This window comes from Pongo abelii, chromosome 1 (genome assembly GCF_028885655.2).
Source record: "Pongo abelii isolate AG06213 chromosome 1, NHGRI_mPonAbe1-v2.0_pri, whole genome shotgun sequence".
Lineage (NCBI taxonomy): Eukaryota > Metazoa > Chordata > Mammalia > Primates > Hominidae > Pongo > Pongo abelii.
In genome coordinates this window covers 212,094,543-212,333,526 of record NC_071985.2, presented here as the reverse complement: position 1 = coordinate 212,333,526, position 238,984 = coordinate 212,094,543, and the positions used below count along the sequence as shown (strand labels likewise).

General features: G+C 49.4%; 2 protein-coding genes across 5 annotated transcripts; one reads left to right on the top strand and one right to left on the bottom strand.

Moving 5' to 3' along the window:
- Nucleotides 1–14,765: 14,765 nt before the first annotated feature.
- ECE1 (endothelin converting enzyme 1) lies at nucleotides 14,766–143,363 on the bottom strand. Of its 4 annotated transcripts, none has more exons than XM_024250734.3 (19): nucleotides 143,175–143,363; nucleotides 88,352–88,438; nucleotides 77,481–77,622; nucleotides 70,997–71,209; nucleotides 58,592–58,713; nucleotides 57,003–57,149; nucleotides 55,838–55,903; nucleotides 54,260–54,451; nucleotides 45,538–45,680; nucleotides 43,308–43,422; nucleotides 36,448–36,558; nucleotides 35,060–35,158; nucleotides 34,156–34,233; nucleotides 31,862–31,965; nucleotides 25,469–25,579; nucleotides 24,679–24,746; nucleotides 22,780–22,970; nucleotides 19,283–19,378; nucleotides 14,766–17,672 (listed from the first exon to the last, which is right to left on the bottom strand). In XM_024250734.3, the coding sequence occupies exons 1-19, from the start codon at nucleotides 143,175–143,177 to the stop codon at nucleotides 17,496–17,498; spliced, it is 2,265 nt and encodes a 754-aa protein (XP_024106502.1). In that variant the 5' UTR covers nucleotides 143,178–143,363; the 3' UTR covers nucleotides 14,766–17,495. The 4 variants fall into 4 exon arrangements, with proteins under 4 accessions (XP_024106502.1, XP_024106496.1, XP_063575704.1 ...); XM_024250728.3 differs by lacking the exon at nucleotides 143,175–143,363 and adding an exon at nucleotides 88,654–90,202; XM_063719634.1 differs by lacking the exon at nucleotides 14,766–17,672 and adding an exon at nucleotides 18,450–18,578 and having other exon boundaries at nucleotides 143,175–143,338.
- Nucleotides 143,364–194,979: 51,616 nt separating this feature from the next.
- Nucleotides 194,980–202,174, top strand: LOC112132659 (E3 ubiquitin-protein ligase PPP1R11-like). Its single transcript, XM_054546719.2, has 2 exons — nucleotides 194,980–194,985; nucleotides 200,780–202,174. Exons 1-2 carry the CDS (start codon nucleotides 194,980–194,982, stop codon nucleotides 201,161–201,163), a joined length of 390 nt encoding a protein of 129 aa, XP_054402694.2. The 3' UTR covers nucleotides 201,164–202,174.
- Nucleotides 202,175–238,984: the final 36,810 nt, after the last annotated feature.

The window sequence follows — 238,984 nt, the reverse complement described above, 5'->3', positions numbered from 1 at the left end:
AAAATTTAAAAAAATTTAAAAATAAAAAACAAAGATAAAGAGACAATTTTGAAGGCAGCCTGTATTAGTCAGGGTTCTCCAGAGAAACAGAGCCAATAAGACATGGATGGGTAGATAGATAGGGATGTATTATAAGGAATTGCCTCATGCAATTATGGAGGCTTACAAGTCCTGAGATTTGCAGGATGAGTCAGCAAGCTGGAGACACAGGAGAGTCAATGGTTTAGTTCCAGTCCGAGGGCGTGAGAATCGGGAAAGCCAATGGTATAGTTTCTGCACAAAGGCTGGCAAGTTTGAGACCCAGGAAGGGCTGATTTTTTTTTTTTTTCTCTCTTGTTGCCCAGGCTAGAGTGCAATGGCACGATCTCGGCCCACTGCAACCTCCACCTCCTGGGTTCAAGAGATTCCCCTGCCTCAGCCTCCCAAATAGCTGGGATTACAGGCATGCGCCACCATGCCCGGCTAATTTTGTATTTTTGTTAGAGACGGGGTTTCTCCATGTTGGTCAGGCTGGTCTTGAACTCCTGACCTCAGGTGATCTGCCTGTCTTGGCCTCCCAAAGTACTGGGATTACAGGCATGAGCCACTGCGCCTGGCCTGATATTTCAGTTCTGATCTGAGGCAGGAAAGGAAGAAGCTGATGTCCCAGTTTGAAGGCAGTCAGATGGGAAGAATTCTGTGACTCAGGGAAGAGTCAACCTTTTTTGTTCTATTGAGGCCTTCAATTGATTGGATGAGGCCCACTCATATTAGGGAGGGCAGACTTCTTTACTTAGTCTACTGATTTGAATCTGATGCTGAATTAAACTCATCCAAAACAGCTTCACAGAAACATTCAGAATAATTGTTGACTAAATATCTGACCACCTCACACAGCCAAAGGGAAAAAACAACACGTTATTACATACAGAAGAACGAAGATAAGAATTATAGCTGACTTCTTATCAGAAACTATCCATGCAAGCATAAGACAATGAACCGACATCTTTAGTGCTGAAGAAACCATCAACCCAGAATTCTATATGTCGCAAGAATTGATTTCAGAAATGGGGGTGCTGGTAACGAATTCATACGTGGTGTAAATTGCACAGAACTCTACATGCACACACAGGAATGCATATAAAAACTCACATAAGTGAAATCTGAATAAGGTCTGTATTCTGCTTAAAATCGTACTCATGTCAGTTTCTTGAATTGACAATATCAGGTTTTGATATTGTACATAGTTATGTAAAATGTTACCATTAGGAGAAGCTAGATGAAGGGTAAGCAGGACTCTCGATGCTATTTTTTGCAACTTCCTGTGAATTTATTATTATTGTATAGATTCAGTTAATTATTTTAAAATAAAGAGGTGTATTTATTTTGTTATTATTATTATTTTTTGACACAGGATCTCACTCTGTTGCCCAGGCTAGAGTGCAGTGGCACGATCATAGCTCACTGCAGCCTCCACCTCTTGGGCTCAAGTGATCCTCCCACCTCAGTCTCTCAAGTACCTGGGACTGTAGGCATATACCACCATGCTTTGATATATATATATATATTTTTTTTTTTTTTTGACACTGGGTCTTGCTCTGTTGCCCAGGCTGGAGTGCAGAGGCATGATCACGGCTTACTGCAACCTTGACCACTCAGGCTCAAGTGATCCACCTGCCTCAGCCTCTTGAGTAGCTAGGACCTCAGGTGTGCACCCCTACACTTGGCTAATTTTTTTTTTTTTTTTTTTTTTTGAGACAGGGTCTCACTCTGTCTCCAGGTTAGAGTGCAATGGTTTGATCTCGGCTCACTGCAACCTCCACCTCCCAGGTTCAAGCAATTCTCCTGCCTCAGCCTCCCGAGTAGCTGGCATTACAGGTGCCTACCACCATGCCTGGCTAATTTTTGTAATTTTAGTAGAGACAGGGTTTCACCATGTTGGCCAGGCTGGTCTTGAACTCCTGACCTCAGGTGATCTGCACACCTTGGCCTCTCAAAGTATTGGGATTACAGACATTAGCCACCGTGCCTGGCCACTTGGCTAATTTTTAAAATTATTTATAGAAGTGAGGTCTCGCTATGTTACCCAGGTTGGTTTCAAACTCCTGGGCTCAAGTGATCCTCCCTCCTTAGCCTCCCAAAGTGCTAGGATTACAGGTGTGAGTCACCACCTCCTGCCAAAAGACATGTTTAAATTATTTCTAGGCCGGGCACAGTAGCTCACACCTGTAATCCCAGCACTTTGGGAGGCTGAGGCGGGCAGATCAGAGGTCAAGAGATCAAGATCATGCTGGCCAACATGGTGAAACCCTGTCTCTACTAAAAATACAAAAATTATCTGGGTGTGGTGATGCACACCTGTATTCCCAGCTACTTGGGAGACTGAGGCAGGAGAATCACTTGAACCTGAGAGGTGGAGGTTGCAGTGAGCTGAGATCGTGCCACTGCACTCCAGCCTGGCGACAGAACGATACTCCATCTCAAAAAAAAAAAAAAAAAAAAATTCTGATTACCCTGAAAGATAATTGACAATCTAAAGCAAAAATAACAGCAATGTGGGCTGGACCCAGTGGCTCACGCCTGTAATACCAGCACTTTGGGAGGCCAAGGAAAGAGAATCACTTAAGCTCAGGAGTTCAAGACCAGCCTGGGCAACACAGGGAGACCCTGTTTCTATAAAAAAAAAAATTAAAAAATTAGCTGGATGTGTGGTGGTGCCTACCTGTGGCCCTAGCTGCTCAGGAGGCTGAGGTGTCAGTGAGCTATGATCATGGCACTACACTCCAGCCTGGGTGACAGTGCGAAACCAGGTCTCAAAATAATAATAGTAATGTATTGTTGATTTATAGATGTGGAAAAATACGAGCAGGGTGGAGGGATAGGGGAGATATTGGTCAAAGAACAGAAAATTTGTTAGGAGGAATAAGTTCAAGAGATTTTTTTTTTTTTGTACATCATGGTGACCACAGTTAACAACAATATATTGTATACTTAAAAATTGCTAAGAGAGTAGATTTTTAAAGTTCTCACCACAAATAAAACGGTAAGTATGAGAGGTAATGCATTTGTTAATTAATTTGATGTGGCAGTTTCACAATGTATACCCATATCAAAACATCATGTTGGGCCAGGCGCGGTGGCTCATGCCTGTAATCCCAGAACTTTGGGAGACCAAGGTGTGCGGATCACCTGAGGTCAGGAGTTCGAGACCAGCCTGGCCAACATGGTGAAACCCCCGTCTCTACTAAAATTACAAAAATTAGCCGGGCATGGTGGCAGGCGCCTGTAATCCCAGCTACTAAGAGGCTGAGGCAGGAGAATCGCTTGAACCTGGGAGGCGGAGGTTGCAGTGAGCCGAGATCGCGCCATTGCACTCCAGCCTGGGGGACAAGAGTGAGACTTCATCTCAAACAACAACAACAACAACACAAAACCCACCACCAACAAAAAAACACATCATGTTGTACACCATAAATGTATACAATTTTTGGCCTGGTGTGGTGGCTCATGTCTGAAATCGCAGCTCTTTGAGAGGCCGAGGAAGGAGGATCCCTTTAGCCCAGGAATTTGAGACCAGCCTGGGCAACATGGCAAAATCCCATCTCTACTAAAAATACAAAATTAGCCAGGCATGGTGGCACACACCTATAGTCCCAGAGACTTGGGAGGCTGAGGTGGGAGGAATACCTGAACCTGGGAGGCAAAGGTTGCAATGAGCCAAAAGCGTGCCACTGCCCTCCAACCTGGGTGACAGAGTGAGACTCTATCTCTAAATAAATAAATACATAATAAATATATGACAATAATACACAAAAGATGGAAGAGATGAATTGTGAATATTCTTTTTTTTTTTTGAGATGGAGTTTTGCTTTGTCACCCAGGCTGGAGTGCAATGGCACAATCTCAGCTCACTGCAACCTCTGCCTCCTGGGTTCAAGTGATTCAATCTCAGCTCACTGCAACCTCTGCCTCCTGGGTTCAAGTGATTCTCCTGCCTCAGCCTCCCAAGTAGCTGGGATTACAGGCACCTGCCACCACACCCAGCTATTTTTTGTGTTTTTTAGTACAGATGGGGTTTCACCATGTTGGCCAGGCTGGTCTCGAACTCTTGACCTCAGGTGACCCACCCACCTTGGCCTCCCAAAGTGCTGGGATTACAGGCATGAGCCACCACGCCCGGCCAAGAAGAATCATCTTTTACGACACATGAAAATTATATGGAATTCAGATTTCAGTGTCCACAAGGAAAATGTCATTGGAACATGCTGTCTCATTTGTGTATTGCCTATGGCTGCTTTTGTGCTCCAACAGCAGAACCTGGTAATTGTGACAGAGATAGAATAGTCTGCCAAGCCTAAGATGTTTACTATCCGGCCATCTACAGAGAGAATGTTTGCCAACCAGTGCAGCATGGGACCACGGAGCAGAGATTCTGGGATCAGTGTTTTTGCTCAAGGGGTTAAAGGGCTTTCACAGGCCGGGCACAATGGCTCATGCCTGTAATCCCAGCACTTTGGGAGGCCGAGGTGGGTGGGTCACCTGAGGTAAGGAGTTCGAGACCAGCCTGGTCAACATGGTGAAAACCCATCTCTATTAATAATACAAAAATTAGCTGGGCGTGGTGGCACATGTCTGTAATCCCAGCTACTTGGAAGGCTGAGGCAGGAGAATAGCTTGAACCTGGGAGGTGGAGGCTGCAATGAGCCAAGATTGTGCCATTGCACTCCAGCCTGGGTGACAAGAGTGAAAATCATCTCAAAAAAAAAAAAAAAAAAAAAAGGCTGTTGCAGGTTGGTTGGTTGGTTGTATGAAATGTGGACCCGAAGGTAAATGAGTAAATGAAGCTGAAATACCAGAATTGCCTTGCTATCCTGCAAAGAGAAGGATCCAAAGGCTTAGGGGGGGTTGGAATGCAGAGTGCATTCTTCATGGAAGACCTATATACCCACCGTGGGAAGATCCAGAGGACACACATTTCACCACTGTGGTGAATACATTTTTGAGAGGAGCTTCAGCATCCTTGATGAGCTCTGTGGTCTTTTTCTCTTTTGGTTAGAAATTACAGTGGGGGCCAGGCGAGGTGGCTCACGCCTGTAATCCTAGCACGTTGGGAGGCCAAGGCGGGCAGATCACTGAGGCCAGTAGTTCGAGACCAGCCTAGCCAGCATGGTGAAATCCCGTCTCTACTAAAAAAAAATACCAAAATTAGCTGGGCGTGGTGGCATGCACCTGTAGTCCCAGCTACTTGGGAGGCTGAGGCAGAAGAATAGCTTGAACCTGGGAGGCAGAGGCTGCAGTGAGCTGAGATCCTGCCACTGTACTTTAGTCTGGGCGACAGAGTGAGACTCCACCTCAAAAAAAAGAAAAAGAAAAAGAAATTACAGTGAGAATTGCTATAATTTCCCATTGAACTGGGATCCCTAAATACAATGTGGATAATGAGATCCTGGGATAGCAGGGGTCAAGTGGCAGTACTTACTTGCCGAAACCACAGTGCACAGGTACTGTAATGAACACAGAGCCAAAGTAGTAACCAGAATGATCTGACTCACAGAGACCTATGCATGCATTGGCTAGTTGATCATGGCATCCCTTGAAAAGAAGAATATGAGTAATCTATTAAAGTCTTTTTTTTTTTTTTTTTTCCAGTTAGGGTCTCGCTCTGTCACCCAGGCTGGAGTGCAGAATCATGGCTCACTGCTGCCTTGACCTCCCGGGGTCAAGTGATCCTGGTGATTCCCATCACATCCCCATTCAACTTACCTATTTGGCCTGTGCAGAAAACAGATCAATCTTGGAGAATGACAGTGGATTATCGTAAACTTAATCAGACAGTAACTCAATTGCACTGCTGTTTCAGATGTGGTTTAATTGCTTGAGCAAATTGGTATGTTCCCTGATACCTGATATGCAGCTACTGACTTGGCAAATGCCTTTTGCTCCATCCCTGTCCATAAAGACCACCAGAAGCAGTTTGCTTTCAGCAACACCTTCACTGTCCTATCTCAAGGATATATCAACTCTCCAGCATTTTTTTTTTTTAACGATGGAGTCTCGGCTGGGCGTGGTGTCTTATGCCTATAATCCCAGCACTTTAGGAGGCTGAGGCGGGTGGAACACAAGGTCAGGAGATTGAGACCTGGCCAACACAGTGAAACCCGTCTCTACTAAAAATACAAAAAATTAGCCAGCTGTGGTGGTGGGCGTCTGTAGTCCCAGCTACTCGGGAGGCTGAGGCAGGAGAATGGCGTGAACCCAGGAGGCAGAGCTTGCAGTAAGCTGAGATTGCGCCACTGCATTCCAGCCTGGGTGACAGAGCGAGACTCTGTCACAATTTAAAAAAAAAAAAAAAGAAAGATGGAGTCTTATCGGTTACCCAGGCTGGAGTGCAATGGCGTGATCTCGGCTCGCTGCAACTTCCGCCTCCTAGATTCAAAGGATTCTCCTGCCTCAGCCTCCTGAGTAGCTGGAATTACAGGTGTGTGCTACCACGCCCAGATAATTTTTGTATTTTTAGTAGAGATGAGGTTTCACCATGTTGGCCACCAAGTTGGTCTTGAGCTCCTGACCTCAGTTAATCCACCCGCCTCAGCTTCCCAAAGTGCTGGGATTACAGGTGTGAGCCACCATGCCCGGCCAACTCTCCACCTTTTTGTCATAATTTAGTTCACAGATTTTTTTTTCCTTCTTCTTTTTGGCAGGGATATATACAAAAAATTCTGGCTTCAGGCAGTCCTCCTGCCTCAGCCGCTCAAAGTGCTAGGATTACAGGCGTGAGCCACCGCACCCAGCTGTTCACAGGGATCTTGATTGCTTTCCGTTTTACCCAAGATGCCATATCAGCCTACACATTGATGATACTGTGCTGAATGCACCTAGTTAGCAAGAAGCAGCAACTACTCCAGCCTTATTGGTAAATTCAATACCCAGTTCATGTTGGGAGCTCAGCCTGCATGGTAACTAAAATTCAGGGGCCTTCTACTCTAATGACATTTCTAAGGATCCAGTAGTCTCAGGCATGTTGAGTTAGTCCTTCCTTTTTTTTTTTTTTTTTTTTGAGATGGAGTCTCACTCTGTTGCCCAGGCTGTAGTGCTGGAGTGCAATGGCGCAATCTTGGCTCACTGCAACCTCTGCCTCCTGGGTTCAGGCAATTCACCTGCCTCGGCCTTCTGAGTAGCTGGGATTACAGGCATGTGCCACCATGCCTGACTAATGTTTGAATTTTTAGTAGAGACCAGGTTTTACCATGTTGGCCAGGCTGGTCTTGAACTGCAGACCTCAAGAAGATATCCCTTCTAAGATGAAGAATACATTGTTGCAGCTGGACCCTCCTATAACCAAGAAAGAGGCACAAGGCCTGGTGGGTCCCTTTGGATTTTGGAGACCACGTATTTCACATTTGGGTATTTTGCTCTGACCCATTTACTGAGTGATCTGAAAAGCTGCTAGTTTTAGATTATTTATTTATTTATTTATTTATAGCTACACTCTCTGGAATGGGAAAAAACTGCTAGTTTTGAGTGGGACTCAGAACAAGAGAAGGCTCTGAAACAGGTCCAGGCTGCCGTGCAAGCTGCACTGCCACTTGGGCCATAGGATACAGCAGATCCAATGGCACTTGGAGTGTCATTAGCAGATAGAGTTGTCTTCAATCTTCGGTAGACCCCTCTAGGTGAATCACAGTGCAGACCCTTAGGACTTTGAAGCAGAGCCCTACCATCCTCTGTGGATAACTACTCTCCATTTTTTTTTTTTTTTTTTTTTTTTTTTTGACAAAGTCTCGCTCTGTCGCCCAGGCTGGAATGCAATGGCGTGATCTTGGCTCAATGCAATCTCCACCTCCTGGGTTTAAGCGATTCTCCTGCCTCAACCTCCCGAGTAGCTGGAGTTACAGGCATGCGCCACCATGCCCAGCCAATTTGTGTATTTTTAGTAGAGATGGGGTTTTGCCATGTTGGCCAGGCTGGATTGTAGGCGTGAGCCACCACACCCAGCTAGCAGAAGAGGATTTTAATAATCAAGTGGGGCCAGGTGCGGTGGCTCACGCCTGTAATCCCAGCACTTTCGGAGGCTGAGGTGGGTGGTTCGCGAGGTCAGGAGATCGAGACCATCCAGGTTTCATGGGGCCAAGAGTCAAAGGGTAGAAATTAGGAGTGACTCCAATCCCTTTTTTTTTTTTTTTTTTTTTTTAAGATGGAGTCTCACTCTGTCACTAGGCTGGAGTGCAGTGGAGCAATCTCGGGGCTCACTGAAACCTCCAGTTCTTTTGTTCAAGCGATTCTCCTGCCTCAGCCTCCCGAGTAGTTGGGATTACACGCACGTGCCACCATGCCCAGCTAATTTTTGTATTTTTAGTAGAGATGGGGTTTCACCATGTTGGCCAGGATGGTCTTGATCTCCTGACCTCGTGATCTGCCTGCCTCAGCCTCCCAAAGTGCTGGGATTACAGGCGTGAGCCACCGCGCCTGACCTCCAATCACTTTTATCCCTACTGATGCACTAGCAGCATTTCTGCTTCCGTCCCCATGACCTTAAGCTCTGCTAGTTTAGAGTTTGGTTCCAAAGGGAGAAATGCTTCCACTAGGCAACACAATGATTACACTGAACTGGAGGTTGAGGCTGCCACTCAGTCGCGTTGCGCTCCCCATACCCAAAATTAACAGGCAAAGAAGGTCACTGTACTGGCTGGGATGACTGGTCTTGATTACCAAGGGAAATTGATTACAATTGCTACCAAGCAGCAATTGTATTGCTGCTACACAACAGAGGTAAGGGAGAGTATATCTGGAATACAGGAGCTCCCTTAGGGCATCTGTTAATATAGACAGTCTTTGTCTTATGATGATTTGACTTATGATTTTTTGGCTTTATGATGGGCAAAAGTGATACGCATTCACTAGAAACTATCCTTTGAATTTTCAATTTTGATCTCTTCCTGGACTAGCAATATGGAGTACAATGCTTTCTCATGATGCTGGGCAGTGACGGTGACCACGGCTCCCAGTCAGCCACATGATCATGAGGGTAGACAGCTGATACTGTAATCTACAGCGTGCTGTATTTAATAAATTACGTGAGATAGTCAACATATCTAGTCAACAAAATAGGCTTTGTGTTAGATGATTTTGCCCAACTGTAGGCTAATGGAAGTGTTCTGAGCACATTTAAGGGCTAAGCTATGATGTTCAGTAGGTTAGATGCATTAAGTGCATTTTCAATTTAGGATATTTGCAACTTAAGATGGATTTATCAGGGCTAGGTGCAGTGGCTCACACCTGTAATCTCAGCACTCAGGCCAAGGCAGGCAGATCGCTTGAGCCCAGGAGTTTGAGACCAGCCTGGGCCACATGGTGAAACCCTGTCTCTACTAAAAATACAAAAAAATTAGCCAGGTGTGATAGTGCATGGAGGCTGAGGTAGGAGGATCACTGGAGCTTGGGAAGTTGAGGCTGCAGTGACCAAGATTGCACCACTGCCCTCCAACCTGGGTGACAGAGTGAGACCCCATCTCAAAAAAAAAAGAAAGAAAGAAGATAGATTTATCAGGACATAACCTCATTGTAAGTGGAGGCGCATCAGTACCATGTCCTGTGACTAAAGTAAACAAAAGCAACAACAGCCCAGTTCAGGCAGGACTATTAACGGTCCAGGAATTTCAGGAATGAAGGTTTGGGTCACCCCACCAGGCAAAGAACCATGACCAGATGAGGTGCTTGCTGAGGGAAAAGGAATATGGAAAGCGCAGTGGAGGAAGGGAATTATAAAGACCAGCTCTGACCACATGACCAGTTGCAGAAATGAGGACAGTAATAACTATTAGTATTTCTTCCTTATTTTGTTATGAATGTTTGTATATAGATTAGCCAAATATTTTTGTTTTCTTCCCTCTTATTACCTTATCGTCTAACATGAGATGTATTAATAATTTAGGCTGGGTGCAGTGGCTCACACCTGTAATCCCAGCTTTTTGGGAAGGCAAGGCAGGCAATTGCTTGAGGCCAAGGAGTTTGAGACCAGTCTGGGCAACATGGCAAAATCCTGTCTCTACAAAAAATACATACAATTAGCTGGGGGTGGTGGCGTGCACCTGTAGTCCCAGCTACTGGGGAGGCTGAGGCAGGAGGATCACCTGCGCCCAGGAAGTGGAGGCTACAGTGAGCCGAGATTGCACCACTGCACTCCAGCCTGGGTGATAGAGTGAGATCCTGTCTCAAAATAAATAAATAAATAAAATAATAGTAAACTTTATATTATGGTATTTAGGTTACAGGATATCAAAAGAGAAGAATGAGCATTATCCAAGGATTTTGCATCTTCTCCTGGGGAAGGGTTGGTGTGTTTTTGGTTGCATCCAGGATAGTTGTATCATGTTAGGTTTAAGTACGACTTTGTTATTGTGTGTATTTGGAAATGAACTGTGGTTTAAGGATATCAATGAGGAAAATTAAAATTCTTCCATGATTTTAAAAATTTTTTCTTTAGCCTCAGTCTAGTTGTCTTCCCTACTAGATTGATTGATTGATTGATTGATTGATGGAGACAGACTCTCACTCTGTCACCCAGGCTGGAGTGCAGTGGTGCAATCACAGTTCACTACATCCTTGACCTCCTGGGCTCAAGTGATCCTCCCACCTCAGCCTCCAGAGTAGCTGGGACTACAGGCATGTGCCACCACACTCTGCTAATTTTTGTATTTTTTTGTAGAGACGGGGTCTTGCTATGATGCTCAGGCTGGCCTCAAACTTGTGGGCTCAAGCAATCTTCAGGTTCCCAAAGTGCTGGAATTACAGGTATGAGCCCATTGCACCCAGCTTCCCTATTTTTTTTAAAGAGATGGAGTCACAGCCTCCCTTTTTTTTTTTTGACAGGGTCTCACTCTGTCAGCCAGGCTGGAGTGCAGTGGCGTGATCTCAGCTCACTGCAACTTCTGCCTCCTGGCTCAAGCAAACCTCCCACCTCAGCCTCCCGAGTTGTGGGACTACAGGCATGTGCCACCACACCAGGCTAATTTTTGTATTTTTAGTAAAGACAGGTGTCTTGCTGTGTTGCCCAGGCTGGTCTCGAACTCCTGAGCTCAAGCGGTCCTCCTGCCTCGGCCTCCCAAAGTGCTGGGATTACAGGTGTGTGCCACTGCACAAGTGCCCCCTTTATCCCATACCAATTCCCACACAGACACAGAAGTATTTCTTGCTGTCTAATCCATTCTAAGTGTTCAATTTCTCTATTCCCACACCAATACCATATATGTAATTCACTATTGCTTTATAACATATTTTGATCAGGCCAGCTACTTCATTGTTCTATTTTTTCTGAATTGTCTTGCTTGGCTACTCTTTTTTTTTTTGAGATGGAGTCTTGCTCTATCGCCCAGGCTGGAATGCAGTGGCACAATCTCAGCTCACTCCCAGGTTCACACCATTCTCCTGCTCAGTCTCCCAAGTAGCACCTGCCACCATGCCTGGCTAATTTTTTGTATTTTTAGTGGAGATGGGATTTCATCGTGTTAGCCAGGATGGTCTCGATCTCCTGACCTCGATCTGCCTGCCTCGGCCTCCGAAAGTGCTGGGATTACAGGCGTGAGCCACCGTGCCCAGCCGGCTTGGCCACTCTTGTGCATTTGATCTTCTATGTCAATCAGTTTTTCAAGTTCCATGAAAAATTACCTTGAGATTTTGGTTGAGAGTATACTGCAATAGCAAATTAATTTTGGGGAGAATTGGCATTGTTTTATTATTATTATTTGAGATAGAGTCTCAAATAATAATAAATCTAATAAATAATAATCTGCAGATAATTGCATTGTCCCCCAGGCTAAGTGCAATGGCGCGATTTCAGCTCACTGCAGCCTCCGCCTCCCGGGTTCAAGCTATTCTCCTGCCTCAGCCTCCCGAGTAGCTGTGATTACAGGCGCCCACTGCCATGCCCAGCTAATTTTTTTTTTTTTTTTTTGTATTTTTAGTAGAGATGGGGTTTCATGATGTTGGCCTGGCTGGTGTTGAACTCCTGACCTCGGGTGATCTGCCTGCCTCGGCCTCCCAAAGTGCTGGGATTACAGGCATGAGCCACTGTACCCGGCCGGCATTGTTTATTATATTGAACCTTTCCATCCATGATCAGGGTGTTTACCTGCATTTATTCAGTCTTCTTTTTTTTTTTGAGACGGAGTCTCACTCTGTCGCCCAGACTGGAGTGCAGTGGTGCGATTTTGGCTCACTGCAAGCTCTGCCTCCCGGGTTCATGCCATTCTCCTGCCTCAGCCTCCCAAGTAGCTGGCACAACAGGCGCCCACCACCATGCCCGGCTAATTTTTTGTATTTTTAGTAGAGATGAGGTTTCATCGTGTTAGCCAGGATGGTCTCGATCTCCTGACCTCGTGATCTGCCTGCCTCGGCCTCCCAAAGTGCTGGGATTACAGGCATGAGCCACCGCGCCCGGCCTATTCAGGTCTTCTTTTATGTTCTTCAGGAAAATTGCATAGTTTCCTTTATAAAGGACTTGCCCATTTCTCACTGGGTTTCTTCTTGTATTAGATTCTCGAAGTGTGGACTCTTCTCCGGTCCCTCCCTTCTGCAGTTCCTTCACCCTTACGGATAGCCTCTGCTGCGCCCTTTTCCTTACACAATTTATTATTTTCCATTTGTTCCCAACTTCCATCCTGCGTGTATTTCCATCTGCTTAGCTGCAGGGTAAATCCCTGAAGGGCCAGGCTGGGGTTTTAATTCCTGCTTGGGGAGTGGGGTGTGCACGGAGCTGGGTGGGGAGGGGGTAGGATCTATTGTTAACAAAGAAGGGAGAAGGAGGAGGGGAGGAGTGAGGGGTCCCAGGGTCTCAGAGCGGGGAGGAAGGAGGCCAAGGCGGGCGGATCACCTGAGGTTGGGAGTTTGAGACCAGCCTGACCAACATGGAGAAACCCCATCTCTACTAAAAATACAAAAAATTAGCCAGGCGTGGCATCGCGTACCTGTAATCCCAGCTACTCAGGAGGCTGAGGCAGGAGAATTGCTTGAACCTGGCAGGTGGAGGTTGTGGTGAGTCGAGATCATGCCACCCCACTCCAGCCTGGGCAATGAGAATGAAACTCCGTCTCAGGAAAAAAAAAAAAAAAAAAAGAAAAAAATTGAAAATAGGGTCATTGCTGATGTAATTAGCTAAAACAGGGTCATTAGGGTTGGCCCTAATCCAGTATGACTGGTGTCTTCATAAAAGGGGGAAATTCGGACAGAGACAGGCACGCATGCAGGGAGGACGCCATATGAAGACGAAGGCAGAGATCCGGGTGATGCTTCTACAAGCCAAGGAGCACCAAAGGTTGCCAGAAGCTAGGAGAGCCTGGAACCGAGTCAATGTTGCCAACACACTGATCTTGGACTTTGAGCCTCCAGAACTGGGAGTTGTGCAAGCCCCCAAGTTTGTGGTGCTTTGTTAGGGTGGCCCTAGCAAACTCCTTTATAAAGTCCTTTATAAAGGAAATGGGCAAGTCCTTTATAAAGGAAACTATGCAATTTTCCTGAAGAACATAAAAGAAGACCTGAATAGGCCGGGCGCAGTGGCTCATGCCTGTAATCCCAGCACTTTGGGAGGCCGAGGCAGGCAGATCACGAGGTCAGGAGATCGAGACCATCCTGGCTAACACGATATTATTACACGATATATACCCTGTGATAGGAGAAGGAAGCCTGTGTGAGTTTCCTGATACTGACTGGGAAGTTAGGAAGGGCTTCCTAGAGGAGGAGAAGCTGAGCTGGGGTTTCAAGGATGGGTAGTTTATCAGGCAAGAACATTCCAGGCAGTGAAGAACACATGCAAACCCCAGGAGGCACAGTGTACATCACAGACTCTTTCTTGAACTTTTCTTTCCTTTTTTTTTTTGAGACAGAGTCTTGCTCTGTCACCCAGGCTGGAGTGCATTGGCATGATCTTGGCTCACTGCAACCTCTGCCTCCCAGGTTCAAGCGATTCTCCTGCCTCAGCCTCCTGAGTAGGTGGGACTACAGGCGTGCGCCACTGTGCCCAGCTAATTTTTGTATTTTTAGTGGAGACTGGGTTTCGCCATGGTCATCAGGCTGGTCTCGAACTCCTGACCTCAAGTGATCTACCCATCTCAGCCTCCCAAAGTGCTGGAATTACAGGCGTGAGCCACCATGCCCAGCTTTTTCTTTTTCTTTTTTTTGAGATGGAGTCTCGCTCTGCTGCCCAGGCTGGAGTACAGTGGCGCGATCTTAGCTCCTGCAATCTCCGCCTCTCAGGTTCAAGCGATTCTTCTGCCTCAGCCTCCCAAGTAGCTACGATTACAGGTGTGCTCCATCATGCCTGGCTAATTTTTGTATTTTCAGTAGAGCTGGGGTTTCACTACACTGGTCAGGCTGGTCTCAAACTCCTGACCTCAGGTGATCCACCTGCCTCGGCCTCCCAAAGTGCTGGGATTGCATGCATGAGTCACCGCACCCGGCCCTCCTTGCACCTTTCTTTGATTTTCCCTACTGCCTGCCCTGCCCAAACATCTGAGACCTGGAAACTCCCTTGCTCGAAGATAACAGAAAAATTTTTACCAGGAGGCCTCTTGGACCCAGGTGGTGATGTGCATCATTCTCACCTACAATTGTAGGTGAAGGAAGGGTGGCTGGGGGCACAGGTACTGAGCAACCTTCTGGCATTTGTCAGGGTCCAAGACCCCTGCTCTCAGGGGCAGGTGCGCCCACACCTGGAGAAGCTAGGGTGGACAGCCCTGTGCCAGCCTCACAGGACACACAGCACCCTGGGAGGACAGACACCCAGACACATGGCCCTCCGTACAAGTACTTTATTTCCATTACAATAGTGCCACACCAAAACTACAGTAGCACAAAACATAATACAAAAAATAGATTCCCAGCTCCCAACCCCATGTCCACGCACCCACAGAGAAGCCAGCCCTATGGCTCCCCAGGCCTAAGGGGAGGGGTCTCACTTCATTTTCCTTAAAGCTCTGGAGCAGGTGGCGGCAGTGGCAGGGGCTTCCACCCCTGCTGAGCTTGAGCCCTCTTCTTCCCCAACCCCCTGCCGGCCCTGGCAGACCTGAGCCATGAGTGTGGTCTCCATTCCCTCGGGCTGCACCCCCAGTCCTAGGACACCTGCCTCTGTCCAGGGAGGGGGTCCAAGCCCATGGTGCTGGTGCTGACACTGCAGGACCACCTCCCTCCACATGGAAGGCAGGAGGGTTGGGGGAGGGGAGGCAGAGGGGACACCATGGCTGGGAGAAGCCCGCCTCTATGTGGCAAGGGGACTGTGGCTGGCTCCTGCTCCAGCTACTTTGCGGGTTCCTGTCTCCTCTGCAGAGCTACCAGGACTGCTGCGTGCTGGGACCAGGGCCTCCATCTGGAATCCACTCTCGACACCCTGCACCAGCTTGGAGGCGGATCCCAAGGTGGCAGGGGTGTCCCTGTGCTGTCTGCTTCCTCTCGGGCAGGAGGATTCCAGCTTCCCAGGTGAGGGGAGAGCACTGTCTGGGCAGGGCTGGGCCAGGAGGCCTGGGCTGCTGAGGTGGGAAGGCGGTGGCTGTGGAGGGCACGTGCTTCCACTTGGTGGAGCCCGTGAATCTGCTATTGGAGAAACTGTGGTCTCAGGGAGGAGACAGACACCACAGGCCAGACTGGGTTGAGGAATCTTCCCCTCACAATGTCCCCTGGCTAAAAGCATCCATCCAGCTGCGAGTACTATCTTGATTCAACCCAGGGGCCGACAATGGACAATGCAGCCCAGGGTAAGTCCAGCAGTTTTGCAGTCTTCCGATGCCCCGCGCCGTGGACCTGCCGGCCAGAGCTCCTGGGCTCCCATGGAGGTTAGCCCTGCAGGCACCGGGGAAATGGGGCTATGGCCTGTGCTTCAGTCAGGACACCTGGGGGCTGCACTGCGGAGGCCAAGGGGCATCTAGGGGCAGGGGCTGTCTCCTTGGGGTGGAGACTGGCAGCTGCAGCCTCAGATAAGGCACTAGAGGACTAGACTGGTCCTGGGAGCCAGGCCCAGCCATGTGGTGGACGACGGTGCTCAGAGAGAGGATTTGGGTCCTGCGGGAGGTGACAGCTCTTTCTCTTTTCTTATTTTTGGGACGGAGTCTCCCTCTGTCACCCAGGCTGAAGTGCAGTGGCGCAATCTCAGCTCACTGCAACCTCTGCCTCCTGAGTTCAAGAGATTCTCTTGCCTCAGCCTCCTGAGTAACTGGGATTACAGGTGCCCACCACCATACCTGGCTAATTTTTGTATTTTTTTTAGTAGAGATGGGGTTTCCCCACGTTGGCCAGGCTGGTCTTGAACTCTTGACCTCAGGTGATCCACCCACCTCAACCTCCCAAAGTGCTGGGATTACAGGAGTGAGCCACTGGGCCCGGCCTGTTTTCTCTTTTCTCCTTTCCCTGGGGAAGACGGTTGGCCAGACAGACCCTGGTGTGGCTGGGATGGGGGACTGCTGCAGAGAGGTAACGGGCCCCTGAGATAGACATGGGACAGCCCGAAAAGGTGGGACTGAGAGGGGACACTTGTGGCCAGCAGTGTATCTCTGACAGAGTCTCACCCCACAGGGCTCCTGCAGTCTGGATTCAGGGTGCTTGGTGTCCCCAGATGGTGTTTGAGGGTCCTGACCCGACCTCATTCTGCCATAGCCATCAGTCCCCTGCTGTGGCTTTGGGGATCAGAACTTCCCAGCTAGGGCTCCCACTGTTGAACTCAGGGGATGGAGGCAGGCTAGCTAAAGGGGCAGTGCCCATGAGCTGGGCCCCCCCCAGAGCCGGCTCCTCTCTCTGCCTGGCCTCCACACCTCTACTTGTCTCCACGCCTTGCACAAGGTGACAGGAGCTGAAATCACACATCCCAAGAGCTGAGGCAGCTGTCTGATTTGGAGACTTGCTCTGTGGCCCAGGGATCCCTGCCTCAGCCCAGCCTCACAGGGAGTGGGGAAGAGGGATCCCTGCCTCAGCCCAGCCTCACAGGGAGTGGGGAAGAGGGATCCCTGCCTCAGCCCAGCCTCAAAGGGAGTGGGGAAGAGAGGGAATAAATCAGTGGGGCTTCCCTTGTCCACAGGTTATTTAGAAAAACAGAACATAATAAATATACCAATTCTTTCCTTAAAAAAAAAAAGTGTTTAAATGCGTTTTTCCCTGAAGATTTCCAGTGTATTCCACAATGTTTAAAAAATAAGTTTCCCCAAAAATATATCTTGAAAGCATTTGACACAGTGGTATTTGTGGCATATCTGGCGCTTGTCAGCGTGGGGCCCGGGCCTGATGAGCCACCAGCCCGGCACCCGAATGCCTGCTGAAGGTGGCGCACACGTGTGCCTGGGATGTCCGGCTCTTCACAGGGGATCAGATTGCGGGTCACGTGGAGAGCCAACACCATGGGCTCGGTTCTGGCTGAAAACCCTCCAGTGTGAGGAAGCAGGGCCCCGGGTGGCCAAGCGGGCTGAGCAATGCCCTGGAGGCTGGATGGGGGTCTCGTCCTCAGCCCCTTCCCCTCCTCCGTCTTGGCTCTCTCCGCTTCATCCTTACCAGACTTCGCACTTGTGAGGCGGGTTCATGGGTGAGCCAGGCAGGCAGCGGAAGTGTTCTGAGAACTCCTTGGAATTGGAGAGGGAGCCGATGACCCGGAAGCGAGAGGGGCTGTGGGGATCGGTGATGAGGCCTTCGTGGGAGCTCTCAGGTGTGCGGACAGAGCACCAGACCTTTGAAGGGGCAACAGGGAGAGGCCAGGGTCACTGTGGGGCTCTGGGGCTGCCAGATTGCCCCCATTACAACAGCAGGGGAGGCCAGGCGTGGTGGCTCACACCTGTAATCCCAGCACTTTGGGGGCCAAGGTGGGAGAGCTGCTTGAGCCCGGAGTTCACGACCAGCTCGGGCAACATGGCAAGACCCCATCTCTACAAAAAATTAAAAAGAAAAAAAATTAACCAGGCATGGTGGTGTGCACCTACGGTCCCAGCTCCTGGGGAGGCTGAGGTGGGAGGATCACTGGAGCCGGAGAAGTCAAGGCTGCAGCGAGCTCAGATTGTGCCACTGCATTCCAGCCTGGGTGATAGAGTGAGAGATCCTGTCTCAAAAAACAAAACAAGGCTGGGTGTGGTGGCTCATGCCTGTAATCCCAGCACTTTGAGAGGCCAAGGCGGGGTGAATCGCTTGAGGCCAGGAGTTCAAGACCAGCCTGGCCACCATGGTGAAACCCCGTCTCTACTAGAAATACAAAAATTAGCTGGGCGTGGTGGTGCATGCCTGTAATCCCGGCTACATGGGAGGCTGAGGCAGGAGAATCACTTGAACCCGGGAGGTCGAGGTTGCAGTGAGCCGAGATCATGCCATTGCACTCCAAGCTGGGCAACCGAAGGAGACTCTGTCTCTAAAAAAACAAAACCCAGAAAATACAACACCAGGGGGATGAGCCCCCTACCTGATCCTGAGATCCCGGGAGTCAGGAGGGCCCCGAGTGGGTCGGGAAGAGACAGTAGGCTGGTGTAGGGCTGCTATGTGTCACCCCCCATACCAGCAGCCTCTAACGCAGTTGTCTCCAAACTGTTCTCCTTCAGCCAGCGCAGCATCTCTGAGGCACCTGCATTCGATTCCATCTGAACAAAGGACTGTGTCCAAACATCAGTTGGAAAAGCTTGGATTTAGTCCAGATCTCTCATTTCCTGGGCAGAACAAATTGTCTAATGGCCTGGTAGCTCTGAGTGCCAGCAGAAGGCTACCAGATGAATGCCGACTGAAAGGATGATCTGGGATGATAATAGCAAGACAGAATCTTGCTATGTTGCCCAGGCTGGAGTGCAGTGGCGTGATCTTGGTTCACTGCAACCTCTGTCTCCCGGGTTCAAGTGATTCTCATGCCTCAGCCTCCCAAGAAGCTGGGACTACAGGCAGCCACCACCACGCCTGGCTTTTTTTTTGTATTTTTTCATAGAGGCAGGGTTTCACTAGGCTGGTCTCAAACTCCTGACCTCAGGTGATCCGCTTGCCTCGGCTACCCAAAGTGCTGGGATTACAGGCGTGGGCTGCTGTGCCTGGCTGGGCATCTTAAGTTTAAGAAATCTCTAGAACCCTAGAACCAGAAGGGCCCTGAGTGATCACCTCGTCTTCTCATTCACCAGATCCAGGAATCCCTTCACTGGTACTTTTGGCCCTTCCGTGCATCTCTCTAATGACAGGGCACGTGTGCTGTGCACAGTCCAGTAACTTGGGAAGTTCTCAATCTGTGGGGAACTTGCCTTTCGGCTCTCTGGGCTCTTGAAACATCAAGATGGCAGAATGTACCATGTGTGGCATGTTTTCCTAATGGACTCACCTGTGCAAAGCCCAGGAAGAAGAGCTGGTTATTGGTGAGGCCCAGGGTGGGCAGCGTCTGCTCAGCCCCGTTCTTCTTCACCCAGTTCTGGTAAGCCTGGGAGGAGAGAAAACCAAAGCTCAGGGGTTCCCATGGCAGGTGGTGAAGGAGGGGACTGGTATGGAGGTCTCAGGGAGCTCCCCCGTCTTGGGGCAGGGACTAGTTTCTGGGGATCTGGGCCTGGGCTCAGCCTAGGGGAGCCCTCTTCTTGATGTGCACTCATTTAGCCCTATGGCTTAAAATACCTTCTACGCACTGACAGCTCTCACATTTACACCTTCTGCTCCAGCCTCTTCCCTGATGTGTATATTCAACTGTGCCAGCTGGACAGCCAAGATGCATCTCAAACTTAACATGGTATAAACAGAGCCACACTGTGTGTGTGCACACACACACACACACACACACACCTTTTCCCATCATAGTCAATGGTACCACCATCCATCGTCCCAGGCCCCAAACCCAGAACGCTTCTTCAATTCTTCTCTTTCTCTCAGATCAAACACTGACTACTGCTCCGCCCCCCTTCCCATTGCTCTACCCTGTTTCTTGCCTGGACAACCTCACAACAGCTTTCTAATCAGTCTTCTGACTCAGGCGGATTCAATTCCATTCCCCTCCTGGCAAAGCAACTTCAGTGAACCTTAGGAAGCAGGTGCTGGCAAACCTTTTCTGTGGATGGCCAGAGAGTGAGTACATTGGGATTTGTGGGTTAATGGTCACCGTTGCAATGACTCAATTCTGCTATTGCAGCATGAAAGCAGCCACACGGCCGGGTGCGATGGCTGACACCTGTAATCCGAGCACTTTGGAAGGCCGAGGCAGGTGGATCACCTAAGGTTAGGAGTTTGAGACCAGCCTGGCCAACATGGTGAAACCCCATCTCTACTAAAAATACAAAAATTAGCCAAGGTGCGGTGGTGCATGACTGTAATCCCAGCTACTCGGGAGGCTGAGGCAGGAGAATCACTTGAACCAGGAAGGCAGAGGTTGCAGTGAGCCGAGATCGCGCCACTGCACTTCAGCCTGGGGTGACAGAGTGAGACCCTGTCTCAAAAAAAAAAAAAAAAAAAAAAAAAGGCACAGACATGGAAACAAATGGAGCCAGCTGCGACCCCAAGAAACTTCATTTACAAAAACAGCCTCACAGCTAGATTTGGCCCATGGGCTGTAGGTGTGCTGACTCATTTTTGGTTTTTTTTTTTTTTTGGAGACAAGGTCTTACTGTTGCCCAGGCTGGAGTGCATTGGCACAATCTCGGCTCTCTGCAACCTCCACCTCCTAGGCTCAAGCGATCCTCCCACCTCAGCCTCCTGAGTAACTGGAACCACAGACACACACCACCATGCCCAGCTAGTTTTTTTGTATTTTTGGTAGAGACGGGGTTTCACCATGTTGCCCAGGCTGATCTTGAAGTCGAGCTTGTGATCCACCTACCCTGGCCTCCCAAAGTGCTGGGATTATAAGTATGAGCCACGGCACCCAGAGGACTCTTGTTCTATTTTTATTTATTTATTTTTTTGAAACAGTCTCGCTCTGTCACCCAGGCTGGAGTGCAGTGGCACAATCTTGACTCACTGCAACCTCTGCCTCCTGGGTTTAAAAGATTCTCATGCCTCAGTCTCCCAAGTAGCTAGGATTACAGGCATGCGCCACCACGCTCGGCTATTTTTTATATATAAATATGTACATATTTTTGAGATGGAGTCTTGCTCTGTTGCCCAGGCTGGAGTGCAGTGGCGCGAACTTGGCTCACTGCAACCTCCACCTTCTGGGTTCAAGCAATTCCCTGCCTCGGCCTCCCGAGTAGCTGGGATTACCGGTGCCTGCCACCACACCTGGATAATTTTTGTATTTTTAGTGGAGACGGGGTTTCACTATCTTGGGCAGGCTGGTCTTGAACTCCTGACATCGTGATCCACCCACCAAGGCCTCCCAAAGTGCTGGGATTACAGGCATGAGCCACCGTGCCCAGCCATTTTTATATTTTTAGTAGAAACGAGGTTTCACCATGTTGGCCAGGCTGGACTTGAACTCCTGGCCTCAAATGATCTGCCCACCTCGGCCTCCCAAAGTGCTGGGATTACAGGCGTGAGCCACTGCGCCCGGCCGACCCATTTTAAAGGGTAAGCTGAATCATGTCATTCCTCTATTTTAAAACCCTATATTGTGTCTCTCTATCATAACCAGGACAAAACCCAAGCTCCTTCCTCAGCCGCAGCCGACAGAAGCCTGGAGTGGTCTGGTCCCCGCATTCCCTGCACTCTGCCCCGCCCTTCTTCCCGTCCTTGGACGTGCCAGGCTTGTGTCTAGTTCGTGGCCTCTGCACTTGCTCTTCCTCTTGCTGAGACCATTTTCCCCAGCTTTTCCCAGGCTCTTCCTCATCATTTAGGTCTCTATGCAAATATCATAACCCCAGAGAAGGCCTGCCGTGGCCAGCGTCCCCCCCATTATTCCTCTTACCCCCTGTTATTCCTCATTACTTTGCCCCAGTTTATATTTGTCACTTTATCAATAGCTGATATTATCTTACGGATTTATTATGTATTTATTTGCCTTTCTTCCCCTTCCGGCCTCCACTAAAAGTATAAGCTTTTTGAGAGCAGGATGAGCTTCAAACACAGCCCCTGCTGGAGAGATTCTCAATACCTTTCATTGACTCGTGGACTTTAAGCATCCTATCCAATGTTTCTGGGCTCAGTTTGCTTATCTGCAAAATGGGGATTATAATATACCTAATTGTAAAGCTGCTGGGAATAGTCCAAGCCTGGCACTTAAGAAGGCCTCAATAAATGACAGCTCTATGGACTTCTGCTCTTACTGCCATGGTTGGGAGGAAGCCCTGTCTTAATCTCTCTGACAGACACCTACTGTTTTTCTCTCGTGACCTCTGTTACCTCTCCCATCTGACTCAGCGAGTATCTCTGAGTGTCTCTCTGGGTCAGCCCATGTCTAAATCATCTTGTTTTATCTTCCCAACAACCCAATAATGCAGGTAGTAGCTAATCAGAGCCAAGTCAAGTGAGGCTCAAGGAGGTTCTGTGACTTACTCCAGAACCGGGACTTGAACCCAGAACTGGCTCCACAACCAGCGTTCCTTGCCCTGGCTGCTTAGTCCTCAGGGGCCTCCCAGACCCACAGCTGGCTGACTTGGTGCTGGCTTCCCCTGCAGAGGTGAGAACAGGCAGGCTCTTCAGGCGGATCCAGCCCGAGCCCCTTCCTGTGTCTCTGTCAGGCCAGACTCAGAGCACAAAGCCTTCTGGTGCCAAGCTCTATGGCGGGGGCCTCCACGGTCGGCATCGCGATTAGTCCTCGCCACCCCCCATTTCGCAGAAGAGGAAACAGAAGCTCGCACGGCTGCTGCGCCTGCCCTGGTTGTCCGTGATGATCCTCTACGGACACGCATCTGGAAGGAGCCAGCGCTGGGCCCGGGCGCGTGTGGGGAGCGGGGCTCTCACCCGATAGGCCGCCTTGAGGCCCCCGTTGTCGGCGATGTTCTCCCCCAGGGTGTGCCGCCCGTTCACCGGCTCCCCGTTCACGCTGTAGTTGCTGTACTGCTCTACCATGCACTCGGTCTGACGCTTGAAGGCCTCCACGGACGAGTTCTTCCACCATGGCCGGAGGTTCCCGTCCTTGTCATACTCCCGTCCTGTGGGTCAGAGGGAGGCATCATGTCAAGGGAGGGAGTGGCAGAGCGGGGACCTGCTGCTCCTCCCTGCTCCTGGTGAGAAGCGGTTCATCCGTCCACCCCTGTCCTCCAGCCACCATGGGGAGACGAGGTCCCTGTGAGTGCCGAGGGACGTGGATGGGGTGGCCAGTCAGAGGCGGGAGAGGATGGAGGAGAGAGATTGGGGAAAACTCCAACGTGGCCCGAGGCTCAGTGGGGCTTGCTTTGTTTTTTTTTTGAGACAGTCTCACTCTGCCACCCAGGCTGGAGTGCAGTGGTTCAATCTCAGCTCACTGCAATCTCTGCCTCCTGGGTTCCAGTGATTATTGTGCCTCAGCCTCCAGAGTAGCTTGGATTACAGGCACATGCCGCCACGCCTAGCTGATTTCTGTGTTTTTTTTTTAGTAGAGATGGGGTCTCACCATGTTGGCCAGGATGGTCTTGAACTCCTGACCTCAAGTGATCTGCCTGCCTCGGCCTCCCAAAGTGCTGGGATTACAGGTGTGAGTCACCGTGCCTGGCTTATTTTCAACACTGGCTAAGAGCCCCTGACCCTGAGTAACAGATGCCTAGGAAGAGGCAGATGGAGCCAGCCAACCTAGGATCACAAGACATGCCCAGGCCACCCAGGTCTCTGCCTCTTCCATCTCTGCCTGGGAGTGCCCAAGGCAGGAGGCAATGAGGAGGATTTTGGACATTAGTTGGAGAGAAGGGACTGATTCAACGCCCCCTGACTGCAGTTGGACTGGAGAAGTCTCTGGAGTGGTGGAGAAATGTCCACTCTCTGCTAAACCTAATAGGAACGCCAAGAGCGGGACAACTTCCACGAGCAGGGCACCTCACTACACACTTCACACAGTCTTCCCAATCACCACAGGAGGGTGGAACCATCACGCTCCTTTTACAGACAAGACATGGGGGCCTGGAGAAATGACAGCGCTTGCTAAACTTCATATAATCGGCAGGTGGCAGAGCAAGGATTTGAATCCAGATCCATCTGTCTCCAAAGCTAAGACCCTTAGAAGTGAAGGATGCAGAAAGCAAAGGCAGTGGGGCCTGGAAGATGATTGGCCCAGTCTGAAGGAGACCAAGGAACCTGTACCAGGCAGTGGTGCAATCATAATCATAGTTCACTGTAGCCTCAAACTCATGGGCTCAAGTGAGCCTCCCACCTCAGCCTCCCAAGTAGCTAGGACTATTAAAATTTTGCCACCACACTTGGCTAAATTTTTACTTTCTTAGTAGATACATTTTATTTTATTTTATTTTTTGAGATGGAGTCTCGCTCTGTCACCCAGGCTGGACTGCAGTGGTGCAATCTCAGCTCACTGGAACCTCCGCCTCCCAGATTCAAACGATTTTCCTGCCTCAGCCTCCTGAGTAGCTGGGATTACAGGCACCCGCCACCATGCCCGGGTAATTTTTTTATTTTTAGTAGAGACAGGGTTTCGCCATGTTGGCTAGGCTGATCTCGAACTCCTGACCTCAGGTGATCCACCTGCCTTGGCCTCCCACAGCGCTGGGATTACAGGCATGAGCCATCATGCCCAGCCTAATTTTTTTTTTTTAGTAGAGATGGAGGTCTTGCTATGTTGCCCAGGCTGGTCTCAAACTACCACCCTCAAGCAATCCTCCTCTTAAAGCATGGAGATTACAGGCATGAACCATCATGCCCGGCTGGAATTCGTACCTTGATCATCGAAAGCATGAGTCAGCTCATGGCCCACGACGACACCAATGCCACCAAAGTTTAAGGCTCTGGAGGGAAGGACACAAAGGTGGAGGTGATGCTTTGAGAGGAGGGCCTCACTCTTGTCCAGATATGTGACCCTCACTTCCTGGGCTTAGAGATATAGCAAAATTCCACAGGGCTCTGTGTTGATAAGGGTGTGGTCATGGCCTGAGTCTCCAGCGAGGCCCCTGAAGCCAGACGGAGGCTGGGCACAGTCTGTGTGGTCAGCTGTGCCCACTGGGCACCACACACTGTGCTAGATGCTCTACAGACTGAACCGTCCTCTTCAGTCATTGCAAAAGAGTTAGCAATGGTCACCATTGACCAGCTCTATTCATGAGTAGACCAAGGCTGGGAATGGGTCAATTGCTTTGCCCAAGGACCACACAATCATCCAATAGCAGACCTGGGATTCAAACTGAGACAGCAGCCTTAACCCTCCCCACTCCCCAGCTCTGACTGTGTTGTAACATTGTCAGAGGGGCGTTTCCCCGAGGTAGGGCTCTTGATTCCATGAGATGCTCCCAATACCCCACTTGGCAGGGCTTCCAGATCTCACTGGAGGGAAGGAAAGTGGGTGAGGATGTTGCTTCCTCTGCAACATCTCTGACATCCCAAGCCACCTGGACACCTGGGGCAAAGATCACATGGTGAGACTGGCTTAGGTCGTATGGGCCTCAGGGCTGGGCTGGGGGTCCACTGAGGGCTGGGGAAAAGAATTGGGATAGGGGCCCCAGAGGCAGCCTACTTGGGTGAGGAGCGCGTGTAGAATGGTGCCTGCAGGATCCCGGCCGGAAACACAATCTCATTCTTGGTGGGCGAGTAGTAGGCGTTCACCATGGGTGGGGTCATGCTCCACCTGCAAGCAACACACATGCGGGAGGTCTCAGCATAGGGTGGGAGGCAGGTGGGGAGAGCCCGCCTGGAGTGCTGCTTGGGGATCCGGATCAAGGGCATTAAAAATGCAGACTCTCCTTGACCCCAGGCCCAAGTGCACACAAGTACAAGGACATCTACAGAAGGACTGTTTGTTTGTTTTGAGACAGGGTCTCGTTCTGTCGCCTAGGCTGGAGTGCAGTCGTGTGATCATGGCTGACTGCAGCCTCAACTTCTGAGCCTCAAGCCATCCTCCTGCCTCGGACTCCCAAAGTGCTGGGATTACAGGCGTGAGCCACTGTGCCCAGGTGTAGGACTGTTTTTTAGGAGAAAACTAGAAAACACCTGACTGTCTATAAATAAGGAATCAGTTAATTAATGATGTCACATCACACGGTGGAATACTGAGGTTCTTACAAAGAGCAGGAAGAGCCATTAGATTTTGAAATGTCAGCGCACAGTGGCTCACGCTTGTAATCCCAGGACTTTGGGAGGCTGAGGTGGGCGGATTACTTGAGGCCAGGAGTTCAAGACCAGCCTGGCCAACATGGCAAAACCCTGTCTCTACTAAAAATACAAAAAAATTAGCCAGGTGTGGTGGCGCACACTTGTAATCCCAGCTACGTGGGTGGCTGAGGCACGAGAATTGCTTAAACCCGGGAAGTGGAGATTGCAGTGAGCTGAGATTGTGCCACTGCACTCCAGCCTGGGTGACAGAGCAAGGCTGTCTCAAAAAAAAAAAAAAAAAAAAAAAGAAAAAGATTTTGAAAAGTTACCACTGAAGAGTATCTATTAGCAGTTTTCAAAGCGTGGTCTGTAGACACCTGGAGGGGAGGGTCCTCAAGACCCTTTTAAGGGATCCATGAAATTGAAACGATTTTATTTATTTATTTATTTATTTATTGAGACAGAGTTTCATTCTTGTCACCCAGGCTGGAGTGTAGTGGCGCGATCTTAGCTCATTGCAACCTCCGCCTCCCGGGTTCAAGCGATTCTCCTGCTTCAGCCTCCCAAGTAGGTGAGATTACAGGCGCCTGCCACCATGTCTGGCAATTTTTTGTATCTTTAGTAGAGATGGGGTTTCACCATGTTGGTGAACTCAGGTGATCCACCTGCCTTGGCCTCGCAAAGTGCTGGGATTACAGGCGTGAGCGATCACACCCGGCCAAAATCAAAACTATTTTCATAATAATATTAAGATGTGATTTCCCTTTTCCATCGTGTCACTTGCATGGATGGTGCAAAAGCAACAGTAGGTAAAACTGCTGGAGCCTGATATGAATCAAGGAAGGTTCTGGTGGTCACTGAGCCCCGAGTTCCTCATTAGCATGGGCTCACAGCCAAAATAAAAAAGCCAATCTGCCATTTTCACTTAGAACATCCTTGATGAAGTAGCTTGCTTTATGTATGTATGTATTTATTTATTTATTTTGAGGCAGAGTCTCACTTTGTCGCCCAGGCTGGAGTGCAGTGGTGTGACCTTGGCTCATTGCAACCTACACCTCTCAGGTTCAAGTGATTCTCCTGCCTTAGCCACCTGAGTAGCTGGGATTACAAGTGTGCACCACCACCCACGGTTAATTTTTTATATTTTTAGCAGAGACAGGATTTCGTCATGTTGGCCAGGCTGGTCTTGAACTCCTGGCCTCAAGTAACCCGCCCACCTTGGCCTCCCAAAGTGTTGAGATTACAGGCATGAGCCACTGCGCCCAGTCATAATGATTAATTTCATTACATCTCAACCCCTGAATACAAGATTTTTTTTTTTTTTTTTTAAGCGACAAGATCTTGTTGTGACAACCATGTTAGAGTGCAGTGGCATGATCATGGCTCCCTACAGCCTCGAACTCCTGGGCTCAAGCTATCCTCCCACCTCAGCCTCTCAAGTAGCTGGGACTACAAGCACTCGTGACCATGCCTGGCTAATTTTTTTTTTTTTTAAATGTTATAGAGGTGGAGTCTTGCTGTGTTGCCCAGGCTGGTTTTGAATTCCTCAAGCGATCCTCCCACCTCAGCCTCCTGCAGTGCTGGGATTGCAGGTGTGAGCCACCACACCTGGCAGAAGACTTTTTAATATTCCATGTGACCAGTGGGAAATCCACATATAAAGCATTCTGCTTCTTTCATGGAACCCTGTTGGTACTTTTAGGATGACTGGTAAAGTATGGAATTTCAGACTTGGATATCTGGCAGAGATTTTCTTTAAAATGAATAAAGTGAGCTTATCACCTCAAGGAAAACAACTCAAGCCATCTGTTGCCAATGATAAAAATATGAGATTTTAAAAAATGTTGAAGTTTCAGGCTAAAATTAAAATTTTGAAAAACTTACATTGGCCACCACAAGTTTGACACCTTTACCAATAATAATTAAATGCTTTTCTCATGAGGTCAGCAGTGATATTAACAAATGTGGATTTTTTTGCTATTGTATAGTGGAAGTATCACCATTTGGAAGATCTGTAAAACTCAGTGAACCATTGTTTTCCAAATGACTAATGCATGATGTTACAAAATCACGCCTGGGTAAAAGATCCATTCAAAGTGCAGGACAGACCAATGGAATTTAGTGTAACAGAGTATGAAAAGTTCATGAGGGCTGGGCATGGTGGCTCATGCCTGTAATCCTAGCACCTTGGGAGGCCGAGGTGGGAGGATTGCTTGAGCCCAAGAGTTCGAGACCAGCCTGGGCAAAAAAAATTACAAAAATTCCAGCCTGGGTGACAGGGTGAAACCTGTCTCTACAAAAAATACAAACATTAGCCAGGTGTGGTGGTGTGCACCTGTAGTCCCAGCTACTCAAGTAGCTGAGGTGGGAGGATCACCTGAGCCTGGGAAGGTTGAGGCTGCAGTGAGCTGAGATTATGCCACTGCACTCTGGCCTGGGTGATACAGTGAAAAAAGAAAAAAGAAAAAAATAAAGTTCATGGATGTGGTTTCAGATTCCATATTGCAAATAACTTTTAAAAAATTATCACTTTTCGAGTTTTGGTGTAGTATCAGAAGAACGTGCACAAGTACCAGAAAAGACTATTAAAATATTCCTCATCCCTCCCTTTCCCAACTAAATTCCTATGTGAGGCAAGAATTCTCTTTTTTTTGAAACAAAGTCTTGTTCTGTCACCCAGGCTGGAGGGCAATTGGAGTGCAGTGGTGTGATCTCGGCTCACTGCAACCTCTGCCTCCGGGGTTCAAGCAATTCTCTGCCTCAGCCACCTGAGTAGCTGGAATTACAGGCACCCGCCACCACGTCTGGCTAATTTTTTGTATTTTTAGTAGAGATGGGGTTTTACCATCTTGGCCATGCTTGTCTTGAACTCCTGACCTCGTGATCCACCCGCCTCAGCCTCCCAAAGTGCTGGGATTACAGGCGTGAGCCATCGCGCCTGGCCAAGAATTCTTTCTATATATCAAAACAACATATGGTAACAGACTGACTGCAGAATCAGATATGAGAATCCAGTTGTCTTTGATTAAGCCAGACATAAAGAAATTTGCAAAAAGTAAAATGATACCTCTCTTCTCATTAATTTTTTGAAAATAGTTATTTTCCATAAAATTTTAAAAAAATCAGGGCCAGCGCAGTGGCAATGGCACCATCTTGGATCACCGCAACCTCTGCTTCCCGGGTTCAAGCAATTCTCCTGCCTCAGCCTCCTGAGTAACTGAGATTACAAGCATGTGCCACCACGCCTGGCTAATTTTGTATTTTTAGTAGAGATGGGGTTTCTCCATGTTGGTCAGGCTGGTCTTGAACTCCCGACCTCAGGTGATCCACCTGCCTTGGCTTCCCAAAGTGCTGGGATTACAGACGTGAGCCACCGTGCCCAGCAATAATTTTTTTAAGAGTGTAGAAGGATCCCAAGACCAAAAGAGGTTTTGAAAGTAACGGTATATAGTCATGAGGTATTTGGCATTTCAATGACTTCCCTGGTACAGAGGGGAAGGGTGAGTAAGGAGTGCAGTGAGATGGATACCACGTTTCCTCTAAGAGCCTAGACAGTCACTCTGCCTCCTCCAGGTGGGCCCCACAGCCATGGGAAGATACTGAGAACTTTATTTATTTTGAGATGGAGTCTCACTCTGTTGCCCAGGCTGGAGTGCAGTGGCGCAATCTCTGTTCACTGCAACCTCTGCCTCCCGGGTTCAAGCGATTCTCCTGCCTCAGGCTCCCAAGTAGCTGGGATTACAGGTATCTACCACCATGCCTGGCTAATTTTTGTATATTTAGTAGAGACAGGATTTCACCACGTTGGCCAGATTGGTCTTGAACTCCTGACCTCAGGTGATCTACCCACCTTGGCCTACCAAAGTACTGGGATTACCGGTGTGAGCCCCCATACCTGGCCAAGAACTTTATTTATGCATTTATTTATTTTAGAGACAGGGTCTTGCTCTGTAGCCCGGGCTGGAGTGCAGTGGTACAACTGTAGCTCACCGCAACCTCAACCTCCTGGGCTCAAGCGCATGCTACCACGTCCAGCTAATTTTTAAAATTTTTTGTAGAGATGGGGTTTCACCATGTTGCCCAGGCTGGTCTCAAACCCCTGGGCTCAAGAGATCCTCCCACCTTGGCCTCTCAAAGCGTTCGAATTACAGGCGTGGGCCGCTGTACCTGGCCATATGGAGGAATTTAAGACATCATATTTATATTCAAATAATCATAACTACTTCAATGGGTAGGCAAGGAAATTTAAATAAAAAAATTCAAGCTAAGTTAAAACACTTCAGATAAACTGGCAACAGAGCCTATGCCACGTTCTGAAGGTAAAAGCCCACCTTCTTGTACATAGCGGGGTGTCCTGGTTGGAGGCTGGAAATGAAGGAAATAGAGATGTTTGAACCCCTATAGTCCACCAGGGGGCACCAGAGGCAAAGAGAAGTTGATTGCACCCTTCCCTGAGATTTATTCCAAATGTTTGCACTGAGGAATGGAAGGACCTTGGACTGAAGACTAGAACTGGGCTGACTACATCTAATTTTTTTGAGGAGACAGTTTTTTTTGTTTTTGTTTTTGTTTTTTTTTCAGGCAGGGTCTCACTCTGTTGCCCAGGCTGGAGTACAGTGGCATGATCTTGGCTCACTGCAGCCTCGACCTCCTGGGCTCGAGTGATCCTCCCATCTCTGCCTCCCCAGTAGCTGGGACTACAGGTTCGTGCCACCACGACCAGCTAATTTTTAAAATTTTTTGTAGAGACCACATATCCCTATGTCGCCCAACCTGGTCTTGAAGTCTTAGGTTCAAGTGATCTGCCCACCTCGGCCTCCCAGAGTGCTGGGATTGCAGGCATGAGCTACTACTGTGATTGGCCTGAGGAGACAGGAATAAAAAGGACAAAGACCAGGTCTCATTCTAGGTTATCCTGATTTAAGGTCAGGAAGCTATATATATTTTTTTCTTTTTTGAGATGGAGTCTTGCTCTGTCACCCAGACTGGAGTGCAGTGGCACGATCTCGGCTCACTGCAACCTCCGCCTCCCGGGTTCAAGCAATTCTCGTGCCTCAGCTACTCACTCCTGTGTAGCTGGGACTATAGGTGTGCGCCACCACACCCGGTTAATTTTTGTATTTTTAGTAGAGACAGGGTTTTGCCACGTTGACCATGGCTGGTCTCAAACTCCTGGGTTCAGGTGATCCACCTGTCTTGGCCTCCCAAAGTGCTGGGATTATAGGCGTGAGCCACCACGCCTGGCCAGGAAGCTGTATCTTTGAAAAAGTTCCCCAGGGCTCTGATGTGCAGTGAGCTTTGGGAAGCACAGCTGTCAAGCCCATCCAGAACCTTCCCCAGGCCTCTGTGGGCACCCTGAGACCCCACCAGTCGTGGTAGTGAGGAACTATGGGAAAGCTGCTCTTGCTGGGGCCTCCTTGGGGTCTGGCGCTCCCCAGAGGTCCTCACATTTGACTGCCATGAGGACCCAAGAACCAGCTCCTCCCATCCTATTCTGCGGATAATGAAATGAAGGCTCCAAATCCCAAAGCAGTGGAGCGGAGACAAGGTGCCAGATCGGCTCTGCTCCAGAGGCCAGGCTCACCCTGCCAACAGGCTGGGCAGGCTCAAGCCCATCCCAGCTCCTAGCTGGGCCACACTTCTTTTGCCCTTGGTTTCTTCATCTGAAAAGTGGGATAACAAGGGCATCCACTCTTCAGACGGCTCTCGTGATAGCTGATCGGGTGCACAGTAAGGGTGCAATGAAGGCCAGTGCGTCCCAAGGCTTGCCCACAGGCAGGGAGCTGGCGCCTTCCCGGCAGGGCCTGGGGGAACTCACTGATCTCTGTTGGGGGCTTTCCTGAGCTGGTCGGCAGTGACCCTCCATGAGAAGTTGAAAAACCGCATGGCATTTTCAAAGTAGAGGTCTGGAACTGCGGTGTACTAGAAAAGAAGTGGAGTCACAATCACAGTGTGCCCTCAGTGACACGCATCTTCCAAGACAGGAAGCCAAGGGCTGTCATAGTTAAGGGATTAATCTGCAGGCTGGAGACTGGAATGCAGGGCTTGGGGCTGAAGGGTCAGCTCTTCTCTTGGCCTTTACCCTGGGGCACCAGATGGAATGACACCGTTGCAGGATGTGCCTACAGCAGTGCCTGGGCCCAGGCAAGAAATATCTCCCATGTTGTCCAATAGAACCTCCTGTGATGATGGACGTTCTATGCTCTATGCCTGCGCTGTCCAGTATGGCAGACTACTAAGCATTTCTTTCTTCTTTTTTTTTTTTGAGACGGGAGTCTTGATCTATCATCCAGGCTGGAGTGCAATGGCACGATCTTGGCTCACTGCAACCTCCACCTCCTGGTTTAAGTGATTCTCGTGCCTCAGCCTCCCTGAGTAGCTGGGATTACAGGCGCATGCCACCAAGCCCGGCTAATTTTTGTATTTTTAGTAAAGACGGGGTTTTACCACGTTGGCCAGGCTGGTTTCAAACTCCTGACCTCAGGTGATCAGCCCACCTTGGCGTCCCAAAGTGCTGGGATTACAGGCGTGAGCTACCACGCCTGGCCACTAATAAGCATTTCAAATGTGGCGAGTGTGGCTTTTAAATTTAATTTAAACTAATTTAAGTTTTAATTATTTAAATAGCCACCTGTGGCTAGTAGCTACCATACTAGATCTCATAAGTAAAGTAGAAATCTATCTGAACTGTCAAGGGCATCACTGTACACCCTTTTCACTACTCGGCCCAGCTTTCTAGCTTTTTTTCTGCTTTTTTGAGACAGGGTCTTGCTCTGTCGCCCACGCTGGAGTGCAGTGGTGCAATCACAGCTTGCTGCAGCCTTGTCTTCTTGAGCATAAGTGATCTTCCCATCTCAGCCTCCCATGTAGCTGGGACTATAGGCACATGCCAACATGCTCAGCTAATTTTTAATTTTTTTGTAGAGATGAGGTCTCACTATGTTGCCCGGGCTGGTCTTAAACTCCTGAGCTCAAGCGATCACCCCCACCTCGTCCACCCAAAGTGTTGGCATTATAAGCATGAGCCACTGCGCCTGGCTCAGCTCTTGACAGGTGCAAAATTCTCCCTGGCTCTGGTAAAACGCTGGAGCCTCAGGGACAGGACATGGATCCTGGGCTCTGCCCGGGATGCCTCCAGAGACCCAGGGATCTTGTGTCATGACACCCTGGAGCATCTTAAATGATTCCCAAGGAAAAGGCTGCAGAATGAGTCCCATGATCTCAGAAGGAGTTTTTATAGTCTTAGGTTCTAAATATAACCATGACGAGAGGTTATTAGATTTTTAAATGCCCGAATTCAGGCTGGGCATGGTGGCTCATGAATATGAGCCAGCCTGGGAGGCAGAGGTTGCAGTGAGCTGAGATAGCACCACTACACTCCAGTCTGGGCAACAGAATGAGACCCTGTCTCAAAAAAAATTTTTTTTTTAATGCCTGAATTCAAGTATTTCAATCACAAGAAGATGTAAAACTTTATAATTTGAGGCAGAAGCACAATCCACCTAACGGAGTGATTTGCCAAAAGTTCTAACAAGCAGGGATGTATCAACTACCTCCGCTGCCCAAACCAAGCTTAAAAATGCACCTGGGTTTACGCTGCTCCTTTCCCATTAGCATTTCAAAGTCAAAATCAGAGGTCCGGGTTTCTGGGGAGGTGGAGGAGGGCCACGGGGACGGGAGGTAACTGGAAGCACGACCAGGGATGGAGGAGGTGGTGTGGGGGTTTTTCCACTTCATACCTCACCCCTGATGTCTGAGGGCCACCAATTCTCTCTGCACCTTCTGGGGTCTGTTTCCTCCATTATTTCCCACACATTAAATGGAGCTGACCACTTCCAGGGGGCACACAGCACGGGTTCTGTACTGACCGGTGGGCACTGCCTGACTGATGGTGCCTATGGGGAGGCGGGGCCTCCAGCTGACCCAGGAGCTAAATTAAGGAGAAGAGGAGGCTTCCTCATGCCTGACCCGTCCCCAAACGCCACACCACATCATCCCTGTGTGTTTTGACAACTATGCTGCCTCTAGCACCCCATCTGGACCCAGCCCTGCTTCGGCCCTTTTCTAAGGGGGCATTTAGGAACGCAAGGGGGCAGGGCAGCAGCTACTCACGTCATTAAACACTTTGTCCAGCTCCTTGGGATCCATGATGAAGTTGGGGTATCCTATCATGTTGTAGATGGCATCGGCCTGGACAGGACAGACAGAGGAAGTGAGTGCCCAGCAACACCGACCAGGCCAGCCTGAGCAACTCGGGTGCTGGGCTCACAGTCTGGGCCAAGGGGAACCAGAGCCAGGCCCTGCCTGCCTTGGCCTTTCATGTCTTTTTCTGGAAAGGTTTCCCCCTTGCCAAACTTCTACTTATCCCTTAGGTCTCTGTTTAAATGTCACTTTCCCAAGGGAAGTCTTCCCTGACTCCCACCCCACTGGAGGGTGCCAGAGCCTTCCCGACCCACGGGATGTGCTGCGTCTTCCTGCACCTTTTCCCCGTACACTCAGCGAGGTTTGTCTTCTACAGACGTCCAAGTGACCATGTGCTTGAGGCCTACCCCGAATCCTGCTAGGCCTAGACCACTCACCCGCTGAAGGCGAGACAGCATCCAGGCTGTGCTGCCGGATAGAACTGGCCTCTCCAGTGCGGTGGCTCACGCCTGTAATGCCAGCGCTTTGGGAGGCCAAGGCAGGTGGATCACCTGAGGTCGGGAGTTTGAGACCAACCTGACCAACATGGAGAAAACCCGTCTCTACTAAAAATACAAAATTAGCTGGGCGTGGTGGCGCACGCCTGTAATCCCAGCTACTCGGAAGGCTGAGGTGGGAGAATCGCTTGAACCCAGGAGGCAGAGGTTGCAGTGAGCCAAGATCGCGCCATAGCACTCCAGCCTGGGTAACAAGAACGAAACTCTGCCTCAAAAAACAAACAAACAAACAAAAAAAAACGGCCTCTCCTTCCCCCACCCTCCTCTATCTGTGTTGGATGCCGCAGCACCCACTCCAAGTGCCTGGCCAGCCTCACCTTTTCCTTGGCTGATTTTCGGGTTTCCTCATCCATCCATTTCAGGGTGCTCAGGCTTTCCTCAAATGCCTTCTTGATCTCCAGGATTATTTCGGTGGCCTGAGGAGATACACATCACAGCAGTAAGGTCTGGGCACTGGTCTCATGTAAATGCAACGGGCACCCCGTGCAGAAGAATGATGCAGGGTCAGAGATTAAACTCAATTTTCCAAGCATCAGGCTGGGTGAGAAGGGGAGCCACAGCTGTGCTTCCAAACCACGCTCCTAACGTGAACACCCTGCAGGGCAGGACTGGCCTTCCACACACAAGGCTCCATGCTCCAATAAGCTTAGGACGAGCTTCGGGAAAGTTGGAAAAGTCTCTGCTGTGGGACTTTTCAGAGCCTTTAATGTGGTAATAGGCACTGCGATTCTTCCAGAGAGGGGAGAAGACACAGCCTCTCCCAGCCTTATTGCCTTATTCGACCACAGCATTCCTTTTTGATGGAGCGGGCTTTAAGATCTAGAGTACTCATGTTCCGAGGAGCAGCTTCGGAAATACCATGCTCAGGCTGGAGATGGACAGGTGCTCTCGAGGGTGACAATGTCATGAGCAGACGAGCTCAAAGATGGAAGGTTGAGAAGGTTCTAGAGAAGGGGAAGGCAGAGCTATGCGGCAACAAGAGCAGAAGGGCTAGCAGACCCCAGCTCAGACCCTGCCCAGCTGCTCACAGGGCAGTCACTGTAATGGATTTGAATTGCGGTTGGCTCACCTCCGGCTGCAGATGACAGCTACATAATGAATACTATTTGTCATCAAGATTGTAACAATAAAATGACCACTCCCATTGGCTGAACCCTTATTTTGTGCCGGTGCTCAGTGTGTGGCATCTCATTTAATCTCTCTCTGTGGGAGGAATGCCCCCGTCTCCATATTGCAGATGATGTAAGAACCGTCCCAGGCCACCCGGCCAGCGGTGAGGCCAGGATCTGAGCTTAGGCCGGGCTCTCTCCACGGCGCTCTGCCATGGCACTCCTCTGCCTGTCTAGAACAAACCTGTCACCCACAGAATAAGAAAAATATCACCCTCTGGGCCAGAGCTGCTCTGCCAACATTCTCTCTGGGTCCTTTGCAGCCCTTGGAGGTGGGGATGGCTGTCACAGCCTTGCAGGCTGCTGGGAGGCTCACGTGAGCTCGTGCAGATAAGGGCCTGGCACTGAAGAGCTGCCCTCGTGAGACTCCCATTACCCAGGGCTCGAGGAAGTGGGGCCTCTGCATTGAGGCTGTGGCCCTAAGGTCTCCTGCCCGGGAGCAGGAAAGGCCCAGGGTGGGGGAGTGGGAACTGGCAGGTCTGCGCAGGCCACACAAGTGTGACCTCACAGCCTGTGTCCACGGGGAAGGCACTTACTATGCTCTTGCTGTCCTCGGCGAAGGTTGCTTTGACGAACATGGGGCCCAACGCAAAGCCCAGGTTGTTTTCTGTGTCACTCACGCAAAACTTCCAGCGAGGAAGACAGGTCTGGAAAACATAAATCGGGGGGCTCACTGGGCCCCAGCCCTTTGTTTCCCAACCCCTTTCTTGCTGGGAGGTAGCACCATGTGGGGCCCACGCTTTGTTCTGGAAGTTCAGGGAGAGCTTTCCGACCCAGTAAAGTTATTTTAGTCACCAGACCAACAGGCCACTGATACCCTCACTCCCACCCCCTGCCATTTCCTGAATGCCAGGCTCTGTGCTGGGACTTCACAAATAGTGTCCTGTTGAGCCATTCAATGACCCTCGGGGCTTAAAAGCCATTTGACAGATGGGGAAACACACTCGGCACAGAGCAGCTGCTGGCCCAGGGTGCCCCACAAGTGACAAGTATTGCTGGAATGAGAACTGAGATGTGCCTGACTCCACATCCTATGCTACCTACCTACCCCCAGCTCATCCTGCCTCCTGGGGAGACCAGGAGTCCTGGAGGCAAAGAGCGGTGGGGAGTGACTGGTCTACCCTGAGTCACAGAAAAAACTTCCCCAGGGCCAGGGCTCCAATGCCATTGAAGATCTCCTCAAATGAGAACATTACAGCAACACGGCAGGACTGTTTTCTTTTTTTGGCAGGGTCTCGCTCTGTCACCTAGGCTGGAGTGCAGTGGTGCGATCACACAGCTCACTGTAGCCTCGACCTCCCATGCTCAAGTGATCTTCCCACCTTAGCCTCCCGAGTAGCTGAGACAACAGGTGCAGGCCACTATGCCTAGCTAATTTTTTCTATTTAAAATTTTTTTTTTTTGGTAGAGACATCGTCCCACTATGTTTCCTAGGCTGGTCTAGAACTCTTGGGCTCAAGTGATCCTCCTGCCTTGACTTCCCAGAGTGCTGAGATTACAGGCGTGAACCACCATGCCCGGCTCACTGCAGGATTGCAATACCTTGATTCTTTCTTGGTCTCGCCTACAAGCCCCAACAGTCCATATGACACCTCTGTGCAAACTGGAAATAGGCGTCTGTGGGCTGCAACCTCCTGGGCATGGCCCAGGGATGCGTGCTAGGCTAATGTCAGCCCCAGTCACTGCCCGGCCAGGCATCCCTCCGTGGACAGTATATATGACCACATGTGGTGGCCCTGCTCATATAAATCCCTCGTGCGACAGAGGAAGCAATGTCCTCTTAACCCCAAAGAACAGGTGGTTAACAACCACCCACGCTCAGGGCAGCCTGATTCATAATGGCCCTCAACTGACAACAGCCCAAATGCCCATCAGCAGGCAGACGGATCAACAAAATGTGGTATTTTTATACAGCAACATACTACTTGGCAACAAAAAGGAATGAACTAGCTACTGATATATACGACAGCATGGATGAATTCCACAGACTCAAGCTGAGCAAAAGCAGCCAGGCACATCATGTATAATTCCATCTGCGCCTAGCTGTACCAGCCTTGGGGGCTGGGGGTTGACGGGAAAGGGGCATGAGGGTACCTGCTGCTCAGAGGGCGCTGGACAAATGGATGATGGGAATGTTCTCTATCTTTCTAAATTTTTTTATACATTTTTTTCTTTCTTTTTTTTTTTTTTTTTTTTTTTAGCACGCTATGCCCAAGGCAGAAGGGGATATTCTCTATCTTGACTGTTACATGGGAGACTTCACTGGTCAGACTCATTGAGGCCAAGTGTGGTGGCTCATGCCTGTAATCCCAGTACTTCGGGAGGCCGAGGCGAGTGGATCACTTGAGGTCAGGAGTTCAGGACCAGCCTGGCCAACATGGTGAAACCCCGTTTCTACCAAAAATACAAAAATTAGCCAGGCATGGTGGCACGTGCCTGTAATCCCAGCTACTCGGAAGGCTGAGGCAGGAGAATAGCTGGAACCTGGGAGGCGGAGGTTGCAGTGAGCCAAGATCAAGCCACTGCACTCCAGCCTGGGTGACAGAGCGAGACTGTCTCAATTGAAAACAAAAACAAAGAACAAACAAACAAAAAAGGCCGGGACGGTGGCTCACACCTGTAATCCCAGCACTTTGGGTGGCTGAGGTGGGTGGATCCCCTGAGGTCAGGAGTTCGAGGCCACCCTGGCCAACACGGTGAAACCCCGTCTCTACTAAAAATACAAAAATTAGCCAGGTGTGGTGGTAGGCACCTGTAACCCCAGCTACTCGGGAGGCTGAGGCACAAGAATCGCTTGAACCCTGGGGATGGAGGTTGCAGTGAGCTGAGATCACACCACAAGCACTCCAGCCTGGGTGACAGAGTGAGACTGTCTCAAAACCAAACCAAACCAAAAACTCACTGAACTGTATACTTAATGTACACTGCATTTTTTATTGTATGTAAATTATGCTTTAGCTACAAAAATTTATTCTAGGCAAGAAAGAAGGAAGGAAGGAAGGGCCACTCTTCTCGTCTCACCATGTTTTTTTAGTTTTCCCAACTACGTGTCCATTTGGATGCCTTGCCCTCAGCCTCTTCCTCCCTCCCCCGCCTGCCCTCCCTCGGCTGAGAAGCCCAAAGCTGGACACACGGTCTGTGTCTGGCCGAGGCCAACCACACAGGAGGTCAGGACTAGAGGAACTCTAATTTGAAGCTCCGTGGAGGCTCCAGGCTGTGAGGGCTGAATCACAGATAGACTTTCTTATGCGTCGTCTTCTCCGGAGATTCTCTGGATAAACCCATTCCTTCACACCAGCTTTCATTCATTTACGCATCCAGTGTTCTGTGAGCAGTTGCCCTGCATCCTGACTGTGCTAGGTCTTTGGAAGCTAGAGATGAATCAACAGTGAGCCTGCACTCCTGGGTCTCAACTGAAATGCCTAGAACATCCAGTGAGAGAAACAGACATGTAATTGCACCATCCACAGCAGTAATCACAGTGAAGTGAAGCAGTGGAGTGAGTGCTTACTGTGTGCCGGGCCCTACTGCATATACTGCTCACAGTAAGATTCTCCTGCCTCAGCCTCTCAAGTAGCTGGGATTACAGATGCCCACCAGTACGCCCGGTAATTTTTGTATTTTTAGTAGACACAGGGTTTCGCCATGTTGGCCAGTCTGGTCTCGAACTCCTGACATCAGGTGATCTGCCCACCTCAGTCTCCCAAAGTGCAGGATTATAGGTGTGAGCCACCACGCCCAGCCTCTTTGTTTCTTTTTGTAGATAAAAAGTGTGGCACAGAGAAGTTAAATCACTTGGCCAAAGGGATCACCCAGGGAGTAAGTGGTTGAAGTGGATTTTTTTTTTTTTTTTTGAGATGCGGTCTTGCTCTGTCTTCCAGGCTGGAGTGCAGTGGTGCGATACCAGCTCACTGCAACCTCTGCATCCTAGGTTCAAGCAATTCTCCTGCCTCAGCCTCCCATGTAGCTGGGATTAGAGGTGTGTGCCACTACACCTGGCTATTTTTTGTAGTTTTAGTAGAGGCGGGCTTTCGCCATGTTGGCCAGGGTGGTCTTGAACTCCTGGCCTCAGGTGATCCACCAGCTTTGGCCTCCCAAAAGTGCTGGGATTACAGGCATGAGCCACCACACCCGGCCTGAGGTGGAATTTGAACTCAGAAAGTCCGGCTCCAATGTCTTCCTTCAAAGAGGCCACGCTCTCTGCCTACAGGTCACGAAGTCCTGGAAGTACTACAGGATGGTGAGAAAAATCTCCAAAAGGAGCAAGGGTCAGATCAATCTGACCGGTCAGGAAGCCTGCATCTTGGAGGTGATCTATGAGTCAGGTCTGGGAAGATGAAGAGCAGCCACGCAGCCTCCTCCACCTTGACCTGGCTGCAATTTTTTTTTTTAACCTCTTCCTCACTGTAATACAAGGAGCACTCAGCAAGGGGTTCCTTCCTCCCTGCTGGAAGTCTCAAGTCACAAATGGGTGATAGCTGATGAGAAACAGCTGCGTGCAGTGCTTGAGCAGTCAGAACACACTTCACAGGGATCCCCCCGTGTAATCTTAGGCGGCCCTTGGATATGCAAGGCAGGGATCTGTTACCCCTTTTTACAGATGGGAGATTGAGCCCCTGCCCCAGTGAAGCAATCTGCCTAAGGCGTGGTTAGAAGAAACAATTCAAACTTGGATCTTCTGACTCCAAATTCCATGCTGTTTCCTCACAGCAGGCTCCCTCCCTGCCAGGATGAACAAACGCACACACCACACTGCTTCCCATGTTCTACACATTTTCCCGAATGGAGGCCATTCACAAAGGTCCTGTGAGGTGAGGTCAGGAGTGATTTCCAATGGCAGATTTAAAAAACTGAGGCTCAGAGAGGTATAAGCACTACCCAAGGTCACACAGCTAGGAGGTGGCTTTGAGTTGGGCTGAACACAAGCAGGAGGGACCTGGCCTGGGCCCAGACTCCGTCACAGTGGGGGAGTGGGGAGGGCTGGAGATTAAGAAACAGGCGAGCAGCAGCCTTCACCCAACAGCCCTGGGGTATCCAGAGACCCCTGCTCAGACCCTCCCACTTCAGGGTTCCCACCTGCCCTTGCCTCTCTTGAGGCCTCCCTGTACCCCACTTGCTCCAAGTGCCACAGTCAAGCAGCACCCTGTGCTTTGAAGGTGGCCCAGGGAAGCTCACTCCATAACTGACTAATTAATTTTTTAAAAAGCGATGGGGTCTCGCTCTGTTGCTCAGACTGGAGTGCAGTGGTGCAGTCAGTGATAGCTCGCTGCAGCCTTAAACTCCTGGGCTCAAGCAGTCCTCCTGCCTCAGCCTCCAGGGTAGCTGGGACTACAGGCATGCACCAGTGCGCCTGGCTCAGAACTTTTTTATCTTGCAAATCTGAAACTCTATACTCATTAAACAGTAATTCCTCATTCCTCTTCCTCCATATCAGCCCTTGGCAACCACAGAGAAGCTTGACCTTAACTTTTGGTTCCTGCAGAGCAGAGGCTGAGTGGTACAGAGCTCAGGGCTATGGAATCAGGTATGCTGAGTTTGAGAGCCTCCTCTCCACTTATAAGCGACTTTGAACAAGTCCCTTTCCCTCACTGAGCCTCGATTTGCTCATCTGTAAAATGGAAGAGGATAATAGCTGTTGTAGGAATTTATAATGCCTATAAAAGGTAGATATCCAATAATGGTATCTTTGGTTATTATTATCATTATGGTAAGTGAGCAGCTGAAAGTGCCTCAAAGTTGTAAACATCAGATCTGGGATTTTCATTCAAGCTTGCTGCTTTCTTTTTTCTTAAAATAAACACATAAATATTAAAAAAAAAATAGAGACAGGATCTTGCTATGTTTTCCAGGCTGGGCTCATGTGATCCACCTGTCTCGGCCTCTCAAAGTGTTGGCATTACAGGCGTGAGCCACCACACCAGGCCCTTGCTGCTTTCTTGCTGGGTGACTAAGAAAGTCCCTTCACCTCCCTGACCTCAGTTTCCTCAGGGAGGAACCTGGGAAGGTGAGAGATGATGTGGGTGTATGTTCCACATACAGAACCATCTTTGGAACCATCATCCTGGGTCCTGATCAAATCTCTCTGTAGAAAGTCCCCTGGGAGGCCAAGTTCTGCAGGGAACAGAATCCTGGCTTTAGCCACATCTCTAACCCAGGGCCAGTCCAAGGGAGAAGCAGGAGGAGCAGGAAGGCGAGTTGGCTGGGCAGGGCAGCCAACCCACTGCTCCCGCTTTGTCTTCCCCAGGGCAGCATGGCTCTTGTGGCCAAGGTCTGGTGGTGCTCTTGGAAGCGCCTCTGGTTAGAAATACGGCTTGTTCCCAGCTACCCTCTCCCTCAGTCCCCTTCCTGCCAGAGGTAGGTTTGCATGGGGATGGGAGAGAGGACATGTAGGATGCATTCCAGGGCTCGAAGCAGGAGCCCACATCCTGCCATTCTCTGTCAATCCTCATCTGGACTGGACTCTCGGAAGGGCTGCAGGAGTGGGGTCCAGCTGGAGTCAGCTCTGTCTGCTCTCTGGAGAGGATTGTTGGGGTCTTGCTAGCTGCTGTCTGGGTTGGGGAAGGTGTGCCAGGTAAGCTTGGCACACCAGCCTCTACTGCTCTGTAGCTGGGGCCTCTTCCGGCCGCTCTCTGGGGCCCGAGCGTGATGTATCCCATCAGCACATAGGAGAACTGGTCAGTTCCTATCACCTCCCTCAGCCAGTGTGGGCTCTTGGGGTACAAACCCCAGTTCACCTGTCTCAGTATTCCCATACTGGGCTCAGAGCCTGGCACGCGGTGGCAGGAGTTCAATGAGTAACCATTAGTCTGCTGCATGAGTGAGAGCGTGACAGCCACTTCCTTGGGGAGAAGGTGGAAGTGGCTGTGGAACTTTCCACTGGGGGTAGGTTCCCCTGTGGGAGGGCAGGGAAGGTCCCTGAAGCCTCTGGAAGAATGGACCCTCAGGGGTCCTGGCGGGGGCATTTAACGGCAGGTAGAGCCCACCTGGCCTGGGGTTTCCCAGACTACAAACTGGGAGGAAAATAATAACACTGAACGGTCGCGTGGTGCTTCTAAGAACCAGGCGCTGTTCTGTGTTTTACGTTTCTGGGGAGGAAGTAATACTATTGGGAGTCCTCTGTGCAAAGTGGGGATAATAACAGTACCCACCGCACAGGCATTGTGAGGATCACCAGTTGTTCAAGGAGAGCATCTATCATCACTACTGGCAACTACTTTTTGCTATAAATTGGCTGAGTGGCTAGGACTCCTCTTTACCCTTTACTTGGCATAATCACTCCTTCCGGAAGCTTCTGCCCACCCCCAGCTGGCTGAGGTCCCTTCCTGTGCTCCCACAGACACCTCAGCATAAAGTAGGCACTCAGTCCATATTCAGGCATACACAGTAGCAGACTCACCTTCTTGGTCCCGTACATGACTTCCATGAACTTCTCATCGGCGTCCTGAAAGCGCTGGTCGAGGAAGGAGCTTGTTTTCCGCACCAGGTTCCAGATCATGTAGTTGTTGAGCAGGCTGTGGGGAGAGGAGGCCAGAGAGGCTCAGGGACACCTAGGCAGGGAGCGTAGCAGCCCTTCCCCCGCTGGCCCCTAGAGGGCTCTCCAACTTGGCCTGTGACCCCAGGTCCCTTCCAGCCTGCCGGGGCTTGGTGAGTTACTGCTCCCTAAGCACGTACAATGTAAGCTCTTCAAGGGAAAAGCCTGGGTCTTCTACCATAGGAAACGCCTCAGTGTTTAGTGCGATCACTTGTATACCACGGGCGCTCAATAAATGCTTGTTGCCTAGCTGCTCTGTGTCTGGAAGCTATGCAGCCCCAGCATGGAGACCCACCCCCATGGTGTATGCTACAGGGCTGGGATGGAGAGGTGGCTACCACTTCTACAGCTCGGAGGTGCCCCAGCCAGAAGGCCAGAGAGGCTAACAATAGGAGGGGAAGGAAAAGAAGCTCAGCCCAGCCAGGCCAAGGTTTCCATGATGACAGCTCCTACTGCCCCACCTGCAGGGCACAGGGAACCTATCTATAGCTGTTGCCACCATTGCCAAGAAGTCACCTCGAGACTGTAGTGAACATCTAATCTCTAATCAGAATCAACCAACACATCTGACAACGAGAAGGAGGAAGTAAAGAACTGTATTTGTCCACGACGGAGTACTACGCAACCATAAAAAATGATGTTTGCAGAGGTTTTGAGATGACAAGGGGGAAAATGTTCAGGATACAGGTCAAGGGAAAAGGAGACTAGACATTTAGTCATGATAAAGGGAAAAAAAGACCACATATTAGAAAACCCATCTCTCTTTCGCTCATCTCTCCTGTCCTCCCCCATGCTTTCTCTCTACATATGCACACACCCACCACAAGATCAACAGGAGTCATTTAAAATGTTTTCAGAGCCTGGTGAGGTGGCTCACACCTGTAATCTTAGCATTTTGAAGGCCAAGGTGGGAGGACTGCCTGAGCCCAGGAGTTTGAGACCAGCCTGGGCAACACAGTGAGACCCCATCTCATTAAAAAAATTTTAACAAGTTTGGGGAGTTAGGAAAAAAATAAGTTAAATACAATAAATTTTTTTTTCTATTTTTTTGGTAGTTTTCAAAAAAAATTTTAAAAATTGTAAGTATTGCCGGGTGTGGTGGCTTATGCCTGTAATCCTAGCTCTTTGGGAGGCTGAGGCAGGCAGATCAACTGAGGTCAGGAGTTGGGGACCAGCCTGGCAAACATGGTGAAACCCCATCTCTACTAAAAATACAAACATTAGCTGGCATGGTGGCAGGCGCCTATAATCCCAGCTGTTTGGGAGGCTGAGGCAGGAGAATCATTTAAACCTGGGAGGCAGAGGTTGCAGTGAGTTGAGATCGCACCACTGCACTCCAGCCTGGGTGACAGAGTGAGACTCCATCTCAAAAAAAAAAAAAAAAAAAAAAAAGAAAAGAAAGACAATCATTAAGTATTAACTAAAAATAATAGCCAACATTTACTGAGTCCCAGTATATGCTAGGCACTGTATTAAATCACCTCATATGGATTGTTTCACTTGATTCTCACAACACCCCTAAATAGTAGGTGCTAGGTTTTTTTGTTTCAGACAGGGTTTTACTCTGTCTACCACGCTGGAGTGCAATAGTGCAATCACAGCTCACTACAACCTCTGCCTCCTGAGCTCAAGAGATCCTTCCACTTCGGCCTCCCTCTCAAGTAGCTGGGATGACAGGCACATGACACCAGGTCTGGCTGATTTTTTATTTGTTGTAGAGACACTGCCTCGCCATGTTGCCCAGGCTGGTCTCAAACGCAGGGACTCAAGGAATCCTCCTGCCTCTGTCTCCCAAAGTCCCGCAATTACGGGCGTTCATGCCCAGCCACAGGTGCTATTTGTATCCCCATTTTATGAAGGAGGAGAATGAACTTAAGAAAGGTTAAGAAATTTGCCCAAGGCTATAAAGCTGGTAGTTGGAAAGAGGCTGGGATTTAAACCTGTACCTGTAACCAGGATGTCCTGCTGCCTCTCATAAAAGCCCGCCCAGGTCCCACTCTCCTGAGTCAGATTGTCATCCCCACCCCTGCCCAGCCTGCCCAAGAAGAGGGCTGTCTGTGAGAGGCACGCCCCAGGCCACTGGAGGTCCCCTTACCATTTGTCGGTGTTGTTGATGAGAGCGGAGACCTGCTCAAGGTATTCCTTGTCATAGACCACGATAGGCTCAGATTCATTGATCTCCACGGGGTAGAAGATGGTGTTGAGAAAAGGTAACCAGTTGATGGCGGGTGCCAAGGTCTGCAAGGAAAAAGGACAATGTGACCCTGTGGGGCTGCTTCTCCTCACAGCCCAGGTCTCTAGGACGGGCTTCTACAGGAAGCAAAGGAAAGAGCTTGGGCTTGGCGCCATCTGACAGCACACCGGACAGAGAGTCAAGCGGAGCCTGGCGGGCTTTTGTCAGAGATGCTGTAGGTAGAATTCTAAGGAGTCCAACACCAAAATTTAACTTGAAATGGAATGAGGATGGAATGAAAAGATGCAGCAGCTGTCGCTACCATTCAGCAAGCGCCTCCTGTGTGCCAGGAGCCGTGGCAAATGATTCATGCATATGATTCCAACTGGTCCTCGCGCGAGTCCAAGCAGTAGGTACTATTATCCCTGCTTCATGGATGAGGAGACTGAGCTTCAGACAGTCCTGAAACAGTTGAGCTTGTAGAATCTGCAGCCAAACTGCCTGAGCTCATCTTCTAGCTCTCTTCCTTGCTAGCTGTGTAACCCTGGGTAAGATAATGCACCCTTCTGGGCCTCAGTATCTTGTCTGAAAAGTGGGGATCACCATAATAACAGAACCCACTTCACTGGGTTATTTGTGAGGACTGAACAAGCTTATGCTGTCTGTTCTATTCAACATGGGCTTCTGTAACATCAGTGAGCTTCTACATGATTGGTAAATTCAGAATGACAGCAGCATAACGTGTGAGCTGCGTTGGTCTGAAGGTGATGTTTCTCAGCTCAGGCATGGGATCAGGAAGGGCTGAACATTAACTTTCAGCAAGAAAGGAAAAGCCCTCAGCTCAGCGATGCACACAGCAGGCTGGTCAGCTCTACTTTTTTTTTTTTTTTTTGAGACGGAGTCTCATTCTTTCATCCAGGCTGGAGTGCGGTGGTGCCATCTTGGCTCACTGTAACCGCTGCCTCCAGGGTTCAAGTGATTCTCCTGTTTCAGCTTCCCGAGTAGCTGGGATTACAACAGGCACCCACCACCATGCCCGCTTAATTTTTGTATTTTTAGTAGAGATGGGGTTTTGCCGTCTTGGCCAGGCTGGTCTTGAACTCCTGACCTCAAGTGACCCGCCTGCCTCAGCCTCCCAAAGTGCCGGGATTATAGGCATGAGCCACCGTGCCCAGCCTGGTCTGCTCTACTTTAAGATGACTGAAAATGAGCCCTTGCGCCTGGGGCTTCCTCTCCTCACAGAGGCTCCTTCCAGCCCTGTAACTCTCAGCCTCCAGCAGGTTGCACTTTCTCTGTGACCCTAAAGGCATTTGCTCAGAGCTCTCTCTCTCTCTCTCTTTTTTTTTTTTTGAGATGGAATCTTGCTCTGATGCCCAGGCTGGAGTGCAGTGGCGTGATCTCAGCTCACTGCAACCTCCGCCTCCCGGATTCAAGCGATTCTCCCGCCTCAGCCTCCCTAGTAGCTGGGATTACAGGTGTGCACCACCACTCCTGGCTGATTTTTGTATTTTTAGTAGAGACGGGGGTTTCACCATGTTGGTCAGGCTGGTCTCGAACTCCTGACCTCATGATCTGCCTGCCTCAGCCTCCCAAAGTGCTGGGATTACCAGCACGTTGAGCCACCCCACCTGGCCAGAGCTCCCTGTCTTATCTGCAGGGTCTTGGTGTCCACAGCTAGCACTTCCCAGCTGGCACTTTCCCCACGGCAGCCTCCAGCCATGCTGAGGTACTCCTCAAGGTTCCGATTATTGTTTTGTTAGGATTCTGATTACAAAGTTGCACAACTTAAAAAAAAAATTGTGGTACAATTTGGAAGGCCGAGGCCAGTGGATCACCTGAGGTCAGGAGTTCGAGACCAGCCTGGACAGCATGGTGAAACCCTGTCTCTACCAAAAATACAAAAATTAGCCGGGCATGGTGGTACATGCCTGTAGTCCCAGCTACTTGGGAGGCTGATGCAGGAGAATCGCTTGAACCAGGGAGGCGGAGGTTGCAGTGAGCCGAGTTCACGCCACTGCATTCTAGCCTGGGCAACAGAGTGAGACTGCATCTCAAAAAAAAAAAAAAAAAAAAAATTGTGGTAAAATACATATAACATAAAATTCACCATCTTCACCATGTTTAAGAGCACAGTTCAAGGCCAGGCGCAGTGACTCATGCCTGTAATCCCAGCACTTTGGGAGATTGAAGTGGGCAGATTGCTTGAGCCCATGAGTTCAAGACCAGCCTGGGCAACATGGTGACACCCCATCTTTACAAAAAAAAAATTAAAAATTAGCTAGGCATGGAGGCCTGAGCCTGTAGTCCCAGGTGGGAGAATTGCTTGAGCCCGGGAGGTCGAGGCTGCAGTGAGCTGAAATTACACCACTACACTTCAGCCTGGTTGACAGAGTGAAACCCTGCCTCAGAAAAAAAAGAGCACAGTTCAGGGGTATTCAGTCCATTCACACTGCAGTGCTACCATCACCACCACTATCCAGCCACAGATTGTTTTTTTAAATTATTTATTTTATTTTGAGACAGTCTCACTCTGTCGCCCACGCTGGAGTGCAGTGGTGCGATCTCAGCTCACTGCAACCTCCGCCTCCTGGGTTCAAGCGATTCTCCTGTCCCAGCCTCCCAAGTAGCTGGGACTACAGGCACGTGCCACCACTCTCGGCTAATTTTTTTTTTTTTTTTTTTTTTTAGTAGAGATGGGGTTTTACCATATTGGTCAGGCTGGTCTCGAACTCCTGACCTCTGGTGATCCACCTGTCTTGGCCTCCCAAAGTGAGGGGATTACAGGTGTTAGCCACCGCGTCTGGCCCCACAGATTTCATCCTGCAAATGTGAGACTCTACTCATTAGGCAATAACTTCCCACTGGCCCCAACCCCCACTCCTGGAAACTACCATTCTACTTTCTGTGTCTACGAACTTGACTACTCTAGGTACCTCATATAAGTAGAATCAGGCAATATTTGTCCTTTTGTGATTGGCTTATTTCGCTTAGCACAATATCCTCAAGTAAAGTTGCATAACTTTTGTTCTGCTCTTGTTCTATTTTCCCCACACGTACTGCTATTTTTAGTGTGCGATTTTACAGAACACAAGGTTTTTTGGAATTACATATACTGCTACAGCAAAAATGCCTATACATGTCGATCACTTAGATGGATATGTCTGGCATTTAGCAAGCAACTCATCAATATTGGCCATTACAATCTTTACTCAAGGTCTCCCATGTATGTTCCTGGGCCTGTCCAATTCCAATTTCTCTTTTGTTTTCTTGAAAAAGGACAAAATGCAAGACAAAGCAGGTGAGAGAGGCTCCACATATGGCCTTCACATGGAAAAATCAATCAATAAAGTAAAATTGATCTGTAACCTAAGACCGGTCTACAGCCTGTTGGTAAATACTGATGACACCCTCTGTGAGAGAGGTAGCCATAAACCCCCACTTAACAGATGCTGAGGCCGGGCACGGTGGCTCACGCCTGTAACCCCAGCACTTTGGGAGGCCGAGGCGGGCAGATCACGAGGTCAGGAGATCGAGACCATCCTGACTAACACGGTGAAACCCCATCTCTACTAAAAATACAAAAATTAGCTGGGCATGGTGGTGGGCGCCTGTAGTCCCAGCTACTCGGGAGGCTGAGGCAGGAGAATGGCATGAACCCGGGAGGCAGAGCTTGTAGTGAGCGGAGATTGTGCCACTGCACTCCAGCCTGGGCGACAGAGCGAGACTCAGTCTCAAAAAAAAAAAAAAAAGGATGCTGAATTTGCAGATGGGGTAAGGTGACTTTTCTGAGGTCACATAGTTAACTAGCCACTGTGGAGGTCTAAAACCCAGGTTCACTCATCTCTTTGGGTTTAAAAGGGCAACTCAGCTGCTGGGGAACAAGGACCTCAAAGGACAGGTGAATTTGTGAGGAGGGCAGGTCCTGAAGGCAGTGGCGTGCTGGTAAACAGTTAACAACTGCGCCGGGCACGGTGGCTCATGCCTGTAATCCCAGCACTTTGGGAGGCCAAGACAGGAGAATCGTCTGAGTCCAGGAGTTCAAGACCAGCCAGGCCAATATGATGAAACCCTATCTCTACTGAAAATATAAAAAAATTAGCCAGGCGTGGTAGTGCATGCCTGTAATCCCAGCTACTTGAGAGGCTGAGGCATGAGAATCACTTGAGCCTGGGATGCGGAGGCTGCAGTGAGCCAAGATCATGCCACTGCACTCCAGCCTGGGCAACAGGGTGAAGCTCCGTCTCAAAACAAAAACAAAAACAAAACAGTTAACAGCTGGTTCTCAGTATCTGGGTAACTCTTCCCACCGTGGCTGATGGTAAAATACCTGCGGGGCTGGGAAGAGATGTGCGCAGCGGACTTGGGGGCCAGAGGGCTCCGGTGCATCCCTGCCTGCCTGGCAGCTAGGTGAGCTGGGAAGAGCCCTGGGCTAAGAATGAGCAGACCTGGATCAGCGTCCCCAGGAGGAACCAGCTCTGGGACCTCCAGCCTTTTTCTGTTCTTTCTCTAAAATGGGGACAACAGCCTCCCCTCCTAGAGCTGATAGATCTGTGCCTCTTATACCTGCTTGCCCAATAACCCCGAGTTTCTTTTCTCCCTACGTTGTCCTCTCTGCCCTCCTCCTGGCAGGAGGCCCTCAGGCAGGTAACCTCTGAGGCTAATCTTTAACATTTCTGTGACTACAAAAACTGGAGCTGTGCTTGTGAGATCTTCAAATAGGGTTCCACCATTAGAGCCACCTGACTGCATGACCTGCTGGCAAAGGCCTTGGGAAAATCGACAAGTTTACAAAATGTCAGTGTTTACACAGTGGACGAGAGCTTCATAAACTGCAGACAACTGGAACTCTCTGATCAAGGTACAGATATAAGATGATGAGAAACCCCTGTGTACTCTTCAACACAACCCTGGCCCTTTAGGGAAAGCAGGTGTTCTGTGCAGGGAAGTTCCCATGACTGTGAGATAAGATGTGTTGAATACTAGGATTTTCACATTTTCCATCCTGGCTGCTTTAGTGAACTCCTATCTTAAACACATGTGCCTAGCTCCATCTCCATGGAGATGGCTGTTTTAACTGACTAGGACATTCCACTTGTGACTCACACCCTCTGGGGCACACCAGTGAGCTCCATTTTCCACATCTGCAGCCCAGCAGTACTGTGGGTCACAAACCAACCAATTCAAATAGGTTTGAAACTGGGAGAGAAGAGAAGAATGCTTCTGAGCTTCATCTCAGCTGGAGAAATGGGGTAGAAAATGGGGCTCAGGGCCAAACAGCCTTTGGCGTGAGGGTCCTAGAAAGGAAGGGGAAGGTCCTCAGGCCCCAGAAGTAATGGAAAAGTGTCTGATTCACAGCTCTGAGTTCAGACTCTGCTGGGGACTAGCCTGGAAGCATTCTGTACCCCAGCAGGGCTAGCCTAGAACCACACTGTGAAACTTGGCGTGCTTTTCCGTAAGTTACCTGGAGTATGGGAAGAAAACCCCAATTCCAGACACCAGGGAACAAGACATTCTCTGTCCCAGAGTAGAATGAATCAAATTGATTTAGTGCTGGGTTCCTGGGTGACATCGCTAATAACAAAGGAATAGTAACAATAATGATGAATATAATATGTTATGCTTGTACTGGGTTGTGCAAATGAGTTTACTGAATGAAATCTCATCCTTTGCCTCAACTTATTCTCCCACAACCCTGTGGCAGGCCAGGAGGAGATTCTTACTTAGAACACAGGCTTCAGGGGGCCAGGACTTCTTTATTTTTTAATTTTATTTTTTTGAGATGGAGTCTCGCTCTGTCACCCAAGCTGGAGTGTAGTAGTGTGATCTTGGCTCAATGCAACCTTCGCCCCCCGGGTTCAAGTGATTCTCCTGCCTCAGCCTCCCAAGTAGCTGGGACTACCGGCGCACACCACCACACCCGGCTAATTTTTGTATGTTTAGTAGAGACGGGGTTTTACCATATTGGTCAGGCTGGTCTTGAACTCCTGACCTCAGGTGATCCACCTGCCTCAGCTTCCCAAAGTGCTGGAATTACAGGCCTGAGCCACCATGCCCGGCCAGGACGTCTTTAAATGTCAGACATAATTTTAAAAATATGCATATATGCCCATTTATTCTGGGAGATAGTCCATGGTTTTTGATCTGTTCTCAAACGACTCTGTGACTTAAAAAGTTAAGAACCACAGGCCGGGTGCAGTGGCTCACGCCTGTAATCCCAGCACTTTGGGAGGCCAAGGTGGGCAGATCACAAAGACAGGAGATCGAGACCATCCTGGCTAACACGGTGAAACCCCGTCTCTACTAAAAATACAAAAAAATTAGCCGGGCGTGGTGGCGGGCACCTGTAGTCCCAGCTACTTGGGAGGCTGAGGCAGGAGAATGGCGTGAACCCGGGAGGTGGAGCTTGCAGTGAGCCAAGATGGCGCCACTGCACTCCAGCCTGGGCGAGAGTGCGAGACTCCGTCTCAAAAAAAAAAAACCATAGGCCGGGTGCGGTGGCTCATGCCTGTAATCCCAGCACTTTGGGAGGCCAAGGCGGGTGGATCACGAGGTCAGGAGTTCGAGACCAGCCTGACCAACATGGTGAAACCCCGACTCTACTAAAAATACAAAAATTAGCCAGGCATGGTGGTGCCTGCCTGTAATTCCAGCTACTTGGGAGGCTGAGGCAGGAGAATTGCTTGAACCCGGGGGGCGGAGGTTGCAGTAAGCCGAGATCATGCCACTGCACTCCAGCCTGGGCGACAGAGCAAGACTTTGTCTCAAAAAAAAGAAAAAAAAAAAAAAAAGAACCGCGGTCCCTTGTGAGGGCAAGGGCTATGTCTCATTTGTGTTCTGGCACACAGCAGGGGTGAGTGAATGAGCCAAACCCATTTTACAAGGAAGGCAGCCAAATTCACATTAGAATTTAATCAGAAATATCTGTAAAAACTTAAGGAGAGAATCCATATATTTCCTAAAGATCTTAATTGAACTTTGGGTACTTAGAACACAGAGGCTGTTTGGCCAGGAGTGGTGGCTCATGCCTATAATCCCAGCACTTACAGCTCCAAGGGGCTTACAGTCCTCTGAATCTAAGCCCAGGGCTTGTGTACTACAAGCTGCTGAGTCTGCTAAACTCTCCCGACCTTGGCAGCTGTGCAGCTGGGAGGGAGGAAAGGCCTTTCTTCCTTTGCTTGGAAGAAGAGAGCAGAAGCAGTGGTGATAGGATGCCTCGGGGGAACCTGGTGGCCATGCTGGGCTGATGTGCTCAGGGCTCCTGTGCCTTCTCCGCTATTCCTGGCACAGACAGTTGGCATCATGGCCACGGTAGAGGGCTGAGGCACTGCGGGGGCCCCTCAGGCTGAGAAATGGGCTGCAACAAACCAAATTATAATGCACAAACAACATCACCCTCAGCCTCCTGGCCTCAGAGCAGGAAAAGAGTGCCAGATGGTATCTAACAGCAGCTGTTGACCTCCATCCCGGCCTGAGCAGCACCACTCAGCCTCAGGCCAGTTTCTCTAGGGGCTGAAGGGCAGCCAGCACCAGCAGGAGGCCAGGCTCCCCTGACTCTGATCGTGGGCCCTAGCACAGCCTGCATCTCCACCTGGGACACCCAGTTGGCCTGGAAATGCTCACCCATCGTTAGACTCACCTTCCCTGACTTCTCCCCACCCCTGGCTCCCAGGGCCCGTTGCTTTTGCCCAAAGCACTCAGCAATGAGATGGGTTTGTTTCTAGCTGGTGTCCCCCACTAGCCAGGAAGCACATGAAGCGCAAGGTCCCAAGATGGCCCCATATACACCTGTCAGCTGGAGGAGGGAAAAGGGCAGGGACCTAGTGTTCTTCCTGAAAGTAGAAGGAACGGACAGGTCAAATTCGGCTGGTCAGAAGGTAAGGAAGGAGGGAGATGACACTCTGAGGGAGCCCCTCCCCAGCAGAGAAGCAAGGCCTGGCCACGCATTCCTGGGTGACGTCAAGAAACGGGAAGATCGGTGGTGGCCACTCTGCTGATACCTCTGCAATGCCAGCTGATGCTCTGGAAAGAAGGAACCAGCAGGCTACTCCCTCTGGACCCTCAAGAACCAAGCAGCCGCCAGAAGGCAGCCTTTGGCAGGGGCTGAGCCCTTGGACGTTGGGCTTCTCCAATGGGTGACAGAGAGCATCGCAGATCTAACGCCCTGTTGTACGGTGAGCCAATCTGAGTCATATGGCTGGCTCCTCTGCCACTTAGGAGCCTCCGGACCTTGATCTGGCTCAGAAAAGGGAAAAGTAATGATGGAATCCACACCACACATTTATTAAGTGCTCACTGTAACCAAATTCAATGTGCTTGGTGCTAGAGAGACTGGAAAGGCGCTCTATCAATGTAAGCTGGTGTGGTCACGACCCTGAGTCTCCAAGTAAACACTATTAATTACAGAGAAGCAGCCTGGTGTCGGCCAGGCGCCTATTTTGGAGTCACTTACTAGCTGTGTGCCCTTCAGCAGGTAACTTGACCTTTCTGAGCATCAGTTTTTCCATCTGTGGATTGGGCATAACAACCATCCTTTGTCACGTAGTCTCAAGAACTAGATGAAATGAGTATAAAAGCTCCCAGCTCGGGGCCCTGTCTGAAGCCTGGTGGCCATCCCAGCCTCCCTAGCAGCCGGCGCTCAAGTTACCTGCAGCTCGGCCGCTGTCACTTTGTGGTAGATGAGCTCCTCGTCGCGGCGCTTCTCCTGTGGGATGGTGATGTTGGCCAGTGCCATCTCAAAGTCCAAGATCTGCTGCATCTGGGGCCGGATGGCCTCCTCGTCCCCGCCGCCCAGCAGCTTCCCCAGCTGGACCATGTAGTTCAGATATCCGCTCAGCACCTGCAGGGCCCACACCCCAAACTGTCAGTGGCTGCCCCCCACTATCCACTGGACAAAGGTTGGGGGAGATTGGCCAGCTGAGTCCGGCACAGGGGGCCAGGGGGCTGCACAGTGCCCCCAAGACACCCGTGGGGCCAGGTGTGGTGGCTCATGCCTGTAATCCCGGCACTTTGGGAGGCTGAGGTGGGTGGCTCACCTGAGGTCAGGAGTTTGAGACCAACCTGGACAACATGGCAAAACCCTGTCTCTACTAAAAACACAAAAATTAGCTGGGCGTAGTGGCAGGCACCTATAATCCCAGCTACTCAGGAGGCTGAGGCAGGAGAATCACTTGAACCCAGGAGGAGGTTGCAGTGAGCCTAGATCGCGCCATGGCACTCTAGCCTGGGCGGCAGAGAGAGAGACTTCGTCTCAAAAAAAAAAAAAAGAAATAAAGACACCCATGGGAGACACAGCATTGAGAATGATCTTGGGGCCATGTCTCTCCGCTGCTTCCCTACAGCCTCCAGGAGAAAGCCCAAAGTCTTGGCTCCTCTCACAGGTCCCCACCTGGGCTGGTCCCTGTCTTCCAGGGATTGTCCTGGGGCTGTCTTTCCATTCTTAGAATGCACCTTTTCTGACCACCCCCCACCCGTGTTCCAAGATCTGAATTAGGCCTCCACGGTAGACTTCCTCAGCTCCACTTTCTCTTAGTTAAATAATATCTGCCTCCCCGACCAAACCACAGGCCCCGTGGGACGGAGGCTATGGTGGTCTTGTCTGCCACCATCTCCCCAGCATCAGGCACTCTGTGGGCGCTTGGTCAAGTACATGACAGCGGAAGGATGAAAGGACAGATGAGTGAGTTCCAGGTGAGGTCGCCCCAAGAGCATCACAAGAGGCAGGCCAGGGGGAGGGAGAGCCATGGGCTTCGGAGCACGTGGATCCGGATGTGAATCTCAGGCTCGTCATTTACTGGCTATGTGACCTTGAGCAGATCACTTAGCATCTCTGAGCCTGATACCCTCTTCTGTAAAAGGCAAGACGAAACTAATTCCTGTTTGACAGATGAGGCAAATGAAGTTCAGTATCGGCAGGGTTAATGGGAGGGTCACAGGTGATGTATAAAGGGCCAGGCAAATGGTGGTAGCTGTTATTGCTGCCTCTGACTCTCTCTAGAACCAGGACAAATGATACCTGTCTCTTGCTCCTTGTGTCCACGATGCCTGAGTGACACAGCCAGCCTAGGGGTGTCCCTCCCCTGCCTGGGTCTGCCTGTTTCACCCAGCAGGTCACTGACACCCCTGGCCTCCCCTAGCTTCAAAGACCTGCGCAGGTGTGGGTGTGGACACTGAGCAGGAAGGAGCATCCTGGGAGGTGGGCTGGGGAGTGAAGAGGCACGCTTACCTTCTCATTTTCAGTTTTGTTCAGGTAATAGTCTCTCGAGGGCAAGCCCAGGCCAGACTGGTCCACCTGGCAAGAGAAGCAGGCATGACAGGGAATTCGTGTTGCAATGCGTGTGTCTACTGCACGGCCTTCCACCCTGGGAATGGCTGGCATGTGGCAGCAGAGGCCAAGCTCAGGCCCTTGCAGAAGCAGGACTGCTGGCTACAGTCACTGAGAAGCCCACTCAGGGACGGGATGACACATTCCTGCCTGTCCACGCGGCCCCCCGCAGGGCTCCTGGGCTCCTAGGAAAGGCCGGACAGAGCCACCCTCCTTTTTAAACACCTCCTTGCCTCGGCAAAGTGCCTCTATCTCCCCAACACTTTCCACATGGTTAAGAGTCACTCAAAAGCTGTGTGATCTTGGCCAAGTTACTGAACCTTTCTGATTCTCAGGTTTCTTCTCAGGAAAATAGGGAAAATAAAACCTAACCTTCAGAGCTAGAATGGGGATTCAAGAAGACAGTGCTGGTCAAGTGCCTGCCAAGCAGGAGGGGAGGGTCATATTCTGCTTGCTACTATTGGCGCCCATGGCCACATCTTGGCATACCTAGGACAGGTGTTATTGCAATCCATTTGATTTATAAGGTAACTGTAACTCTGAGAGGTTGAGGCACTTGCCCAAGGTCACACAGTGACTGAATGGTAGAGATGGGCTGGGAATTCAGCTTTTAGGACTCCCAGCCTGGGTTTCTCACTTCTGCATTGGAGGTTGGGGCAGACCAGTGCTGGAGCTCCCCTGGGCAGGCTGAGCCTCTGTCTGGGGCATGCTCTGACAGGGAGAGATGGATTCAAAACCATTCCAAGAAGAGTTACAAAGAGCAGATGCTAAGGAGGGGGAAACCAGGATGTGGGTTCAGCTGTGCCCAGGAGTTAACATCACTCTTGGGGCCCATGGAAACCCATCAGCACCCAAAGGTTCACCTGTATGCAGTGCCCATCTACGCAAGGCCAGCAGCCTGCAAAGATCTCACCAATGGGGCCTCTGGAAATAACCCAGGCTCAGAAACTAGAAGACTGCCGTCCCACCCAGGGCAAGCCTCTCTCCCACCCCAGGGCCTGCTAAACTCAAAACAGGAAGAGGTCGTGCCCGCCCCCTCGACCGCTGCAGGTTTAAGCTAGCCCACCTGGATCACGTTGCTGTTGGAGTTCTTGGAATCGGCACTGACATAGACAGAGAAGAAGGGTGAGGTGCGGTAGTGGGCGGTGACCACCTGCAGGGTATCCTGGAAGTTGTCCTTGGCCCAGGGACCTGTGATGTTCCAGCCCCCGAGCTGTGGGGAGGGAGAGCAGGCAGGGAGGTGATGAGGTGGCGGGGAGACCCAGATGTGAATTCTGGTTCTGCAGCTGACTTGCTCTGTGACCCTGGAGCAGTCACCTGACCTCTCTGAGCCTCAAGAGCAAAGGAAAGGATTGGGCTTCATCGGGGGTTTCCGACCCATGAGCTGGAGACCCATGGATGGAGCAAAGGCTTATCCTAGACAAGCCAGGCAGCCAGGCATGAATCCAGCCGCTCCCTGGGTGGCTGGGATGAGAATGGGAAAGAGACTTTTCCTGGTTCACGGTTTATATTTTGGATAATGAATTGTGTGAATGTGATTATATCAAAACATAAATTCAATTGTGCCTCTGGGATAAAAAAGGCTCCACATGTTTAAGAAGGTTGGTAAATTACGGTCTACTTTAGTCTCAAAGTTGGGATTTAAAAAAAAATTTTTTTGAGATGGAGTCTTGCTCTGTTTCCCAGGCTGAAGTGCAGTGGGGCCATCACAACTCACTGCAGCCTCTGCCTCCTGGGCTCAGGTGATCCTCTCACCTCATCCTCCTAAGTAGCTATGACTACAGGTGTGTATCACCACACCTGGCTAATTTTAAAATTTTTTTTGGAGATGGGGGTCTTGCTATGCTGCCCAGGCTGGTCTTAAACTCCTGGCTTCAAGTGATCCTCCCGCCTCAGCCTCCTGAGAAAGTTGGGATTTTAAAAAATCTCCCTGGTCTTCCCTGGTTTGGCACATGGGACCTGTCCAGAGAGGAGGGGACTAGCACAGTCCCCAGCGCGTGCAGCCACCAACCCTGCTGCAATGCTTTCCTGAAGCCAAGCTAAGAGGCAGGGCTGTCCAGGGAACACGAGGCAGGCAGAAAACATCCACAGACACCTTCTGTCTGCACCAGGAAGCCTCGGAGTCTGGGAAGTGCCCAAGAAAGCAAGAAAGATGTCTTCCCCTGCTCAGGAGTAAGCAGGTATAGGAGAGTGACCTGGGTCCCTGCTCACAGGGAGGGCTCTGGTTCTGGGCCGAGACTCTCTGTGGGTCTTTCTGGAACAGGCACACACCTCTCCACACACACAAACATAACCCCTGAGGAAAAAGCAGCAGCAATGTGGAGGAATATTTTCCCTCTAAACATGGCCCCCGTCCCACACACAGATGCACAGAGAGACACACAGACAGATGACAGACATCTACAACAGATGCTGACACACACCCTCACACAAACACATGCACAGACATCCCACCCACGCAGCTACGCAATGTGCTCACACTCACATGCGCTCTGGCACACTCGCTCTCTCTCTTTCTCACTGTCTGTCTTTCTCTCGGTGCTACCGGCTGGAGGTATGAGGTGGGCCGGTGGTACCAGAGGGCTGGAGTGGAAGCCAGGGAGCGGGCAGGTGGCATGGGCCGGGGCTCGGGGAAGGAGAGCCCGAGGCACTCACCCTCTCAATCAACTCCATTAGAGGTTTGGCCCTGAGCTCCTCAATCCTGGTCTCGTTCATGCACGCACGGTAGTATACTTGCGCCTTTCTCTCTGCCTCGCTCACGCTGGCCGTGGAGTTTTCTGGAACAACAGACAGTGGAGTTTGCAATGTGGCCCCACTTGCCCACTGGGTGGCTTTGGGGCATTCCCTCTTTTTGGAGCCTTGGTGTTCTCAGCTGCAAAGGAGCTCTGACATCTGCCTGCCGGAGTGGCGGTGAGGAATGCTGTCACCACGGGTATGTGAGGGCCCCTAGGCAGAGCCTGGCAAGCTGAAGGCACTCCCGAAATTTTGCTGACTGCAAAGAAAAAGAATCTACCACGTTTCTCTCCCTCTGCTGGTTGGGTTCACAGACGTGTCCCCGGGTTGACCGCACGTGCCCACCAGCAGGACAGTGTGCTTCCCCTGTGGATAACGTGTGGTACGAACACCCCTACCTGGTGCATGGGACAGAGGCCCGTCTTGGTTTTCAGATACCAGATGACCTTTCTTGTGATAAAGACTGAAGTTGGATGGAAACTCAAAAGGCTCATTCATTATGAATTTACTTTTTGCTTCCTCCTTGGAGGGTCTCGGCACGTTCACCAGGCTTACAGCCAACTCCTGGGGCTGTTTTCCACTGCCCTTGCCAACTCCAGCAAGCAGCATCTCCCTCCTGCAGTGGCTTCTCAGACCTTACCCCAGATACCCGGAGATTCCGTTCCCTTCTCCCTCACCTCAGTGCCCTGGTCCAGATGCCACCTGCTGAAGGCAACGCTCCCGTGGGTGCACCTGGTGAAGATGATCACTTCCTGCCACTCAGGTCCACAAGGGACCCACTATATACTGGGGCTCTGTGCACGAGCCTTCTTCTCAGAGCCCTGCTCCAGGCCATGCCAGATTCTCCAACCCCCTCAATTCCATCTGTCCCTCTTGCCTCCTCTGGGAAACTCCTCACTGCTCCAGCCACATTCCCTCATTTCATGTTCATTTCTCTCTGACCCTGAAGCCCCTTCCTTTGCCTCCTTCAAAGATCCCTCAAACCCCAGCTCCTTCACAAAGACTTTCCTAGCAGAACTGTATCCATCCACCTGCTGACCAGATACTAGATGCTTACTCTATGCTAGGCCCTGTGCAAGCTGTGGGACACAAGAGAAAACATCCTTGTCCCCAAGGAGCTTCTGCATGGGACCCTGTTAAAATCCTACTCAACCTCAAGGCCTCTGTGGGGAGATCTTTTTGATGAAGCCTCTCCTAAGATGTTCATTCCCAAAGGCCCTCACCGCTCTGCATACCTGTGTCCACCATTAGACCATGAGCTCCTTGGGACAGAAAGCGGGTCTTATTGATGCCTATAAAATTCAGAGCCCAGCCCTGTGCCTGGCACCCAGCAGAAACTTAAAGAAATGACCGCAAGACACGACAGTGCTGTGAATAACGCACGTGGCTATGGAACACAGGGAAAAGTCACTCCCTTCGGAGGGGTGGAGAGAAGGGGGGTCTCCAGAGGGCGTTCCATTTGAGCTGGTTCTGAAAGTTGAAGTCATTCACCAGGTGGAAGGGAGGGGAGAGGCCACTGGGTTGCGCGGAGCAGGACAGGACAGTGTGGGGACAAGCAGGGATGCCTGAAAGGGCAGGCGGGCTGCTTGGAGAAAAGAAAGCTGTCTGGCGTAGTCACTTGGAGCATAGGACGTGAGTCACTTCCTGGCCAGTCTTTCATCAGCTTTCCCAGCCTCACCCCGAGAGCTCCCTGCCCCCCGATCCTCACCATAAATAGCACCATGGCTTTCACTGATCAGAGCATCAAGCCCCAGTCTTGCTGACGTCAGGGTGATGGCCCTGAAAGGGGGACGGGACCAGCTTGGGGCTAGTCTGAAGGAAGATACAGAGATAAGAGAGCCCCTTGAGAGACAGGGTCAGGGGCCTGAACGAGGGGCTATGGAGGGTTCGTACAGCCCTGGAGACCAAGGGCTACTGTGTTGCTAAGTGCTGGAAACACCTGCGTGTCCCCCAGGCACCACGGCAGCTCTGAGAAGAGGACTCTGTGAGGGGAGGGCGGAAATGGGGAAGCTGGGATACAGAGGATCAGGGAGAGCAAAAGGGGTGTGCCTTGCCTCTCCCAGGGGCCGTGTTCCTATGGCAACGCTCCCAATGAAGCTCTTGGAAGAAAAAGCAGGAGAATCGTCATTGCTCCCCAGGCCTCAGATGCAGCGTCTCACCCTCCAGATCTGGCTCCGGCCAAAGCCCTGAAATGCCAGGGCCAGTGTTGGGGAAGGCACTCTGTGTGCTCTGGCCCATGAGTGAGCCTGGCATCTCCCTCCCCCAAGGCCACAAAGATAAGAGGCCTAAAGAAAGGCTCCCAGGAGCAGCCTGGCTGTGCTAATCACCGTGAGTTCCGAGGCCCTCTTCCCTAACACCTGTCTGCAAGCCCCGAATTATTACTGGGAGGGAGAAGGAGGGCCTCCTTCAGACACAGCCTCCCTTGCTCCTTCGCTGAGAGGCTGCCCCAGGCCAGGTTCGAACTCCATTCCTTTGGCCTCCACCACCTGGGTGCCATGTTCACTTGCTTTCCCACATTGTTTACAAAGTTCCTTTTGCCTGGCAGCCACCAGGTCGGGTGTGGGGGACAGTGGGCAACATAACTGGAGGCCTGTCCACGTGAGGCATGCAGCGTGGTGAGTGAGGCAAACGGCAGCCAAGGACTCGTGGGAGCATCTGATTACACACGGGGTGAATGCGGTGAGAACATCCCAGAGGCCTTGAGGGGGAGGGCGAGAAATCAGGGAAGCCAAGCAAGGCCCCGGGGAAGCTTCGTTTGAGCTTCGGGCTGAAGGATGAACTCAATGTGGAGTAGAAGCAGGGGCTGTGCATGGGCTGCCCCTCTGCCATTCCATGTCTTAGTGGTCCCTGCAGCCCCAGAACCAGCCCTGGACAGGGACCTAGCAGGCCCCTAGCAACAGGTGGTGGCTGCAAGAACAGAGCCCAGTGTCCCTTTCTGGAGAGGAAGGACACCATACCTGGAAGATGAGAGGGTGATGAGGCCGGGTGCCCACCTAAGATTTCCTTTTTTTCTTTTTCTTTTCTCTTTTTTTTGAGACAGAGTCTCGCTCTGTCACTAGGCTGGAGTACAGGGTGGCCATCTTGGCTCACTGCAACCTCCACCTCCTGGGTTCAAGTGATTCTCCTGCCTCAGCCTCCCGAGCAGCTGGGACCACAGGCGTGTGCCACCACACCCGGCTAATTTTTGTATTTTTAGTAGAGACGGGGTTTCACCATGTTGGCCAGGATGGTCCCAATCTCTTGACCTGTGATCTGCCCACTTCAGCCTCCCCAAATGCTGGGATTACAGGCGTGAGCCACCACGCCTGGCCAAGATTTCCTTTTTTTAAAAGGAAATCAGGCAGGTGGGGCAGGAGCGGACAGGATGAGGGGGCCCCGCCAGGAGTTGGTGTTCATGCCCCCTCTGTGTGTGTCATCAGTATCCCCACTGCCGATGCTGGCTGGGGCAGGAGCCCTGGTAGAAGGTACCGTTCCTCTTCCTGCCCTGGTTCCAGGAGCCCATGGGGACAACCCACAGCACACTCTCCCACCTCTTCTTCTTCCTCCTCACTCAGGGAGCACCTACGATCCTGCAGGCTCCAGGGGACAAGAGCCCAAGTGAGGCTGCCAGGCGGGAGGCTGCTGCAGGGGACCAGGTGAGTGAAGGTGGGCGCTTGGCCAGGATGGCGGCAGAGAAGGGGGCGAGAAGTATTTGGAACATGAGAGAAAGGAGAGCCAAGAATGGAGCCAAGTTTCTTTGGCCTGAGTGAGAAGCTGCTGACACTGGGGAACCTCAGCCTGACGATGAGGGGCAGGCTTAGGAAGGAGCTTCAGTGCACACAGCTACTGCCTAAAGCTCAGCTCCAGACACTCGAAGTTTGAGGCCTCTATGAGACACCCAAGGGGAGCCCTGGTCTGGGGAGTCTGTAGAGTGTGTTGTCTTGAACTCCTTTTAGTCCAAATAGGCACTGGAATATACCAATTCCTTTTTTTTTTTTTGACACAGAGTCTCGCTCTGTCACCCAGGCTGGAGTGCAGTGGCACGATCTCGGCTCACTCCGTCTCCTGGGTTCAAGTGATTCTCCTGCCTCAGCCTCCCGAGTAGCTGGGATTACAGGCATCCTCCATCACGCCTGGCTAATTTTTGTATTTTTAGTAGAGACAGGGTTTCACTGTGTTGGCCAGGCTGTTCTCAAACTCCTGACCTCAGGTGATCTGCCTGTCTTGGCCTCCCAAAGTGCTGGGATTACAGGTGTCAGCCACCTCACCCAGCCCCAATTCCTTAAATTGGCCAGAAGGCTCTATATTACGCATCCCCAACAAGGGCAATACTGCCCCCAGGAATTTATTCTTGCAGGACAAAGCATCTTACTCTTTTTACTCTGTGTATATAGACTAAGAATAGCAACAGACATCCAGAGTACCTGTGGCATTAACATTTCATGGAGGGGTAATGATAACTGCAGGTTGAGAAACGCACCCTGGTGACGGGGTCTGCGCTCCCACCTGTCTCCAGCTCCTGCCCCACACTCTTTTCCCCATGGCTGGCTGGTCTCTTCTCTCCTTAACTCAAGCGTCTGCTCAGACATCCCTCCTGAGAAAGCCCATCCCTTTCTGATCGCTGCAGCTACAACGGCCTCTTCCCTCTCTGGCCCCGTGCCCTACTTGATGTTTTTGAGCCCTTCTCTTTACAATCCTATCATGTATTTAGTCATTTATTTGTTTACTGTCTGTCTTCCCTGCTGGAATGTGACTTCCACAAGAATAGACTGTCTTATTCCTACATAATCCCCAGCCCCGAGCAATGCCTGGCACACAGAAAGTGTCTGATGCATAATCGGTGAGTGAATAAAGGAATGAATGACAGAGAAAGATAGCACTCTAGCCTGCAGGAGGTGACTGGGCTTCAAAGTGAAATGAGTGGCTCATGCCTGTAATCCCAGCACTTTGGGAGGCCGAGGTGGGCGGATCACTTGAGGTCAGGAGTTTGAGACCAGCCTGGCCAACATGGTGAAACCCTGTCTCTACTAAAAATACAAAAATTATCTGGGTGTGGTGGCGGGTGCTTGTAGTCCCAGCTACTTGGCAGGCTGAGGCACAAGAATCGCTTGAACCCAGATGGCGGAGGTTGCAGTGAGCCGAGATCGTGCCACTGTACTCCAGCCTGGGCGACAGATCGAGACTTGGTTTCAAACAAAACAAAACAAAACAAAAGAACAAAGTGAAATCAGGCATAGACCTTTTTCTGAATAAGAAAAAGGTCTCCAGGACTGTGCCAACCCTCCATAGCCCCTCATTCAGGCCCCCAACCCTGCCTCTCAAGGGGTGCTCTTGTCTCGGTATCTTTTTTCAGCCCCAGGCTGGCCCCATCCCCTTTCGGGGCTGTCACTCTGAGTTCAGCAAGACTGGGGCTTGATGCTCTGGTCTCCTTTAAGACACCCCTGGCTCATGTTTACTTCCCAGAAGATTTCATGGAGGCAAAGAAGAAGCCAACACCCAACAGTGTGGCTCCCGGCACTGTGCTGGGGACACATCTTGGAGACAGCAGCACTTCTGCAGCCCCCCTGTGCTATGAAGATCTTTTAGCAGCCTAGGGCCAGACAACAGAGCTCCACACTGCCTGGGTACTTCCTTCCAGGGGCCCTGAGTTCCAGAAGCTTCCTCAGTCCCTACTCCAAAGTCCCAGAGAGGAAGACAGAGCACCATTTCATCGGTCGCTTCTTCCTCTGGGAGTTTTCATTGGAATGCCCTCTCCACATCACTCCTCAGGGAGGAAATGAACGCCCAGGCAGGCAGAGCTGTGGGGTATGATAGCGGTGTCTGGGAATTCCCCCACACGCTGCTGGGATAGGGGTATCTGGGAATCCCCCACAAGCTGCGGGGATAGGGGTGTCTGGGAATCGTGCGGCCTCCCTTGATGCAGTGGGACCATCTGGCCAGGAGCCTGTGGGGCCCTGACTCCACACCAGGGCAGAACCAGTGTTTGTTTTAGATAAAACCAGACTCCGTTCAGACAGTCACAGGCCTCAGGAGCCCCATCCTGTTCTGGGGGGAAGGGGTGCTGATAAAGAAGACGCCTTGCTCCGCAGAACAAAAATAATTCCACCACCACCACCGCTCACAGCATCTACAGCAGGCCCTGTGCTGCTGTCGCAACCTCACCTTGGTCCCCTGAGGCGGTTATCACCATCCCATTCCAGAGACAAGGCAAATGAGGCCCAGGTGGGTGAAGAAACTGACCTATCAAGGCAGAGCTAGTGGGTAGCATGCTGGACTTCCAAGCCTTCCTGAGAAAGTGAACTGTTTCCTCTGTAGATGGGCATAGGCATGGCTGTGTGTGCATCTTGTCCTGACCATTCCACAGTGGCTGTTATCACACTCCATTTACAAGTAAGAGGTTGGGTAACTCGTCCAAGGTCGCAAAAGTGGCTGCGGCCAGGACTGGAGCCTAAACCTTTTCTGCTTCCCTGTCCTTTCCTGCAGTTTGGCTCAGAAAACCAGAGGTGAACCTGAAGCAGCCCAGCTGGCCCTAAGAAGCCCTGGACGCTCCCTCCCATCCTCACATTGTTGAGTCAATGCTATAATTTGAATGTCTGTGTCCCCTCCAAAATTCATGCTGAAACTTAATCCTTAAGGAGCAGTTTTAAGAGGTGGGGCCTTTAAGAAGTGATGAGGTCATGAGGGCTCTCTATGAATGGATTAGTGTCTTATAAAGGGCTTGAGGGGGCCAGTTCCCCCCTCTTCAGTCCCATAGGCCATGTGAAGACACAGTTCATGGTGCCATCTTGGAAGCAGAGAGCAACCCTTAACAGAGACACTGAACAAGCCTGTGCCTTGATCTTGGACTTCACAGCGTCCAGAACAGTAAGAAATAAATTTCTGTTGTTTACAAATTATCCAGTGTATTAGTCTGTTTTCACACTGCTGATACAGACATACCCAAGACTGGGTAATTTACAAAAGAAAGAGGTTTAATGGACTTCCAGTTCCACGTGGCTGGGGAGGCCTCACCATCGTGGTGGAAGGCAAGGAGGAGCAAGTCACGTCTTACACGGATGGCAACAGGCAAAGAGAGAGAGAGGCTGTGCAGGGGAACTCCCATTTTTAAAACCATAAGATCTTATGAGACTTATTCACTATCACAAGAACAGCAAGGGAAAGAGCCACCCCCATGATTCAATGACCTCCCACTGGGTTCTTGCCACAAAATGTGGGAATTGAGGGAGCTACAATTCAGGATGAGATTTGGGTGGGGACAGAGCCAAACCATATCATCCAGTCTGTGGTATTTTGTTACAATAGCACAAACAGACTAAGAATCAATCAATCCACATAACCATTCCCCAAACAGGAAGGCAGCACCCACTCCTGTAGACACCATACTGGATAGAAAGCATTCATGATGCAGATCCTGTCCATAGATGGCTTCCTTCCAATATGCGCAGGAAGATGAAACTCAATTAGACAGCAGGTATTAGGAAAATATGTCAAAATAAAAATACGAGCAATGTCACAGGGTGACATGATTAATTGCCACATCACCGACATGGACACATTTAACGCTATTGGAATATTGTGTGTCTATCTCTCAGGGAGACCGGAAGGCAGACTGCTGGTTTTTTCTTTATGGAATCTGTGTTGCTTGAATTGTCATAAGCATGCACTGATTTTTTGGTATGCGTTCATCTTGCAGTATAAAATACAGTAAAGCAAACAGGACAGGTGCACACAGTGTAATTGAAGCTCAAGCCTAGAGAGGCCCTTTGGTAGCCATGGAAGACAATAGAGGCAGCGGGTTTGAGAAAAGTCTCGGAGGCTTTGGAGGGGGTGGTGTAGGCTCTCTAGCTGGTGGAATAATCCAAGCTACAAGCACAGTTGGAAAGTCCAAGGCAGGGCCAAGTCTAAGGGCTGAAGGGCCTGGCTGCTTCCTTCCTCTGATGAAGTGAGGCCACCCACTCTCATCTCCCCAAAACCTACGAGGACAGCCCATGCTGGCCACTTGGGGGAGTGGCAGAGTGAGGTGTGAGGCATCTGTGTGTCCTGCAGCTGAGGCCAGCATCCCCAGCTGGCAGACTGCCAGGTCATGCCACAGTGACACCTGGCCTAGTTCGGCCCACCTGCTACAGAACTGCCTGGATTGCCTCTGAGGAGGCTAGCATGAATTCAACTGGCAGAGAAATGCATGGCTTGCCCAAGGTCACACAGCAGATGGTAATAGCTATCCTGCCGGACCGGCTGACACAATCCACACTGGCACTCTAAATGTCCCTTCTCCCCTCTGTTCCTAGAGGGAAGCCCTCCCCTCAGCAGGTTGGAGTGGCCTGGGCACCTCCGGCTTGTTCCCGTGCCCATCAGCTCTGGCTCCCTTCCGAGGCCTGCTGGCTGACCCCTTTGTCTTGGAGACGCTGAACCCAGCCTGGCCTTAAGCCCAAGAATGCACTGGCCCACACTCCTGCATTTTTTTGTCACCCACTCACCTGCCATCTGCCTCTTCAGGAGTTTCCATGTATCAAAGTCCCAAGTATCAAGCCCACAGGTGAGGGGCCATTTCCAGACTAGTTCCGAGGAGTGAGCCTTGAGGGAGAGGACCCCAGGATATGCCTTCTGGGGAAGCCCCTAGTCAGTATGACATGGGGGTGACCCCAGCTCCTGTGTTCATTGGACCTGGGCTGGGGCTTGGCTGGCCTGGGCTGAGAGCTCAGTGGAGCAGCCGCTGGGGAAAGGAGGCAGGCGAACCACACTTCTCGGCTGCTGTCCCCGCCAGCAGTGCCGACCCAGGGCCTCTCCCTGCTGAATCTGACAGTGGAGTGAGTAGAAAAAGAATACAGGCTTTGAGGTCCCACAGCTCTGGGTCTAATCCCAGCCTCACCATTTCCTAGGAAATACATTTCCTTCATATTCATGAGTCTCATCTGTAAAATGTGCAAATACAGCCTACTCCATGAGTTTACTATAAGAATTCAATAAAATAATACAAGTGAGATACTCAGTGTGTCATAGCTGTACTCTGCACCTCCTTCCTGACAACTGGGTCCACACACCAGTGCTTCTCTAATAAATAAGCAATAATGACTCTGTTCTTTGCCCACCCAATTAACCCTTAGAGCATCCCTACTAATGAGCTGAGTTTCAGTTAGTTCCCACTTTATAAGTGATGAGCCAAGGACCTAAAAATCTGGGTGACCTCTCTGCAGTCATACAGCTTGTTTATAAGAAGTCTGGGTTGGAACTCACCTAACACCACCAAGGAGGGCAGCTGTGCTTTGCTGAGCACCTACTAGGTGCCAGGCTAGTATTCCAACGTATTCCGGTGCTGAGCACTTTGAACCATCCCAAGCAAGTCAATACTCACAGTAACTGTATGTGTTAGGAGGCATCATTATCCCTACTGTACAGATAATGAAACTAAGTGGGAGAGAAGCCAGGTCACTTGTCCAAGGCCACACGGGTGATAAGCAGCTAGCACACCAGGACTGCTTGACTTCAAAACTCTGCGGTCTGGCCTCCTGGTATCACCAGACCCTGGCCTCGGGGTCAGGGTTGAACGCACGATTCTGGGTTGTTCCATGGCCCGTTCGATGCAGCTCCCCACCCACGGCTTGATCCTCAGGAACAGTGGGGATGGACTCAATCTTGGCCCAGACCTAAGGTTCTCCCAGTGAGAACCAGCCCCAGAACCAGTCAGACCAGAACCCACACGATGCACAAGAGCCCATTCTGGGCCTCACTGGGAAGCTAGAGGGCCTGTCCGCTGTCCTGCCCCATCCCCTCTAAATGCTAACTGCTCCCCAGAGAATGAGACCCTCACCATTTTGGACTGGTGGTATGTCCTTGACAAAGTCACTTAACTTCTGGGAGCCTCAGTTTCTGCATCTATAAAATGGGAACAACAATTCCGAAGTCTGGGGTTGTGAGGATTAAGGAAGCAGTGGCTCTAAAGAGCCTGGTACAGTGCACAGCACACGGCAGACATCCGGCGGACATCCGTGTCTCTCCTTCCTTCAGGCCCTCAGGCTCTGCGCCCCCTGCAGGTTCTTGCAGGCACTGCAGAAAGGGAGCTAATGTCTGTCCCTTGTACCTGAAGGAGGTGGTGTGGGACAGGGGAAAGGGCACACGACCAGGCATCAGGCAAGTCTCAGCTCTGCCACTCACTAGCCTATCATAAGGACCTCTCCGGATCTCGCTTTCCTCATCTACCAACAGAGTGAACAACACCTTCCCAGCTTCCACCCTGCAGGATCAAATGGGATGGTGTCTACAAAACAGCTCTGTAAACTGTCAAATGCTGTGCAAAGGTCAAGGGTGAGTAATAGCAGTAACATCAATACAAACAGCAGCCATCACGACATGCCAGGCCTAGGTATGGTTTAAATACATTTAAATGTATTTCCCATTTGATTTTCAAAATTCAGAGGAGGCATGGTTCCCACTGTACTCATGAGAAAACAAGCCAGGGAGGTGATGTAATTGACCCAAGACCTCATAGTAAGTGGCAGAGTCCAGATTCGAACCCAGGTCCTGGTGAGTCTGAAGCAGAAGAACTGACCCACCTTGTTATACTACCTGGACTATGGGCCCTGCCAAGCCCCCAGCTCTGATGTTAGGCACTGGAGAAGGGACGTCCTTGAGTTCCAGTCTTGCAATGACAGACGTATTTGCCTTTTAAGCGTCTGGTTCTAAAATGAAAAGCTGCATCCCCTTTCAAAGGCACTTTGGTGGCATAAGGCAGGCAGGGGGACATCTCAGACTGGGGCTTTGCTGCTTCGGACATACTGAGCTTCAACTCCACCTCCATACACACCACCCTGCTCATCCTCAGGAAGGCCGAAGGCAGCTGCTGCTGCTGCTTCAGGAGCTGTCGGAGGCCAGGAGAAAGGGTGGGTGTGTTTTACCTAGTGGTGGCTCTGCCCTGTGGGGCTGGGGCAGGAAAGAAAGGAAAGGTCTCCTTCACCTGGTTTGCCTACTTTCCCTGTAATCTAAAAGACCCAGTTGCCTTAAATTGTTAATTGTCTATTTAGAATCATTTCCTGTCTCTTAAGATTCGTGTCCCTTTAAGAAGATCTGTCCCCTTTTGGGTATCTTCTATTGTACCTACCTTTGAATATCTTAAAGTCTTTTAAAACAATCAGTATTTGTTGGATCTAGGTTCTGTTGTTGATGGCTAAATTGATTGGCTTTTCAGACTGCAGCCTCTCCCAGCATTTAGGGTCCCAGAATGGAGCAGGGGACAGCAGGAGAGGAAGACAGCCATGGTCCCAGCTGTGGAAGTGTTAAGGTGAGCAGCTTTATGGTACAGCATGGGTGTCGTAATTTCACACTGGAGGAGGAGCCCAGGGGGCAGATGGGAATTCAACAAACATTAACTAAGCATACAGCTGCAAACAAGACAACGTGGAGCTCTAATCTGAGGATAAAACCATCAACACAGGGGTGAACTAGAGGTGCCCAAGGCCTAGTGAAGTGCAAAGAGAACTCTGACCAGACGGCTTATCGTGCAAGCCCGATCACCGTGAGGCTAAGGATGATTCCCGCCTACACTGCATAACTAATTCTCTGATAAGCTGTTGTTAGAACTTTCACTGGATCACAACCTTAGAATCCGATCTAGTGTGTTCAGTCTCGATCCCTTTTGCTCACAACTTTCAAAACTCACAGTGAATACTAGTCAAAAGCTACGCCAAGCTTGAAGCCACAAAAGTAACAACCACAGCCACCAGTTCTTGTGTACACCTTACATGCCACACACACCATGCTAATGCTTTACACATGTGCTCTCTAGTTCTCAAAACTGTTCCTTGGGTCTTATTAGTCTCATTTTACAGATGAAGAAACTGAGGTTCAGAGACATGTGACTTACTCAGGATCATACAGTGAGTGAGGGCAGACATTCTAACCCAGATTCACCTACTCCCAAGTCTATGGTCTTCCATTCTGCCAGGCTCCTCTTTTCTTATTTTTTAGACAACAGTCTCACTCTGTTGCCCAGGCTGGAGTGTAGTGGTGCGATCTCGGCTCACTGCAACCTCTGCCTCCCAGTTTCAAGCGATTCTCCTGCCTCAGCCTCCCGAGTAGTTGGGACTACAGGCGCATGCCACCATGCCTAGCTAATTTTTGTATTTTTAGTAGAGACAGGGTTTTGCCATGTTGGCCAGGCTGGTCTTGAACTCCTGGCCTCAAGTGATCCACCCACCTTGGCCTCTCAAAGTGCTGGGATTACAGGTGTGAGCTACCTTGCCCGGCCCATTCTGCCAAGCTCCTCCTTTAAGCAGGCGCAGCTGGGAAGCTGGCTGGGTCAGCTGACAGCTCCCCGCTGTGGCCCATTTATTGGTCTCCATGCTGGATGCTTACCGAGGAGGTGCTTGATGATTGCCTGGTTGTGTTCCCAGAGGTTGCTGAAGGTCCCCCAGCGTGAGTGGCCATCAGGGACTGGGTTGGCCTTGATCCAGCCCCCACAGGCGTAGCTGAAGAAGTCATGGCAGGGGTCCACTGTGGGGTCCATGGAGCTCAAGATGGAGCTGGTCACTGAGACACAAGCTTCGCTCAGGCACACAGAGGGGGATCCTGGAGGGGTTAAGGACAAGAGGCCAGTGAAGGGCAGGCAGGGAAGAAGCAGGGAGGGCAGAGAAGGGGGCTTGGGGCCCAGGGGCCACATGTCCCACCCTGGCCCTGACCACACAGATTTGGAACTGGACGGTCACTAGACCCCTACAGAGAAATGATTTCCGCCCATTTACAATTTGCTGGCTTATAACACAAGACTTCTGTTCAGCTGTCTAAAATCCTTCCTCTGGCTAAAAGGTATCCAGAACCCAGGTGTTTCTCTTAATCAACCTTTTCCTCCATAAATATTCATTGACTCTATTTTTCCTTGATGCTCAACAAATTTATTCATTCACACATGCATTCATTTATTCAGCAAGATAATGACTATCTTCCAGGTTCTTTGCTGAGTATGGAGTGCGTGTGTGTGCATGTGTGCACCTGCATGAAAGTGTGTGCCCATGCGTGCGTGCGTGTGTGTGTGTGTGTGTGTGTGTGTAGGGTACTGGGGTATTGGGCATAAAAAGGCAGAGTCCTTTAATCCAAGAGCTAACAATTCAGTTTGGGATATACACATAAATCAAAATGGAACAGTAGGAGAAATGTCTGTCCTCCTTTCTACAAAAATAAACTGAACATTTACTATGTGCCAAAAGGGTGATGTAGACCGTATGGATGACAGGACATAGGAAGGAGGAAAGCCTATTAGAAATAGAAGGAGGAAACAGGAAAAATCACTCCTGTGTACAAGCAGGAGAGTGAGTGACCTCAGGGAATCCTCAAAAACCCAAAGGCTACGCTGGGTGCAGTGGTTCAAGCCTGTAATCCCAGCACTTTGGGAGGCCGACTTAATCCCAGCTACTTGGGAGGCAGAGGCAGAAGAATCGTTTGAACCCAGGAGGTGGAGGTTGCAGTGAGCCAAGATCGAGCCATTGCACTCAATCCTGGGGGATTAGAACGAGGAGACTGGTTTGCCAGAGGCAAGAGAAAAGGGCCAGAGCCCTGCCTCAAGGTTGGCGGCTGAGCTCTCCCAAAAGACCCAAAGCCTGGGTGGCCTGTGCAGAGGCCGGGCCTGAGGCAGCAACACGAAGCTGACTGTGCAGGACCTAGAGTCACAGGCCCAGCCCCATCATCCATCCACCCAAGCTGTGCTGATGACCAAAGGGACTTTACTGAACATGGCCGTGCACCGGGCACTTTGCACACATTCAGGATCTCATTTAACTCATTACAAGTCATCAGATGCAGGCATCATGTCCCTAGTTAAAGATGAGGAAACTGAGGGAGTGAACGGAACAAGGTCGCCCAGCTATGTGGAAGGGCGGAGAGCTGAGAGCTGGGACCAGGCCAGCCTCGGTCCAGCCATGCCAAGGCTGTGTTTTTCTGCTTTCCCTCCCCACCTCTCTGCCAGTCACACCAGGGGCTGGTGCAGCCTGACTGCTGAGATCCGTTTCCCCAGCACACAGGGAGGCAGGGAGGCAGGGTGGGCTTTGGAGGCCACTAGACCTGGGTTCAAATTCAGCTTTCTACTTTTGCCAGTGGGGCTTTGGGCAAGTGACCTCATCGCTCCATGCCTCAGTTTCTCCATCTAAAAGTTAGGAAGAAAGGTAGGACCAATTTGACAGATTTCACAGTGATGATGGCCATGGCTGGGCACGGGGGCTCAGCTTCCTCGAGTCTCAGGGTCTGAAGTTTCAGGCCAGTCTTTAGAGAGCAGCAAAGAACACACGAGCTAGTAGGGGCAGTGTTCCCCTCACTCAGGAACATAAGGCCAGTGGGCAGAGGTTCATTTGTGGAATTAGTAACATTTGATGACAAACACAAAGTCCTTCAGATGGGTGGCTGACAAAAGGCTCAGAGCAGCCGCACAACAGCAGGAAAATCAGGGTGATCTGACTTTGAGATAAACACACAACAATTAAAAATTATTGTTCACAGCCGAGAGGTGTGCCATAAAAAAATTATGGAGCCATTACGCATGAAAACATAGAAAGGAAATGGTGGGGGTGATGGTGCCATTTTAAATATCTCTAAATCAAATCATCTTAATCACAGTTGCATGCTCCGCTCCCAAACTTGGGGAAGGCACCAGAATCTTTATGGGGCAGGCAGAGAATTTCCATGTAGGTTGAAAGAGCCTGTTGAGTATTACGACATAACTCCATACGTAGAGAAGGAAAAGAATACCTATTGTTTTCACACATCAAACCACAGGAAGGAAAATTTTACAATATCTTGGGTGGTGGAGATGCCCAGGAGACAGGCTGAGAGTGAGCCTAACGTGGGAAGATGCATCAGAATCTGTGTGAATGTGTCTGTGTGTGAGAGCGAGACAGACTGATTAACTGATTAAGGTTTTTGCTGTTATCATACAGGGACTTGGGTTTAAAAACAAAACAAGAAACTAGTCCTAGAAGTCAGTCTCAGAGGCCAGGCTTGGTGGCTCATGCCTGTAATCCCAGCACTCTGGGAGGCCGAGGTGGGCGGATTACCTGAGGTCAGGAGTTCGAGACCAGCTTGGCCAACATGGTGAAACCCCGTCTCTACTAAAAATACAAAAATTAGCCAGGCATGATGGTGGGCACCTGTAATCCCAGCTACTTGGGAGGCTGAGGCAGGAGAATCTTTTGAACCCGGGAGGCAGAGATTGCAGTGAGCCAAGATCACGCCACTGCACTTCAGCCTGGGTGACAACAGTAAGACTCCGTCTCCAAAAAAAAAAAAAAAAAAAAAAGCAGTCTCAGAAGTTTGAGTTCTTCACTAAGTGCCTACTTTGCTAGGGACCTACGAGGTGCTTAAGGAGCAATGGCTTGATTATTTAACTATTTAATGGTTTGCAGAAACTTCATGAAATACTCCTGGCCCAGGAGGTGCTTCATGCATTTTGATGACTTCATGGTTTCCAGGCCCCCTCATCTAAGGCCCCGTCTTCCTAGGGAAACCTTCCTAGACCCCCTTCCCTCTCTGGGCCCCTCAGTGGCCTGGGTGCCTGCTGTGCTACTGTGCTATGTCACGACCATCTCCTTGTCCACCTCTCCTACTAGAATGTGAACTTCAGGGCAGGCCAATATCCTATGCGTTTTTATATTTCCATTGTCTAGCAGTGTATTTGGCAACCAGCAGCTGTTTAATACGCGCTTTTTTTTTTTTTTTTTTTTGAGACAGAGTTTTTGCTCTGTCACCCAGGCTGAAGTGCAGTGGCACAATCTCGACTCACTGCAACCTCTGCCTCCTGGGTTCAGGCAATTCTCCTGCCTCAGCCTCCTGAGTAGCTAGGATTACAGGCATCCAACACCACGCCTGGCTAATTTTTGTATTTTTAGTAGACACGAGGTTTCACCATGTTGGCCACGCTGGTCTTGAACTCTTGACCTCAGGTGATCCACCCGCCTCGGCCTCCCAAAGGGCTAAGATTATAGGCATAAGCCACTGCGCCCGGCCTCAATACGTGTTTTTGAATGAACAACTGAATGAATGAAAGGCCTTATTCAGCACTTGTTCACCACCTGCAGAGGCAGCAAACATTTCTTTCCTTTGGGACATGCATGATCAATTGAGAAAGCAGAAACAGATCCTAGATTTAATTTACAGACACTCATCTGGACAGCCTGGCCTCAAAACTGTATAGAATGCTTTCTTTAAAATATGTTCTTAGAGAATGTATTGTTTGTTTTGCTGCCTCTGTTTGCAAAGCACCAGCATGTTTCTGGAAAGGAAGCATAGCAGGAAGGTAAGTAAACACGTACTATGTGCCCAGACATTCCCAGAGGCTGGCCTTCAGAATCATCAGAAGATTTGCTTTTTTTTTTTTTTGAGACAGAGTCTTGCTCTGTCACCCAGGCTGGAGTGCAGTGGTGCCATCTTGGCTCACTACAACCTCTGCCTCCCAGGTTCAAGTGATTCTCCTGCCTCAACCTCTCGAGTAGCTGGTGTGCACCATCACAGCCACCTGCGTAGCTGGGACTACAGTTGTCGCCACCATGCCTGGCTGATTTTTGTATTTTTAGTAGAGATGGGGTTTCACCATGTTAGTCAGGCTGGTCTCGAACATCTTGACCTCAGGTGATCTGTCCATTTCGGCCTCCCAAAGTGTTGGGATTACAGGCGTAAGCTACTGCGCCTGGCCAGATTTGCTTTGACTGGCCTGATGTTTGCTCAGATGTGGCCAGCACCAGCACCTGCTCCTGGGTAATGAGGTTACTGTTAATATCTGGGGTGGTCACTGCTTTCCCAGGTGGCTCAGGGGTCACCTGATCCTCTGCCCAGCTCTACTCCAGGGGAAGAATGTTCCTCTCCCAGGTCCAGGCTGGAGAAAACCCTTCTGAGACCTGAGAGGGACACAACAGAGGCAGAAGCAGGATTCCTCCCAAGGGGCCCCACTGGGCAATAACAACAGAAATGTTTTGGGTTTGATCATCAGGAGCTGGCCCGTGGGGACTCCCTCCTGGTTTCTGGTGAAGACATAACTTCGGAGCTCCGAGGGGCAGTCTCAGGGCAACACTGGCTGCCGGAGTCTGGCCAGCTCCCGCTGCTCTGAGCCAAGAGCTGTGCAGGCGTGCTGGCCAGGGTCCACACTGACCAGCAGGGGGTTCAGAACTAGAGCTGATTTAGGCTGAGGCGACATGGCAGTGGCAGGAGAGGATGACGAACTTGTGTCCTGTTAGTATAGGAGGCACACACACACACACACCAGGACACAATCACACAATATACACACACTCAGCAGAGAAAGACTGTTCCCAGCTTCATCTTCCTTCTTACCCCTTTGTTCGTTAAAACATTAATTTATTCATTTTACTATCTGCACACCTATGGCATGGGCACTATGCTAAGCACATCTGGTTAAGGGCCTGAAAACTAGTCATTAATTAGTCAAATATGTGTTAAGCACCTGCTGAGCCAGGCACATTTGGTAAAACACCTACAAACCATTATAGTTAACTAATCAAGCAATTATTTCTTAAGTACAACCTATCTTTGTGGAATGAATGAATACCTGTTTGCCTAACCCAGGAGGGATGGAAGAATGCTCAGACGAAGGCCCTGCTCTTTTCTAGGCCCCTGAGTCCCCTCCCCAGCCCAGCGCGGTGCGGCCACCCTCGCAGGCCAGCAACTTCACAGAGGGAAGGCTCCACACAGTCTGGAGTGGATGTTCCCAGGTCCTGTGAAAGCTCCTAATCTCTCTCATGGGGTGAGCGACCGAGTCAGTGGGTGGGATGCTGAGCAGAGCCCCCAGAGGCTGCTCAACTAGGTGAACCATCTGCCATCAGAAGAATAAATGTTGGGGCACAGGGGACTGAGAGGTCCTGGCTTTGGCTAATTCCCCATTCTTATTTCTAACTTGGATCCACCCCTTCACACTTCATAAGTGTTTACTGAGCATCAACTCTGTGTGAGGCACCTGGCTAGATCCACTCAGTTGGAAACAGAGAACTAGTCTCAGACCCCTACAGCAGGATCAGAGTGGCCCAACTGTATCACCATTCAAAGCCGGACAAAGGCACCGACCAAGGAACATGATGGGCAGCTGGATCCTGGAAGGGCAGCTCTCCTGGGGGTGTAATGCGCTCTGGAGCGTACTTGGATTACAAAGGGAGGTGGAGCCTGGGCTTGAGTCCAGTAGCCTGTGGGTGAATTCCAACCTCCGCATTGGATTAGCAAGTCACTCTCTCAGTGCCTCAGTTTCCTAATATGGAAAAGGGGCCAAAAGTAACCACACCTCACAGGGCTGCCTCCAGGAGGAAATGAGATTGCATCTGAAGCCAGGGGTGTGGTATTTGGGTATTTGGTCCGAGGAGAAGAATTCAGTAAACAGAGGGCATTATTGTTATTTTATTGGAATTAGAGATAGCAGACAATGTCAGCCTATGTGTGTAATTACCCCACATCCTAGCAACAACAGTACCCAGAGCTAAAGTTGAAGAAGTCCTATGAGGCACCAGCTATGTGACATATGTTATATCTAGTCCACAGACCCATCCTCCAGTTGGGTACTGTTTTCCCATTTAAATTAGAGAAGACACAGGCTGAGGGAATAAGTGACTTGTCCAAGGTCACACAGCCAGTAAGTTGCTGGGACAGGATGTGGACTCAAGTGCGAGACCTTTATACCCCCCACGCTGCCCACTTCCCGGGTCTTGCTCTATGTCAGCACCCAGACCCCCCTGGGCCTGTCTCCCTCCTTGGCCTCAGAGGCCTGCCCCGGCTTAAGCAGGGAAGCCCCCCTCGCCCAAGCTGACAGAGCCGGGGGCAGGAGTGAGTCAAGCCCACCATGCAACACGGAGGTACCTACTTGTCTGGTACTGGATGCCTAGCGCTGCCAAGCAGGCCACCAGTCCTGCCACCAGAAGTGCCACCAGCACCACCAGCCGCTTCTCCACCTGGGTCCGTGCAGCCCAGCACCTCTGGCCACTCCGGGGGCTGTGGAAGTTCACCTGCAGGGATGGAGGCAGGAGGGGCGGGGAAGACGTGAGCCCCGGGCCCCGCTTCCCTTGGAGGAAGGGGCTCCGCAGCAGGCCCAGGCCCTGGGGAGGCATCAGGGCTGCCTCCTTCTCAGGGGTGGTCTGGTTCCCACAGATTCAGCCCTAATCCAGGAAAGGAACAGCCACCCTGCTCAGCTGCTCGGATCTGCTCCCAAACATCAGACAGTCAAGCAGCTCAGCCCCGACAGGCTTGTTTTTTGTGTCACTCGATATGAGTGGAAGGAAAAAACTACAGCTTTTCCCTGTTTCTCCAGTGAGGAGTTCAAAAAAGAACAGGATGTTTGGACTTGCAGGCATCCAGTGAGTACCCAGCTGGGCTCTCTGCAGAGCCCCCACATCAGCGGGGTCAGGGACAAGGGTGACACAGCCATGGCTCACACTTCCCAGAAGCACAGACATCCTTAGCTCATTAAACCCTCATAATCCCACGCAAAAACACATGAGCCACCTCGTTATTTTTCTTTTTACAAGTGAGGAAACTGAGGTCCAGAGGTGAGACCCTGGCTTCTCACCACCCAGCTGAATGGGGACATCAGGGATTGGAACCTAAAGCTGTTGATGCCTGAGCCCATGAGTGGATCAAAGGTGGGTCCTGGGAGATGTTGGCAGAGATGCAAGGAGAAATAGCTTCATTCAGGTCCTGAAAGGGAGGAAAAATCCCTCCAGCCTAACAGTCTAGCTAAACAGGAAGGGAGGCACAATGAGAGGAAGTGCAGGGTGTGGCAGGGCCCTCCCTGCCCGAGGAGGGACACACCAGCCAGCAGCAATGGGGGCCGACAGCCCAGGCCTCTCACACCCAAGGCAGCTTGGGGTTCTCCTCTGTTCCAAGAGGTGCTTCCTGCAAAACCCACGGCCACAGGACAGGAAGGGTCTCCTGAAGGTGGGGTGACATGCGTTCAGTGACACTGTATCATGTGGTAACAGCTGAGCACCAATTCAGGGCCATGCTGGAAATACACAGCCCAGCAGGGAGGCAGATAAAGAAACAGACTGGGGTGGGCAGGGGTTCAATCAGGGAAGGCTTCCTGGAAGGGGTGATGTCTGGCCTGAGTCAGTCAGAATAAGTAGGAGCTGGCCAGATAAGAGGGAATGGAAGTGGAGAGGAGAGGGGGGCCTAGATCCTAAGGGGCACAGAATGCCAGGTTAAGAGCCTGGACTTCCTCTTGAGGACTGGAGTGACATGATTAGATTTACCCTTTGGGAAGGGCAGGGTGGAGGGAGCAAGGCTTGCCAGGAAGAAGGGGAGCTGTCAGGGAAGATGAGGAGACTCAGACTCTGACCTGCAACAGCCCCACCAACAGCCTGAGGAGTGCCCCTGGTGCCGGGTCAGAGCCCTGAGGGAGTCCCACCCTGGCACTTGGGGATCTGAAGTGGGTCACTTGAGGGAAGGGTACTGAGAAGCCACGTGGCCATGGTTAGGTATTTACTGGGCAGGAAATGACTGGGAATTGCTGCACCAGAGATGGAGGAACACAAACATTTTCTGTGGAAAAAAAAAATTGGGTTCCAAAACTGAGAAAAGGGGCCGGGCGCAGGGGCTCATGCCTGTAGTCCCAACAGTTTGGGAGTCCGAGGTGGGAGGATCACCTGAGGTCAGGAGTTCAAGACCAGCCTGGCCAACATAGAGAAACCCCATCTCTACTAAAAAACAAAAATTAGCCGGGAGTGGTGACAGGTGCCTGTAATCCCAGCTACTCGGGAGGCTGAGGCAGGAGAATCGCTTGAACCTGGGAGGCGGAGGTTGCAGTGAGCCGAGATTGCGCCACTGCACTCCAGCCTGGGCGACAGAGCGAGACTCCGTCTCGGAAAACAAAACAAAACAAAACAAAACTGAGCAAAGGATCTTGGGGCTTAGAGACACTTCCTTGGAGGCCCAGGAGGCTCAGACACTGAAGCAGCTGGGTCAGGCAGTGGGAGGGATGCTGCCTGCTCAAATCGCTCAAGAATCTCTTCTGAAAAAGTGAGCAATGAAAGTTTCAGACCATGCTACCCTCATGAATTAAAACTTCAGGCTGTGAGGGCCTGGTGCAGAGAGAGACAGCCTGGTATGATGCTAACACGTACACTGTACTCAAATGTTTATAAAGTGCTTTTTCAGAGTAATCAGTTATCTCACACACTTTACCTTGGCTTCTGGTACTCAGAGGGGTCCCAAGGACTTGAAGCAGGCACTGCCTTGCCTAGGGACACTGACGTATGTGTCCTGCTGCCCCTGAACTTGTTTTATCCTTCCTCCTTTAGGCCTCTCATGCCCCCATTATCGTGGTTCAGCTCACAGGGCACAAGGAGGCTGTGAGACAGTGTTTTGTTTTGTTTTGTTTTTTTGAGACGGAGTCTTCCTCCGTCACCCAGGCTGGAGTGCAATGGCACGATCTCGGCTTACCGCAACCTCTGCCTCCCGGGTTCAAGCGATTCTCCTGCCTCAGCCTCCTGAGTAGCTGAGATTACAGGCACGTGCTACCACGCCCAGCTAATTTTTGTATTTTTAGTAGAGACAGGGTTTCACCATGTTGGTCAGGCTGGTCTCGAACTCCTAACATCGTGATCCACCCGCCTCAGCCTCCCAAAGTGCTGGGATTACAGGCATGAGCGACTGCGCCGGGATGAGACCTTGGTTTAAGAGGTATCCATCAGCCAAGCATGGTGGCTCATGCCTATAATCTCAACACTTTGGGAGGCTGAGGCAGAAGGATGGCTTGAGCCCAGGAGTTCAAGACCAGCCTGGGCAACATAGTCAGACCCCATCTCTTAAAAATAAATTAAATTAAATTAGCTAGGCATGGTGGCATGCACCTATAGTCCCAGCTACTTGGGAGGCTGAGGTGGGAGGATTGCTTGAGCCCAGAAGGTCGAGGCTGCAGTGAGCCATGATTGTGCCCCTGCACTCTAGCCTGGGCAACAGAGGAAGACCCTTCTCAAAAAAGAAAAAAAGAGGCCAGGCGCAGTGGCTCACGACTGTAATCCCAGCACCTTGGGAGGGTGAGGTGGGCAGATCACCTGAGGTTGGGAGTTTGAGACCAGCCTGGCCAACATGGTGAAACCCCGTCTCTACTAAAAATAAAAAAATTAGCCGGGCATGGTGGCACATGCCTGTAATCCCAGCTACTGGGGAGGCTGAGGTGGAAGAATCACTTGAAACTGGGAGCTGGAGGCTGCAGTGAGCAGAGATCACGCCACTGCACTCCAGCCTGGGTGACAGAGTGAGACGCTGTCTTGAAAACAAAAAAAAAAAAAGAAAGAAAGAAAAAAAGAAAAGAGGTACCCCCGTGCCTGGTGCTAGCTCCAGGGAGCCAAAGGACACAGCCACTAGGCTTGGGATGCAGGAAAACCTCACCTTAAATGGACAGGGAAATGTCGTGGTGTGGGCGACAAGGAGACAGCTAAGAGCAAGGAGCAAAGCCATCTGCGGAGAGAAGGGAGAGAAGAAAGGACCAGAAGGGGGGAGATGAAAGAAACAGAGGGAGAGGAAAGGGAAAAAAGAATAATGGCAGCAAATAAACACTTGAGTGCTAAGTGCCTGGGATCATATTAATTCTATTTTGATGGTGCAATTCTATCTTCATAACCTTCTTTTTTTTTTTTTTTTTTTTTGAGACCGAGTCTCGCTCTTGACATGCCCAGGCTGGAGTGCAGTGCCGCCATCTCGGCTCATTGCAACCTTGGCCTCCCAGGTTCAAGAGATTCTCCTGCCTCAGCCTCCCGAGTAGCTGGGACTACAGGCACATGCCACCACACCTGGCTAATTTTTTGTATTTTTAGTAGAGATGGGGTTTCACCATGTTAGCCAGGATGGTCTCAATCAATCTCCTGACCTCGTGATCCGCCCGCCTTGGCCTCCCAAAATGCTGGAATTACAGGCGTGAGCCACAGCACCTGGCCCATAACATTCCTTTTTAAAATTTTTTTTAATTAATTTTTTTTTTTTTTGAGATGGAGTCTCACTGTGTCGCCCAGGCTGGAGTGCAGTGGGGAGGTCTCTGTTCACTGCAACCTCTGTCTCCCGAGTTCAAGCAATTCTCCTGCCTCAGCCTCCCGAGTAGCTGGGATTACAGGTGTCCGCCACCACGCCTGGCTAATTTTTGTATTTTCAGTAGAGACAGGGTTTCACCATGTTGGCCAGTCTGGTCTCAAACTCCTGACCTCAGGTGATCTGCCCGCCTCAGCTTCCCAAAATGCTGGGATTACAGGTGTGAGCCACTGCACCCAGCCTATCTTCACAACATTCCTAAGAGTAGGTATTAGTGTTAGCTCCAGAAGAAACACAGGAAGTCGGGGCATGAAGGCAAACAAAGAGGAGAGAGAACAGTGAGGCAACCCATGTCTCCAGGACTGGCAGCCGCAGACCTACCACAGGAAGTGGAGCTGACCCTCACTGTTTGATGCAAAGTGCTGAATCTAAACAGATGGTGTTCACTGCAAAATTAAATTAAAATTAAGCCAGAATTGAATTAAAAATTCATAGTTCCAGGCAAGAATAGCAAATGGAGTTTGAAAATGGGGTTTTTAACCTTTGTCTTATTCTTTGCTTGACTTGTACTATCAGCTATGGGCCTCATGGTTTCTGGATAAGCCTTGTCTCTAAAGGCAGAATGAATCCAGATGCCTCTCCCTGGGGCAGAAGAAGTCACCTAGAGGTACTAGGCCAGGATCAGGAGGCCTCTCCAGGGCAGGGTGGCCAATTCCTGGGGGCAATGGAAAGGGCTGGGCCATGAGTCAGGGCACCGATCTGCTTCCAATGGCCGCTGGCCTCGGCTGAGTCTCTTTTCTTTGCATCCCTGTCACACCTGCCCAGCCTCCTTCATGGGACTGTGGAGGGGATCCGTGACATGAGGTCACAGCGGGGGGAGATGTGACTGGTTTCTTAGTTTTCTTTTGGAAATGAGGTCCTGTTAAGCACGGGAGACTGGCCTGAGCAGCTTGGAGGGTAGGATGATTGGTGGCAGGCAGCCCGGTCCATCTCAGGAGAGGGCACTATGAAATGGCCATCCGCTAAGAGGCAGCGCTGACGCCTGGAAGACGCAGAATCACTGCAGATGCTCAGCTCGCTGGTGGGCTTAATTTCCTACTTATTGTTGTGGGAGGCAGAAAGAGAATGAGAGGGAGGGGGTGCCCTCAAAAGAGAGAGGTGGAGAACGAGACAAAGAAATGAGAGAGCTAGAGTAAGGGAAAAAGAGCAGCGGTGTCCAGCCAGGAGTTCCCAGGGTTTCCTCTGCCAAGGGAACAAAGCCCTAATCCGGGACACATATTTGGTTACAGAAGTGAGTGCTTGGCTCACCTAGGCTTACAGCAAGAACAAGTTCTGCAGGTGAGGACGGGGCCTGCTGCCTGGGGCCCAGGAGACAAGCCAGGAGGAGAAAGCGTGGGGAGCCAGGTGAAGCCAGGTTTTCAGAGTCAGGTCGGAAGGTAAGGCAGAACCCAGCAACCTGGGCTGCACGAAGCAGCAATGGGAGTGGTCTGGCCAAGGGTCTGGCAGGGATCCCACTCCTCTGCAGCCAGAAGCCCAGCCACCCGGGAGTGCTGGCAGGGGCACCAGGCTCCCTGGAGTAAGCCTTTGAGAGCAAGTCGACTGTGACAGCCCAGTCTGCGAGGAACCCTGCCTCCGGAAGTTCCCCAAGTCAGTTTGGGGAAGTTTCTTCCAGTAAAGTTTCCATGAGGTGGCCTTCTGGCTGAGGCACTGGGGTCAGTCCAGAGCAAAATTCTCAAGTCCTTGTGTCCTCTTGTCTCCGCCTGAGCCTCGTCTGCCACCCCACGCAGATGCCTGACTTTAAACGACTGGTAACAGCTTAAAATATGATCCGTTGTAGGGGAGGGCACTCCTCACATCTTAGCAAGAATCAAAGGCTAATATTTACAAGTACTTTCCAGCTTTCATCGCTTCCCAGAAGGAACACCCAGCTCCCCACAGCATGGGAGAAAGATGGTAACCCTGAGAAGTCAAATATCCCACTGTGTGTTGCTGGGCAGTCTCTGGGCCTCAGTCTCCCATCTCTAAAATGAGGAGGCTGATTGAGGTCCCAGGTGTGATTTCTCAGACTCTCGAACCTCAAGGCTATATAATAGGCAAACAGAGTTGATAACAACTCCAGGTAAACAGACATGTCTTTTTAAAGTATTGAGTGGGCTTGTCCCTGAAATCACCCTGGAAAGACAGCTTTGGCCAGGCATGACGGCTCATATCTGTAATCCCAGCACTTTGGGAGGCCAAGGTGAGAGGATCGCTTGAGCCCAGGAATTCAAGGCTGCAATGAGCCATGATCACGCCACTGCACTCCAGCCTGGGCAACAGAGCGAGACCCTGCCTCAAAAAAAAAAAAAAAAAAAAAGGCTGGGCACAGTGGCTCATGCCTGTAATCCCAGCACTTTGGGAGGCCGAGCCGGGTGGATCACCTGAGGTCGGGAGTTTGAGGCCAGGCAGGCCAACATGGTAAAACTCCGTCTCTACTAAAAATACAAAAATTAGTCACGCGTGGTGGCACACGCCTGTAATCCCAGCTACTGGGGAGGCTGAGGTGGGAGAATTGCTTGAACCCAGGAGGTGGAGGTTGCAGTGAGCCGAGATTGTGCCGTTGCACTCCAGCCTGGGCAACAAGCAAGACTCTGTCTCAAAAAAAAAAAAGAGAAGAGAAGAGAGCCCTGTGCAAGGTGGGAAAAAAATGAGAAAACTATAACTAAGAATTTAATATCTCACCTTTCTTTTTTTCTTAACAACAAAAAAAGATTTTTAGAAGTAACTGAATGAATTTCAAAGGTTTTGGTAGACATGGCCATCTGCTCCTCAGTTCAGGCTGCAGGTGTAACTTCAGCTATTTCCCTTCCTGCCACTGAAATGGTATATATTCAGGTGTGGGAAGATCAGGCAGCTGGCTTTGGCAGAGCAGAGGCTTCAGAGAAAAAGCTAGCATATTTAGACGTATATTATTATATCATGTCACCCACAGTGAGTTTCCGTAATAATCCTCATAACAACCAAATCCATTTTCTAAGCATTATCCAAAATGCTTTCCCTCATACTGTCCCATTTGAGCCTTTGCAACAGCTCTGAGAGGTGGGCTAATAATATTAACCCCATTTTACAAAGAAAGCTGTGGAAGTGAGTCGCTTTCAGGTCTCACAGCCCAGGAGAGACAGAGCTGGGGCTCCAAGTTAGAGCCAGCTTGTTTGAATTCTGTGCTTGGTTCAGAGTGACTCACTTTAGTAGACTGCAAGTAATCTGTGCCTAAAATATGGGATAAAGAAAAAGAAAAGGTTAGGCACGGTGGCTGTAATCCCAGACCTTTGGGAGGCTGAGGCAGGAGGATCACTTGAGGCCAAGAGTTCGAGACCAGCCTGGGCAACATGGCAAAACCCCATCTCTACTAAAAATACAAAAAATTAGCCAGCATGGTGGCACCTGCCTGTAGTTCCAGCTATTTGGGAGGCTGAGGTGAGAGAATCACAGGTCAAGGCTGCTAGTAAGCCCAGATTGTGCCACTGCACTCTAGCCTGGGCAACAGAGTGAGACCTTGTCTCAAAAAAAATAAAAAAAGAAAGAAAAAGAAAAACCCTTTCAGGTGAGGTACAGGTAGAATTTTGCTCTGGTTAAATTCAACACTGGCCAGCAGGTCCAATAATAAAAAATAAATAAATGTGGCAAGTAATAAAGTAACAAATGTGTCAAGTTTGGCTGAAAAATAGAAGTTTTCATTTATTAGTTATTGGTGTTGATCACCTGGGACTTCTTAAAACGAATGGACTTCAAAATCTTGAAAAATCAAATAGCTTATTTTTTAGCTGTCCATCAAGAGAAAGGATTTGGGATGAAGGGTCTATTTTAAAAAGTCTAAAATTGAGAGCGCAGGCTGGATGTGGTGGCTTATGCCTGCAATCCCAGCACTTTGGGAGGCCGAGGCAGGCAGATCACCTGAGGGCAGGAGTTCGAGACCAGCCTGGCCAACATGGCAAAACCTCGTCTCTACTGAAAATACAAATATTAGCCGAGCGTGGTGACGTGGGCCTGTAATCCCAGCTACTCCGGAGGCTGAGGCAGGAGAATTGCTTGAACCTGGGAGGCGGAGGTTGCAGTGAGCTGAGATCGTGCCACTGCACTCCAGCCTCTACAACAGAGAGAGACTCTGTCTCAAAATAAATAAATAAATATAAATAAATAAAGTTGAGAGAGAAGTTGTATTGCTAGCAACCGGCCCAAAGGAAATAATCTGAAAAGCTAAAAATGGGTCACCCATAGAGTGACAGCAATTGAGCCTAAGTGTCCAACTGCAGTGGATTGAATAAATATATTTTTATAAGTTGGTACCATGAGGTGTTATGATTTTTAATGGCTGCATGTTTCGGAAGTTTCTGACAATGTAGAAGATGCTGAATGAAAAATGCGGGATATAACATTGTGTATTTAGAGTGGGCTCAACTATGCTTAAAAATATATACACACAAGTGTGAAAAACTAGAAACCGTTATCTCCAAGTGGCAGGATTACTGCTCCGTTTTTAATTCCTTTTTATACTTGACTATCTTTTCTTCTCCCCCAAGTGAGCATATAAAGCTTTTACATTGTGGGAAAAAAAAAACCAATGATTGAAAACATTCAATTAATAGAATACTCTGCCTCATAAATGGAGATGAATGGGTTCTTGACTCAGAAAAGCAAGCACTGGCTAATTCATGTTCACTTTGGGGAAGTTGTGGCAGCGCCACACAAGCCAAGCTGGGTACCCACAAAAATGCCCCAAATCCTTGCGTAACCTCTTTGCCTTTTCCTGCAAGGAAAGTGGAAAATGTATCCATCTGGGGACAAGACACTAACTCCAACCATAGACGACAGCGATGTGACCCCAGGAATGTCTCTAACCTCTCTCCGTACCTCACCTTTATCATCAGTAACATGGCCACGCCAGCCCTTACTTCATGGGTCATAAAGCAATAATCCTAGCAGGCCGCATAGAATATGTACAGCATCCACTTTCTCTAACATCCATTTCACAGTGAGGCCGCCACCACTGAAAGAGATTAAGCCACTAGCCCAAGGTCATGAGTGGAGTAAGAATTCAAACCCAGGTCGCTGGCTTCAGAGACGGGCTCCTCCTGCCTGGCCTGGGGCCCTCCCCAGAGAAACGTGCTATTTCATCTGAAAAAGGCTATATCCCAAACAGGCTGCTGTGAGGATAACAGCAACACGGCATTATTACTTTGCTGTGAATTCTGAAATGCTTTTGTGTTGATATATTTAGACCCTTCTGTGGAAGATGAGACTGAAAAACATTGCTGATTAGATTCTGTTTTGGTTTGAGAAGGGAAAAGCACCTGCCCCAGAAATCTAATTTCCTGCCGGCTTCAGCCTCTTAAGAAGAGTCCACTGGAAAGAGGTTTGAGGCCGACAGGGTTTGACGTGTCGCTCTCGGATTTTTAGCTCTGTGACCGAAGGCCAGTGGTTGCCCCTCTCAGAGCCTCAGTTTCCACATCTGTAAGTGGGGACAGTAATCCCTCCAGCTCTCAGGGGTGTTCCTGAAGGTTAAGCAGGGGTACCACACATCCCAGTGGGTAGAGCCCTTGGGACCGTGAGTTTGGGTCCCCTGGGCCTATGTGATTCCTGGAGGAGGAACTCCATCAATGGTGTCTCCCTGCGCTGGGAGGGTTATTCCCGCTTCTAAGAGGGGTGTCTGAGTAGAGTGGGCCTGGCAACTAAGCGTCCATTCATCCTAAGCTCGCCTTTGGGAAGAGTTGTGTGCCAGTTCACCAAGTGGCCCCAAGATTCTCCCGAATACTTCCCTTGGTCTACCTGGCAGAAATCCTCCGGGAACTGGGGTGCCCCAGCTCCTCTTTCTACAGTGGCTTCTCAACAGCCAGATCACTGGGTCTCCTAGGGTGTCCGCACCCTACGTGCTAGGTTTCCAGCGGTTTCCAGCACCTTCCCACACACCTGGCTGGTTCCAAACCCCTCCAGCGCTGAGGTCTTGGCCACAACTGTCCCAGTGCAGCCCCCCAGGGAGGGGAGGGCAGAAAGCAGCCTTGCTCAATGTCCTGTCACAAGGCAGGGACGGGGGTGGGGCCCTCCCCAGGAGTGGGCAGATGAGATGCCCACAGGCGGAGATCCTGGGGAGGGGAGGAATTGGACTTCCTGAGTAGGCTGAAACGGGGCAGGGAGAGGGGGCAGAGGACAGGTTCCTGGCCCCAGGAAACTCAGGTATTGGGAGGGCAAGAGGAAGAGGGTGGTACTGCCTCCCGGATAAGGTGACCAACTTTTCCAGTTTGCCTCGGACTAGGGGAGTGGGTTCAAGGGATGCAGGGCTTTCCACGCTAAAACAGAAACAGCTGTAGACTCTGCCAGTAATGGGCCTGGGCAAGTCCCGAGACATTCACAAACTGTGCCTTCCGTGGAAAGGGAACTGGACCAGTTCGGGTCTCGGGGGGTGCTTTCAACTCTGCCACCTGGGCTGTGGCCCCAGAAGCAGGTGGCCGGGAGGATCTGGGGATGGCGGAGGCAGGTGAGGGGAGACTGGTGGACTCCGGCAGGCTTCTCCGCGCGGAGCTCCAGCTGCGGGGAGGCGCGGCCCCTCCCGGATGGCGGGACGGGGGAGGGGAAGGGAGGGGAAGAGGCGGGGTAGGTAGGTAGGGGGGCGCGGCAGCAGCAGCGCGCATGCCTGGGCCCGGGGCGCCTGGACGTCGGGAGGGAGCGGAGGGCGCCTACCTGCAGGCCGTTGGGGTACGCGTCGCCCTCGGAGAGCGAGTCCACCAGGTCCTCCTCGTCCAGCGTGGCCCGCTTGTAGGTCGACATCTGCAAGGCCAAATGCAGCACGGACTCCCTCAGCGCCTCCATGGCTCTCGCGCCAGAATGGGGAAGCGGCCCCGACCCTGGCGCCGCCGCCGCCGCCGCGCCCCGCCCCGCCCCGGCCTGGACACCCGAGACCGAGACCGGCCCACGGAGCGGCCCGCGCGGGGAGGGGTCCCGCCCGCCTCCCGCCCCCGCCCTCCGGGCCGCGCGCGCCTCACCCCCAGCGCCGACAGCAGGGCGGACACCGGGGGCGGCGGCCACACGCCCCGCATGCTGCGCTCCAGACGCCTGGTCCCGCTGCCCGGGTGGCCGGGATGGGATGGGCCGGGCCAGGCGTTGCACCACCTTCGCGGGCGGGGCCTGATCGGTTCGCCGGCGCCCGGTTCCCAACCTCCGGCCTCCCGGGGAGACCCCAAGACCCGAGAGGCCCGGGGGAGATGGGGACCCCTCCCTTCCCCGGAGGTCGGGAGAGGGGGCCCCCAAACTGAAGCCCCTAGCAGGCAGGAAAGGCCCTCAGTGACCCCTCCTTCGAGAAAATCTTAAGTCCCCCTTCAACAACGGGGTCCCCAGTGGCAGATAACAAAAGTATCAGGAAGGTGCCCTCGATTTGGCCCAGAGCAATCAAGACAGGTTCCCCCCAGCATCAGCCCTTAATGTGTCTAGGGGGTTAATGCTAGAAAGACCAGACAAAAAAGGTGGGGTAAAAAGGTAGGTGTCCCCTTTCAGTTCCCCTTTCTAGCTCAGAGGCCTTTAAGCCAGAGTTCGTGAATGAGTTTCAGAAAATTTCAGAGAACTCCCTGACACGGGATGAAAGGAGCTGTGTGTGTGCATTTAGATGGCTGCAGGGTGGTCCGGTGGTCACCCCCGTGCTCAAAGGTGTCGCCCTCCCTGCAACGCAAGAGAACCGTTGCTCCAGGGGGAGTCAGAAGCTAAGAAGGGGACCCTTCTTTCCCATCTTCCCCCTCAAGACTCAGAGCCTCAGCCAGGTGCCCCCCTCCCCGGCCCCTGAGCCCTCTCCTATAACCCTAGGCAGGGAAAGGGGGCTCTCTCGGATATGAGGTGTTCAGTTAGGGACTCAGCCCCAGCACTGTCCCAACCAAGAACCCCAGAGAGGTCTAACCCAGCGGATTTCCAAAGGACTCTCCCCTTCTAGCAAGGCGGGAATCCCTGCATTTATGCGTACTTTTCAACTTTGCAAAGTGCATTTCTGCTCATTCCAAATTTGATTCTCACAGTCACACATATGTGTGAATAAACAGGTTTAGAGGGGTGAGGGGCCTGACCGCACAGGGACAGTGAGGGCAGTGGCTCCTGATGGTCTCCTGGCTTCCACTCCTGCCCTCTGACAGCCCCCTCGGCAGCCAGGATGAGCCTTTAAAATGAAATCTGGCTGAGGCCAGGCGCCATGGCTCGCTCACGCCTGTAATCCCAACACTTTGGGAGGCCAAGTTGGGTGGATCACTTGAGGTCAGGAGTTCAAGACCAGCCTAGCCAACATGATGAAACCCCATCTCTACTAAAAATAACAAAAAATCAGCTGGGCCTGGTGGCATGCATCTGTAATCCCAGCTACTCAGGAGGCTGAGGCAGAAGAATTGCTTGAACTCAGGAGGTGGAGGTTGCAGTGAGCTGAGATTGTGCCACTGTACTCTAGCCTGGGTGACAGAGTGAGACTCCATCTCAAACAAACAAACCACAGAAATCTTGCTGGGTGCAGTGATTCACACCTGTAATCCCAGCACTTTGGGAGCCTGAGGCAGGAGGATCACTTGAGTCTAATTCTAGGCCAGCCTGGGCAACACAGACCCCATCTCTACAAAAAGAAAAAATATGTATATATATACATAAAATATATATATATACACATACTATATATACATAAAATATATATACATAAAATATATGTATACATAAAATATATATATACGTAAAATATATATATACATAAAAAAATATATTTTTTAATTAGCAGGACGTGGTGGTATGCACCTGTAGTCCCAGCTACTTGGGAGGCTGAGGTGGGAGAATCGCTTGAAGCCAGGAGGTGGCGGCTACCACGAGCTGTGATTGCACCACTGCACTCCAGCCTGGATGACACAATAAGATCTTGTCTGAGTAAATAAATAAAATAAAAATAAAATTCTGATATTACCACTCCCTTGCTTAAAAACCCTCCACTGTCCCTGGAATGAAATCCAAACCCTTCACCAGGCCCCATGGTCCCTGCCCACTCTGGGCCCTCATCTTGTGCTGCCGGCGCCCCACCCCCACCCCCCAACCTCCTCACGCAACTCCTCAGTTTCTACAAGTTTCCCCTTCCCCCAAGACCTTTGTAGCTGCTGTTGTCTCTATCTGGAACATTTTTTCCTCCTCTCTACTCCTCCCGTGGTCAGCTCCAACTTCAGATCTCAGCCTACCAGCTCCTCAAATGTCCCAGGAACCCTAAGTAGTCCCCCAAATTCTCTGTTACAGCATCCTGTTTGTTTTCCTTTACAGTACTTGTTGCAGACTGTTTTGTTTCCATGTCTTTATCATCACTCTCTCTGTCCCTCCCCAGAATCCACAGCTTTACTGGGGCTGGGACCTTGTCTGGCCTGTCCAACAGAGACTCTCCATCACCCGGCACAGAGTAGGTGCTCAACAAACGGTTGTTAAAATCAAAGGGGGGACAAGTAGAGGACAAGTGCCTTCAAGTTCTCAAGAATTCTCCTGCAACTAACTTCATAATGCCTACAGAAACAGGGAACACATCTAAAGGTCACAGGCCCTGGGGAGGCAGGGTGCATGGGAAGGCTCTGAATTCTGGAGACTTCTGCCTCACTCCCACCGGGTGGAGGAGTTTCCATTACCCATCCCAGAGAGAGAGGGGACTCTGAGGCTGCTTCACTTACTGCTGGGTTGCAGCTGGGCTTTTTCTAGAATAGGACACTTGGTTACACTACGTTACCAGGTGTCGACTGCCAGAGGAAAAGACTTTTGAAAAAGAAGTTCAGTTCACAGAACATCTCCCCTGGGCACCTGGGTGGTGTAAGGGATTCACCCGGGTGGTGTAAGGGATTTGTCAGTTCTTTTATACCCACTATCTCTTTTAAGCTTCTCACCCTTCCCTCAGAAGTGGGTATCACTGGTTCCTTTTACAGAGAATGAAACTGAGGCCCAGGGAAGTAACTCGCCCAGGTGCGGTTAAGCGATGGCTCCTCCTCCTTCTGTCTCATTTCAGAGATTTCCCCCTTCTGGCAAGCTCTCCTGACCCCCCTCCAGGGACCCCAGACAGCATTTGGTCCCTGGCTCTGTGTCCCCACACAGCCACCCTACCCCATGCTGCCTTTTACTGAGGCACACAGCATTTTAGACAGGAGAACCCTGATGGCAGAGGCTGGGTCTCGTGGGACCCTGTCGCCTTAAGGGCTTAATCTGGGGCTGGAGCCTCTACAGATGTTTGAGCAAAGGCGGGAGGCAAGGGAGGGAGGCCGGAAGCCACCCCAGGGACTCTGATGTCCACCCTGCGGCAGCCTGTCTGTGGACAGATGATGCAGGAAGCTCACGGAACTCCCAAGCAGAAATCAGCAGAGATGGAGCCTGGTTATTTTTCAGCACACAAAAGCCGAGGGCCCCTTCCTGAGATGCCTGCCTCAGCCCGGTAGTGAAACTGAACCCACCTCAGACGGGAAAGGCTTGGCGGGCTCTGCTTGGTGGGAAGTCCACAGTGAGTGACTGACATTTCAACAGCTGCCTGGGGCCCTTCGCCCAGGGCCTTCCATTCACTACCTCAATGGCTCCCCACACCCACCTAGAGCCTCAGCCTCACAAGTATCGCTTCCAGCTTACGGAGATGGGGAGGGGCCTGGATAGACCAAAAACCAACCATGCCACTTGACAAGTTCTCTCCTAACCCCACAGTGCCTCGTCCCTGAGATGAGAATCATCACCTCCGCTTTACAAATGAGATGACCAAGGGTCAGGGAGGAGAAAGGACCTCCCCACAGCCCTGAGTCACCTGCCTGGAGACTGAGGGAGCCATAATGCGAATCTTCCCCCTGCCAAACCCACCGACTCCATTACGCTGCCTCCAGAGAACCCGAGCCCCGCGGCGAGAAAGTGGCAGAGCTGGGCCTCGAACCTGGGTCCTGGACTCTTGGTCCTGTGCTCCTTGTGGAAGATGAACTGCTTCTTCAGGTGGGAACCTCACAGAGCCTGGGTGCCCTGGGCAGACTGAGGCTCTGGGCTGACAGGGCAGCCAGCATTTATCCTCCCTAATTGTCTCATTTGCGGTTGTGGGTGCCACGCCTGGGCCCGAGCACGTTGGGGAAGGTAAAGAACCTCCGCTTTGGTCTTCTCAGTTCCCTTCCTGGCACTGTGCAGCCGTGGAGGAGAAGTCTGGGTTGAATCTGGGTCTGGTGTTCAAGAGGAGGGCCTGGCAGAAACCAAGAGTGGAGGGGTGGAACCATGGCTCCCTGTGGACTGCCCCGTCCTCAGTCCCCGGTGCCCCAGCTGCACAGAGGAAGTGATGACAGCCAGATGAAGGTGCAACTGTGCCCAGCTCTGGAAACTCCACCCTTGGAAATCAAAGGCCTGGGGTGAGCAGAAACGAGAAATATAAACACGCACAGGTTTCTGGCGACAAAAGCCTCCTGGCCTGGTGGCACCTGGGCATGACCCCCTTTGCCCAGACGACATTAGTCACTCATATGGCTCTTGCGTTTGGTTGGCCAAAGGCGGGGGATCATTAAGGCATCTTGGGGTGATGAAGTGGAAAAGGGAAGCCCCACATGTGAAATTCTGAGGCCTGGGACTGAGCCATACCCTCCACAGCTGCTTTCACATTGTCTCTAAGCCTCAGCTCCTTAGAGACGCTGCCCTTTGTGGCCGAAGTCCCCATCAGTTACTACTTTTGGTGCCGGTAATTGGCTGGGATCTGTTAAATCTTTACATGTCATCTAAAATACACTCATATTATCTGGTAGCTAAACACTTATATTTAACAGATGCTGTAATGTAGCGGGTAAAAGCTCTGGATCTAAACCTCATTTCAGATCCCCAGTCTGAACTTCCCAACTGTGTGACCCTGAGCAAGAGACTTAGCCTCTCTGTGCCTCAGTATTCATCTGTCAAATGAGGATGATGATAATAATAGTACCTCCCTCATAGGACTCTGGTGACACTTAAATGAGTTAATATAGGTAAAGTGCTTGGCTGGGCATGGTGACTCATGCCTGCAATCCCAGCACTTTGGGAGACCCAGGCGGGAGGATTGCTTGAGGCCAGGAGTTCAAGACCAGCCTGGGAAACACAGCAAAACCCTGTCGCAAAAAAACAAAAACAAACCCAAGTAAGACAACTTTGGCCAAGGGGTAAGATATAAAGATATGGCTATCATTTCTAAAGATATGCCACTTGACATTTATTATTATTACATTATCCATTATATTTCCCAGTATTTTTCACCAGAGAAATTTCCGTGTGATTAACTTATTCTTAAATTTACTATGAAGTTCCTGAAAGTGTAAGCTGCTTCTTTACTTTTTAATAACAGGAATCAGTTTGTATCTCTTTTTTCTTTGGCTGCCAGGAAACTCATAGCCAAATCAGAAACTCGCCTTTAGGTTCAGTTTTTTCCTTGTCCACATTTTCCATTCTGTTTTCCGTGATTCTGATTTTCCATTTGGTATTGCGTGTCATTTTACTGAATCTGTTTTATTTATAACCTATCATGAATCCTTTGTGGAACAGAGTTAGAAACAACATTTATCAGGCAGTTAAGACAGACCTGAGCCCAAGCACAGGTTTGCTGGCTCATGTGACCTTGGACATGTTGTTTTTACCCTCAGGTCTCAGTTTCTTCATCCGTAAAAGGGCCGTTGTAAATACCGAGTAAGCTAGAACGTGAACTGCCTGGCATCCAGCAGCCCAGCCCTGCGTGAACCGCACCAGAGGGACATCCTGCGCAGGCCACCTCTTTCTGCTTGCTTCTCCTTGTCTTCCTCACCACCCCTCCCATTTGCTTCTGCCCTCATCCACATTTTCCAGTCTTGGCCTTTGTTCAGCCAACATTTGTTGTTACTCTAGCCCTGCTGTAAACTCAGTGAAAATAACAGATTGCCTAGGTGATGGAGGTTAATATCAACAGCAAGAAGTCAAATATGAGTTATTAATAGAAATCATGTACCCTTCGGCCCGGTGCTCATGCTTGTAATCCCAGAACTTTGGGAGGCGAGGAGGGCAGACTGCTTGAGCCCAGGAGTTTGCGACCAGCCTGGGTAACATAGTGGGACTTTGTCTCTACAAAAAATTTTTTAAAAAAATTAGCTAGGTGTGGTGGCATCCACCTGTGGCCCCACTACTTGGGAGGCTGAGGTGGAAGGATTGCTTGAGCCTAGAAGGTTGAGGCTACAGTGAGCTGAGATCACGCCACTGCACTCTAGCTTGGGTGACAGAGCAAGACCCTGTCTCAACTACAAAAAAAAGAGAGAGAAATAAAATAAAATAAAGTAAAACGAAACAAAACAGAGTCATTGACCTTGACATTGCCCAGTTCTCAAGACTCTTTTATACTCTTATTTGTGTTTTACAATCACCTTGTGGGATAAGTCCTGGGATCCCCATTTTACAGATGCAGAGATTGAGGCTCAGAGAAAGGAAGCAGCTTGCCAGAGCTGGAGCCCAAACCCAGATCTTCCTGGTTATCTTGGTGCCTCACCTCCTTTTTTTGTGCCTCCTACCCGGGGCCTGGCTCTCTAGGCTAACCTCCTTCAGAGGCTACGGGCCACCCATCTGGGATGTGGGAAATAGGGACAGATATAACTGCTGGGGCCTGGAGAGGGAGACTCCCCTTTGCACCACCAAGGGCTCAGATGGAACTGAGGGCCTGTGCAGGGGAAGGCAGCAGATGGGCAGGGGCTGGGGAGGCCGCAAGGTGAGACTCAGGGAGACACTCGAAGGCCAAGGGCACAGGGCAGAGGTAGGAGGTCAAGGTTGCTAACTGCCCCTTGGAGAAGGCAGCAGCCCTGCCAGCCTGTGAGCCAACCACTCTGGCGTGGCCCCGAGTCCCAGGGCTGGCCTCCCGTGAATGTGCTGGCAGCAGGAGACTTGCCTCCGCACACACAGCACTGGGAAGCACTCACTCACGTGGCCCAGTGTTGACTCAACTGCCAGAGGCCCTGGGGAGCACCGGGAATCTTACCTAGTGTTGCTGGCCCATTCTTCAGTGCCTGCTGTGGAGGCCACCCCATGCCCAAGCCCCAAACCTGGTCAGCAGCCTCTCACTCCTACCTGATACAGGCCACTGACCTGCCCACCGTGTCCACCTGCCTGGCAGCCTCCATCAATCATCTCTGGTCCTCTGTCCAGGCCCACTGGGTTCTGTCCCCTCGGCATGCCTTCCCCGGTGACTCCCGACCCCCTTGATCTCCTACTGTAGCTCCCTTTAGTCCTTCAGCTCCTGGCTAGCTCCTGGCAGAACTTTCTTTTTTCTTTTTTTTTTTTTTTTTGAGACACAGTCTCACTCTGTCACCCAGGCTGGAGTACAGTCGCTTAATCTTGGCTCACTATAACCTCTGCCTCCTGGGTTAAAGCGATTCAATTCTCCTGCCTCAGCCTCCCGAGTAGCTGGGACTACAGGCACCCGCCACCATGCCCGGCTAATTTTTGTATTTTTAGTAGAGACGGGATTTCACCACGCTGGCCAGGCTGGTCTCGAACTCCTGACTTCAGATGATCCACCCACCTCGGCCTCCCAAAGTGCTGGGATTACAGACGTGAGCCATGGCTCTTGTTGTTGTTTTTTTTTTAAGAGACTAGGTCTCGCTCTGTCACCCAGGCTGGAGTGCAGTGGTGTGATCATGGCTCACTGCAGCCTCTAAACTCATGGGATCAAGTGATGCTCTTGCCTCAGCTTCCTGAGTAGCTGGGACCACAGGTGGGTAGCACCATGCCTAGCTAATTTTAAACATTTTTTTGTAGAGACAAGGTCTCAATGTATTGCCCGGGCTGTTCTAACTCCTGGGCTCAAGCGATCCTCCGGCCTCAGCCTCCTAAAGTGATGGGATTACAGTCATGAGTCACCACGCTTGGCCTGGGCAGGAGTTTCTAAAGTGGGACTGCCTCACACATCGACTCCCTGGAGCTGGCAGGATGAAGCCCACGAACTTTGGCTTGCTAAACCCTCCCTCCCGGCTCCCTCAGGAGTTCGAGTCTGCCTTCTTTCTCCGGCTGGCTCCTCAGCTTAAAGCGCTTTCCTCCAGGCAGCTCTCTCGGGCTTCACAGTGACCCTTCCTCAGTGCTCCGCAGCAGCATGCTTCTGGCATCTCATCCCAACACAGTGACCGGCAGCTAAGTGCGGCTGTGTGGCCCTGACCAAGTCATTTCACTTCATTTTTATGCTTTGGCTTTCACATCTTTCCACGGATGTGAATGGAGATGATCATGGTGCCGACCCCAAAGGATCCTTACACGTCTTAAAAAAGTGAGCCACGGAAAGGCCTCAGCCCAGTGCCTAGCAGAGAAGCAGCACATGGGAGGGAAGGAACGACTAGAGAAGACCCGTGGTGTGCCAGGCACTAGACCTGGGGCTTGGTGGCACATGTCAGCTCCTTGCAAGTGTGAAACAACTGGAGTGCAACGAGCATCAGTAACTCGCCCTAAGTCACACATCTGGTAAACAGCAAAGCCGGGATTTGAACCCAGGTTTTCCCATGACATCGGATAAGATGGCAGTCACCACCTCCTTCTAACCCACCCTGCCTCACCTGCTGCATCCTTACGACTTCAGGTGTCACCTCCCAGCTGGGTTTAAGGGGCTGAGTTGTCCACTCTGATCTTCTCCAAGCACAAACTGCAAAGCAGACCAGAAAGCAGCTGGCCCTGACTCCAGGGCTACCCACAGATGCCCCTGCACCTCCTCATGCTCCTGTGCTCCTGTGTGATGTCCTGGGCTGTGCAGGATGACAAGGCTGGGGAAGTCCCAATCTGAAGAGACCAAGTGCTCCCTGACAATTTGCTGATCTAATCATGTACAACTTAAGACAAAGTTAACCCGTCTCATTGAATGATATGGTATAATGGTGATGACTGAGCTGCCCAGTAATTGTGCTCAACCAGGAAGCAGCTCATGGAGTCAGTTGTAATTAGTATTTGTGTTACACAGGTGAGTGGGTGGGTAAGGGCTGGGCAGAGGAAGGAGGAAGCGGGTGGGGCAGGAAGCTCTGGGGACTCCTTAGATCCATGAACCTGATGCCAGCCGACTCATGTGGTTGATCTTGTCTAACCTTCATGATGACCGCATGATGTACTGTTATCTCTCTTCTAAGGTGAGAAAACGGGCTCAGAGAAGTCCATTCACTAGTCCAAGGTCAGACAGCTAGAAAATGACAGAGCCAGGGTTCCCTCTTCAGCCCAGGCGATGTCTTGGACAGCAGAAGGAACAGGAATAGGGCTGGGAGGCTGGAGATCCACATCTGGGTCCCAGTTCTAACACTGCCTTACCCTGGGCCTCAGCAAGTAGCATCCCGCTTCAGGATACAAAGAGATAGTATGTCTGTCAGGTTGCAGGCGGCTGAGGGTGTGGACTTGGGAGCTAGGCTCCTTGGATTCTAATCCTTGGGCAAGCTACTTCACCATCTGAGCCTCAGTGTCCTCATCTAAATGGAGATGACAACAGTGTCTACCTCATAGGCTTGTGAAGATAAAATGAGTAACAAGACTTAGAACAATGCCTGAATATTACTGTCATTTATGGGGAAAAAATGAGCTTTGCTGTCCATTTTTCATCTGTAAAATGGGGAAGTAGTTGCTGGATCTGAACAGTGGTTTGCAAACAGATTTTTTTTTCGTCCCATAGAGTCCTTTATTTAAAAAACTAAACACGGCAACCCAAAATACAAAAGAGATGTAAGTGGAGCTGCCACTTAGGCACTCAATGAGCTCATATCCTGACCCTGAACCCAGCTCCCTCAGGGGTTCTAAGGAATGGAGTTTGAAAAATCACTCAACTGTCTCTGAGAACTGGTGGCTCTAAGCTCTGAGATCACGGGTCGGGTGGAAGCAGGAAACCATGGCATGGGCCGGGATGGTGCTCACCCACTGGAGGCAGCACATGGGGGCTGTGGGACGTGCACGGTTCCCTGCTGCTGGCCTGCTGGCTGCCACCATTCCAGCTGGGCAACTGTCTCCCCAAGAGGCGGCTGAGAAGCAGGGAGAAGAACACCAGGCTTGGAGTCAGGTGGGTGGCTCTGGGCAGGTCGTGTCCCTCTCTGGGGCCCATTTTCCTCACCTCTAAGAGGGGGATGGTAACACCGCACTCATCAGGTGTCCTAAGGACAAAATTGCATCACACACGTGAAAAGGCTTTGCAACAGAAAGACTGCCCCGAATGACTTTTTTTTTTTGAGACAGAGTCTTGCTCTGTTGTCCTAGCTGGAGTGCAGCAGTGCAAACTCAGCTCACTCCAACCTCCACCTCCTAGGCTCAAGCAATTCTCCTACCTCAGCCTCCCGAGTAGCTGGGACCACAGGTGTGTGCCACCACACCTGGCTAATTTTTTATATTTTTAGTAGAGATGAGGTTTTGCCATGTTGGCCAAGCTGGTCTCAAACTCCTGACCTCAAGTGATCTGCCTGCCTTGGCCTCCCAAAGTGCTTGGATTACAGGCGTGAGCCACCGTGCCCAGCCCTGAATTACTATTTTTGCTCCTTTCCGATAGATTTCTTTTTCTTCTTAAGAGCATAGACTCTGAAGCCAGACTACATAGGTTCAAGTCTCCACTCCAGCACCACTAGCTGATTGCTCAACATCCAGCTACTGAGCCTGTTTCCTAGGACTAAAATGAAAATATAAGGTGCTTTGCGTAGTGCCCGGTACACAGCAAGTGCTCCATTAAGTGTTTGCTGCTCTTGGGTTTGGTGGACAATAATGGCAAACTTGTTCCCTAGCACTCAGGTCCAGTGTAGACAAAGCTGAAGAGGGTGTGTCTCCTCCTGACCCTCTCAAAGTACACAGGTGAAAAGCAGGAGTGAGAATGTTTGGGTTCTGAGCTCACATACGGACCGAACTTCCCTAGGCTGGCTTGGGGCTGTGTCTGACTTCTGTTCTTAAAAAGCCAATTCATGCTGGGTACAGTGGCTCACACCTATAATCCTAGCAGTTTGGGAGGCTGAGGTGGGAGGATTGCTTTGAGCTCAGGAGAGAGCAGCCTGGGCAACAGGGCAAAACCCCATCTCTAAAAAAAAAGTACAAAAAATTAGCCAGGCATGGTGGCGTGGTGGCTCGCATCTGCGGTTCCAGCTACTTGAGAGGCTGAGGCAGGGGAATTACTTGAACCCAGGAGGTGGAGGTTGCAGTGAGCCGAGATCGCACCACTGTACTCCAGCCTGGGTGACGGAGTGAGACCCTGTCTCAAAAAAAAAAAAAAAAAAAAAAGGCCAATTCAACAGCCATCTCCTGCAAGTTCTGTGATGCCAGGCCCTCACCACAACCCTGTGTGGTAGGTAGCACTGTTTCCATTTCACAGATGAGGAGACTGAGGCTCAGAGAGGTGACATGGCCACCTTGAGGCCAGACCGCCCCTTCCAGGCCAGGCTCACTAGGCTCCCCTGATGTGGAGCTGCAGGAAAGCACGTGAGGCCCAAGTGCCGGCCCAAAACCGCATAGCATTCTAGCAGGCAGTGCATTCTCAGAGTGGGGAGACCCAGCGGGCATTAGGTCTTAGTCAGGAACCAACCTTGGCCCTAAAGGAACCAGCAGCGTAACAGGCTAAGTTCCCCACGTCCAGCCCCATGCCACCTCTTCCAGGAGGCCCTCTTTGACCAGTCCTGCCACCTCCCCCTCTTCTGGCCCAGGCCCCACACCAAGCCCCTTGCTGTGCACCAAGGTGGTGCTAAGCGCTCTACACACATCACTCTTTTTAATCCTGCCAACAACTTTCTGGCTCTGTGACCTGGGCAGTCCACCTGTCTGAGCCTCAACTTTCTCATTGGTGAAACGGTGATGATTACAGCTCGTATCTCAGAACTGGGTGTGAGGATCAAATTAGGAAAATCCAATAATAATGGCAAATACTTATTTGGCACTTACTGCATATCAGGCCCTGACTCAGTGACTTACAAGTAAGATAAGGGCCAGAGAGGATCTGGATGTGTCTGCTGGCCCCTTCCCGCCATGCCCCTTCTCAGGCTCCAGAAATGACCACAGACCCTTTTCCCAACCTCCTGCCCTGAGGAATGCACAGAACGCCAGAGTGGGAGCCAGAAGTCCTGGCATGAGTTCAAGCCGAGTGCTCCCTGGGCCTCAGTTTCCTCCCCTGGCCCGCCCTGCCCCCTCTGGAGGTGGAAGGTGATGATGGAAATGTAGCAGTGTTTTGCCTGGTGATGTTTATATTCCCCTCCCATACCTTCCCCAAATGACAGCCTTGTCCAGATGAATCACCGGGGGCAGGAATGCCCCAGCTGTTGGCTCCTGGGCAGCGGCAGCCTGCTGTGGCCCTGGGCCTGGGCTGGCCGATTTCTCTATCCTCATCTCCCGCTCTCCCCTGCCGCCCCCGCAGGCTCCTGCTATTTCTGCCCCCACTTGCCCAGTGCTTTCTATGCCTCTCATGGCTCCTCATCCACCAGGCTTCCATCTACCCAGCCCCAACACTGGCTGCTTTCCCAGAACTCCCTAAAACTGGGCTCCACCAACTGATAGCCAAGGTGCCCAGACAAGCAAAGTGCCCAAGCCAGGGCAATCCCAGCAGGGTGGGGCCGAGGTACTCTCTCCTCACCTGTTCAGGGAGGTGGTACCATGGTGGCTGTCAAAGCTCCACGCAAGTGGCATAACCATCCCCAGCGGCCTCACCCTCCACCCTTGCCCTCGAGGGGAACATTTGTAGTGGTGGGGAACACAGATTGTGGAGAAACAGTCAGAATTCAAATCCCGGCTCTCCCAAGCACTCACTCCGTAACCTTGGGCAAATCACTTAATCCCTCTCTATGGCTCAGCTTGCTCATCTGTAAAATGGATCTATTAATAAATTGTTACAAGGATTACATGACTTAATAATAGAGAGCACTTAGAACAGGACCTGAAACAAAGGAAGCACTCAGGAAATACCAGCTGTGATTATTACTAACATTCCAACTGGCCCAAAGCAGAACTCACAAACTGGCCATCTGGCCCACAGATGTGAATTATTTGGCCTACTGCCCTAGAAATTTTTTTTTTGTTGTTGTTGTTGTTGTTTTTTGAGACAGGGTCTCACTCTGTCGCTCAGGCTGGAATACAGGCTCACCATCTCATCTCGCTGCAACCTCCAACTCCTAGGCTCAAGCAATGCTCCTGCCTCAGCCTTCCAAGTAGCTGTGACTAGGAGGCATGCGCCATCATATCTGGCTAATTTTTTGTATTTTTAATAGAGATGGGGTTTTGCCATGTTGGCCAGGCTGGTCTCGAACTCCTGACCTCAGGTGATCTGCTTGCCTCAACCTCCCAAAGTGTTGGGATTACAGGCGTGAGTCACCGTGCCTGGCTTAGAAGTTTTTGAAATGTAACATTTTGGGGATATTATTTTTAAAAAATGAATAGTTTCCATTTTCCTTTAAAAAAAAAAAAAAAAAAAAAAGGCCGGGCGCAGTGGCTCATGCCTGTAATCCCAGCACTCTGGGAGGCCGAGGCAGGCAGATCACGAGGGAGACCATCCTGGCCAATACAGTGAAACCCTGTCTCTACTAAAAAATACAAAAAATTAGCCTGGTGTGGTGGCGGGTGCCTGTAGTCCCAGCTATTTGGGAGGCTGAGGCAGGAGAATGGCATGAACCTGGGAGGCGGAGCTTGCAGTGAGCTGAGATGGCGCCACTGCACTCCAGCCTGGGCGACCGAGCAAGACTCCTTCTCAAAAAAAAAAAAAAAAAAAAAAAATAGATACGGCAATGCTGGGACCATATTCTCCACGTGGTGGCTGGGGCTGAGGAGTGGCCACCTCCTCTGGACAGGCCACGAGTCCCTGGGGTTCCACAGCCCACCCCAACCCCTTATCTCCTCCTCACTGTGGCCCCAGGGTGAGCTGCCAATTTTCATCATGTCAATGTTGTTTCTTACTTTTAAAAAAGAGAGAAATATTTATCATATCCTTGTCTTGGTCAACAGTGAAATGATTTACATGCAGCTTCAAAACAAGAAAACTAAACCATATGGCGACAGACATCAGAACAGCAGCCACCTCCAAGGATGAGACTTACTGGAAGGGCGCATGAGGGAATGTTCTGGGGAATGGGAATGTCCTGGAAATACCCTTTATCTTGATTCTGTGGTTACACAGGTGTCTACATTTGTCAAAAGTCCTCAACCCTCACTTATGCATTTCACTCTAATGGAAATTACACCTTATTAAGAAAAAAAAAAAAGGAAAACTGAAAGATAGGTCTGGATCAGATAGGTCTGATTCCTTTGTACTGCTGAACATACTGACGATTGGGAAAGAAGACACAACTGAAGATGCCTCTGGAAAATCAGCCCGGTCCCATGCTTGGTCCCTGCTTACATTTGAGTTTGAAACCCACAGGTTAAGGCCTTGAATGACATCTTCAAAGATCTATGCAGAACTACAACATCCAACATAGAAGTGCCATGTGCCACATGTGGCTATTTCAATCAAATTAATTAAAAATAAAGTGAAAAATTCAGCCCTCCTTTGCACTAGCCACATGTCAAGTGCTTCATAGCCACACATAGGCTCGATAGCACAGACACAGGCCGTTTCCATCATCCCAGAAAGTTCCATGGGACAACACTGGTGTACACACTGTCTACAAAGCCAGGCTAACTTCTGGTCTGATAAACATTTGGATCCCTGGGCAGGGCAGGCACCATGAACACTGCTCTGCAGTGCTTGACAGAGAGCAGGTACTCAGGAAATACGAGTTGAATGAATGAATGAAGGCAAAAGAAATAAACAGACTTGAGTGAATCCCAACTCAGGCCTCCGACAAACTGTAAACGTTCCAGCAAACCTCCCCTCTGAGTTTTCGTTTCCTCTGTATAGAGAATGGCACAACAATCTGTCCCTCACTCTCAAAACTGGGCACATACACCAACGTCCTCAGGGTCGCTCAGACCACTAGGGGCCAAGAAGGACTCACAGGAGAACCGCTGTGTCAGCAGTCCCATCTGGAAATTCTAGAACAGGAGGGAGGCAAGGGAGCTGTGTAAGGGGCAGTGGGAGCATTTCAGTTCGTGAGAGCAGCCTCTGGAAAGGGCGGGTACGGGTGGTAAAGAGACAACTGGCTGGGCTCCACTCTGCGGGTTTGGGAGGGAGGGCTGCTGAGCACAGGGAAAAATCTACGTTCGCCCCCATGCCTGGTGGCTGGAATCTGAGCTGGGAAACAGCATCAGACACCCACAAATACTGCTGTGGTCATAGTGGCAGGACAGGGAGCCACCTCGATCCCCAGAGAGAACCCTCTGTTCTGAGTGGAATGGACCCCCATCAGGGCAGACTAAGACAGGTCCTGCCCCGAGGGCTGCTAGGAACAAAGAGGGCTGGCTGGGCCCTGAGCAAGCAGCTGGCCTGGGTTTGTCTTCGCAGCATCCATCCTTCTCCACATCCAGCCATATGGAGCCTCTTGGACGCTGGGGATGTCAATATCATTGTCTGTGTATTCATTTGCTCATTCATTCATTCGCTCATTCATTCATTCAACCAATATTTATTATGTACCTACTATGTGCCAAAAAATGAGCTTCCCACCAGGAACAGATTAAACAAAACAAAGCCTTTGCTGTCAGGAGCTTGAATTGTAATACAGGGAGACACAATAAACAATGTTACTAAGAGTCGCAATATTAACGATAGCATCTTACATTTATTGAGTGCTTACTGTGTGCCACATACTATATGTTAAGTGTTTTTTTTCTTTTTTTCAGATGGAGTTTGGAGTTTCGCTCTTGTTGCCCAGGCTGGAGTGCAATGGCGCAATCTCAGCTCACTGCAACCTCCGCCTCCTGGGTTCAAGCGATTCTCCCGCCTCGGCCTCTTGAGTAGCTGGGATTACAGGTGCCCACCACCACGCCCGGCTAATTTTTGTATTTTTAGTAGAGACGGCGTGTCACCAGGTTGGCCAGGCTGTCTCGAACTCCTGACCTCAGGTGATCTGCCCACCTCAGTCTCCCAAAGTGGGATTCCAGGCCTGAGCCACCGCGCCCGGCCATATTATTGACCCTATTTTGTAGGTGAGAAAGCTGAGGCACAGAAAGGTTACAGTCAAGATCATCCAGCTCTAAGGCATTTGGGATTTGAACCCAGGCAATGTGACTCCAATTTGACCCTAACCAGTACAGTGATGGCCTCACTGCAGAGAGCGATGAGTATTACAAAGAAAGGACAGCAGCGAGGTGTGCTCAAGCCTCTGGGGAGGAGTCAAGGAAGGTCTCCATGAGCCCTGTCTGACCAACCCCCCCAATCTACAGATGAACTAACTGAGGTCCCCCGGACATGCTGAGTCAGAGACACAGTCAGGACTAGAAGCCAGGCTTCTGTACTCCCGACCCAGTGCTCCTTCCAAAGCCCTGCACCTGTGCCATGAATGCTAAGGGCCTGGCAGCGAGGACTGAGCCAACTCTTGGGCTTAGGATGACTGAGGTCCACCGAGGACTCCCTTGTCTCCCTGCACTCAAGACTCTCCCCTTCCTCTGGGTCCAGCATGGGTGTCAGCTCCCAGACTGCTCCCTGCTTAGAACTCCTGTCCACATTACCCCAGCCCCGGCCCTGTAATGCTGGCTTTAACATTTCCAAAGCGGGCTCATTCCCTTTAATTCACTTTTGCTCTTCACAGCAACTCTGGGGGGCCGGAGCTAGCATCTCCACATCATGGGTGGAAGACAGATCTCAAGGTCAGATACATTTGGCTGCTTAGCAGCTGTGTGATGCTGAGCGAGTCACGTCACCTCTTGGAGCCTCAGTTTCCTCCCTCTGCACGGTGAGGGTGGCAGTGGCTTCCCTGCAGGGGGTTATGAGCATCTAGTGAGACACCGCTAGAGTCTGTGTAAAGTGCCAAGCACAGTGGCTGGCACATATTAAGTATTTCATAAAAAGCAAGTTTTAAACGTGATCACTATAGTCATTGATGTGAGGACGTCAGCAGCAGAGGGGTCCCCAGAGGACATTTTCTTGCAACCCAGGAGGCATTCCTGTCACTTGTCCCCACCGGGTCTGGGGCTGGGGCTTCTTTGTACCACTGAGGTACGAAGTGGAAGCTCTGCCTGGCTGGTGAGACCAGACCTGTTGTGGCGGCCAGGCTGTACCCATGCAGGGCCGCTGCTCCTAGGGCACTGGGCTCCAGACAGGAAATGGGAAGGGACAGATAAGCCTCTGTGAAAGGTGGCCAGGCACAGGGAAGAGGCCCTGCCCCCTTGAGAGGCTGGCCCCGCCTTGAGCATCCTTGTCAGGCAGAGATCTGGGCAGGACAGAAGAGAGAAGGACCCTGGCTCAGTTCTGCTGCGATCCCAATGGGTCACACGCCTTCTGGATCCCCCCAGAAGGTCTAGAATGGTGTCACCCCTCAAAACTCCCCTGACTCACTCTTAGCTTGGAACCATGAACGAGCTTGCTCCCACCCACGTGGGAAGCAGCTGCCCTCCCCCTGGAGACATTTTCCACTTCTCGACCTCCAGACCTCTGCTCATGCTGTTTCCTCCACCTGGTAAACCTCACTCTCTGCTGTGCTGTCAGAAAATGGCCAACCTTTTGAGTCTCAGCCGAAATGGCACTCCCTTTGCCCCAGCTTTAGTTTAACAAGCATTTGTGAACGGGCTGTCCTGCCCTCATACACCCTGCCAGGGCCTAGCCACTGAGGGACAACCGGAAGTCTTACCCTCCAGCCCCCACCCCAGAGGCCACCTGTGTAGGACCCCCAGGGGTTGCCAGGATCCTCCCCACAAACGGCAAAGCACTCTCTATTTGGGGAAACAGCCCTTCTCTGAAATTGGGAGTAAGAAGAGGAAGGGCGTCTTCTGAGAGGGAGGGGCCAGGAGGCCTGAGGGAGCTCTGGTGTGTGTTCCAGAAACCCTTTGGGATCAGAGACAAAGCCAAAGAGGCAGCCCTCGTGAGGCTGTCCAGGGCCCTGGACATGGGCCCAGGAAAACTGGCTGGGTGACCTCAGGCAAGTTACTTGCCCTTGCTGAGCCTCAACCTCCTCATTTGTGAAACAGGGCTAGTACCCCCAACCTCTGAATGAGACGGTGAACAGCCTTTGTGCATGGGAGGGGCTTGAGTTTGGGTACTGAAGGGTGAGCTGGGGCCTGAGCCGATGCTGCAGGTCCCCCAGGGCTCCTTCTCTGATGCCGTGTCTCAGAGCCCCCTCCCCTTCCTGCCTACCCAGGGCTTCCCTTGCTAGGAGCAGTTTTAAAACTCCCCAGTACCTGGGCTATAAGCCACAGCTTCTTAAAGTTCCCCATCTCCTGCAGCGGGCTTAGTTGGACCCAGCCAGAGCCCATCATTCACTGTTTCCGGAGATTATCACAGTTTGCAGAAACAGCAGGGCACCTAGCAGGAATCTGGCGCTGGCTCCTCGCTAGTCGGGACTGGAACTGGGCCAGGACAGCACCTCGCATCCTCTAAAAGGATCCACAGGGCCCTCCCTCTCTCCTTTCCCCTCACTCAGGCACACTGGGGCTCCAGAGTTCTAGGGCTACATCCCAGGCATAGGCACTGCAGTCTTGTCCCCACTGGGATATGAGACACAGAAAGAACCTGGGCTGGAGTCAGGGGAGGACGGTCACTCCCCCTCTGTGGTTAAGGACAGAAACTCTGGAGCCAGACTGCTGGCATTCAAACCCTGGCTCTGTCATTTACCAACTGTGACCTTGAGTGAGTTATTTAACCTCTGTGCCTCTGTCTTCTCACCTGTAAAGGGTGAATCATGGTACCCATCCCACCAGGTTGTTGGGAGGATGCAGTTAGTTACCCAGAAAGTGTCTGGAGTAGTGCCTGGTATGCAGTGAGCGCTGGCTTGGTTGGGTGAATGAATGGGTGCATGAAGGAATGAGTCAATGCGTTGGAGCTCTGCTCTGTGGCACATGAGCCCTTTCAGGATCTGCCCGGACATCAGCACCTGCCATTCTCCCAAGCAGGTCATGATCACATCCTTCCCACCAGCTTCCTTGGCTTGGCATAACCTCACCATTGCTGTTAGTCCCAAGAACTCCTTCAACACATGCTTCAAATGCCACCTCCTCTCTGAAGCCTCTTCAATCAGGACCCTCAGGGCTGTTAATGATAAAACCCAAACCCAGCTGGATTTTTTCTTTTTTTTTTTTTTGAGACGTTTTGAGACGGAGTCTTGCTCTGTCGCCCAGGCTAGAGTGTAGTGGCGCGATCTCGGCTCACTGCAAGCTCCGCCTCCCAGGTTCACGCCATTCTCCTGCCTCAGCCTCCTGAGTAGCTGGGACTACAGGCACCCGCCACCATGCCCGGCTATTTTTTGTATTTTTAATAGAGACAGGGTTTCACCATGTTAGCCAGGATGGTCTCGATCTCCTGACCTCGTGATCCACCCGCCTCGGCCTCCCAAAGTGCTGGGATTACAGGCGTGAGCCACCGCGCCCGGCCCCAGCTGGATTTTCTAACAAAACAAACATCTTGGCTCACGTTGCCTTACAGGGAGGGAGGGAGGATCTTCAAGCAGGAGACGATCCAGGAGTTCAGATGCTGCTGCTGGATTTCTCTCCCCTGACCCGATTCCGTGCCTCATCTTCCCCTTGTGTGTTACCTTCACTCTCATCTCTGAGATTAGACATCCTTCACACCCAGAGAATTCGGCCAGGCTTACCTTGTGGTAGCTGAGAGCCCTAGAGTAAAAAAACCTTCTCTCTCCCTGGACTGAATTAGAAAGTCCCAGGGAAGAACTCTGATTGGCCAGGCCTGTTTCCTGTGCCCTCCCCTGTGACTTAGTAGGGGTGGGGCCTGATGCTGTGATTGACAGCCTAATTAATATCACAAGGAGTTGGGGAGGAACAATTCCCAAAGTAAGGAGGCTGCTGTTAGCAGAAGAAAGGCAAAACAACCTGTGTCCACATCATCCCTCCTGCCACCTCTGGCCCTGTGCTTTCACTGCACTCTGCACACACCTCCAGCAGACCCCACCGAGCTTCCAGGGATGATTTGGGTACTTGGGTATGGGTGACTGTCCCTGCCACTGGACGATGAAGTCTTAAAAGGCCAAGACTCTGGTCACCTTGGCTCTCCCAGACCTCTGCTCTGTCCCCGATCATAAACTACTTTTGACGAACGAAGAAAACGAAGGATCAAGGAATAGAAGAGGTTGTGTAAGGGGCCAACCAGGATGAAAATCTTCATCTAGGCTCTTCCAACCCTACCCTGCAGCCTCCTCCCTCAACCCACAATCAGCAACATACCCTACAAAAACATGTTGACAAGGAAACCATCACCCACCCCTCAGGAGGCAAGAGATGGCCCCAGCCCAGTGCCCCTGCGAGGAAAGCTGGACCTACATTCAAAACCAGTTTCTGTCAAAGACACATTCTGCCATCGTGGGCAACCAGGCTGGTAGTGAGGATGAAATGAGAGAATGTAGACAAAGTGTGTGGCACACAATAGGGACTTGATGAATGGGGGCTGTTGTTTTCAGAGTGGGGCTCCCTGGCCAGCTCAGGGCCATGGCTGGGTCTGGCTGGCTGCCCACACCACAGGGTCTGCAGGGTCACACCCCCAGGGCCTCCCTTTTGTTGCCCAACATGCAGGAATGTTCATAGCATCTGTGCCCTCCTCTGTCTACCCATTTCTAAACTCAGTAGGCGTGTCCCATGCACCACCAACAGCGCAGGCTTCTAGGACAAGTGAGAAAAGAGCATGCGGGCCGGACGTGGGGGTTCATGCCTGTGATCCCAGCACTTTGGGAGGCTGAGGCAGGAGGATTCTTGAGACCAGCAGTTTGAGACCAGCCTGGGGAACATAGTGAGACCCTGTCTCCACAAAAAAAAAAAAAAAAAAAAAAAAAATTAGCCTGGTGTAGTGCCTCATGCCTGCAAACCCAGCACTTTCGGAGGTCGAGGTGGGAGGATTGCTTGAGCTCAGGAGTTCAAGATCACCCTGGGCAACATTGTAAAACCCCGACTCTACAAAAAAATATAAAAATTAGCAGGCGTGGTGGTGCACATCGGTAGTCCCAGCTACTCAGGAGGCTGAGGCGGGAGGATTGCTTGAGCCCTAGGAAGTTGAGGTTGCTGTGAGCAGTGATTGTGCCATTGCACTCCAGCCTGAAAGAGTGAAACTCTGTCTCAAAAAAAATAATTTAAAAAAATTTAAAAATTGGCCGGATACAGTGGCTCACACCTGTAATCCCAGCACTTTGGGAGGCCGAGGCAGGTGGATCACTTGAGGTCAGGAGTTCGAGACCAGCCCGGCCAAATGGTGGAACCCCATCTCTATTAAAAATATAAAAATTAGCCAGGCATGGCAGTGCATGCCTCTAATTCCAGCTACTGGGGAGGCTGAAGCACAAGAATTGCTTGAACCCGGGAGGCGGAGGTTGCAGTGAACCGAGATCATGCCACTGCACTCCAGCCTGAGCGACAGAGTGAGATTCTGTCTCAAAAAAAAAAAAAATTTTTTTTAAATTAGTCTGGTGTGGTGGCACATACCTATCGTCCTAGCTACTCAGGAGGCTGAGGCGGGAGGATCGCTTGAGCTCAGGAGTTCAAGACCAGCCTGGAAAATAATGCAAAACCTTATCTCTACAAAAAATATAAAAATTAGCTGGGCGTGGTGGGGGGCACCTGTAGTCCCAGCTACTCAGGAGGCTGAGGTGGGAGGATTGCTTGAGCCCCAGGAGGTTGAGGCTGCAGTGAGCTGTGATTGCGTCCCTGCACTCCAGCCTGAAAGACAGAGTAAAATCCTGTCTCAAAAAAATAATTTAAAAATTTTTAAAAATTAGCCTGGTGTGGTGGCACACACCTATCATCCTAGCCACTCAGGAGGCTGAGGCAAGAGGATCGCTTGAGCTCAGGAGGTCAAGGTTACTGTGAGCTATGATTGCACCACTTCTCTCTGGCCTTAGTGACAAAGCAAGACCCTGTCTCTTAAATAAATAAATAAAAAGAGCAAGCAGCATCCCCAGCTGACACAGCACGTGTCCCGTGTGCTGTCCTGTCACTGAGAGGTAGGGGGATGGAGCAGGCTGGAGTGTGGTGGACACGGGTCTATACTGCCTGTATTCAAATCCCAGCTCTGCCTCCTACTACCTGTTTGACTTGGGCAAGTGATGTGACCTCCCTGTGCCTTGGTTTCTTTATCGGTAAAAACAACAGAGCTAATAACAGCCCCACTCTCATAGGTAGCTGTGAGAATTAAAATAGTTCAAAGACACAAAGTATTGTGATCACCAGCACTGCTATTTGATCCTCTCATGCAGATGTAAGGTAAATACTATTGTTGTCTCTCATTTTGCAGATGTTGAAACTGCAATTCAGAGAGGGGTAGTGAATTGCTTGGATCACACAGCCAGAAAGTGACAGGGCAGGACTGGACACCAGGTCTGTCTGACTCTAAACTACTTATTGTTTCCACTCTGCCCTCTGCGCCCCACTATTCCCTCCTGGACTCTGAAGCCTCTGTGCTTGTCCCCTCACCTGCCCACAATGCCAAGGCCAACTCCCCTTGTCTAGCCCCAGCCAATCAGGGTGGACCTGCAGCCAAACCAGATGCTGCTGAGCTGGCATTGCCTCGGTGACCAGGAATATCTGCTGAACAAGCCCACCCCAGGCTCAGCTTCCCATCTGGTCCCCATCACACTCCATCCCCCTCAAGACACATGTGTCATGCTTGCCCGGGGGGATGGAGGGAGCCCGGGAGGAAACGCCTGGCTGGGGAGAGGAGGGCTGATTCCAGCTGACAGTGGGGGAGCAATGACTGTATCGGCTCAGGAGGACATGAGCTGCCCTAGCTGCAGTCTTGGTCCAGAGTGGTCCCAGGCCCAGAGCAGAGCTGGGTGGGGATGAGAACTAGGGAGAGGAAGACATGATGCAGGTGGGAGTGGGGGAGCAGGGGGCTGAGCACCAGGCTCAGATCCAATGGGAACAAGCTGCTCCCTCAACCTTGGAGTGGAAAGAGCAAAGGTTCTGGAACAGACAGACCTCAGCTGGACTCTCTGTAATTTGCTGCTGTGTGACCCTGAGTGAGTTGCCTTACCTCTCTGAGCATGTGTCCTCATCTATAAAATGGGGACATGTGAACCTACTTCACTGGGCTATGGTGGGAATTAAGGCGATAATCCATGAAAAGGCACATGGGGAATTCAAGTGCTGCCTCCTAAAGAGAGGCACTGCCAAGGTAATGCCTGTGGCACAGGAATGTCCCAGCTCACGGAGAACGGGTACGAGCAGCTGGAATGACCCTGGGTTCAACCTGAGCAGTGGTGCAGCCTGGGTTACAGATGTAGGGGCAATGATGACAGTGCTGAGACTGCAGCTGCTGATAAACAGTAACACCAACGACACGGCACCAGCAAAAGCCACATCTTGAGCAATGACTTCATTCTAGGTTCCGTACTAAGCACTTTACATGTGTTTTCTAATTAACCATAACAGCAACCCCACATGAAAGATGTGGAATAAGAGACACAGAGAGGTTAAGTAACCAGTCCAAGGTTGCACAGCTGGTAAAAAGATGGGATCAAATTTGAACCCAATTTCTACCCGATACTCAGGCATTATGGGAGCCTGCAGAATTGAGTGGGAGTTCTGGGAAGGGGGCCCTGGCTAGGCCCTTCCTGGGACACTCACGCAGCCACATTCCCAAACCCCCTCCTGGGCCCCCAAATTCCTGGCTTGGTAGTGATCCAGCCTGAACTCCTCCTCTCCCTCCAGGGCTTGGCTCAGTTCAGTCCGGTTCGGGAGCCAATCTGCCATTGCACAATTAACAATTAGGAACAACTTTTCTTTTCTTCCAAGGGAGGGATCGGCCCCAGCCCTGGTGACAGGGACACAGTGGGGCTTCTGACAGAACCTACTAGGTATGTCCCCAGCCCCTTGCCAGGCTGGGTGACCCCTTTCCTAACCCAGCCTAGTCAGGAAATCAAGGGTCAGACAGCCCCTCTCCATCTTCCTTTGTCATCTAAATCCAATCTCCCCTCCAGGGAACTCCCTGACTGTCCTGGCTCACAGCTTTCACGTGTTCCTAAGACCCCAACGCCACTGATTCTTTGTCTATTCAGCCAGCACCTGGCCTGTGCCATCTCCATGGGATCGTGTATCTTTATCTACTGCAAGCAACTTGTGTTTGTTTGTTGTTGTTCTTGTAAACAACACTGTGCTTATCCCTCTCAATACCAAATCTAGTCCAGGACACATAGAAACTGTTTGACCTATGGTCTGCTTCTTGGCTTGGAGAACTCCTATTCACCCTTCAAAACCCAGATGAAATGTCATCTCCTCTATGAAGCCTTCCTCTGTGTCCCATGCTGCCCCATCTGTATGTATCTGTAGTGATTTGTATGTATCCCTAGTAAAAAACCCTCCCTTGTACTGTAATTAATAACTACTATCCAGGCACTGTGTTAAGACTGTCATACTCATTAATTTCAAATCTATCTCTCTGCAAGACAGAGTCAATACCTATTTAACAGATGGGGCTTCTGATAAGGCTCAGAAAGGTTAAGAGGCTTGCCTAAAATCACACAGCTAATAAGTGGCAGATCTGTAATTTGAGCCCAGGTCTGCTCATGTCCCAAGCAAATAATTCTTTGGTTGGTTCAGGCTGCCACCTCCATCCAACTGCATCTGAATCCTATGCCTACTGGGGTCCCAACCTTTGCAGTTCCTCCATGGATCGACCTCAGAGATGAGATGTCACTCAGCCCCAACGTCCGGGGCATCCTAGGCCAAAGGTGATCTACCAGCTGGTGCCACCTCACCCTCACGGCATCTAGGACAACCTGGAAAGTCCTAGGAGCTTGTATATAGGCAACTAGGCATTAAAAGCTGCTCCTGGCCAGGCACGGGGGCTCAGGCCTGTAGTCCCAGCACTTTGGGAGGCCGAGGCAGGCAGATCACTTGAGGTCAGGAGTTTGAGACCAGCCTGGCCAACATGGAGAAACTCCATCTCTACTAAAAATACAAAAATTAGCCAGGTGTGGTAGCGCATGCCTATAATCCCAGCTACTTGGGAGGCTGAGGTGTGAGAATCACTTGAACCCAGGAGGCAGAGGTTGCAGTGAGCTGAGATCGTGCCACTGTACTCCAGCCTGGGTGACACAGCAAGACTCTGTCTCAAAAAAAAAAAAAAAAAAAAAAAGCTGGCCCTATTTTCCCCATATTCTAGGATTCTAGGGCTCTATGAATCCACTCCCTCTGTCTACACAGGCAGCGTCAGGAAAGAGTGCAGGTTCTGGAGTCAGTCAACCTGGGTACCGGCTGTAGGACCTTAAGAACGGGACTTAACCTCTCTGGTGCCACAGTCAGCTTACCTGTGATTTGGGAGAACCCCTCCTCACAGTGACTGAGTGCAGCTGTATAAGTTAAGTACCTGCCACAGTAGCTGGCACATGTCCCCTTGTCTAGGGAACAGATTTACTACACGCACACAATGCGCCAGACACTGTTCTTGGTGCTGTTTACAGCAGCAAATCAGAAGAACATTACTGTCCTTAAGGGGTTTTTCACCCTCAGAACAGCAACCCCAATATTGTTGGCCTGTTCTCTCGGTGAGGAATCCCATGATGCCGTGGGTTTATCTGATTCTAGTTTTTTGTTTGTTTGTTTGTTTGTTTTTTGAGAAGGAGTCTTGCTCTGTTGCCCAGGCTGGAGTGCAGTGGCACGATCTTGGCTTACTACAACCTCTGCCTCCTGGGTTCAAGCAATGCTCCTGCCTCAGACTCCTGAGTAGCTGGGTTTACAGGCGTGCGCCACCACACTCAGCTAGTTTTTGTATTTTTTTTAGTAGAGATGGGGTTTCACCATGTTGGCCAGGCTGATCTCGAACTCCTAACCTCAGGTGATCCGCCCATCTTGGCTGCTGGGATTACAGGTGTGAGCCACCATGCCCGGCCTGATTCCAGTTCTTAACATACATAACACATATACTTCTTAGAAACTCTCCTGTGGTCAAGAGACATGAATAAGGAAGTCCCACACAGCATGTGCTGTGGTTGTGAATGAGAAACAGCCTAAATGCCTATCTATAGGAGCCTGGATAAACCGTAGGAGAGCCACATCACGGGACGGAATACTACACAGTAATGAAAACAAAGTGGCTGCAACTCAAACACAACAGGAAGAGAGAAAAACTGCAGAAGTCAATATGGAGCCTCCCATCAATTATTGAAAGTTCAAAAACAGTGAGCAATATCATACCTATGTATCATTTAGGAAGGCAGAATCAGGCTGGGCTTGGTGGCTCACACCTGTAATGCCAGCACTTTGGGAGGCCGAGCTGGGCAGATCACCTGAGGTCAGGAGTAACGGTATCAAGACAGTCACTGGAGTCTCTCCCAGTCTCTTCCCCTGGGAGAGAGAGTGGTAAGAAATGGACAGGGGGTGTGGGGGTATGGGGGATTCAACTGCATTTGGGATGTTTTATTCCTTAAGCTGAACGCTTCTATACCCGTGTTTGGTTTTACTGAGCCTGATGCTTTTAATATGTCTGAGATATTTTGCTACCCACCAGAATAGGTCAGACAGACTTGGGCTTCGAGCCAGCCCCATGCTTTGCTGCCATGTGATCCCAGTCTTCTCTGTGAAGTGGGAATCCTATCGCCCACTGTTAGCTCCCGGGACTCTTCTGAGAATTAAACAAGGTCGTGTCTGCAAAGCGCCTGGCATCCGGTGGCTGCCATTGTTTCTGCTGCTGTTGGAAGGGTCTCGCAAAATGAACAGACAGAGGGGAAGGCCAGCTCGCAGGCCTCAGATGGGGAAAAGGGTTTGCTTGTCACAAGGCCAGGCCAGCCCGCGGCGACGCTGAGCTGGTGACACATCTGTGGCTCTGGGGATTGAGCAATCTTGGTCCCTTGACCAGGATGGAGTCATGGGCCTAGGCTGGCTGGAGCCCCTCTACTGTTCCCAACCCGCTTGTCAGACTTTGTGTTCCTGGCCTTCTTGGGACCCCTCCAGGCTGGCAGCCACGCCCTCCCCTCTGTGAGCTAGGCAGGACAGCCTGGTTCCATTTCTGCCCAGTTCTCTTCGGCCTCTCCTGAGCCCCTGCTCCCCAACTCAAGGTGGGGTCCTAACCACCTTGCATCCAAACAGATCCTCTGGAGACGCACTAGTGGCTCAGGGCAGTCAAGAGCTGTGCGGGCTCAGACAGGTCATGTGACTTCTGTAGGTCCCTGGCTTTAGCAGGTGTGGCCGAAGGTGTGGGGTGCTGGTGTCTGTCTCCTGGTTCAAATCCAGGCTCAGGGTGTGACCCCAACATTCTTGAACTTAAACCAGAGCCACCGCGATCTCTTTCTCAAAGTGAGGACAAAACACACGCAAAGCAGGGTCTGCGCCTCAAAGGTGCACCTTGAAGGTATCAGACGGCACGGACGAGGTCCCCTCGCTGGCTGCTGTTATGGTTAAACGATTTTTCCCAGCTCTCACAACTCAAGTGATAGCTGTTGGACTTGGAGATGAACATGAGTGAGGGAAACGGTGGGAGAGAGCAATGGGCAAGACCTGGCGTGGGGAGCAGGAGGCCCTCGTGTGGACTCACAGACACCCAAACCCAATGAAACAAGTACCCTGCTGGCACGTGTGCAGGAACTTATCAGCGTTCCTGAGGGCCCAAGGGCATTTCCAGGGCACAGCTCGGGGAGGGCAGCAGAGTGGGAGCAGCTGTGAAATTGGGTTTCAGGTCATGACGCAGTTGGGGAACTTATTTCCTTCATCCCTGCCCTTTCCTGACCCTGTCCCACCCCCTTAACAAAGGTCAGCCTGGCCTACGGGTGTCCTCCCCGGAGACCTCGCCTCGGTTGTGCCTCGGCCTCTCACTGTCTTGGGGCCAGAGCCCGCTCTGGGCTTCAGTTTCTCTATCTGTAAAATGGGTGGGGTGATATTTCAGGTCTTAGCAACTTCTAAAATCCCATTTTTTGAAGACTTAGAACCAGTGAGCCTTCCTGAGGTCCACTTCACAAGCCTATCCAAGCAGAGGTGGCAAAATCCTCCTCCCTGGGTGAGAGGCAGGTGACACCCCTGAGTTGGTCACACCAGCCTTCCAAGGAGCTAACCCGACCTGACAGTCACTTCAGCCTGGCCAGGCCCCCACGCAGTGATGTGCCAAAAAGCGGACAGGGGAGGGGATTTGCAGCAAGAGCTACAGCTCCCCAGAGGCCGCACTTCTGTTGGGGGAGACGCTGAGCGAGGGTCAGAAGAAAGTCAGCATGGGAAATGTGATGTCAGCAGAGGCAGATGCGAAGGAATACTATCCAAAAATGCTTCCATAAACTCACCCTCCCAGGAAGCCAAATTCTGTGGGTTTTCAGTGGAGCTGGGTCTGTACAATCTCCCGGGCTCCGTTTTCTCATCAGCTAAGTCAAAATAATAAAGTGAGGCCAGGCACAGTGGCTCACACTCGTAATCCAAGCACTTTGGGAAGCCGAGGTGGGTGGATTGCCTGAGCTTAGGAGTTCGAGACCAGCCTGGGCAACATGGTGAAACCCCGTCTCCACTAAAATACAAAAAAGTAGCCGGGCGTGGTGGTGTGCATCTATAATCCCAGCTACTTGGGAGGCTGAGGTGGGACAATCACTTGAACCCGGGAGGTGGAGGTTGCAGTGAGCTGAGATCGCTCCACTGCTCTCCAGCCTGGGAGACAGTGCGAGACTCCGTCTCAAAATAATAATAATAATAATAATAATAATAATGATAATAATAATAATAATAATAAAGTGGACTACGCAGGGCTTTTCTAGAGACATGATAAGACCTCATGTCTAAATGGCCTGGTACATACTAGGCGCTCCATAAATGCTGGCTCCATGCTGCCCCCACCTCTGTCCACCAGGGCACCCCCAGCACCAAGGACCAGACTCCCTCTGCTGCCCCCAATCTGCTTCTCAGACTTTCTGCTCCTGGCCTTCTTGGGAGCCCTCCAAGCCAGCAGCTGTGCCCTCCCATCTGTGCATTGGGCAGGAAAGCCAGGCTCCATCCCTGTCCAGCTCTCCTCAGCCTCTCCTGAGACCTGGCTCCTCATTCTCGCCACTCCCTACCAGGCACCAGGAGGCACTGCTTACTGTTCCCTAGTTTGTGTTGGTCCCCCAGTGGGCCAACAAGCAGTCTGGGTGTTTACATTAGTGGGTCAGGGCCCCCTGCCTGCCAAGACAGGCTGAACAAACACACGCGGTCCCATGGCTTCTGGCGCCAGCCCCCACACACTACTCGCCACCCAGGCTGTCTTGAGTCCACAGGTGTCCCCACCCCACTCCAGATCTTCTGTTTACACTCGGCAGGAGAGTCCCATCTTTTGACTTCCCTGGGCCACAATGGAAGAAATATTGTCTTGGGTCACACATAAAATACACCAACGATAGCTGATCAGCTAAAAAACAAAGGTTCATGCATAAATCTCAGAACGTTTTTAGAAAGTTTACGCATCTGTGGTGAGCCGCATTCAAAGCCATCCCGGGTCACATACGGCCCACGGGCCGCAGGTTGGACAAGCTCATTCACAGATTCTCCCCACAGATTCTGTTTGAGGTTTGCTGCGTCCAGCTGATACCTGGTGAGACACTAACCCCATCCACGACTATCTCCAGGCTCCAGCTGTCAATAGCTGTGTGGGCTCAGACAGGTCACCAGACTTCTCATTTATAAAATGGGGATGGTGACAGGGCCAAGCCCACAGAGGACTGCTATGATCAAATCGGATGAGAGGAAGGCGCTAAGCACGTTGCCTGCAGGGCTCATGGAAGGTGCTGGAGAAATAAGCTTTTTAAAAAAAATTTATTACTGTTTTATGAGTAATTGAAGAGTTTGGCCAGAAGTCAGTGGGTCCTGAGAATACAACCTAAAAATAAATAGAAAATTCTTGGCCAGACTGTGCTAAGCACTTTCCATGTATTATCAACGCCTCGCAGCAACCCCAGGAGATATGGTGTGCCATCATCCTTCATTTGCATAGACAGGGAACTGAGGCTCAGAGAGGTTGAGTCACTCACAGGGGGTCACACAGCTCCGAGGGACGCATGTGTCTGTTCCAGAGCCTGTGCTCTTATCTTCCACACTCACCCACGCTCCTATAGGGGCCGCAGCCTCATCTCTGTGTCTTTCTTCCCCACCTTTCCTTCATTCTGCGGAGGGTTCCTGAGGTCCCCAGCCTCCTCTAGGCCATGGAGTTCTGGGAGCTGCCAGCAGCGTGGAGCTCGGCTGTGCAGCCTCCCCTGCCTACTGCCCAGGTGGTGCCTTGAGGACCTGATGCTCTTCCCTTGCCCTGGGTCTGAGCCTCTAGGACCCTGCTGCTGCGGAACCTCCTGGTTTGGAAAAGGGGAAAGGAGCTGTCTGTAACTCATCATCTAACCCATGCCAGGCACCGCACAGATATTTTCCCACATAATCTTCATGATCACCCTGTGCTGGAGGTACTACCGTCCCCTTTACAGAGGAGGAAACCGAGGTTCCAAGAGGTGGTGTCACTTGCCGAGGGTCCCAGAGCTAGTGTGTGGCGGAGCTGGGGCCTCAAACCCAGGTTGCTCTGACTCAAAGCCCACAATCTTGCTGCTCCCCAGGCTGGCCCCTGCTCCTGGGAGAGATAAGACCCCATATAAACAACCCTAACATAAACCAGAAAGCCAGGCAGGCCTTCAGGAGGCCCAGATAACAGCTGGGAAGATACACAAAGAGGGGCTCAGACTTCCTGGGGAAATCTCTGTGTGAATAACATAAGAAGAATTCTCCACTGGGAGGAGCAGCCCTGGGGCCCCCAGCAGCCATGTCCTGGAAGACGGTCTGTTGGGGACCTAGGCCTGACCACAGGAAAGACAATTTCCAGTGCAGTGGCCCATGGGTGCCTTCACAAGTAATCAATGTGGAGTGAGCACCTACGGCGTGTTGGGCCAGGCACCGGGCTTGTCATGCACTTATTATCTTACTCCATTCTTTCTGCAGTCCTGTCACACAGGATTGATTGATTGATTGATTGATTGAGATGGAGTCTTGCTCTGTCGCCCAGGCTGGAGTGTAATGGTGCAATCTCGGCTCACTGCAACCTCTGCCTCCCAGGTTCAAGCGATTCTCCTGCCTCAGCCTCCGAAGTAGCTGGAATTACAGGCATGTGCCACCACACCCGGCTAATTTTTAGATTTTTAGTAGAGACAGGGTTTTACCATGTTGGCCAGGCTGATCTCAAACTCCTGACCTCAAGTGATCCACCCACCTTGGCCTCCCAAAGTGCTGGGATTACAGGCATGAGCCACCGTGCCCAGCCTATTTTCATTTTAGAGAAGGATAAACTGAGGCTGAGAGAGGGAAGAGTGCTTCCTCAGGATCTAAGACCGCTTGGAAGGGGCAGGTTGGTCTGATTCCCAGGTCCGAATGAAACAGAGCTGCATCCCCAGCCACCCTTTGGTGTGGTCTTGTCTCCTTCCTCCTCTGCCTGAAGCTCCCTCACTGCTGCCCAACCTGGCTCATGTCGGGAGCTGGAACAACTTCTGAAGTCAGCATTATATGCCCCTTTTACAGACGAAGAAACAGGGGCTCAGAAAGAAATGGCAAGGCGGCTTCTCAGTGAGATGGACTGGGGGTCGGGGTGTGGATAAAACCAGGAGACCCCCCACCCCACCTGAGCCCGGAGTGCAGCTCCCTCCCTAACGGCTGGGGACAGGTCAGTGCCACCCACCTCTAGCAAATGCTTCCATTCCCACAACCGTGGGCACCTTGTGGAAGACTTGGTAGCCCTTAGCCCAGCAGACGCCCAGGCAGCCTGGCGGCACAGTTGCCATGGAAACACCAGTGGGTTCTTTGAGGGCAGGAGAGCAACCAGCCCTTCTCACCTGGCCAGTGCAAGGCGCAGGCTGAGGCACAGGCTGGGGCTGTGCCAGGCACCCCACGTGTCATACTCCAGGGCCCCAGGCCTATGACCAAAATGGCAGTGCCACTGCTGGCATAGGCGATGGGGACACCAGTGTGGTGGCACTGTTTGGCCCTGAGAAGTTGGAAGTTGATCTAACCACCTAGCTGGAGAAAAGGACAAGAAAACCCAGCGATGGAGAGGAGAGGCAAAGGAAACGGGGCAGACAGAGAAGGGCCTCTTGTCAGGAAGGACAAGAGGTTCTGATATAGCACTCTGCTGAGAGAAATAAACGGGGAGGCCGGGAAGGGAAGTGGGCATGGCCCCCGGAAGAGGACGCACATGGATCCTCCCTCTGCTGGAATTTGTGCATGTTTGGTGAAAACCCCTCACTGGGGCTTTGGAGGGAGGGCAGGTCCCGGGGCTCAGGGGTTGGGGTCATTTCCAAAAACAAGGCTGCTTACACTTTCCCAAAGCACCCACATGGCAGAGGAGAGTCAACCTGTGCCCTGGCAGGACTGAGGACACAGCTAAAAGCTGTGAAAAAAGCTGAAGTCTCATTTTCTTTTGAATCTCAAAAATTCATGCCAATTCTGCATTCTACTCCAAAATAGTACCTTTTTATTTTATGATACAAGTGCCCTACTCTGATCCCCAGGGCAATCTCACACACTGGTATGAGAAGTTCAGATATAAAAATTAAGCATGAAACCTCAAGAGTGGATAAGCTGACCTTGAAGGCGTAGGTGGAGAAAGGCCCTAGCCTCCCAGAACAACACAGCTGGACCCGGCGGGGGGAGGGTTATGGATCAAAATACACATAGCCCCGACTGCAGGCCGGACACTCTGCCAGGGGCTCACATCCATTCACTCATTCATTTTCCTCTTATCCTCTTTAAAATCATATGCCTACTACGTGTTAGCACTGTTCTCGACGGATACAGCAGGAAACAAAACAGACAAAATCCTTGCCTTTGGGCCAAGTGCAGTGGTTCATGCCTGTAACCCCAGCACTTTGGAAGGCTGAGATGGGAGGATCACCTGAGCCTGGAAGTTCGAGACTGCAGGGCTGTGATTGCACCACTGCACTCCAGCTTGGGTGACAGAGTGACACCCCGTCCCAAATAACTAAAAATAAAATAAAATAAAATGAAATAAACTTTGCCTTCGTGAAACTTATATGCCAGGTAGGAGATAGAATAAATAAGACAAATCAAATATGCAGCATGTTAGACTGTGGGAGGGGCTAAGGGGAGCAATGAGGTAGTGAAGGGAGACAGAAAATGGAAGATGGGGGCAATTTTCTTTCTTTCTTTCTTTCTTTCTTTCTTTCTTTCTTTCTTTCTTTCTTTCTTTCTTTTTTTTTGAGACATAGTCTCACTCTATTGCCCAGGCTGGAGTGCAATGGTGCAATCTTGGCTCACTGCAACCTCCACCAAACAGGTTTCAAGCTATTTTCCTGCCTCAGCCTCCTTGAGTAGCTGGGATTACAGGTATGCACCACCATGCCCGGCTAATTTTTTTGTATTTTTAGTAGAGACGAGTTTTTGCCATGTTGGTCTCGCTGATCTCAAACTCCTGACCTCAAATGATCCACCTGCCTCAGCCTCCCAAAGTGCTGGGATTACAGGCATGAGCCACTTCACCCGGCCTGTTTTGTTTTTAAAGAGACAAGGTCTCACTCTGTTGCCCAAGCTGGAGCGCAGCCTTGACCATAGCCCATGCAGCCTCAACCATAGCTCATGCAGCCTTGACCTCCTGGGCTCAAGCGATCCTCTTGCCTCAGCCTCTCAAGTAGCTGGGACTACAGATGTGCACCACCACACCCGGGCTCATATAGCTTCTTAACTGGGTGAGCAGAGGAAGCAGGGGGCAGAGGCCCATCCCCAAGGGAGAAACCATCCATCAGTGGGGGACTGACGGGGCGCTCCACCCACTCAGCCCAGTGTGCTTCTGTCCAGGGTGACTCCAATGGCTGCCACAGCTGTGGTTTACTGACTTCAGGTCTGACTGCCCTCTCCAGAGCTGCCCTAGAATCCCTTTGTCTGTGGCTGAAGTGCCCCTCAGAGCTGAGGAACAAGTTTGGAGAGGACCAGGAGGGGCTCTCCCCACCCCCACCCCTTTCCTACATGAAGAGAAACATTTCAGGGTTGAAAAAATGACTCATTCTCCCCAGAGAGGGCTGGAGCTGAGCTGAGTCAGGCAGAAGGAGCCCGCGGGTCACTTAATCGGCCTCCTTGCTCTGGCAGAGATGGCTCTGGGACCCAGGAAGCCAGGGACAAATGGAGGCGGAGGTGGCAGAGATAAGCAGCTAGTGGAGTGTGCCAGCCTCTCCTTCCCCAACCGAGTGTGTCACTGGGTGTCACCCAGCACTGCTCAAGTTGAACCTGATACAGAAGAAAAATTCCTCTGGACTTTCCTGAACGAGCTTTATGGCTGACTCACTGCCACCTGGAGCCTGCAAGAAAAGTCACAAATCACGAAAGAAGGAGAAAAACAGTTCTCGTTAAGCCATGTCTTCAATGGAGGTATCAGAGGTCGCCAGGAGAAAAGCACACGTTTTGTTGTGGGTTTCCTTCTCTAAAGAAACACGTTACACAAAAGAGGGGGGTTGAAACTGGTTGCAAAACTGCAAAATCCAATTTTGTGTACTGGATTCAATTTTTTCATTAGCTGACACTAAACACAGAGAGATGTGGCCCTCGTGACCAGATGAACCATAAACTGGCTCCAGGACCACCAACCTGGCACCTGATGGCTTGTTTCTGCTCCCCACTCTTTCCCTCCATGCATCTTTCTCTGAGCTTCTGCTCAAGGCAGGTGCCAGGAAAAGCCAGCGTCTCGAGGGGTTCCCCTTCAGCGGTGAGAAGTAACGTCACAATTAAAGGGCAAGAGGGGCCAGAGGACAGAACAGTGCCAGTTCCTCATCCAGATCGAAATGTGCTTCCAGTTGCCTGTCCCCACACCAGAAAGGGCACTCCCTGCTCCCCTGCAGGCTTCTCATCCACTTTTGCTGGCTTCCTCCCTCCTCGCTGTGCCTGGTCTTTTTCAGCCACAAGCAAAACACACTCAGCCTTGAAGTCAGATGCTCTACAGAAGCCTGCAAAAACAGACGCAGGAGTTGTGTGGCCTTGGCCGAGTCACCTCACCCCCCAAGCCTCACCCTCCTCATCTGTTAAATGGGGACACAATAGGACCCACTTCCTTGGAGTTGACTGAGGTATGAATTGAGTCAATGCATTCATTGCTGAGCACATGGCTTAGCTCAAACTTAATGCTCAATAAATTGTGGTTCCCACCTCCTGCTCCACGGAGCAGACATGAAACAGGTACGAGAAGCAACAAGAAGGGGCAGCAGCAGCGCATCAACACACAAGGGGTCCTGCCTACTGTCCCGACACCACCCAGAGGCTCAAGGGGTGCCCCGGCTGCTCTCTGAAGCTGCCGGTGGCACTTTCGCCAGCCACCTCGTTTCCAAACTTGCTGCCAGCTTCCCCTAGTGCAGTGATTTCCACAACGGAGCTCCCGGCTGTGGGAAGGGGGCTTTCTTTGACTTGTCCTAAAATGGCCTCACCTGGACCCAGTGGGGTATGGAGACCAGGGGGCTGGGCCTGGACCTATGAGCATGTTTCCTGCCTCTTCTCAGCCCCCATCCTTCTGCCGCCCCACGTTCTCAGCCAACAATAGCTGCTTCCCAGACTCAGCTGCCACACAGCACGAGCTCCCTGAGCAAAAATACCCACGCGGGGGAGGGTGGGGAGGTACAGGAGGGGCCACAAAGGAGAGGGCTGGGAGAAGGGGTGGCAGGATCAAGCTTGTCTCTTGAGCACCTACTGTGTGTCAAGCTGAGAAGGGTGAAGCCCCTGGGGGTTAGAGAAACCTGGGAGACTGTGGGGTGTGTGTGTCAGGGGTGCTGGTCTCTAAGACAGCAGAGCCTCCAGTCCCCAGAGAGGGATCAGACTCAGGTCCAGGGTCTAGGGGTGAAGAAGGGGTCCAGGGAGAAGAAGGTGCCTAAGCAGGGAGCAGGTCCTAGAACCTAGTGAGAAAAAAGGGGGGCCTGAACCCCAAAGAGAGATCCAAATCTTAAGGAAAATAGGGGCTCAGGTGCGGGGAGATGAGGTTCATAATAGGGGGGTTATGACTATTTCAGGTTTCAGGAGGGGGACGGTTTGGAGCAGGGTAGGGAGGTGGGGCGAGGCCTGCAGAGCTAAGAATCCATTTAACTGAGCAGCATCTCAGAGGTCTTAGGTGCCCTGGGTGACATCAGGGAAGAAAACAGAAATCCTAAGACAGCAGCCAGCAGCCTGCAGTTACGGAGCCTGGATGGGGAAGCAGCTCCCCACTGCTGGGAAGACCCCACTGGGCACAGAGAGGGTCCCCCCAGGTTTTGGCCCCTGCGTCTCCTTTCTCTTCATGGCAGGGGCATCAGCTCGGGTCCCTGGAAATACCCTCGCTCCCCAGCAAGGGGCTGTGTTTGCACAGCGGCTCTGGCCCTAAACCCCACCTCTGCAGACTCCATCAAAGCCTGGGGAGGGCGGGGTCCTGAGGACCCTGGTCTCGCTGGGGTCGCATAGTTCACACGGAAAGAATTTGGAGGTCACAGCACTGCCCTCCCTGTAGACGCTTCAAAGCACCCCACTCCCTTGAAGCTGCCAGACTCTGCAGGGAGCGGGGCATGGGGAGGGATGCAGCAACCAGGAGACTGGGAAGAGGGACTCTGCCAGAGCAGCTGCCAGGAATCTGGGGCCTGGAGTCCAAGTTTGGCTGGAAGGCCCTGGGATGGGAGGCTCCAGCTTAGTGTCTGGCTCTAACGCTTGGACTGTGTGACTCCAGAGGCTCATGCAACCTTTCTGGGCTCTGTGTTCTCATTTGTCAAAGCGATGGGCTGATCCCCTGCCCCACTCCAGTCAATCACCAGGCCCAGCCCACTCTACTCAGTTTCTCTGTCTGCCTCTCCCTCACCACTACCACTGGCCTGGGCAATGCCACAACCATCTTCTGATGCCACTCTTGCCCTCCCCACTCAAGTCAAGTTGGATCATCTTAGCTCCCTGCTGACACCCCTTCGAGAGCCGGGAGACCCCCACCCTGCTCGTTATACATTTTTGCCTTTTCTTACTTTGAGGGCACAAATGGAGTCTTTTGGTATAGAGGAAAATAAAGCCTCACCTGGTCTGCACGGCCCTGCGGGACTCAGCCCCGACCACCCTTCAGCTTCACCCTTCCTCTCTACTCCAGCTACACAGCTGGGGTCCCCAACCCCCTGGACCCCAGACCAGTACCAGTCCATGGCCTGTTAGGAACCAGGCCGCACAGCAGGAGGTGAGCTGTGGGTGAACATTACCGCCTGAGCTCCGCCTTCGGTCAGATCAGCGGCGGCATTAGATTCTCATAGGAGCGTGAACCCTATGCGAGGGATCTAGGCTGTGCACTCCTATGAGAATCTATGAGAATCTAACTAAGGTGATGAATCTAACTAACATGAACTGAGGTGGAACAGTTTCATGTACCTCAGATCATCAGGCTTAGTTAGATTCTCATAAGGGAAACCATTCTTCACACCCTGTCCATGGAAAAATTGTCTTTCACGAAGCCTGGCGCCAAAAACGTTGGAGATTGCTGCTATTGGAGATTACTCACCCCAGGGCCTTTGCACATGCTGTTCTCACAGCCTAGAATCTTTTTCTCTCCATTTATTTGCCTGGTTAACACTTAATACATCTTTTAGATCTCTTCTCAAATCCTTCTTCCTCAGGGATGTCTTCCCTGCTCCTGCTCTCTGCCGGGGATGGCTCCTCTGACATAAACTCCCATAGCAACCTGCTCATAATTAAAGATCTGTGCAATTGTCCAAGACCATGCCTGCTTGCTGACCATTCTAGACCTTGTGCCCTGCACACAGTGGGTGCTCAGCAAATGGTAGATATTGCCACCACTGATCATCCCACATTTACCTATGGTGGTATTTGGCAGATGCCCCCAAGAATCTGTGTGTAGGCCAGGTGCAGTGGCTCACGCCTATAATCCCAGCACTTTGGGAGGCCGAGGTGGGTAGATCACCTGAGGTCAGGAGTTCCAGACCAGCCTGGCCAACATGGTGAAACCCTGTCTCTACTAAGAATACAAAAAATTAGCCGGCATGGTGGCGGGCACCTGTGATCCTAGCTACTCAGGAGGCTGAGGCAGGAGAATCACTTGAACCTGGGAGGCAGAGATTGCAGTGAGATGAGGTCACTCCACTGCACTCCAGCTTGGGCAACAAGAGTGAAACTTCATCTCAAAAAAAAAAAAAAAAAAAAAGAATCTCTGTATGGGAGTGTGCAAAAGCAACCACGTGGGGTATTACGAGGAACACAGGCCTCAGCAGCTGAGGGGTCTGCTTTCTAATCCCAGCTCTGCCACCACAAGCTTTGGGCAAGGTGCCTCCTCTCTGAGCCTGTTTCCTTATCCAACTGATCTAAAGGTGGAATGGACATGCTGGCCGTTCATCATGACTGCTGGGAATCTCTCTCTAGACTCCCACCTCCCTTTGCATCCATTCCCCCCTACCAGGCGATGTTCTGATGGCTGAAGTGACCAAATAAAATGCCCAGCATAGTGTTGGACCCAAAGAAGACATGTAATAAATCAGGATTTCTAGCATATTCTATGGTCCACCAGCAACAGAATCAGGCATTCTGCTGGAAATGTAGGTTCCTGGATCCTCCCCCCAACACTTACTGAGTTAGAACCTCTAGGATGAGGGCAATGAAACTTGCATTTGTAACCAGCATTCCTGATGATTCTCATGCACATGCCCGTTGAGAAGCACTGAAATCAATGCAACCTTATGCTTGCTACCGCTAACTGGCAATTCCTGGGTGTCCTGATTACCAGCACAGAGGTGAGACTCACCAGTAAGGGGCGTGGCCTTCATAACCTGGTATTCTTCCTGATGGCTTAAAAACACGACTACAGGCCTTGCAGTTAGATTGAGGTGCAAATTCCAGTCCCTCTACTTACTGGCTTAGCTGTGTGACCTTGGACACATGGCTCAACCTCTGTGAGTCACCTTTCTCACACTTAAAATGGCAGTAAATTACCTCTACCTGCCAGGGTTGTTGCAATGATCTGAGGAGGTGCCTTATGCAAAGCACAGTTCATGTGCTCAGGGCAAACAGTGGAAAAACAAAACAGGAAATGCTTCTCTGTCTCGCTGTGCCTCCTACCTGCCACAGGAGAACTGGGGGTAGAATCTATGTGCCCTTCTCAGCACACCACAAATCCTAGTCACGTAGAGAGACAGACTGCCTACAAGGCTAGTCAACTCCCAACCACCCTTGCAGAAGGGGGAGAGAGTGGGAGTTTGTGAAGAGCAAAAGCAGGAATTGGATGGGAAAATGGTCTAGAGCTCAGGTGGAGTGACCCAGGGCCCAGAATCTCACCTCCCAAGGCTAGGCCTTGTAAGGCAGCAGGGCTAAGCACGCCGCAGGAAAGAACACAGACTCTGGAGCCAGACTGTTCAGGTTTAAATTTTGGCTCTGCTACTACTAGCTTTGCCTGGCTGGCAAACTCCTACTTATCCTTCAAGACTCAACTTAAACATCATCTCCCTGGACCAAGTTAGTGATCTATTCCTTTGGGCTTTTAAAGGCTCCTGCCCACATACTCGCCAAATACTTTTTTTTTTTTTTTTTGAGACAGAGTCTCCCTCTGCCACCCAGGCTGGAGTGCAGTGGCGTGATCTCCACTCACTGCAACCTCTGCCTCCTGGGTTCAAGTGATTCTCAGCCTCCTGAGTAGCTGGGACCACAGGTGCATGCCACCATGCCTAGCTAATTGTTTCATATTTTTAGTAGAGATGGGGTTTCGTCATGTTGGCCAGACTGATCTCGAACTCCTGGCCTCAAGTGATCCACCCAATGCAGCCTCCCAAAGTTCTGGGATTACAGGTGTGAGCTGCCACCCCCGGCCGGCCAACCTCACCAAATACTATTCAGCAATTTACCTGCTAATTTAGCTATCTCTCCCACAGGCCTAGGAGCTCCTGGAAGGCACAGACACTGCCATGTCTGGCACAGGAAATGTACTCAGCAAATGTTGCTTCAGTTTGAATTCCAACTTTTTCAGCCTTCTGAGTTTCCTTTCTCTCTCCATTAAATGCTTCCTAGGCTAATCCTTCTTCCTCCCCCTGCCTCAGGTCCTTTCTTTTTAGGCCTTAAACTTCCACACCCCCTTCCTTGAAGGTCCCTATCCGCTCACCCCTGAGCTGATGCTGAACACAGGCTGTACAGGAAGACCTAAGATTAATTTATTCCCTTTGATGGTTGCAAAGGACTCTCGTGGAAGGTGAGGCGCTCAGAGCCCATGAGACTGGCTGGTCACAAGGACTACGACCAGCTGGGTAGAAGTCAGTTATGGAGGAAGCACAAGTTGGATTCAGCCAGGCGTGATGGTTCACGCCTGTCATCCCAAACTTTGGGGGTCCGAGGCAGGACGATCGCTTCAGCCTGAAGTTTGAGACCAGCCTAGGCAACATAGCGAGACCCTGTCTCTACAAAAAAATTAGGCCAGGCAGGGTGGCTCACGCCTGTAATCCCAGCACTTTGGGAGGCCGAGGCGGGTGGATCACTGGAGGTCAGGAGATAGAGACAATCCTAGCCAACATGGTGAAACCCCATCTCTACTAAAAATCCAAAAATTAGCCGGGTGTGGTGGTGCAGCACCTGTAGTCCCAGCTACTCAGGAGGCTGAGGCAGAGGAATCACTTGAACCTGGGAGGGGAAGATTGCAATGAGCTGAGACCGCGCCACTGCACTCCAGCCTGGCAAGAGAGTGAGACTCTGTCTCAAAAAATAAATAAATAAATAAATAAATAAATAAATAAATAAAAACTTGGCCGGGTATGGTGGTGCACGCTTGTAGTCTCAGTTACTCAAGAGGCTGAGGTGGGAGGATCGCTTGAGTCTGGGAGGTTGAGGTTGCAGTGAGCCATGATGCACGATGGTGTCATTGCATTCCAGCCAGGGTGACAGGCAGAGTGAGACTTCGCTAAAAAAAAGAAAAAAAAAGTGTAGACTCTGTAGCCAAAACTGCCCAGGTTCCACTCTAGCTCTGCCAATTACTGACTGAGAAGAGAGATACATTACCTCTCTGTGCCTCAGTTTTCCCACCTACAAAACAGGAATAACAATAATAAGCACCTCACAGGGTTGATGTGAAGATTAAGTAAATTTATAACATAAAATATTTAGCGCTGTACCTGGCACACAGCAAACACTCAAGAAACACTATTACTATTACTGCTAAGACTAGTAAACATTGCGGGTAGGAAAGAATGGAGGATTACTGAATAAAGCCCTAATACAGCCAGAAGTTACTATTATGTCACTCCCACAAGGAAACATCAAACATCACCAGTCCCAGGAGCCTCCTCAGAAGCAACCTGCCAGCCCTGGGCTGGTCATTCTCTGATAGTATCAGGGCCATTTTGTCCCACTTTCCTCCATGGACTTGAGCTCACTAAGGGCAGCCTTACTGCACCCTCCCCTACCCCATCCTCAGCACCCAGTGGTGTGCAGCAGGGTTGTGGGAAATATCTGCCAGACAGACAAGCTTAAGATGTGGCCCGAGTCCCCTCCCCTTTCTGGAGAGGCCTGCTTCACTGGGAAGGCAACTCTCCAATGCCATAGTATAAACCCCTAGAGAGCCCGCATCCCTTCCAATCCCATCCCTGCCAGACACTGGGAGCGCAGAGGTGAAAAGGCAGGGGCTCTGCTCCATCAGAACCCTGTCTAGTAATAAATCAGGTGACATTTATTAGGCACTTAGTGTATTGCAGACACTGATCCTGGCACTTTACAAAAATCTCATTGCTTATTTAAACAACTCTCTAAGCTTGGCACTATCCTTATTCCCATTTTACTTATGCAGAAATAGAGGCTAAGAATTAAGTACTTTGCCTGAGGCTGCTCCAGTAAGTGGCAGAGCTGGGATTCAAACCCAGGCAGGCTGGGCCAGAGCTTGAACTCTTGATCTGTGTTAGCCCAGGGGGAAGGGGGGAGAGAGATAGGAGAGAGAGGGGAGGGAAGGGGAGGGGAGGAGACAGGAGGAGAGGAGAGGAGAGGGGAGAGGAGGGAAGGGGAGGAGAGGGGAGGGGAGGGGAGAGGAGGGGAGGGGAGGGGGAGAAAGATTTCAGTCCAAGGTGACCCTGAGGGAAGGCAGTCAGGCGAGGAGTTAGAGGGAAGGGGGCTGCGGGAACACAGGATGGGGGTGGGGTGGGCGGATGGTGAAGTAAGTTTCTAAGAACAGCTATGGAAACAGAATTGGGACATGTGTCAACACTGTTACAATATTAGTGCCATCCAATTCTTGGAGTCTAGCGCCAGATATGCACCATGCATGCTCTGAGTGCTACTCCTCCCATTGAATATTTGCAATCGTCCTGGGAGGGACTGTTATCCTCACTTCACAGACGGGAAATCCAAGGCTCAGAGAGGAAGACACGCCTGCTAAAAGTCCTTCGTGACAATTCAATGGCAGATCCAGGGTTCAAGCTCAAGTTGATCCCATGGCCCTCGGTCTTAACCACTAGGTCACACTGAACAAACAGGTATTGGTGGTATGCGGTAGGGATCTGATGCAGAAGGTGGGGGGAGCTGCCCAGTTTTTCACCCGGGACCTGCACTTAGTGCCTCCACCTCCCCCACCCCTATTTGGGCTGAAGGCAGACAGCACAGCTCCAGCCCACCAGAGGTGTGTGTGTGTGTGTGTGTGTGTGTGTGTTAGTAGTGTGTGTGTGTGTGTGTGTGTGTGTGTGTGTTAGTAGTGTGGCCTGGCTAAGGAGTCTCTCAAATATAGTGGGGAAATAAAATAAGTAGCAGAGAGATGGGCCAACCATGGCCCATTCTCATCTTCCCTCCCTAATCGCGTTCATCAGAAAACAGCATATGTGAGGGCCAGTGTGTAGCCATTCTTTCCGGTGCTTCAGGAGGTTAGGATGACAGAGCCATGGGTTGGGCGCAGTGGCTCACACCCGTAATCCCAACTTCTTTGGGAGGCCGAGGCAGGCAAATTACTTAAGGTCAGGAGTTCGAGACCAGCCTGGCCAACATGGTGAAACTCCGTCTCTACTAAAAAATACAAAAGTTAGCCAGGCATGGTGGCACCTGCCTGTAATCCCAACTACTTGGGAGGCTGAGGCAGGAGAATTGCTTGAACCCAGGAGGTGGAGGTTGTAGTGAGCTGAGATCGTGCCACTGCACTCCAACCTGGGCAACAGAACGAGACTCCGTCTCAAAAAAAAAAAAAAAAAAAGACAGAGCCACAAAGCTAATAACAGCTCCCACCTCCCAAGGGCCAACTCTGTGCACCGTCCTATGAGCTTTACAACCTGTCATAAATTATCAACCACTTTTCACAACACCACTATGAGAAAGGTGCTACCATCATCCCATTTCATAGAGGAGAAAACCGAGGCTCAGAGATGGTCACTCACCAAAGGTCACCCAGCTGGGACTAAGTGACAGAGCTGGGACTACAACCCACATCTGTCTGGCTCCAAAACCTCCATACCTCCATCTTATCCAGAAAGAGTGCTGGATGAGGAGTCTGGAATCAGGGTCTAAGTCCTGCCTCTAACCTGCTGTATGGCCTCAGGTAAGTCTCTTTCCCTTTCTGAGCCTTGGTCTGCCCTATGAGGAAGTTGGCCTAGATGACCTCCAAGTCCCACCTCCTATGACTCTATGAACTGTCATGCCCTCCTCTCTCTGGCTCCCACCCACCACACCGGAAGCCCAACAGGATGCCAAGTAACCACCCACTGAACAGTCAGGGGCGAAGGAAGATGAAGTGCCGCTTTCTCGTGGCCATCTTCCACCCCAGACCAGCCCAGGAAACAAGGAACCGCAAAGCCACAGGATTCCCTCCAGCCTGGCCGTGTGAACAGCAGCCCTGGGGCAGAGGGGCTGGGCATCCCCTTGCGGCCATCACTTCCTATGCCCTCACTTCTCGGCAGGGTGTGTGGAAGCGAGGGAGGCAGGCTCCAGCTCAATGCCCTCTGGCTCTGTTTCTCTGGGTCCCCAGGGGCTGGGATGGTGGGAACTGGTCACTCTGGGAGAATCCCAAGCCCACCCCGAAGGCTGAGTTCAAGTGGAGGTTCAGACAGGTCTGTCTGGCTCCACGGGTAACTTTTGCCCACTGTGCTCTGCTGCCAGCGAGGTCTCGAAGCATCTGGGATGCCTGGCTACCTCTCTCCCATCCCTGAAGTAGCAGCCAAAATCCCAGATCCCGCAGAAACCTACGCCTCCTCACCCTCGGGACAGACGAACATCCTGAGGCCCGCGCTCCTGCCCCCTACAGTCCATGCTCTACACAGCAGCCAAGGTCTTTCCAAACAGAAACCAAGCCCAGTCGCCCCTCAACGTGGGGTCCTCCAGTGGCTTCCCACCACTCTTAGAACGAAATGCTGACCCCTGCCCCACAGATAAGGCTGTCCATGGCTTGCCCCTCCAGGCCCACCTCTCCCTAGCCTTCCCTCCACCCTCCTCCACCTCTGCCCGGCCACACCAGTGTTCATCCCCTACAAGTGCCAAACTTGCTGTTCCGGATGCCGGGAACTCTCATCTCCCCACCCCGTCTTTGCCCGGCTGCCCCCTCCTCAACCTTCAGGTCCCAGCTCAGACGTCACCTCCTTTCCTAGCTGCACCTCTAGAGCGGCCCCCTCCTCTCACAGCCGCTCTCCACCACGTCGCCCTGTTTTCTCTCCTTTCTTCTCTCGGAGTGATCCTTCTGGTGGGTGGCTTTGCCTGTTTGGTCTCCAGCTTCCTCCCCTAGAGTGCAGCTCCTTAGGGACAGGCATGTGACTGCTCCATTCTCTTCTGTCCCCACAACGAGGCAGGGCCTCCTTTGGTGCTCACAACCCTGAAGATGAGGACGCTGCAGCTCTGAGAGGTGGAGTGAGCCGCCCAAAGTCCCAGAGCCAGGGAATAGCAGGGTTCGGACCCAGGGCAACCTGATGCCAAGCCTCAGTGGGTGGGGCTCTCACGGCTGGGGGCCTACTCTGGAGGGCTCTCACTCAGGGTGGACAGAGTCGCAGTGAGGCTCTTAGGGCGGGTACCAAGAATGAAGGGCCCACCAGCTTTCCCAAATGATCCTTCTGCAAGCTACATGCCAGCTGAGCTCCTGCCTGGGGTGGGTGAGATCCTGGGGGTGAAGAGGCACCAAACACCGGGAGCAAAGGCTCCCAAATGAGGGAGAACACAGACACAGGGAGCTAGGAAGCTTCGACCCACCCAGTGCTTGACAGAAGGGGAAAGTGAGGACTATGGAGGGGAAGGGACTTGCCTGAGGTCACACAGCCAATCAGTGGGTCTCCAAGGAGGGGGGCCCTTCCTTACCCTGCAGAACAGCAGGCGAAGCCCAAAGCCCAGGGTCTGGGCAGAGTGCCAGCCCAGAGCTGCCAGGCCCTGGGGGCAGGGGCAGGGCCACAGAGTGAATCTGGGGCATTAAGACAAAGAAAGCACTCAAATTTCTTCCTTCTTTCAAAAAACACTTATTGAGACAGGCAGTGTCTCATACCTGTAATCCCAGCATCATGGAAGGCTAAGGTGGATGAATCACTTGAGCCCAGCCTTGGCAACATAGTGAGACCTTGTCTCCACAAAAAAATATCAAAAAATTAGCTGGGTGTGGTGGTGCACCTGTGGTACCAGCTACTCAGGAGGCTGAGGTGGGAAGATCACTTGAGCCCGTAAGTTCAAGGCTGCAGTGAGCTGTGTTCATGCCACTGTACTCCAGCCTGGGTGACAGAGTGAGAGACCCTGTCTCAAAAACAAAACAACAAAAAACATTCACTGAGGCCGTGCGTGGTGGCTCACACCTGTAATCCCAGCACTTTGGGAGGACGAGGTGGGCAGATCACCTGAGGTCAGGAGTTCGAGACCAGCCTGGACAACATGGTGAAACCCCGTCTCTACTAAAAATACAAAAAATTAGTCGGCTGTGGCCGGGCACGGTGGCTTACGCCTGTAGTAATCCCAGCACTTTTGGAGGCCGAGGTGGGCGGATCACGAGGTCAGGAGATTGAGACCATCCTGGCTAACACAGTGAAACCCTGTCTCAACTAAAAATACAAAAAATTAGCCAAGCGTGGTGGCGGGCAGCTGTAGTCCCAGCTACTCAGGAGGCTGAGGTAGGAGAATGGCGTGAACCCAGAAGGTGGAGCTTGCAGTGAGCCGAGATCGCGCCACTGCACTCCAGCCTGGGCGACAGAGCGAGACTCCAGCCTGGGTGACAAAGCGAGACTCTGTCTTAAAAAAAGAAAAAATTTGCCTGGTGTTGTGGCAAATGCCTGTAATCCCAGCTACTTGGGAGGCTGAGACAGGGGCAGGAGAATCGCTTGAACCCAGGAGGCAGAGCTTGCAGTGAGCCGAGATTGCGCCATTGCACTCCAGCCTGGGCAACAAGAGTGAAAGTCCATCTCAAAAAAAACAACAAAAAAAGAAAGTTAAACACGCATTGCCCCTCCGACCCAGGAGTTGCACTCCTAAGTATGTGCCCCAAAGAAATGAGTGCTGAGGTCTGCAAAGAGATACATACGAGAATGTCACAGCAGCCTCAAGCTGGAATCAACCCAAATGTCAGCCACGGACATTTACACGTACATCCACCCAATGCGGCATGACTCAGCCTAAAAAGGAGCAGATGCTGGTACAGGCGACACGGACAAACCTCAAACATTCCGTGCTGTCCAAAGCTGAAGAAAACCAGGCACAGAAGAGCACACATGAATGAATCCACACAGAGAAAGCTCAAAACCAGGCCAAACTAGAGGGCCAGTGGCCACCTGCTGCAGGGGACTGATGGAGGAGGCACATGGGAACTGTGGGAATGGTTCACACTTTGGTCCAGGTAGTATGCAGGTATGTGCATTTGTAAAACGTGAGCTGTACAAGATGTGCATACATTACTTAAGTAAATTATACTATACCACAATTTTTAGAAACGTACAATCTCTGCCTTCATGAGGTCCAGTCTGGCAACCTGTGTCATCATAACAGTCATGACAATAACAGCAGGTGACACCGACTGCGTCCTCTGTATGTGCCAGCCCTCAGCTGGGCTACTCTGAAACAGGATCTGATTGAGCGTTTCTAACTACTGGGCAAAATACTGCCCCAGGAGCTCCATATTACAGACAGAAGAATAAAGCTTGGAGAGGTGACACACTGTCCAAGGTGACAATGCAAAAAGTGAGGATGCCAGGTTTGAACCTGGGCCCATCAGTCTCCAAGGGCCACTCCTGCTGCATGGGCAGACCCCGCCTCCCTGCCCTCTCCTCCCCACACTGCCTGCTCAGATGTGGCACCTGGAGGCGGCCAGTCCTCGCCCCTCGCCCCCTCCTCTCTAGTGCTGGAAGGAACAGCTCGTGTGTAATGGACTCGAAGCTTCTGTGAAAGAGCTGCTGAGGAAATGAGTCCTTCCTTCCCCTTCTGCCCCCTCTGCCCGCCCTCATCCCCCTCACGGCCACATATCTCTGAGGACATTTCAGCCCTGGACCTCTGCCCAATAAGAAGGGACTCCAATGGCCAGGCAGCTGGGGGTGTGTGTGGTATTGACCAAGGAGCTTTCTCAACCTCTGGACACCCCAGCCCAGCCTGCGGCCTCTCAGAGGACCAGGAGGACATGAGGTTAGAGTCCCCACCCTTGGCTCCAGTTTCCAAGTGACGCAACCGAGTATCTGGATTCAGAGAATCATAAAATGTTTATCTGGAATCACAACCACCACCATGACCATTTAATCAAACCTTATCCTGTGCCAAGTGCTGCAAACATTGCTCATGAATCCTCACCAACAAACAAAATGGGTACCGCTAGGCTCTCATTTTACAGAGGAAGAAAGTGGAGCTCAAAGGGGTTAGGTGCCTTGCCCCAAGTCTCACAGTGAGGAAGTGGTGGGGCTGGGATTCAAACTCAGATTTGCACAACTTCGAGTCTGTCTTCTGAATGAGAGTATTATACTTGTCATCCTGCATGTCATTACTGAAGACAGCCCTGGAGTCAGTCTGCTCCAGCCATGTCATTTCACAGATGGGAAGACTGAGGCCCACGAAGGAAGACCGCGGTTCAGGAGCACAAGAAGGATTAGTGGCAGAGCCTGGGCTGGAAGCCACCCTGGCCTTGCTTTCAATGACCAGATCAGAGCCTGGGAGCAGGCCACGTGCAGCTGGATGGGCAGCTGGAGGGAGTCAGGCAGGGAGGTGGGAGGCTCTGGTTCCAGGCAGAGGTAAATATTGACATGACTGTGTTTACACTGTAACCTAACTCCGCCTGGCTGCCACCCCAGGCTCACCCTCCTGCCTTCCCAGCCAAGAAGGGAAGGGAGCTTGTGGGAGGAGGATGGGGAGAGGAAGCTTCTGGGCCAGGGGCTGCTCCTCCTGCTTAGAGGGCTATGTGGTCAGAAAGGCTGGGACATCAGGTGTTAGGGGTGGGGGGTACTGGAGACCCAGGCCAGGAGACCAGGTGGTGCCAGACAGGGAGGGGCTGTTATCTGAGCTGGGGAGCTGGGGATCTCAGGGCGGGGGACTGGGCTGGGAGTCACAAGGCCTGAGTTCAAGTTCTAGTTCTGCTACTAATTGGCAGTGGAAATCCAAGAACAGTCGGTGAACGGGGAAGAAAAGGTCTAACTGTCAAGTGCCGTGCAAAGGTGAACAATAAATAACCAGCATTTGAGCCTGGCCAGTGTCCAGCCCCAGTGAGCTCTCAACGCCTCTGGTTACTGGCTCAACAGTCCTATCCCTGTCCCATTGGGCTTTCCCAGGAAGGCCAAGTTTCTGCCAAACTGAGTGGCAGCTTGGGACTGAAGCCATAATAATCTAGAGGAATCGGGGAGCCACTGTCTAGCTCCCGTCCCTAATTCCCTAAGTGACCTTTGAGCCTCAGCTTTTACAACTCTGAAATAAGGCTCACCCTCCTCCCTGGGGTTGGTGTGAAGAGCAGAGATTACATTTAAGTGCCAGGCACATAGTAGATGCTCGTTTTGTCTCTCAGTCTTCCCACTTGTCAAACAGGGGCCTTGAAGTTGGTGGTTCCTAATCCCCTTTTCATATAAGTGCTCTACCGTCTTTAGAAGGCCCAGAAGCCAGGCCCACCTCCCTGATGTTAGATCCCCACCTAGCCGATTTCCTGAATGTTCTCTAGAAACTTGTTCCCCTGTTTACACCTCCCCCTCGGAAGTCCAAAGGGGCCCTGTTGGGAGGAAGGAGCCATTCCTAGGCTTGTCAGCCCACCAAGACAGGCCTGGGGCATCCCAGCCACCCTGCCCTCAGGGGCCCAAGGAAAGGGCAGGCCCCCAGTCCTGGACTCTAGTGCCACCCTGACAGTGGGGTTCCGCCAGCACTGGTTGTTCATTAAACTGTGCCCCTCAGACTATTAACTCTTCAAGGACAAATGAACCCCTCTCCTTATTTTTTATGTGTCCAAAACTTGGCGTCTAGGAAGCATTCCACCAAGTGTTAACACCTCTTCTGGGAAGCCTTCCCTGATACACACCTATGGGCAGGATGACTCTGGAGCTGCATCCCCAGGTTGGCACATAGCATTTTCTACCTTATTTCAGAGCGATTTGGGAACTTGTTCTTTCTCCTCTATTAAAGGCTCTGGAGACCAGGGCCCTTGGCTGGTTATCTGCCTGAAAGGATGAGGGGAAGGGTCAATACATTCAGGAGAAGGGGCTGTGTGGGACCTCTGTCTGGGGCCACAGCCTCCTTCTGTCTTCACTGCCTGCTCTGGGCAGCATGCCAGGGGTGTGGTTTGGGCTAGAGGAGGACTGGATGGTGCCCGCAGCACCACCTTTCTCCCAGGACCACTTCAGGTGCCTCCTCACTGGTTTCCCAGCCTTCGGCCTCACTCCTTCTACTCACTCACCACAAAGCAGCCTGTAACCATCTCAGAATGCAAATCCGACCATGTCACTCCCCTGACTCTAAACTCCTCAGTATGCCGGGTGTGGTGGCTCACACCTGTAATCCCAGCACTGTGGGAGGCTGAGGTGGGTGGATCGCTTGAGGTCAGCAGTTCAAGACCAGCCCGGGCAACATGGCGAAACCCCGTATCTACTAAAAAAATACAAAAGTTAGTTGGGCACGGTGGCACACCTGTAATCCCAGCTACTCAGGAGACTGAGGAGAATCACTTGAACCAGGGAGGCAGAGGTTACAGTGAGCTGAGATTGCACCACTGCACTCAGCCTGGGTGACAGAGTGAGACTACGTCTCAATAAATAAGTAAATTAATTAAATTAAAAAAATAAACTCCTGAGTGGCTCCCCACTGCCCTGAGGATTGAGCCCCAGGTCCTTCATATGACCATCCCTGAGTGTACCCTCTGGGACCACCTCCTAAGCATGGTCCTCTGCGCCTCCAGATGAACCATCCCTGAAGGCACAGCAGTCTGTACTCTTGCACATTCTGCTCCCTCCACCCCCCGCCCCCCAATACTCTTCCCAGTCCCACTCACTCTTTAGGTTATGATTTTAATGCCATGTGCTCAGGGAGCCTTTTCTGATCCTCAGGTCAGGTTCCCGGTCCACTCCCACAGCCCCCTGCGTGTCTCCTTGGCAACAGTAATTGCGCTTGTAATTTCCTGCTCTGTATCTGTCCGCCTGCCTGTCCATCAGACTGTGGGAGAGAGAGAACTATCAGTCTCACTCACACTGACCACAGCCCCCATGCCTCGCATTGTGCCAGGCCGACTTGTTTGGTGAGTGAATGAATGAACGAATGAATGAAGCCCTTTGACTATGGCAGGGGGCTTACCCAGTCAATTGGAGAGAAAAAAATTGAGCAGAAGCACAAAAAATTGTAAACATTTGCTCACGGTTCCTCTCTCACCGTAGACATGAAAGTGTGGACTTGGCCAAGCTGGTTTTCTGGGCTAAAGCCCAGAACATTCTGCCAAGCCCACCTTGTAGCCCTCTCATGCCTCAAATCCTGTTCTTCCTCTGGCCTCCCCAACTGTGCGGGGAAAACAATGTATTTATTCTTTAACAAAAGGTAACAACATCCTTGTTTACCAAGAGTGTAGCAATGCAAGGAGGCCTCCAGTAGCCCAGTTACCAGCAGGGGCACAGGCTGCCCAGGGTAAAGTACGCACTGTGCTCTGGGAGCCCCATCTGGAGTGGCTGAGAGGCACCAGAGTGACGTGGGGGCATGTGGTTAGTCTCCTATCTTCAAACAGTAACACTTCTCCCTACTTTTTTTTTTTAAAGATAGGGTCTCACTATGTTGCCCTGGCTGATCTCGAACTCCCGGCCTCAAGTGATCCTCTCGCCTCGCCCCCGCAAAATGCTGGGACTACAAGCGTGAGCCACTGCCCCCGGACTCCCTCACATTCTTCATAGTTCCCACAGTGTTTCTACATACATTGTATCCTCACGATATCTGGAGAAGTGGAGCAAATCTGCCCCACTTTGTACGAAAGGGGGCACAGAGCCGGGGAATGGCTGACCCAAGGTCACACAGCAAGCTGGTAGTACATCAGGATTCAAACCAAAACCCTGGGCCCTGTTCTCAACCCAACTGCTGTATAGTAAAGAGCATTCCCAACCCTCAGCGGTAGCCTCAACTCAGCCCCAGCTTGGAATGTGAAGGAACATTCTCAAGGTGCCACAACTGCAGATGGGGGATGATGGGCTGGGCCTCCTTCTCCAAACTGTCTGCCAGGTTAACCCTCCAAAAGTCCAGGAGGTTTGTGCCTGCTCTGGTACTATCTTGCTCTGTGACCCTGGGCAACCTCCTTCACCTCTCTGTACCTGCTGCAGGGTGGTTTGAGTACAACTGGAGGCAGGAGATATAAAAAGCCTCCTCAGAACCCTCGGCCCACGGCTTGCACTGGGAGAAAGCAGGGGGAGAGGGTCCATCCGAGGCCTTTAAGAACAGCACTGACTCCCTGCCAAGGGGTTAGAGACGTGGGTGGGGAGCTGGGGACCATCAGGGAGATTCAGTGAGGACAACAGGAAACACATCACACAGACACACACAGACACACAGACACACAGACACACACACACACATGCCCTGCAAACGCGGCCCATTAGGAACCCAGGGGCCAGGGACAACTTGGCCACACTGCAAAGAAGGGAGTGTTGGATTTGTTTAAAAGCCGCGGAGCAGGAGATCCAGGGAATAAACACTTGATCAGTCCTGAATCACCCCTGCCTCAGGAATGACAGCACAGGAACCAGTGTTTAGAGGAAATTAAAATGACAGGAGCCAGGGAGGCCTGACATCAGCCTCCACCCCATGCACGCACGGCCGGTCAACATTCCACCGTGGACTTCCTCAGCCTACTACTCTCTGGCCCCAGCAACCTTTTTGCCCTCTTTCTCTTTTCTTTCCTGGCCCTTTCATAGCCAGGTGCCAGACCAGCCCCATTCTGGCCTTTCCAGGAGCCTGTCCTGTGCACTCACAACTCTGCTCCTCTGTCACACAGGTCCCCCTCCCAGGACACCCCTTCCAGTTCAGATGTCACCTGCTCCATGAAGCTTTCTCTCATCTCTCCAGCTTGTAGACAGCCCCTGCCTGGCATATTTCTACCTCTCCAAGGGCGTGCCAAAGAGTCTGAGGACCAGTGCAGACATTTATGGCCTGGTGGAAGCTCCTTTAACACTGTTTATTCAGTCGATTCTTTCCTCCCTCACATGGGGTTTGGCTTAGAGTAAGTGTTCAACGCATCCTGGCTGAATGACAGACGAAAGTATCACCGTCTCCTCCCTACAACATGATAAACTTTCATCCGTCTTCCAGACCAGCAAATAGGTGGCCTCTGTCCCTGTGCTGGAAAAGCCAGCCCATAGCCCTGGACAGATGGATGACAGACCTTTGTTTTTGGATTCCAGAGACAACCCCTGGGGCAAATAGGTTAGATGTTAGGTAGAACTTCCCAGCATGGGCTCAAGCTTGGAAAAGAAAGGAAAACTAAGCGGTACTGAAGCAAAGCACTCTCACTTGGGTTATCTCACCCTTTGGAGATAAGCGTTATCATCTCATCTTGCAGATGAGGAAACTGAAACTCAAGGGTGATGCTTCAACTAGACCAAAGTCCCTGTGGGGAAGTGGAGGGGATGGGGTTCAAACACAAATTGGTGTGATGCCAAAGCCTGGGCTCTTCACAATGGGCTGGTGGGCTTCTTCGATTGTAAGGATCTATAAAGTGTCACCAAGGCAAAGAGAGGGGACCTCTTTCTTTTTTTGGTGGTTTTCAAGGAAGAAAAAATTTTCTTTATGAGTAACTCAGGGCGGGCTTAGAGGCAGAGGGGATCATACAACCTCAAAGTCTCACGGCCTTTTGGTGCCCATACACTGAGACTTTAAATCCAGTGCTGGTCCACAGATAGTGCACTCTCTGTCTCGGAAACCGTCTGGGCGGGGCATTACAGGGGAGATTCCTAATGGAGGAGATAGGTTGAATCCCAGGTGGTCTCTAAGCACCTTCAGGTATAGAACTAAGCCATAATTCCACCACTTCTGACTCTAGTGAGGCAACTGGCAGTGCCTAAGCGAGGAAGACCCTAGCTGGGTGAGAAGAGGCCTTGGAAGGGAAAGATGGGGGGGTTGTAAGGGGACTCCAACTCTGGGCACAGCAGGGGTTGGGAACCACTGTGGGACTCTTCAGCTTTACAGGGGGTCCTGTCCTGCTCCCATCCAGGTGCCTCAGGCTTAGCAGCATCATCACAGAGAAGTGGAGGTGGCTGGATCACAGGTACTGGCAGCCACCATCCCAGGCACATGCCCTCCTCAGCCCTACATGGTGACTTGGACCCACTTCACAGGGCACAGAACAGAACTAGGAGAGGGAATCAGAGTGGCTCGTCTATAGGGAAAGAAGCCAAAGAGAAGTAGATGGCTCCCTCCCCGTGATGGAGAGGCCAGCACCCGGCCCTGGACAAGTGGACAAAGGGCCTTTGCTCTTGGGGTCCAGGGACAATGCCCCTCCCAACAGCTCCCCCCCCAGGAAGCCCAGCCTGGATCAAATGGATTTATCTTCTGGGGCTTCAGAGAGCCCCATGAAACGCCCCTCCCCAGTTCCCCTTCTCCCTGGTACTCCTGCCTATCGCAGTCAGCACTCGGCCTCAGCAAGCCCCTCCTCTAAGGACCCATCACCGGGAGATGCTGGGGAGACCGGATCGGTGGGTGCAGGGCCCCTGAGTGTCCCCTGGTCTCTCACAGCACCGACCTAGCTGCCCCGCCACCACCTACACCCCTTAGGCCACAGCTGGATCAGCAGTCCCAGAGGGCCGCAACCCAGCCCTCCGAATGCACCGGGCGTGGCCACCCACGGTGCCCCAAGGCGAGCCCCAGACCGACCTCAGTGTCCCGGGACACTCAGGTCCAGCTGCATCCAGGCACCTCGGAATCGCCGCCACCCGCGAGCCCGACCCAGCTCGCTGCCCTGGGTCTCCAAGCCAAGCCGAGTCCAGGGACTTCAGGACAACCGAAAACAGACAGCAGCAATCTCCCCAAAGCGAACCGGGGACCCCGAGCCCCCCATATCCGGCCGGGACCAGAACCAAGCTCGGCGCGACCGCCCCCGACGGGACCAAGCGCAGCGCCGCCCGGAGAGCCGCGTTCTGCCCAGGCGCTCCCCGACTCCACGCCTTCCGAGGGCCGGGCGGGGGCTGCTGCTGCAGCCGGCGCCCAGCCCCCCGCGAGCCAGGGCGGCCCCGGGTGCCACCGGCGGCGCCGCTGCCCGGGACCGTCGAGGCTGGGCTGGACCGGACCAGACCGGACCTCCGGGCGCTGCACTCACCATAGCTCGCGTGCTCCGCCCCGGCTCCGCGCAGCTCCCCGCGCCCGGCTCCCGATTCCCAGCTCCGGGCTCCCGGCTCCCAGCCCAGCTGCTCGGACGGCTCGGCTGCTTAGCCCCGGCGGCGCGCTCAGCTCCAGCGGGCGAGCTCGCGGCTTCGGCGCCGAGTGCCGGAGGGGCGGAGCCGCCGCGGGGCCAATGGCAGGGCGCGGGGGCCTGGGCCTGGGTGGCGCAGCCAATCACCGCCGGAGGCCGCACTCACCGCTCCCGCGCCGGCCCTTAACCCTTGGCGCGCGGGGACCCTGCAGGGCAGGCGCAGGCGGGAGTTGTTGCTTTGGGGCGCAGGGTCCGGACCTTGCCGAGACCGGCGTTGGGAGCTAGCAGAAGCGGGAAGAGGTTCGATTGTGTCCGGTGCGGGGCGCTGGGAGCCTCGGCGACCTTTGTCTCCTGCCTGGCTCCTGCACTGGAGTGTGACCCGGGGCGCTGCAGCTGCGTGTGTGTGTATGTGTGTGCGCGCGCGTGTGTGTAAGAGGGAGGAGAAGAGGAGACAGAAACGGGGGGAGGGGTGGATTCCGCGTGCCCGTGTGTTTATGTGTGAAGGAAAGTCCTGACTATATTTGGGATTTGTTGCTCTGTGTGTGTGTGTGTGTATGTGTTTGCTATATTTGGGGTTCGTTGCTGTGTGTGTGTCCGCTGTATTTGAGGTTTGTTGCTGTGTGTGTGTGTCCGGTATATTTGGGGTTTGTTGCCGTGTGTGTGTGTGTGTGTGTGTGTGTGTGTGTAAGAGAGGAAGAGGGAGGAGGAGACAGAAAGTGGGGGAGGGGTGGATTCCGCGTGCCCGTGTGTTTATATGTGAAGGAAAGCCCTGACTATATTTGGGATTTGTTGCTGTGTGTGTTTCTGGTTTATTTGGGGTTCGTTGCCGTGTGTGTGTGTCCGCTATATTTGAGGTTTGTTGCTGTGTGTCTGTGTGTGGCTATATTTGGGGTTCGTTGCTGTGAGTGTCTACTATATTTGGGGTTTGTTGTTCTGTGTGTGTCCGCTATATTTGGGGTTCATTGCTGTGTGTGTGTGTCTGCTATATTTGAGGTTTGTTGCTGTGTGTGTGTCTCCGCTATATTTGGGGTTCATTGCTGTGTGTTTGTGTGTCTGCTATATTTGGGGTTCGTTGCTGTGTGTGTGTCCGCTGTATTTGGGGTTTGTTGCTGTGTGTGTGTGTGTGTGTGTGTGTGTGTGTGTCTCCCCGTGATAGAGGGGTGAGGGAGGGAATGGTAGGAAAGCAGAGAGAAGGAGCCATGGCTCTCCAGGCGTGTGAATTTGCAGGTCCAGGAGAGACACTGTCTCCACGTGTAGGTTTTGTGAGGGCAAGGGAAAGAGGAAGGAACAGAAGACAGCCTGCCTGTGTGTGTGTGTGATGTCTGATCTCCACGTTTGGGTCCTGTTGTGCATGCGTGTTAATGTGGTAGAAAGAAACGTGGTGTCCCTGTTGTAAACAAGTTGAGAAAAAATCCTGGGGTTTTGTGGTATAGTTTGTGTGTGTTGTATGTGCCCACACAAAAGAGGGACATGGCTGTGATTTGACTTTGTGTGTAACCCAGTTTGCAAGAGACATCGAGATAAAAACATTGTGTGTGTGGTGACACTGTGGTCTTTCTGTGTGACTGTTGTGGGACTTTTGTGATCACTTATATTTGGGTTGGGCTGAGAAAGAGAAACTACTGTGTAGGGGGCATAATGTCTGTTCAGGACAAAGACATCCTGGCAGCATTGGGATTTGGGCTTTGAAGGATGTCTAAGAGTTCGTTAGGCCAGACAGAATGTTCATGAGGCCAGAGGGAAAGACCCGGGGAATCCTGCCTATCAGCCAACGGGGGTGAGGAGGCTGTAGTGGTGGGTGACCAGGGTGAATTTGGAAACAGAACCTATGGGCAGCAAGGAAGAGGAGGAGCAACTGACTGCAACCCCTGCCCAGGTGCTGACGCTGACCCAGAGTGGCCCTGGATGTGTCTAGGCACACAGAGTCATTCTAAAGCGGACCATCTGCTCCTGGGCAGTTTGTTTGGGAACCTGGAGGGTGGGGAGGGGCTCTGTGGAAATAACTCTATGTTGCTCCCTCCTTCCAGCAGCATTCCAAATTCTTCAGTGTGGAGGACTCAGGGAGGTCGAAAAGCTCCTTGAGTACAGCAGTTGGGAGCATGGTGAAGAGGGGAGGGTCTGGCCGTGTCCGAAAGGTGACCGGACCTGAAGGTCCAGAGCCCCCCTCCATCATGGGGTACTTAAACTATCAGCTGCCCTGGCCTGGTGTCCGATTGCTGACTATTCCTCAAGTGTCTTACTGAGAATCATAGCCTGATGCCTGCAGAGACATTGAAGATCCAGGGACACGCAAAAATGAAACCCAGTTATCCTGGCACTCCACTTGCCAGCAATGTGATTATGGGGGATTCTCTTCTCTCTGAGCTCCCGTTTTTGCTCTGTAAAATGGGGTTCATAATTCTTGCCCACCTCACTGTACTGTTGTAAAGATTTAAGGAGTTAATGTACCTCGTGGGCCGTTTGTAGCTTAACAAACCGCTAGAAAGCCTTTAAGCATTGCTCCATTTACAAAAAGTTCAAAAAATAAGCAAAATTAAACCTGTGCTGTCAGAAGTTAGGTTTGTGTTATCTTTGGGGAGGGAATGACTGGAAAGGGGCACCAGGGAAGCTTCTGGGTGCTAGGTACAGAGGAGGGGGTAGTTCAGTTGTGAAAAATTGAGCAGTCTCCTTAGGATCTATGTGCTTTTCTGTCTCTGTTACTCTCCAACAAGAAGTTTCCAAAAGACAAAAGGGCCAGGTGCAGTGGCTCATACCTGTAATCCCAGCACTTTGAGAGGCCGAGGCAGGCGGATCACCTGAGGTCAGGAGTTCAAGACCAGTGTGGCCAACATGGTAAAACTCGTCTGTACTAAAAATACAAATAAATTAGCCGGGCATGGTCGTGGGCACCTGTAATCCCAGCTACTCAGGAGGCTGAGACAGGAGAATTGCTTGGACCAAAGAGGCGGAGGTTGCAGTGAGCTGAATCACGCCGCTGCCTTCCAGCCTGGGTGACAGAGAGACTCCATTTCAAAAAAAAAAAAAGGGCTCAGTGGTGGATCGCTTGAGATCAGGAGTTTGAGACTAGCCTGGCCAACATGGCAAAACTCCATCTCTACTAAAAATACAAAAATTAGCTGGGCAGGGTGGCGGGTGCCTATAATCCCAGCTACTCTGGAGGCTGAGGCAGGAGAATCACTTGAACCTGGGAGGCGGAGGTTGCAGTGAGCTGAGATCGAGCCACTGCACTCCAGCCTGGGCGACAGAGTGAGACTCCGGCAAAAAAAAAAAAAAAAAAAAATCAGAAGGTCAGGTATAGGTATTATGACCACATTTTAATCACTCATAAAATGGACATTCTGGAATGTTCTATCAGCTCAGGGCAGAGTACTGGGGACACTACATTGAGTAACGTGTGGTCCTCCTGGCTCTATGAAGAAAGCAGAGGAGAAAGGCTGTGGCTTTCTTGCTTCTGAAAGGGGCACATTAAGGGATGGGGCGGGGTGGGCAGGGAGTGAGGGGCAGCATGCCCAAACCCACTCCAAAGCCACTCACCCGGCTTGACAGCAGAATCAGGACTAGAACCAAGGCCTCCCAAGGTGATGGCTGTCTTTTCCATTCTACCAGGCTGCTCCAGAAAACGCAGTCCCTGGTCTTACGCTGCTCAAAGGGAAGCAAGTGAGGTTTGCTGCCAACACTGACCCTTACCTCCAACTCCTCCAGGATCCTCAGAGATCACCTCATCCAAACAGCTTTCTGGGAACGGCCAGCCATGACAAATGCTAAGCATTTATGATGTGCCAGACACTGTGGCAGGTGCTTTGCAGCATTATATGAGTGATTCTGACAATTCTATATGGTAGGTGCTATGATTCCCACATCACCTCCATATTGCAGGTGAGAAAATCAATGTTCAGAGAGGGAAAGTGATTTGCCCGAGAAGACACAGCTAGTTTGAGGGGCTTTGCTCCTTTGCTGGCATGCAGCTGCTTCTGTTGGCATTCATGGGCTCACCATGCTCTCTGACAGACACAAGTGGTTGTATGACGGGTGAAGGTGTCCCCTGTTAGACTGCTGGAGACTGGATAAGATGTGGGGAGTTGCCCCTTCCAAATACTCAAGCCTCTGGGCACAGGGTCTGCCCTATCGGAGCATCAGGGCTCAAACGCAGAAAACCAACCTGAATTGGCCAGAGCCAAAAAGGAGCTTCTTTGCCTGTGTAACTACAAAGTACAGGGGCAGAGCTAGCTTTAGGCATGGCTCCAAGAGGAGCTCAGATGATGACATTAGGATTCAGTCTCATTTACTCCATCTCTGAAGACCCCTTCCCTCCCTGCTGGCCTCACCTCTCGGTCTCATGATGACAAGATGGCTGCCCTCAGCAGTGGCTCACATCCTACTCTCTTATCAACTCCCAGCAGAAACAGGGACTCACTTTTTCCTACAGTTCTAATAACATTCCCAAAACTGAGTCTTGTCGACTGTCACTGAGACATGTGTCAATTCCTCTGCCAATCACTGTGGCCAAGGGTTCTGATTAGCCAGGAAGTGAGACCCTGGAGATACCTGGCATTGTAGTTTAGGTGTGGGTTTGCAGCCATGCAGCCTCAGGACTCACCAGGATCCAAAAGGAATCTCCCAGAATGTGTGGAGAGACATGAGTCACAGACGTTCAATATATGGCCATGGCTATCACTGGCATTATTCTTCCTCCGCTTTGCCTCTGTCATCTTCTTGTACAGAATAGGTGTTTGGTAATGACTAGTACACAGTAGGTGCCCAGAGAATCCCTTTTGTTTGGCTGATTTTTTGCTTTGAGAGTAATGCCACGTGCCAAGTCAGATAGAGGCTGGACACACTGAACGACCCACAGGCACGCAGACAGAATGAGACTCGCTGTAAGAGCTTTTTAATTTTTAATGTTGTTTTGTCTTCCATAACTGAGCTGAAATATTGTCTAGGGCACCCGGGGAAATCACCAGACTCTCCAAGGAACAGTAACCAGCCTGTCTAAGAAGATACAGTCACGAAAATGGCAGAAGAAGCTCTGAAGAGGCTGGCAGGGGAGGGGACTCCGTGCTCACAGGCAGGGTGCAGGCAGGCAGAGCTTGTCAGGCCTAATGAGGCTCTTCCTGACTCACCCAGCCCTGCAATGAGGTAGCCAGGACTCCTCCCCCTGCCCTGGGCCCCTGGTGAAAGACTGGAGATCAGGCTATTCCCCCTGACCCCCCTCTCGTGTCTCCTTGGGCCACCAATTACTCTGATTCAACTGGGCAGTTGAGTTTCTCTGAAGGACAGAGACCCATGAAGGCCAGCACTCACTGCTATTTGTCGAGTCTGTTCCGGGTGCCATACTGCGAACTTCACTTGATTTAAATACAAGAGCAATGGAATATACTGAGGATACTTACTTTATCACTGCTTTTACCTTACTTTTTCTTCCTTCTGCCCTAATTGCCTTACTTAATTTTGAAAAAAAAAATCTCTGTTTTTTCAAATTTCAAATGTAATACATGGTCACTGTAAAACAGACAATAGGGTCGAGGCACCATGGCTCAGGCTTGTAATCCCAACACTTTGGGAGGCCGAAGCGGGAGAATTGCTTGAGGTCAGGCATTCACCAGCCTGGGCAACGTAGTGAGACCTTGTCTCTACTAAATATAAATATATATACATACATATATTTTGTTTGTTTTTGTTTTTTGAGATGGAGTTTCGCTCTTGTTGCCCAGGCTGGAGTGCAATGGTGCAATCTCAGCTCACTGCAACCTCCACCTCCTAGATTCAAGCCATTCTCATGCCTCAGCCTCCAGAGTAGCTGGGATTACAGGTGCCCACCACCATTCCCAGCTAATTTTTGTATTTTTAGTAGAGACAGCGTTTCACCATGTTGGTCAGGGTGGTCTCAAACTCTTGACCTCAAGTGATCCGCCTGCCTCAGCCTCCCAAAGTGCTGGGATTACAAGCGTGAGCCACCACACCTGGCCTCTACTAAATATATTTTTAAAAAATTAGTTGGGGCTGGGTGCAGTGGCTCACACTTGTAATCCCAGCACTTTGGAAGGCCGAGGTGGGCGGATCACGAGATCAAGACTATCCTGGCCAACATGGTGAAACCCTGTCTCTACCAAAATACAAAAAATTAGCTGGGCGTGGTGGCATACGCCTGTAGTCCCAGCTACTCCGGAGGCTGAGGCAGGGGAATCACTTGAACCCGGTAAGCGGAGGTTGCAGTGAGCCGAGATCACACCACTGCACTCCAGCCTGGCGATAGAGCAAGACTCTGTCTCAAAAAAAAAAAAAAAAAAAAAAAAAAATTAGTCAGGCATGGTGGCACAAGCCTGTATCCCAGCTACTGGGGAGGCTGAGGTGGGAGGATCACTTGAGCCCAGGAGTTCAAGACTGCTGCACGACACCCTGTCTCAAAAAGAAAAAAAACAGAGAAAAAAGTAAAATAGATAATGCAGAAATGAATACAATGGGAAGAAACAGTCCCTATAATCTCGCTCCTCTGATATTAACCGTTGGAAACTCCTTGATGTGATTCTGTATTTAGCTGAATTGACAGATGTATGTCCATTTTGGGAAGAGGGAAAACGTTATTAATGTTTTCAGAGCCTCCTTCCTCCCTGTCCTCTCTGAGGAAGGAAACTTGGTGTCAGGCAGCTGCAGCCCAGGCTTTATCCTGTGAATCTGGGTAATGGGTGGAGGTGGGGGAGAAAGAAACAAGCTACAAGAGAAAGGGCAGAGGTTGTGGGGTGGGAAAAATGGGGATAGGCTGGAGCAGGGGATGAAGCCAGTCAAAGCCAGGGCAGGCTGAGCTTTGAGGGAGTGTTTGGGGGATCCAGACGCAGATTTGGGGGCTGCTGTGCTGTGAGATATTGAAAAAGAATGAGGAGTCAGGCAGGGGGAGAGAGAGAGAGAGAAAGCAGCAGGGAGGAAATTGGAGGAAGTTTTATTGAGATTATGGATGATATCCACTTTAACATTCTCAAAAGAATTGGATAGATATTTAAATTGCTTTGCAGCTGGGTTTTTTTTTTTTTTTTTTTTTTTTCAGAGGAGGAAATAGTGTTTCTAATTCAACAGGGGGCTGAGACTGGCTTTGGGTGGCTCAGCTTTACCCAAATTACTTTTTTATACACAGAAAGCTAGATTACATCATCATCATAAAAATAAAAATAAAGGCCGGGCGCAATGGCTCATGCCTGTAATCCCAGCAATTTGGAAGGCCGAGGTGGGCGGATCACGAGGTCAAGAGATCAAGACCATCCTGGCTAACATGGTGAAAACCCGTCTCTACTAAAAATACAAAAAAGTAGCCAGGCGTGGTGGCGGGCGCCTGTACTCCCAGCTACTCAGGAGGCTGAGGCAGGAGAATGGCATGAACCCGGGAGGCAGAGCTTGCAATGAGCTGAGATCGTGCCACTGCACTCCAGCCTGGGCAACAGAGCAAGACTGCGTCTTGAAAGAAAGAAAGAAGGAAGGAAGGAAGGAAAGAAAGAGAGAGAGACAGAAAGAAAGAAAGAAAGAGAGAGAAAGAAAGAAAGAAGGAAAGAAAAAGACTGCTAAAATATCTTGTCTAGGTAATGTATGCCAGGCACTGTGCTAAGTACTCCGCTGTATTCATTTATTTAATTCTACAGTAGCCCAATGGGGGTGGTTACTACTGTTATCCCATTTACAGACAAGGAAACTGAGGCTTAGAGAGATGAAGCAACTTGCCCAAGATCACACAGCCTCCAAGTGGGAGAGCTGGGATGAGACAATTTGTCTATTATCTTACCTTTCTGGTAAATGCAGTTGTTTTGTTTAATTAACTCATTAATTTTGCTGTAAGAACCTTAAGGAAGATTCTTATTGATTAAGACAGAGTCTCACTCCATCGCCCAGGCTGGAGTGCGGTGATGTGATCTTGGCTCACTGCAACCTCCATCTCCCAGGTTAAAGCGATTCTCCTGCCTCAGCCTCCCAAGTAGCTGAGATTACAGGTGTGTGCCACCACGCCTGGCTAATTTTTTTTATTTTTAGTAGAGACAGGGTTTTACCACGTTGAACAGGCTGGTCTCGAACTCCTGACCTCAAGTGATCTGCCTGCATCAGCCTCCCGAAGTGCTGGGATTACAGTTGTGAGCCACTGCGCCAAGCCAGAAGATTCTTATTTTTTAATTTAATTAAATTTTTTTAGTGATGGCGGGGGAGTCTCACTATGTTGCCCAGGCTGATCTTAAACTCTGGGGCTGAAGGGATCCTCCTGCCTCAGCCTCCTGGGTAGCTGGGGCTTCAGGCATGCACCACCACTGCGCCTGGCTCTGTTTTATTTGTTTTTTGTGAGTTGCTGCAAATGCCTTTCTGTCCGTGATAGAATAAGGATATATATAAATAATAGGCATGCACCATCATGAAGCCACCCCACAACTCCTTGCCGTTATCTGTGTTAAGAAGCTGAAGCCGAGTGGGACATGGGCACTAATCTAGAGAAGGCAGCTTTTAAGTTGTGGGATTTGAACTCAACTGGTTTTTTTTGTTTTTTTCTGAAGAATCATATAGAAGTTGGAATTACTACGGTGAGGAGTAGGGTTGCATTTCAGTTACCCTAGTACAGATTCACAGACCCTGAAGGCTGGACCTGGACGAGATGTCCAAAGTTATCCATTCCAGTCCCTGTTTTAGTTTATGAAGCTCCACTGCAGTTTCCTCCACAGGTGTCACCTGGCCCACGTGTGAACACCTCCGCTGATGGGAGACTTGGTTTTGCAGAGAGCACAGAGGAGGGGAACGTAGCTGAGAAAGTAGGCCAGGGTGGAGCAGTGAAGGGAAAGGAATTCCTGAGACTTAGCTGGGATGAGCACAGGGGGACTGCCAGAGGGGACAGGAATGCAGGCAGGGTGGAAAACCATTTCCTCAAATGCCTTCCCTACAATATCAGCTCTTTTATGTATAGCCCTTCCAAGTTGAGGGAGTAAAAATACGTTATTTCAAAGAAACAAGTTCTCCCAGAGCCAAACTACTATAACAAAGTATATTTCCTGTTTTGCCTTTGCTGCTAGGAAGCCCTTAGGTAGGTTATATATTCAACCTCAGTAACAAACTCAGTCCAGGCACCTGACAGATTTATCTCTATCCTTTTCTAATGGCTTTCCATCTCTCTATTTATTTATGTATTTGAGATGGAGTCACAGTCTGTGGCTCAGGATGGAGTGCAGTGGTGTGATCTCGGCCCACTGTAACCTCTGCCTCCCGGGTTCAAGCGATTCTCCTGCCTCAGCCTCCTCAGTAGCTGGGATTACAGTCATAATTAGCTAAGTGCCACCGTGCTAAGCTAATTTTTGTATTTTTAGTAGAGATGGGGTTTTGCCATGTTGGCCAAGCTGAGAACACTAAACTCGCCCCTCAGTGAGGCCCATTGCAGGAAGCCCCTCGACCTGGCATGATGGAAAGACCAGGGCTGTGGAGCCAAGTGGGCATGGGTTCTGACCCCAGGTCTGTTCTTTCGTATACATCAACAACCTCGTTGAGCAGAAGAGAGCAAGGCTGGTGAAGTCTGAGGTCTTGCAGAGAAGAAGTGACATTGTGGAGGTTTCAATCCCGGTCTGCACTCCGGAACTGCAGGATATTGAGGAGGGTCTTAGACAAGGAGAGGAGGTGTGGGTGGGTAGGTCTGCTTGGAGCCTGTGTCTGTACTGGCAGACCTGAGGCCTAGGTGGGGCCCGTCTTGGGGATCCCAAAGCCATCCCTGCCTGTGACTCACACTGTTTTCGCAGCAGGTGTTGGGGCAGCATGAAGTCACCCACACCTTCCACACTTCTCACACCTCTGCTGCCTCCTAGCCTAGCACGTGCCCAGACACCTCCACCACCTATGGTGCCCCAAGCCCTGGGCAGTGACAGGCCAGTGTGGACAAGCCAGCCAGCCTGTGTGTGATTGGGGTGTTGGCATTGGCTGCAAGAACACACTGACAGGAAGGCTGATGCCAACTCAAGGCACAAGCAGACCTTTTTCCAAACACCCACCCCATCGCTCCTGTGCCCTGTGGTCTTGAGCAAGTTCCTGCACCGCTTTGACAGTCTACAACATGTGTGTAAAAGCATGGCTCATGGGGTTCCCATGAGCTCCAGAATATCGAGCTCTTTCCCCCAACAGAGTCAGACCAGGCTGCCCCTCACCTGGACTGACTCCCCCATCACTTCTCCTTTTAGATTTCAGTCCAAATGTCACTCTCCAGAAAGGCCTTTCTTGTCAACCCCTCTCTAAGGGGACTCTCCTTTTCTTCTCCCTCGCTGCACCCACCTCATTTCCTTCATTGTACTTATCAGAATTTCTTTTTTCTTTTTCTTTTTTTTTTTTGAGACAGAGTCTTGCTCTTGTTGCCCAGGCTGGAGTGCAATGGTACGATCTTGGCTCATTGCAACCTCTACCTCCTGGGTTCAAGTGATTCTCCTGCCTCAGCCTCCCGAGTAGCTGGGATTACAGGCATGTGCTACCATGCCTGGCTAATTTTTATTTTTAGTAGAGGCTGGGTTTCACCATGTTGGCCAGGATGGTCTCGAACACCTCACCTCAGGTGATTCACCCACCTCGGCCTCCCAAAGTGCTGGGATTACAGTTGTGAGCCACCATACCCGGCCACTTATCAGAATTCCTAATTCTATACTGTTTCTTGGTTACTTATCTGTTGTCTAGCTCTCCAATCAGATTACAAAGCAAATGTAGGGACTGCCCTTTTGTCATGTTGTCATGTCTCTCTCTCTTTGAGAGACAAGGTCTCGCTCTGTCACCCAGGCTAGAGTGCAGTGGTGCAATCACAGCTCACTGCAGCCTCAAACTTCTGGGCTCAAGCGATCCTCCTACCTTAGCCTCCTGAGTAACTGGCACCACCACGCCTGGCTATTCTTTTTCTTTTTTTCTTTTTTTTTTAGACAAGTTCTCGCTCTGTCATCTAGTCTGGAATGGAGTGACATAATTATAACTCCGCCTTGAGCTCCCAGGTCGACCTCACTGCAACCTCAACCTCCCAGACTCAAGTGATCCTCCCACCTCAGCCTTTCACACAGCTGGGACTACAGGCGCGTGCCACCATGCCCAGCTAATTTTTTTTTCTATTTTTTGTAGAGATGGAGTCTCATTATATTGCCTAGTCTGGTCACAAACTCCTAGGCTCAAGCAATCCACCTGCCTTGGCCTCCAAAAGTGCTGGGATTACAGGCGTGAGCCACCACACCCAGACCTAGCTAATTTTTTAATTTTTAGTAGAGACGAGGACTCAGTGTGCTGCTCAGGCTTGTCTCTGTCTCCTGGCCTCAAGTGATCCTCCCTCCTTGGCCTCCCAAAGTGCTGGGATTATAGGCATGAGCCATTGCACCTGACTCGTCATGTCCCTTTATTGAGGTGTAACCTACACGCCATACCATTCATCCATGTTAAGTGTATAGTTCAATGATTTTTAGTAAATTCACAGAGTTGTGCCATCACCACCACAAGCCAGTTTTAGAACACTCGCATTGCCAGGTGGCTCATGCCTGTAATCCCAGCACTTTGGGAGGCTGAGGCAGGCGGATCACGAGGTCAGGAGATCAAGACTATCCTGGCCAACACGGTGAAACCCCGTCTCTACTAAAAAAAAAAAAAAATACAAAAAAATTAGCCGGGCGTGGTGGCGGGCGCCTGTAGTCCTAGCTACTCGGGAGGCTGAGGCAGGAGAATGGCGTGAACCCAGGAGGCGGAGGTTGCAGTGAGCCGAGATCACGCCATTGCACTCCAGCCTGGGTGACAGAGTGAGACTCCATCTCAAAAAAAAAAAAAGAAAAAAAAAGAACACTCGCATCGCGCCCTAAAGATCCCTCCTAGCCACTTGCAGGTAATCCCTGCTTTTGTCTTCATTCCCAGGCAAACACTGATCTGCTTTCTGTCTAGTTTTTCCTTTTCTAGAAATTTCACATAAATGGAGCCAGGTGCGATGGCTCATGCCTGTAATCCCAGCACTTTGGGAGGCCAAGGCAGATGGATCACCCAAGGTTAGGAGTTTGAGACCAGTCTGGCAACATAGTGGGGCCCTGTCTCTATAAAAAATTAGCTGGGCCGGTCACGGTGGCTCACGCCTGTAATCCCAGCACTTTGGGAGGCCGAGGCGGGCAGATCACGAGGTCAGGAGATCGAGACCATCCTGGCTAACACGGTGAAACCCCGTCTCTACTAAAAATGCAAAAAATTAGCCAGGCGTGGTGGCGGGCGCCTGTAGTCCCAGCTACTCGGGAGGCTGAGGCAGGAGAATGGCATTAACCCGGGAGGTGGAGCTTGCAGTGAGCCGAGATCGCGCCACTGCACTCCAGCCTGGGTGACTAAGTGAGACTCCATCTCAAAATAAATAAATAAATAAATATTAGCCGGGGCAGTGGTGCATGCCTGCGGTTCCAGCTACTTAGGAGGCTGAGGTGAGAGGATTACTTGAGCCCAGGAGGCCGGGGCTGCAGTAAGCCATGTTCGTACCACTGCACTGGCAATTAGTAAGGGCTGCAGGAGTCCACAGCTCAGAATCTGCTGAGAACAGGAGAAGGGACAGGAGAGGTGAGAGTGTAAGGATAGGCAAGATTTCCGGAGGCAAAGGTTTGTCAGGAGGTAAGTGGGCCAGATTTGGGGGAAACAGGCCCTCCTACCCTACAGGTGGAAGGAAGAGTTGGTTCAATAATTCTCAGGACAGTTGGTCTTAAAAACATATCACTTTTCACCCAGAAGTTCTACTTAGGAATTCCTTTAATTATGGAAATAATTAAAAGTATGCATAAAAGTATAACTACAAAAATTTTCACTCACAGACTAGATTATGATAGAAAAAAATAGAAACTCATTATGCCTATCATAATAACGCTGAGGAATTTTTGGCAGAATCTCCACAAGCCATTAAAATATATTGAAGTCATTTATTTATTGAAATGGAAAAACGTGCTGGGCTAGGTGGCACACGCCTGTAATCCTAGCGCTTTGGGAGGCCAAGGTGGGCAAATCACTGGAGGTCAGGAGTTCGAGAACAGCCTGGCCAACATGGGGAAACCCTGGCTCTACTAAAAATAGGAAAAAAAACAGCCGGGCATTGCAGTGGGCAACTGTAATCCCAGCTACTTGGGAGGCCGAGGCAGGAGAACCGCTTGAGCCCGAGATGCGGAGGTTGCAGTGAGCCGAGATCGCACCACTGCACTCCAGCCCAGCAACAGAGTGGGACTCAGTCTCAAAAAAAAAAAAGAAAAAAAGAAAAAAGAAAAGAAATGGAAAGTTCATGATTTGTGGTTGAATTAAACAAAAGGATAATTTTTATATTGCATGTGCCATACAACTTAGCAATTCTATCTTAGGTCTTTATCTCAGAAAAATTTGTGTTCTTGTGTTTAATACATATGAAGATTTTTAATCAGGTGCAGTGGCTGAGTTTGAGACCAGCCTGGGCAACCTAGTGAGACCCTGTCTCTACCAAAAGTAAATTAGTCAGATGTAATGGTGTGCACTTGTAGTCCCAGCTACTCAGGAGTCTGAGACAGGAGGACCAGAGGTTGAAGCTGCAGTGAGCCATATTCGCACCACTGCACTCCAGCCTGGGTGACAGAGCAAGACCCTGTCTCACACACACAAATAAAGACTTGTACCAGAATGTTGTGTAGCACAGTTTGCAAAAGCAAAAGGAATGAACTAGGATGAATGAATGAACACAGAAGAATGTGAACACACCTCTACAACATAATGTCAAACCCAAATACCAGCTAGCAAAAGGATATGTGCGGAAACGTGCCATTTATTTGAAGCGTAACCACATCAGGTGCGTGAAGAATGATAAACCCCAAATTTGTAAGAGATTTACTCTGGGGAGGAATACAGCAGAAGGATTGCAAAGGGGCACCCAGGGGGCTTCAACCATATCTGATAGTTTTTATTAAAAAAAAAAAAAAAAAAAAAAAGCCGGGAGCGGTGGCTCATGCCTGTAATCCCAGCACTTTGGGAGGCCGAGGCGGGCAGATCACAAGGTCAGGAGATCGAGACCATCCTGGCTAACAAGGTGAAACCCCATCTCTACTAAAAATACAAAAAATTAGCCAGGCGTGGTGGCGGATGCCTGTAGTCCCAGGTACTCGGGAGGCTGAGGCAGGAGAATGGCCTGAACCCGGGAGGCGGACCTTGCAGTGAGCCGAGATTGTGCCACTGCACTCCAGCCTGGGCGACAGAACGAGACTCCATCTCAAACAAACAAACAAACAAACAAACAAAAACAGCCAAAGCAAATATGCTAAAAATGTTAGGATTTGTCAAAACTTGGTTATGAGTATGAGTGTATTTTATAGTAGTCTCTGGATTTTTGTTTGCTTAAAATACTTCATCTGAAAAACAGCTTTCATTGTATCTTGTTAATATAAATGAATGAATGGAAAAACTGTAATTTAAAGAGTGTATAGCAAGGCCAGGTGCAGTGGCTCATACCTGTAATCACAGCACTTTGGGAGGCCAAGGCGGGTGGATCACCTGAGGTCAGGAGTTTGAGACTAGCCTGGCCAACATGGTGAAACCCCATCTCTAGTAAAAATACAAAAAGTAGCTGGGCATGGTGGCATGCACCTGTAATCCCAGGTACTCGAGAGGCTGAGACAGGAGAATCGATTCAACCCGGGAGGCAAAGGTTGCAGTGAGCTGAGATTGCACCACTGCACTCCAGCCTGGGTAACAAGAGCAAAATTCCATCTCAAAAAAATAAATAAATAAAAACAAAGAATATGTATCAAATAATCATGATGATTTCCATGTGATGAGATGACTGATTATGTTTGTTTTCCTGTTTACTTTTGCATATCTATATTTTATGATTTTCCTATGGTGAGCATGTCTTACCTGTTCAATGTTTTAAAACCTAAAACAAAAAAAGCATATAGAAAAGCTGTAGAGGGGGCATTCCAGGCCAAGACGACAGCAGAGGCCAAGGCCTGGCTGTGGAGAAGCTGCCAGAACATGGGATATCAGACGGGATGGATGGGAAGAAAAACTGCTGGAAAGGGGAGCTGGCGGCAAAACGGCAGGCCTTGAGTGCCATGCCAAGGAGCTGCAACTTGACCTTGAAGGCCATGGGGCCTCAAACTGGGGTCCATGGCCACTGGGGAGCCTCAAGCATACTCCCAGGAATCTGGCTCCACCAAGATTTTCATAATTTGGGGCCTTCATTTTAGTGATCGTCTCTAAACAGTGAGTACAAGCATATCCTGACTTCTCTGAATGACTCAGCCGTAATCCAGAGCCACCAATGTAATTTCAGGGCCCGGATTGGTTTGTGCCTGGGGTCAGGTTGATGCCAGCTGCCCCACTTTGATTGTCTTGGGCAGATGAGGAAAGAAAGGAGCAGGTCTCAGCTTGGCCGGTTTATTCTCCAGCCCCATGAGCTCAGCGCTTGGGCCTGGGAGAATTCCAAGGGCCTGAAAGATGTTCCAATCTTGAAGAAAGAATTGTAATGACTCTAAAGTAACAAAAGCAACGACCAAAATAACACTCGCATGCACACACACACACACACGGACACCCTGCATGTGAAATCATTTCAATTGTGAAAGTATAAAATTGAATAGAAATCACTTCAATTGCGAAAGTATACAAATGAATATTTTCATGGCAAAAAAAATTTGATGTGGAATGTGAGTGTGTTTTAATATGTTTGGTAAGGGGAGAAGTGGAGTCTCCAAAGGTAGGGAGGCTGGAGGACTATGAAGTTCCTTAAAGCATAGAGGGATGGATAGAATCCCAGCAAAGAAGGCCAAATGGCGAACTGCTGTGCTCACCCCCTTAGTGGTTCCCCTTCACCCAAACTGGAAAAGAACTGGGTAAATTGAATCAACATACGCAGCAGTGCAAGAGTGCCAAGGGAAAAACAAAGGCCAGGCAGCAAACAGCACGCTGGCACAGCCTGCAAAACACTCATCATTCAAAGGGTGTGATTTTGATTCTGCAAAGTGATGTCATCCAGCACATTCAATGGATGTTGTTTATCTAAATTTGTGGTCATATTTGTATTTAATCTGGTTTTATGGCAGTGTAGGGTCCTGAAGAGTTTGTGCCTAGATTTATGTTTTAAGGAACAGTATAATCAAAATAATTAGAATCAGCACTGTCTGGCCAGAAGAACCTTCTTCCTTTTGGAGAGCTGTTTGTAAATCATTCATTTGGGAAACAGTGCTAGGGACTGGGGGACTGCTGAGGGGCTGTGGGTGGGGTTGCGGGGGTGGGACATGAACTTGATTGCATGTTCTGGATGACCAGTAGCCAGAGTGAGGCTGGTGTGAGGCTTGAACTCCTGAGGACAGGGATGGGCATCTTATTCGGGCCCTCATAGTGCCAAGGGTAAGACCTCAGATGCCATAAGAACTTAACAAAGACTGGCCACCACCATGGAATTTCCCATCAGAGCATCCTGCTTCTCCAGGCTGCAGGCAGAGATGTATCTGTCCTGGTCCTGGTGAATCCAGTGGGTCGACTTGGCACATGGAGGCCTTGATGTTTTTTTTTTTTTTTTTTTTTTTTGGAGATGGAGCCTCACTCTGTCACCCAGACTGGAGTGCAGTGGTGCAACCTTGGCTCACTGCGACTTCTACCTTCTGGGTTCAAGTGATTCTTGTGCCTCAGCCTCCCGAGTAGCTGGGACTGCAAGTGTGCACCACCACGCCTGGTTAATTTTTTTTTTTTTTTGTATTTTAGTAGAGATGGGGTTTCACCATGTTGTCCAGGGTGGTCTCCAACTGCAGAGCTCAGGCAATCCACCCACCTCAGCCTCCCAAAATGCTGGGATTACAGGCGTGAGCCACTGCACCCAGCCCTTCAATGCATATTTGCAAATAAGAGAGGCCAGAAGGAGGAAGATGCCTCTCTTTTCTTCATTTCTCTCATCCAATCCACCAGCACATCGTTTTGCTCGATCTCCAGAGTGCACCCAGCCCCAGCCCCTCCACCACGGCCTCCAGCATTCTCACCTGGACCGTGTGGATGGCCTTACCAGTCTCCTGGCTCTGCCTCCTCCACACGCAGCAAGAAGGAGGGAGATGTTTTCTTTTTTTTTTTTTTTTGAGACGGAGTCTCGCTCTGTCGCCCAGGCTGGAGTGCAGTGGCGTGATCTCGGCTCACTGTAAGCTCTGCCTCCCGAGTTCACACCATTCTGCTGCCTCAGCCTCCTGAGTAGCTGGGACTACAGGCGCCTGCCACCACGCCCGGCTAAATTTTTGTATTTTTTTTTAAGTAGAGATGGGGTTTCACCATGTTAGCCAGGATGGTCTCAATCTCCTGACCTCGTGATCCACCCGCCTCGGCCTCCCAAAGTGCTGGGATTATAGGTGTGAGCCACCGCGCCCGTCTGGAGATATTTTCTTTTAAGGCATAATTGTTTTTAGAGCAGTTTTAGGTTCACAGAAAAACAGAGGAAGATGCAGAGATTTCCCCTATACCTCCGGTGTCCACACATGTACAGCCTCCCTCACTATCAACATCCCCCAACAAAGTGGTGCATTTGTTAGAATTGATGAACCTGACACATCATTGCCATCTAGGGCCCATTGTTTACCTTAGGGTTCACTCTTGGTATTGTACATTCTGCATTCTATGGGGTTGGACAAATGTCTAATGCCATATATCCATCATTAAAGCATCACATAGAGTATTTTCACTGCCCCTCCCATCTGCTGTGCTCTGTCTATTCATCCCTCCCCCTCCCCAAACCCCTAGAAACCACTGATTTCTATTACCTCCATAGTTTTGCCTTTTCCAGAATGTCATATAGTCAGAATCATACAGCTTTTTCAGATTCTTTCTTTCTCCTTCTTACATTTAGTAATATATAGTTAAATTTCCTCCCAGTCTTTTTTTTTTAATTATTTTTAATAGAGATGGGATCTCACTATGTTGCCTAGGCTGGTCTTGAACTCCTGGGATCAAGCGGTCCTCCCACTTGACCTCCCAAAGTGCTAGGATTAAAGGTGTGAGCCACTGCGCCTGGCCTCCATGTCTTTTCATAGTTTGATAGCTCTTTTTTTTTTTTTTAGCACTGGAAAACATTCCCTTGTCATTGTCTGGATGTACCACAGTTTCTTTACCCATTTATCTGCTGAAGGACATCTTGGTTGCTTCCAAGTTTTGGCAATTGTGAACAAAGCTGCTAGAAACACCTGTGTGCAGGCTTTTGTGTGGATGTAAGTTTTCAGTTCTTTTAGGTAAATACCAGGGACTGCGATTGTTGGATCATATGTTAAGAGCATGTTTGTTTTGTAAGAAACTATCATACTGTATTCCAAAGGGGCTGTACTGTTTCGCATTCCCATCAGCAACGAATGAGCATTCTCGTTGTTTTCATCCTCCCCAGCGTTTGGTGCTATCAGTATTCTTGATTTTGGCCATTCTAATAGGTATATCAGGAAGGAGATTTTTAAAGTGTGAATATTCTACCCTCAAAAGCCCCTTGGCTTTCTGCCAAGCTTAAAATGAAATTCAAATTATATATATATATATATATATATTTTTTTTTTTTTTTTTTTTTTAGGCAGAGCCTCACTGTGTTGCCCAGGCTGGAGTACAGTGGTGCCATCGTGGCTCACTGCAACCTCCGCCTCCCACATTCAAGTGATTCTCTTGCCTCAGCCTCCTGAGTAGCTGGCATTACAGACACCCACCACCACGCCTGGCTAATTTTTGTATTTTTAGTAGAGATGGGGTTTCACCATGTTGGCCAGCCTGGTCTCGAACTCCTGACCTCAAGTGATCCACCCACCTCGGCCTCCCAAAGTGCTGGGATTACAGGCATGAGCCACTGTGCCCGGCCTAAATTCAAGTTATTTATGGTAGCTTTCAAAGGCCCATGAGATCTACCTCTACCCGCCTCTGCCACATGCTCTCCCCCACTCTGCTCTGTGTTCACTAAGCTCCGGCTGCCTGGATGTTCCTGGAACACATGAGTCATTGGGTTTCAGGGCCTTTGCCCTTGCTGCTCCTTGTACCTGGGATGCTCTTCCTCCATGTCTCAGCAGGTGGCTCTTCCTGACCTGTGAAGTTTCATCACGATGTCACCTCCCCAGAGGGACCCTTTCCCCTGACCCCTTGCATGATACAGTCACCCCCACCCCCAATGCATTACACTGTTTCAAGTCTTCCTAGCTCTTACCACTTCCTGAACTTGTCTTATCTTTGTATTTGTTACTCCTTTAATGTCTCAATCTATAGTAGATCTTGAGTCCCCATGAAGGCATAGGTCATCTCTGTCCTGGTCACAGCTAAATCTCCAGCACTAGAATGGAGACTGGCACATAGTAGGTGCTCAGTAAAAGCTTGCTGAGTCAACAATGGGATACCATTTCACACCCACTAGAATGGCTATAATCAAAAAGGTAAGGAGATGGAGCAATTAAAATGTTTATATATTGCTGGTGGTAATGGAAAATGAGGCAGACACTTTGAGTTTGTCTGTTCCTCAAAAAGTTAAACAGAGTTACCGTGTGACCTAGCAGTTCCACTCCTAGGTATATACCCAAGAGAAATGAAACTATGTCCACACAGAACATGTTCATGTATGATCAAGCAGCAGTATTCATAATAGCCAAAAAGTAGAAATAACCCAAATATCTATCAGCTGACAAATACGTACATGAAATGTCATACATGGCCATGTACAGTGGCTCATGCCTGCAATCCCAGCCACTTTGGGAGGCAGAAGCATGAGGATTGCTTGAGCTCAGGATTTCAAGACCAACCTGGGCAACACAACGAAATCCTGTCTCTACAAAATATACAAAAATTAGCTGGGCATGGTGGTGCATGCCTGTAGTCCCAACTACTCGGGAGGCTGAGGCACGAGAATTGCTTGAACCTGGGAGGTGGAGGTTGCAGTAAGCTTTGTTTATGCCACTGCACTCTAGCCTGGGCAACAGAGCAAGACCCTGTCTCTAAATAAATAAACAAATAAATAAATAAATGCTGGCTGGGGATGGTGGTTCATGGCTGTAATCCCAGCACTTTGGGAGGCCGCAGGTGGGAGGATCACTTGAGTTCAGGAGTTTGAGAACAGCCTGGGCAACATAGAGAGATCTCGTCTCTACTTTTTTTTTTTTTTTTGAGATGGAGTCACGCTCTGTTACCCAGGCTGGAGTGCAGTGGCGTGATCTTGGCTCACTGCAAGCTCCGCCTCCCGGGTTAATGCCACTCTCCTGCCTCAGCCTCCCGAGTAGCTGGGACTATGGCGCCTGCCACAACGCTCAGCTAATTTTTTGTATTTTTAGTAGAGATGGGGTTTCACTGTGTTAGCCAGGATGGTCTTGATCTCCTGACCTTGTGATCCACCTGCCTCGGCCTCCCAAAGTGCTGGGATTACAGGCGTGAGCCACTGTGCCCGGCCCCCGCCCATCTCTATTTTCAAAGAATTAGCTGGGTATGATGGCGGATACCTATGGTCCCAGCTACTTGGGAAGCTGAGATGGGAGGACTGCTTGAGCCTAGGAGTTAGAGGCTGCAGTGAGCCGTGATGATTCCACTGCATGCCAGCCTGATTAATAAAGCAAGACTGTCTCAAATTATAAAAAATAAGAAAGTTGTACAACATTATAATGCAATATTATTCAGCAACAAAAAGGAATGAGGCACTGACATGCTATGACATGTACAAGCTTAAAAATCATTATACCAAATAAAAGAAGCCAGACACAAAGGTCACATATTGTATGATTTCATGTGTGTGACATGTCACAATAGGCAAATACATAGAGACAGAAAGTACATTTGTGGTTGCCAGGTGCTGGAGAGAGGACGGATGGGGAATGACTGCTAATGAGCATAAGTTTCAGGGAGATGATGAAATGTTCTGGAATTAGATAATAGTGATGGCTGCACAACTTTGTGAATACACTAAGAACCACTAACTCGGTTCACTAAGTTTCATTGTATGTGAATTATAATCTGTATTTTTTTGGGGGGGACAGAGTTTTGCCCTTGTCGCCCAGGCTGGAGTGCAGTGGTGCAATCTCAGCTCACCGCAACCTCCGCCTCCCAGGTTCAAGCGATTCTCCTTCCTCAGCTTCCCAAGTAGCTGGGATTACAGGCGCCCACCACCACGCCCAGCTAATTTTTGTAGTTTTAGTAGAGATAGGGTTTCCCCATGTTGGCCAGGCTAGTCTCGAACTCCCGGCCTCAGGTGATCCACCCGCCTTGGCCTCCCAAAGTGCTGGGATGACAGGTGTGAGCCACTATGCCCGGCCTATATCTGTATTTTTTAAAAACCTTGTTATGCCTCTAATCTCAGCACTTTGGGAAGCCGACATGATAGGATCACTTGATCCTAGGAGTTTGAGACCAGCCTGGGCAACATAGCAAGACCCCATCTCTACAAAAATAAAGTTAACTGGCTGTGATGGTGAATGCCTCTCATCCTAGCTACACGGGAGGCTGACGGGGGAGCATAGCTTGAACCCAGGAGGTCAAGGCTGCAGTAAGCTATGATTGTGTCACTGCAATCTAGCCTGGGTGACAGACTGAGACCCTGTTTCAAAAAAAAAAAAAAATCCAAAACAAAACATCTTATACACAAATGTTTACAGCAGCATTATTCATAATAGCCTAACGTGGAAACAACCCAAATGTCCATCCACTGATTAATGGAGAAACAAGATGTGGTCTATCCACACATTAGAATATTATTCAACCATAAAAAGGAGTGAAATACATATACATGCTACAACATGGATGAACCTGGAAAACATACTAAGTGAAAGAAACCAGTCACAAAAGTTTACATTTTGCATTATCCTATTTATACAAAATGTCCAGAACAGGCAAATCTATAGAGACAGAAAGGAGAGGAGTACCTGCCTAGGCCTGGGAGTGACTGCCAATGGGTACGAGGTTTCTTTTGGGGTAAAAATGTCCTGAAATTGGGTTACAGTAATGGTTGTATAAATCTCTCTATATACTGGAAATCATTGTATTAGGCCGGGCACAGTGGCTCACGCCTGTAATCCCAGCACTTTGGGAGGCTGAGATGGGTGGATCAAGAGGTCAGGAGATCGAAACCATCCTGGCTAACATGGTGAAACCCCGTCTCTACTGAAAATACAAAAAAAAAAATTCGCCAGGCGTGGTGGCGGCCGCCTGTAGTCCCAGCTACTCGGGAGGCTGAGGCAGGAGAATGGCGTGAACCCAGGAGGTGGAGCTTGCAGTGAACCGAGATCGCTCCACTGCACTCCAGCCTGGAGGACAGAGCGAGACTCTGTCTCAAAAAAAAAAAAAAGAAATCATTGTATTGTACATTCTAAATGAGTGAACTTTTATGACATATAAATTATATCTCAACAAAGCCTTTTAAAAAGTTTATTGAATGGGCTGGGCGCAGTGGCTCACACCTGTAATCCTAGCACTTTGGGAAGCTGAGAGCTGGGCGGATCACCTGAGGTCGGGAATTTGAGACCAGCCTGGCCAATATTGGCGAAACCCCAGCTCTACAAAAAATACAAAACTTAGCCGGGTGTGGTGGTGCATGCCTGTAATCCTAGCTACTTGGGAATCTGAAGCAGGGGAATTGCGTGACCCCTGGAGACGGAGGTGGCAGTGAGCTGAGGTCGTGCCACGGCACTCCAGCCTGGGCAACAGAGCAAGACTCCGTTTCAAAAAAAAAAAAAAAAAAAAAGTTTATTGAATGAAGGAGGAGAAGATAAAGTGGAAGGAAGATAAGGAGGGAAAACAGTTGAGAAACTGCCCTAGGTCTGGACAGAGCTGATTCCCTAAGACACCCCCGCTGGGGAGCCTGGGTCACCCTTTAGTCCCCTCCCTTCCTTCCTTTCTTCCTTTCTCCTCCCCTCTCCTTTCCCAGGGTGTGTGATTCTGTTGGAAACTGGCCCAAGCTGGGCTGGCAGGAGGAGCCACCTGCCACGGTGCACGGCTGCCCCCTGGTGGCGATCTAAAGTAAAGACTTGGGAATGTGGTCAAGGTGGGAGGCCTGGGAATGGGGATTATTAGAGAGCTAGGGAAACCCTGGTGAATGAAGGGTGAGGGAGCAGAAGAAACTTCCAGAAGCCTGGAGACAGGGGAACACCAGGGATGGAGCCCTGTGACATTCTGCTAAGCTTCTGAGGTTGATACTGGGATTCTGATTATTACTGTGCTGGTCTCCGCGTCTGTTTCCTGTCTCCTCTGGCAGTGATGTGGGAACCAGGCGGGAACGGGTGTGTCTGCTGATGCACACCACCTCTCCAGCACCCAGCACAGTGCTTGGCACTTAGTAGGTGCTCACTAAAAATGTGTGGACTGCAGTTGGTTATAGTAGGAAGAACAGAGAGAGAAGTCTGGGCTTGAAGCCAGTGCTCGTCCTGTCAATCCGGTGACTTGGATAAGTCCTGTGACCTTGGTGAGCCTGAATTGGCTCACTTACCTGTGTTGTGGGGAGAATATCCCTTCCCTCTCAGAGTCGTGGTGCATTTAAATGATCACATTTGCATATAGCTTCAGGCTCATCCTAGGAGCTCCTGGCAGCCAGGAATGGTGAAGAGGCACCACATCCTACACCTGGGTCTGCAGGCCCATAGAGGGGACCCAGCAGCTTCACTGACTTGCTGGGGGATGTCAGCCAAGTCCCTTTACATTCTAGGACTCTGTTATCTCCCTTTTAAAATAAGGAGAATAAGGCCAGACATGGTGGCTCATGCCTGTAATCCCAGCACTTTGGGAGGCCGAGGCAGGCAGATCACTTGAGGTCAGGAGTTCAAATCCAGCCTGGCCAACATGGTGAAACTCTGTCTCTACTAAAAATACAAAAATTAGCCGGGTGTGGTGGCATGCACCTGTAGTCCCAGCTACTTGGGAGTCTGAGGCAGGAGAATCACTTGAACTCGGGAGGCAGAGATTGCAGTGAGCAGAGATCATGCCACTGCACTCCAGCCTGGGTGACAGAACAAGACTCCATCTCCAAAAAAATACAAAATAAAAAGGAAATATGCATAAGAGTTTTGTATACTTTGTTGGCACTGTGAGGTCTCCTCTGAGAGTGGGGGAGGCCATACAGGCTGTATTTGTGGGAGGAGCATTGAGGGTGTGGGGTGAATGGCAAAGGTTTCATCCCAGGTTATGGAAAGTGAGAGAGAAGGTTTAAGGAGGTGATGCATTTAAAGAGCCCGGTGCAGCTCTGACTCCTGAGGGAGAGCTGGGCTAATGTTGGCTGTTCTCATTCTCATTATTAATTATATTCGGGCACTTTTGGAGGCCAAGGCGGGAGGATCGCTTGAACCTAGGAGTTCAAGACCAGCCTGGGCAACATAGTGAGACCCCATCTCTACAAAAAATAAAACAATTAGCCAGGCATGGTAGTGTATGCCTGATGCTGAGGTGGGAGGGTCACTTGAGCCCAGGAGGTCAAGGCTGCAGTGAGCTATGATTGCACCACTGTACTCCAGCCTGGGCAAGAGAGCAAGAACCTGTCCTTAAGGGGGGGAAAAAAGTATTGGGTTCAAACCCAGCTCTATCCTTTAGTTAAGTGACTTATTTCAGTGTTTTAGTTTCCAATCTGTAAGACAGGGACAATAACAGAACCTACCTCAGAAGGTTGCTGTGAAGATTCCCTTAGAAAAAGCATGTTATGGCCGGTGCTGTTATGGCCAGGCACGGTGGCTCATGCCTGTAATCCCAGCACCTTGGGAGTCTGAGGCGGGCAGATCACTTGAGGTCAGGAGTTTGAGACCAGCCTGGCCAACATGGTGAAACCCCTGTCTCTACCAAAAATACAAAAATTAGCTGGTCATGGTAGTGGGTGCCTGTAGTCCCAGCTACTTGGGAGGCTGAGGCAGGAGAATCGCTTGAACCCGGGAGGCGGAGGTTGCAGTCAGCCGAGATTGCCACTGCACTCTAGCTTGGGTGACAACAGTGACAGCATGTAGTAAAAAGGCTCATCCCTGCGCCTGGACAACTGTCGAGGTCTTCTAAGAAACTGACCAGCAGGGGACAGCAGGTGTCCATCCAGGGAAGGACTCGATGCAAGCCTTCAGGCTGTGATACCCAAGAAGTGATGGGGGCTGGAGGGGAGCCCAGAGCACCATGGAAGCCCTGTGGGGTGGGGAATGGGGCTAGGAGTGGGTCGGGGTGCCCCAAGCTCAGGTGGGTGAGGAGCAACCAGGTCAAGCTCAGGGAGCCTCTGGGAATAGGTGGGAACAGCTTTAGGGGCAGAGAGTAGCAGCAGCCTCAGATGAACCAAGAAGGAAATGAACAGACAGAAGAATGCTGGCTATTTCCCCAGGGTCAGAGCAGACCCACGTGGGTGAGCAGGGACGTTCTGGGTAGAAGAGGATGAGGGACCAGGTCCAAGACAAGTGCAATGGCTCACATCTGTAATCCCAGCACCTTGGGGGTTGGGGGCAGGAGGATCGCTAGAGCCCAGGAGGTCTAGGCTATAGTGAGCTATGATTGTACCACTGCACTCCAGCCTGAGTGACAGAGTGAGACCCTGTCTCTTAAAAAAAAAAAAAAAAAAAAAAAAAAAGGAGTTGGGGCAGTGGGGAGGAATAGCATTAGGAAATATACCTAATATAAATATATAAATGACGAGTTAATGGGTGCAGCACACCAACATGGCGCATGTACACATATGTAACAAACCTGCACGTTGTGCACACATATACCCTAGAACTTAAATTTAAAAAAAAAAAAAAAAAAAGAAGACAAAGAAGTCCAATGTAAGAATGAGCCTTGCTTGGGTAAGGGGATCTGGGGAGGAGAGGGACTTTGTGCTGGGATGGAAAGGGCAGAGTCCAGGCTGGGATTTGGGATTAGGAGTGGGGGAGTGAAAGAGTTGGGCAGGGCTTTGTGGGCTGGGATTTGGAAAGCAGGGTTGGCAGCAGGGAGCTGGGGCAGAGAACTAGGCTGGGGGTCTGGGGGAGGAGGGGAGGGGAAGACCAATCAGGCCTCTAGGAGAGGCAGCTCCCCAAAAACAATCCCGGAGCCAGGCTTAGCCTCGCCAAGCCTCACCAGGCCTCGAGCTTCCAGTGCCCAGTACCAGGCCTCTGAAGGGCCAGGGAGGACGTGAGGTGAGCCCGTGACACACCAGGCTTGACTCCCCTGCCAATGGGGAGTAAGGAAGCCTCTTCTTCTTCTTCCTTCTCCCAGGCCCCTGCCTGGAGCTCAAAATGGGCTCAGAGAGCTCAAAACCCAGAGCCCATTGTTAGACATGGAGATCCACACAAGGTCACAGGCACAGCCTGGTCTGGAGCTGCAGACTCACGGCCCTGGCTGTCTTGAGTAGATGGCGCTCACACAAAGTGGTGTTTCTCTTCTTCACCAGCTTCTGTTTTTGTTTTTGTTTTTTTTTTTTGAGACAGGGTCTTACTCTGTCGCTCAAGCTGGAGTGCAGTGGTGTGATCACAGCTCACTACAGCCTCGACCTCCCAGGCTTGAGCAATCCTCCTGCCTCAGCCTTCCCAGTAGCTGGGACCACAGACACACACCACCATGCCCGGCTAATTTTTCAATGTTTTGTAGGGATGGGGTCTCGCCATGTCGCTCAGGCTGATCCAGCTTCTGTCTGTGTCTCTGAAGCTTGCCCTGAACCCCCTGGAGAGTGTCTGGGAATCACAAAGGCCTCCACTGTCAGGGCTAGAACAGGGTTCTAGCTCAGGGTTGCCTGAGCCCGTGCTCCCATTTTATGGAGGAGGAAATCAACGCACAAGGCCATGGAGGCCGAGTTGTATGGAAAAACAGGACTGGAGCTCCCAGCCCAGGGTTCTTTCTTCTGATCTGCAGCATTAAGCAGATAACCACGCAGTGGCTGCGCCAATCCTGCCTGACAAAGGCCCAGGGGAGTGACATCCCCAAGAGGGTTCTAAAATATCACTGGCTCTGTGATCTTTGTCGAGCCCATCCCTCTCTCTGGGTATGAATGTATTTAAACTCTAAGACAAGGGGATCAGAAAAAAATGGGGAATTGTTCAACTCATTTTATGAGGCAATATCATCTTACTTTCAAAACTGGAAAAACAAAACATGAAAAGAGAATCAGGCTGGAGCGAGGTGGCTCATGCCTGTAATCCTAGGACTTTGAGAGGCCTAGGTGGGTGGATTGCTGGAGCCCAGGAGTTCGAGACCAGCTTGAGCAACATGAAGAAACCCCTTTTCTTTTTTTTTTTTTTTTTTTGAGAAGGAGTCTTTCTCTGTCGCCCAGGCTGGAGTACAGTGGCACAATCTCGGCTCACTACAAACTCTGCCTCCCGGGTTCACGCCATTCTTCTGCCTCAGCCTCCCAAGTAGCTGGGACTACAGGTGCCTGCCACCACACCCGGCTAATTTTTTTGTATTTTTAGTAGAGATGGGGTTTCACCGTGTTAGCCAGGATGGTCTCGATCTCCTGACCTCGTGATCCGCCCGCCTTGGCCTCCCAAAGTACTGAGATTATAGGCTTGAGCCACCGCACCCGGCTGAAGAAACCCCTTCTCTACAAAAAATACAAAAATTAGCCAGGCATGGTGGCAGGCGCCTGTAGTCCTAGCTACTCAGGATGCTGAGGTGGGAGAATCACCTGAGCCTGGGAGGTCAAGGCCGCAGTGAGGCATGATTGTGCCACTGCACTCCAGCCTGGGTGACAGAGTGAGACCCTGTCTCAACTGAAAAGCAAAGCAAAGCAAAAGAAAATTACAGGTTATTTTCACCTATAAACACAAAATGAAAATCTTAAAAATATTGGCTAACTGAATTCTGTGTTTATTTCTTTATGTATTTATGTCTTATTTTATTTTTTGAGACAGGGTCTCACTCTGTCACCCAGGCTGAAGTGCAGTGGTACGATCACAACTCATTGCAGCCTCAACCTCCCTGGGCTCAGGTGATCATCCCACCTCAGCCTCCCAAGCAGCTGGGACTACAGGGGTGCACCATCACACTGAGTTAATTTTTTTTTTTTTTTTTTTTTTTTTGAGACAGAGTCTCACTCCTTTACCGAGGCTGGAGTGCAGTGGTGCGATCTCGGCTCACTGCAAGCTCCACCTCCCGGGTTCACGCCATTCTCCTCCCTCAGCCTCCCAAGTAGCTGGGACTACAGGCGCCCACCACCACGCCCGGCTAATTTTTTGTATTTTTAGTAGAGACAGGGTCTCACCGTGTTCGCCAGGATGGTCTCGATCTCCTGACCTCGTGATCCGCCCGCCTCGGCCTCCCAAAGTGCTGGGATTACAGGCGTGAGCCACCACGCCCGGCCCACACTGAGTTAATTTTTGTATTTTTTGTAGAGATGGAGCTTTGCTGTGTTCCCCAGGCTGGTCTCAAACTCCTGGGCTCAAGCAACCCGCCTCCAACTTAGGCCCTGAAAGTGCTGGGTGGCGTGAGCCACCTTGCCCAGTCTTATGTTTATATTTTTTGGAATCACAACCAAAATAGGGTTTATTCCACATAAGAAAGGAGAATTAACCATCAGAAAATGTATACATTAACTTTTCCGGCCGGGCGCGGTAGCTCACGCCTGTAATCCCAGCACTTTGGGAGGCCGAGGCGGGCGGATCACGAGGTCAGGAGATCGAGACCATCCTGGCTAACACAGTGAAACCCCGTCTCTACAAAAAATACAAAAAAATTAGCCGGACATGGTGGCGGGCGCCTGTAGTCCCAGCTGCTGGGGAGGCTGAGACAGGAGAATGGCCTGAACCCGGGAGGCAGAGCTTGCAGTGAGCCAAGATTGTGCCACTGCACTCCAGCCTGGGTGACAGAGCAAGACTCTGTCTCAAAAAAACAAAACAAAACAAAAAATTTTCCATGTTAATTAATAGACTAGAGAAGAAAAACCATGTGATTATTTCATTGTAGGCACACGTGTACATAAAAGACTTATGATAAATTCAGCAATAATTTTGATTTTTAAAAATTAGCAAACAAGGAATAGAAAAAAACTTATAAAAGCATATAAAAATTACCTGCCAAAATTTAGCAAATATATCTTTTTTTTTTTTTGAAACAGGATCTTACTCTGTTGCCCAGGTTGGAGCGCAGTGGCATGAACACAGCGCACTGCAGCCTCCAACTCCTGGGCTCAAACTATCTTCCCACCTCAGCCTCCTAAGTAGCTAGAACTACAGGTGTGCACCACCACACCCAGCTATTTTTAAAATTTATTTTATGTAGAAACGGGGTCTCACTATATTGCCCAGGCTGGTCTCAAACTCCTGCTCCTGGCCTCAAGCAATCCTCCCCACTTGGCCTCCCAAAGTAATATATATATATATATATATATATATTTTTTTTTTGAGATGAAGTCTCACTCTGTCGCTCAGGCTAGAGTGCAGTGATGTGATCTTGGCTCACTGCAACCTCTGCCTCCCGCCTCCCAGGTTCAAGCAATTCTCCTGTCTCAGCCCCCAAGTAGCTGGGACTACAGGCACCTGCCACCACACTTGGCTAATTTTTGTATTTCTTTTAGTAGAGATGGGATTTCACCATATTGGTCAGGCTGGTCTCGAACTCCTGACCTCAGGTGGTCCACCTGCCTCAGCCTCCCAAGTATATTCTTATAGGACAAGCTTCAGGTACCTCCAAGATCAGAAACATCTCAAGGATGCCTGAAATCACGGATACTACTTAACTTAGCCCTAGAGTTCTTTTTTTTTTTTGAGACTGAGTCTTGCTCTGTCTCCTAGTCTGCAGTACAGTGGCGCGATCTTGGCTCACAGCAACCTCCTCCTCCCAGGTTCAAGTGATTCTCCTGCCTCAGCCTCCTGAGTAGCTGGGATTACAGGTGTCTGCCACGGCATACAGCTAATTTTTGTATTTTTAGTAGAGATGGGGTTTCGTCATGTTGGCCAGGCTGGTCTCGAACTCCTAACCTCAAGTGATCCACCCACCTCGGCCTCCCAAAGTGCTGGAATTACAGGTGTGAGCCACCGCTCCCGGCAGCCCTAGAGTTCTTGCTGACATTTCAGAGAAAAGGAAAAGTGTGAGGATTGAAAGATAAGAGGGAAAACTGATTACTTGCAGATTATATAGTCACCTACAAAGAAAAACCAATAGAAAAATTACCAGATAAAAGGCCTACCTATTAATATAAAAATTAGGCCAGGCACAGTGGCTCACGCTTGTAATCCTAGCACTTTGGGAGGCCAAGATGGGCGGATCACCTGAGGTCAGGAGTTTGAGACCAGCCTGGCCAACATGGTGAAACCCCATCTCTACTAAAAATACAAAAATTAGCTGGGCGTGGTGGCATGCACCTGTAATTCCAGCCAGTTGGGAGGCTGAAGCAGGAGAATCACTTGAACCCAGGAGGCGGAAGTTGCAGTGAGCTGAGATTGCGCCGCTGCACTCCAGCCTGGGCAACAGAGCCAGACCCATCTCAAAAAAAAAGAGCATTATTGGGACAATTATTGATGAAATTTGAATGAAGTCTCAGGATGACATGGTAGTTGTATATCAGCATCAATTTCCCAACTTTGATGGTTATATTGTGGCTATGTAGGAGTCTGTCCTTGTTTTTGTTGTTGTTGTTGTTTGTTTGTTTGAGACAGGGTTTCGTGCCGTCATCCAGGTTGGAGGGTGCAGTGGCATGATCACAGCTCACTGCAGCCTCGACTTCCCAGTTTCAAGCGATCCTCCCACCTCCACATTCCAAGCAGCTGGGACTACAGGTGCACCACCACACCCAGCTAATTTTTGTATTTTTTTGTAGAGATGGTGATATGGTTTGGCTCTGTGTCCCCACCCAAATCTCATCTTGAATTGTACTCCCATAATTCCCACATGTTGTGGGAGGGACCCAGTGGGAGATAATTTGAATCATGGGGGTGGTTTCCCCCATACCGTTCTCATGACAGTGAATAAGTCTTGCAAGATCTGATGGTTTTATCAGGGGTTTCCGCTTTTGCATCCTTCTCATTTTTTCCTGCCGTCGCCATGTAAGAAGTGCCTTTCGCCTCCTGCCATGATTCTGAGGCCTCCCCAGCCATATGAACTATATGTCCAATTAAACCTCTTTTTCTTCCCAGTCTCAGATGTCTTTATCAGCAGCATAAAAACGGACTAATATAGTAAATTGGTAATAGTATAGTGGGTCGTTGCTGAAAGATACCCAAAAATGTGGAAGCGACTTTGGAACTTAGTAACAGGCAGAGGTTGGAACAGTTTGGAGGGCTCAGAAGAAGCCAGAAAAATGTAGGAAAGTTTAGAACCTCCTAGAGACTTGCTGAATGGCTTTAATAAAAAATACTGATGGTAACATGAACAATAAGGTTCAGGGTGAGGTGGTCTCAGATGGAGATGAGGAACTTGTTGGGAACTGGAGCAAAGGTGACTCTTGCTATGTTTTAGCAAAGAGACTGGCAGCATTTTGCCCCTGCCCTAGAGATTTGTGGAACTTTGAACTTGAGAAAGATCATTTAGGGTATCTGGCAGAAGAAATTTCTAAGCAGCAAAGCATTCAAGAGGTGACTAGGTGCTGTTAAAAGCATTCCATTTTTGGTTGGGCGCGGTGGCTCATGCCTGTAATTGCAGCACTTTGGGAGGCCAAGACGGGTGGATCACAAGGTCAGGAGATCAAGACCATCCTGGCTAACATGGTGAAATCCCATCTCTACTAAAAATACAAAAAAAAGAAAAATTTGCTGGGCGTGGTGGTGGGCACCTGTAGTCCCAGCTACTCGGGAAGCTGAGGCAGGAGAATAGCGTGAACCCGGGAGGCGGAGCTTGCAGTGAGCCAAGATCATGCCACTGCACTCCAGCCTGGACGACTGAGTGAGACTCCATCTCAAAAAAAAAAGCATTCCATTTTAAAAGAGAAACCATAAAAGTTTGGAAAATTTGTAGCCTGACAATGCGGTAGAAAAGAAAAATCAATTTTTTGAGGAGAAATTCAAGCTGGCTGCAGAAATTTGCATAAGTAACAAGCAGCCAAATGTTAATCACCAAGACAATGGGGAAAATGTCTCCAGGGCATGTCATAGGTCTTCATGACAGTCCGTCTCATCACAGACCTGGAAGCATAGGAGGAAAAAATGGTTTCATAGGCTGGGCCCAGGGTCGCCATGCTGTGTGCAGCCTAGGGACAGTGCCTTGTGTCCCAGCCACTCTAGCTGTTGCTGAAGGGGGCCAAGGTACAGCTCGGCCCATGGTTTCTGAGGGTTCAAGCCCCAAACCTTGGTGGCTTCCACGTGGTATTGAGCCTGAGGATGCACAGAAGTCAAGAATTGGGGTTTAGGAACCTCTGCCTAGGTTTCAGAAGGTGTATCGAAACACCTGGATGTCCAGGCAAAAGTTTGCTGCAGGGATGAAGCCCTTATGGAGAACCCTTTGCTAGGGCAGTACAGAAGGGAAATGTGGGGTCGTAACCACCACACAGAGTCCCTATTGTGGCACTGCCTAATGGAGCTGTGAGAAGAGGACCATTGTCCTTCAGACCCCAGAATGGTAGATCCACCAACAGCTTGCACCATTTGCCTGGAAAAGCCACAGACACTCAATGTTAGCCCATGAAAGCAGCCAGGAGGGGGACCATACCCTGCAAAGCTGCAAGGGCAGAGCTGCCCAAAACTATGGGAACCTACCTTTTGCATCAGTGTGAACTGGATATGAGACATGGAGTCAAAGGAGATCATTTTGGATCTTTAAAATTTGACTGCCCTGCTGGATTTTAGACTTGCATGGGCCCTGAAACCCCTTTGTTTTGACCAATTTCTCCCCTTTGGAACAGCTGTATTTACCCAATACCTGTACCCGTGTTGTATCTTAGGAAGCAACTAGCTTGCTTTTGATTATTCAGGCTCATAGACAGAAGGGATCTGCCTTGTCTCAGATGAGACTTTGGACTGTGGACTTTTGGATTAATGCTGAAATGAGTTAAGACTTTGGGGGACTGTTGGGAGGGGATGATTGGTTTTGAAATGTGAGGACATGAGATTTAGAAGGGCCAGGGGCAGAATGATATTGTTTGGCTCTGTGTCCCCACCCAAATCTCATCTTGAATTGTACTCCCACAATTCCCACATATTGTGGGAGGGACATGGTGGGAGATCATTTGAATCACGGAGGCAGTTTCCCCCATACTGTTCTTCTGGTAGTGAATAAGTCTCATGAGATCTGATGGGCTTATCAGGGGTTTCTGCTTTTCATCCTGCTCATTTCCTCTTGCTACCACCATTTAAGAAGTGCCCTTCACTTCTCACCATGATTCTGAGGCCTCCCCAGCCATGTGGAACTGTAAGTCCAGTTAAACCTCTTTTTCTTCCCAGTCTCAGGTATGTCTTTATCAGCAGTGTAAAAATGAACTAATAAAGATGGGGTTTCATCATGTTGCTCAGGTTGGTCTTAAACTCCTGGGCTCAAGTGATCCTCCCACCTCAACTTCCCGAAGTGCTAAAATTACAGGTGTAAGCCACCTTGCCAGCTTTGTTTTTATAAAATATTATACAAAGTATCTAGGGGTGATGGGGCATCAGGTTGGCAAATAGTTCAGCGAATAGTTCAGGGAAAAAACTCAAGTAGTTCAGGGAAAAAACAAATTCTTTGTATTGTTCTTCCAGCTCTCCTGTGTGTTGAGATTGTTTCAAAATTGAAAGAAAAGAAAACTCTAAGCTTTATATTGAAAGTATGTGGAAATTAAGAAATGCCAAACATCCCTAAGGTGAAAGTTTAAATTTTTTATTAAAGACATAAAAGAAGACATAAATACATATCAATTCCATATTCATGGATATGGCAATTTAATGACATAAAGTTGCTGGTTCTCCTTAATTTAATTTACAAATTCACTGCAATCTCAAGCAAAAATTTAGATGGATTTTGTTTTGGAGAAATTCAACAAGCTTGTTCTAAATTAGAATAAAGGCCCACAAAGGGCAGAGTCTTCCAGGTGCAGTGGCTCACACCTGTAATCCCAGCACTTTGGGAGGCCAAGGCAGGAGGATCAGTTGAGACCAGCCTGCACAATGTAATGAGACACTGTCTCTACAGAAAAAAAAAAAAAAAAAAAAAAAAAGGAGTAGAGTCAAGTGGGAAAGATTGCCTTTTTTTTTTTTTTCTTTTTTCTTCTTTTTCCATGACACAGCCTCAGGAGGTCCTGATGACATGTGCCCCATGGAAGAGATTATCTTGTCAAATATGCAAATATATAGAAATAGAAAAATAGATATAGATAGGTAGATTTGATATATAACAAAAGTGGCACCATAAATCAAGGAAGGAAGGAGCAAATTTTTAGTAGATGGCATTGGGAAAACTGGCTTTGCACTGTATACAATAACAAACAAACAAACTGGCTCCCTAACCTTGACCATTACAAAGGTGGATTCCAGAGGAGGATTTAGTTATGAAAGAACTAAATCTGAAAGATGAAAGCGTAGCATAGCCTTATGATCTAGAGACGGAAAAATACCTCTTAAACTAGACCCAAAAAGCACAAGCTGTGAGGCAAGAAATGCTGGATTCAATTATATCACATTTTTCTGTTCAGTGAAATGCCCTGTAGACAAAATTAACTGATATAAAACTGATTTGTAAAAGATGTTTGCAGTATCTAAAGCTAGCAAAGGGATCAATACCTAGAATACACATGGACCTCCCGCAAATCAACGAGAAAAGGAACAAAAAAAAAAAAAAAAAGGGGGAAAAATGAGCAGAGCATATGAACAGGTGATTCACAGACAGGAAATCCAAATGATTAACAAGATGTGAAGAGGCTCAGTTGCCTACGCGATCAGAGACACGCAAAGTAAAACAACGGCCGGCATTATCCTATGCTCAGCATTTTCCATCTCTCACATTTTTGCCAGCCATTTCACATCCATTGGTCTTGCAAAAATGAGAGAGACGGATAATGCTGAGCATTGGTGAGGATTTAGGGAAATACCCACCATTGTGAATTGCTCTTGGGAATGTAGACAGTGCAGCCATTCTGGAGAACAATCTGGCTGTATCTAAGTGAACTTAAGCGTGCATGTACCCTATGACTCAGAAAGCCCAACATTTAGTTAATGTCTGTATATTAAACAATGGTCTCAAATTTTCACTCTATTTCCTTGTCACAGCCTCATGATAGAATTTTCCCACACCTAGACTTTGAGCTTAATCATGTGACTTGCTTTGGCCAGTAATATGTTAGCAAGTGAGACATTAATGTGCTTAGGCAGTTGGCCTTCTGCCAGCACCATGACAACACACCCTGAGTAGCCCACAGCCTCTCCAGCCTAGGCAGGAGGGCCCACCTGAGAAATGACTAAAGACAGAAAGAAGAGGAGAAAAACCAGAAGAGCCATTCCTGCAGCACCATTTGAATGCCTAGGACTGACAGAATAATGCCAGAATTCCTTTGGGACTTTTCAACTATGTGAACAAATACAGTCCTTTATATGCTTAAGCCAGTTTGAGTTGGGCTTCTGTCACTTACAACAGAGTCTTACTAATTCATCCTCCTTACAGTAACTTTCAACACCAACCTAAGAAAATTATCCATCAATCCTTAAACATTTGGTGTCTCTGAGTCCTTGATCAAATCTAGTTTAACTAGTACTTGTATGAGTGTACACCATGTAAAAGATGAAGTGTTCCAATTATAGGGACTATGTGGCACACATGCTATTCTTCTCCACCTACCTTGCTGATGACAGATATGGCTGACTTTGTCCTTTCAAAGAACAAACTTTAAAAATATGGTTGATTTTCATATCTGTTCTTATTTTTGTTATTTTCTACTTTCTTTTATCCCCCTTGGGTTTGATTTCCTATTCTTTTTCAGCTACTTGAGATAGAAGCTTTAATTATTAATTTTAAAATCTTTCTTTTATAATATTTGCTTTTTTTTTTTTTTTTTTTTTTTTTTGAGATGGAATCTTGCTCTGTCACCCAGGCTGGAGTGCAGTAGTGTGATCTCGGCTCACAGCAAGCTCCACCTCCTGGGTTCACACCATTCTCCTGCCTCAGCCTCCTGTGTAGCTAGGACTACAGGCGCCTGCCACCACGCCTGGCTAATTTTTTTTTGTTATTTTTAGTAGAGATGGGGTTTCACTGTGTTATCCAGGATGGTCTCGATCTCCTGACCTTGTGATTTGCCCACCTCGGACTCCCAAAGTGCCCAGCCTAATATTTGCATTTTAAGGCCATGAATTTTCCTCTCTGCACTGCTTTAGCTGCATCCTACAAGTTCGTTCGTTTGTTTTAGAGATGGGGTCTCACTATCTTGCCCACGGTGGAGTGCAGTTGCTATTCACAGGCACAATCATAGCTCACAACAGCCTTGAACTCCTGGCCTCAAGCGATCTTCCTACCTCAGCCTCCCAAACAGCTGGGACTACAGATGTGTGCCACCATAATTCAGCTCAAAATGCTTTCTGATTTACACTTCAATTTCTTCTTTGAATAGTGTAATGTTTAATTTTCAGGCAGTTGGGGATTTCCTTTTTATCTTTTGGTTATTGATTTCTAGTTTAGTTTCTTTGTGGTCGAAGAACATAATCTGAATAATTTCACTCTTTTGAAATGTCTTGGATCTTTTTAAATGACCCAATATAAAATTGATTTTGATAAGTGTTGCTTGTTCACTTGACAAGATGTGAATTTTGAGTTCTCAGGTCAAATTTACTAAGAGGATGTCTCTAATTGATCACAGACTTTCTAACATTATATCCCAGAAACAACCTTAGAATCCTTCTCAACACAGGGCTCCAGGCAGCCACCATCAATTGATAGAAGTAGGCACTCAATATAGAACCTATTTTCTGTCTAGTGTAGAGGTTATGGGCCACATGTCAGAATGCCCAGATGTCAGAGGCCCAGCTCTGCCACCTTCTAGTGATATGTCCATGGACAAATTTATCTAACCATTTTAATCCTCAAGTTCCTTGTCTGAAAAATGCTGCTAACCATAGCTCCTCTGCTGCCTACAGGAATGAGGACTAAATGAGAATGAAGAGCTTGGCTCAGGGACTGTCATTTTGTAAGCAAGCTCTAGCCAGAATCCTAGGTCCTTGCATTTCTCCACCCTCTATTCCCCCTTCCACCTAAGTCTGGTCATCCTTCAAGGCCTGGGTAGAATCCATCCCTCCTCTGAGAAGCTGTGGCTACTAAACTTTTTGCCTGTTCTTATTCAGTTTGGTTGCCTGGCATCTGTGTCCTTTTTTCTAATGTAGAGGAACCCATTTCTCAGGAGTCATGTAGCAGGAGGCAGAAGTGCCTCCCTATTGTGGAAGCAAAAATCTCCAGATGTTTGTTTTCCCAGCTTCCCTTGCAGCCTGGGTGTAGTCAGGTGACCTTGGTTCTGCCAATCAGACATTCCCACTGCAGACTTTGCAGGGGCTGAGAGACGGTATCTGGAGGCAGCAGCAGCTAGGCTAGAAGTGGCTCCCACGTCTGCTGCTAACTGTGGGTCAGGATTGGCAGTGCAGGCTGTGGCTTTCAGGCTCTGCTGTTTCTCACTTGACCAGTTCTGTGGGTGATTTTGACAGTTCCTTGGCCCCGAGGGCTCTGAGCTTGGTTCTCCCGCTTACCAGTGCCCTGGTACTAACCCAATACTCTTCCAATAAGTTCCCTTACTGCTTAAATCAGCCAGTGCTGGTTTCTGTTATAAGCAAGACTGCTGCAGTAAGTCCTTTGTCCCCTTCGCTCTCACCTAAGGCTCCTGCATCACCAAGGATCTCCCCACTCCTTGAAGCCAGCAAGCCTGGCTCTGACCACGGTCATGTCATTTTTTGGCTCTGTTACATCTCCCCTACTACAGGCTCATAGCCCCTACCCAAAACTCTAAGGGCCAGAAATGATTCAGAATTCAGAAATTTTCAGATTTTTAGAAAGGTCATTTGGTACATATTCTGGGGCCACACCCACTAATGAACTATATCAATAGGTTCACAAACAGTGGGTTTTTTCTTTTTGAGACAGAGTCTCACTCTGTCGCCCAGGCTAGAGTGCAGTGGTGCGATCTCGGCTCGCTGCAAGCTCTGCCTCCCGGGCTCTCGCCATTCTCCTGCCTCAGCCTCCCGAGTATTTGGGACTACAGGCGCCTGCCACCACGCCCGGAGAATTTTTTGTATTTTTAGTGGAGACGGGGTTTCACCGTGTTAGCCAGGATGGTCTCGATCTCCTGACCTCGTGATCCACCCGCCTCAGCCTCCCAAAGTGCTGGGATTACAGGCGTGAGCCACTGCCTGCGCCCAGCCGAGTGGGTTTTCTTTATACATGGGATTAGTTCAGGTAAGGTTTTGCATCAAATGAGTTTTGGTGACAAATTTACGGAAATACTTTCAGTTTTCAGAGAGTTATGAATTTCATGATGGCATTTAGTGAAATGTTGAAAAAAGAGTGAATTTCAGATCACAGATAAGGGATTACAGCCCCATAATAAAGATTAATGGCTGGCCGGGTGTGGTGGCTCATGCTTCTAATCTCAGCACTTTGGGAGGCCAAGATGGGCAGATCACTTGAGGTCAGGAGTTCGAGAATAGCCTGGCCGATATGGTGAAACCCCAGCTCTACTAAAAATACAAAAATTAGCCGGGCATGGTGGCAGGCACCTTTGGTCCCAGCTACTCAGGAGGCCGAGGTGGGAGAATTGCTTGAACCCGGGAGGCAGAGGTTGCGGTGAGCCGAGATCGTGCCATTGCACGCCAGCCTGGGTGACAGAGGGAGGCTCCATCTCAAAAAAAAAAAAAAAAAAAAAAAAGACTAATGGCCAATACTAGCTAGCATTTACTGAGCACTTACTACTGTATGCTAGGGACTGTGCCAAGTGTTAATACTCACCTCCATTCTGCGGTAGATATGATTTATTGATTTATTGATTTATTGATTTTTAAACAGAGTCCTACTCTGTTGCCCAGGCTGGAGTGTAGTGGCGTTATCTCGGCTCACTGCAATCTCCGCCTCCTGGGTTGAAGCGATTCTCCTGCCTCAGCCTCCCAAGTAACTGGGATTACAGGCACCTGCCACCAAGCCCAGCTAATTTTTGTATTTTTAGTAGAGACCAGGTTTCACCATGTTGGCCAGGCTGGTCGCGAACTCCTGACCTCGTGATCTGCCCGCCTCGGCCTCTCAAAGTGCTGGGATTACAGGTGTGAGCCACCGTGCCTGGCTGGTAGATAGGACTTTTATGCCCATTTTATAATTGAGGAAATTGAGCCTTAAACTTGAACATAGGGCAGAAACTATCCGATACTGCGAAGAGTTTATTATTTTAACAGATGGGAAAACGGAGGCTCGGAGAGGTGAAGTGACTTTCCCTCTTCACGAAACAAGAAAGCAGCACGGTAGGATTCTGAGCCATCACGCAATCTCCCTTTGAAGGAGGGCAACCAGGCGCCCCTGGGCGTCCAGCCCAGCCCGCTCCTCCCCACCCCCACTCTGCCTCTCTCTTGCTGTCTAGAGCTTCATCTCACCACCCGACCCTTGTCTGTCACAAGTCTGGGTTGCAATGCGCAGGCGAGCAAGGAAGAAAATGCCAGCCCAGAGAAACATTTGCTCCAGCAAGTGAGCAAAGGAGAATGCAAATTCCTTCTCAGGAACTTGCTTCCACAGGCAAATATCTACACCTGCACTGACTGGTTATAAACATGCTAATTCCCCAGGTGATTTCAATTCATTGAATCCTGGGCTTGGCTCTCTCTGCCTACTTAGTCCTCAAGTGTCTCTAGAGTCAGTGGTTCCCCCACACTTGGAGTTTCACAAATCTGCAGTTTTAAAAAGAAGAGACACAGCGAGTGATATAGAAATACCACATAAGGGCATTAAGTAACCACAGCTCCCAGAGACCTATCTCCATCCTTTCTAGAAATTAAGGGCATTTTAACACCAGCATAGGAGTACACTTAGCTGTAATAAATCATCATGACACTTGTTCCTTTTTTGTGGCTGACAAATTAAGCCCTCAATTAGCAGCATAGCTATCCTGGTCCCCCAGCAGATGGCTGACCTCCATTTAGAAGGGAAATTCCTCATGGTAAGAAGCAGCCTCACCTAATCCATCTCTCCTACCCTAGAACAATTTTAGCTGCCTGTCATAAACACTTTCCAGAACTAAGTGCCTTCCATAATCTAAGAGGCCATCACCTATTTTCAGCCTCACTTTACAAGTGAGAAATCTGTGGCTCAGAGAGGTTAAGTAACATGACCAAGGGCATACAGCTAATGAAGTGATAGAGCAAAAATTTAAGCTTGAGTCTGTTTAGCTGCAAAATCACCATTCTGTAATACCTTTCCAAGAAACAGATAGACAGAGATGCAAAGAACATAATCTGATAAGCACATACCTTGCTTTAGTGAGAGGACCCTAGGAACGATAGTTGAACAAGCAGAACAAACTGTTAGGACCAGCATCTTGAAGTTTCCAAAGAACTTGGTTCTTGATTCACATGGTGCTTGGGCCCGTGAAACACACATTAGGAATTCTGTGCCATGCTCTTACCATCCCTCCATTGAAAGAAAACTGCAATAAACACCTATATATGCCTCACCAAGATCTATTGTTACTGGCTGGGAATTAATATGGATCTGCAGCAACTTCAATTCTTGCCTCCTTGGAAGAAAGAATTGACTGAGGGGCATGAGGCAGAAGGAAAGACTGAGGCAAGTTTCAGAGGAGAAGTGAAAACTTATTAAAAAGCTTCAGAGTAGGATTGAAAGGAAGTAAAGTACACTTGGAAGAGGGCCAAGCGGGCAACTTGAGACAGTCAAGTGCGCTGATTCTTCCCTTGGGGTGGGCTGTCTGCATGCTCAGTGACCTGCCAGCACTTGGGAGGGAGCATGCGCAGTGTGTTTACTGGAGTTGTACGCATGCTCCCTTGAGGCGCTCTTCCCTTACCAGGTGAATGTGCCTAGCAGGTCATATACCAGTTAAACTCTGCCATTTTGCCTCTTAGTGGGCATGTGTGAGCCCACTTGCCCAACTCCTGAGATCTTATTGGGGAGCTGCTGATCACCAGCATCAGGTGTTCCTGTTTATTGGAAGACTGCCTTTCCCTGGTGCTGGCTGCGGCCAATTATTATTTTAATGAGACAGTTAACAACTTGCCTGTCCATCACCGGATGGTCACCTGACATTCCTGGTGTGTGTGGGAGTGGGGGTGAGGGGAGCCCTCCCCTGCTCTGTTCATGTCTGACTATACCTACTACTACCTACCATAATACTACCATTTGCTAACATCTGTTCCTGTCTGACTTGTAGCAGGACAAGCCGCAGACAAAACCCCTCAGACACCGAGTTAAAGAAGGAAGCGGTTTACTCAGCCGCGAGCATCGGCGAGACTCCTGTCTCAAGAGCGGAGCTCCCCAAGTGAGCAATTCCTGTCCCTTTTAAGGGCTCACAACTCTAAGGGGGTCTGCTTGAGAGGGTCGTGATCTATTGAGCAAGCAGGGGGTACGTGACTGGGGGCTGCATGCACTGGTAATTAGAACGAAACAGAACAGGACAGGGATTTTCACAGTGCTTTTCTATACAATGTCTGTAATCTATAGATAACATAACCAATTAGGTCAGGGGTCGATCTTTAACTACCAGGCCCAGGGTGTGGTGCCGGGCTGTCTGCCTGTGGATTTCATTTCTTCCTTTTAGTTTTTACTTCTTCTTTGGAGGCAGAAATTGGGCATAAGACAATATGAGGGGTGGTCTCTTCCCTTATAACTATACCTACTACTGTCTACCATAACACTACCTAATTTGCTAACATTTCACAACGTTTGCTTTATATATATATCGGCACTGGCCAATGTAAATTTCTGTGATGATGAAAATGTTTTGTACCTTCACTGTCCAATACTGTAGCCACTGGCCACATGTAGCTGTTGTACACTCAAAATGTGGCCACTGTAACTGAGGAACAGAATTTTAAATTGTATTTATTTATTTATTTATTTTATTTTTGAGACAGAGTCTCGCTCTGTCATCCAGGCTGGAATGCAGTGGCGCGATCTCTGCTCACTGCAAGCTCTGCCTCCCAGGTTCACACCATTCTCCTGCCTCAGCTTCCCGAGTAGCTGGGACTACAGGCGCCCGCCACCATGCACGGCTAATTTTGTTTTTGTATTTTTAGGAGAGACGGGGTTTCACCACGTTAGCCAGGATGGTCTTGATCTCCTGAACTTGTGATCCCCCCGCCTCGATCTCCCAAAGTGCTGGGATTACAGAAATTGTATTTATTTTTAATTAATTTCAAATTAAGCGTAAACAACATGCAGCTAGTGGTGCTGTATTGGACAACACAGCCCATGGAAATATGTTCTTGCATTTTGCTGAACCACTTGAAAATAAGTTGCAGACATCATGATACTTCACCCTTAAATTTTTACTTCTTCAGAATAAGGACATTTTCCCTATGTAACCAGGGTACTGTTGTCAGAGGCGTTTGAACCAGAGCAACTCTGTCTTGAATAGGAGCTGGGGAAAAAAAGGCTGAGACCGACTGGGCTGCATTCCCAGGAGGTTAGGCATTCTTAGTCACAGGATGAGATGGGAAGTCAGCACAAGATACAGGTCATAAAGACATTGCTGATAAAACAGGATGCAGTAGGCTGGGCACGGTGGCTCATGCTGTAATCCCAGCACTTTGGGAGGCCGAGGCTGATGGATCACTTGCAGTCAGGACTTCTAGACCATCCTGGCCAACACGGTGAAGCCCCATCTCTACTAAAAATACAAAAATTAGCCGGGTGTGGTGGCGAATGCCTGTAATCCCAGCTACTCAGGTGGCTGAGGCAGGAGAATCACTTGAATGCGGGAGGCGGAGGTTGCAGTGAGCTGAGATTGCCCCACTGCACTCCAGCCTGGGTGACAAGTGAGACTCTGTCTCAAAAAAAAAAAAAAAAAAACCACAACTACCGGGCCTGGTGGCTCACGCCTGTAATCCCAGCACTTCGGGAGGCTAAGGCGGGCGGATCACCTGAGGTCAGGAGTTCGAGACCAGCCTGGGCAACATGGTGAAACCCTGCCTCTACTAAAAATACAAAAATTAGCTGGGCACTATGACGGGTGCCTGTAATCCCAGCTACTTGGGAGGCTGAGGTGGGAGAATCGCTTGAACCTGGGAGGCGGAGGTTGCAGTGAGCTGAAATCGCACCACCGCGCTTCAGCCTGGACAAAAGATGGAGACTTCATCTCAAAAACAAAACAGGATGCAGTAAAGAAGCCGACCAAAACCAAGATGGCCATGAAAGTGACCTCTGGTCATCCTCACTGTTTGTTATACGCTAATTATAATGCATTAGCATGCTAAAAGACACTCCTACCAGCGTCATGACAGTTTACAAATGCCATGGCAACGTCTAGAAATTACTCTCTATGGTCTAAAAAGGGGAGGAACCCTCAGTTCCCAGAATTGCCCAACCCTTTCGTGGGAAACTCATGAATCATCCACCCCTCATTTACCATATTATCAAGAAATTACTATAAGTATAATCAGTTGACTAGCCCATGCTGCTGCTCTGTCTATGGAGTAGTCATTCTTTATTCCTTTACTTTCTTAATAAACTTGCTTTCTCTTTACTCTATGAACTTATCCCAAATTATTTATTTATTTGTTTATTTTTGAGAGACAGAGTCTCACTCTGTCGCCGAGGCTGGAGTGCAGTGGTGCGATCTTGGCTCACTGCAACCTCTGCCTCCCGTGTTCAAGCGATTCTCCTGCCTCAGCTTCCCAAGTAGCTGGGACTACAGGTGCATGCCACCATGTCTAGCTAATTTTTGTATTTTTTAGTAGAGACGGGGATCTCACTATATGTTGACCAGGCTGGTCTCAAATTCCTGACCTCAAGTGATCTGCCTGCCTTGGCCTCCCAAAGTGCTGGGATTACAGGCGTGAGCCACTGCGCCTGGCCCTGAATTCTTTCTTGGGCAAGGTCCAAGAATCCTCTTTTGGGGTCTAGATCCGGACGCCTTTCCGGTAACATCTTCTTGGCTACCACAAAGGGACTATACTGAGGAGACCCCCAACTCAAAGGAAAGAGACTGCAGCACCTATTATCCGACTTTGGGTAAGTGGTGGGGTACATTTTACCCGGGTAAAGGATGGAATTGAGTTAGAGGCCCAACTTAGGAGAGTTAGTTTCTCCTGAGACAGACAGGGTTAAAGGCCCCTCTTAATAATAGGCAAGGATGCTTGACCGAACGTGGGTTCAAGGCCCAACTTAGGAAGGTAAGAGTCCTTCTTAATATTTAGAGGGTTAGAGGCCCTTCCCTCAGTAAAGTCCCTTTTGGTTAAAAAATGGGTTTGGGCTGGGTGTGGTGGCTCACGCCTGTAATCCTAGCTCTTAGGGAGGGCGAGGCAGGAAGATAGCTTGAGCCCAGGAGTTCAAGACCTGCCTGGACAATATATTGAGACCCTGTTCTCCACAAAAAGGAAAAAAAAAAAGAGGATTTGGCATTATGGGATGTTAACCCATCTTTGAATTAATCTGCCTTGCACTGCTTGCTGATGGCTATGGGTGACAGGATTAGACATGTACAGGACCATGGGACATGGGAGCTTTTTCCTCCCCCAAAAGAGGGAAACTCGAGAGCTGATGGGTCTGCTGGAAAAGATCCCTTCGTGACTGACAAGCATCTGCCTGAACTTTTGAGTCAGTGTCGCTGCAATGGGTGGGTCTTTCTCCCATCCCACTGAGTTCCTTGCCTTCCCCACCTCATCGCAGGCAATGCTTTTCTCTCTCTCGTTCTCTCCTTTCCCTTTCCTATCTTTTCTGTTACTCAGGGTGACCATCTTGTCCAGAGACCAGATGTTGAAACTGCTGGTTGGAGGTCATTCCACCCAACTTTGAATAAAGATGACAGGGCCCGAACAGGGGCAAATTTAAGCCTTACCAGTTCAATATTGGGTGCTAAGCAGAGTGGTTAATATCTATGTTTTGTCACATGTATTTTGTTCTGGCTGGATGGAAAATGTTAATTTGGTTATCCCATGCAATCCCTTGAACGGCATCTTACAAAATTGAGAGGCTTTTGCCTGTGGTTCCATGAAAAGGAAAAAGATGATTTTCTTTGGTGTTGCAGCTTGGCCCCCAGGGCTATGGTGTGGCAAGCAGGGTCACTAAGGTCACTCAGGGAAAGGGAACCCAGAAACCTGGCATGCAGGCAAAAGGGTAAGAATTTCTTACTGGTCAGGCTTGTGGGCTCTCTCTGTGCAAACTGGTTGTAGGAATCGTAAAAATCACTGTCTCCTCTGCAAAGTTCTTTTTTTTTTTTTTTTTTTTTGAGACAGCGTCTCCCTCTATCGCCCAGGCTGGAGTGCACTCTGCCTCCCAGGTTCATGCCATTCTCCTGCCTCAGCCTCCCGAGTAGCTGGGACTACAGGTGCCCGTCACCTCACCCGGCTAATTTTTTGTATTTTTAGTAGAGATGGGGTATCACCGTATTAGCCAGGATGGTCTCGATCTCCTGGCCTCGTGATCTGCGCGCCTTGGCCTCCCAAAGTGCTGGGATTACAGGCATGAGCCACCCTGCCCGGCCACAAAGTTCTGATTAATGAGAAAAAGGATTGTGAGGTTAAACTGTAGTGAATCTGGTATACTTTGTGCTATGAATTTGTCTTTCTATATCATTCTGTCATAAAGAGGGGTACCTTATGATAGAACATGGGCTTAGAACCCCATAAGCCTGCTGTTCAAGCTAGCCTGGCAAACTGATAAGTTACAAACTTTGCTGCAGGTCCCTGAAGCAAACAAAAAAAACTGGATGAGGTTTGCATTAGTCTGTTTTCACACTGCCATAAAGAAATACCTGAGACTGGATAAATTATAGAGGAAAGAGGCTTAATTGACTTACAGTTTCACACGGCTGGGGAGGCCTCAGGAAACTCACAATCAGGGTGGAAGGTGAAGGAAAAGCCAGGCACCTTCCTCCCTAGGCAGCAGGAGAGAGAGACGAGCAAAGGAGAAACTTCCAAACACTAATAAAACCATCAGATCTTATGAGAACTCACTCACTATCATGAGAAAAGCAAGAGGGAAACAGCCCCCATGATCAAATCACCTCCCTCCCTCAACACGTGGGGATTACAGGTCCCTCCCTTGACATGTGGGGATTACAATTTGAGATGAGATTTTTGTGGGGACACAGAGCCAAACCGTATCAAGGTTTCCCTCAGGTCTTGTTTTATGTCTTTGGGAGCTTGACCTTGTAACCACATGGCGGTACTTTCTCTTGGTTTCCACCATCCAGGGAACAGGAGTTTTGGGATTCATGTCATAGTTAGCCTTAAAAATTATCTTGAGGCTGGGTGCGGTGGCTCATGACTGTAATCCCAGCACTTTGGGAGGCCGAGGTGGGCGGATCACCTGAGGTCAGGAGTTCACGACCAGCCTGACCAACATGGCGAAACCCCGTCTCTACTAAAAATAGAAAAATTAGCTGCACATGGTGGTGGGCGCCTGTAATCCCAGCTACTTGGGAAGCTGGGGCAGGAGAATCTCTTGAACTCCGGAGGCGGAGGTTGCAGTGAGCCGAGACTGAGCCACTGCACTCCAGCCTGGGGGACACAGTGAGACTTCTTCTCAAAAAAAAAAAAAAAAAAAAAGAAAAAATTGAGCAGTTAAAAGCCATTGCAAGCTCAAAATTGACTGCTCTAGGCTCCTTCCGGAAAGAGCAATGGAGCCTGCCCAGTGCTGTAGCTCAGTAGCTAAGCCTTTGTCTTTTCACAGTGGTGGCCCAGGTTCAATTTTTGGCCTAGGAAATGAGTTATTTCTGTCATGTGGCCTTTGCCATTCATTGAGTCTCTTTCCCTCCATGAACAACTTCCGACTTCCTTTCTTGAATTTTCCTTTCTCTGAGCACCTGAGGTGCTATGAGGTTACCTTTGGTAAAGTTCAAAAGCCAGAAATACTGGCCATTTGCCCAGGCTACAGTCGGGTAATAAGAGATTTAAAAAGATTTTTTTTTTTTAAAGAGTGCTATGGTTAAAAGTCAGCTTAGTTAAAAGCAGATATTCAAGTTATAAGTATATTTAAAAGGTCTTTATATTTTTTTCTCTTCTTGGATCTTATTTTTCTAAAGAAAAAAATGGTTTTCTCCTTAGTTGACTGAATTGTTTTTCCCCATTTTGTCTTCTTGCCTGTTCACATGAGAGGACCTAAGATAATGTCTTTCTTTTCTTTTTTTTTTTTTTTTTAAACAGAGTCTTGCTCTGTCGCCCAGGCTGGAGTGCAATGGTGCAATCTTGGCTCACTGCAACCTCCGCCTCCTGGGATTCAAGCCATTTTCCCACCTCAGCCTCCCCAGTAGCTGGGATTACAGGAGCCCGCCACCACGCCTGGCTAATTTTTGTATTTTTTTAGTAGAGACGGGGTTTCACCATGTTGGCCAGGCTGGTCTCAAACTCCTGACCTTGTGATCCACCCGCCTCGGCCTCCCAAAGTGCTGGGATTACAGGCATGAGCCACCGCGCCCAGCCAAGAGGACCTAAGATAATTTCTAACAGCCTGTGACTCCTTGGGAAAAATGGAGGAGATGCCACAGATCTTGTTTTGGGAAAAACCTCTGTTTTCCTCCTGAAACTCCAGGAATTAGAACTGAATAGATCGATCCCTCTCAAAATCTAAGGCTCTGTTCTGTTTGGCATTGCGTTATCTGATGTTTTTTACTTTGAGGGGGTATCAGAAATTACATTATGGGAGAGCTTTGGTGTGTAATAACTAGGTGGAGGATACACTTTTGGGCATGGCTAATGGCAATTAAGGGAGGATTCTCAGCTCTTTGCATGTTTGGATCAGAGAAGCGTGCTCTTGGCCGCCTAGAAGGTATGGATATGTCCCCACCGCCACTGAGAGATAAGACTCTGTTGGGAGATGGGCTGATTCCCTCCTTTTTGGGGATCCAGGATCTGGTATAAAAATGAGACCCTTAATTTTGGGGGTTCTGTTTTGCCTTCCAGCTGTATGGGCTTATTAGGCCCTAGAAATTAGCTAGGTGTGGTGGCTCACGCCTGTAATCCCAGCACTTTGGGAGGCCGAGGTAGGTTGATCACGTGAGACCAGGAGTTCGAGACCAGCCTGGCCAACATGGCGAAACCCCATCTCTACTAAAAATACAAAAATTAGCTAGGTGTGGTGGTGCATGCCTGTAATCCCAGCTACTTGGGGAGCTGAGACATGAGAATCGCTTGAACCTGGGAGGCAGAGGTTGCAGTGAGCTGATATTGCACCACTGCACTCCAGCCTGAGTGACACAGACCCTGTCTCAAAAATAAATAATTTTTTAAAAAGAAAGAAACTACATGCTCTAAAAAGAAACTTAAAAACTGGCAAATGAAAAATCGTACAACTACTGGATCTTCTGTGTATTTTTATGTGTTGTGCGTGTGATGTTTATATATGAAAGAGCTCTGATTAATTGGTTTAAAAATAATAAGCACTTAAATATTTTGTCAGAAAAATAAAAACTGCCATGCTTTTTAGTTCATGTGACTTTAGTAAGCTTTGGGAAATAAAGACAGTTTTAAAGATTATTGGTGAAATAAAAATGTCTTCGAAATTTAGATATTTGGTCTAAATTAGGCAGGCCAGCTATTAGGGTTGCTAAATGCTTTAACATCATAAACTGCTTCTTTGACTTTTGAAAATCTTTCCACTGACCTGCTTTTAAGCCATTAGATAAAGTCTGGGGACAGGTGGAGTTAGTCATGACCGGCAGCTGGAAAGAGTTAAACCTCATCTGCATTTCTATCAGGTGTTTTAGGTTCTACTCCTGGTACATAATTAGAATCACTTACCAGATTTTTCAGCAAAAACGAAAGTTGCTAAGAATTAACATTGTAACATGTAATTAAGACTACCGAAGAAACACTTCTATGTGCAAGGTGTGTAAGAAAAGTGAAATGTGAGGCCAGGCCCGGTGGCTCATGCCTGTAATCCCAGCACTTTGGGAGGCTGAGGCAAGTAGATCACCTGAGGTCAGGAGTTTGAGACCAGCCTGGCCAACATGGTGAAACAACGTCTCTACTAAAAATGTAAAAAAATAGCTAGGCGTGGTGGTGCATGCCTGTAATCCCAGCTACTTGGGAAGCTGACACAAGGATCACTTGAACCTGGGAGGCAGAGGTTGCACTGAGCTGATATTGCACCACTGCCCTCCAGCCTGAGTGACAAGAGTGAGACCCCATCTCAAAAATATATAAATAATTTTTTTAAAAGAAAGAGGCCGGGTGTGGTGGCTCACGCCCGTAATCCCAGCACTTTGGGAGGCCGAGACGGGCGTATCACAAAGTCAGGAGATCAAGACCAGGTGAAACCCCGTCTCTACTAAAAAATACAAAAAATTAGCCTGGTGAGGTGGTGGGCGCCTGTAGTCCCAGCTACTTGGGAGGCTGAGGCAGGAGAATGGCATGAACCCAGGAGGCTGGAGCTTGCAGTGAGCCAAGATTGCGCCACTGCACTCCAGCCTGGGTGACAGAGCGAGACTCCGTCTCAAAAAAAAAAAAAAAAAAAAAAAAAGAAAGAAACTACATGCTCTAAAAAGAAACTTAAAAACTGGCAAATGAAAAATCTTACAACTACTGGATCTTCTGTGTATTTTTATGTGTTGTGCGTGTGATGATTATATATGAAAGAGCTTTGATTAATTGGTTTAAAAATAATAAGCGCTTAAATATTTTGTCAGAAAAATAAAAACTGCCATGCTTTTTAGTTCATGTGACTTTAGTAAGCTTTGGGAAATAAAGACAGTTTTAAAGATTATTGGTGAAATAAAAATGTCTTCGAAATTTAGATATTTGGTCTAAATTAGGCAGGCCAGCTATTAGGGTTGCTAAATGCTTTAACGTCATAAACTGCTTCTTTCTTTTGAAAATCTTTCCACTGACCTGTTTTTAAGCCATTAGATAAAGTCTGGGGACAGGTAGAGTTAGTCATGACCAGCAGCTGGAAAGAGTTAAACCTCATCTGCATTTCTATCTGGTGTCTTAGGTTCTACTCCTGGTACAAAATTAGAATCACTTACCAGATTTTCCAGCAAAAACGAAAGTTGCTAAGAATTAACATTATAACTTTCACTCGTGTCCATGTGAAGAGACCACCAAACAGGCTTTGTGTGAGCAATAAAGCTGTTTATTTCACCTGGGTGCAGGTGGGCTGAGTCCAAAAAGAGTCAGCAAAGGGAGATGGGGTGGGGCCGTTTTATAGGATTTAGGAAGGTAATGGAAAATTACAAAGGGGGTTGTTCTCTGGTGGGCAGGGGCGCGGGGTCACAAGGTGCTCAGTGGGGGAGCTTCTGAGCCAGGAGAAGGAAATTCACAGGGTTAATCACTCAGTTAAGGTGGGGCAGGAACAAATCACAATGGTGGAATGTCATCAGTTAAGGCGGGGCGGGGCCTTTTCACTTCTTTTGTGATTCTTCAGTTACTTCAGGCCATCTGGGCGTATTCGTGCAAGTCACAGGGGATGCGATGGCTTGGCTTGGGCTCAGAGGCCTGACATTCCTGCCTTCTTATATTAATAAGAAAAATAAAACAAAATAGTGTTGAAGTGTTGGGGCGGCAAAAATTTTTGGGGGGTGGTATGGAGAGAGAATGGACGATGTTTCTCAGGGCTGCTTCAAGCAGGATTAGGGGTGGTGTAGGAACCTAGAGTGGGAGAGATTAAGCTGAAGGGAGATCTTGTGGTAAGCGGTGATACTGTGGGGTTGTTAGAAGAAACATTTGTCGTATAGAATGATTGGTGATGGCCTGGATACGGTTTTGTATGAATTGAAAAACTAAATGGAATAAGAGAAGGATAAACACAGGTATAAAAGGACTAAGAATTGGGAGGACCTAGGACATCTAATTAGAGAGTACCTAAGGAGGTTCAGCATAGTCCTGCCAGCAAAGATTATTTATTTACTTCAAGAGTTAAGAGTGGCAGTTTGGGGATAGCACGAGGAGATATCAGCTGTGATGGCTTGGAGAAACAGTGTAAACCGGCAGTGTAAACAAGAGCAGGGCATGTATGAGCAGTTGAGAACGGTGAATAGGAGTATGACTAGACAGAAGACAGTAGGGATGACAAGTTATTTGGGGGCACAGTCTAAGTTGGTCTGGTGTCTGGAATGAGACTGGGGCCTAATAAAAAGGAGCGTCTATACAGGAGCTCAAATGGGCTGTACCTTGTAGCATTCTGAGGACAAGTCTGACTTCTGAGAAGGGAAAGTGGTAAAAGTATAGTCCAGTCCTTTTTAAGTTGGTGGCTAAGCTTGGTGAGGTGTGTTTTTAATAGACCATTAGTCGTCACTGAATACTAAGAGCCTGAAAAAATGCTTGGCTGATTTGACTAATAAAGGCTGGTCTGTTATCAGACTGTATAGAGGTGGGAAGGCTAACCTGAGGAATTATGTCTGACAGAAGGGAAGAAATGACTGCGGTGACCTTCTCAGACCCTGTAGGAAAGGCCTCTACCTATCTAGTGAAAGTGTCTACTTAGACTAAGAGGTATTTTAGTTTTGTGACTCAGGGCATGTTGAGTAAAGCTAATTTGCCAGTCCTGGGCGGGGGCAAATCCTTGAGCTTGATGTGTAGAGAAGGGAGGGGGCCTGAATAATCCTTGAGGAGTAGTAGAATAGCAGATAGAATAGCAGATGGAACACTGAGAAGTTATTTCCTTGAGGATAGATTTCTACAATGGAAAGGAAATGAAAGGTCCTAAGAGGCGGGCTAGTGGCTTGTACTATAGCATAGCCTACCTTTGCTGGTGTGTGGTGATTAGGCCTGGCGGAACTGCCATCAATAAATCAAGCATGATCAGGGTGAGAAACAGGGAAGAAGGAAATGTAGGGAAATGGGATGAACATCAGGTGGATCAGAGAGATGCAGTCATGACGGTCAGGTGTAGTATCTGGAATAATGTGGGAGGCTGGATTGAAGTCCGGGCCAGGAACAATGGTAATTGTGGGACTTAAAGAGTGAGTACAGCTGAAGGAGCCAGGGAGCAGAAAGTATATGCGTCAGGTATGAGGAAGAAAATAGATTTTGGAAGTTATGAGAAATATATAGAGAGAGTTGAGCATAGTTTGTGATTTTTAGGGCCTCTAGAAGTATTAAAGCAGTGGCAGCTGCTGCACGCAGACATGAGGGCTAGGCTAAAACAGTAAGGTCAAGTTGTTTGGACAGAAAGGCTACAGGGTGTGGTCCTGGCTCTTGTGTAAGAATTCTGACCGCACTAACCATGCCTAGGAAGGAAAGGAGTTGTTTTGTAAGGGATTGAGGTTTGGGAGATTAATCGGACACGATCAGCAGGGGCAGCACCTGTGTTTTTACGATAATTATGCTGAGATAGGTAACAGATGAGGATGAAATTTGGGCTTGACTGAATTAATGGGGTCTGTCTGTGAAGCCTTGCGGCAGTACAGCCCAGGTAATTTGCTGAGCCTGATGGGTGTCACGGTCAGTCCAAGTGAAAGCGAAGAGAGGCTGGGATGATGGGTGCAAAGGAATAGTAAAGAAAGCATGTTTGAGATCCAGAACAGAATAATGGATTGTGGAGGGAGGTATTGAGGATAGGAGAGTGTATGGGTTTGGCACCATGGGGTGGATAGGCAAAACAATTTGGTTGATGAGGCATAGATCCTGAACTAACTTGTAAGGCTTGTCTGGTTTTAGAACAGGTAAAATCGGGGAATTGTAAGAGTTTATAGGCTTGAAAAGGCCATGCTGTAGCAGGCGAGTGATAATAGGCTTTAATCCTTTCAAAGCATGCTGTGGGATGGGATATTGGCACTGAGTGGGGTAAGGGTGATTCGGTTTTAATGAGATGGTAAGGGGTGCATGATTGGTCGCCAAGGAGGGAGTAGAGGTATCTTATACTTGTGGGTTAAGGTGGGGGGATACAAGAGGAGGACGCAAAGGAGGCTTTGGATTGGGAAGAAGGGCAGCAATGAGATGCGGCTGTAGTCCAGGAATAGTCAGGGAAGCAGATAATTTGGTTAAAATATCTTGACCTAATAAGGGAACTGGGCAGGTGGGGATAACTAAAAAGGAGTGCATAAAAGAGTATTGTCTAAGTTGGCACCAGAGTTGGGGAGTTTTAAGAGGTTTAGAAGCCTGGCTATCAATACCCACAACAGTTATGGAGGCAAGGGAAACAGGCCCTTGAAAAGAAGGTAATGTGGAGTGGGTAGCCTCTGTATTGATTAAGAAGGGGACGGACTTACCCTCCACTGTGAGAGTTACGTAAAGCTCAGCATCTGTGATGGTCTACGGGGCTTCCGAGGCTATTGGGCAGCATCAGTCTTTAGCCACTAAGCCAAGAAGGAGTCAGTCAGAGAGCCTTGGGCCAGAGTTCCAGGGGCTCTGGGAGTGGTTGCCAAGTGAGTTCAACAGTCCGATTTCCAGTGAGGCCCCACACAGATGGGACACAGCTTAGGAGGAATCCCGGGCTGTGGGCATTCCTTGGCCTGGTGGTCAGATTTCTGGCACTTGTAGCAAGCTCCTGGGGGAGGAGGTTCTGGAGGAATGCCTGGCAGCTGTGGTTCAGGCGTTTGGAAGTTCTTGTGTGCTGGAGATGTGGCTGGGGTTTGTCTCACAGTGGAGGCAAGGAATTGCAACTTTTTTTTTATTATTGTCCACCTTGAAGATGAGGTTAATTAAGTCCTGTTGTGGGGTTTAAGGGCCAGATTCCAATTTTTGGAGTTTTATTTAATGTCAGGAGCCGATTGGGTAATAAAATGTATATTGAGAATAAGATGGTCTTTTGACCTTTTAGGGTCTAGGGCTGTAAAGCGTCTCAGGGTTGCTGCCGAATGAGCCATGAACTGGGCTGGGTTTTTATATTTGATGAAAAAGAGCCTAAACGCTTCTGATTTGGGATAAAGAAAAAGGAGCATTAACCTTGACTATGCCTTTGGCTCCAGCCATCTTTTTAAGAGTAAATTGCTGGGCAGGTGGGGGAGGACTAGTCACAGAACGAAACTGTAAGCCGGACCAGGTGTGAGGAGGGGAGGTGATAAAAAGATTATAGGGTGGAGGAGCAGAGGCTGAGGAAGAATTGGGACCTAGCTCGGCCTGGTGAGGAGGGGAGAGGTCAGATGGGTCTGTAGAAAAGGAAGAATAGAAAGACTCAGAGACACTTGGGGTTGGGATTGAGGGCACAGGTGGGAGGGAAAGAAGGAAGATTTGGGACGAGTTGCACTGGGCACAGAGACTAGGAAGGGACTGATGTGTAAAAGAATGCCTGGAAGTCAGTCACCTCAGACCATTTGCCCATTTTACGACAAGAATTATTTAGATCTTGTAGGATGGAAAAATTGAAAGTGCCGTTTTCTGGCTATTTGGAACTACTGTCGAGTTTGTATTGGGGTCAAGTGGCATTGCAGAAGAAAATAAGACGCTTAGATTTTAGGTCAGGTAAGAGTTGAAGAGGTTTTAAGTTCTTAAGAATACAGGCTAAGGGAGAAGGAGGAGGAATGGAAGGTGGAAGCTTGCCCATAGAGAAGGAGGCAAGCCCAGAGAAAAGAGTAGAGACACGGAGAAGGGGTGGGGGTTTCTTGCCCTCCAGAAAAGCAGAGAAAGGGTTGGGGCACGGAAATAAGGGATTGGGGGTTCTTGCCCCCTAGAAAAGCGGGACTTGCTGCTAACGGTGAAGGAGAAGGGGTTGAGAGGTTCTTGCCCCTGCCCCAGAAGAGCAGAGAAGGGGTAGAGACACAGAGAAGGGGTTGGGGTACTTGCCCCTCCCCCAGAAAATCGGGACTTGCCGCTAAGGGTGAAGGAGAAAGAGTTGAGGGGTTCTTACCCCTGCCCCAGAAAATCAGAGAAGGGGTAGAGACACGGAGAGAAGGGGTTGGGGTACTTGCCCCTCCCCTAGAAAAGCGGGACTTGCCGCTAAGGGTGAAGGAGAAGGGGTTGAGGGGTTCTTGCCCCTGCCCCAGAAGAGCAGAGAAGGGGTAGAGACATGGAGAGAAGGGGTTGGTGTACTTGCCCCTCCCCCAGAAAAGTGGGACTTGCCACTAAGGGTGAAGGACCAAGGCAGGCGTCCCTGCGTGGTCTGACACCTTTGAAACGTAGGTGAATAATCAGAGCGGCGTCCCTGCAATGATTAAACACCAAGGGAAGGCTGCCTTCCCAGTCCGTGACCGGCGCCGGCATTTTGGGTCCATGGATAAAATGTGTCTCATTTGTCTCTACCAGAAAATGAAAAGAATTGAAATTAAGAGAAGGGAGAGATTGAAGTGTGGTGCCAAGATTGAAAGGAGAAAGAGGTTGAGGATAGTGAGGGAAGTTGGAGAAGAGAGTAAAAAGAGGCCGCTTACCAGATTTGAAATTGGTGAGATGTTTCTTGGGCTGGTCAGTCTGAGGACCTGAGGTCATAGGTGGATCTTTCTCATGGAGCAAAGAGCAGGAGGACGGGGGATTGATTTCCGAAGAGAGGTCCCCTGATCCGAGTCATGGCACCAAATTTCATGCGCATCCGTGTGAAGAGACCACCAAACAGGCTTTGTGTGAGCAATAAAGCTGTTTATTTCACCTGGGTGAAGGTGGGCTGAGTCCGAAAAGAGAGTCAGCGAAGCAAGATGGGGTGGGGCCGTTTTATAGGATTTGGGAAGGGAATGGAAAATTACAGTCAAAGGGGGTTGTTCTCTGGTGGGCAGGGGCGGGGGGTCACAAGGTGCTCAGTGGGGGAGCTTCTGAGCCAGGAGAAGGAAATTCACAGGGTTAATCACTCAGTTAAGGTGGGGCAGGAACAAATCACAATGGTGGAATGTCATCAGTTAAGGCGGGGCAGGGCCTTTTCACTTCTTTTGTGATTCTTCAGTTACTTCAGGCCATCTGGGCATATAAGTGCAAGTCACAGGGGATGCAATGGCTTGGCTTGGGCTCAGAGGCCTGACAGTAACATGTAATTAAGACTACTGAAGAAACACTTCTACGTGCAAGGTGTGTAAGAAAAGTGAAATGTGAGGCCAGGCCCAGTGGCTCACGCCTGTAATCCCAGCACTTTGGGAGGCCGAGGCAAGTGGATCACCTGAGGTCAGGAGTTTGAGACCAGCCTGGCCAACATGGCAAAACCACGTCTCTACTAAAAATACGAAAATTAGCTAGGTGTGGTGGTGCGCTCCTGTAGTCCCAGCTACTGGGGAGGCTGAGGCAGGAGAATCGCTTGAACCCGGGAGGCAGAAGTTGCAGTGAGCTGAGATCACAACATTATACTCCAGCCTTGGTGACAGAGTGAGACTCCATCTCAAAGAAAAAAAAAAAAAGAAAAGAAAAGTGAAACGTGTTTTTGGTAAAAGACTATAAGAAGGCATAGGAATGTGGGTGCTTTCTTTTTGGCCTAGTTTATAGGGTTAAAGGATTGTTTTAAGTTAGATAAGTTAGATTGTTTTAAGTTAAGATAGATTGTTTTAAGTTAGAAGGTTTGAGCAAGTTGCATAAGATTTGTGAAAAATTAATCTTGTAAAAGAAATTCTGTGTAGAAAGTAAAAAGTTGCCTCTTCAAAGTTTCCCTTGTTAAAAAATAAATCATAAGTGTTAGAAATAATAGTTTCTTTTAAAAACTAACTTCTTTCAAGCCTCCTTGCTTTGTGCTAATAACTCTTTGTTAAGCCCTATTCTATGTAGCTGTTAAATATAAAAAAAAAGTACATTTGATGTCCTTGTACTTTAACCAAAATATTTATGCTAAACATGCTCACAGGCATGTCCCAACTTGTAGCTTATGCCCCTTCCTTATTTAAAAATATTATTACTTTTCTAAGTCCTTTCGCAAGCAACTTCTTCTTTTCCTTTGTTCTCTATTGCCTTTACCTATTTTAAAAAGTTTTAAATTATTAGCCAGTCGGGTTTTAGTTTAAATTGTAAGGTCTAGCTCCAGCCAATGAAGAAAAAACGCAACCTCCACCTCCCAGGTTCAGGCGATTCTCTTGCCTCAGCCTCCCGAGTAGCTGGGACTACAGGTACACCACCCCGCCCAGCTATTTTTTTTTTTTGTATTTTTAGTAGAGATGGGTTTCACCATATTGGTCAGGCTGGTCTCGAACTCCTGACCTCAAATGATCCACCCACCTTGGCCTTTCAAAGTGCTGGGATTACAGGTATGAGCCACCACGCTTGGCCATGAACAAGATTTGTATGTAATATTAAAGGATAATGAAGATTTTTGTTTGCCTTTTGAATAAACCACAGGAAAAAGAAAGGTAAGACAAGAGATAGATTGTTTGGAAACCTAAGTCTTCCCTGTACCAATAAGTAAAGTTTTATGCCTTTTAAAAATTTTTGAGTTATCATTTTTGGCTAAATGAATAACTTAGGGTGACCTAGAATTCTATTTTATAATATGAAATATTTTAAACCTTTGATATTGGACAAACTTTCCAAAATCAAATTACTAATTATATCTTTTTCTGACTTCATTAATGTTTTAGATATTAGGTCCCCTAAAATCCAAAAATGACATATTTGACTTATTTGTATAAAAAAATCACCCGGAAGCAGAGCCGGAAGTGGGGTTGGTCAGGTTATCTCCAGGGGTGCAGAAGCAGAGGCCCAGGAGGAAGGGTAAAAAGAAGGTGGAGGATCCTGGCTACCACTGAATCCGATACTGCTTCTCCTAGACCTCAGAGACAGAAAAAGAGAAGGGTGTGTCATCCCCCTTCCTCCTTTCCTCCCTCTCCTGAGCCTTAGCCACGGTCCGAGGCAGGGGCTGGGCTGAGCGAGACTGTCACTGAGACAACGGTTACCGTGACAACCGAGCCCGAGAACCGGAGCCTTACCATCAAACTTCCGAAATGGAAGCCAGAGAAAAAGGTGGAATGGACAAGTGACACTGTGGACAATGAACGCATGCGCCGCCGCTCATCAAAATGCTGCTGTATTTATGAAAAACCCCCGGCCTTTGGCGAGAGCTCCACGGAAAGTGATGAGGAGGAAGAAGAGGGCTGTGGTCATACACACTGTGTACATGGCCACCGCAAGGGATGGCGTCGTGAAACCCTGGGGCCGACCCCCACCACCCCTCCCCAGCCTCCTGACCCTTCCCAGCCCCACGCAGGGCCAATGCAGCACTAAATTCCTCTTTCCCCCACCATGCCTGAATGTTTCCATGTGGCTACTTCTCCAGTACCCTCCTTCTCTCTCTCCTGCCTGATAGAGGGAAGAGGAAGAGGAGGGTGGACAGAGATCCTGGAATTCTGACTTGCTGCTATTTCAGAACCCAGACTCCTGAGTTCCCCCAGTTCTCATTTTTCCTCCCAATACCCACCCCTTCTCTCTCGAGGGATCTAGGCACCTTGGCCCCAGCCTCTTCCTTTTGTTCTCACTGTCAAACTGCCTGTCCTGGGATCTGATTATCTTGGCCCTGCACGCTCAACTTGAGTAGCAAACACTGAAGTTGGGTTTTCAACAGTCCCAGCTTTCACTGCCAGGGTCCCAGTCAGATTCCAGGAATTCTCACCCTGGCTGTGCTTGCTAATACTGGTTTAGAGCTATCCCACTAAAATATTTAATCCTAATTCTTAGTCCTTGCCTGTGGGATATGAGGTCCTACAGGAGACCTCAGGGTTCCCAGCCCTTCTCCTGCTAACCCTCTTCATGCCCTCAAGAGGAGTTAGAAGAGAGTTCCTTGTCATTCTCACCTCTAATGGAAAATGGAACAAGAAATAATCATATCCTTTCTTGCCACCCTTCTCCTGTGATCTAGGATTTCTGACACAGCTGGCTTGAGACTGGTCACTTACAGCCAACTGTCTCCTCAGCCTTTTGTTTTTCAGCTTCAGAGATAGATCCAATTTAGTCCCAAGGACCTGGGTCCCTGGGAGAGAAAGCAAAAGGGAAGGAGCAAAGAGATGGGGGTATATCTCCTACACTACACTCTTACCTCTTAATTTCTAGGCTTTGATTTCTCTGCCAGCCCAGATGTTCAGTTCTCTTGGCCCTCCCTACCCCTTTGCTGGGATCTCGTTGTCATTTTCTTTTGCCAGTTCTTTTGCCATACACAGTTGCAGAGATCAGTCAAATCCACACCACCAGTGAGATCTCATTCATTGCCATAGATGCACAAAATAAATAACCCAAAATCACACACACAAAAAATCGTACAGGAAGCATTGTCAAATACGAAATGGTGTTTGGATTTCTTTGGGCTATATTTGTATAAATATGTTATTGGTATGTGTTCCAAAATTATGGGAAAATCCTATGTTATAATTGTTATGTAAAATTATTGAAAGTCATAGAAGTAACCACAATTCCTAGTCAAATATGACTTTAATAATGGCTGTCCTAAGACTTTTTGTCATCCACAGACAATTGTTGACTTGTTTTAATCCTCTTTGAAAGGTGGTTTATAATCAGCTATAGGTCTTTGACAGGTGCTCTTAAACGCAGGTTTCAGATAACTTTGGAGATTGTGACATTAGAATAGAGGAAAAACTTTCAGGACTGTCATAGCTGAAATGTTTATTAATATCAAGCAGAGCAGGCATTAATTGCATGGACTGAACTAATAACAGAAGACCGAAATAACCCTTTTATGACTTTTTGCTTAAAATGTTGCTGATCCTTTGTTTTGTTTTTCAGAGTCAAGAAAACTTTTAAGCTATTTATTTATTTATTTATTTTTTTGAGACAGAGTCTTTTTCTGTTGCCCAGGCTGGAGTGCAGTGGTACAATTTCAGCTCACCACCACCTCTGCCTCCTGGGTTCAAGCAATTCTTGTGCATCAGACTCCCGAGTAGCTGGGACTACAGGTGTGCACCATCACACCCAGCTAATTTTTCATATTTTTAGTAGAGACGGGGTTTTGCCATGTTGGCCAGGCTGGTCTCAAACTCCTGACCTCAGGTGATCTGCCCACCTCGGCCTCCCAAAGTGTTGGGATTATAGGCGTAAGCCACTGCACCCAGCCTATTTACAGTTTTTGATAATTGAGTAAAGTATACTCCTATAAACAAAAGTTGGGGCATATTTGTTTCTCTCTACCTTATTTATCCAGAATTTGGAAACCACTTGTGAGTATTCTTAACTTATGGCAATATAGTAATTTGCATAAGTGCAGTAAGAATCTGTCTTCATTTGTAACAGGGCACAATTGGAGAAACTGGTAATTTTACCAAGGCTTTGACTGGAATGGCATGCTTTTCTTTAAGGAATCAAAATTGACATATAGAGACAATAAAAGCCCCTTGGGAAAACTGGCTTTATACCTTGTCTACACAGTCCCTGTACAGTGTTCCTGACCTGTGGTAAGTAAAGAATGTCACTTTCTGACAGGTCCAGGAGCCCCAAGTTATGTTGGGACCTCAAGAGGAGAGAAATTTACCCAACTCATACAGGTATTTGACAGTAATAACCCATGGCTTGGCTTGACTTTAAAAAAAAGTCTTATCCAAGATTCCTTATGGAGCAAAGTTCCATCAAAGCCAATTTAAAAAGGAGCCTATGTGGCAAATAATTATTCTTGCTGCACTTTATACAAATGATCAGGCCAAGTATAATAAGACTAATGCTTATTTTGCAAACGAATCAGTCTTACAATGATTTGTCTTTAGTAAAAATGAGAGAGAAAAATTGTTTCAAGAACTATGGTACACTTGTTATTAAGTTCTAGTCCCATTAGTTGTTTTTGAGTTTTTTTCTACAATTTGGACTGACTCTGCTTATTCCTGTGAACCAACCAATGATCTCTGGCTACAGCTAAGAAGAAACAAGAGGGATGGTTAATGTAACAATCTAGACCAATATTCTATTTCTGGGCACGTATTGGAATCAGCTAGCAACGTTATGTCAGCTTGGTTCCAACAGTTGCCTGCTTCATGGGAAGCCTTCTTAATTTAATTTACCTGGGATAATTTAACTTATTTTGCTTTACTGTTGTGGAATATATTGCCATTGTACTCTTTGTGTAGGAATGCAGATAAGCTTACTCAATGTTTTCTTAAATTGAACACTTATTAATCTTCCGGATACCACCTTTTGTCAGAACTCAGAGTTATGAGTAGCCCTCACCATACAGATGATTTCTGACTGAGTTCCTCTCTACCCTGAATACGAGAGACCCTGTTAGGCAGGAATATCATCTCCCCTATTCAGCCTGAAGAATTTACAGAAGATTGATCTTTGTCCCTCTATAACCCTTAGGATTAAGGGGACCCTTGTAAAAGGGAGGGGGAAAATATGTCAGAGGCATTTGAACCAGAGCAATTCCATCTTGAACAGAGGGTGGGTAAAATAAGGTTGAGACCAGGCCAGGCGCAGTGGCTCATGCCTGTAATCCCAGCACTTTGGGAGGCCGAGGCAGGTGGATCATGAAGTCAGGAGTTCGAGACCAGCCTGACCAACATGGTGAAACCCTGTCTCTACTAAAAATACAAAAATTAGCCAGGCATGGTGGTGCACACCTGTAATCTCAGCTACTCAGGGGGCTGAGACAGGAGAATCGCTTGAACCTGGGAGGTGGAGGTTGCAGTGAGCCGAGATCGTGCCATTGCACTCCTGCCTGGGTGACAGAGCAAGACTCCATCTCAAAATAAATAAATAAATAAATCTGAGACCTACTGGGCTGCATTCCAAAGAGGTTAGGCATTCTTAGTCACAGGATGACATAGCAGGTCAGCACAAGATACAGGTCACAAAGACCCTGCTGATAAAACGGGATGCAGTAAAGAAGCCGGCCAAAACCCACCAAAACCAAGATGGCGATGAAAGCCACCTCTGGTCGTCCTCACTGCTTATTATACATGAAATATAATACATTAGCATGCTAAAAGACATGGCACCAGTGCCATGACAGTTTACAAATGCCATGGCAACATCTGGAAGTTACCCTATATTGTCCTAAAAGGGGAGGAATCCTCATTTCTGGGAATTGCCTGCCCCTTTTGTGGAAAATTCATGAATAATTTACCCCTTGTTTAGCATATAATCAAGAAATAACTATAAGTATAATCAGTTGAGCAGCCCATTCCACTGCTCTGCCTATGGAATAGCCACTCTTTTATTCCTTTACTTTCTTAATAAACTTGCTTTCACTTTATGAACTCACCCTGAATTCTTTCTTGTGTGAGGTCCAAGAACCCTCTCTTGGGCTTTAGATTGGGACTTCTTTCTGGTAACATTGTTATCACACTCAATAATTTTTTATAACAAATATATTTAAATATAATTCACATGTCATACAATTCACCCATTTAAAGAATATAATTCTATGTTTTTAGCATACCCAGAGTTATGAAATGATCATCACAATCAATTTCAGAATATTTTTATCACCCTAAAAAGCCTGTACCCATTAACAGTCACTCCCCATTTTTCCTTCAAACCTCTTCTCCTGCTCCTTACCCCCTACCCCAGCACTAGGCAACTACCAATCTATGTTCTGTCTCTGTGGATTTGCCTATTCTGGACATTTCAAAAAAAATAGAATTATACAATATGTACAATATGTGGTCCTTTGTAGCCGGCTTCTGTCATTTTGCATAATGTTTTCAAGATCTGTCCATGTTGTAGCACATATCAATACTTCTTTTCTTTTCTTTATTGAATTGAGGTAAAAGTCACATAACATTCACCATTTCAATAATTTTAAAGTGTACAATTCAGTGGCTTCATTTGCAATGTTGGGCAACTGTCTTACCTGTTCCAGCTGTTGTAACAAAATATCTTAGACTGGGTAATTTATAAACAACAGAAATTTATTTCTCACAGTTCTGGAGGATGGGAAATCCAAGTTCAAGGTGTCAGATTTGGTGTCTGGTGAGGGCCTGCTAATCATAGATGGTGGCTTCTCTGTGTCTTCACATGGCAGAAGGGTGCTAACCAGCTCCTTCTGACCTTTTTTATTTTTTAATTAATTAATTATTTATTATTTTTTTGAGACAGGGTCTCATTCTGTCACACAGACTAAAGTGCAGTGGCAAGATCAAGATCAAGGCTCACTACAGCCTCAACATCCCAGGGCTCAAGTGATCCTCCCATCTCAGCCTCCCGAGTAGCTGGGACTACAGGCATGCACAGCCATGCCTGGGTAATTTTTGTATTCTTTATAGAGACAGGGTTTCACCATGTTGCCCAGCCTGGTTTTGAACTCCTAGGCTCAAGTAACCTACCAGCCTTGGTCTCCCAAAGTGCTAGGATTATAGGCATGAGCTACTGCACCCAGACTTCTGACCTCTTTTATAAGGGCACTAACCCCATCTTATGACCTAGTCACCTGCTAAAGGCCCCACCTCTTAATACTATCACATTGAGTATTAGGTTCCAACATAGAAATTTGAAGGGCACACTAACATTCAGACCACAGGATTTTCCCCTGGCTCCCCAAATTCTTGGTCTTCTCCATGCAAAATTCCATCTCAATAGCTCCCAAGATCTTGTTCTAGCACCGACTCAAAAGTCTGAAGTCCAGAATCTCATCTAAATCAGATATAAGTGACTCAAAAGTGTGATTAAGTCCAGGTGCAGTGGCTTACGCCTGTAATCCCAGCACTTTGGAAGGCTGAGGTAGGGGGATCAATTGAGGCCAGGCGTTTGAGACCAGCCTGGCCAACATGACAAAACCCCATCTCTACTAAAAATACAAAAATTAGCCAGGCATGGTGGTGCATGCCTGTGGTCCCAGCTAACTCTGAGGCAAAAGAATCGCTTGGCTGGGTGCGTGGCTCACGCCTGTAATCCCAGCACTTTGGGAGGCCAAAGCGGGCGGATCACGAGGTCAGGAGATCCAGACCATCTTGGCTAACACAGTGAAATCCCGTCTCTACTAGAAATACAAAACAATTAGCGGGGCGTGGTGGCGGGCGCCTGTAGTCCCAGCTACTCAGGAGGCTGAGGCAAGAGGCAGGAGAATGGCGTGAACTCGGGAGGCGGAGCTTGCAGTGAGCTGAGATCACGCCACTGCACTCCAGCCTGGGTGACAGAGGGAGACTCCGTCTCAAAAAAAAAAAAAACAAAAAAAAGAATCGCTTGAACCCAGGAGGCGGAAGTTGCAGTGAGCTGAGATGGCGCCACTGCATTCCAGCCTGGGCAACAGAGCAAGACTCTATCTCAAAAAAAAAAAAAAAAAGAAACGCCAGGCGCGGTGGCTCATGCCTGTAATCCCAGCACTTTGAGAGCCTCAGGCGAATGGATCACAAGGTCAGGAGTTCAAGATCAGCCTGGCCAAGATGGTGAAACCCCGCCTCTACTAAAAATACAAAAATTAGCCCGGCATGGTGGTGGGTGCCTGTAATCCCAGCTACTTGGGAGGATGAGACAGAAAATTGCTTGAACCTGGGAGGTGGAGGTTGCAGTGAGCCGATATTGCACCTCTGCACTCCAGCCTGGGCAACAGAACGAGACTCCGTGTCAAAAAAAAAAAAAAAAAAAAGGTATGCTCTATCCTGAGACAAATTGTTCTTCAGTGGTGAGCCTGTGAAATCAAACAAGGTATGTGCTTTCTAAATACAATGGTGGGACAGGCAAAGGACAGACATTTTTATTCTAATCAGGAGTAGGAAAGAAGAAAGAGATAAGAGATCTCAACCAAATAAAAAAACCAGAAAAGAAAACATTAAATCTTAAGGCTCCAGAATATTCTTCTTTGACTTGATATTCTGCAATCTGGACATACTGGGTTAGGGATTGGACTCCCAAGTTTCCAGGCAACCCTCTTCCCATGGCTTTGCTAGGCCCAGCCCATACCACACCTGTCATAGGTTAGAGTCCAGTGCTTACAGCTGTCCCAAGCTGGAATTGCATGCCCATGGCTCTACCTTCCTGGGGTCTTGGGAACAGCCCCACTCCCACATCTCTGCTAAGGCTTTCCCGCACCCTTGGTATTCCCTCACAACCATGCTTTTTCTTTTCCTTTTTTTTGAGACAGGGTCTTTCTCTGTCACTCAGGATAGAGTGCAGTGGTACAATCTCAGCTCACTGCAGCTGCAGCCTCCCAGGCTCAAGCAATCCTCCCATCTCAGCCTCCCGAGTAGCTAGGACTACAGGTGCTTGCCACAGTGCCAGGCTGCATTTTTTTTTTTTTTTTTTTTTGAGACAAAGTCTCGCTCTGTCATCCAGGCTGGAGTGCAGTGGGTAGATCGTGGCTCACTGCAAGCTCCACCTCCCGGGTTCACGCCATTCTCCTGCCTCAGCCTCCCAAGTAGCTGGGACTACAGGCGCCCACCACCACGCCTGGCTAATTTTTTGTATTTTTGCATTTTGTATTTTTGTATTTTTATTAGAGGAGCACCTCACTTCTTTTTTAAAAAACATTTTTTTTTTGAGACAAGATCTTGCTCTGTCACCCAGGCTGGAGTACAATAGTGCTCTTATGGCTCACAGCAGCCTCTACCTCCCTGGTGTCAGGCGTCTGAGCCCAAGCCAAGCCATCATATCCCCTGTGACCTGCACGTATACATCCAGATGGCCTGAAGCAAGTGAAGAATCACAAAAGAAGTGAAAATGGCCGGTTCCTGCCTTAACTGATGACATTCCACCATTGTGGTTTGTTCCTGCCCCACCTTAACTGAGCAATTAACCTTGTGAAATTCCTTCTCCTGGCTCAGAACCTCCCCCACTGAGCACCTTGTGACCCCTGCCCCTGCCCGCCAGAGAACAACCCCCTTTGACTGTCATTTTCCATTCCCTTCCCAAATCCTATAAAACGGCCCCACCCCATCTCCCTTAGCTGACTCTCTTTTCGGACTCAGCCCACCTGCACCTGAAATAAACAGCCTTGTTACTCACACAAAGCTTGTTTGGTGGTCTCTTCACACGGACACACGTGACACCTGGCTCAAGCAATCCTCTGGCCTCAGCCTCCCAAGTACGTGGGATCACAGGTGCCCTGCACCACACCTGGCTAATTTTAGAAACGGTAGAGATGAGGTCTTGTTATGCTGCCTAGGCTGTTCTTGAACTCCTGGGCTCAATCAATCCTCCTGCCTTGGCCTCCCAAACTGCTGGGATTACAGGCATGAGCCATTGCACCCAGCTGTCAGCACCTCACTTCTTGGTACCAATTTTTGTCTTAGTCCATTTCTGCTGCTATAACAAAATAGACTGGGTAATTTATAAACAATACAGATTTATTACTGACAATTCTGGAGGCTGGGAAGTCCAAGATCAAGGCACCAGCAAATTTGGTGTCTAATGAGGTTCCCTCTCTGCTTTCAAGATGGCACCTTCTTGCTGCATCCTCACATGGTGGAAGGAGTGAACACTGCGTCCTTGTATGGCAGAAGGGAACTCACTAACTCCTTCAGGCCTCTTTTTTTTTTTTTTTAAACGGAGTCTCACTCTGTCACCTAGGCTGGAATGCAGTGGCGTGATCTTGGCTCACTGCAACCTCTGCCTCCCAGGTTCAAGCAATTCTCCTGCCTCACCCTCCCCAGTAGCTGAGATCACAGGTGCCTGCCACCAAGCCCAGCTAATTTTTGTATTTTTAGTAGAGACAGGGTTTCACCATGTTGGCCAGGCTGGTCTCGAACTCTTGACCTCAAGTGATCCACCCACCTTGGCCTCCCAAAGTGCTGGGATTACAGGCATGAGCCACCACACCCAGCCCCAGGCCTCTTTCATAAGGGAACTAATTAACTCCTAAAGGCCCCACCTGTTAATAGTATCACATTGGGTATTAGGTTCTAACATATGAATTTTGGGGGAGAAATCAACATTCAGACCATAGCAGCAACCACCATCACGAGGACATTTTCATCACCCTAAAAAGACTCCTTGTAGCTGTTAAACAGTCACTCCCATTCCCTACCCCCTCAGCCTTAGGCAACCACTCATCTCCTTTCTGTCTCTACAGATTTGCCTATTCTAGACATTTCATACAAATGGAATCGTACAATATGTGGCTTTTTATATTTGGCTTATTTCATTTAGTATAATGTTTTCAATATTTTTTCCAGGTTGTACTGCATATTAGTACATCATTCTGAATAACATTCCATTTTATGGATACACCACATTTTGTTTATCCATTTATGAGTTGATGGACATTTGGGTTGTGTCTGCCTTTTGACTATTATAAATAATGCTGCTCTGAACATTGGTGTGCAAGTTTTTGTTTGAACACTTGTGTTCAATTCTCTTGGATATATATCTAGGAGTGGAAGTGCTGGGTCATATGTTTAACTTTTTGAAGAATTGCTAAACTGTTTTTCACAGAGACGACACCATTTTACATGTCCAGAAGCAATGTGTGAGGGTTCCAATTTCTACATATTTTTACACTTCTTCGAGTCTGTCTTTTTTTATTACAGTGGATGTGAAGTGGTATCTCACTGTGGTTTTGTTGGCATTGACTAATTTGGTTAACTTGAATCTTAAACTCAGCTGATAAAAAAAGAAATAGATAATTTCCATTGACCCTAATGACTAATGATGTTGGGCATTATTTCATGTGCTTATTAGCCATTGTATATCTTCTTTGGAGAAATGTCTGTTCAAGTCCTTTGCCCTTTTTTTTTTTGAGAGAGAGTGAGTCTGGAGTGCAGTGGTGCAATCATGGCTCACTGCAGCCTTGACCTCCCAGGTTCAAGCAATCCTCCCACCTCAGCCTCCTGAGTAGCTGGGACTACAGGTGCATGCCATCATGCCCAGCTAATTTTTGTATTTTTTTGTAGACAGGGTTTCACCATGTTGACCAGGCTGGTCTCAAACTCCTGGGCTCAAGCAGTCCTCCTACCTTGGCCTCCCAAGGTGTTAGGATTACAGGTGTGAGCCACTGCACCCAGCCTTTTGTCCATTTTTTAAATCGGACTGTTTGTCTTTTTGTTGTTGTGTCATAGAAGTTCTTTATATATTCTGGATACTAGATCCTTATCAGACATATGATTTGCAAATATTTTCTCTATTTCTGTGGGATGTTTTTTACTTTCTTTATTGCGTCCTTTGATGCACAAACATTTTTAATGTTGATGAAGTTCAATTTATTTTTTTCTTTTGTAGTTTGGGCTTTTGGTGTCATACCTAAGAACCCACTGCCAAATCCAAGGTTATGAAGATTTACCCCTGTGTTTTCTTCTAGGAATTTTTTAGTTTTAACTCTTACATTTAGGCATTTAATCCATTTCCAGTTAATTTTTCTTTGAGAGAGAGGGCTTCATTCTGTCACTCAGGCTGGAGTGCAATGGTACCACCATGGCTCACTGCAGCCTCAAATTCCTGGGCTCAAGTGATCTTCCCGCCTCAGCCTCCTAAAGTGCTAGGTTTACAGGCACGAGCCACTGTGCCTGGCTCAATTAATTTTTGTATATGGCATGAGGTGTCCGATCTCAGTCTTTTGCATGTGGATATCCAGCGGTCCCAGCACTATTTGTTGAAAAGACTATCCTTCCCCCATTGAATGATTTTGGCACTCTTGTAGAAAATTATTTTATCATGTATTTATGGGTTTATTTCTGGACTTTCATTTGTATTCCATTGATTTCTATGTCTGTCCTCCTGCCCAGGACTACACTGCCTTGAATAATGTAGCTTTGTAGTACGCTTTGAAATCAAGAATTGTGAGTCCTCAGCTGGGCGTGGTGGCTCACACCTGTAATCTCAACACTTTGGGAGGCTGAGGTGGGAGGATCATGAGCTCAGAAGATCGAGAACATCCTGGCCAACATGGCGAAACCCCGTCTGTACTCAAAATACAAAAACTAGCTGGGCGTGGTGGCAGGCACCTGTAGTCCCAGCTACTTGGGAGGCTGAGGCAGGAGAATCGCATGAACCAGGGAGATGGAGGTTGCAGTGAGTGGAGATGGCACCACTGCACTCCAGCCCGGCAACAGAGCAAGACTCTGTCTCAAAAAAAAAAAAAAAAAAAAAAAAAAGAATTGTGAGTCCTCCAATTTTGTTCTTTTTCAAGATCGTTTTGGCTATTATAAGTTTCTTGAGTTTCTATATGCTTGTTCATTTCTGAAAAACATTTTGATAGGCAATGAATTGAATCTATAGATCAATTTGGGGAATATTACCATCTTACAAATATTAAGTTATCCAATCTATGAACATGGGTTATCTTTCTATTTTTTTAGGTCTTCTTTAAGATTTGGGCAGGGCACAGTGGCTCACACCTGTAATCCCAACACTTTGGGAGGCTGAGGCAGGTGGGTCGCTTGAGCCTAGGAGTTTAAGACCAGTTTGGATGACATAGTGAGACCCGTTTCTACAAAAAATAAACAAAATTAGCCAAGTGTGGTGGCACACCCACCTGTAGTCCCAGCTACTGGGGAGGCTGAGGTGGGAGGATCACTTGAGCCTGGGAGGTCGAGGTTGCCTGGGAGCCACTGCACCTGCACTCCAGCCTGGGCGACAGAGTGAGGGTCTGTCTCTCTCCCTCTCTCTCTCTCACACACACAAAGATTTGCAATGGTATGCAGTTTCAATGTATAAGTCTTGCAATTCTTTGGTAGAAATTATTTCTATTTTATTCTTTTTGATCCTAATGTAAATATAATTGTTTAATCAATTTTACTTCAAGATTGTCTACTGCTAGTGTATAAAAATACCATTTATTGGCCAGGCGCTGTGGCTCATGCCTGTAATCCCAGCACATTGGGAGGCCAAGGTGGGTGGATCACCTGGGGTCGGGAGTTCAAGACCAGTCTGACCAACATGGAGAAACTCTGTCTCTACTAAAAATACAAAATTAGCCAGGCATGGTAGTGCATGCCTGTAATCCCAGCTACTCGGGAGGCTAAGGCAGGAGAATGATTTGAACCCAGGAGGCGGAGGCTGTGGCGAGCTGAGATCATGCCATTGTACTCTAGCCTGGGCAATGAGAGCAAAACTCCATCTCAAAACAAAAAACAAACAAACAAAAATTTATTTATTTATTTATTTTTGAGACAGAGTCTTGCTCTGCCACCCAGGCTGGAGTGCAGTGGCTTGATCTCAGCTCACTGCAAGCTCTGCCTCCTGGGTTCACGCCATTCTCCTGCCTCAGCCTCCCTAGCAGCTGGGACTACAGGCGCACGCTGCCACGTCCGGCTAATTTTTTTTTATTTTTAGTAGAGACGGGGTTTCACCGTGTTAGCCAGGATGGTCTTGATCTCCTGACCTTGTGATCCACCGCCTCGGCCTCCCAAAGTGCTGGGATTACAGGCATGAGCCACCGTGCCCGGCAAAACCATTTATTTTTATACATTAATTTTGTATCCTGCAATCTTGGTGAGTTTATTTATTAGTTCTAATATTTTTAAAGTGAATTCCTTAGGATTTTCTATATACAAAATGATGTCATGTGAGAACTGATATCGTTTAATTCTTCCTTTCCAATCTGTATGTCTTTTATTATTATTTTTTTCTTGCCTGATTGCTTTGGCTAGACTCTCCAGTACAATGTTCAATAGAAGTGGTGAGATCAAATATTCCTGTGTTCTTGATCTTACGGGAAACACCAGTAAGTATTATATTAGCTGTGGGTTTTTTATAAACGTCCATGGTATGGTTTGGCTGTGTCCCCACCCAAATCTCATCTAGAACTCCCAAATGTTGTGGCAAGGACCCAGTGGGAGATAATTAAATCATGGGGGCATGTCTTTCCCATGCTGTTCTTGTGATAGTGAATAAGTCTCACAAGATCTGATGGTTTTTAAAAATGGGAGTTTCCAATTGCACAAGCTCTTCTTCTCTTGTCTGTCATCATGTGAGATGTGGCTTTCACCTTCCACCATGATTGTGAGGCCTCCCCAGCCATGTGGAACTGAAAGTCCATTAAACCTCTTTCTTTTGTAAATTGCCCAGTCTTTATGTCTTTATTAGCAGCATGACTAATATCGTCCATTATCAGGTTGAAGAAAGTTCCCTTCTCTTTCTAGTTTGTTGAGTCTTTTTAACACGACAAGATGTTAGATCTTTCCAAATATTTTTTTCTGCATCAACTGAAATGATCATATAGTTTTATTCCTTTATTGTGTATTAATATGGTGCATTTTATTGATTGATTTTTGTACGGTAAACCAATCTTGCATTCCTGGGATAAATCCCAGTTGGTCATGGCATATAATCCTTTTAATGTGCTGCTGGATTCTGTTTGCTGGTATTTTCTTGAGAATTTTTGCATGTTTATTCACAAGAAATATTGGTCTATAGCTTTCTTTTCTTGTGATGTTTCTGTCTGGCATTGGTATCAGGGTAATACATGTGTCATAAAATGAGCTGGGGCCTGTTCCCTCCTTCTTTATTTTTGGGGAAGGGTTTTAGAAGGATTGGTGCTGGCCAGGCATGACTCACGCCTGTAATCCCAGCACTTTGGGAGGCCAAGGCGGGCAGATCACAAGGTCAGGAGATCAAGACCATCTTGGCTAACATAGTGAAACCCTGTCTCTACTAAAAATACAAAAAAGAAAAATTAGCCGGGCGTGGTGGCGGGCGCCTGTACTCTCAGCTGCTGGGGAGGCTGAGGCAGGAGAATGGCGTGAACCCGGGAGGCGGAGCTTGCAGTGAGCTGAAATTGCGCCCCTGCACTCCAGCCTGGGCGACAGAGAGAGCAAGACTCCGTCTCAAAAAAAAAAAAAAAGAAGGATTGGTGCTAATTCTTCCTTAAATGGTTGATATAATTCACCAGTAACACCATGTAGTCCTGGGGCTTTTCTTTATTGGAAGTTTTTTGACTACTGATTGAATCTCTTTACTTGTCATAGGTCTATTTAGATTTTTTTTTCTCTTTTTGATTCAGTTTTGGCAGTTTGTTTTTTGAGAAATTTATCCATTTCATCTATGTTATCGAATTTGTTAGTATACAATTGTTCATAGTATTCTCCTATAATCCTTTTTATTTCTGTAAGGTTGGTGGTAATGTTCCCGTTTTCATTTCTGATTTTTATAATTTGAGTCTTCTCCCTTTTTTCATTGGCCAGTCTAGCTAAAAGTTTGTCAATTCTGTCAGTCTTTTCGAAGAAACAACTTTGGTTTCATTGATTTTATCTGTTGTTGCTCGTTTTCTACTTCATTTATCTCCCTCTAATCTTTATTATTTTCTTTCTTATGCTTGCTTTGCTTCAGTTTGCTCTTCTTTTTCTAGTTAAAGTGGAAGGTTAGGCTATTGACTTGAGATTATGGGACATGCTCAGACCCCTAGAGTTGGCATTAAGATTTTTTTTCTTTTTTGAGACAGAGTCTCACTCTGTCGTCTAGGCTGGAGTGCAGTGGCACGATCTTGGCTAACTGCAACCTCCGCCTCCTGGGCTCAAGTGATTTCTCGTGCCTCAGCTTCCCAAGTAGCTGGGATTACAGGCGTGCACCACCATACCTGGCTAATTTTTATATTTTTGGTAAAGACGGAGTTTTGCCATGTTGCCCAGGCTGGTCTTGAACTCCTGAGCTCAAGTGATCCACCCGCCTTGGCCTCCCAAAGTGTTGGGATTACAGACATGAGCCACCACGCCTGGCAGCATGATTGTTTTTAAATGAAAACATTTGAGCCAAAGAAGGTGCAGAAATAAATCATATCTGAAATTCCCTTATTTGGCTAGAACAGAACCGTTATGAGAGTCAGCTGCCAGAAATCCCCCTCTGGGAAGGTCTCCAGTCAGGGAGGCACTAACCTAAACAAACTTCATCAGAACCTTCCATCTATGGAAGCTTGAAAACTCCCTGCTTTGTTATATGTAAATCCTTTATCTCTGAATATTCCATGAGTTCCTTGTCACTGAGTGGATCCTGTGCATGCATAAATAAGACTCATCTCCTGTTCATCTGCCTATTGTCACCTAATTTGCAGGCCCCCAACCATCAGATCTAAGTTGGAAGAGCAAAAGTTTTTCTCCTAACAAGATTCTTCTTCTTCTTCTACTCCTCCTTCTTCTACAGGAGGCTACAGGAGTGTACTTGGCTAATTTTAAAATTTTTTTTATAGATACGGGGTCTGACTGTGTTGCCCAGGTTGGTCTCGAACTCCTAGCCTAAGCCACCATTCCTGGCCTCCTTTTTTTTTTTTTTTCAGACGGAGTTTTGCTCTTGTTGCCCAGGCTGGAGTGCAGGAGCAGGTCGGCTCACTGCAACCTCCACCTCCCAGGTTCAAGCAATTCTCCCACCTTAGCCTCCCGAGTAGCTGGGATTACAGGTGCCTGCCACCATGCCTGGCTAATTGTTTTGTATTTTTAGTAGAGACAGGGTTTCACCATGTTGGCCAGGCTGGTCTTGATCTCCCGACCTCAGGTGATCCACCCACCTCAGCCTCCCAAAGTGCTGGGATTACAGGCATCAGCCACCATGCCAGTCCCGTTTTTTTTTTTTTTTTTTTTTTTTAAGACAGGGCCTTGCTCTGTCACCCAGGCTGGAGTGCAGTGATGTAATCATAGTTCACTGCAGCCCCAACCTCCCGGGCTCAAGCGATCCTCCCACCTCAGCCTCCCAAGTAGCTGGTACCATAGGCATGAGCCACCTCACCCAGCTAATTTTATTTTTTGTGGAGATGAGGCCTCAGTATGCTGCCCAGTCTGGCTTTTTTTTTTTCAACGTAGAGGTTTACAGCTATAAATTTCCATCTGAGCGATGCTTTTTGCTGCATCTCTGTTTATTTTTTGTTACCAAATAATATTCTCTTGTATGGCTATACCACATTTTATTTTCAGATTGAGATTTTCTTTTTATTTGTCTTTGTCTTTGAAGATAATTTATTCACCTTCTTTCTATTTGTTTTGTTTTTAGACAGTTTTAGGCTCATAGCGAAAGTGAGCAGAAGGTACACAGCTATCCCATATACCCTCTAGCCCTTCAGATATAATACAAAGCCTCCTCCATTATCAACATTCCTCACCAAAGTATTAATACCTTGGTTATAACTAATGAAACTGCACTGACATATCATCACCCCAAGTCCATAGTTTACATTAGGGTTTACTGTTGGTGGTGTACACCCTATGGGTCTGGACAAATATATACTGACATGTATCCACCATTGTAGTATCACACAGAGTAGTTTTGCTGCCCTGAAGAGCCTCCGAGCTCCACCTGTCCATCCCTCCTTCCCTCCAAACCCTGGCAAACACTGATCTTTTTACTGTCTCCATAGTTTTGCTTTTTTCAAAATGCTATGTAGTTGGAGTCATACAGTCTTTTCATATTGTTTTCTTTCACTAATATACATTTAAGTTTCCATCGTGTCTTTTCAAGGTTTGATAGCTCATTTCTTTTCTTCTTCTTCTTCTTCTTTTTTTTTTTTTTTTTTGAGACGGAGTCTCGCTGTGTCACCCAGGCTGGAGGGCAGTGGCGCGATCTCGGCTCACTGCAAGCTCCGCCTCCCGGGTTCACGCCATTCTCCTGCCTCAGCCTCCTCAGTAGCTGGGACTACAGGCGCCCACCACCACGCCCAGCTAATTTTTTGTATTTGTAGTAGAGACAGGGTTTCACCGTGGTCTCGATCTCCTAACCTCGTGATCCACCCGCCTCGGCCTCCCAAAGTGCTGGGATTACAAACGTGAGCCACCGCGCCTGGCTTTTTTTTTTTTTTTTTTTTTGAGACAGGGTCTCTGTAGCCTCACCCTCCTGGGCTCAAGCAATCCTCCCACCTTTGCCTCCTGAGCAGCTGGGACCACAAGCACAAGCCATCATGCCCAAGTAATTTTTGTATTTTGTAGAGAGATGGGGTCCTACTATATTGCCCAGGTCCCACTGTGTTGCCTCAGCCTCCCAAAGTCCTGGGATTATGGGTGTGAACCGCCATGCCTGGCTGCTCATTATTTTTTAGCACTGGATAATATTCTATTCTCTGGATATGCCACAGTTTATTTATCCATTTACCTGCTCAAGGACATCTTGTTTGCTTCTAAGTTTTGACAATTATGCATAAAACTTCTGTAAACATCTGTGTGTAGTTTTTGTGTGGTCATAAATTTTCAATTCATTTGGTAAATACCAAGGAATGAGATTGCTGGATTATATGATATAACAGTATGTTTAATTTTGTAAGAAACTGTCACACTATCTTCCAAAGACATTTTGCATTCCTATCAGCAAAGAAAGAGAATTCCTGTTGCTCCACATCCTCGCCAGCATTTGGTGTTGTCAGGGTTTTGGATTTTGGCCATTGTAATAGGTGGGTAGTGGTATCTCATTGTTGTTTTAATTTGCGTTTCCCTCATGACATATGATGTGGAGCATCTTTTCATATGCTTATTTGCCATCTGTATATCTTTTTTTTTTTTTTTGAGACAGGATCTCACTCTCTCGCCCAGACTGGAGTGCAGTGACACAATCATGACTCACTGCAGCCTCAACTTTCTGGGCTCCAGTGATCCTCCCGCCGCAACCTCCTGAGTAGCTAGGACTACAGGTACAAACCACCATGCCCAGCTATTCTTTTGATTTTTTTGTAGAGATGAGGTCTCGCTATGTTGCCCAGATTGGTCTTGAACTCCCGGGCTCAGGCAATTCTCCCGCCTTGGCCTCCCAAAGTGCTAGGATAGGCCAGGCGTCGTGGCTCATGCCTGTAATCCCAGAACTTTGGGAGGCCAAGGTGGGCAGATCACTTGAGGTTAAGAGTTCTAGACCAGCCTGGCCAACATGGTGAAACTATGTCTCTACTAAAAAATACAAAAATTAGCCGAGTGTGGTGGCATGCGCCTGTAATCCCAGCTACTCGAGTGGAGGCTGAAGCAGGAGAATCACTTGAATCTGGGAGGCTGAGGTTGCAATGAGCCAAGATGGTGCCACTGGACTCCAGCCTGGGAGACAGAGTGAGACTCCATCTCAAAAAAAAAAACCCAAACTGCTAAGATTACAGGCGTAAGCCATCACGCCCAGCTGCCATCTGTATATCTTCTCTGGTGAAGTGTCTGTTAAGGTTTGGCCCCTTTTTAATCTTTGTCGTCATTTGTTTTGTTTTCTTATTGTAGAGTTTTAAGAAGTCTTTGTAGATTTTGGATAGCAGTCTTTTCTCAGATATGTCTTCTGCAAACATTTCCTCCCTGTCTGTGGATTGTCTTTTCATTCTCTCGACATTGTTTTTTGCAGAGCAAACATGTTACGTTTTTCTGAAGGCCAGCTTATCATTTTTTTTCTTTAATGGATCATAGCTTTGGAGTTGTATCTAAAAGTCATCACCAAACCCACTATCACCTAGATTTTCTTCTATTTATTTTCTATGGTATCTTCCAGGGGTTTTGCATGTTACATTCAGGTCTGTAATCTGAGTGAAGTTTTGTGAAGGGTGTAAGGTCTGTGTCTAGATTCATTTTTCTTCATGGATGTCCAGTTGTTCCAGCACTATTTGTTAAAAGCCTATTCTTTAAAATATTGTTAGCATATTTTATTCATTCATTCATCAGCTCATGGACATTTGTGTTGTTTCTACTCTCTGGCTATTCTCAATAATGCTGCTATGAACATTCATGTACAAGTTTTTGTGTGGCTGTGTTTTGAATTATCTTGGGTATACCTAGGAGTGAATTGCTGGATCACACAGTAACATTTGACATCCAAATCAAATGGATGGTTAATATCTGACATCCAAGAATTTAGCACTAATACAATAATATTATCCAATGTAGATATATTCAAATTTCCCCAGTTGTACCAATAATGCCTTGTATAGCTGTTTTCGAAAGGGAAAATTATCAAAGGAGAAACTTTGCATACAGTGAAATTCACAGATCTTAGGTGTACATTTCAATGACTTGCACTAAATATATACTCTTCTACCGTCATCTCTATATGTTGATATAGGACATTTCCATTGCCCCAAAAGTTTCTCCTTCCAGTCCCTCTCCTTTCCCCTCAACATCTTTTATTATTGTGGTAAGCAGTTCTGGGGATAATTGATTCATCTACAACTTTAGAATTTGCAAAACATATCCCCTTCACCTTTTTAAATGGAGGTAGACTGGAGAAAGGGGGAGATGGTGAGTGCTGGAGCTAAACAGACCCTGCCTTTTTTTTCCCCCGAGATGGAGTCTTGCTCTGTCACCACGCTGGAGTGCAATGGCACGATCTCAGTTCACTGCAACCTCCGTCTCCCAGGTCCAAGCGATTCTCCAGCCTCAGTCTCCCGAGTAGCTGGGATTACAGGCATGCGCTACCGCATCCGGGTACTTTTTTTTGTATTTTTAGTAGAGATGGGGTTTCACCATGTTGGCCAGGCTGGTCTCAAACTCCTGACTTCAAGTGATCCGCCCACCTCGGCCTCCCAAAATGTTGGGATTATAGGTGTGAGCCACCGCACCCAGCCCAGACTCTGCTCTTATCCTAATTTTACCTTATTAGCTGTGTACTATGGACAGGTTACCTAACATCTCTGAATTTCAGTTTTTTTCCACATGTAAAATGGGTCATTTGTAAAAATTAGCACAACATATCTCAAGCACCTGAGAACTCATCAAACATTGATTCCCTCCCCATTTCCCTCTTTCTCTTTATTTGATACTCAAAATATCTTCATTCAATCATTTATGCAACAAATTCTTTTTTTTTTGAGGCAGGGTCTCACTCTGTCGCTCAGGCTGGAGTGCAGTGGCACAATCATGGCTCACTGCAGCCTTGACCTCCCAGGCTCAAGTGATCTTCCCTCAGCCTTCTGAGTTGCTGGGACCACAGGCACATGCCACCATGCCCAGCTAATTTTTTTTTTCTTTTTTTCATAGAGACAGGGTCCCCCTATGTTGCCCAGGCTGGTCTCAAACTCCTGAGTTCAAGTGATCCTCCCACCTGAGCCTCCCAAAGTGCTGGGATTATAGGCATGAGCCACCCACACCTGGCCTGTGGCTATTTTTACTCATATTGTTTCTTGTGAGCTAAGCATCTGACATACAGTAGATACTCAATAAGAATTTGTTGGGCAGGCCCTGTGGCTCATGCCTGTAATCCCAGCACTTTGGGAGGCCGAGGTGGGAGGACCACTTAAACCCAGGAGTTTGAGATCAGCCTGGGCAACATAGGGAGACCCTGTCTCTACAAAAATTAAAAAATTATCCAGGCCGGGCGCAGTGGCTCACGCCTGTAATCCCAGCACTTTGGGAGGCCGAGGCAGGCGGATCACGAGGTCAGGAGATCGAGACCATCCTGGCTAACACGGTGAAACCCCATCTCTACTAAAAATACAAAAAAAAATTAGCTGGGCGTGGTGGCTGACGCCTGTAGTCCCAGCTACTCGGGAGGCTGAGGCAGGAGAATGGCATGAACCCGGGAGGCGGAGCTTGCAGTGAGCCGAGATAACGCCATTGCACTCCAGCCTGGGTGACACAGCGAGACTCCGTCTCAAAAAAAAAAAAAAAAAACTATCCAGGCATGGTGGCACGTGCCTGTGGTCCCAGCTACTCAGGAAGCTGAGGTGGGAGGATTTCTTGAGCCCAAGAGATTGAAGCTGCTGTGAGCTCACCACTGCACTCCAGCCTGGGCGACAGAGCAAGGCACTGTCTCAAAAAAATAAAGTATACAAAATGAAAAAACAAACAAACAAAACAGAAGTACCCAGTGCCCTAAGAGGGTATAATGGGGGTTCTGACTCTCTTGGGGCTGCTGATCAGGAAGGGCATGGCATCTAGGAGGAGGTGAACCTTTATCGGAGAACAAAGGAAACAGGACAGAATGAGGCAAGGCTTTTAGAGAGTAGAGCAGGGCTCTCCAGGAAGACGAGACAGGGTGTGCAAATGTCCTGTGGCAGGAGACAGTATGGTGCATTCAAAGAACTAAAAGGCTCAGGTAGCTACAGCAAGAAGCAAGATGTGGCTGAAGCTGGTAAGGACCAAGCTTTGCAGGGCCCAGCCAACCCTAGTTGGAAATCAGGTCGCACAACAGCAAGGAGGCGCTGTGGGTGGCTTTTCAGCAGGGGTGTGGTTAGGGGTGTGACGTGATCAGACCTGCCCTGGGAAGAGAGAGCAGTGTCACTTCCTGAGACCACGAGGACGCCTTGCAGCCATCCTGGGGAGGAACTAGTTGCCTGGACCAGGATGGTGGTGATGGAGATGAGGAGATGGTCAGATTTTGGAAATATTTAGCGATCATTGGTAAGACTCACAGGACTTGGAGATGGTCTGGACTCAGGGAGGAAGTGACAAGGAGGAGGACCAAGTCTCAGGTGTGAGGAGTTACAGTTGGAGAAGGACTGAGGGCTGGAGAGGAGCTGGGTACCATTATCCTCCTTTTGAGTTGAAAAAGCCAAGGTTCTGTGAGGTAAAAAGACTGAACATGGCCAGAGAGTTCGAGGGAGCCGGGGATGGTGGCAATGATGCTGTTCTGAACACCTGCTGCTCCGGGACTTCCAGCCGGGGAACGGGGGTGGTGGTAAGAAATGCTCTGTTGCTGAAGGTCTGGGATCATCCACGTCTGGGCGTTCTGGAAGAAAACTTCACACCTCATATGGAAGACAGAGCTAGCAAGAATGGAGCCAAGAAACCGTTTCCTGGGAGCACAAAAATATCCTGGGCAGCAGCTGCCCCACTAACAGCACGTGGTACGTGGCACATAGTAGGCGCTCAATGGCCCATGACACTCTGCTGAGGCTGGCCCAGCACCTGAAGCCTGGGGGCCGTGGGGGCGACTGCTCTGCCCACTCCTTCTCACCCACCTCTTGGCTACCTCAGATTTCGGGGTCAATCAAGAATAGTAACCCCTGGCCGGGCGCGGTGGCTCACACCTGTAATCCCAGCACTCTGGGAGGCCGAGGTGGGCGGGTCACGAGGTCAGGAGATCGAGACCATCCTGGCTAACACGGTGAAACCCCGTCTCTACTAAAAATACAAAAAATTAGCCAGGCATGGTGGCAGGTGCCTGTAATCCCAGCTACTCGTAGGCTGAGGCAGGAGAATGGTGTGAACCCGGGAGGTGGAGCTTGCAGTGAGCCGAGATCGCGCCACTGCACTCCAGTCTGGGTAACAGAGCGAGACTCCGTCTCAAAAAAAATTAAAAATAAATAAAAATAAAAAATAAAAATAAAAAAAGAATAGTAACCCCTTCCCCTACCTGGAAAGCCCAGGCCCTACCTGGAAAGCCCAGGTGCTAGGGCAAAAAAAGAGAGGGTGAATGTTTTTGAAAACCTATGGCTGGGCACAGTGGCTCATGCCTGTAATCCCAATACTTTGGGAGGCTAAGGTGGGCAGATCACTTGAGTTCAGGAGCTCGAGACCAGCCTGGTCAAAATGGTGAAACCCCGTCTCAACTAAAAATACAAACAAAATTAGCTGGGCATGGTGACACATGCCTGTAATCCCAGCTACTTGGGAGGCTGAGGCACAAGAATCACTTGAATCTCAGTGGTGGAGGTTGCACTGAGCTAAGGTCAGGACACTGCACTCTAGCCTGGGTGACAGAGTGAGACTGTCTCAAAAAAAAAGAAAAGAAAAAGAAAACCTACTACGTGACAGGGACAATGGTAGTCTTTACACCTATTCTGAGGATTTAATTACTAAATTGATTAAAGAGTAAATTAATTCCCATTTACTTTTTATTTTTATTTTTTTAGAGACAGGGTCTTGTTCTGTCACCCAGGCTGGAGTGCAGTGGTGCGATCATATTGATAGCAGCAGGAGGCAGACAAATGCCTAGGTAGATAGGGGCGGGTCCCCGGTGAAACCCCAGCTTCAAGCCAAAAACAGCTGGACTGCTGGTTCCAGATGAGTGAGAACTTCTGTTCCTGTTTGCCTACCCTTTACTGACTGGTTCTTTCTGAATAATGCTCTTTAACCGATCAAATGTTGCCTTTTTCAATACTACTTATAGCCTGCCCCTCCCCGATTCTGTGCCTGTAAAAATCCCAGACTCAGCCACACTGAGGGAGATGACCTGACTTTCGGTGAGAGACCACCTACCCATCCCCTTTCCTCCAAGAGCTGTTTTGTAGCTCAATAACATTCTCAGCCCTCATCACCCTTCAATTGTCAGCATGACTTCATTTTTCTTGGACGAGGAACAAGAGCTAGGGACCTACCGAATGTGGGTACCCAGAAGGCTGTGGCACTGTGGCCCTCTGCCCTCTGCTGGTGGAGGGCAGCCGCTCCATCTGACAGAAGCAGTGGTGAGGCTGAGCCAGTCCTGGAGCCCTGGGCCAGAGCAGGGCAAGCAGCTGGCTGAGCTGCTAACACACTGCTGTCTATGAGGCTGCAGATGGTGGAACTGAGAGCTAATTAGCACACTGTAACACCCGCTCTGGGGCTTTGGGGTTGAAAACACCTCTGCCTGGGCACCACTGTGTTCCCTTCCGGGCAACACGCCTGGTCCAGCCACCAGCCTTGCACGAAGCCTGCTCCTGTGTTGGGGCTCAGCGCTCAGAACAGCCAGCCAGACCCCACAATCACTTACTCACACACCCCCTCCCTCCTGGGACAGAGTGCACAGTCGCAGGGGCTGCAGGATCCACGCTGGAAGCTTGCCTTCAGGCACAGCCCAGCAGGCCAAGTTGACGGGGCATCTCCTGCTGTGAGCCTGACAAAGGGAGCAAGAAAAATCCTGTACTAATAGCTCACTGCAGTCTTGACCTCCCGGGCTCCCACGATCTTCCTCCCACATCAGCCTCCTGAGTAAATGGGACTACAAGTGCGCACCACCATGCCCAGCTAAGCTTTTTGACTTTTTGTAGAGATGGGAGTCTCACTATGTTGCCTGGGCTGGTCTTGAACTCCTGACCTCAAGCAATCCTCCTATCTTGGCCTCCCAGCATGCTGGGATTACAGGCATGAGTCACATTTCCATTTTTATAGATAAGGAAACTGAGGTTCAGAGGGGAATACTTTTGGTCGAGTGAACACAGGCAGCAAGTGACAGGGGTGAGGTTCCAACTCCTGTCTGTCCAACTCCTCAGCTTGAACCCTTTCTGCTGCAGGCAGGACAAGAACTATGTATTGGGTCAAAGAGGTCAAGATTGGTTCTGAAGCTCCCCAGGGTTCGGAAATTTGAAAAAGTAAAATTGATGCTGATGTAATTGGCAGAGTTCAATTTCAATTTCCTAAGAACCTCCCTGCTGCACTCCTTGAGAGTGGGGAGGAGACAAAATTCCCAAGCAGGGGGAAGCGATTACATTTCATTCAAGTACTTGGCAACCTGCCCCAGAGGGTAATTAGCGTTGAATGCTGAAAATTGGGAGAGAGCAAAGGCTGGGTGGGGCCCCTGGGAGAAGTGGCAGCAGATTCTAAGATGCTGTGAGTTGAACAATGAGGCATGTGATTGATTTAATAGCAGCTCTTTGGCCATTAAATCAAAATGGGAAAGAGTTCATGGAAACCAGTGCACTGACCAACAATAATTTGGGATTTTCTTGTAATTTTTTTTCTTCAGTATAATGGTCAAGGTTTGATTCTTTTTTCTTAGAGAAGAGGTCTGCCTTGCCTTCCTCTCCAGAGCCCTCTAGGTTAGATGAGAGTGATGCCAGTGAGGCACTTCGCCATCTCCCATCCCTTCTGTTAGGACCCTAGGACCCAAAGAACCAGTAGCAGTTCACATCAGTGAGGTTTTGCCTGCGACACTTTTATCCACAGGCTCCCTAAACCTCACCGGTCGTGGCCCAAGAGAGCCTGTTGGTCCCTGGGTTGCTGTGTCCACGGCAGGCTGCTATTGTGTATAGGACACCTGGCTGCAGGAAAGGTTTACTGAGCACTTAATATGTGAAAGACATTCTGCTAGTACTTTGCGGGGAACAGAGGTTAGATCCATCTCTCATCCCCAGGGAGCTCACAGCCTCATAGAAGCTCTACTCCTTGCCCAGAGTAGAACACTCTCCGGGGTGGTACTCTGATGTGGTCTTAAATAACCCCAACCACAGATTAGGAAGGTTTTCCTTTTTCAGTTTTGTTTCCATCTATCAGAGCCATTACATCTTCAACACTTCCCTACCACTGGCTAAAAGTCTGTGGCAGGCAAATGAGATTGGTTTTCCATTTATAATGGTGATTTAATTATAAAATAAATCTATTGCAGTTAAAAAAAGAAAAGGTGGCTGGATGCTGCAGGTCACTTCTGTAATCCCAGCACTTTGGGAGGCTGAGGCAGGAGGATTGCTTGAGCCCAGGAGTTCGAGACTAGCCTGGGCAATATAGTGACACCCTATCTCTACAAGAAAAAAAAAATTAGCTAGGTGTGGTGGTGCACATCTGTAGTCTCAGCTACTTAGGAGGCTGAGGCAGGAGATTGGTTTGAACCTGGGAGGTCAAGCCTGCAGTGAGCTGTGATTGTGCCACTGCACTCCAGCCTGGGCAACAGAACAAGACTCTGTCTCAAAAAGAGAAGAGAAGGGAACGGAAGGGGAAGGGAAGGGGAAGGGAAGGGGAAGGGAAGGGGAAGGGGAGAAAAGGTGCATCCAATTGAAGAAGTATATCCACTAAGTAATAGTACAAGTGGTGACCTTTGGACGTGCCAACAACTAAGAAAGAGGTAAGCAGCTATCTAGAATTTGAGAGAACTCTCTAGAAGGGGAACACACTGCCCCCACCCAGCACCAGCGACTCACAAGTATCCTGTGGAATCCCCGTCCCACGTATTTCCAAAATATGCTAAAGATTCGAGGACTTTTCTTTTGGCCCAGGATCAACTGGTAAAGGATCTCCTTGGCATAGGAGAGCCATGAACAAGTTTGGTATTGTTTTCTGTGAGGATGCTTCCCTCCCTCCACCAACTCCACTCCCTGGGAAAAAAGTTAACATAAACAAAAGCACTTGGATTCAGTTAACACTGAGTGAGCTGAACATTGTTTCGAAACTAAAGTTTTTTGTTTTGTTTTGTTTTGTTTTTTTGAGACAGAGTCTCGCTCTGTCGCCTAGGCTGGAGTGCAGTGGTTTGATCTCGACTCACTGCAACCTCCACCTCGTGGGTTCAAGTGATTCTCCTGCCTCAGCCTCCCGAGTAGCTGGGATTACAGGCGCGCGCCACCACGCCCGGCTAATTTTTGTATTTTTAGTAGATATGGGGTTTCACCATATTGGGCAGGCTGGTCTCGAATTTCTGACCTCGTGATCCACCTGCCTCGGTCTCCCAAAGTGCTGAGATTACAGGCGTGAGCCACTGCGTCCGGCCGAAACTAAGTTTTAAGATAATTCAAGGGGCAGTGGTAAAACAGAAAAGGTCTTCTACCCAGAGAGAGACAGAGAGAGAGAAAGGGAAAGAGAGAAGTGAGGACTTGGGGCCACCAGTTACATTGTTGAAGACTCAACTCCCAGCACCAAGGTCCGCTGGGAGTCTAAGTCCCAGAGCATGGTGAGACCCCATCACCTACCTCTTCTATGTAATTAGAAATGTCAATGACACCCACAAACACCTAACGTGTATGCCAACGCTGAAAGTAGTTTATACTTTGGGATTGCTAACTTACTGAATGCAAAATTTTGCGTAAGATGGTTGAATGGACTTTTGTTCTTGGGTTTTGTATAGATTTGGGGGGTTCTCCCACTTTCCTGCCCTCGCTTTTTATAGTAAACACTGGTTCCTAAGGGAGGGTGGGGCTATGACCTGGCCCAGCTCAGGGGCTGCCGCTCTGCCCAGGCTCAGAGCGTGAACGTGTCAACTGCAGGATCACTCTGCTGTCAGTCCCCTGCTGGTCTGTTAGCCAGTCAGTCAGGAGCCTGTCCCATCTCTTTGGCACCAGCTAGATTCCCAGGCAGGCGATAATCATCAGAGTTTTCTCCACACAGACCCCCTGCACTGGGGATACTGGGAGATCAGGAAACAGTGACTGCCCTCATAGGTGCAGAAAATGGCCCAATAATAGGGAACAAAGTAGTCTCTCATTGGCTGGGCATGCTGGCTCACATCTGTAATCCCAGCACTTTGGGAGGCCAAGACGGACATATCACCTGAGGTCAGGAGTTCGAGACCAGCCTGGCCAATATGGTGAAACCCTGTCTCTACTAAAAATACAAAAATTACCCTGGCATGGTGGCACATGCCTGTAGTCCCAGCTACTCAGGAGGCTGAGGCAGGAGAATTGCTTGAACCCAGGAGGTGGAGGTTGCAGTGAGCCAAGATTGTGCCACTGCACTCCAGCCTGGGCGACAGAGCAAGACTCCATCTCAAAAAAAAAAAAAAAGTCTCTCATCCATTGTCCTGACACACAGTAGCAATGAAAGACATATTCCTAGACAAGCAGAGCAGGGCTGGGCCCCAGACCATGCCTCCTCCAACCTTGCCATTTTACAAATAAGGAAGTAAGAGTTCAGTGTTACTAGTGGCTCACACAAGGGAGGGCCAGAGCGTGTGTGCGTGGGTCATTTAATTACGGATGAAAAAATCTTCATTGAATCAGAATAGAATTTTGTTGTAAGTTTGCTGGAGCACAGAAGAGATTGGAACCAGGTCTGGTTGAGCTACTTAGGCATGGTGGGGAGACTGTGGGGTGGAAAGAGCTGGGGAGAGGGTACCTGTGGTGGATTCTGACCCACCTCTGTCCATGCAAATGGTTGCTTGGTCTATGAGCAGCCTCTATATCTAAGCAAGTACAGAAGCACTAAGATTGGTACACCTTTGGAGGAAATATTTTGACGTGCCGTGACCAGCCCAGCTCTGAGGCCTGGAGAGAGCTCCCTTCTGCCTGCCCAATTCTGGGGAATGTCCCCTTCTGCCCTCAGGGATGCAGTGCCCACACTCTGGAGCTGGTGGCCATAATGGTTGTCTCTACAGACCATGTTGAGCAAGTCGCTTTCTGTCCCTTCTCTCCTAGGGGGAGGTCAGGTGATACTGGGACACGGAGAATATTTGAGTGTGAACCATCCTTAAATGGAGATGATTCTGTGCACGCTCCAGGCGCACACATGGGCACATGCCCGCCCACATGCCCACAGGGCTTGAAGCAGGAGAGGTATGGGGGTGGGTGCGTTGTGTCTTCTCTCCATGGAGAAATAAAAAAGTTGGATGATTGTGGCTCATGTTACAGAGAAATAAGGAAGTGAATTTTTTGGGTAGAACATTTTTTAGTAACATGAAACTAACATTTGGGTGGGGGAAATTGTGAGACTATGACTGGAAATTCCGGGGATCTCCATTGGCTTAGGAAAGCTCCATTCGGTCAGGCTTCTCCCGTACTGGAAGTGGGAACTGGAAAGTCAGAGACTGAAGCTATCTGCCTGGTGTCTTGGGCTGCAGGCGTCTCTTACCTCAGTTTCTCTCTCAGTAACTGCTCTCTTCTCCTCTCTCAGCTCCTCAGATTCCACCAGCTAACCTTGACCCTCAAGACCCAGGAGAATCTAATCTTTCATCCCTCATGGCCAACAACTGCCCTTCCCTGACTTTCTTAGTTCAGATTCCGATTGTGAATCTGATTGGCTCAGCTCCTCCTTTTGAATCAGGAGACAAGACCAGGGATTGGCTGAACCCCATCTAGTCAGCTGTGGCTAGAGGAGTGTGTGTGTGTGTGTGTGTGTGTGTGTGTGTGGTGTCCTGGGATGGCTGCTTAGTGCAACAGGTGCTGTGGTAGCTTCCCCAGCATCAGGGAACCTGCAAGCAGGCCCTCTAGGTGCGTCTAAGTTTGTTTTTTTGTTGCTTATAATAGAATATCTAAAGCTGAGTAATTTATAAGGAAAAATAATTTATACCTTACAGTTATGGAGGCTGAGAAGTGCAAGGCCACGGAGTTGCATCTGGTAAGGCCCTTCTTGCTGGTAGAGTCCTGAGGCAGTGCAGGGTATCACACAGCAAGGGGGCTGAGCATACTAGTTCAAGTCTCTCTTTCCTCTTCTTTTCTTTAAGAGACAGAGTCTCACTCTGTCACCCAAGCTGGAGTGCAGTGGTGTGATCATAGCTCACTGTAGCCTCAAACTCCTGAGCTCTAGATATCCTTCTGCCTCAGCCTCCCAAGTAGCTGAGACTACAGGAGCTCACAACCACACCTGAATTCTTCTTCTTCTTCTTCTTCTTATAAAGACATCAGTTCCACTTGTATTGATAACTCATTAATCCGTAAATGGATTAATCTATTCATGAGAGCAGAGCCTCTTATGAGCACTTCTTAAAGTCTCCACCCCTCAATACTGCCACATGCAGGATTGTCAACCGTAATCTTGGAGGGGACATTCAAACCGGAGCAGCGTGTGTCCTCTTAGTTGTAGAACCAAGGAGCAAAAGCAGTTTGGGGCAGAGGGAAGTAGGATAACTGAATTTCATCATCTGGGGGTGGGGGATTGGGGGTGTCTCATCCCATTCACAGGCCAGTCCATGGTTGACTGGACCAGGAGTGGACCAAGCTGGGCCAATCCAATGTCTTTGGGAGCTGCCATGTTGGCATTGCATGATTCAGCCCCCATCCGTGGTTGAGTGGACCAGGAGAGGACCCAGCTGGGCCAATCCAATTGTCTTTCCTGGGCACTGGGATTGCAATGCATTTGCTTGGGGAGCCCTGGGGAGGCAAGGTCCTGCTGCAACAACAAGGAGGAGGAGAAAATGGATCTACAAGTGGAGAAGAACAAAGCAGGCACAGAGAGAAGAAACTCAGAGATAGGAAATGGGTTGGACTGGTAACTGATCAAATCTCTGCTTCCAGTCTCTTCTGGAGTACTGGCTGCCTTCCTGCCTTTGGCTGTCATGGACGAACCCCCCTTTTATTCTCTTTGGTTATGTCAATGGAGACATTTTCCATTACCTGCAACTAAATTTTTCATTAATATAGATATCCAATAAAATAATGCTCGTAAGAGCAGGTATATCTCTTCCAAGGGACTTACAGGTATTATTTTACATAAACTTCTCAACAACCCTATGTGGAAGTTGTAATCATTCCCATTTCACAGATGAAGAACTGAGGCACGGAGAGGCACACTTGCTCAAGGTCACGCAGCTAGTAGAGCCAGATTTGAGCCCAGGTAGTCTGACTTCAGAGCCTGGGCCAGAGTCCATCACTATAGACTTTTTCATTTGCAGCTGCTAGGAGATGAGGGCTCAGGCCTTCTGAGCCCACCCCATCACACGCTCACTCTAGCCCTGCACGCACACAGAAAACTGGAGGAGTTGAAATCTGAGGAGGGACTTTTGCCCTCTGTCCCCCGCTGCCCTAACCACTCCCGCCCCCTGGAGGTAGGTGAAGAGTCCAGAATCCCTGGGATTCCTGACACTGCACTTCGAGGTGATAAACATTAAACCCACTGGTCTTCCTTACTCTGAGTGCCCAGAGACACCTGGGACCACGTAGAAGGAGGCTGGCAAGGAGAATGGACTGTCCTGGAGGTGCGCCACACAGTCACTATCACCTTCCAGAAGGGCTTGTGGGCACACTCTCTCTCCCCTGACAGAGACTGTGAGGCCCTGTGGTTAGGGGCCTAGGCTGGGAGCCACATGCTGGGTGCCTAATCTTGGTTTAGCCTCCAAGCCTCCGTTTTCATTCTCTGTTGAATGGGGATCATAATAACCCCTACCCAGAAGAGTAAATGAGATAATGCATCCAAAGGGCTTAAAAACCTGGACAGGATTAGGAAAATGTTGGCGAATGATGGGAGAAAAGCAGGGACTCTCAATATGTATCATCCTACGCGCCTATCCTTTTAAAGTTTTTTTAAAAATTAGATTTGGAAAGATAAAAACCAAGGTGTTAAATGGGATATCTCTGTGTGACAAGATTACCAGGCATTTTAGTTTACTTGACTTTTTGCATTTACACTTTCTAGCATGAACCTAGATGATTTATATATTTTAAAATATATTGGACTTTACACATATACAATATTTTTATTATTATTTACTTCAAGTGCTTGCCTAAATCCTAAAGCCATTGTGTGTGGGACATTTGTGAGTTGCCTCTCCAGCGCCCACTCCCCTCTTCTCTTTTCAGGGCAGATTGGGTGGTTTGAACTCCACTCCATCTCCAAGGGTGGGCCTGGATTGGCTTAAATCAATCACGGTTGTGACAGGCTTAGGGAGCTCATCGTGGAGGCTGGGTCCAGGAGATGCAATTCCAAGACTTGTGTTTGTTTGGGGAAATAGATTTTCTTTCTTTCTTTTCTTTCTTTTTTTTTTTTTTTTTGATATATTAACAGTGACTTCCGTATATCACCTGGGAACTTCTGCTTGGGTGAGAATGGGACCAAGAGGGAGGAAGAGGAGCTGAGAGTGGAAAGACAGAAAAGCAAGGTCCTGATTGTATCACTGAACCATTGGGAAGACGCTCTGGATGTAGACTTCTTTTTTTTTTTTTTTTGAGACAGGGTCTCACTCTGTCATCCAGGCTGGAATGCAGTGGTGTGATCACTACCCGCTGCAGCCTCGACACCCCCATACCCCCTCCACCACCAGCTCAAGCCATCCTTCCACCTCAGCCTCCAAAGTAGCTGGGACTACAGGCACATGCCACAATGCTCAACTACTTTTTGTGGGTTTGTTGTTGTTGTTGTTGTGTTTGTTTTTTTGTAGAGATGGGATTTTGCCACATTGCCCAGGCTGGTCTCCAAGTCCTGGGCTCAAGCCACCCTCCTGCCTTGGCTTCCCAAAGTGCTAGGATTACAGGCATGAGCCATCGTGCCCTGCCTCTGGTTATAGAATTTTCAGTTTAGTGAGCCCATACATTCCATTATTTTCAAAACCAGTTTGAGAAGTTGTATTTTCTGTTACTTGGAGCTTTCTAACTGGTGATGAAACTGGTACCAGAAGTGGGATGTTGCAAGTAACAGGCCCTGCACTGTGGGACTTGTAGAGCTGACAAGGTAGCTGCAGGAGACCTGGACCCGAGGTTCTTGGCTAGGAAGATGGCAATTCTCAAATAGTTGGTAATTAAAGAATTGGTTACTCCACAGCCTGCTGAATCTTGGAATTTAAACCATGTGCCTACATAAGGCTACTTCTTTAGGAGACTTGTGGGAAAATTTTAGCATTTTGAAATGTTTGGCTGGCCACTTCTTGTGGTTTTTAGTAAATTCCTACAAGAAAGAAATATACTTCTTTTGAAACAGGCCTGCTTGAAAGGAGAGAGGGAAGAACTACAGCTTTGCTAAGAGAGGCCCTTTGGACTTGAGTCCTGCCATCCAAGTTGATGGAGAGTCCAGGAGTCCAGCCAAAAAACTTAATTCTCTACTCCAAGCCACATTTAGTGTAATGGGAGGCCAGGAGGTAGGAGACAGCAGGAGATAAAACTGAAGAATCTTCAGGCCCCTCCTAAACACAGCCTGTTCAGTATTCTTTGTTTGACAAGCAGACCCAGCTCCTCTTCTCATGTTCTTGCTGGGATGTAGACGGTAAACAAGAGGCCAATTACTGGTACCTCTCTGCCCCTGTCCATGGCTTTAACCTGCCAAGATAGAGGCCATCCATTAAAACAAGGCCTGGAGGAATGCATAGAGCTCAAGGTCAGTTGTCAGGAGATACGTACTTCCAGGTTGTGTTCTGGACACAGAGATGTTGAAGGTCTCTGGGTTGGGCTACTGGTCCGTGCATTTCAGTGGAAGCAAATAGACAGGACACCGAGTAAGCCTTTAAAAATATTGTTGGCTTGGTGTGGTGGGTCATACCTGTAGTCCCAGCATTTTGGGAGGCCGAGGCAGGCAGATCACTTGAGGTCAGGAGTTTGAGACCAGCCTGGCCAACATGGTGAAACACTGACTCTACTAAAAATACAAAAAAAAAAAAAAAAAAAAAATTACCTGGACGTGGTGGCATGCACCTGTAATCCTAGCTACTCGGGAGACGGAGGCAGGAGAATTGCTTGAACCTGGAGGCAGAGGTTGCAGTGAGCTGAGATCATGCCACTGCACTCCAGCCTGGGCTACAGAGTGAGACTCCATCTCAAAACAAACAAACAAACAAACAAAAAAAGAATATTGCTAAAAGAATCCCCAATGTGGCCAACACCAGCCTGCCATTGCCCAGGCCCTAAAGCCTCCTTAGGTCCCTGAATTTGCATCTAACAGGAAGCAGGATGCTAAAGCGGTACAGCATCCCAGGGGAAGCATCTCCAAGGCTTATATCAGCTGTATCCACAGAAGACAGGGAGATGATGGCTGGGCTCAGTGGCTCATGCCTGTAATCCCAGCACTTTGGGAGGCCAAGGTGGGTGGATCTCTTGAAGTCAGGAGTTCGAGACCAGCCTGGTCAACATGGCGAAACCCCATCTCTACTAAAAATACAAAAATTAGCTGGGCATGGTGGTGCGCACCTGTAATCCCAGCTACTCCGGAGGCTGAGGCAGGAGAATCACCAGGAGGCAGAGGTTGCAGTGAACCGAGATCGCACCACTGCATTCCAGGCTGGGAGACAGAGTGAGACTGGGTCTGAAAAAAATAAAAAATAAAAAAAAAGAAGAAGAAGACAAGGAGATGGACAGGCAGGCTGAGGTACAGGCAGGAAGATGGATGAATCTTTAAGAAGATTTTATCAGAGTTGATGAAAGCCCTGTGTCAGAGGTGAAGGAGATCTCTCTGACGTCTTGGGTGTAGCCAAGCTTTTGTCCTACTTACTAAGGATGGCTTCTTTTTTTTTTTTTTTTTTTTGAAACAGGGTCTCACTATGTTGCCCAGGCTGGTCTCAAACTCCTGGGCTCAAAAGCAATACTCTCACATCATCAGCCTCCTGAGTAGCCGGGATTACATGCATGTGCTACTGCACCTGGCAGGCATAGCTTCTCTCCTGCCTCTGTTCTGGAAAATATCATGGACTGCTAAGGCTGGGCCTGCCTGAATCTGTTTTGGCCTCTGGAATCCAGCCCCCAGCACATTGCCTTGACCCTTCCTCTTGGCTTGCCGCCTTCTCCAGGGCTGAGAATAGGAAGCAACATGCTCTCTCTGAGCTTGGCACTTCTTCACAAGTCCCTTTAGAAATAAAAGACAAAATGAGGACACTGTTTGCCAGACAATGGGGTTTTCTCACAGGGCAGGCTCCGCAGGCCTTTGTTAGGAGAACTTCCTTTAAGGGCAGCTGGAGCTGGAAGACAACCCGGGCCAGGGGCTGGCTGGCTGTTAGGGTACTGATCTCAGAGCTGACTGCTAGGAGGGACCTGGGGCCTGGGGATGGAGCTGTGGGTGTGAAGGGACACGGTGGATTGGAACAGGAGACTGACTGAGATAGAGAAGATGAGGCTGGAGCAAAGACTGGAGTCAAGATAGGATGAGGTCAGGAGCTGGGGCAGGATTAGAGGAACAAGCCTGGGACTAGGGGAAGGCTTGAGGGTCAGAACTGGTCCTGGGAGGGCATGTCACACACTGCTCAGGAGCCCAGGCATCAGACACAGGCAGCCCAGGTTCCAACCCTCCTTCTTCCCTGGCTATCTGGGTGGTCTTTATCTCAGTCCCTACTTCCCTCATCTTCAATCCCCTCACCTTCCCTCCATTGAACACCGTATCTAATGCCACAATCTGCTCCGCCTTGGTGCTCCTGTCCCCCTTATCTGCTCCAACTCCTTATCCATACTCCTATTGTCTTTTTAAATTTATTTATTTATTTTTGAGACGGAGTCTCGCTCTGTTGCCCAGGCTGGAGTACAGTGGCACCATGTTGGCCAGGATGATCTCGATCTCTTGACCTCGTGATCCGCCCGCCTCAGCCTCCAAAAGTGCTGGGATTACAGGCGTGAGCCCCCTCGCCCGGCCTATTTATTTATTTATTTATTTAGAGACAGAGTCTCCCTCTGTTGCCCAGGCTGGAGTGTAGTGGCACCATCTCAGCTCACTGCAACCTCTGCCTCCCAGGTTCAAGTGATTCTTCCGCCTCAGCCTCCTGAGTAGCTGGGAATATAGGTGTGCACCACCAACCTCAGCTAATTTTTTTTTTTTTTGGTATTTTTAGTAGAGACAGGATTTCTCTATGTTGGCCAGGCTGGTCTCGAACTCCTGACCTCAAGTGATCTGCCCACCTCGGCCTCCCAAAGTACTGGGATTACAGGCGTGCGCCACTGTGCCCAGCCCCTGTTATCTTACTAACTTACTTATTAATGTTTGTTGTTTATTATCTACCTTCCCAACCAGAGTGTCAGTTCCATGAGGATAAACATTCTGTTTTGTTCGCTGGTATGTCCAGTTCCTAGAAGGGTGCCTGGTGCAGAGCAGGCATCCAATAGACATTTGTTGAATGAAGAAGGTTGCCAAGCCTGCCTGGGATAACAGCCTGCTCACTGGAAAGGTGATGATGACAACAGTGACGGTGCTTTGGTGTTGCAGGGAGGAGCAAGTTAAATCTCACCTATAAAGATCTTTCCATCAGGCTGCAGACACAGAGGAAGTCCCCAGCAACAATATCTCATATATGCTTCAGTTTCCTCGTCCGTACAGAGAGAATAAAAGTCCCTACTTTTATTAGCGTCCAATTGCCCTGGCCACGGCAGCGTTGTCGGTTTAATGATGCTGCTTTGGCTGTCGTGGTCTCTTCCACCTCATGCCTTTTGGTTCATTTTTTTAACTGAGTTAAAGGTGGGGCTGTAGGTGGCACTGGGAATCAAATGGCTGAACCTGTGCTCAGGCCTGGGCTTGAGATAAAATGACCCCTCAAGTCCAAGCATCAAAACAGACCAAGGTTTCCAGGACCTCTTGCCTTTAAAGAGATTTCAGGCACTCTTTTCTCCAGCCCTAGGCCACAGCTGACTCCTCACTGCCTCTCCGTGAACAGACCTCAGAGTTTTGTTTTCTCTGTCTCTCTCCATTCTTTCTCCTTTATCCCTGTCTACTGAAGTCCTGGCTCTCTCCCTGCCCCACCCTACCCTATGCTCGTGGGCTTCTGGCCTCATCTCTAACTTAGCTTGTAAATTTTCTTTTCTCTTTTTTTTTTTTTTCTTTTTTTGAGGCAGATTCTGGCTCTGTCACCCAGGCTGGAGTGTACTGGCGTGATCTCGGCTCACCGCAACCTTTGCCTCCAGGGTTCAAGCGATTCTTGTGCCTCAGCCTCCCAAGTAGCTGGGACTACAGGAGTGCACGACCTTGCCAGGCTAATTTTTATATTTTCAGTAGAGATGGGGTTTCACCATGTTGGTCAGGCTGGTCTCAAACTCCTGACCTCAGGTGATCCATCTGCCTCAGCCTCCCAAAGTGCTGGGATTACAGGCATGAGCCACCACGCCCGGCCTAATTTAGCTTCTAATTCTAATGCCTGGTGAACTTCTTAAAATTTTTTTTTTTTTGTCCCCAGACAAAGTCTCACTCTGTTGGCCAGGCTGGAGTGCAGTGGTGTGATCATAGCTCACTGCCGCCTCTAACTCCTGGACACAAGAGATCCTCCCACCTTGGCCTCCCAAAGTGCTGGGATTACAGGCGTCAGCCACCATACCTGGCCTGCCTAGTGAGCTTGACGGTCTAGTTTGCGGCACAGGCTCATGGCATGCACTTAACAGATACGGAATAAAGGAATGAATGGAAAAAGCCCTGGACTGGGAATAGTAAACCTGGTAACCAAACCCAGCTCTGACCCTGACCTGTAAGTAACTACTATCTCTGGCCTTGGCGTACCCCATCTATAGTGGGGATTGTAAACACCTGCCCTGCCCACATTATGATACTGCTGTGAGACTCAAAAGACATCATTAGCTCTTAGGCACAGGGAGCTTGGAGGTTAAATCCAATTTGCTTAGTTTTCAACAAGGAAGTGGTGCCCCAGGGACAATGATGGAGAGAAATCGAATGTAATGAGCTGTTGCCACCAGCTGAGTGGTCCTGAAATCATGGCATCTGGGTTGCACTTAGAGATTGTCCAGTTCAAAAGGCCAGAGGGAATCTGAACCTCGATGGGAAAAGTGACTGGCTCAGCTCCCCAGCAAGCCACGGCAGAGCTGGAGGGTGGACTGGAGTCTCCTGGTTCGAGGTCCAGGACTCCTTTCCGCTGTGTTGACAGAGCCAAAAGGAGGGGTACCCGGGGAGCAGGGAAGGCAAGGGCTGCTGGATGACCCATCTCAGTTGAATTCTCCTTGAGGCACCCAGCCCAGGAGCAGAGTAAGAGGGTTTGAGGGTGGAAGGTGGCAGGGCTGGCCAAGCAGTATAGTCCCTGCTGCTGATAACCAATCCCTGAACTCCCGAGGTGGAGGGACTTGAGGGTAAATCACAGACACAGGGGACCTAATGCTGGCCATGTGGCTCAACCAGAAGTGCCCGTCCCTCATGGCTTTGGGGAGATCAGAAGTCAGGGATAGGGTTGGGTGTGGTGGCTCATGCCTGTAATCCCATCACTTTGGGATAAGGAGGCAGGGGAATTGCTTGAGCTCAGGAGTTTGAGACCAGCCTGAGCAACACAGCAAAACCCTGTTCTCTATAAAAAAATACAAAAATTAGCCGGGCGTGGTGGTGCACACGTGTAGTCCTGGCTGCTGGGGAGGCTGAGGTGGGAAGATCACTTGAGCCTGGGAGGTCGAGGCTGCAGTGAGCTGATATCATGCCACTGCATTCCAGCCTGGGCAATAGAGTGGGACCCTGTCTCAAAAAAAAAAAAAAAAAAAAAAAAAAAAAAAAAGTCAGGGGTGCTGGTGCCATGATAGGTGCAAGGGGTGCCTCCAATTCCCTCTGGCTTTGCCTCCCAGCCTCTGTCCAAGCAACAGGCAGATTTTCCATGCCTGGGGACTTGCCCCTGGCTCACTGATGATGATACCATCTTAAGTCTCCTGGAATCCTTAAACCCTTCCTTGGCATTTGTGAGCAAGTACTGAGCCCCTCCCATGTTTTAGGCCCAGTGCTGAGTGATTTCACCCGCAATTTCTTACAGAGGATGGCATTTCCTAAACTTCATTCATTTGCTACCTCCATGATTTTTGCCATATCACCCAACCCATAAAATACATAAATAAATAGTATTTACTCAATATTTTGACTCACTTTTAAAAAACATAAACTTATCTGAAAAGGGAACCTATGTCACTCCTCTAAATAAACAGTATCAACCAAAAATACAAAGGAAACAAAAATAAATACAAAGACATTCTTGGTTTCTGGCACCAGGCCCCAATTCTGGCTCCAACCTTACTGAGAAGTCACGTGATCTCTCTGGGCCTCAGTTTTCTCCTCTGGAAAATGGAGCTTTTGGAAGTTAATGCATGCACAATGCCTGGCCCTGAGACTGGCATGGAGTGAGTGGAAGAGAGGTTGCCTGACCTGGCTAAAATTGGTTCTCTGGGCAGACATT

Excerpts from the sequence above, each read along its gene's own strand:
- ECE1 (XM_024250728.3), bottom strand. The coding sequence starts at position 88,707 with ATGCGGGGCGTGTGGCCGCCGCCCCCGGTGTCCGCCCTGCTGTCGGCG. Across the intron at positions 71,210-77,480 it reads AGGCATCCAGTACCAGACAA|GATCCCCCTCTGTGTGCCTG; the intron begins GTAGGTACCTCC and ends TAACCCCTCCAG. Across the intron at positions 57,150-58,591 it reads TAATGGAGTTGATTGAGAGG|CTCGGGGGCTGGAACATCAC; the intron begins GTGAGTGCCTCG and ends CCCTCCCCACAG.